The sequence below is a fragment of the Neopsephotus bourkii genome, unplaced genomic scaffold (genome assembly GCF_033783945.1).
Source record: "Neopsephotus bourkii isolate Nb327-2 ecotype Australia unplaced genomic scaffold, CSIRO-AGI_Nbou_v1 NB_1707, whole genome shotgun sequence".
NCBI classification, from domain to species: domain Eukaryota; kingdom Metazoa; phylum Chordata; class Aves; order Psittaciformes; family Psittacidae; genus Neopsephotus; species Neopsephotus bourkii.
In genome coordinates this window covers 2940930-3178708 of record NW_026902181.1, presented here as the reverse complement: position 1 = coordinate 3178708, position 237779 = coordinate 2940930, and the positions used below count along the sequence as shown (strand labels likewise).

Below are 237779 nucleotides of genomic sequence, written 5' to 3'. Positions count from 1 at the left end.
GGTCTCCAGCTGGACATTGAGCCATTGACCACAACTCTTTGCGTGTGGCCATCCAGCCAGTTCTTTATCCACTGAGTGGTCCACCTATCTAATTGGTATCTCGCCAATTTTGAGACCAGGATGTCGTGTGGGACAGTGTTGAATGCTTTGCACAAGTCCAGGTAGATGACATCAACCGCTCTACCCCTGTCCATCAGTTCCATAGCTCCATCACACAAGGCCACCAAATCGGGTCAGGCAGGATTTCCCCTTAGTGAAGCCATGCTGGCTGTCACCAAACACCTTGTTGTTTTTCATGTGCCTTAGCATGCCTTCCAGGGGAATCTGCTCCAAGATTTTGTCAGGCAAAGAGGTGAGACTGACTGGTCTGTAATTCCCTGAGTCATCCATTTTCCCCTTCTTGAAAATGGGGGTTATAGTTCCCTTTTTCCAGTCGTCGGGAACTTCACCTGACTGCCATGATTTTTCAAATATGATGGCCAGCGGCTTAGCAACTTCATTTGCCAGCTCCTTCAGGACCCTCGGATGGATTTCATCAGGTCCCATGGACCTGTGCACATTCAGGTTCTTAAGATGGTCTCAAACCAGACTCTCCTACAGTGGGCCCAAGGTCTTCATTTTCACAGTCCCTGCATCTGCCTTCCAAGTCTTGGGTGGTGTGGTCAGAGCATTTGCCAGTGAAGACTGAGGCAAAGAAGTCATTCAGAACCTCAGCCTTCTCCAAATCCAGGGTAGCCAGTTCTCCTGAGAGCTTCCAGAGGGGGCCCACATTGTCTCTAGTCTGTCTTTTATTCGCAGTGTACCTATAGAATCCCTTCATGCTAGCTTTCACATTCCTGGCCAAGTTTAATTCTAACTGGGCCTTAGCTTTCCTAACCTGGTCCCTAGCTTCCTGGACAACATCCCTGTATTCTTCCCAGGCCACCTGTCCTTGCTTCCACTTTTTGTAAGCCTCTTTTTTCCTTCAAATTTTCCTCAGCAGCTCCTTATCCATCCAAGGAGGTCTCCTGGCCCTCCTGCTGCACTTCCTTCTAGTTGGGATGCAACACTCCTGAGCTTGTAGCAGGTGATCCTTGAATATCAACCAAGAGTCTTGGGCCCCCCTGCCCTCTAGGGCTATATCCCATGGAACCTTACTAAGCAGGTTCCTGAAGAGGCCAAAGTCTGCTCTCTTGAAGTCCATGGCAGTGAGCTTGCTGCACGCTCTTCTCACTGTCCTGAGGATCTCGAATTTGACCATCTCATGATCGCTGCATCCAAGGCTGCCCTGGAGTGCCACATTTCCGACGACCCCTTCCCTGTTGGTGAGCACGAGGTCAAGCATGTCACCTCTCCTTGTCGGCTCCTCTATACTTGCAGAAGGAAGTTGTCTTCCACACAATCAAGGAACCTTCTGGATTGCTTGTGCCGGGCAGTACCATTCCTCCAACAGATACCAGGGTGGCTGAAGTCCCCCATGAGGACAAGGGCCTGTGAGCGTGAGGCTGTTCCTATCTGTCTGTAGAGTGCTTCATCCGCCGATTCCTCTTGATCAGGCAGTCTGTAACAGATCCCCACAGTAATGTCTCTCATCGCTGTTTTCCCTTTAACCCTGACCCACAGACTCTCTATTGACTGCTCACCTGTCTGGAGTTCTACACCGGAGTTCTACACCAGAGTTCTCCAGCCGATCCCTAACATAAATAACAAGTCCGCCTCCCCGTCCTCCTGGCCTGTCTTTTCTAAAGAGCCTGTAACCTTCCATTCCAATACTGCAGTCATAGGAGCCATCCCACCATGTTTCTGTGATGCCTATTGTATCATAAAAATCACTTGCTGTAGCACATTTAGAGGCATATTGGGGTACATACTAAAGCTGTATTGGTCCATCCAGAAAGCTGAGCATCTCCTAGCCATGAAATTGTGTCACATGCCTAAAAATGTTCAGGTTCTGGGATTCTGCAAAAGGAAAATAACAATATCATAATGGAGATCGTGTCACTATATGCCCAGTTGGGCTGCTTTCTTACTGTCCTTTTTCTCTTCTGTTCTCAGAGATGTATTTGTGAAAAATAGGAACTTTTGGTTTCTCATATTCATTCTGCTTTTGGAGTTTGTTTCCTTCCTAAAATTCCTTTTGCTGCTGGTTAAGGTACTGAGTGCCACAGCAGCCAAGTGATCTTACAAAATCAGACACTATGTGGATAATACCAGAGGAAAATTATATCCCTGATAAAAAATATTTTTAGCAATAATAAGAGGAGAAAAATTAATGAAATAAATATGTTTTCTCTCTCAGAAAAGTCCCTTGAATATCAGAAGTTTTTAATTAACAACTATCAACCCAGATAAGCTGCAGCCTTGCATACTGTGCCCCTGCCAGCAGCCAGCATGAATGCAAGATATCCTGCAGCAAGGAGTTTGAAAATACCTGCTCATTAAAAAGCCTCTTCTTAGCTCACATCGGTAAAGACTAATGTAGTCCTGATCCTTGAGGACTTAAGTTTTACGTCCCTTGCAAGATTATTGGCGTTTTGCTTGTTTTAAGCATTCTAAGCCTTTTCTAGGAGTCCCAAACAAGTTTGGAGTTTTTCACTCTGTGAGCAGCAGAGGGCCCTAGTGAGAGTTTGACACCGCTGCTGTGCCAAAAAGCTCATTAAATGCCATACTGAAGAAGGGAGTGTGTTTTAATTTTTATCTTCGTATAAGGTGACATTAGTGCTGATGAAAAAAAATGGGTTTCCAGTCCTGAAGACTGAAGTCCTTTGCCTCCCACTCCTGCAAGCTTTCTTCTACAATACCCTTTAAATATTTCAAACATCTGTAGGATCATTTTCTACCAGACAAAATGTAAGTCATTTTCTGCCTCTGTAAGATCTTTGTCCTTTCTGTATGCAAGAGGGTTTAAACTTTTTTTCACCAATAATATTCAGTGTGCTGAATGAATAAGCTGCAACTCAGTTCACTAAGGCTATCAAAATAATAATCGTTCATAAATTGTCTTACTCTGAGAGTAAGAGCTGATCAATTAAAAAATTGTATTGACTAAACCCCATTCCCTGCAGTATTTTGCCTTTTTTTTTTTTTTTTTTTGTTAAAGGGAGGGAAGGATCTGTTTGCCATTTCACCTAGTCTCATATTTCATACCTTCTATTCTCATTCCTAAGTGTGACAAAAAGTGATGAATCAGGATGTCTTGTTAGCCCACACCAACCAATTTCCTTCCTGCTTTGTCTGCAGAAACCCCAAATATAAGCCACCCGTGTGTGTGCATGTTTGACATCCAGTTGTTCAGGTTTCAAAGAGAGGAACTGTTCTCACTTGCTTCAAAATTAGATTTTTATTTTTTTTTCTACTGCTTAGACAACATTCAGAAGAATTCAAATAGCCTGTACAAATCCCATTCTGGCATGTGAGGGAATCCCACTCTGCTCCCACAAATGCTGAACTTCACAGCGGGGAATGTACTAGAGCAAGCTGATAACACATTACCTTACTTCCACAAGAGATGATCCTCTTCTGTAAGTATAATGTTTTGAAGCAGATGCTTAAGTGTCATGTGACAGAAAAGCCTCTCTGGCTTTTTGGTCATACCAAAAGCATCTGGTTACTGAGCCTCCCAATGCTCCAGCCGATGTGGGAAATATTTTCAGCTAGAGGCCTAAAGTTTAATCCCTTGGTTTCATCAACTGCTGAGAGCATCCTCAGCTCTCTAGCATTTCAGCTGGAAATGCTCCTCTTACAATCAAGTCTAAGAGCATTGATGGAATCTCTCAAGAAGGTTGAAAATCCACATAGCCTGGGACAAAACACAAGCAGAGGAAGCCTTCTTTGGTTTTGCACTGTCCAAGAAAAAGCATAAACTATGTATTCAACCTGAAAATTTGCACACGGATCCTTTGGAGATGAAGTCGTAGGGATACTAGATAGAGGGAGAAACGAAGGACTTCGAAATGGATTAGCGTTATAAGGTGATAGCAAGTGGATACTGCTTTTTCTTTCTGCGCCAGTCCAAATGAATTTGGCTACACTAGTGATGATCACGAGGGGGCACCCAAGGAAAAGGAAATCGTAGAGGAGCTGCAATGCTCCCGCAGATTAGGCCGACTATTTCCTAACATTACTTTCATGACGTTCATCAATAAATGGTCATTTAAAAAGCTTTGTGAGGAACAGTCTTAAAAGAAAAGGTCTTGGCATCTATTAAACCATGTAGTATACCTGCTTAGCAAACACTTGACCTTATCCTTGCACAGAGACACACAGAGACAGCACTTGGCAGCTGAGCCTCAATCCCTGAGTAAGTGGCAGAGACCCCATGGTTTCCCAAACACCTTGCCAGGATCTGTGCCTGGTACGATTCTTAATAGGTGAGGACAGCAGAAAGCACACACACTATAAGTTAGAAAATCCACCAAGAAAGTCCAAGGATATCGAATACAAAGATGCAGAAGCCACTGCCAGTCAAAGTCTCTCATCAGCAAATCCCTGGGACCTCTGAGCAGCTATTCTGTTCGGAACATCTCCCCCCAGCCAGCACACCACTTGAAGATGCATGGCTGCTCAGTGAGTGCTTTTAGGAAGGATGCAAGCAAGGTAAAAATAGGTATGCCTTCCTAGTTTCTAGAAATCTGCACCCTAAGGATTTCATAAGCTGAAGGCTCACAGACACTAGCAGACCTTGTGTCTGTCTGTTTAAATAGGTTTTGATCTATGTATGCTTTCAAGATCCACAACACCCAATGGTTTAGGGTATGTCACAATTCAGTTGGGTAGCAAGTGAAAAAGATTTAAAATGGCCTGAACATTTCAGTTGGCAATTCTGAGTTCTTGGTCTATAAGGAGTAGTGAATAGTTGTTCCATTCACACTTCTTTCATGTCAGTTAGGATATTTTACAAGCCTGCTTTACAGCTTCTCTCAATTGAAGTCACTTCACAAGAGCAATTCTTCTTCCAGATAAGTAATGCAATGGACACAAAAATAATCTGTTCAGGAAAGTCATTTAAGAGGAAACCCTTTTTAATTAAGCATTGGTTATATTCTGCACCAAATAACTAAAGCCTTCCATCACTTGGGGATGTAAGCACAGGAGAATATTCCTGTGAAAAAACAAACTCTTTTTGTCTGCCCCTTTCTGGTTGGTTCAAACATTAATGAACTAGTCACCATCAGAAAACCAGTCAGCTAGCTGTCTATTTAGGCAACAGTCTGTGTACCTAGAATTGAACTGAAATGAGAAAATGCCTCATCTTTACAAGTGCCATTTTTTATGTGCATGCTTGATGAGTGGATACTTTGGAACAAATGCATTTTCTATATAGACTGAAGTGAGGCTTTCACTAAATGTTAATGTTCACATGCAAGGGAAGAAAACAGGGACATTACACTGTATGGATCTGCACACTTAAATGCAGAACACACATCTTGCTGACAGTTCCCACTTTTTTTTTTTTTTTTCAAAATTTGGAACTGCAAGCCAGAAATTCAGACCAGTGAGTGGGAAGCTGTAGAAGCCATTCAAAATGTAAGTATGAGTCTCCTTTAGTTTGGAATAATAAGTTTTGAAAAGCAGTTGCACAATGGTGGATTATCCACTTAGCATCAAGCTAAATTCATTGCAGTTAAAAAATAATGCTGTAAAGTATGTAAAGTACTTAAGATAGTGTTGGCCATTTACAAATTATAGCTAACATGTCATAAAGAGGATTAGGAGAAAAGATAGTCTCTTAAACAAGAGTTCCCTAGCTACATTAGAACAAGATATTAAAAATCCTGCTGTCACCAGGTGGTATTTATGGTCCATACTCTTTAATGGCATTTCATAGGCAGAGGTCTGCCGTAATCAGAATGACTGTGCTAGCATCAAAGAAGAATATGCCAGTCAAGTGTTATTTAAGACCACGAAACATCTGTGTGTCAACATAGACTCAGAAGTGGGTACTTATGTATGATAATGTCACAACTCTTTTGGCCATCAGGGACCCCTTTCAGACTGAAACCCGTGGAGATAAAAGGGAACATTGCTGCAGCCAAACACAACCCTCTGCCTTTGACAGGGCAGAAGAAAGGCTGGAAGCAGACAAAGGAACACAGTGTGCTCCTTACACAACCCGTTAACACCAGGAAAAGGTACGGTAGAGCAAAGCAGCTTGGGTAAGTAAGGGTTGGACTGTGGGTGAGGCTAGTTCTCTCCTGTTTGGGTCGTAAAAGACATCAAAGAATTGTCCTTTCAATGAGCTGTGTGTCATTGCCGGCTTTTCTTCTGAGAGAGTCCCAGTACCTCAAGTATGCCAAAGTTAACCCAGTGCTAAAGAAACCATCAGTTAGTACTACAAGTTTTTGTTAACTTTTCAAAGCTAAATAGAAACAGGCTAAATAGAAACACCAGCAAAGTCACAGTATAATCCTTTTCTGTCGCTGGAGAATTTTCAAGAATTTGGCAGATTTCCTAGTTTGAATTAGTTGAATAAATTAGATGACTAACATTTTTTTGAGGGCAGCCATAAAAAATGCTTGGAGTAAATCAAGCTGTTTCATACCAGTAATTTGAGTTAGCCTAAATAACAAAAGAAAAGAAAATCACTCAATTTAAATATTTTGTTTAAATGCGAAGTTTTCAAACGGTAAATCTGCCGCAGTTTTCAACATGAGACATTTATAATAAGTTTAGGTATCAGCGAGTGCATCATTTATTTATTTTTATTTTATTAAGAAGAAGTTCAGGAGAAAAATGCTAGTGCTGTGCATGCCACATCTTTCCTTCCCTACTCTCAGTTCAAGATAGAAAGTCTCTTTCACACCTCCTGAAGCAAATTAGGATCCGTCCCTAAAGGACTAAAGCTTGTCAACATCTCTTCAGAAAAAAAGGCCGCATCATTAGTGCAAAGGGGGAATGCTGTCACCTTGGCCATGTCAATCTCTGCTTTTTCTCTCTTCTGTATTTTACAGTGCATCCTCTTAAATGGAAACCAGGAGCTGCACCACTGATGTTCTGAGTGAAGGACAGGTCTGGAAATTAGCACCACCCTGAGAGGATCAGTTGGTTCACATCTCTTAGCTCTCTGTTTCAAGGCACTGCAGATTCAGACTGCCACCTGTCACCTGTCACCATTAAAATCACAATTTTTAGTTGTTCTTCCCCATCTCATGAGATAAACATGAATTTTTTTCAGTAAATTAAAATTGGGAGTCTGATATAACAATATGCCAGTAAGATCTGGAGCCTTTGGCTTGCCCTTCCATTGTCTGTGCTTCAATCAGTCAGCTCACACCAAGATTATAAAAAACCTGACCCAGGAGTTTACAGTCTGAAGCCCAAATTGAACAGAACAGTCAGCAGGTTATGTATTCCACCAAACAATGAGGTCTTCAGTCCCTTTTTGAACCAGTTTTCATTACATGAGTTATGTTTGTAGCATATTGCTGAGAATGACACAAAACCATTGTTTTTGAAATGAGTACAGTAAACAACAATGTTGTCAACAGTGCAGGTTGTTAGTAGAAGTTGTTATTGATAGCAGCATGAGAAGTATTTCAGAGACCTCTAAGCATGTTCAATTCCACAGCCATATGCATGCAGCATTTCAGAAAATGTTAAGCTTAACTACCATATGATTTCCTTTGGAAGAGGGTGTTCATGTTTTGCCTATGATATTTTACATATAAAGAGCCCCTACTGAAAGTTGCAATTCCATTGAATAGAAATTATGTCCAAAAGATAATAAAATCGTAGTGTTGGCATTTCTAACAAATATCCCATCCTTCCTTCACAGTCTATCCCATGCTAAGCAGTAACAGTAGAACTTTTTTCCTAATAAAGCTTTAGAGCTACTACTGTGATTTCTCATCTGTGCTACAGAAATACTATCCAGATGACCAAACATTTTGTAATGAAACAAGCTGCAACAAATATCCAGCTGAAACAGCAGTTTAGTGGGCTCACAGCAAAACCAAACTATTTTTATGGCACATAAAATGATGAAGAGCCTTTCCCAATATATACTATGACTAAGAATCATCAGCCTGTACAACAATGACAATTTAGGCACTCCCTCTGTGATCACCTTTCATTTGCAACCATCATGTCTGCTGAAAACAGGATGAGAAATTGCAGATAAAAAGTGAGATTTTATCAGCTTTCCCAGGCAGAATCAGGTTAGGAAAGATGAGAAGGAGAAAACTTCCTGTCATAGTTTAAGGAATGAATGAGCAACTAATAAACATTTTAATGTAATAAGTGCATATACCCTGCTAACAAATTTTCTTCTGAATAACACAGCTGAAAGGTTTTTGTTTGTGTTTGGTTTTGTGAGCTTTTTTCAAAGAGTAAATCCCACAGCTACATTCTAGGAATAATGAAGAAAAATTGAGCAATGTCCAAACAAAGTTTGAGCTGGGAAATCACAAGGCAAATGTTCTTTTTCCAGTCCAGAAATAAAATTCTAACTTGCTGATTTAGGTTCCCTCTAAGCCATTTTTCACTCAGTTGTAACACAAACAGCATTGGCCTGGGTTCCAATTCTCTTAAAAACCAGACGAACCTTGAACAGCATTGCTGAAATCCTGCGAGTACCCAGAGAGAAAGCCAGGCTAGGGAGGTACCATTCACTCGTCTAGTTCCACTAAGTATCTCATACATTGTTTTCAGCCCGTTATTTACCACAGGACCATGATCCATCAGACTCTCCCACTGTCCACAACACTGTCACTTTGGCCCTTCACTGTCACATAATCCTACCTGTGCTGGAAAAGGTGCCTGAGGGACCCAAATGACAAGAACTAGCCAACCCTGAAGAAGGTCTGGAAGAGCAGCACAGCATTCATCAGGCTGTTAGCAGATACAGCACCCTCCAACTGTGGAGTCTTCTGGGGTAAGCTTCATCAGAATGGGAATCTTAATGTAAAGGAATGATTACTGCTGGCTTCTTTCAGCCCAGCAGGCCAGAACAGGTAAATACCTACTATCTCAGCATTCCAGCAACTATTAGAAATACCCACAGAGGTTTCAATCATGCTTAATAATTAAAAGAAAGGAAGGGAGTTTCAGGTATTGTGTTAATCAACAGATGCTAAAGGAATATGACCTTCCTCAGAGGCAAAGTCTGGCATGACAGCCACTTTTTTCCATGACACATACTAGAAAGCACAGAAACACAATCAGCAAGATGGTTTCCTTGCTTCAAGATTCAGTATTTCACCAAATGAGTCACCAATAGATGCTTCAGATATTCCTATGCTAAAACTAGAGTATGTCATGTGTATAAAATCTACTCTTGCCCCATAAGCTGCCTGTGATAGCTTTATCCAAATACTAACCTAGAGAATGTCTGGTATGTTCAGACTGATGTAAGAAGCCTGGATTTTATATTCATGATCCAAGTTTATCAGCAGATAAATGTAATGGGAATGGACTTGTTTCAGCGCTGATTTCAATAACTAAGGAATTCAGCAGCAGAAAATACTTTATCTGTTAGCTGAAGAAGCCAAGATGTCATCAAAAGTACATGCTTCCATCACTTTAGTAGAGGGAAAACATGTTTTTGTGAGACTGCATATGAGTACACAATAAAGAGTTCGTGTCAGAAGTTGTTAAGTACAGAAGGAAAAACATTGACTAGGACATTCAACGAGAAGTATAGAAAAGAGCTGTTATGAGTGCTCTAATGACTAAGATAAGGGTCTGGGATTCAGGAAAACTGGATTGAATTGCAGGCTCTAACACAAACTTTCTTTATGACCTTGGGCTACCCATGACATATTGCTGGCCCCAAGTTATCTAGCTATACAATGGAAATACAGTAACCCTTTTTTGGCCACCTCTCACATATTGTTACACACAGACACAGACTGAGAGAAACATTTCTTTGACCATGAAGGAAGGGAAGGATGAGGTGAAAGAATCCACTCAAAGATGAATGTGACTGGATTCAAGAAACAAGCAAAGCACAGGTTTGGCAAGCTTGGGGCTGAAGGAGAGGCTTCTTCCATGCAGATGGCATGGTGGTGATGTAGTGGGACAGGCATTGCTGTTGAGCTGTCAGAGACATCAGTACTGTAGGGAGGAAATACCTGCCTGGGAGGAAGGCATAGGGAGAGAAGGGGAAGTTTTCAAGAGACCTCACATCAGGGAGTTACTGATGAACAGAGAAGCCCACAGATCTTTCAGCAAGCAGACTGAAAATGACAGCAGGGGGCATTTAAATATACAGCCAGGTCTTCGTGCACGGCACACACTCAACGGATTTGTCCGACTAGCTTTTTCCATTGTGATTGCGAAAGAATCATGCTCATAGCAATGACAGCTAAAGCCTCATACCGATACCTCAGCCAAGCAGCTTTTGCCACACAGCATCCCTTCGTGCAGGGACCTGGAATCAGACCTACTGCTCAAAGCACTCTCTTTTAGATATAAGCTGTGTTTCTGTTAGGAGGGTTTTCCAAAACAGATACACTGGCAAAGCAGTTGAGGTTGTCAAAGCCGAAGTCATCTCCTTTTACTTCAAGTCAGAGCTACACCAGTTTGCACCAGAGAAACAGCTGGCTCTGAAACCAAAATAGCTCATTAGTCAAGGGAATATTCCAAGGCTTGAATCATCTTTAGCAAAGGAAAGGGGCTCAGTGTCAGTGAGTTTGACAGGGGACACGGGAAAGGCTAACTGACCTTTAGAAAGAATGTCAGCACAGGGAACCAAGGCCTAATCCTCACAAAGTCCTGCAGTATCACTCCTATTGGTGCCAGGGAATTTCTCCCTGAATAGGCAGGCACAATTACTAGCAGAGCATGCAGGTCCAGATGCTATGTGTGCCTTGTTTATTGCACAATATTATCAAATAGGATTTTTTAAAACCTTTAAAATGCCCTGCTCAAACAAATTGAACTTCCTTTTTCAGAGATCAGCCAAAAGACCAGCTCATTTCTTTGATGTAGATATTAACTAATGAGTATGTTGCATCTGCTCTCTCCCTGTATCACCTCTTTCCTGAAAAGAGTAAAAGGGCATGTTGTTGGACACAATTAATTTCCCTTTTGCCAAACTAGAATACCATTCGAGGAATTTGCTAAGCACAGGATACTTCAGGAAGCAACTCTAAGAAGTACAGTACTAACAGCTTTGCCTCATAAGGATGAGAAGCTCTTGACATTTATAGATCTTTGTATTTCCTATAAACCTACTGGATTCCTTGTAAAATATTTTTAATTGCTGTGACAAAACCACTAAGCCTTTATGGGGATGCCTTTTCAACTTGCCTTTTTGAGCTCCATTTTACTGTTTCTGCTCCTTTTCCAGGTGAGAGCAATGAAAAATTACTGAGTTTTCTGTGATATACTGCCGTCATCACTGAACAGTCTACCACTGATGTGGGCCAGCTCCTGCTCACCACTACAAATGCCATTGCATTGAGTATTATTGATGTTGTTATAGTGGGTGCTATAGTTGTGTGAGTATAAAAAACCACAGTGCTAGTAAAAGACACTCAAAGATAAATAGCAAAGGTACTGCATTTCATGAGACCAAAATAACTCTATGCTGTGCACTGACAGTACCTTCCACTGACAGCCGTCTACCTGCTGTTCCCAGCCAGGGTCCTTGTCTTCCCTTGAAGACTTCAAAGGCTTCCCCATGTGTCTTCAAAAGCAATGGGGCTCCTCTTTGTCCCTCCAAGATGGTGACACTGAGAAACTGGGACCTACTTGTAAGCACACTGTGTCTCCAAAATCTGCTGGTGTTCTCAGAGCTATGAAGATCTCAGGCAAAATACCAGCACCCATATGGACTCTTTTCTCTCTTCCCCTCCCTTGCAGCCACAGGCCCTCTGCAACAGCTCCCTAATGCAGGACCCAGTTTGGGGGTTTCAGCCATGCTCTGTGACCCCAGGTGAGGTTTATGGATGATGTAAATGACCAAAACATACAGATGGCTGATCTCACTGAGAAGCAGAAGCATGATGGAAAGATTTAGGTTGAGCCAAGTGGCATGTTTTGCCTGAACGTATCACTGATTTAGGTGAGAAGGTCTGTGGGTGCTTGGTAAGGTAAGGGGAGAGAAGAATGTGACAGCTCTGAAATGCCCATATTCTGTTGCATTGGGTTGCTTGCATGAGAGCCAGGGGTCAGTTCTGTAACTTGGACCAATTAAATACTAATTTGATCCTAGATTAATGGATGCTGAAGGAGACACACTCCTGTCATGTGACTCCATTGATATTAATTCATCAGGGATGAGCTTGGCTTGGACACTACCTCAAATGAGAACATGAAACCACAGAAGAATATCCATCAAAATACAATATGCGGACAAGCTTCTGATCTTCAGTGTAACTGACAGACTTACACCCAGGCCTCAATGGAAAGGTAGAGCAATGTTTGGGCATTGATAAAGGTGTTTGTAAATGTCCTCTTACCACTTCTGAATTCTGTTCTTTTACACTACAAAGTTACTGTTCCACTGCTTCCTTTTTTCTTTGCTTATTCTGTTTTAAATTACGGAGAAATCCAAAACTCAGAGTCAGTTTATTTTGCTCTGCTGGGTACAGTAATGTTTATTTTGAAAGGAATCTTTCAGTGATCTTTGCTAAAAAATAAAATAAAGTCCAGACACCATTCTTGTCCTGCAGTGCTTATTGCATTATGTGTAAGTCCATTTAAGCAGTAGATAACTCTTACTATTAAGGGTAGAATCCTGCATTTTTACCTGACTTCTCTGCTTTGCTACCATCCTTCTCCTCAGTGTTCTACATCAGTTTTCCCTTTGAAGAGAACATCCCCTCCTGCGTGGTATTCTAGTCACAACAGTCAGGCAGGAAGACTGTGTTGAGAAGGCCTAAAACTAAAAAATAATATAGTTCTACCCATGCCAAGTGGACAGTAACACAGCAATCAAGCCCTGTTTGGAAGTGAACACTCAGAATTGCACAGAAACCCATTATTTTAATGTGAATATGCTCCTAGCAAGGGTTGTCACATTTCCATAGTCACACAACTTCTGCTGATATATCATGCATGGGACTGATGTTTGGACTTTCATCATCCGGTAGTTCAGATTCAGTGTCAAGAAGGACTACTGTTCAAAGAGATTATATCAATTGTCTAGTTAATTGATAAAAGGCGCATGCAACTTTGTCCTGCTTAAAGTGACATCCTTTATGCAAAGTTAAGTTTAGTTCTTGTAGGGTTTTGCACCCACAGAGGCTTCAGAAACATTCTAAGTTTTGCTCCAGGACATTCATGACTCCATGTAATGTAGTCAGTCAGCAAGGAAAAGTGTGGCTTGCTTGTCTGCTGCTATGAGCCTGGAATATCTGCTCATGCTTCCAACTGGAAGTCTCCAGAGGATTAAGCAGTCTCCAAGACAGGCCTTCTGAAGCAGTGTTGAAATAAAGAATGTCAACATGTTCAAAACACTGATTAAACCTAAATTAAACCTGAAGTACTTATGGTAGCCTTTTTGTGGGTGTGAACCTGCTGAATGAGCAGCTGTGCAACATCTGAAGCAGCAGCCATTCAGACACAAAAGTATAATAAGAACACCAAGGTCTTCTTGGGGTATGTTTGCACTGTGCACTGAGAGTATGTATGGTGCAAGCTCCTAGGTTAGGTACCAAGAGCTGTGAAGATGCAGTATCATAGGTGCTGGCCCATCCTAGCAACCTGATTATGTGCACAGAGATCTCACAGACCTTGTCTGCTTCACTAATCTGTGAAGCCAAGATCTTCACTGCACTCTACTGCTATTGTAATCTCTGCCACCTGGGTGACAAGAACAGATCCACCACTATCAGCTGCCACAGTTGCTCACATTGATGTTAACATAGTCTCAGAGAGGTCTCAGCCTACCCAGGACTCTTGGAGAACTATCTGATAGGGACTCATGAAGTCTTTGGAGAGTGTGACACCAACACTTTGAGCACTAGGAGGTTCAGGACAGGAAGCCCTGGAGCACTTACAACATACCTAAAGGGTGACAGATTAAAGTAGCAGAGAGCATTGTTTTAACCCAGCTAATCCTCACAACCACAGGTTAGAGACCTTTCAGGCAGCTGCAGTCTGTGTACCACCATTATTGCCCTCTTCTCTAGATTTCTAAGTCTCATGGGCCATTTGGGGTCTGTGTGGCATTTCAGCCATGCTACATTGCATGTTGCACAATATAAGGCACACATTTCCAGGGGATCTTCAGTTTGTATTCAGGTGGTTACTGAGAATCGTAGAAAAATAATTAGGTTGGAAAGGACTTCTGCAGGACTCTCATCCAGTCTTATTCTTAATGGAACAGAAGGTGTATCAAGGCCTCACCTAACAGGGGTTTGAATGCCTTCAAGAATAGAAATTGCACACACTTTGGGGAAAACTTGTTCTAGTGCCTGACAGCCCTCACTATGAAGACTTTTCTTCTTTTGCCTAGCTGGACTGCATCCCATCTGGTCCCATGGGTTGTATATGTCCAGTTTACTTAAGTGATCCCAGCATCACCCTCTTCAGCTGTGGGTAGCACATCTCTCTTCCAAACTCTGCTATTACACATGGATGTCTGGGAACAGATTCTACCAGGAAAGACAGAGACAAATAAAATGCTGAGAACCTCAGACTTCTGTGTGTCCTTCATCATTAGATCATCTGCCCTATTCAGCAGTGCACCTGTATGTTCGTGGTCTTCCTTTTGTTACTGATGTACCTGTAGAAGCCCTTCCTGTAGCTCTTGACATTATCACCAATTATCAGATTAAGCCCAGCTTAGCTTTCTTAATCACATTGCTGCATGCCTGTGTAGTTCTACAGTGCTCCTTGATTGCCTGTCCCTGCTTCCCCCTATTACGTATTTTCTGCTTATGTTTTGAGTTCAGTCAGAAGTTCTCTGTACACCAAAGCTGGCTTCATGCACTGCCTGCTTAGTCTCCTGCAAAACAGTATGGACCATTCTTGGGCTTTGGGGAAATGGTCCTTGAAAGTCATCTAACTCTCCATGTCCTTTTACTCTTCACAGCAATATCCCAAGGGAAGCTGCTTCCTAGTTCCCTGAACAAGTCAAAGTCTGCTCTCCTGAATCCAGGGTGATTGTTCTCCTACTCACCTTTTTCTTCTTTCTCATGATCTTAAATTCTACCACCTCTTGGTCTCTCCAAGGCTGCCACTGACCGTCACAATCCAAACCACTTCTTCCTTGTTTGAAAGCAGCAAATCAACCAGAGCATCTCCGTACTCAGTCTGTACAGCACCTGTGTCAAGGAATTGTCCCTGATGCGCTCCAGAAGCCTAGGTTGCTTGTGCCCTACTGTGTTTCCTGCCCAGCAGATTTCAGGTCAGTTGGTATATCCTGTAAATGCGAGGGCTTGAGACACTGACACTTCTTCCACTTGTCTAGAGAAGGTTTCATCTATTTTGTCCTCTTGACCAGATGACCTGTAGCAGATGCCTACCACAATGTTACCTGTATTGGCCTTCCCTCTGACCGGCTCCTGACCAGAACTCCACGCAAGTGGGGTGTTTCTCTCTGTGGAGAGCATAACATCTCTTGCACATCTCACCTTCCTCCTTTTAAAAAACATGTATTCATCCGTCACAGCACTTCAGCTGTTACAGCTCTTACAGCTTCGAAGTACAAAGGAGCAATGGGTGGGTCAACCCCTGCCTAGCCAGGTCTGCAATACTGTGTCTCCCAATCCAATCAATATAGAGATCTGGGCACTGTCTTGAGATGACTTGTTGTGAAGACCTAAATTAGATGATGCACCTTGTTCTCTTGATTATTACACTAAAAAAAATGCTAATAACAGCCTTGGGGCAAGCCTTTAATCCACAATCCCCACACATCCCATCATACTCAGAAACATGTGCATACTCTTCCAGATTCAGTAGAAAGAAGAACTGTTCTTTTCTAATATAGGAAAGACAGATGAACAGTGGAACCCCTCTTTCAAAGACCTAGCTTCCATGGCAGGACTTCACAGAGTAAGGGACTTCCCTGCTTGCCCAGACATGGTCATGGTTTATGTGCTTGTGCTGCACTAGTACAGGAGAGTGAAAAGCAAGGAACCACATAAAGTGGGGCCCTTTTGAGGTCAGACCTTATCAGCAGACTTCGGAATGTGTGTCCAGAAACTAGTTTGTCTTTGTTTCTACTGCATTAAAGGAAAGAGAAAAAGGCTCATCTTCCCTTATGTAAATAAACAAGATCACAGGGAGAAATACACTACATTTATAGTATCAGTCTTTTCCAAACAGAAAGGCTGTAACAGGTGGCAGTACACTTACAGCCTGTTCTTTGAACCTTTAAATCCTCTCTCTCACATGAAGGAAGAAGCAGGGTAAGAAAATCTTTATTTCTGCGAACTGTGGTTCGGTTTATTTGCTTCAGGCTGTAAAAATCTCACTGCAAACATTTACAACTTAGTCTGAGCTACAGCAGCTGTAACTGGTACATGGTACTTCAGTGCAGTTTGTTTACAAGATGAAGGCCTTAGTCCCAGCCAGAGCAGGAGCACATACATTGACATTTGAAGCCTTGCTTAAGGAAATCCAGACTGACACCCTCTTCCTACTGCAAATCACTGCCTGGTCCCATTTCCAGTTTGACTGCGGCTTTCTTTCTCCCAGCACACCCGCAGGTAAAAAAGCATCACAGGCAGCACACCTGTGGCCAGGTGTGGAGCAAGTGAGGAGATGGTGCCAGCTGTCTGTGCAAAGGAGCTGCTGTTGGTCCTTCCTGGCTGGAGGGATGGTTGGTCATTAGTTGCAGATTTGGCTTTGACAAAGCAAAGGAGACAAGCCACAGAACAAACAGGAGCAATAAGGAGCATCTCCAGAACTCTGTTAAGGTTTTGTTTGAGGGGAAAGAAAACAGACTAAAAAGTATATCAACCCAGGCAGAGAGGGGACATTAGCAGGATCAGGATACATGGTGACATCTTTCACCACAGCAGCACCCAGTGAGTCCCCATTTGGCTACTAGTACAAAGAGCCACATTCCTGAATACATATTGGAGTGTTAGTCCCCTGGAGCTTAGCCTACTAAGATGACTGTGTGAGTCCAAGCAGAAATGGACAAAACCTGGTTTTTGCTGGTCAAATGCTGCTTTTATCCTGTCTTGACCAGAAAAATGGGCAGGCTCAGACTGTCTTGGTTTTCCATGTATATCAAAAACTGGCCCCTAACAGGACAAGAAGAACAGGTCTGAACTGGAGGCATCAGAGACAAAGAACTTGCAAGACCTCCAGGTCCTGCCATGCTGGCTCACAGAGAACTTGCTGAGCCCTGTAGTCCTGCTACTACATGGGTGCTGCCTTTATAGGTCACTGCTCCAAAGCCGTCTGCAACATGAGTAGAATGGGCTTGAGCTTACTTTGCTTCTTTCCATACCTCAAAACACCCAACTACACATTATGGTCACCCCACGTCTAGATGGCTCCTCTTGTTGCACTGCCATCCCTCTCCCAGCTACAAAGCCTGAAACTTCCAAGGGCAGATTTTCCTTAATTAATCATGAGGCAGATCATTGTTTTCTCAGTTTCTTTTTCCATTTCTGAGTTGTGATGGTTCCTGCCAGCTTTCTGCCTGGCATGGATTTCTACAACAAGAGCAACATAACTTCTGAAAATAGACACTTACAGTGGGAAGCCTGACACACCCTATGTGGAGCTTATGAGTGGCAGAAACATAATCAAAAGCCAGCCAAGACACTAGGCCATGCTAACAGCATTCAATTAAGGCTCTGAGCAAAGCAGGTCTACAAGAAAGCAAATGGGAACTCCATAAAAGCTGCTGCACAGAACACTCCAGGTTCTTTTCATCACTGAGAGGCATTATGGTAATCCTAGCTCAGGCGAGCTATTCCAATGTAGCTGGCATGTTCAGAATCCCTTTAAAAATAAAAATTCATGGAAATGGCCAGCCTGCCGTAATTTCCTGATACAAAACGGTATGCAAAGCCTATGGGAAAAATGCCAGCAGTGGTATGACACAAGTCTGAGCTCTGCCTGTCATTATCAAGGGTGGGTTTTTCAGGGTAAAATTCTCCTGGGCCAAATAACAGGAGACTGATAAATAAAGCTTGTCAACTGCCCTTTCTGACTCACTCTCTCCTGCTGGAAGGGTGACTCACTGTCATGTGTGAAAGGCTGCCAGGTCTTTCTTACAAGCTTAAACAAGCATGGGTTCTCTGTGTTAGACGTACATTGCCTCAGAAGAAGTAGGCACTCAATGCTGAGAAGGCAGCCCAGCAAAGGACTCTGCTGACTAAAAGATCTGAACTTCCAGGTATTTCTCAATCCTTTCTGGAAAGTTCAAGGCTGTTGTTAGATTACCACAGAAAACTTAGACCCGAAGCCATGGCTGAGGGCTTGGCTGACAATCACAGTATTTTAAACTATGGCTTGCTAGGACCACCAGATTTTACTAGGTAACTGCTGCAGAGTGAGACAGACAGAGCATTCTGGGTGCAGACAGAAGTAACTGAGACCATGCCTGCTCCAGAGCTGCCTTTTGTCCAAAGAAAACAGCATGCTAAAAGCAGTCACTTATTGCTCACTATTTCATGGTGAGAAAGTAGCTCCATTGGGCTGCTTCCCTTGAGGAACCTGAGGAACCTGCCCTGAATCTGGAGAAGGCAAAACATCATCTCTCAGTCAGAGTAGCTCATTGACTGCTTCTGAGCAATGCCAGTGGCTGTTCAACGCTTCCTCCTCTCTGCAGTGACACAGACCTTGTAGGCAACTGACAGAGAACAGAAAGCTTCTTTGCACCCAAGAGCTTTGCTGCCTACGTGAGTGCATGCACTACCCTTTGGTCTTTCCTGTCATCCTGGGACCACCACAGGCCAAGTGTGCAGCTCTGTGAAATCTCTGCCCCAGGCCGCAGGGACTGTTCACAAATCCCAGTTATTAGCACATACCACAGCCTACATTTCCCTGCAGGACTGGTGTGGCAAAGGACACATTCCCGAGTACTCTTTCTAAAGCCCCATACAATGCCTGCTTGCTTGCCATGAGAAAGCAAGGTGCTTTTGCAAGGACTGGTGTACTGGGATGCCAATACACAGATCAGAGGGCCCAGTGTCACAGCTAGACAGACAAAGCTGTAGCCATCCTTTAGCGTATAGAAGTCTCCTCATGTAGGAACTGAAATGTTTCTCCCGTGACCAAGAGAAGGAAGCTGAGCTGCACCCTCCCTCAGCTCCAGGTATTAACCAACATCTTGCTGCATCATTCAGTAGGGAAACTATGCTGTTGCAGGGCAATGATACCACAACTGCCTTTTGCATGTTTGGCCAAGTATGCACTATCCATACTTGGCCAAACATGCAAGTTTGGCTAAGCTGGTAAAAACAGTTGTGCAGGCTTTGGCCCAGCTCTCAGAAAACCTGCAATGAAAGCACCATGTCTCCCCTTTGGGAGAGAATATGTTGTTTTCCATGCCAAAAAATGTCCAAGAGCTTATTTTAAATATTTTTCTCTTTACCTGAACAGATTTCTAGTGAAAAGCTTGGGAGAGAAACTGTAGGCCACAACAGCCTCATCAAATGGTAAAAGGGCTCACCCAACACGTGGAAAACAAGGCTAGGCCACAGTGCTACTGAGCGTTAATATAACATGCCAGTCTAAGTGAAGAGACTAAATAACAGCTGTGAATCTGCAGTTCAAGTGTCTGTTTCAACAAGGCAGTGCAGGGCCCTGCTATATAAGTGGTCTAGTCGCTGGACCACTAGTTACTCCAGAAGTGAATTTCTCATCACAATTGTGCTGCAAAATTCCATCCTTTTAAAAACTGAACCATACATTGCAGGGGAAAACTGTATTATTTTTATCTAGGATAGATATATTTGGCTGAAAAACTTCCAAACCATCACTGACGTGTCAGATTTCTCCCCTTAACAATGCTGGAAATATTACCTCTCGGGTTTTCTTTCACTGTTTAATCATCCATTATTTTTTCATTGATTCTTATTAACTATGACAAAATCAGGATTTCATCCTAAATTTTCCTCCTGATGCTAATGATCAGCATGTACAGATAGTCTTACAGGCAAAATGATACCATTTCTTGCCATGAATTAATTTTGTTTCAAAATACTAACATCCCAACTGCACATTTTAAGTTTGAACATCTAAAATCTGCTTTCCCAATAATGTGAAATCAATGATAAAAAAAATATATACATAATTTAAAATATAAATTTAAATGAAAATTTGGTAGATACTCCAAGTAACAGAATTTTTTTTTTGCTATACTTATTTCACAATGAGTCATATATCCAAGAACAAAATGAGAGATGATGGAAATAGATTAAGAAGATAGCTAGATAATAGAATAGATAAGAATAATAGAATAAGAATTCTTATTCAAGGAAGTAACTTCCTTCAAAAGCAAAATTTCAGGAACTTTTACACTGTAGTAAGTTACATCTCCGGGTTGCTTTGCTAACCCTTTAGAAATAGAGAGTTGACATTAAAATCAATAATCATATCCATTTGCAGGTGTTAAAGCACTTCCCAAAATAAGTCAGTGAAATAATCTCTGAAATGGTGCAATGAAGGCATTAAGATGAAGGTGGAATTGTTAGTGACAGTCCAGGTTTCCAGTCACCTGGTGTTTCAGTGTGTGCTGAACTAATCCACCTCTGACAAATGTGTTAGGCTTCTTAATCTGCAATTTCCAAGTGATTTATTTAGCAACGCAAAACCATGCCACTCAACACAAATATCACATCTGCTGGTTGCTCTGATTACAGTCACCTTCTGCCACTGCTCTTCAGAGGACAGTGCTCTGAGTACTGAGTCTGTTTTGGGGGCTTCCCAAAGATGGCAAACTGAGGTCACGCCTTTTTCTTCCTTGTGTTTCCTCCTGCTCAACCTCCTCCTCCTCCTTTTTCTCCTCAGATGTGCTTAGGAGAGGCTTTAAGTCACTACAATGAGCTCCAATGAAGCCCACCCTGTGAGGAAACATCGTGTTAATCTGTTTGACACATTGAAGGAAAGGAAAACAGGAGAAAGGGGAACAGATTTGCCATGTTCCTTAGGTAAACCAGCAAGGAACTTTGCTTCCTTTAGCAGAGAATATCTCCTCTGCCACAGGTTAAAAACAGATCACTGTGCTTATACCCTCAGTACCTTATATCATCTTTCTGTCTGAAGTGTACATGTGCGCAATACGAATTGCGTATGTCCAAGAGAAGCTCAGTGCTCCCCGGAAAGTTTGGCCCTGTTGCATACAGATTACATGACTCTGTGCATAAGCTATAAATCCAAGACACTCAGGATGCACCCAGCTTCCAAAGTAGGCATAGAACCATGACATGTGAATTGCAGCAAATTTCACACTCTCAAGAAAAACCAGACTCGCTGGTTGTGTGTTGTAGATATGTCCAAAGGTTTTGCATGCACAGAGCTGTAGCATTCATTAGATTGCCAGAACTCTGAAGATCCAGGCAAATTAAGGCAATTCTCAAATTCTAATTTCCAGGCAGAAAAGGAAGACTTTTGAGGGAAAGTCTTACACGAAGCTTTACATACACTACAATGGAGCAAAACTGATTTACAGTGGTCCTGTTTACATTAATTTTTACATTAAAAAGTCCTGTAGTGATATTGTTAACCATAGCTGGATGGGTAATGGAATTCCTCTCAGATAGCCTACCCAGGCTTGAAAGATTTAGATTTTATCAGAATAAAAGGTTCTATTTCTTTTACAATCCAAATTATATTTGAAAAATACAAGGTAGTAAAATCACTTTTTTTAATAAAGTACATCAGTAATGTCTGATCAGAACACTATTAAAAACGAAAAGAAGAAATATGAAATGGGAATGTATCGTAAGAAGGAAAAAAATAAACATCCTCTTTTGATTTTGTGAGGCTTTGATCAATTTCTGATCAAATTTATGTTAAGGCCTATTTCCTTTCCTCATGAAACTTCTGAGTTTTAAGAAAGCACTACAATGGATGGTAGCTGCTTCGCCATCAGCTAACCAAGTGTGCTACCTCTGCAAGTTTCAGGCTTGCTCAGGTCTCTCAGGACTCACACTCCTGTTCCTCTGTAACTCCTGTATAGACCAAGTCCTCAGACCAATGGCCCCTCTCCTGGTGAGGAAGAGCTAGCTGTTTGACATCCTTCCTCATAGCACTACCAAATCTGTTTATGCAGAGAAATAGCCCCTTACTTGTTAGTGAACAATTCAGAGAAGTCTGGCAGGTCATCACACGTGCGAGGCTGAGGGTCCCTAGCCTGACAGTCCTGGTTCAGGAAGAAGTATTGAGCACTGTCCTTTGGTAAGGGCAGCAGCGTGCTCAGCACTGGTGAGCACTGCTGTATCATGCTGCTTATGGAAAGACGCTTGTCATGGTCTTTTCTTGAAAGAAAACAAATGCAGGTGTTAGTTCAGTGTATTCTAACAGGTCAGGGTCCCTAAGGACTCACCACATTGTCAAATGTGTACCTTGGATACAGCGATTGTGCAGTATTTGCATCAGCAGTTCCATCTCCTCGTTTCTGCAGCTCTATATTCTTCTTGCCTCTTAAGGCAGGATTGAACACATCAGAGAAAAGAAACCTGCCGATTTCTTCCCGAATCACTTGGAAGTGCTTACGTCTGAACACAAGCCAAGTCACATAGCTGCTGAAGTTGTGCAAGCCCTAAGTGGAAAACACAGACCCCTTTTTCACTGGGAAATGGCCCAGAGTCCCACTGCATCCCAGAGTGCAGCTGGGCATGACGGCACTAAAATTCCAGCAACCATTTTACATCAACCTTTACCATGCTTGCATCAGTGAAGATTTGAAAGGACTGGATTTTTAAAGGTATGCACAGACAGATGAGGCTAGAAACAGAGTTAGTTCAAATGGATTTAGTCTTGCCCAACTCTGACCAATTTGGCTTAGTTTTGCTGCTAGAAGACTAAGGCAATAACCTGAGATCACCACCCAGTTTCCCTCAATAATCAATGGAAAGAGACTGATGTGATGAGTCATTCTGTGGGGGCTCCTATCACACACATCTGTCTCTAGAGGCAATAATTCACCCACTGGCTGAGCTTCTCTTTTCTGCAATGGCTGTCAAGGCAGCTGTCTGACTGGACAGCTCTTGTTTGGGCAGCTGCAGGTAGACAAGATGATCCCCACCCTGAATGACAGCATTGTGATCACAGAAAATATTACTAGCAAATATGAACTCATCATATCTCACCTCCACGTCTGCTTACTGATTAAAAAAAACCCCAGAATCTATCTTTTCCCTCCTATTTAACATTTGTGATCCCTGGCATAAGCTGGTTCAACTCTCAGTAAACAGAATCTCTACAAAGTCTGTTCTTGAAAAGATGGCATTGCTGGGATTGCTGTGTACCCTTGGAATTGAACCCAGAGTTCCCCTCTTTCGAAGAAAGGTTTCCAAGTTCATGAAGTACAAAGTATAACTTGGGTCCAGCTGTTTTGTATTAATTTGCTGTGAGTCTCGTAAGTGGCTGATGGAGCTGTATTTTGCAGGCTAGAATAGCTTACTGGCATCTAGATATGTCACCAAGGGCAATGGAAATAAAAGAAGGCTGTAAAATTTCTTACCTACAGAGATAAAACTATGAGGCCAACAGTGAGAAGAAATCCATACACCAGACTTCCCAGAGGGACCTCAGGCTATGGTGGGAACTGCCTGGGGTACAAAAGCCACAAAGGGAATGAAACTCCCTGGCTGAGGGCTCCAAGGGGAAAAGGCTTGGGCTGAAGGGCAAAGAGGTGGTATTTTATAGGGGCATGTAGGCCCTGGAGGTAAAATTTTATTCAAAGGCTTCTGACCTACAAGTTCCTCTGCTGGGGGAACCAAAAAGGAAAAGAGCATTTGGATATGCAAGGGAGGGACTGGGCTGATACTCAGTCACACTCGCCGTTTATCTTTGTGTCTTTCTTACCCCAAAGTAGCTCCAATCTTTCTGCAATGATGGTTTTTTCCTAAGGCAGTGAACAAGAGCACAAAATTAATAGCAGCAGTCATCTTTTCAGTTCTCTAAACAGAGCACTGAATATGACTCATGGGGCTATGCCAAGCTAGCATTTCACCAGAGCAATAAAGTTGTTGTAGGTAGATCCTCATTATGAATGTGTGGACACCCACTGTCCAAGAAAAAGGTAAGACTTCTGCATTGCCTCAGAAGGAGAAAATGCAAAATGTTGTATGGCTCAGTTAATTAAATCTGACCGAGATCAAAGCTGGATGTGATGAGTGTGCAAGGCTCCCCTGCTATGCTATCTAGACTGAGCTCTTTGCATGGGCCTCTCTAAAGTGGTCAGTGCTGATCTAATCCAGTTCCTACTGAAGTCAATTAAAAAACTCTAGTGACATCACTGGAAGAACAACAAGCGAAGTTACTGAGGGCACAAAGCCAGGCCAATGCTGGTCATTAAACATGAAAACTAGGAAGGAGATGCCTGATGTATCTCCAAGAAGAAATATAAAACATGCCCAAGAATGACAAAGGGCCTTTGTTATAGAAGCAGCAATTTGCCCAGTGGAAGCCTGAGAGATGCTCTCACCACCCACTTGAGCTCAGGGATTCTCACACAAAGCCAAATGACTGTTCATTATGGTACAGCCATTAAAGCAGAGGGTGACACACACATCCCAGCAGCCTCTCCATTCTCTTGGAGATGGCACAACTCACCCGCAAGGAAATGAAAGCAGATTTTCCCCTGTTAGCATACAGATTCCCCACAGATCTGGCTTGGTCCTGCTAGATGCACAGGAAAGCCTGTCTCCACATCAGCTCTCATGATCATGACTCCTGTCATGTCCCTTATCTTCCTGGTAAAGTTAAGTGTTCCACACATCCAGGGTACCCCCAGCTGCCATCACACCAGAAACATCAATACAGAGCAGACAATGAAGAGAATACCTTTCAGCACCATAGCAATATTTATCATCTTCTCAGCTTTATTTATTGATTTTTTGATAACAAAGACCATGTATCTCCCTACCTGGCTCCCATCAGCCAAAATCCCACTGACACTTCACGTATTGTGCAAGGGAAAAGAAGCTTGACTCTGCAATGGCTGTTTTCCAAAGCACAACTCCCACAACTCGGAATGCTTTTGATTCCTTATGAGTTCTGGTAAAGCACATTATTCTGTCTTCAGAGTACTAGAGCAGAGGAACCTGAAGTGACTCCAGCTTCTTACACCTAAATGTGAGACCCAGCTTCACCTTTCAACATTACACAGCTTGTGCGCTGTCTTACAACCAGTCCTTAGTTTAGTAGAGGGTTAAATGTAGAGGTCAGCAACAGAAAATAATGCTAATAATTAGAGTCAAATAAGGCCAGGGGTCTCCACACTTCTTTCTCCCAGCACTTTCTTCCCTGGGGTGAGGTATTAAGCTAAGAGACCTGCTTGAAGCAAAGTTTCCTAAAGTAAGTGTAGAACTAGGAGGCACCTCCCATGTCTAGGGCACAGCTGCTAATTACCTAGGAAAATACAGAAAGGGTCAGGAAAACATGTAACTTGCAACAAGCTTCAGGACAGGACTTGTAAGAAATGTGACAGAATGAGCAAGAAGCATCATATTACTAGTGATACGGTCATATTGATTTCTCAGAGGTGTGGACAGGGTGGGATGAGTTCATGCATAAAAGAAGAGGGCAGAACAGCCAAGAGCAAACAGTGCAGTAAGATGGTGTTTGGATGCAAGGTGATAGTGGCTTCAGACATCTACGAGATGTGCATAGGGGCGCATGGGGCAGAAATGCTTCCTGTGCCGTTGAACAGCTCCCTCCACCAAAGCTGTGACTCCAGCTGCTCATGGATCAATCCAGCTTCAAGGATCAGTAAGGGCTGGCTCAATGTTTGCTCCACTGATGCATGCGGCTTTGGGAACACTTCGTATTTTTCCCATTATAAGAAATGCCCATAAGGAAACTGGCACCATGAAAAGGTTGCACAATCCCCAGCAACTTGAAAGGAGAAAGCCAGACACACCTATTCCTTCCTCAGCATTGGAGGCACAAAAGGACTAATGCTAACACACACAAATAACAGGTCTGGAGGAACTCTCTCAAATTCCAGTCTGCGGTAGTATCAAGATAGGATTTTAAAGTTGCATTTTACAAATCATGTAAATGGTTAAGATGAAGATGTTCTCCACCTGAGCCTCCCTTTTTAAAATTCCAGAGAAAACCTTACATGAAAAATTGATAGTTTCATGTGAACACATGGACATTTGGCAGATCTGGAAGAGAAAGCAGTTTACCAACGTAACATAAGATTTCATTAAAATGTTGTCATGGTGAATTAAAGTGAAACGCAAAACTTGAACAACACCATGAACCCATAGTTGGGTTATAAGAAAATACAGCAAAACTGGGGATGGCACATTATCAGTAATTTCTCAGCTATTTAATCTAAACTTTTTTTCTGGTTAAAAAAACCCTCATCAAAAGTAAACTTTCTGACAGTTTCCATTTTGATGAAGGACCTGTCCCATCCAAAAACATGTGTGCTCAAAAAATTCCTAACCATCTTTTATAATTAAGAGTGCTAATCAGTTCTGTTCTTTAGCTTTTGTATTTGGCAGTCCATATAATGGTCTGGGAGGATCCTGATAACATTTAAGGCTAAACTGAGTCAGCCTGGAAAAGACTGTATTTGTATAATTGCAGTATGGTATGGGAAGTGCCCTATATTATAACACACTCAGCATTAGCCTAACTCTGAAGTCAGCTGTAGTCAGCTACCGCCACCCTGTTATGAGTAACTCAGGGAGGTCTCTCTTTATACAGCACCTTACATCATCAAGGCTTTAAGACACAGCTTTTTTATAGCCTTTGTGTTTTCACAGCCTGGACACCGACAACCCAACCAACTGCCAGCCTCTAACCCCCCTGTGATGGAAATATTAAAGAACACAATTGTTTCAACTCTCTGCTCTCACTCCCATGCTGGTATTTTTATTGCTACTGGATGCCTTGCTTGCCTCAGTCCTGCACATTCTCACCCAGCAGGCAGTTAGAGTGAGTGAAGAGGCAACAGAGCTAACTAGCTGGGTATACAACAGGCTTTCTCCAGCTGCTCCCAGTTCCTGGATTCAAGTTACTTTCTGCAGTAAGTTCCTCCAACTGCAGACATTAGGGCCACCCAACAGAAACAATGAAATTCTCCCAGTCCAACAAGTGAGAAGTTTGAGAGAATGGTTTTGCTCAACAGGAACCTGGGAACAAGGATCTGGCAAAGAAGGCTGCTCCCAGGAGTGCCTGGTGAAATGCTGATGTGCCAGGATGCAAGGGAACACATCCTTAATTCGCAGTGTCCAGCACTTTGTGGGCTGGGGCACACTAAAATGAAAGCCCTGTTGGGACAGCAGTTTCAGCTCCCCTTTGACTCCATCATTTCACAGGCTACCTTGTCCTCTTGATTAGAAGGAAGCCTAGGTTCCCCCATCCCAGCCAGCAGCAAGGTTGCCCAGGGCTATGTGGTAGGAAGGCAGGTGAAGGTGTCTCTGACTCCTCTGGGGACTGGCAGCAGTTTCACACCAACCAACAGAAAAAGTCTGCCTGAAACTGCTCTAAGGTCCCATGGGACTGGGGTTCGGGGTGGTGACTGCCAGCTCTTTTTTACTGCCAGGGGAAGGAAACATTGTGCAGGAACACAGATGGCTGAGAAAGGACTCCACAACACTAGCACAGCACATGATCGCTCTGTCGTTACGTTCTCCTTCCAATAACCATTTTTTGCGGTGCTTAGTTGACAGCCAGGTCTAAACCATAACACTTTCATGTCCTTTTAAAACTCCCCTTTTCTTGCACTCATCATTCCATTGTTTTGTCTGCCTTTTTAAACACCCTCCTATCCAATCTGGTCTTCTTCAGTTTCTGTTTAATTCCCTCTGTGGGTTTCTCTCCCTTATTAGCTCACTGTTGGAACTGTTGCATCTAAAGAGAAGCTGGTCTCCACCATTCTGAAAAAGCCATGCACTGTCTTCCCCACTAAGAAGTAGAAGACCTAAACTTCCAATGCCCAAGCACAACCTCTTCTTGTCTCTTAATTCCTTCACTTACTACTCATCAGGAACTACTCTTCATGGTCTCCTTCACTTACTAGGCTAGTCTTTTACTATCTCAGACTTGGCATAAAAGGGAATTCAGGCAGGGATCAGTGGCAACCAGCAAAAACATAGTAATTTGCTGTCAAGATTTAGTTAAGAGGAAGTGGCAGGGGTAAGATCCAGGGCTGGCACCGATTTTTGCCCTGCTGACTTTCACACTGAACCGATTAAAGTTTCCTGCTCTATATACCTAGCAAGGCTTCTGTCTATCAGGGAGAGATTTCCAGTCTGGTATTCAAAGCTCTGCTGCAGCTCATTGTGGCCACTCTTGGAGTTGGTTATAGGATGAGATAGAGCTGCAGGGAGATCAGGACACTTCTCTGCCCCATGGTCCTTTAGTCCTCTGTGACTCCTTGGCTCACAAGAGATTTATTACCCTGGGCATTCGCTTGTATCACTCAACAGAGGCCTTGGCCCTGGGCTGCTGTGGCCCTTGACATAGACAGAGTCCCCAGAAGGGACTGGCTTACTTTCCGCTAGACTGCTGTTGCCACACGCCGTCCAAGGATAGGGTTACAGTACACCTTGGCAAGGTGAATTCTGGACATTGCTAACTTCTCCGACACATTGTCCGTTTCTGTCTTCTCAAAAGATATCATAGTCCTGTTGAAAACAAAAAGGGAAAAAAGTGTTCAGGGGAGGTGCTCTGGACAGAAGGGATGCCAGAAAGAGTGACTGTTCTGAGAACTGAGCCTTCATGCTCCACTGTGGCAAGGCTGGGTTCAGGTACTTCTGGGTTCAGCTTGGCAATGCTGGTGGGGCCACAAGACAGTCTCTCTTACTCCACACAACCTATAAGCTGCATACCCACAGCCCATCTTTGATCCTGCATAGCTTAGGAACCCTTTCTGCAGCCTGCATAAAAACCCTAGAGGTGCATTTAGATACCTCCAGGCACAGGCTCTGCTGCCAGGTGGCCTGGAGCAGTTGGTCTGGTTCATTCAGAGACAGCACTCACTCCTCTTCAAAAACACAAACGAAATGCTTTTGGGACCGCCTCTGAACAGGAACGGGTGCCACCACAAGCCTGTATTTTAAAACAATTCAGATCAAACACTAAGGAACGCTAAACCAAAGAGCTTTCTATTTCCTCTGCTTCCCCTGTAATCCACCTGAGTGTCTGGTGATGCCTGGGAATGCTGCTAGCCTAAAACTTACCAGCCTCCTTTCACACTCAGAAGAGGTGGTTTTATCTGTCCTATCACTGATGGCCTCCAGCTGTAAAGCTTCCTACACAATCCATCTTTAATAAATTAGGACAATTACTCTGGGCTTCTGAAGGATAATTGCTAATAAACTTCAGCAGATTTTCCCCAAAAGACATGAAAGGGTTGGAAGCAGAAACAGAAAATAAAAGGGAAAAAAAAATGCAGGACAGAAATAATAGCCCTTGTTCCATTCATGTCTCATCCACTGCTGACAAGTTTTTGTTCTTAAAGTCACTATTTCAGAGGTGAATACTCCCAAACTGTCTGCAGTGTGGGAATGCCTCATGCCCACTGCTTTGGAAAACTGGTTGGATATTTTTGAAGTTAGTTACAAGATCTTCCTGAATCTAGAAGAAGCCAGGAAAGTCTCAGGCTTGGATTTACAAAGAATCAACATGGCATCCACTAAAGACAAAGTCACAAGAAGTCAAATATGTCCAGATTCATCCTGATAGGAACCCCTTTCAATACTTTCTCTTCCAAAGAAAGTTCAACGCACAGAAGCAGTAACTTCTGAAGCTTGGATGGTCTTAGGTGCTCTCTTGAGGCAATGTGGGCTAGGTTCAAGACAGTTGAGGAGCTCAGGCTAACTCAGGCTAACAGGCCTGGCTCTCTGTGAATAAAAGTAGACCAAACAGCTGAGTTAGGCAGCCCAAATGGCAGGAATCCCAAAACACACGAACTAGGAGCAGGAATAACCAGTGCTGTTTTCTGTATTGCACAGGGTCTACAAGAAGAGTAGCTCGAGAACTGCAAAGCCATTGGATGTGTCTGTCATACAGGAACTTGAGGCTGATAAAGGACTAGGTGGGTCACCAAGCCTGTCTCCAAGTAATGTCTGTCAGTTAACTAGGAGCAAATTATAGGTATCACTAATGAGAAACATGAAATGATACCAGCAGGTCTTGCCTGCAGTCTGTCTCTACTTGTGGCACACGGGCTGTTTTATATAGGAAAGCAAGAAAGCTTCTACAGAATTTATAAATATAAATTATATCTTGAAGGAAGGGGGAGGGAGTTTTCCTCCAGAGTAGGCCACTCACAACAGCCCTGAACATGGGATTTATGTGGGATACATATAGGAAACCAAATAGCTATGCAATTTTTTTCACATTCTCTCAAGTACATCAGCATATCACAAACCCAAGGATTCCTATCACCAGTGTAATTTTATGTCATTATGATTCTATTATGTAGTTATAAAATCCCTTTCACAAGCTCACAGAGATCCACCTTCAGAAACAAAGTAGTTTTCTTGTCTGGCCCCACTACTTCTAGTGGAAGACCATTCCAGATGTTTACTCCACAGGAGGTAAAAGTCCTTGCTACATTTGATTTGACGTATATCACATACCAAGTGCAGAATTAGACCAGGTGGATTACAGAGGAAATGGGAAGTTATTGCACCTCTTTTCCTACTTGAACAGGAAAAGAGACGAAGTATCAGAAAGCTCTTCACACCATGATTAGTATCTCCCTGCTCCTCCAAATCAGTGAAGATGCTAAAACAATTAAGGATAAACTTCAACATTAAACAGGACCTGAAACTGCCTTCTCATTTTATTTTCCTTCCTTGTATTTATAGTTCAGTATATCAATATCCTGAATTCCTCTTTCTGCATGGTATTTTTCTTTAAGCTTTTCTGATGTTAGCATAGTACAGTATGCAGCTAATCATGACAAGAAAGCCACTTCTCTCCAGGGGAGGTAATGAATTTAAATGAAACAGTATTGTAGAAGTGGAGAGTAAGTACATGTTTCCCACCAAAAGGCAGACTCACTTTGGGAGCACTGCATGGCAGAACACACTGAAAAGTCTCTCCTGCGACTGCTTATAGCTGATACTTACTAACCAGAGCTCTCTTGATCCAAGAAACATTGCAATAGGTCCAAACTTCTCTTTGTTTCAGTCTGGTTTTGTATCTGCCACACCAGTAGATGATACAATCCATATTGAGGAGTCATGACCCATGGAGTGGCCTCCTTGTCCTCTACCAGCCAAGAGCAAGGGTATCATTTTGTAAATTGCACCCCAGAGCACTTCAACTGAATCTATGATGTTTGTGTATGAAACTATGCTGATGGTTTTAGTTATGAATTACTCGTTGCACAATGAAAGAAACACCTGTCTACATCTATGGATGTAGAGCAAACCAATTCCTTAAGGCCAGCAGTCCTGCAACAGTGTTTTCTTCAATCCAGATAAATCAGCCACTCTTTATATCAAAGCTTCATGAATGGTGAAGTAAGCAACCACTAAGTGTTTTAAGAAAATCAATTCTCAGAGACTGTTACAGACTCCAGAAAGTCACTGAAGTTTCTTACAATCATGGTTTGTAATTCTGTAATGCTTTCTCCCATGGCATATAACCCTCTAACACAGCAGCTCCTAAACTATTCCCTTTCCATTCTGCAAGGTAGCAAGTGTGGTCACACACCCTTACTTGGGAACTGCTTTCCTAGCATGTATTCCTCATGTTATAACATGTTTCTAGCACCTAAGAGTCATCTGAACCTGCTTTGCAAAGTATTTAGAAATGAAGTATTAAAGTGATGTGACCCAAAGCACAAATTAACACCCAGCAGACTCAGGTGTGACTATTTGCTGCTTTGTATTGCAAGCAGAAATGACTGGATGCTAATGTTAATACTGGGAAATGTCATTAAGGGATGGTAATTCGATCCAGGGCACTCACACAGATTTAACATTGGTAGTAGCAGTAATGATTTATTCAAATTGCAGCATTACCTTGAGAAGCCACATTTTTGATGACCCTGTTGCAACAAGCACTGGATCCTGCCACCATCTTGAAAGGGAGATTACGGTGATGCCATGCCATGTGAACAACAGTACATGCTGCTCAGGGCAAAGCTGGGGCAAAGTGGGGTTCCAACCCTTCCATAAAACCTGTCTCTATATAGTCAGAGGAACCTATGTCTTGGAGAGTATGTGAGACCTAAACGGTGAGACCAAGGGCTTTTTCTCTGTACTATATGATATACTAGGCCAAGACAGCAAGCAGTCCTCGTTTACACACACATTCCCACTGATTCTGACATGAAAGACTGCCCTGTGATTCCAAATTTGCTGGGGCAAGCTCTGTGTACTTACACCCCTAAAGTCTTGTACTCACAAAGTCAAGGATCTGTATTTCTTTTCCAGGGCAATTTTTTCCAGGTAAAAAGATATGTAGAAGAGCAGGGCCATGAGGAAGTCATCTAGTTTCTCGTTCCTAAATGAGAGGTAGAAAAGTCACTGTGAAGTCTTCAGATTTACAGATATAGACACTACCAGACCATTATGAAATGGATCGAAGTCTCTGCTCAAGGGCCTGCATAATACCAAATATTAGCTATGTGGCTGAGACGTATTGGTAGCCAGCACTACATCTCAAACTAAGACTTTGAAGGCTTTTAGAGAATTACTAATAGAGTCCAATAAACATCATAATGAATGGATTCAATTGGATATTACCAGACATACTTCCAAGAAGAATGTTTTCTGCACTGAACATACTGAAAAAAGTGGCATTCATTTTCAAAGGAAGAGGGATACAACTCAGACACCTCTCCCCTTCTGCAAGGACAGTATGACTAAGGCTCAACAAGGTCTAGAGATGCATTCCTGTGTTAGTGATAATGTAGCCACTGTATGGCCCTGGTGATGACAGGAATATGCCTTTGAGAAATAATGCTCTACCTGCTGCCTCCTCGCTTATAGCCTATAGAGAAGTGATGCTGATAAGTGACAGAAGCAAATAATGAGCCCTGAAGCTCTTACATGAACAGCAGTAGGACAGGAAGGAAGCCCAGACTCCCAGTCATGTTAGCACTCCTGGTGCACACAATGTTGCAAATGTGCTGGCTAACATGGAATTTAACTTAGAGTAAAATGGATAATAGTCTTGGGACATTTAGGCCCAAGTTCTTGGCTTCTCTTAGGTAACAGAGTGGAAGGCTTTCAAGAAGGTGATAGGGTTATTTCTCTGCACATGTCAAGGACAGCAGGAATTTGGTTTTGTTTTCCACTGAACCTTCCAGATGAGATTTTAAACCTCCAATATTTCACATTCTACTTCTCATACACCCTGGTCCCTCCCCTACCAGCCACACACAAACAATTCTCAAAAAAACTCTAAATGACATACCCCATAACTACTTCAAGTGACAACATGTGATGTGACTCACGTGTGTCTTTCAAAAGCAAAGCAGCATCTGAAAACATACACAGGAGAAAAGCAATACTTCCTCAAAAAAAGTGCTAGTGTTAGTAGATATAGCACCCTAACTTGTATGGGCAATGCCCTGCTGATACAAAATATCAGCAATTACTCACATCTGACGTCATCTAACATCACATATTCATGTTGTGCCCACTGGGATATCATATGCAATTTTCCTTCTTTGTCAGCCAGCTTTCTTTCAGGGAGCTTTGAACTGCAATCGTCTTGGAAGATGCTTGTGGTTGACCAATATATAACATTTAAGGACACAGTGTTAATTCCAGTCTGAGAATATTATCTCCTTGGTATGTACTGTCTTCATTGCACTTAGTTTCAAAGGGACAGGCAGTGAAATGTGTTTGGCAGGTATTCTGAACTAACTTTCAGCTACTATTACCACAAAACAGGCTGGGGATGTGGAGGGAAATAGGACATTTCACCTCTAAGGTTGCGTCTGAAGTTGCTCTTTTAGTTGCTAATATAATAAATTGCAACTATATTATTTAGATCAAAGAGGTTTTAAGCAATGGATGGAAGTCAGCTATACTGTGTTGTGAATTTATAAAATTAATATTAATAATAATAATAATTTAATCTTTGAAGTGCCTCACACAGATGAATTAATTACCTCACAATACTCTTTAGAGTAGATGAGCATTATTACCTCATTCTAAGTGATCTGGAAACAGCAACAAAGATGCTGAATGACTTTACCAAAGTCACACCAGGCTAGTGCCTGAGCTAGCATTCAACATCAGGCATGTCTGGCTCTGTCTTTATGTTCAGACCACTCATCCACCCTGTTGAAATGACAGCTGGTTTCCTGTTTCATGTGCTTTGTTCAGGCATGATCCTAAGACAATGAATAAAAATATTCCCACCCAAAGGATCTTGTTTCATTTTGAGCCAGGCTAGTCAAATTGAAATACCTCTTTAACGTCCTTGCACATATTTCCTGAAAGAGAGTATTTTTTCCTTCTTTAAGGTTTTTCTCAACTGCTGGACTGGAGCTGAAATATAGAGTATGAGCATGCATTAGTAGGAGTTTAAATTACTAACAGCAGTACAAAGAGGTCAACATCCTGTGATACAAAGCTGTATCTACTCTGGCCTCTGACACTAAGAAAACATCTGGGTTGTGGTGAGATCAGGATGATACATTGCTTTCAAAAATACAGAAGCAAGAGTAATGGGGTTTCCCTGGGTCTTCCTGCGCTATCTCCTGCTACCATATGCACTCTGTCATGTGAACTCAAGCGATGTCCCAGGTGGCTTTAGGAAGATTTTACACATAAACTGCTCCATTCCAGAGCTTTTATTTGGGATCTTTGAGGGCAGAGACAGGCAGAGGTCACCAGGGAGCTCACACCTCTCCCTGGAGAGCTACTGGGCAGAGTCAGCAGCGTTCCCAAGCCCAACAGAGAAGCTGGTCAGAGCTGCTGAGACACAGACCATGAGAGGCGTCTGCAGTAGTGTGTGACCAATAGAGAGGTGAGCAGCCTGCTTCCACCATGACAAAGGTCTGGAAAATGCCCAGCAGGGCAGGCGGCAGCAGCGGGCAGTGCATGACTGACCCACCACAGCCATGCTACGCCATGCTCCCTGCCCTGCACTTGAGAGCAAGAGGGAGATAGTTCGAGTGTTGGGGTCTTTCTGCCCCTAAATGGCCTGAAAAAGTCTTAATCCACAATTGTCACAGATATTCAAAGTACAGTTACATGGAGTTTGGTCCCTGTAGAGCTGTGGTTTCCCTAAAGGTCTGCAGTACTCTGATGCTCTCACCATTGCACAGGGTCAAACGTAACACTGGCAAAAGAAAACATCAGTCTGTGGACCTCCACATATAGACACCCAGGGTGGCATCTGGCCCTCACATCCAGCACTGCTGTTCCAGTGCATTGTGCATGATTCTGACACATGGTAGGGCTTGCCACATACTTTTAGCCATTCCCCTGTAGTGGGTTCAGCTTGAAAGCAGTATGAAGTAAATGTGTATTTCTGGTTTTCTCTGTTAAGATGATGCCACAGAGCATCATCACTTAAGGAGCTCCAGTCTCAATTAAAAAAAAAAAAAAAAAGAAAAGAAAAAGCAAGAATTTGTCCTGTAGTCAATGTTGAGGTAAAAAAAAATATTAGACACTGATTTTACCTTACTTGGAACTGCTGTATCAAGGCCTAAACCTGCATAATTTGAAACTAAACATCTTTCTTACCTTGCAAATTCAAGGGTGTTAGTATCATCTTTCCAGTACCACATGCCTGGTCTTACTGTCTGCAAGAAAAAAAGTACGTCATAAATCTGTGCTCAAGTTCTCAGCCCAGCAACATGTTTGTCATGCAAGCACTGTGCATATGGGCCAATTTCTATCTTTCTTCAGTTTGCTTTTCACCCAGATGTTGTTTGTGTAAGAGTTATTTGAACAGAAGTTCTCTGAGATTAAAGGTTGACAGCGAAAGAAAGAAAAACATGTATCTGTCCCTCTTTATGTCTTTCAAGTTATGAATAAATAATTGAAAGTTTGCTAACGAACATCAGTTCTTTGATTGCCAGTGAATCAATAAAGCTTGAGAAATCAAATGGAGCCACTCACTGAAAAACTAATTGTTGCTTTTATTTAATAATATTTATGTAATTGTAGAGACTAAGTGTCAAGAGAAAGGAATATGTTGTGCATTTTCCTGATATTCTGAGAAGTTTAAAGAAACACCAGGTAGATGGTTCAAGGGACATGGGACAAAATGACTTGTAACAGCATTTTACAGTATCCATACTTTTTTTTTAAATATCCATTTATAAAAAATCCCCTGGAAATAAATAAGACGTATTAGTCCTTTCTTAATTAACATGAGAGACTTGCAAACCCTTAACTACTATTTGCAGGTCACCTTTAAAACAAAATTACTCTTATTGCTGAAATCCTTCTGCCCACAAATTTGAATTGAGTGAAGCTTTAAGGCTTTCTAAGTCTTTCTGCCAGGTACCATTCAGCCAGCCAGCCACAAGGCTCTCACAATTCTTGCTCAATCTAATTTGGTAGCAGAGTGCTGGATATGGGACACCAGAATAATTTCACCTCTGCAGCCAGCAACCCATGTAATGGTTAGACCACAGAGATGAATATTAGGAAACTATGGCTCTAATCCTTTGGCAAAAAGTGGTTATTTCAACTTGTCTGTTCTAGCCTTCAGTTCCAGCTCTCTAAATACTGGTTCATAAGTCTTGGATGAAAAGGGCCGTGCAGGTGCTGTACCTTTCTGTTACACACAAGGGATTATGAACCATGAAAGAAAACCAGAAAAGGTGGTAGCAAAGCATAGCAAGGCTGATCAACACATCACAGGAAGGAGAAAATACCACTCCTGTGTCTTCAAAATACAGGCCAGCTGCTTCTCACTATTAAGCATGGCTGAATGACTGTCCCCAACTGCTGGAGCAGTGGGACACGTCCCTGCCCTGCCCACCCCATGCAGTCCTCCCATGTGCCCCAGGATCTGTTGCAGAGGCAAACATGAATGGCAGCAACAAGGTGGAGCTGGGAAAGGTGGGGAGACTTACAGGTATCATGGTGCTTGGCTGGAAGACCACCAGAGCAAGGGGCAAAACAGGCACTGTTTCTGGCAGTATCCTCGTGACAGCCTCCTGTCCCCTAGGAACCACAGATCCCAACACACAAGTTCCCCTTCAGCCTGTTCTGTCGGCTGGGACTCACAGTCTGTGTGCTTTGCTCCCTCCCAGCTCTGCTAAGCAGCTTCCTTGGGTAACATTTTAGTCCAAACAGGCAAATTAAGGACTTTCCATGCAATAGCATCTTCACAGCCACTCACTGGGCTCACTGTATTTTTGAGGGGTGGGAGCTGCAGAGGTTTTCCTGATTACTGGCCGAGGACCATCAGCAGTGAAGGCAGCTGTGCCTGGCCCCTCTGCTACGGGCACTGATGTCTGTACAGCACTCTGAATGTTAAACATACTTTAGTTTCAGACTTTACAAGATTTAAAAGTATATCTACAGTGTCTCAAGTCTGTGACATGACCTAGGTCCCAACACAAGCAACCAGCTCAAGTTGCCCCTGGAAATAATTCCCATACACTATGACAGATCACTTTTGAGGGAGAGGTTTTGATCTTTGAGATAGTGTGAAGCACTTGCTTTTGCAAGCAGAGAATCTCTCATACTAGTCATTCACAGTGGGTCAGTGTTATATATAACTGGTACTGCTTAGATTGCACCCAAAATTAGTACAAGTTATAGGAACAAAAGCACTTTTTGCCAATAGAAGTCAAGTCCCCGCGAAGGGTGAGGCTTCACGTTACAGCTAAGCCAGCCTAGTTGTTGACGGAAGAGGCATTCTTGCCCCCTCCCATCAATTTTTACAACATTTATCTCGTGTGGATTCTTTATCTTCTCTGTCCCTGCAGCAAGGCGGCTCCCTGCACTGTCAAAAATAGTAATCCAGCAAAAATACATACGAAGCTTTCTGCTGAGTTAGCATTTAACATCATGGTGGTGTCAAAGAAGGGCCAGCAGAGATGCAGATAAAGACAAGGGGACAGCGGAGGACCACACTTTTCAGTACATCTGGTCAGCTATAATCTAAGAAATTTTTGTTAGTATAGCTGCACTAGGCCAGTACATACTTTGAAGAGATGAAAATACCTGACCTAAGACTTTTAGATAAATCAGTTCAGTAAGACGGAAGAAACATATCCTGTGCTTTCAGCTCTTAAAGTTGGCATTCATTTTTCCAATAGTTTCTGAGATGTTCATGATCACATGGAAAAACAAATAGGGAAAGAAAATTTCTTCAAAATCATTTGTCCCTAACTTACCCCCATTTCCACAGCCCTCCAAACACTGCAACTATTCTCCTACAGGTACTCTTTAAAGGTTTATTCATGCAAACAGAGTAAGCCAATGGATAGATAAACAAAAATCTCAGATCAGCCTGAAAATTCAGCTCTGGCTCTGTCCTCTACAGCCATCTCCTCTTTCTTTTCTTTTTTTTTTTTTTTTTTGCCAGTTGTATTGTGTATGTTTTGTTTCCAGTTGCTATTGCTGGCTGCCAAGTACGTATCCATGACTTGGCAGCCAAGTTACATATTTAAGAGGATGAGAGAAGCAGGTTTAGAAACAACCTCAGATCTCACTCATGGCAGCCAGGCAGCACTATAGAAATAGGCTCCCCACCAGGGTAAAGGGGGAAGTATGGAGCTGGTAGCTTGTTGACTCATTTGTGTAGAGTAGGGCTGTCATCACCCTCAGGAGACCATTATCCCATCTTGGCTCCAGCAGAAGTCGTGCCAAAAGGACTGGCAAAAGTAAAGGCGGAGTTGCAGATACTTGGGCTACCTATGTTAGCATTCACAGCACAGGAGGCAGGGGAGACAAGCCTTCACCTTTACTAATGTTGGGAGAAAATTGTCACAAAAAACCCAGACTAAACACAGGGAGAAACTAAGACTCAGAACTACCTACAGGGAGAACAACTGTGAAGGAAAAGGCTGGGGCTGATTGCTAAAGACAGAGCTGACCAGGCAGGCACAGAAGGCCTGGGAATCAGAGCAGCAGACAGGTGAACTAGGGGAAAATTAAGACAAATCCAGCAGGGATTTATGGAGAGTGGGACAGAATTGGCTCTGGCCCAGCACATGGACCAGGGCAGGCCACAGTTTCAGGGGGAATCCCAAGACTGACTGAATTACCAAGGCAGGAGACTTGGAATACTCAGAAGCAGCACTGTACTACCGTTAACCAAGTGTTTGCTGGAGGAGAACAGTTCAGCCCAAGTATTCCATGAGCTAAGGCTGCAGAGGTGAGCATCAAGCATCCCACCCATGCTGACTGCCCAAATGGGTATCAATCTTGAAAAAGAATTAGAAGCTTGGCATTGTGTGGCAAAGGAGATTAGTGTCTGTTGGATCCCTGCTTCAGCTGTTGCAAGAGTTGGAAGCTGTAAAAAGAGTGAGCCAGAAAATTAGAAGTGGAATTAAGGTATAAAAGTTGAAGCAGTTGAAGGCTACATGGGAAACTGATTTCCACATGGGCTTCAGTCACAGAATGCCAGGCAAATCACTCCAACCTGCATTCAACCCTAATGACCATTATTTGCATGCTCTTTTCTTTCTGAGCAAATGGCTTGGCTTCTTGGAATTCTGAAATGCAGGACTCAGTATCCACAGCTGTGACAGAAGCCAATGGGAACTCTGCTTTGAACAGCCTTAAAAACCATTTAATACTAAGCTGTCTGAAGAAAAAAGCTCCTAGTCATCTCCAGGGAAGACCATGTAATAGACACGTGGCATCTGGCTTTTGCTGACTTATCACCATCTTTCTGTGGGAATTATGCACATCTCAGGGCTGAAAACTGAACTGATAATATTGTGAAGCACTTGGGATGTAATGGTGATGACCTCAACAGGCAACCTCCTAAACGATAATTCTTCTCTAGAGCCAAGGCTGGAAAGCACACAGAAAATAGGGTGTAAATTGTACTGGGAAGCATTACTTTCTTTGCGCACACGCTGCCCATTGTGTGCACTGCCTCTTTCTACAGAAGAAACAAAAAAAAAAGAAATTGTTACTGGATAATTAAAAACTGGGTTCGAAAGCACAAGCACAAAGCAAGCAAGAAATACCTTGTTCTGATGGTCATAATTCTGAACAACTGACCTTGCAGCTGTAATAGGCTTCTTTTAATATTGTCATGTTTGTGTGTCCATGCACATCCCAGTAGCTGGGAACACTCAACAGTATGTGAATACACCTATTTTTTAAGTATATCTGATGTTTCGGTTGGATATCACACCCAGAAAATAAACACATGAATAAATTCAACAAAATTATCACTGACTCACCATCCAGCTATTCTCTTCCTTTTCTGCCTCTTTTTTCTTCTTGCTGTGTCATGTCTGTCTTCCATACCCACCGCATTAATTTCCTCCTCTTTTCCCAGGGTCAGTTAAATGACAGGCCTGGTTTCTCTGAGCATATTAGACTCTGTGTGTGCCCACTACTGTTTGCATTAAAAACACAAGTGCAGAATATAATTTCACAGTAACTAATTCTTAGTCCATGACTACGCCATTTACCTGCCAAGTACTTCTGCCTGCTCATTAGAAACAGGATCATGCTATATGAATGGAATAAATAATGTCCTCAGGCATGATAATGAACACCAGTATGTTTTTTCACTTCAGATTTGTGCAGAATTGAAGCTCAAAATTTCTTGGTTTCAGCAATTTGCACGGTTTTCACATATCAGCACTGCTGCATTTCAGTCCCATTCCTTGGACCACGCACAGCAAAGGGTAGTTGGACAGCTGCACTGTAAGTCCTGGAGAGATACTGTGTCCACTTCACATCCTGTCTTCCTGGGACACCAGCACTAGCCTTGCCGCAGACTCAGAGCCTGGCTGGCTGCTGCGTTCAGTGGTGGCTACATCCACAGCCACAAACTGGCTAAAGGTGTTTGATACGCAAAGGCAGCAATAGCTACCGAGCCCACATCTAAGAGAAATCAGGAGGCACTGATTGCCTAGCAGCGCTTATGGGAATGCAGGCTGCTTTTGGAAAGCCAGAAAAACCAGCTGCACATTCCTTTACTGAAATCCTTGTGCAATTACTCCCTCCGCATTGTTTTATCAGATGAGATTACTGAACATTAGCAGTTGTCAGCTGTTTTCATACAGCTAGGCATTTGCCTTGTGCCCCCAGTAATCAACCTTTTGTTATTAAAATGCCTCTAATAGGAAAGCCAAAGTATTGAAATGTATCTCATACTCAGTAGGTATTTTCAAAACTTTCATTTTGATTCTGTGTTCTGAGGTACTCAGAAATGTATGGAGCTTAACAAAAATGTCACAGCCTATTTTCTAGTTCTGCTGTAGGATATAATAACCATCTACATGCTACAGAATCAGGAAAACAAGTGAAAATTTAATACAGAAGTACTATAGGCAAGATCTCTATTCAACTCTATAAGCTTTGAAGGTAGCTTTTACAGGGAACTTCTTCACTTTTACTTTTAATTTGTTACAGGACTTATTGGCTTATTAGAATTTTTAGTTTAGCTAGCCTCCACCTGCAGGGCTGGGGATAGGACTAAGGACATACTGTCATCAGTTCTCTTTAACCAGACTGTGTTTGGTACATTTGCAAACATGTTGGGAATGAGATCTGCAGCAGGAAAAGGATTCTGCCAAATGAGAGGTAAATGTGGTTTTCATAGAAATAAGCTTACATTTTTAGACACAGCCTGGAAAAAAAATAATGCTGTGTTCAGCTACGACGTGATTGGTACAGTGTCAGTTCAGCCATGCAACAGCTCATACAGGGATTGACTTAAAATATTTAATTATGCTTGCCAGTGAACAGCAAGACAACCAAGACCCTAAATCCATTTTTTTATCTAGAGTGCTGCCTGAAACAAATAGCATTTGCACTGCTAGAAGTCTTTTTGTTCTTCAATCCTATTAAAAATAGATTTTTAACTGCTGATCTGCAATCATTTGGAGCAGCAAAATTTTGAACTGCTCCAACAGACAGGGTACAGGTGCTGCTAACTGCTACCTAAGCATAAGCAAGAAAGACCTTACGCTGCTTGGTCCAGGATATAACAGCAATTTGTCAACTTTGCACTGGCCAACACACACTACCAAGTCCTGCAAGATGGGAGAGAGTGTCTTCAGTAATAGAAAGGAACAAAAATTTCCTATACTGCTACTGATTTTCCTTAAAAGAAAGACTACAAGAAACATGTTGGCTCTTAAAGGGAAATTCACCCCTTCTCTGAAATTCCTGGCTCATGCTGTTATTGGGATGACAAGAGGAACCAGCTTGTCTGTGTCTACACCCTACTGATGCAGGAGAGTAAAGGCAAATGGGTCATGCAAGGGTGGATCAGGGTTTTTTAATACTGCCGTTTCATCTGTGGAAATGAAATATGTTGTTGCATCTGGAAATGCTGGCCTGCTCCACTACATAATCACCATGCTGCTGCAAGCAAAATCTACTCTGGAGGCAGGTCTATGCTATAGGCTTCTGCCTGCATAAATACGTGGATGAGAGTGGAGGAGAGATGTGATACCTGACCCACATAGGTGTGCTAAAGCAGCTTTACTAGCATAACTTGTTTTGCTGCGGGGTAAGGAGGAGTTATAACTTTCTTGTAATGAACAAGTGCAGAGCATAATTTGCTGCTGTAAGAGCATCCACATGCTTTGCTGGTTTAATATCACAGAATTCCCATGTGCCAAGGTACAGTGGCTGTGATGTAAGCAGACATTAGACCACTGTGTGCTTTCTAAAGGGACACAGTTAAGGGAAACTTATGGCAGGAAGAAGGCAAAAGAGGAGAACTGGAACACCTTTTAAGTAAGTAAAGCTTGAAATGCAATGCACTGACAAGACTGAAAAAAAAAAGAACTTTAAAATACATCATGTCCTAACTGTGAGTGTAAGGACATGCTTTTTAACATGATGCCTCGCGTTTAGCAGAAGTGCAGAGTCTGGAAATGTGAATTCCCTGAACATTTCCTTTCTTTTTTGCTGTTCGTTGTATGTATCTCTTGGAGTGGCTCACAATGGAGAAGACAAAATTTCTGGTGCAGTACTAAGATGCCACATCTCCTTCAAAGTTGTCACCCCGTGGCTGTGCCCCACAGTGCCCTAAGCCTTCAAGGAGAACCTCTCAAATAAATGACAGGCAGCTTCTAAGAGAAAGGCTGCCCAACCTGCAGGGCCCTATGCCGTGTCTCCCGAGAGACAAAAGGAAGGCTGCCAGGATATACTCATTCCTGCCCTTAAGATAGTATCACAAGGGATGAGCAGGGCTGTAGCCTGTCTGCTAAGTCCTGTGTGCAAACTTCAAACAGACGCTCTGGAGGCGGCAGGGCACGGGGCTGACTCACCCAGCTGGCTGGCTGGACGCAGCCTGCCCAAACACGTCTCAGCGTTCCAGCTCCCGGGTGGGTTGCCCCCAGACACCTCTTGTCCTCAGCTCCCTCCAAGGCCTCTCACATGGCACGTTGTTGCAGTAATGCTTTTGTGCTTTGTCTTTTTCTGGCTCTTCCCACTCCCCTGCAAAGCAAGGGTATGGAATTGCAGGGTGACCTCCATCACACACAGGAGTGATTGCTTTACATTGCTCCACACCTGGATGCACCATAAGTAAGGCACTAAGGCGCCTAAGGTTTTAATTTGGGTGATTAAATTCTCCTGTATTAATGCTACCAGTGTTCTTCTATATAAATAATACCATCCATACAAACTTGATCAGCAAATATAAGAAGTTACAAAGTTATAATCACTTTATATCCTTCCTATGGGTTTGGTCCTTTGCACAGCCCTGTTTAAGAATAAGCAAGATCAGAAACCCAGGCCCATGGTTTTGACAGAAGATGGTGGCATTCCTGGTGAGTCAGGACAGTACAAAGGATGAGCGACGCGGAGCACAGAAGCAATGAAACTGCAGATGTTAGACAAGATTATTTTCCTGGCTTTGACAAATTCATTTGAAATGTGCAACTGCTCCCCAGAACTACATGTACTCACCAAATACAGCTATTTGCAAATGAGCAGCATTTTCCCCTCTGCTATTTATTTCTTTAAGAAGACTGGGGGGGGGTAAATGTAGTCCCACCAGAGTCTATGGGAAGTTTCAACTAATAGGATCAGAGCTCACGCTATGGTAAGTACAATATACTGAAAATCAATTCAGAGTTATTCTTTATTTTATAAACTAAGTGAATGAATGCAAGGAATCTAGCTCTGAGCCCTTCAAGTTTCCTGCCACTTGCATTTTGGGGGCTTGTTCACGTATTTGAAAGGCCACTTTGTGCCTCAGGACTTAAATCCTTTTCCAGTCATGTAAGTCAGCAGAAGTTTCTCATCTTTCACATATCCCATACACAGTCCAGGTGTGTCCACATTAAAAAAATATCCCTTTCCAAGGAAAAAATAAATAAACATATATATATACACACACACATATATACATCTGCACACAATTACTCCACTGTTAACCTGCTCATGCCCTCAGCCTCTGGGGTATTTTAATCATCTAGGCAGGTACTATACTTCCGTGGTCTCTGTTGCTCCCTGCCTGCCCCACCACCAACGGGCACAGAGCAGCAGTGGCCAAGCTGAGAGAAAGGACAGATGACAGCACAGGCTTGTGACAAACCATCTGCTCTGTGCATTTAGCTACAGCAGCTCTGCAACACACTTAAATAGAAGTTTAGGAAAACAACAAAAAATTGCACTTAATAACTGGGCAGCAGCGCTGCGGAATGCACAGCAAGGGCTGAAAAGTAAAGGAAACTATGTGGCAAGGGCAATTACCAGTCAGTTAATAGGAAAAAAAAAGTTCACCTACATTTTCAACAAACATGAATGCTACCTCAGCCTCACCATTGCGCCACAGTAGTGGGATTTCAGGCAGGAAGAGTGTATCTAGCAAAGCTTGACAGTTTGCAGCAACAGCTTTTCACTTACAGATCATCTACTCTATTCATAAGCATGTATACCTATTAGTTCCTTAAAAAAACAAGCAAAATTTAAAACTCATTCTGTCGCCTCATTCTCAGGGGTCCTGTATACCTCAGCCTGGAAATCAAGAGGGTGATTGCCAGCAAGATGCCATGCACATCAACATCAAAAGCACCCAGCTTCATTACAGCTTGTCGAGATTTCACTGCAGCACTCAGCAGGTGCTGAAGTTTCTGTGACTTCTCAGATCTCTAAGCCATGGCACAGCCATTTCACTAGGAACTATTCAATAAAACTTGAAGGGGGTTTGAATCACTTGTGACAACAGCTGATCATACAAGCTTTTAACAAGCCTCACACCCCCAGATGGCAGCTACTGGAACCCCTTTCAGTAGCCAGTGAAGAAAAACCCCCCAATCAGTGCCCTGGCAAACCAGCGAAGAAAAATCCACATAGTAAACCAGAGTCCTGTTTCTCTGATGATTATTAAACACCAATCAAGTTTATTTTTGTCACCCTCTTCTCACAAAATATTTTTATAAACTTTTTATAGACATATATACACATCAGTTACAAGCTGAAGGAACTGAAGTCCTCAACCTTCCTTGCAGCACAGGAGGCCAGCAGGGCAGCGCTGCTGTGCTTCCCAGCACCCCAACACTCCCACTTACAACCGAGCAAACAAAACAAAACACAGCAGATGACTGCCTTCGGCTGCCCACTGCTCTGCGGTTTTCTCCCTTAAAGGACAAGCCAGTCAAAAAATGTGCATGTCATCAGACTCCTCCATTAGAGCTCATTAATTTGCAGCTCCTCAGAGTCTGAACACTGCATGGTTTTTGCTTTCTTAAAGGAAGCAAAAACAAAAAGAAACAAACCGCTCTGGAGTCGGTTTGAAGTAAAGTCAGACAAGTTTAACTACTACAAATTTTGTCTGTTCCGTCAAGTTCAGCGTCTCAGCTCCCTGTGCAGCACCCCCAGCTCTCAAGAGTGTCCTTGGCAGCACGGTGTGGCTGGGGGAGGGGGGGGAACCAACCCCACAAACAAAAAAACAAACACATTCAGTGAAGTATATGCTCAGCTTGCACACCAGCAATCCAAAAATAACTGTAACAACACAATAGCTGACCACAAACCCATCTCTGTTTTATCAAGCCCAGCACGACTGTTTTTGTTGTACTTATTTCCCCACTGCTCACAGCAAGAGGAACACAGCATTTCTCCGTGTTTTTCCAGGGCTGGAGAAGCTGGGCTGGGTCCTGCCGCCACCACCATAAGCTGTGGATGAACAGCAAGTCCTGCCCAACACCCCCTACTCGGGGTAACTTTTCCCTCCCCAGTGCTCCCCAGGCTGTGCTCTGTTTCAGCAAGCTGCCACCCCCCATCCCACCGCAGCAGCTACTTTACTCACTTTCTGCTCACAGCACCTTCCTGGGTGCAAGAGCTCAGGGGCTGCAGACACTACCAGGAAGGTCCTCCTCACACACCCCTCCCATACCTACCCCAATACTGCCCCTTCACAGAGAGGAGGAAGATAGGTTTATGCTTCAAATAAGTTTTATTTATTACCAAAATTTCCAGAAGCTGAATTTGGCATATATTTTTAACCTTCTGTAAAGATTCTCATGCATAACTTGAAACTTGTCAGCTGCAACAGTCAAGTGGTTACTTTAGAAGAGACACTTAAACAGAGACAAAACATCCAGAGTACAAACAGCTGTATCTGAATTAACAAAACTTGTCTATTACTAACCTTATAAAGCAGGACGTGCCTTCCCTTTTATCAAAATCAAGATGACAGATCTGCATTTATACACACCCAACAGAATAAACTCTGTTACCGGCAAGGACGTTTTCCTTAAAGGTTAGGGGGAGAAAAAAAAAAAAAACAACAAAAAAAAAAACCACAAAACAAAGCAAAGAATGGAGTGACTGTCCATTAACCAGTCTATGTTTCAGTCCTTTTTAATCTACTTCTTCGATGGTTGGGCCACCGGAGCCACCCGCCCCAGCACCTCCAGCCCCCTGGTACAATTTTGTGACGATCGGGTTGCAGAGTTTCTCCAGCTCTTTCTGTTTGTGCTCATACTCTTCCTTCTCAGCCATCTGGTTGCGATCCAGCCACGAGACCACCTCCCGGCACTTGTCGAGCACTTTCTGCTTGTCCTGGTCACTTATTTTTCCCTTCAGTTTCTCATCCTCCACTGTCTGCTTCATGTTGTAAGTGTAGGACTCGAGGGAGTTCTTGGCAGACACCCTATCTCTGTTAGCTTCATCCTCTGCTTTGTATTTCTCTGCTTCTTGCACCATACGGTCAATGTCATCCTTGCTAAGGCGACCCTTGTCATTGGTGATGGTGATCTTGTTCTCCTTACCCGTGCTCTTGTCCACAGCACTGACATTCAGGATACCATTGGCATCGATATCAAAAGTAACTTCGATCTGGGGGACTCCACGAGGCGCTGGGGGGATGCCCGTTAGGTCAAACTTGCCCAGCAAGTTGTTGTCCTTCGTCATAGCCCTCTCACCCTCATATACCTGGACCAGGACGCTGCTCTGGTTGTCTGAATAGGTGGTGAAGGTCTGAGTTTGTTTGGTGGGAATGGTGGTGTTGCGCTTGATGAGAGCAGTCATCACTCCACCCGCTGTCTCAATGCCCAGGGACAGAGGGGTGACATCCAACAGCAGCAGATCCTGCACATTCTCAGACTTGTCTCCCATGAGGATAGCTGCTTGCACTGCTGCACCGTAAGCAACAGCCTCATCGGGGTTGATGCTCTTGTTGAGCTCTTTGCCATTGAAGAAGTCCTGTAGCAGCTTCTGGATCTTCGGGATACGGGTAGAGCCACCCACCAGCACGATCTCTTGGATCTGGCCCTTGTCTAGCTTAGCATCACGCAGAGCCTTCTCCACTGGCTCCAGGGTGCCACGGAAAAGATCTGCATTGAGCTCCTCAAAGCGGGCACGGGTAATAGAGGTGTAGAAGTCAATACCCTCGAAGAGGGAATCAATCTCAATGCTAGCTTGTGTGGAAGAGCTGAGGGTGCGCTTTGCCCTCTCACAAGCCGTACGCAGCCGCCTCACCGCACGCTTGTTGCCAGCAATGTCACGCTTGTGCTTACGCTTGAATTCTTCCACAAAATGGTTCACCATACGGTTATCAAAGTCTTCCCCACCCAGATGGGTATCACCAGCTGTGGACTTCACCTCAAAGATTCCATCCTCAATGGTAAGGATGGACACATCAAAAGTACCCCCTCCCAAGTCAAAGATGAGCACATTCTTCTCACCAGCTCGAGTACCTTTCTTGTCCAAGCCATAGGCTATAGCAGCTGCTGTGGGCTCATTGATAATACGCATCACATTAAGGCCAGTGATGGTGCCAGCATCTTTGGTGGCCTGGCGCTGGGAGTCATTGAAATAAGCAGGCACTGTAATGACGGCATTCTGCACTTTGCGCCCCAGGTAGGCCTCAGCAATCTCCTTCATCTTGGTTAGGACCATAGAGCTGATCTCCTCTGGGAAGAAAGTCTTCATCTCACCTTTGTACTCCACTTGCACCTTGGGCTTGCCACTATCATTCACCACACGGAAGGGCCAGTGCTTCATATCCGACTGCACTGTGGGGTCATCATACTTGCGGCCAATGAGACGCTTAGCATCAAAGATGGTGTTGGTAGGGTTCATAGCCACCTGGTTCTTGGCAGCATCACCGATGAGGCGCTCTGTATCAGTGAAGGCCACATAGCTGGGTGTGGTTCGGTTCCCTTGGTCGTTGGCAATGATCTCCACTTTGCCATGCTGGAAGACACCCACGCAGGAGTACGTGGTGCCCAGGTCGATGCCGATTGCCGGCCCTTTGCCAGACATGATGTCAGTTTGCTCTGATCAGCCACTCACCCACGCCAGCCGCTCCCGCCACCCGCTCTCGCTGCTTTCCGCGGCGCGATGTGCCGAGCCGCTGCCGCTGCCGCACGCTTTATAGCCGGCTGGGCCGTCTTCTGGAACCTGCCAGAACCCTGATGGCCAATCTGGACACCCGCCCGCCTCCACCAGCCAATCGCCTCTGAGAATTACCGGAGAGCACCCACCTCCTACCCTCTGGCCAATCAGAGCCGTGGCTCCCACCCGCCAGCCCAGCCCTCCCCGCTGTACCGCTGCCAAACGAACCCTTTCTTCCTGCTCCTTCTCGATCCGTCCCGTCTTGCAGTCTGCGCCATAGCCCTCCACCAATCACCACACGCCGTTGGCACTGGCCCCGCCCCCGCCACAAACTCTGCGAGAAAGTTCCCGTAGACATGCGAAGCAGGGCCGGTGATTGACATCAGCGCTATCCAATGGGGATCGGGCCGCCGTAACCGGGAGGGGCAGGCCGGGTGGTCGCTATGCGACTCGCTTGTTCATCCCCCTGAGGACAGTGGCGTAAGGGAGGAGCGTGGCCGCGCCTCCCGGTGTGTGCTTCAGCGCTGCGGTCATCTTGCAGCCGGCCGCCAGCTGATGGGGAGTTTACCCTTATTTGGTCGCGAGGAGGCAGAAATTCATCTCCACACACCCCCCTCTCTCCCTCCGGTCACCCTTACACCCGCGGCTTGTCAGTGCCAAACGGCAGCCGAGCCGTGTCCGCCGTGTCGCCGCGACCCCGGTGGGGGCAGGGCTGAGGCGCCGCCAGCCTGAGGAGACTTCTCCGCAGTGCCGGTGGCTTGTCGCCCTCCCGCTATGGCAGAGGGAAGGTCCAGCAGCGAGCGAAGGCTGAGGCGTTTTTTAGCTTTATTTCGGCAGCAGTTGGTTGGCTGACAGCCCTCCGCGCCCATACCCGCCCGGGCGGGCTCTCCCCTCGCCCTGAGGGCCGCAGTCGGTGGTCAGTCACGGCTTGTGGGTGCTGCCGAAGTGGCGGGTAGCCTGTTCCGGTACCGGGAGGCAAACATGGAAAGAAGGAGTTAGGGGCTTGGGAAGCCCTGTTGCTGCGTGTTCCTGCATGGTGACCATTCTTGAAACGCTTCCAAATTTTTTTCTGTTGTGCTAATGCAGAATGTCGTCACGCCTACATTTAGCAAAAGCTATGAAGCTATTAACTCGGAGCTGGGAAAGTGCTTTGATGGAAATCTATTACACATGAAAATGCGCTGCTGTGCTTCCTCCAAATTACTCTTACTTTGAGACAAACGCTTCAAAATATTCCAGTAAGGAGAGCAGAATACCACACCGAGTTCTTTTTTTCTCCGAGGCTTAGTGAGTAGCTCCTTTACGATAGCTACTTTAAAAGTGCGGCTAAAAGTCTGCCGCCCACAGACTTCACGTGTTACGTGAGAGAAGGATTAAATACACTGTACGCTTAACTCATCACTAATTTTGTCCCCAGCCTTCAGCGTTACACTGTATCAGCCCTCATAGAAAATACGTTACAGCTTTTCCCAGCCTGGTTTGTTTTCACGTAGTTATTATAGATACTCTGAACTCCCGATCAAAAACATCCTTGCTGTAATTAATGTGCTTTTCAAAACCTTCTTGCAAGACATGAAGATTCCACCTCTTTTGTGTGGTATGTGTGTATGTAGCTTTGAGATGGAAGAGCTTCCATTTCTGACAGTAAATACTGTACATGCTTAAGTAACTATTATTCTCCCACAGATACTGGTCTTTTTTCACACAGGTTCTGACCTCACGGAAATCCGAGTAAGTCAGTGGAAAATGGAAATAGCTCTCCCCGCGTCCAACAGGAGCTGCTCTGTATATACAGTATGCATATTTCTTTGATGGGAAGGGTGTCGGTTTCTCTTGTAGTTAGACCAGTGACTGATTCATCACCAAGCTGTCTCTTCCTGTAATTCACTGCTACTTCATTCAGTTGATTTTATCGTATGGAGAGAGGAGAAATTCCAGAGCAATAGAGAGAGGTGATTGATAAATTCCATTTCAGCTGAAAAGTTGGTTTTATTATTTGTGTCCTTGTGAGGATTGTCCCTTAGGAGCACTAGTAATGCACAAGAACCCTGTTTTGATAGCTGCAGTACAAACTCAGATCATGTTATTTCTGAGTAAAAAGAGGATTCCTGCCTCAAAAAGGTATGTACAGAAACAGAGATGGAGAGAGCTAAGAAATAATACAATATCGATTAACACAATAACCAGTCTTTGCAGCAAAATTAATTTGATACCCCTTTTAAGTGTAGCTGTAATCAATCAGGTTTTTATCAGATTTAGAAGTGACATTTCATTAATTTTGGCCTAAAGCTTTTTAATATATGTTTTATCAGCTCAGGCACAAAATACATACAACAGCTCCAGACAAAACTTGTTTGGGGTTTCCTTGGCCCAGTAACTAGTATGGCCCTGATATGGTTGTACTGATATCCAGACGTGCTGATGTCCCAGATGTGCTGATAACCTGTTAAAGAGCTGTTTGCATTGACTAGGTTACTGCTTATCCTGATGGTACTCCCTCAGTCCTATTTATTTCATCATTTGAATGGTTGTTTTGCTATAGTAAATTTGGGGGAAGGATTTTGGAGGAATTCGAATTCTTACGGTGTAAATGACACACTTGTCAGTCTCAGAAAAAATCAAAAGTTCTGTAGACTGAGGCTACCAAATACTTCATTTAGCTTGTTGCAGAAATACTTCTTTTCCAGATGAGCACATAGGTACTGTTTTGTTCTCGGACAACGATATGTACAGGTCTGAGCTGCTCTTTAAGCTGTTGTTCCTAATCAGAAGTTCATGTGATGTTCTTGCCATCACCTCTCATCTCTTAACAATGTCCTTAGAGAAAGAACTGTCTAACTAGAGGGAGCAACCTCCAAAACATCATTAAACTTATTCCCTTTTCTCAACAAGAGCTATTACAAGCCTGCTTTTTGTCAGCAGTTCTCTAAGACTTTTTGAACAATTTGTGGACCAACTCATCTATGCTGTCATACTCTCATATGGGAAGAGCCACATGATTTTCTTTTATGTTGCTTCACATGCAGTCATGTTATAGGTGAGCTAAACAGACTGGCTCAGAAATTAAAGAGTGAGCTTATGGTGAGAACTTCTGCACAAGTCTGATTTTCCCTTTAACAAAACATTTGCTGTTATTCTCCCATCCTGAATGTGTAAGCCATATTTTCCTAGTAACTTTCAGAACAGCAAGTTAGCAACTCTGGAAGTAGGAGGCTGCTTTCTGATCCATTTATTTGTGTTTAGGATCAATAATACACCCATGAGTCCTGTTTGGCAGCATTATGTAATGTGCTGTATGATCTTCACCATTACACCACCCAGCCAGAAATGAAGGTGGTAGATTCTTCAATGGAGCAAGAGCTCAGTATCTGGCACAGAGCTAAGAATTCAGCCCTTTATCTTGGTATTTCATAAGGCAGTGTAGTCTAAAAACAGGAGTGAATACAACTTAAAGTTTAGTCAGACATCAGCCACTTGAATCATTAAAATGATAGAAGTTAAAATGCAATGATCTGTTCAGGTTTAAAAATCAGAAGCCCTTAGACCTTAAATTCTGGTATCCATTTCCCTTGTATCCATTTGCCTCATATCCATTTCCCTAGTAAATCTATCCAGAATATTGAAAAAATCAGATTGTATTGGTGAGGATAAATGAATTCTTTTATAATACATCAATCAGTTCAGACCAGTCTAAGTAACAGCTGTGCTAGGAATGAAGAATACTTTGCCATAATATCTTTTAATCACTGAAATTCTTCATCTCATTTGTATTTGTGAATATATGTCTAGTAACTGGAACTCAGACAAGAACTATCAGTATATAAAATGACAAGATTCTTCTGACAAAGTGCTGCTGTATTAAAAATCATCATGTATGTGGGAGGGAACCATGTAACTTTTTTATGTTACTTTTTTTTTATATACTTCCACTTTTTGCACAGAGATGCTTCTTGTTTGAAAGACAGCCACGATACATGATTTTTCTTAAATAAGTGTTCCTTTGTGTTTGTTAATAACAAAATAAAGTTCTGATAATCAGTATGTTTTTGGCAATTACATAACTGCATGATTACTAATATGGACATACTCAGAACAGCAGAATATAGGGTAGGGTAATTTGGTATTGCCAAACCAGAAGTTCAAAAATCATGAGTCAGATCTCCTAAAATTATAAACCTAGTTTAAAATTACGAGCTTAAAAAACACACATGGCTTTATTTACCTTCTGGCTTTTTAGTTTTTAGCATATGGTCAGATTACACTTTTCGGATTTTCCATGTAATCTGCAGAGCTAATTTAAACAAAAATAAAATAGCTGATACACCATCTCACAACAAAAACTAAGCTGCTTCAGATTGATTAGACTCAATAAAATCATGGAAGTTGTCAACACTGATTAAACTAATGCTTGATGTTTCAAGGAAATTATTTTATAATTAAGTGGTTTTAAAACACATTTATTTACATAGACTTCTGACAGTTGCGGAGGTGTGATTAAAAGCTGGGGTTAGTATCACTAGTGCTAACCAGATGAGCTGGCGTGCTGTGCATTTTAGGCAGTCAGTTCTTTACTTTCCTAGAACTGCAGCCTCCTCTTCTTGCAGTCAGTGCCAGCTCTACTGACAGTAATAAATAAGGGACTTCAAAGCAGATAGTTTGCAAGTAATAATAGAATCAGATCAGAAAAGGGCCTTAGTAAGTCATTTAGTCTCATTTTGTGTCTAACTAAAATCTTTCTTGCAATTTAAGGTAATTTTTTTTTTCCCCTCTCAATTTTGGGTATGAGAAAAAGTTATTTTAGTCTTTTATATATATGAAAAAACCATGTTTCCCTTTTATCATCTTTCCAGTAAGATGATCTAAAATCATTCAATCTGTGCTCAAAGGCAAAGTTTTCTCAGCTTCTAGACATTCTCATTGCTTTCTTCTGGATTCTGTGCATGCAACTTGCATCTTACTCTTCAAGTGCACGATCAAAACTGGAGATGTTACTAGCTCATGTCTTACAAGTTCTGAAGGAGCAGATTACACTCCAGTTTAGACATTTAGGTTTTACCCTTATTTGCAACAGCATGATGCTCCAGACTAATTCGCAGGATTTGATCCAAAATAACACATTTATTCTTTTCAATGGAAATTGAAAGGGTAGATTTAGATGAGATCTTGGGAATTTCGTTACTGTGAGGGTGGTGAGACATTGGAACAGGTTGCCCAGAGAAGCTGTGGCTGCCCCAACCCTGTAAGTGTTCAAGGCCAGGTTGGACGGGGCTTGAAGCAAGCTGGTGGAAGGTGTCGTTGCCCATGGCAGGCGGGTTGGAACTGAATGGTCTTTAAGGTCCCTTCCAACCCAAACCATTGTATGAAATTAAGCAATTGTTCCTTTATTTTCACAGCTAATGATTCCATCTTGCACTTATTCCTAGTTCCTGTTAAATAACATCTTATGTTTTCAGATCACATTTGCATCTTGCCAGTATTATTCTGAATTCTGATCTTACCTTCTAGTATACTTGAAGTCGAATTCTGCTTAGTCTTGTTTGAAGATATTAAAAGGATGCTCTGCATGGTCCAAGGGGTGAACAAATGAAAACAGATCATTTTGTCTAGAACTGGTGTGAACGGGGTTAAACAACATACTGTAATCATTGGTAGTAACTGTAAACTAGTTATTTTAAATCTTAAGGGAAATAGTCTACTGCAAACACAGGCAAAGACCAATACTTCATACTCAGAGATCAATATAATTCTATTAATTGCTCAGATCCCCTTAAAATGCTTAGTGTAAAGAATGTTTGTAACTGAACTGTAGCAGAAGTAAAAATTTCTCTTATTTTCTCATGCCTATGATTATTTGTTTTTTACTCATCTCAGTTTTCCTTCTTATCATTCTTAACAGGTTAATGGGAAAAACGCAGGAGCAGATGAAACAGGTGGTAACTGGAACTTCACCCTGTTGTTGGGACTGTTATTAACTCAGGTATCAGATGGAATTAAATGAAAATAATAAGCAGATTTGTAAGAACATTTTATTAGAGATACTGTATCAAAGCACAGAATAAGCTTTAAAGATGATGAAAACTAACCTGGAATGTCTTCAGCGTTACTCTACATAGACTACAAATAATTGCTACGTTACAGAACAGTCACAGCCTGTTCTAGATGTCCTACGCTTAGTATACTGTTGAAGGCCTGTCTTCAGGTGATGGTATAAACATAATGCGCTTTTCTCCTCTGCTTCATGGTGGTCTTACTGTAAAGGTCCTTCCTGTTCTGTATGGCAAGGACACCCCATTTTCTATTAGAGTTGCCAGCTACAGTGTGCCTTCTTCCTGCAGAATCCCTAGTGGGATCTGGCTTTGCCCAGTTAGTCACCATCTTCCCCTTTGCTCCAGCACAGCCACTGGGAAGAAGCGTCAGCATTCCAGTATTGTACTGAAGGCTTTTAAAATGCCCACATTAATGTTCAAGGTGTTAAGTGTTAATAGAGCCGATACTTTCAACATCTATATACTGAAATGTTTGGGGCTGTGTAATTAGGTTAAGCAACCACATTTAAAAATATCTGAACATCTTTTCTTCCATTTGTATAGCAACTTTATAAACTCAAAAAGAGTAAAGCAAGCAGACACATGCCCTATACAAGCTGCAATACAGACAGTATTTTACACACTTCATAACAACAGTAATGAAAATTATGCTAATTATATATAAAATTATAGACAGACTCTTCTTGAGATAACAGTTACACTGAACAATGAAACATCCTTTTATAGTCATGAGTAGAATTAGTAAGATGCGTAACTATAGCAGAATATAGATCAGCATGTTTAGTTTGCTTACATGTCTCAATCTGACCCATTGCTGTCTGGGGAAAACAAAAGAAATTTGTATTTTTTTTAATCAATGCTGGCCCTAAATTGAAACATTTACTGCCTTATTTTTTTTGTTAGGGCTTCCCCCCCACCCCATTAATTTAGCTGTAAACATTATTAAAAATGCACAAAAATGCATAAAAATTGCTTAAATCTGAACAGGAATGCCTGATTCTCCTCTTCAAGACAGGTTTTGCAAGGCTTAGATCCAGAACAAGGTGCACCCTGTGCCCTCTGAAGATTATTTCACATTTACTCATCTCCTTCTTGGTAAAAATTTTTCACCATTCTTCCAGTAAGACCAGAGCACCATTTCTTTACTATCCACATACAAGCACTGTGCTTCATGGAAGGTCCGCTTCAGCTTGCAAATGATGATCATGGCAGCAGGGGAATCAGGTCAGCTGGATCTTTCTCACCATCCTGTCCTTCCTCTGCTTTTAAGATTTTTCTTTTTCACCTCATACTTTTCTTTCTTTTTCTTTTTTTTTTTTTAACACATGGTAAGTTTAGCATTGTACATAAGTATATAATGTTTGAACTAAAAAAATCTAAGCAGTTTTTGACAGAAAGTCTAATAAGCCTTATTTCAGAAAAGGAGCACTCCAGCACATGAATAGCAAATTCTGCAAACTCACTTCAGTGCAGCCCTTAACACCTGGCATCTGCCTCTTTTGTGTGTCTGCTCCATGAAAGGAGTCTTCAAATCTGTTTTTAACAGGTGTAAATAATAGTCACAAGGAGGTAAGTTTTATGGTACAGAGAGGAGTCCAACAGAACTTTTACTGCAAGTTCTAATTTGACTGTTTTGGTGCCTTTTGCGACTGCTGCAGTATGTCAAAAAAAGCAAAGGTGGTGCCAATTCAGATCTGGCACACGCAGTTCTGAGTTTTTATGAAATCTTTTGACGACCAGTTCTTCCTCATGTCTTCTCCAAACCTGGTTCTCTCAGTTGTTCAGAAGCTTAGAAGTCCCTATTTCACTACTGCCATGCAGAAAAGAAATGCAAGAAAAATATTAAAAGTCAGAAGCCCACACTCCAGTACTGTATTTGCTAGCATGATGTGGTCCCTCCCACCTCACTATGGTGTGGTTTTGCTCCAAATACCCATCCTTAAGTTCTATTCAGAGCATCTACCACAATCAGGAACTCTGTTTAAAAGCCATACAGTTAATTTCCTTCAACCCCTACCCTAACAAAATGTAATTTAACCTTCAACCATGTTCTGACCTTGTTTCAGAAGCTTTTGTTTGTTCTTTTCTCCTTTGCCTTCCATTTTCAAAACAGCTAAAGATTTGCTGAAGAAAAACTTCTCTTTACTTTCCAACAGTGGTTTATGACTTAGCTTAGTGGATGCTCAAAAAATTGCATGGCTGTTACTTCTCAGCCTGGATTTCTCATAGCTTAGACCCCCCCTTACTCTGAAATACTTACTACTGCTTCATATTTGCCTCTGGGTTTTGGGTTGTGGGGTTTGGGTTGTTGTGGGGGTTTTTTGTTAAATGCAGATAAATGCAGATAAATGATATAAACATCTACAATTCCCATGTCTCTTTTGACCAAACTAATTTATAACAAGTATGAGCAGCTCTGTAGCTGACACAAACAGTCAAGAAATTGGAAACATGTGGATGTAACTTTTAAAGACAATCCCTGAGTTTTTTTTGTTGGTGCACCAACTGCTCTCTCTGGATATGTAAATCGTGTTGTACAAATACACAACTGTCCCACTTCTGGCTAATTTACACTTGCTGTGTCTATGTGCACTATGGCAGCCTGGACCAAGTAGCTGTGTCTACACTGCAGAGGAGGAAAAGCTTCAAAGCTGCACATAAGCCAGGTTTATCAGCTGTCTGCATTACTTACCTGTTAGAGCATCCTCAAGGCCAGCTCAGGGCTAAATTTGCTGGCACACCTTTGAGAGGAAAGCCTTGGGAGTGGTGCACCACACTTCAGCGTGCATTATAGCATACCCTGTGTGACATGTGGTCAGGCCCTCACAGCATATGCTAGGTCCACAACTGACTGTGTATTTTATTTGCTCTCTGTATCATGTCACGTACTTCATGGTAGGCAAAAAAGCAACCTGGGACAAATTACTTTTGTTTCATGACAGGAGGGTGATGTGAATATGCAGGTCTTGGGCAAACTGCTAGCTTCAAAGTACTGCTGGTTCTGGCAGCAAGTACATGTGTCTACGTACTACTTTCTTCAAATCTCTGAGGGGAATTCATTGGACTGATGGTGTTCTCTCGAAGTAGCTTTTACCTGACTAGCTCAAAGGTCAGGAAATGCCTTTTTTTGTTGTTTTGTTTGTAAACTAACAAAGGAGAAGAAAAAAAGGTATTCTAACTACAGTATGCATGTGAACATTACTTTTCCCCAGGCAACATCAGTGTTTAACACTGCTGTTTATCAAGATGCGGGCCTGCATTTTACAGTCAAAGAAAGATCTCTGTCATTTGCAGATCATACATAGCTCATGCAGCGTGACTGAGTTTCTTGACACCACCATCCTCAAATACACCAACTACCCTGTGTGGGACCACCTCTGAATGTGGGAAGGTAGGTTGCCTATGAATAGTAAATTACATTTTTCCGATGAGACTGCAAAAATACTGTAAACCAGTGCCAACTGTGGTGGTATGGTGTACATGCAGAACTGTGAACACCCAAGAACTGCTGGCACTGGTAACAGCTTTTAGCCCACAGTAAGCTAAACTAGAGGTAAAATGTTGTGCCTTCCTCTCAGACTCTAAAATCCTCTCGCTACCCTGAAAACAGAAGCTGTTTAAGGAATGCACAGCTGCAAGAGTATCTGCTTCACTCTTCACACAGTGAACTGCTCAACTGTGGAAACTTTTTGAGCTTTTTAAATGGAAATATGCATGTTTCCGGGTATCCACCAGATGGAGCTCATACCTCCCCATCACACAAATCATGAACATCTCTTAAGTTAAAGCTCTTCAGAGATACTACAAAGGATGCAGTTTCTTTCACTCATAAAAGTCAGAGGAAATCTGTGATTAGCTGGATGTTTACAAATAAAAGGAGGATCTGGAGGTAGATCAAAGATAACTCCCCAGATTTAGCATGATACCAAGTTCCTGTACTAATAACTTCTGCATCAGTTTGACTGTTACATTATGTGATTGATCTCATCATGTATTAAAAATGTTTTTATAATTCTTAGTGCATTTATTAGAAGTCTTAAGATTCGGACAGCTGAAAAAAAATTATAAAAAGAACACCCCACAGCTAACAAGATCTCCCAGGTTCCATTTAAGAGAAGCACCTGCTGGGTTCTTCCTTACCCAGTTTTCTGCAATGTAAAGGGTATCAAGAGGCAAAGATAAGCACAGTTCCAAAATCTGAAGAATTAAGTACTTCAAGCTTAGTAAACAGGAGCGATAGCACTTAAAACCTGTTCTCTAATGATCCAAATAGCTCTGATGGCCCAGTCATACCATACAGGCTTTTTACTGAACAGTCTATAGCTCATCCAGGATCTCAGTAACTTTGGCACAACCCCAATGACTGGGGAGAAAAGCAGATCCGAAATAAAAGATTATGATGTGTGAAATACACTGAGTTAATGTATATGTGTTTTAAGGGACATCTTTGTTTTGATTCTGGGTAACAAACCAACATAGCCTGTGAGGTCTGGAAGGCCACAAGACTATTCCTACTTTCATAGTACTGCTCTGTTTGAAGCTGGTATTTCTATTTGGGGTCTAAGCCACACTGAACTTAACAAATAAACATTTCCAAAGGAAACTGCCTTTGAACTGTTTAACTCTTTGCCTAGCAAACTAAAGTTGAAGGACCTGTAATAATTACTGTAAGATTTTTTTGTGCATTAAGCAACTTATTTTTCAGTTTCTAAGTTACTTATCATCAGGATCTCTCTTTTCTGGCACAACTGACCATGTTAGCAACAGCCTTTAAAATCTAAGTGAAACACAACCCTGTCTGAAAGCAGACTACGTGGGGCTTGTTCTTCAGGCATGCAGACTGTGCCAGTGTCATGTTTGGCAGCATATGTAAGTATACACAAATTATATTTAATCTACTTGCTAGCAGAGCAGCCCAGAGATCCAAGCTCTCTCCTGGGCTGTGGGACATACTAGGACAATTTCTTCATCTGTTCTAAGGGATCCTACCCTGTATTTCCTCTATAATACTACTGTATCTGTCCTGAAAGAGGGATATTCTAGATTTCATCTCTTAAATTGTTTCCGCTTTGTGTAAGTAGTTAAATAACCAATGGCTAGAAAGCCAGACCTAAGTAGTTTGGCAGCTGGGGCTCTACCAGCAGGTACCAATAGAGGAACCCCATAGGCAGGAAGGAAACAGGCACTGTCTTTAGCATCCTGAATAAATGCTCTCATAATGACTTGTGTAAAAGGAAAGTGTTAACTGATACCAGAAGTATCTGGTGTATCTATCAGCAAAACCAAAAGTAATCTATGGTATTCAGCAAACTCTTTTTTCTTTTTAGCCAGCGTTATCTGCATTTCCACAGACTTTCATGGTCTTGGGGCTTTTGCCATGGAGAGAAGGACATTATATCATTTCTCCCATCCATTTTCTGGGGAGTTAGAAGCAGAAGTCCTTCTGGTGACCCATCTCCAATATAGTGGGATGGTTACCTAAAAAAGGGGAGGATAGATTATTACTGAATTGCGTAGGTTCAATTGAACATGTGAGAACTATTGAAAAAGGCAAATTCTTAGCCCTAGTCACTGCTTTAAACAGGAAGAAAGCACATCTTCCCATTTCAAAATAACACAAGGCAAATAGAAGAGCCAGAAGGATGAATTTTTTTAAGTAGCAGCTTTGTCATCAGGGGAGATGGAGGAGAAGATATAGGAAAAGACTGATTTTTACATCTTTCATGTTGGCAACGCTGCTGCTGCAGAGACAGTGGCAATTGCTGACACTGGTGGCACTTTCCCTGACAGGTTGCGAAACCAAGGGCTTGCAGACAGTCCAGATTTCCAGTGGATGTCCCACAATGCACTTAGCCTCCAAGAGCTGTCTTCTCATTCCGTATCAGGAGTCTTGGGATGTCTACAAAACCACAGATGTACTGAGATCATCTCTGATTTGCAACCAAAAAAAAAACTACAACCCAAAATCTCAATTGATGCAAATCACAGCTGAGTTTGAGTGAAAACAACAGCAACGCTAGGTTTTCATCAGAGAGGGAAGTTCTTGAACAGCTCTGACAGAGCTAATTAATTTTTTTCTCCCATAGGAAATGCTAGATGCTACATTGTTCTTGTGGTTGTAGTTGCAGGAAGATTTACTATGGTTTTATTATGCCGGAAGGCCCAGAAAAGGATTCAAACTTTTCTGTTTTCTTGCAAGAGAAAAGATACTGACCACTTCTGAAATTCTAGGTTCTTGGGGTGAGGTGTGCCACGGTAGCTACACAAAACCAGTTAGTCAAAATCTGGCCTTGGACTATGCTTCTTTCTCATTTCACAATTCTGTTCCCTGGAATATATTAACACAAAACTTTAAAAACGTATTTTCAACTACTTATATATATGGACTGTGCATGAATTACTGAAAACAGTTTCTCTAAAAGCATTAGGCGTGTCACTGTTTTCCTTGTTGACGTAAAACAAAACCAAAACCAGAACAAAAAAACAAAATTACAAGACATTTGAGGGCAAAAATGCCCCAAAGAAAAATCTCGTAGCATTTCTCTTGTAAAGTTGTCACTGGTCATTCAAGTACATGACAAGGAACATGGGCTGTTTGTCTCAGGCATGAATATTTATAGTCATGATGAACTGACTCCTGAGTCATGAGCTCTGTGGCACTGTACCAAATTAAGATTTGTCTTTCTGCATGAAAAAAATAAAACAGAGTCACAATTAATTCCAGAATTGTAGAAGTGACTGTAGAAATGGCAGAATTTATAAAACATGTCCTTGGCATCTCCCCCCTTCAAAATCTCAACCTAGCAACACGAGACTACACTGCACAGCAGTATTTTAGGAGTTTTTTGGAAGTTGAAAGAAAACACAGAAAGCTGAGAACCACAGAAAAGTCAGATTTTACAAACATGTTCCTAATTTCTAGCCTTCAACAGATTTTTACAAAGTGAAATTAGAGATGCTTCGTCCTGAGGTCTTTAAGTCTGTGACAAGCATCAAACCAGCTGAGAATTAGGGGAATCAGAGTATTTGACTTTTAACCGGTTTAGGTTAGAAATCACTTAGAAGTCAGAAGCAGGCACATGTGGATGCAACAGATACTGCCAGCATCTCCTTAAGGAATTGTCCTGAGTTTTCAATATTCGTTCACAAAGCAGATGACTGCCCCTCTTATTGCAAGACCCAGAGAAGTGCATGTTGTGAGTGGTGAGGGGCACGGAGCAGTAGGAGAGCAGGGGTCCAGCTGCCAAGCATGTGAGCAGCACAGCTGCATCTGGGCCCACAGCTGGAGGGCACAAAGACCAGAGAAAGGTGGAAGCCAGTCCTGGTGTTTGGCTGGACAAGGGGCCCAGCTCGTTCCTGGCCTTAGGCCAGGCCAATTGCATGAACCCAGTAGCGTGGAATGCCACAGTCTGTTTCAAGAAAGGTTAAGAAAGCTCCAGAGCATATTTGAGTGATGAACTGAACACAGGAGGGTTTCCAGTTCTTGTAAAGGGGGCAGATAGCATAGTTGTGTCTCATTTGTACGTAAGAGGCTGGGCTGCCTTTTTTCCTTATCAGGAAATAGGAGATGAATGGAAGAGTTCAGCTTCCATGAGGATGCTTGGGGGAGACAGAGACCAAGTTAAGCTCAGGATGTGCTCTGAGTGCTGGCACAGCTGGTTTAAGCAAAGGAGCCCTCTCCCAGCCACTTATTTCTCCCCTCAAGTCACCCTTTCTATTGTGCTAGCACTAAACCTAACATAGAGCCGGAGAGGAAAGCACAGCAGGGAACTGGTCCAGACAAAAAATAGCCCCACAGGGAATAAAAAAAGGCCCATTGTTTGATTCAGTTCATTGTGAAGCTACCTAAATATGTGCTTTTGAAAATGGAGAGGGTGGCACACAAGGGCTATGAGAGCTGAAACTGGGGAAGGACTAAGGAGCTACCAGGGCTCAAGGTGGCACTGCCTTCCGGAGCAAACTTACATCCTCACCAGCGGCCAAGATACTTTAGCACTAGTGAGTTAAAATACAATAGTGTAGTTACTTTTATAACAATGTATTTTTAATATAGTGGGCAGTACATTTCCTGTCTAGCACTCTGAAGAAAAAGTATGCTGAACTTTTCTCCATTAACCTGTTAAATAGGTAAGTCTCCTGATAAAAGCATAAATTTGTAGAATTCTGATATTCTAATTATTCAGATCAAGATTTCTCCACAGACCTGTTGGCTACAAGTATCATACACAAAGGGAAATACTCTTTGAACTGAAAAGTTGCCAATACGCATTTACAAATACATGTAAACATTTCCTCTGAAACTGAAAAAGAAGTTTAACAGTTTTTGTGGCATTTTGAAGCTCATTCCAGGTCTTCATGAATTGCCTCTTCTTAACTTTCAGTAAACCCTGAAAGCTAAGAGCTAGGCTGGCTATTTACAAATTATTTTCAAGGTTGCAGCCCACACCACTACTAGAGTTAGGAGAACAATAGAACATGGAGAGGTCCTCCAAAAATAATAGATCACTTAAAAACGTAAGTCAGAACATCCAGCTGATCTTTCTCTTTCTGGCTGTGCTTTGTGCAATGTGGTATGCTTACATCTCCACTCTCAAAGATAAGCGCTTTGGCACTCTGAAAGACCACATAGCATAGTAAGGAGATGCAAAGGAACTATGTTATGATGACACAGTACAAATTTGTTAGAGGAAACAGAAGCCTAAATGAAGTATTGTTTGCTGCCCTTCACTATCTTTCAAGTAACAGTAACATTTCTAAGGTATCCTAACTGCAGTTGTTTTGTTGTTGGGTTTTGGTTTTTTTTTTCAGGTCTGCTTTTGCTCTGTCTGCACAGCAAGCAATGCTTATCATGACAGGAGTGCTGAAACACAATCATTTCACTCTCCTGCAGATGTCCCATTCTGGGAAGAACACCCCTGTCCTCAACAGTGAGCAGCCCCAGACTGCCCCAGCACCCACCCCTTTTCCCCTTCACATCAGTCAAATTCCTTCTGTAACTCCAGGTCTTTTCTTCAATAGTCCCATGCTGTTGCCCCCCCCCCCCTCCTCCCCCACCTTGCTTTTACACCGCACCATAAACACCCTCCCCATCTATTTGCAAGCCAGGATATCCTCTTTAAGCCTTAGTACCTTTGATTTGCTCTCCTATATTCCCTGTGATAATTTTTCAGGCTACTTTCTGCTTTTCTCTGGCTACATACAAGTAGATCCACTAGATCCACTCTTAAGCTCCCTGAAGTGCAATTCATGCTCTTTTTGAGCCCTACAATGGACATGCATGCACGTGAACTCCAAGGCACTCTGTTTTGTTTCACAAGAACAGGAAAAACAGTAATTCAAGTTCATTTGGAAAGGTTTCACAAACTTTCTTTTGAAAGGCTACGACAACACAGCTTATATTTGAAAACAAAGGTATTTGGGGTGTTTATAAAGTTAGATAGTACACATAAATACCATCATTCCCAGTTCATCCATTTAACTTCTGTAGTTGTCAGGTCTACTTACACTGGGAAGTCACTTTCTGAAATGTTTTTGGGTCCAGTTCAGGCTAATACACTGTAAACAAGGGCTCCTGACCCCAAGCAGGAGTCTCCATAAATCACCCTTAGCCCTTCACTGCATTGAGGAACAATCTCTTAGTTCGCAGAGGTCACCTCCTCCTTTTCAATGAAGTCTTTAATTTAGTCTTTGCTGCGCCACCACAGCCCTTCCCCAGCATAGGAGCTGGCTGTACTTGGTGTGCAATTTGAGTGTGCAGTAGTGAGCTAACCACTGGGGCTGACAGCTCCCCGAGCCAGGCTGAGTCATTCTCATTCTGGTCTACAGGACGTTTCATCCGTTCCTTCAACTGCCCCCTCCATGCCACCTTTGGGATTTGCTTCCCATTGCACAGCTCTAATCCTGCCCCTCCAAACTTTGCCACTCCATCCCACTCAGGATCTCCTCTCCCAGTCGGCCTTCCCACTCTCCAAGTGCCACAAGAACCTTCTGCCAACTCCCCCAGCACCTCCCAGTTCTCCCTCACTTCCCTTGGCAGCATTTCCCAATCCAGACATAGCTGGTACCGTTAAGGGATAACATGTATGTCAGAGAACTGTCATGTGAGGTGCATTACCCCCCTCTGAACTCTTCCACTACCGCACTTGATTAACTAGTTCATCTTTAAGATGATCATTATATTTAACTGTTTTGTCTTTTTAAGACCTTAACAGTCACCTTAACACTGATTCCAGTGCTAAAAAGAATTAAAACACCCATCCCGCTTATTTGATCTCTTACACACTGAGTTTTAGTCTGGGTTGGGATGGGGAATGTGGAATAAATTCTGAGGGGGCAGCTCTGAATTAACTGAAATGCTGGAGTACATTCATGTCCATGGTCTTTTTGGCCCCAGGGTTATTTAGGACTTGGTTGACTTCATCATCATAGAAGAAGACACAGGACTGAGCAGTTAGGGCAAAAGCTAAAGGCCTGAACAGCACCTGAAGCAGTCACCACCCAGGGAGCCAGCTGCTGGCACAGGACTGAGGTCTGGCAGCAGGGTCCTTCTCCATCAGTGCGAAACACACACATCTACCAGCCAAGAGAAATTCAAATGCATGTTTAGAACTGAATAAATGCAAGGCGACTCATACCGATTTAAATAGTTACAGTGGAGACTCTGAACTGCATTAATTTCTCTAACAAGCCTAACATTACAGTTCAATACCCATCGTAATCCCCCGCATAATCCCCAAGAAACAACAAGGGATCAAAACTCAACTCTGACAGTGACAAGCGCATGAAAGCCCTGGACTAGACTCAAAGCCCCGGCTCCTATTCTCAACCCCACCACTGGCATGTGAGGTGACAGAATAGAGTATTTCAGTTGGAAGGGACCTATAACAGTCCAACTGCCTTAATTGGTGATCTAAATTGCTTTCCTCCCTCTCTAGGAAATAGCATTACTGACCTCTCTGATAAAGTAAAATCTGCTGGGAGAAAGTACTGCAAGGTTTCATTTTTTAATAGTTTTCTCCACCATTACGTATCAGGATCCTGTCCTCCCCCCATTAAAAATCACACCCTTAACAAACACTGAGACAGCTGGTGCCTGAGAGTCAAAGCCAGTCATTCTCTCAAAGGCCAAATTGCCTCACTGAACTGATGTCAGCTGGTACTTAGTAGGATTTTATATTCAATTAAGAGACAACCTACACAGATGAGGGCTATACTAGAATCAGAAAGGAATCTTAAAAGGCATAAAATGTCTTTACATTTATTAAGCAAACTCTGCAGTCTTGTTATATTCCTGTTGAAAACCAGAACATTCAGAACGTATCATGAAAACACAAAACAGAAAGGCTAAGGTTCACATGAGCCACACTCCCCCTTCCCCTCCCCATCCAAGCAATGGGACTATCTTCACACCCATCCATCCCACTTTTAACTTCCCAACACCATCAGCAAGGCACCATTTACAGCTAGGCTGAAAAAGAGAGTCTTCAGTGCATATTGCCATTCTGCATTCCTAGGAATCCACCACAGCCACTCTCCCCTTGTATAGTAGAATAAGCAGGTTATATATACCCACACTGGTACAGATAGTAAAAGAAATGCCAACATCACTTGTACAGTTCTGCTAGGACTTCAAGTCTGGAAAATGACCACTCTGCTGGGAACTCCTTGGGTATCCCAACAGGCATTAACTCCCTTTCCCTTTGTATACACCAATTCAAATCTCCAAGGTTTAACTGAGCCTATGTGCTCTCACTCCTGGGATGCACCTTCCAACAAAGCCAAGACGCAGAGGACCAGGACAGCCAGCTCTGCCCTTACGGACAGAGAGCAAAGGATTATTTCTTGGCATCTTTTTGTCATTTTGAAAATGAATTTGGGGATGATGAACAATTACGCTCTTGCACATTAATGGCTGTGATCTAAAATTTGTACATGAAGAAACAACGCATGGAAATATTAAAGCACTCATCTTACGGAAATGGATCCGAGAACTGTTTAATAGCAGTCAGTGAAGGGGTAACATTGTGCTTTTAATCTACAGTTTAAAAATAATGATTTGTATATCTACTTAGTAAAACAATAAAATTAAGAACAGAAACTTGTATTAGGAAACAGTGAAAATGTAATAATTAAACACATGATGCTTTTCAAAGCTATATACTTAATGAGCCTAAATAGACACCTATGGTTAGGAGGGTCTTAAAAAAAATAATAAAAAGAGGCCTATTTTCTCTTTTTTTTTACTTTTTTTTTTTTCTGTACTATACTATATGCCTTGCTTTGGTGTTCTCTCTGCTGCCAGCTTAATGCTTTAACAGTATTTATGCTTATGTTCTTTTCAAATGCTTGGCATTATAGTGAGATCTCATATCTTTCCTCAAATTAAATTTTGCTCCACATACTCCACATGTATACAGATGAACATCCATGTGCTGCTCCAGTTGCTCATTATTTGGGAATATCTGAAAGCAGACCTGGCATATAGTCTCTCCAGCTGATAAGTGAGATATCATATGCCGTACATGGTCATGTTTTCGGAAGTTTCCTTGATCACAAATGGAACAGACATACCTGGCCATGCCTTTGTGCATATCATTGTGGAGCCGCAACTGGCGCTCTCTTAAGAACTGCTTCCCACATGTCTGACAAACAAACTGTTTTTCCTTGGTATGAACGGTATAGTGTTCCCGCAAGTGGCAACGCTGATAAAATCCTTTCCCACAAAGATTGCAGAAATGCTTACGTCTGTGATCCCTCTCGTTCTCTTCCATCATGGAGTTCTTGAACAGATCTTGCTCCAGGCAGTTTGACATATGTTCAACCGCAAGGTTTTCAGTTTCAAAACGCTGACCGCAATTAGGGCATCGGAAAGGACAGGCTGAATGCTTGTATAACTGTTTTTTTTGAAGGCTGTTCATTGGGAAGTGACTGTCCCTGAAGTCCTCCAGCATCTCTGCAAACATCATGTCCCTTATTTCTGACTGCTCTTCAGGGTTTTCTTCTAAGTCCATTTTCTCCTCAGAATTTCTGATACCATTCATGGTCAGATCCTGGGGTTCTCCACACGTCTGCGCATGATCTTGTAACTGCTTGCCTTTGACCAGTATTTGCCCACACTTGCCACAGGCACATATATTTTCTATGTGTTTAGATAAATAATGAGAGGACAAATCTTCCTCGGTGATTGTTAACCCACAAAGTTCACAGGGAGTGTTCTCCATGTCTTCCTGAACTGAAGGAGGCTTCCTGTTAAGGTGCCGTGGACTTTTCAAGCACTTTCTTTCATCCTCATCCATGGATAAACGGGGTTTTAATGTCCTCCGAGCACTTCTCTTCTCTCTGATCTCTTCCTCAACATAGTACCTGTAAAGCGGCTCTTCCTGTTCATCATCTAGGTCATCATTGTCAGAAGACTCATTGCAGTCTTTATCTGTCACCTTAATAATATTAAAATCCTTCAGTTCATCAGCAGGATTGTCCTCTGGTTCCATCTTGATAACAATCCTCTTCCTCTCAGAGGCTCTACTTCCTTCTTCACCTGATGTCTCGGAGGCAACCGTGCTGCTTTTTCTGCTTGTGACGTTTGACACAGGAGACGAAGAATCGTCCACTGCTTGGCTCAAGTCCCCCTTGTATTTTTCTGTTTGCGTGGAGATAACTTTAGAAGTAGAGTCCTTTTCATTAAAGTCAGTTTTTTCAGTACTGTAGTACCTGGCACTTTGGTAGGAATGCCTGTTAGTGCACGTTAACACGTGCTCATCCAGTAGCTTTTCACAGCTAAAACTAAACCCGCAGCTGTCACAGGTGAAGCTTCTTCCAAAGCGGCGCGAGTGGGACACACGCTCTTTTGTGTGAGAGAATTTGGACGTGGTGCTTTTTTTGCAGACATCAAACAGTTGTTCAGGGAAGCTGCTTAGTTGCAAAGCTTCCTCATCAGGCTCTTTGTTATGGGATGTATTTACTGTTGAACTTGGCGGCTCCATGCCCCACCTGTTTGCTTCGCTGCCATTTCTGCCAAGTGTGTCTTCATACATTCTCACACCAAATATCATTTTGCTATTCTGGGTGCTAGAAGCAGAAGATGAACATTTTAAACCAGATGAGTCTGTATCCTGTATATCTTCTAGACATTCAGGTACATTATAAAGCTGTAGATAGTTCATGGCCACTTTAAACTGCTCAAAATTGGTGGGGGCTGTCATAATTTTTCCTAAGTACATGAACTGTAAAATAAGATCAAAGCATTCAGCGCTAATCTTCATGTTGCTTAGATTCAGCTGGGCTGTAGTGTGTTGATGGTTCATAAAAAACATCCTAAAATAGGAACTGCATGCAGCAAGGACTGCTTTGTGTGCTTGAAAATAAATATCATCGATAGCAATACAGCAGTCACACAGAAAGCCCCACTCTCTTTGGTTGTTTAGCTGCTGAAGGACATAGTTGCTGTGGCTGGTTCTTGCCATCTTGTACTTCAGTTACAGCCCTGCATAAAGAAAAGACATCTGTTAGATCACGAGCACAAAAACAAAACCTACTTAAACGGAGGGAGGAACTGCCATCTTTTTCCTCTCTAGGTCCTCCTATTCTCACACTGTTTGTGGTTCAGCTTCCTGTCTGGAGATCTTCGCTGGTAACTACTTACAAATATTGATGCCAGTGAAGACATCCATAACTCCACGCTCTCATCACTAGACTTACAAGACCAGTAAACTAATAAACATAACAACTGCACATGTCAATCAGAGCAACACTGCTAAAATATAAATTAGCAAATGTATCTCAAAATCCTGCAGCCAAGATTTTCAGATATGAATTCTGAATGCAGAACTTTGAAAACTTCACAGGGCAAACTTCTGTAAGATGGCCCAAAGACAACACTCATACAAGGTAAGCTGACTCTCAAGAGTAAGCTTACCTTGTGAGGTGAATAACCACTCTTTAGTCTCATCTTACATTTTTCATCCATCAGTCCAATGGGCGTACGATACAACACATAGAATACATAGTCTGAGCTCGAACCAGCCTCTCCCTCCCCATTAAAGGAACCTGAGAAGATACATCAGCAGAGCATCCACACAAGCTGCATCCACACGCTTTTACTCTTCAAGACAGCTCAGGGACACTTTCAACCTTATCTGCAAAGCATCTAGCAAACCAGGAACTGCAAACTCAAAGGCATTCTCAGAAGTGCAGGGCAGTCCAGCTGTGGTGGCACGTCTCACATACAAGCCCGCTGCAGATGGTGACCAGGCTAGCTGCGTGACAACCACACAGACTGCACAGAGGCAGGAAGTGGTGCATGCTGTGCCTCCAACTGCTTTCAAAACCACTCGTTCAGAGTACTGTAATATAACCAAAACATGTAGATGGGAGACCAGACAAAGGAAAACTTCACAACGGAGAACTGTGAAAGCTAGCAAGGCAGAGGTGAGGCCACAGTGAAATGAAGCCTTGACAAAGACTAGAGGGAAAGGTCTATGAGTGCTGAGGGTTGCTGTAAGTGAAAGGGCTAATTTGTCCTCAAGAGAAAAGAGGAAGAAAAGATACTGATTTATGCTAACAAAAACATCCAGAAGAAATGTGTTGTACAGAGGAGGTGTGCACTTGATTTACGGAAGATAAACTTCAACTGCAGCCACATCCAACAGCTAGTCACTACTTACTTTGGAAAACCTTCACCTACATACATAATTATACTAACTGCACAGGAAGGGAGGAGAGAAACCAAAAGAGAGCATGAACAATGCCCTAACTGAAATGAAAAACCTAAAGCAGTAACAAGCATTCTTAACATTTTGCAAGGTTATTGCAAAGAATACAAACAACTGTAAGAGATCTGTACAAATAATGTATAGGCTAGCAAACAGCATACGTTAAATGGCATTTTATGACTCAATTTTTTAAGCTGTCCAACATTTAAACAAAATACACACACAAATGCTCCCTGTTCTTTTTCCCCTAATAGCTTTCATCTCCTAGAGGCTGAGAAACGGGTGGAGAAATTAAATTCCATAATTAGTACTGAATTTGCAAGTTATAGGTGTTGCCTGGCTTGTTTAGTAGCAAACCTAATGTTAAGTCACCGTTCTTCATTCCATTAAGGTCTGCCATGGAAGAAACATGCTCAAGCTCTCAAGACAAGAACATTCTCACCCCACTTGGTAATATTCCCTGCTGACTACTCACATAGCACCACCTACGGATCACCACCAGCACAAGACCTTGTCTGGCAACAGGACCCTTATGATTTGTGTTGAACTGTAGTGAGACAATGAGTATCTGCATGGCAGCGGTGCTCCTCTGCTCTCAACCCAATCCTCTCAACACCCAAAACTCAGGGCAAGCACCCTGCCAGTAATAATTCTCTGACCAGTTTGGCCCAATGGTGTTCATTGCAGAAGTACAACTCACGGCATGGAATGAATGTAATGACTTTCTTAATGACTTGTACAGGGGTGGCTTTCAAAGTAGGATAACCTCTGAAACAATTTCACACCTTTTCTACAGAAACTGATTATAGTCTAAGTCACTGGGCATATTTGGGTGTTTCTGTGAAAACCAGCAAAGCTCTCAACACCAAGTAATAATAAAAGTGCACTTCATATTCTTCCAAGTGCTTTTTTTGGATTTGAGGTAATTCATTAGATGCTTACATGCAACTCAGTATACTGTATCAAGCATTAAGAACAGCAGCTGCATAATGACAAAGAATTGACTTCAACTTCCACATTATAAGAGTGAAAACCAAAAGAAAGTGCAAAGATGCAGTCTAAGAAACCATAGGCCTCTTGGTATGAACTGCCATCAAGACGAGCAAAGGCTCAGGACAGCTCGTTTTAATCTCCTCATCCTCAGAAAGTGTCAAACTTTATACTTTTTTTTTTTTTTCCCTACACTAGAAGTACTCCATCATGTCTTCCAATAGCAAAACAGCAGTACAAGCGGCAAGGCTGGACCGAAAAGAAGGTCACAAACTATGTGCACACACCTGCAGACAGGGGCATTTCCAAATAGTGGGAAAGATCTGGCAGCTACTGGAGCGACAAGTATGCAAACTCATCAGAATTTTCCACATTTCCTCCTTCTTTGAAAAAGGTGAAATACATTTTCCTTTTGGCAGGGGAACTCTTGCAGAGCCTTCAGCACAAGTCCCAGTACACAACAAGGACCCACTGGCAATGCCTACCTCCTGCCATGGCTCTGGAAAAAGCCAGCTGGAGCATGAGGTCACTTGGCCAGGATAGCAAGGTGCTCAGATACCCAGGCTCTCCTTCGGTAGTACTACACATAGGTATTAAAATAGAGAGTGTTTGAAGTTATTTGTGTTAATGAAAGCATTGGCATCCTCCCTCTGGATGCTGTATTAACCTGCTGGATGTAACTGTATACTTAAGAGCTGCCAACACTTCCCCCTGTGACAGCCTGTGTTGGGCTATTTAAAACATCGACATATTTCAGACAGCAAAGGCAAAACTTCCCCTTAGAATTGTCTGCTTTGGACTGATTCATTCTTTTTTTTTTCCTTCACAGAAAATTTCAGTCAAAATGGGTCCAAAAAATGAGGCTAGAAAAAAGCTTTCATCTATTATTTCATTATTTCTTTTTTCTTTTAAAAAAGTTTCTTTTCCAAAATCTTTGAAGAGAGACTTAATAGGGGAGAAAGTGCTATAACTTGGCTATGTTGTCACGATATAAAATTCTGCCTGAACCTGGCCCAGCTATAAGCTTGACAGGGAGAAGATAGAAATTATCAGTTTGTTCACACTTAAGACTTTTGTTAGTTACTAAAGTTTCAGCTTACAACCTTGCTGAGAACATTTAACCCTCTTGCAGCTCCTCTGTACATAGGGGCCTGCCTGAGCCATCCCACCCATGATGAAACTCTCCTTTTGTGCAGAGCTCTGACATGGGTTTGAACTCAAAAAGGGTAGATACAAACTAGACACAGGGAATAAAGTTTTTATTATGAGTGTGGTGAAACACTGGCACAGGTTTTTCAGAGTGCTGGTAGATGCCTCATCCCTTACAGGCTAGGCTGGATGGAGCTCAGAGCAACCTCATCTAGTTCAAGATGTCCCTGCTCATTGCAGGCAGGTTGGATTGAATGGCCTTTAGAGGCTCATGAAAACCCAAACCACTCCATTATTCTATGTGTCACCTCCACAAAGTCACAGCAGGGCTTGCTGGAGATTGCTCTATACCACAACTTGCTGATGGGTTTTAGCATCCCTCCTGGTAGCTGGATGGAGAATCATAGAATGGTTAGGACTGGAAAGGACCTTAAGATAATCTGGTTCCTACACCCTGCCATGGGCAGGGGCACCTTCCACTAGAGCAGGTTGCTCAAAGCTCCTTCCAACCAGGCCTTGAACACTGCCAGGGATGGAGCATTCACAACTTCCCTGGGCAGCCTGTTCCAGTGCCTCACCACCCTTATAGTAAAGAACTTCTTCCTTATACCTAACCTGAACTTTCTCTGTTTCATTTTAAATCCAGCACCCCTTGGCATGTCACTACAGTCCCTGACAAAAAGTCCCTCTCTGGCATCCCTATAGCCCCCTTCAGATACTGGAAGGCTGCTATGAGGTCTCCATACAGCCTTCTCTTCTCCAGGCTGAACAGCACCAACTTTCTCAGCCTGTCTTCATATAGGAGGTGCTCCAGTCCGCTCATCATCCTCGTGGCCCTCCTCTGGACTTGTTCCAACAGCTTCATGTCCTTATGTTGCGGGCCCAGAGCTGAATACAGCACTCCAGGTGGAACCTCAGCACAGCAGAGTAGAGGCGTTGGATCACCTCCCTTGCCCTGCTGGCCACACTCGTTCTGATGCAGCCAAGGACATAAAAAGCTCCACAGTGAGAGACATGGCCTGCTCCTGCTCCTCCCGCTACTCTGTCCCATTCCTAACAGCCGAGTTCCGGCCCAGCTGCTCTGCTGCAAGGTGGCAGCTCACCCCACAGGCAAGAAGATGCATGGTTCTGGGTCACGAGAGCCAGACCCAGAAGAGGACCTGGTGAAAACACAGGGAGATTGGGAAACGTAAGAATGTGAGGGAATGCTTATGTTAGTGGGGAAAGCAGGGCCTCTGAGTGGAGTGGTGAGCTGAAAGGGGACTGCTCATTCGGCACCACACTCAAGAGATGTGAAGAAAATGAGAGTGGAGGACAAAAACGAGAATCTCACAGCAATGAACACTGCCTTGGAGAACAGCATCCCACCACCAACATTGCCAGAACAGATCATTTCAACCTTCTTTTTTTTTTAGTTGTGTGGCTTGCATTTTTTGGATGTCCAGTTTACACACACAGTGAAACATTATCAACGTCAGCTAAGGCCAATGGGAGCTATCCTCTGTATGTATTAATCACCGAGTATCTTGGAAAATTAAAGCTTTACACAGGCAAGTTTGTCAATCCAAAACAAACAACCCACATCCACAAGGAACACAAGTAACTCCATCCTCAGCAGTGAATACATCTTCAGCATTGAATACAGCAATGTGCCACAGTGTAAGCAACAGTGAACACTGCGGAGGTATTCTGAAAAAATCAGCTAGAAAAGCATCTGATATGAAAAGTGAAGATATTTGAGTCAGGTATGATTACTCTGATTTTCAAATTTAAAGTCTCTTTAGGCATTTTATTTTCCTAATAAATGTTTATTTTTCACACTGACACGCTTTGATTCAAGCTGTCTGTCTGCTACCAGGTATTTTCTTTTGAGTCAGTTCTCAGATACTACTACTATTCGGATGTTACCATGAACAAGGTTACATGCACTATTACACTAACCAAATGTGCTGTTTAGAAGTCTGCTAACAAAAAGAACAGGTATTTACTACAGCCCCATGTGGGTTGTTTTTTGTTTCATTTCCTCACACTCAAATTTTTCTGAGATGTTTTAAAATTAAATAAGCAAAAAAGTCCTAAAGCAAAGAACTGGTAAAGTTCTTTTGCTAACTTTGCTGTCTTTAAAAAATACCACAAGGTTCAGAACTTAGGAGTCTTCTGGCTCCTAAAATTAGTAAGTGGTTTTCAAAACCCAGCATTTCCACTGCTGAGCCGGCAAAACGGAGCACTTACACACTCAGTTACTGGCTGCTTTTCTCTGGAAACCAAGAGCAGGCTGGACAAAAGTATAATACATGAGTGGAGAATTCGGTGCTAATAGAAAATAATACTGGAAAACCTCAAGAAAACAACGCCCAGTTACCCAAAGACACAAGCACACAGGCACCAGAAAGCAAATTCCTCACTCTGGTCTGATACCATATATCCCACTTGGCACGGGTTCCAAAGAACTTTCCTCCCTAAAGAGTTAATTTGACTTTGTGGGTCAGATCCACCACAGAGCCTGGATTCCTAAACAACAGCACCCAGATGCTCAAGAGAAAATTGTACACATCTAAACTCTCCATGTGATGCCTGAGCAGCTTAGGTGTTCAGCTACTGCACTGACCATGGAGCTGTTGCAGGCTCCACGTTTTTAACTGGGCATACTTAACAGGAAGCCACCAAGTCCTGTGTAGTCTAAGGCGGCGCCTCAGTTTACACTAATGTTGCAGAAACAGCAAAGACCTTGGGGCCAGGTGACCACCTCAGCAGCGGGAATGGGCAAGATGCAGTTTGCAATGCAAGCGTAGCCTTGATCATGAATTAAAACAATTATGGGAATTCCATGCACTGCCAGGGAAAATCTAATTAAGCTCCATTATTCAGGCTACAAAGGACTGAATGTATAATTTATCCTCCTCCCATAGCCCTTCCAATCAGCTGCCTTCAAGCATGCTAGTTGTGAAGCCATTTCCAATGAAGTAGATACTCATCTTCAGACACATCCTGATGGCTGAATTAACTCATTTTAAAGAGACTTGTGGCCAACGTATAGAAACAAGTTTCAGCTGACACTCAGGTTACTGAATTGGGGAAAGGTAAGATGCGCCAAAGCCCTGAACCACAAGCTGTCAGAGCCAACTCAACAGGCAGTTCTCTGCTTATTCAGCATCCATGTCCACAGATGAGAAACAACTGTCAAAATTTAGCAAGTTATTAATTAAAAAATTTAGTCAAAGTTTAGCAAGTTTCTCAGTTGCTAATTGAGAAGATGTACTGCACGCTGTTAGGTAAAAACACTCCTCTAAAGACACAGAATAAGGTGTCAGAAAACCACTGGTGAATAAATTAAGAAAATAGAGTTTGCACTAAAGCCCCATCTCAAAAAACTTTAGATCAAATCTATGGAGTACGAGTATCAGAGAGAGCTTGCACAACCTTTTAAACTAACTTGCTAGCCACAGAGTATTACTCTAGAAAGTCACAGTTATCTTTTATCTGACACCTTTACAGTCGTAAAAAGTTGTCAGGCAACAAGGTAATAATATGTTTAAAAGAAACAACTAGTGGGGAAAAAATTATGACACCCCATTTATGCCTCGCAGCAGAGCGACAAGCCTTTTCATCCATGCTCTTTCAAGAGCTGTCAAGAGGCATCTTGGTGGTTTAGCCATCTGTTGGGACCCTCAAATGAAGATACATGTACCTTCCAGTAAGGCATCCCTGATTACATACAAGTTGCACTTCGGCGTAACAACTTGCTGGATGCGTATGAATGAAGCACAGTAATTTGTGATACACAGATCCAGCTACAGATTTCATTGGCTCTTTCTGGTCTTAAATGCTTCACATTTTACCTGCAGCACGTAAGAAAGATAAAGCCACTAAAGTCTCCATCCAATGAAACAGCTTTAATATGGGGGAAAAAAAGCAACAGCCAGCTAATTCTAGAAAGTTTTGCAGTGGCACAACATGCATGAAGAAAAAATTACAAGACAAATCTGAGGACATAGATGGTCTTCATGCAGATGTCAGCTATTGTGACCACACGCTGGGTCTGCAGCAGAACTCTCTGGGTGGTGGTGTATACTGTGCCCAAGCAGAGGGTGGGCAGGATAACCCAAACACTGGGAACCACTGGTCATACTGAAAAATGCACACATGGCTTCTCACGCTACATGCATGCGAGGTCTGGAAGGACTCTAGTGAGAGGTCCAGCTGTAACAACTAAAGGAAAGGACACTGGAATTTTTATCAGGGAACTTTCATCATCTCAATTCTGAACAGCTATTTTGTTTCCCTACAGACGGTAGGTAACTACTAAGGCTTTGTGCATCCCGGACTTTCAGGGCTCTCCACTGTCAGCAACAGTGGAAATCTGTGAACACATTCAAGTAAGAAAGCATCCAAAAACCCAAATCACTGGTTGGTATGAGCACTCAATTTAACTCCTGCAAATTCCTGTGCCAGTGACACCACCGGTTGAGCATGATGAAGACAAAACTTGTGCAAGCAGAGCTGAAGCATCTGCGATCTTATTCCACACAAAATGTTCCGGCTACGAGGAAGAAGTGGCTTCTATTACTTCTCCCAGCTTCCCACGCTGCACCAACCCATGTCTTCATTACCAGCATCCTCCTGCAGCTGTCTGTGAACACACACATGCACCCCTAGTGCCTATTGGTGCACTGCTACCTCGAACAGCAGCAGAGTGCAACTAATACGACTTGTTCCTCCTCAGGTTTTCTGGCGAGTCACCGAAAAATCTCTCCACGATCTTGTCAACTTGCTGTACTGCTGCTAAGAAAATCTCTGCCAGCACTGCAGCCATTCGTGTTTGGCCAGTTTTCCCCACGGCCAGATGGTCTTAACACCTCTCCCCCACTCACCATGAAAGCTTAAGTTGTAATTTGGCAAAAATGAGAAGCCCGCATGCCCCCTGCTCATGGCTGCTGTGTGGGTTTTTCCAAGAGCTGTAGTGAGGAATGTTAAACAAACACCTTTAATTAAAGGAATGTTTGTTTAATGTAATTAAATGCCTAAGGATCACCACACTGTTGCAGCCCCAGACAGATCTGCCGTATGTGCTTGCAATACTCTAGTGCAAGGAAAATAATGCAAGCAAATGACATAAGCCAGCAGTAAATACCAAATATTACACAGCATCCAACCCATGCTATCAATTTACCAATGCCTACGTGTCAAGAGGAACCGGCACTCATCTACCAGCTGACAAACAGGCCTAACTTGAGAGTCTGAGTTACAAAAAAACCTGAAAAATAGAAAAGAATAAAACCCTGGCCCCAAACCCACAGCGTGTTCAGTCCCTCTACGCCTTTTGATACTTTTCTATCATTTGAGGAACGGGACTTGCGACACTGCTCCCACAGCAACACAAGGCTTGTTTTTTATGTGACAAAACTCTTCCCTTTCCAGCCGCCTCCGAGGCGATCCTGGGCACTGCCAGCCCCGAGTGAAACCCAAGTCTGCTGCCTGGCAGGGTGGAGCATTCCCTCCAGGCTGCAGCTCCACTCAGTTCTTCGCTCAACTACTGCAACTCGCTCGAAGTTTTGTTTTGTTTTCAGAACAGAGGGCGCAGGGCCGGGACCCGCTAGCCTGCTGCCGGGGGGACCCGGCTCGGCGGCGATAACGGCACTGGGGATGTTTAACGTGACTCCCAGCCCCGCAGCGAGCCGGCCAGCGCCCTGTCCTTCCTGGCCCCGCGCCTCCGCACCTCCCTAGGCCGCTTCTCGTTTCTCAGCGCGGCTCCCCGCCGAGAGGCCCGGCATCCCCCCGCCCGCTTCCGCCGGGCCCCGAACGCCGGGCGCCGCGCCCGCGCCCCCTTCCTCCCTCCGCAATCCCGCAGGTGGAGCGCGCCCGCCCGGCTCCGCTCAACTCGGGACAACCGCGCCAGACCCGCCACCGCGGCGCCGCCACCCCTCGGCCCCCGCGCAGCCCGGGCGGCGCCGTGCTGTACCGCGCCGTACCATACCGTGCCGTGTGGTGCCGTGCCGTGCCGCGGCAGGCCGCCTGGCGCAAGGTCACGGCGGCGACCGCTCGCCAGGGACCGGCCGCGGCTGGAAAGCCCCTACCTGGCAGCGCCGCTCCCCCCGCGCTACAATGGCGGGCCATGCCGGGCCATGCCGCGGCCGGCGCCGCTCGGTACTTCCCACCTCCCGCCGCCGGCGGAGCTGCGGCCGCCGCGCCGCCCCCTGCCTCCCCCCTCCCCAGTGCCCAGCGGCGGCCCCCGGACACGGCGCAGAGGGGCGCGCAGCCCCGCTTACCCGCGGCGAGGGGAAGCGGCGGCCGCCGAAGGGGAACTGCCCGCTCCGCTCCCGCCGCTGCTGCTTTTGCTGCTGCCGCCGCGGCTGCAACAAAGGACTTCCGCCCCACCGCGCCTGCTGCTGCCGCAGCGCCGGCTCTGCCGCGACCGCACGGAGCCGGACCCCTCCCCTCGGCGGCCGGCGGCTCCCGGCCCCGCCGCTGCCAGCGCTGCTGCGCCGCCGCCAATGCCCGGGCCCGGCGGGCGGCTCCCTGCCGCGCTCCCCTCTCCTCCCATGCCGCGGGGGAGGCGGCGGGGCCGGAGCGGCGCGGTCCGGGCCAGCGCTGGCGGCGACCCCTCCCCATGTGCCACAAGCCCGGCCCTCCGCCGCCTCTCCCCCCTCTCTCGGCCGGCGAAGCCATTCGGGGAGAACCTGGAGCGGAGCATCATCTGCTGGCCGGCGCCCGGCCAGGACCCTCACTGCCGGGCTGTCCCATACTGCTCCCGGGTGGGAGCCTGCCCCCACCCCGCGCACCGGGGCTTGCCCCACGGGACGGGGTGTCCCCTTGCTCAAGCCAGCCCCGACTGGCGGTAACGGGGAAGTCTCGGTTACCCACGTGGATGTTCAACGTTTCAGTTGTGTACCCGCAGTCTTAAGGCCTCCTGCGCTACAGCTTCGTTGCAAGTTGCAAGAAAATCAACTGCAAGTTGCATGAGAAAGTGCTTCCTTTTTGCTGCAATTTTCACTTGTCAGTATCACTGCCTTCCCTCGTTGAGTTCTAAAGTGATGCAGGGGGCACAGGGGTTGCCACACATCCCAGGGATAGCCCTTTTGAGTTTTTTTCCATCTTTCTCGGTGCTTTCCCAGGCCCTCTTCCCATCACTCTCCAGACCTCTCTTGTCTAACAGCATCCAGCTCCTCTCATACTGGCTCGTGTGAGGAAATGGGATTTCCCGAAGCTGCGGGCTGCCCCTCTGCTACCTGCCACAGGGCTGCGAGAGATCACAAGCCAGGTCAGGCTTTCCCCCGTCTTGCCACTTGACTTTCCCTCCCCCAAAGCGACATTTGTCATTCAGCGCAAGCATCGGGAGTGTTTCATCTGCACAGCTCTTTCATTCAGATCCGGTTTCTAGAGGTATCATCATTTTTATGTTTGTTGCAGCTATCCAAGATCCCTCTTAGTTCCGGACAAGTGGAAGGGGAAAATTTAATTGTAGCAAAGTTAAAAATATTTCATTAAAATTTTTAAAATTACAAAAGTAACCAAAAAAAGCAACAAAATAATGTGTCACAATGTCAAAATGAACCAACATCAATCCCTGTTTCAGTCACTGCAAAGGTTTTCCTGAAGCATTCCTCTATCATGCAAGAAAAAACAGGATAAACCCAACTAACATAATCCCAGTTTCCAAATGGGACATCACCCCGTCCTCCTGGGTCCGTCTGAGCATTTTTTTAACCGCTACAAAATAAAAGTGGAGCTTTCAAAATGTGTCTCAAAAAAAAAAACCCTTATTTTCCCCCCTCACCCCACTGCTGCTGTAGCTCCAGAGTGTGATGCCTGTAGCAGTGCTACGGGAAAAAAACCTCTGCAGCTGTAAGGCACCAGCCCCCACGAAAGGTGGAAGGACCCCCGTGGCCCAGCTCCTTCGTAGGTTTTCCTGGTTTATAGGAAGTTAAATAAATGGCCTCCATAAGCCAGGCCTGTGGTTTTCAGATCACACGGAGAAGTTGGTTTTCTCATGGTTCAAGGGTCTTTTTCTTTTCAGCTCCTTACACGTCTCAGGGGGAGAGGAAGCCAGGAGTGCCCATGTGGGGCTGAAGCAGCCTCTCACTCTGTCCCAGCCCTTCCATGTGCATCACACCAGGAGCTTCTGCCACCACCACTAGGATGAGGCACAAAGCAGCCCCCTTTTCACAGTCTCCATTCCCTCAGTGCCCACCACCACGCTTCTCTTCCCCATTATTTTTTGGCCACAGAGGAGGAGCAAGCAGAAGCACTCAAAGGCAGCAGTGATTACATCCCGCTCTCTTTTTTGACCTACTGGCATAGGCATATGATATCAACACCTGTGTTTTACATTGAAACGCCAAAATCCGTTTCTCATCATAGCTTCAATCATTTTGGCTCCAGTTCCTCTGAAGCTCTTCAAAGTCCCCTTTGGACCAGAATCAACCTAAATAAACATGTGAATTGTTAATCATTTAAATAAATAACATGCCATCTGCAAATAGGAACTCACTCTGTACGCAAGTTAATATGTTAAATAACCCAGGACAGAACACAAAACCTTGAGCCACGTCCTGCCAACCTTTCCAGGGAAGAAAAGCAGCTACCGATACCCGTCAGAGCAGCAGGATCACAGCTCCACCACCCCTCAATCCGCTGCTGTGCAAACACCAGAGGGAACGACAGTCCCTGAGCCTTGTGAGCTTTCTATTTAAAATAAACCATAGAGCAATGGAAAAGAGAAAGCTCTACTGAGCAGGGGGACAAGCAGCAAATACTGCACGCAGGTAAATGCCTCAGAGCCTGTGCCCCATCTTCTCTTGGCCTGTACCCATCCTCCACCCAAGCTCAGCCCTCCTCAAGATGCCACTGGAAACAGCCCCAGAAGCACCTGGATTCGGAGGAGCAGGAGCATTATCTGCCCTAAAAACTCAGACACAGGCCAATTAAAAAAATTGCAATTATGGGCACACAATAGGAGAATGAACTGCAAAGTATCACACGCTGAGAGAAAATCAAGAGGGATGATCCAAGGCATGGAATGTCTTGTGCAGAACCCCAAGCCGGGTGAGATGCCACCAAGGAGGGCATGGTAAATCTCTGAAACTGCACCAATAACAACGAAAGCACATCAAGAACAACTTCCATTCCCTTTTCCATCCCAAAGACACCCCCCTGCCAAGGGTTGCAGGGACTGGAATTTTAAACGGGTTCAGAGAGCAGTTGGATGAAACTCATGGGAAAGACGCCTCGAAGACTGGATTGAGGACCAGACCAAAGGTGCTCACAGAGGCGGGAGGTCTGAGAGTGGGTGGCACTGCTTGTCTGCACCCTGTCCTCTGCCAGGCCCTGGGGCACCCAGCTGCACCCAACCCATCGTGGCTGCTCTCACCCAGCATAACCCTGGGTTAAAAATTAGGAAGAGACTGGGGGGGCGGCCGAGGAACGGTGCGTCTACAGGATTCACCGGTGGTTAAAGAAAGCTCTTAGGCCGCAGACGGTGGTGAAAAAATACAGATCGTATCTTCGGTCCATTTTCCTGTGCAGGCAGACCGGGGCGGCGCCTGTTACACACGGGTTTTTCTGTTTAAAAAATGGCAAAAAAAAAAAAAACCCAACCCTCAACCAAAACGCTGGCACAACAAAACCACACTTTAGCAACGGCTGAGGAGCTCGGCCGGCGGTATCTCTCATGGGGAGCCTGAAGACGCGAAGTGCCCCGGCCCACGGTGAGGTCCCTGCAGGCGGAAAACAACCGCCCCCAAAGTCCCTCCCTCCGCCCTCGGGGGCTGCGGGCACAGTGACCGCTGCCAGCAGCCGCGCAGCGCCGCGCCTACGGCGGCGCAGGAGCCGCGCACGGGCCCACGCTCACACTTTACCGCAGCAGCGGCGCGGGCAGACCCGACCCAGCGCCGGCGGCGGAGGCAGGAAGCGGGGAGGGGGGGGGGAGGGGGCAGCGCCCACCCCATCCGCCGGGCGGGCAGCGGCGCCGCGCCGGGCTCAGAGCTGCGCTTCCGCGCGGGTAAGCGGCTGCGCGGGCGCGGGGAGCCGCGGGGGGCCGGGCCTCAGGGCAGGGCAGGGTGCTGGTTCCGCTCCACCGCTGCCTGCCCCTGCACAATAGTTTTGGGCTGAACAGTAGCAAATATCAGCGTTTCTTGTCAAAGGGCCGCGGGCGGGGCCGGCTCAGCCCGGCACAATGGGGCTTTGTCGGGTTCCGCCGCCAGCCCAGCGGCTCCTACGCCCCCTGCGCGGCTCCACGGCCGGGGCCCAGTGATGGCGAGCGCCGTGAGCCGTGCGGCACCGTGCACGATCCAGGGGCATGGTGAAAACGCGAGCGAGGTTTAAAGTTAGTGCCAGCACACCACGGAGCGTAGTTAATGTGTAGGAGAAACAGCTCTGCCTGGCACGTGGGAAAATCCCGGGTAGGGTTTGGGCGCATTTAATGTGGGCCTGCGCACCGGCGGTGGTACCGTCGGAGAAATTATTAGATCGGGGTGCAGAGACCGGCTGGAGCGGGAAAGGGGTTCTGCGAGGACGCCCGGCTCGTTTCAGTGGTGAGAAAGCCACACTGGAGCCTTCATGAGCTGTGCGATTGCTCCATGAGATGAACAAACGCCTTGTGCTCTTGCTCTCAGGCTCACCATGGAAGCGACCGGCCACAGCGTCCTCCTCCTCCAGCAGCTGAACATGCAGCGGGAGTTTGGCTTTCTGTGTGACTGCACAGTTGCCATTGGAGATGTTTACTTCAAAGCCCACAGAGCGGTGCTCGCTGCTTTTTCAAACTATTTTAAGATGATCTTTATCCATCAGACGAGGTAAGGACACACAGCTCTCCTACCTTTTAAGCGCTCTGCCCAGCTTCACACATTTTCCACTTTCTAAAGGTATTAAAGCCTAAAGTGAGGATTTTAGGTGCCCTAAGATTATTTTCCTAACCCAGCACACGCCTTGGCTCCAAACACTCCCAGTCCAGAACGTGCTGCCATTTAAAACCACCCTCTTAGTCTGCATATGCCAATATCAGGTCCCACATTTTAGATATGAGACATCTGTGTGATGGGAGAAAATAAACATGTAAGTACCACAGTCCTCCTGCAGTGAGTACCTCTCAGATTTGTAATCTAGGGGTTTCCAGGTGCCTCCCACCCATACACAGTACATCCATTACCTTGCATTGGATTGCAGGCAAGTTTGCTGGGTGGGACTATCCCTTCTGACAGGATCCACAGGCTTGAAGCAGTGGAGAAGCCATAGCCTTTATCACAGTTCTGCACTTGAGACTTCTGCAGATAAGGGCTGAGACAGATCATAAATTTCAGGCTGCTGTTCAGGTGCTTCACCCAACTGGCTCAGAAGTGGTTCTGCAGGTATAACAACAGTGGTGCCAAGGTCTAATCTCATCTCTAATCTGTACCTTGCTGCTTGTAATCGACTTGTCCATTCCCCTTACTTTTTGAGGGTCGTGGCCCCCAGCACTTTTGCAAGATAATCATTAGGTATAGGCCGTGTAGACCTTCGTCTGAAAGTGAGAATATCGGTTAACTTCCTTTCCGCTAGATGTTGTTTACTGACACTTAAATGCAAAGTTCATAAAGATTATACAGTAGCAGCAGGTGATTTTATTACTTAAACACACAAATATTCTTTTCGTTGTGTTACTGGAGCGGGACACGCTGGTGATGCATAGCTTGCATGCCCTCACTGCAGTGCCGCGAGTGACGGGGAGACTGAGAGCTGGCCACTCGCAGAATCCCTGGACACGGTTGTGCACATGGCTTTTATAATAGGGATAAATACATGCTCAGGCGTTTTGATGTGCAAGCAGAGCGCTTCTGCTTGTCTTGGCAGGGAGTGTTGCTCTAACAGCAAACAACAGTGCAAATGGACAGGCAGGTAATGGATCAGGACTGTAACTTGGAGCCTTGTATGTATTTAATCATCTGTCTTGTTTCAGTGAATGCATAAAGATTCAGCCTACAGACATCCAGCCTGACATATTTAGTTACTTGTTGCATATTATGTACACCGGGAAAGGGCCAAAGCAGACTGTCAGCAAGAGCCGACTGGAGGAGGGCATCCGCTTCCTCCATGCAGACCACCTCTCCCATATCGCCATTGAGATGAACCAAGTGTTATCCCCAGAGCTGGTGCAGTCTTCAAATTTGTATGGGATCCAGATCTCAACCATGCACAAACCAGCAAAGGAACGCCTGGGAATGAAGGAGAGCCTGCCCAAGGCGGGCAGCAGGCCTGCTGGCCAAGGTGATCACCCCCAGCTGCAGCTCTCCCTGGCCATTGGCCTGGATGACAGCTCCCTGGACCAGCAGGTTGCTTGCCCCTCCGCTCAGCCCACTGCTGTCACTAAGCCAGCAGAAGAGCATCCGAAGCTCTTGGTCTCCATAAAGCAGGAGAGGTGCGACTCGGAGCCTGTGGTGTCCCAGAGCTGCACCCGTCCTTCTCCAGAGGTAGCGAGCCCCATCTTTGCTAAGGCCAGCCTCAAGGTGCACTTGTGTCACTATTGCGGGGAGCGTTTCAGCTCCCGGGGGGGGCTGCGGCAGCACTTGCACACCCATGTCTCGGGCTCACTGCCGTTTGGTGTGCCAGCCTCCATCCTCGAGAGCAGCGACCTGGGAGAGGTGCAGCCTTTGGCTGAGGACAGGGAGGCTGGGGATGGCCACCGGCTCGGGACCTTCCTCCTGAAGGAGGACGACCATCAGCTGGAGCATCCGAGCTGCAGCGACCTGGAGCCTCTGCAGATCAGCCAGCTCTCACTCGTCTCCAAGGACCACGAACCAGTGGAGTTGAACTGTAATTTTTCTTTCTCAAGAAAGAGAAAAATCAGTTGCACCGTTTGCGGCCGCTCGTTTTTCCGGAAGAGCCAGCTGCTTGAGCACATGTACTCACACAGAGGGAAACAGCACAAATATGGCCGATGCCAGCGGCTGGAGAGCCCTGCAATCTCCAGGTTTCATCCTTATTGTGACAGTGAGAGCATAGGCAAGACCTCCAGTTTACCTCAAGACCACTTAGATGAATGTATACTGGAGTCAGATCTCATCCAGGAGAGTGTTGATACAATCCTGGTAGAGTAGTTCTCCCCCTGTGCAGCCCTCAGATATTGAAACTGGGTATTTTGGCATTCTGTGCATAGTGAGCGACTGCTCTCTGCAGCTGACTTTCTTCAGCCACCATTCCCATCACCTCTGAGATGACTGTGAAGAACTGTGTACTTTGATTTGTGTACTTGCTTTTTTTACTTCTCTAACTTTTAAACTGAAGCTAATTCCCACCCAAGTCCTACTTGGAATCTTCCATGTAACTCAGTTACATTTTTGGTAAATGTGAATTTATTCCTGCTCTGCTTCACTAGAGTTAAGCCTGTGTTGCTGGGTGTGAGGTTTAATCTTTGCTAATATGCTGTGCAGTGCCTAGGACTGTTTGTATCCCATATATTTGCTCTTCTGAAACTAGATGGAGCGGAAACATAGAGGGAAATACATGTTGAGTTTCCCAAACAGTTTGCTTTTAATTAAGTATCTCAAGGAGATGAATCCTGATGTTCGTGTTGTATAACTGCAGTTAATAAATCTCTGCATAAATACATGCAGGAGCCATAAGCCTGGTCTTTTCATGGGAACTGGCAGTGATGATGGAAGGGTGGCAACTTTTGCTCTGACAGACCCTGGAGTCCTGTCAGTACAACCTTTTAAATTTACTTTTGGACTCGAGGTTTGCATGCGTTTTTCCTCATTCCTATGCCTCCTTGACAGCTGCTGCTGCATAAGCAGAGACAAGTTTTGATGCCCCTCTAAGACCACATCCTGTTATTGGACCATCTCTGCAAGGAGGAATGAAAGCTGCAGAGATGTGTTCTCTCGGAGAGGAGGCACATCCTAACCTGAGTCTTTATGGGATTAAATGCCACACAGTGATTTTCTCAGCAAAAATGATTTCTGACTATTATAAACAGCTTGGTGCAAACACATTCTTAAACATTAAAGTTTGTGTGTTTGGTATGAGCAAACACATAATGTGTTTTTTCTTCTCTGCTTGTGGAGTCACCACACATCTTTTTGCCTTTCATTTGCGGTTACTTGATATCTGAAGAGTAATGACTTTTCCAAGAAGGCTTAAAAATTATATGCATTCTTCTTGGGTCCATGTTTTGCCCCTCTCTAGTTTTTCACCTGAGATACGCTCGGCTTCCTACCAAATGGACACCCCTCAAGACATGCTCGTAATCAGGAGGCCTCAAAGAGGTCCACAGAGTTTTTACAAGTGCAAAAGTTTCTTCTGCAGTGAAGAGCAAAAGCTCCGAGAGCTGCTCCTGTAATCTCATTACCCAGTTTTTGAGAAGCTGGAGGCTCCCTGCCAGTCCTGGTGCATTGAGTCATTCCTTCGGAAAGGGGGAGCCTGAACAATGGTGAGAACAGTTTACTGTCAAAGTGCCCTCTCCAAAGCTCTTTGTAGTCAGGACCCTCGAGCTGTCCTCTTTGAAACTGTCCTGAAGCAAGAGCTACAATTAAATCCCTGCCGAATGAAAAGACCATCTGAGTCTTTGTGAGGGCAGCTGCTGCTTCTCCTGGGCAGGGAGCTGCACACTCCAGGGGATGGATTGGTCACTGAGAGCTGCCAAATTGCGTTTTAGGACAAAGGGGAAAAACAAACAGACTCTGAGCCTGCCTGGATGATGTTACAAAATGCATGCAGCGGTTTGGTGTGTGCTTGCCTCTTAGACAGAGGGCTCCTCTCCCTGCATGTACCCACCAAAGCTGGTCTGGTGTGAATGCATTGTAACTCTGCTTAAAAAGCCTTTCTTTAATACAAGTAAAGCAACAAAACCCTGCTGACATCCAGGCCTGCAAATGTTGCATCTAAGCACGTAGTGCTGCACATGGAGTGTTTCCTAGAAGAGAGCCTTCTGGGTCTCTCACAGGGTAATCCCACCAGCTTAGTTGCACCCAGACTGCTTATAACTGGGGCAAAAGTCCTCTGGCTTCCACTGATCTCTATTTCTTCATGATGGTAAAAAAACCACAAAGCAACCAAACCATAAAAAATGTTCCTTTATTATCATTCCCTATTTGTGTGCAACACTTTGCCGAGTGGACTGGCTTCTCTGGGTGCTGCTGCTTCCCTTGGGTTCCCACACTTATTTTAAGAACAGAAAGGAGCATCTGCTGGGTTGGGTATAGCTGTAAACAAGAGCTAAAAGTGAGTTTCCAGACTATTCAGTCAGTAGATGAGTGTCTTGGAACTTTAGATGCCTAACTTGCTTGAACTAGTTGATACTGAAAGTCAAACAGCCCTTGACATCTCTGCAAAGATAACTGGGTACTGGTAATAGAGCTCAGCACTGAGGATGGCAGGGGGACAGCAGACAGCAGGGCCCAGGGCATCTCTGGGACATGCTGGTCACCTTCAGGTTTGTGGCAAGGATTGTTTTGTTCACTTGTTGGTTATTAAAAGGGAGCTTTAATAAAAACTGTGAGCTTGGGTAGAAGATCGAAATGTCTATCAGCAATATGTATGTATGTCTTGTCAGAGTGACTCCACTGTACTGACTGCAAATACATCCTTAAGGCTGAAATCAGAGCTATGTTCCTGTATGTGTTCAGTCTGTCTCTGAAAAGTTACAACTGCAAGCTGTATGTTTTTAATTGTCACACCCCTTTTTAGGGTTTACTTTGGTTGAGCTTTGCGCTCCTGAATATGTGACATCAAACATCTGCAAAAGGCGTTTTTTGCATCATTTACAACACAAGAAATGCATTTTCAGCAGTTTTCTACTGCAAGCGTAAAAGTTATAATTTAAGCAGTAGAAAAAGCCTGAGAGACGGAAGTCGTCAGCTCCAAGTTACGTTAACTTGAAAACATCATTCTCTGTAAGTCTTATAAATAGAAGATAACTTTAGAAGATGGTTATGTTTTCTAAGCAGCTGCTCCTGGATGCGTCATGAGATGTTTTATTACTCTATGTGGAAGACACTTGAATTACTGAGTGCTTAACCCTTACGGCAGCACATGCTGGAAAGTCTGCCTGACTTGGCACAGCTGGGCTTGGCAAATGCTCATTTCTTGTGAGGTTTGGGGTTTTTTCTTTATGAAAATGTAAAATAATTTGTCACAATGTGCAGAATAGTGATACTGGTGATTCCTTCCATGTGCCTGAGATTGTTTGACAGGTGCACATGGGCTTAGGCAAAGCAAGTCCCAGGGTGCTGATATGTGGAAGTCAGGAAGTCTAACAGCTCCAGGGGATCCTCAGAGCTTTGTCCTGTGCTGTGCAGGAGTCCCAGCATCAGCGGTGCAGATGTGACAAACCACTGGCATGGAAGTGCCTTGTCTGTGGGCTCTGCAGCTCAGGTTTTATGAATAATATTTTAGGGGTTGGAACTAGATGATCCGAAGGTCCTTTCCAACCCAAACCATTCCATTGATTCTAAAACATGAGAAGACTGGGGCTCAGACCCCTGCCAAAGACCATAGCATGAGACTCCTTGGACAGCACAAGTTAACCACTGAAATGCCAGGCTAGGTCTAAGAGGGGCCATGTTTCCTGGGCTGCTTAGGGTGCATTAAAGGGTGTGAAATAAAGGGTATTTATCCTCCCCTGCAGCGTGGGGTCTAGTTAGTTTACTGAGAAACTTGCACTTCATAACCTGCGGTGCTGAGAAAAGCAGGTGGTGTTTTTTTCACCTGCGTAATGAAAAGCCATTTGGTAGCACTTGTGCAATGAAGGCGTTAGGCTGAACTCCTGCATTATCAGTGCCAGAGGAGCGAGACTTTGGTGCCTGTTATTTACAGAAGTCATCCTTAAAACATAACCCATCTCCTCAACATTCACCTGCAAATGTTCAGATTTTACCTCGTCCACCTTGAACTTTTGGGTGTCAAAGGGATGCTGGCACTTGCCTGCTGACTGCCCAGGAAGTGACACTGATGGCCAGGCCATGCTCACCCCATCTCCACACAGGACAAAAAAAAAAACAACCCTTCAGCTCTTCTGCTTCTTTTTTTTTTTTTTTTATTATATTTTTAATGTATTTTTTACAAGGGCCTGTAGGGATAGGACAATGACAAGCCTTTAGACTGCAAGAAGGTAGATTTAGACTAAGTGTCAGGAAGAAATTCTCCACTGTGAGGGTGGTGAAGCGCTGGCACAGGTTGCCCAGAGAAGCTGTGGCTGCCCCATCCCTGGCAGTGTTCAAGACCAGGTTGGACGGGTCATTGAGCAACATGGTCTAATGGAAGGTGCCCCTGCCTGTGGCAGGGGATTGGAATTAGGTGATCTTTAAGGTCTCTTTCAACCCAAACTATTCTGTGATTCTGTGATGATTCAGTGATTTCACTTTCTGCACAGACTGTGGTTACAACATGCATCTTCAGCTGTCTGGCTACACCAGCCATTTGCACAGGCTCTTCACTCACATGTCGTCTGACAAATCACTGCAAATTGGGTGGCAGCAGCACACAGGGGGTGTGGAAGGTCTGACATGTGAGTGCAGTGCCCCTCACCAGAGGGGTTTGGGACATTTGGGCACATTGAGAAGGTTAAAATGGGAACAGAAATTTGTTGTCAGGATGTAAACCTGAAGCAGTGATCATTGCCATTAAAAATAAAACCATGAACTACTAGAGTATAATGTTGATACTGAATAGTTTTCTACTATTTTGGAGGCAGAAGGTATAAATCCCATGCAAGCAAAGCCTTCAGAAGTGCAGTGAGAAGTGATCTCAGCATCTGCAATTCAGAATCATTGAATGGGACTATCGTGAGCTATCAGTGCCAAGGCAGGAGGCTTTTTGGCTTGTCAAAGCCCTCCCACGGTAATCTGCCAGCAGCAGGTCGTGTCATATCTCTGTAATCATCTTCAGCTTCACTCTTTAATAAAGCCCAGCCTTTTCTTACCCCTTCTTGACATGGTATGCTAACAAGGATGGCAACTGAGTGGGTTTCCCAGCAGTCCAGCACAGGGTAGATATTTTCTAAGCCGTAAGAGACTGGGAGGAAAAAGGTAATGAGGATGGATCTGCCCTAAATTACATGCCAGTTAGATACTTGCAACTGGAGCTGTGTCAGGACTTAATTCCTTGAGAGGCAATCACAGCATCTACCAGATTTGCATGTTTCATTAACAAAAATTAATGACAACTTCAAAAGCAGTCTAGGAGTGGAAGTGTTTTCACTATTCTAAACTGGACGCTGCACCCTCAGAACAAAGGCACAGCAAAGCTCAAAGCTTTGTCTGCTTAATTTGGCTGTTTTTCACCTGAGCCGAGATGCCTCTGGGAAGGTTTGCAGGACTTCGGGCAGTACCGCAGCCCGTGCGTGGCTTTACCCTCCTGGGCTGTGTAGGGCAATGCTGCTAAATGCTTCCAGCAGCAGCCGGGTAAAACTTAAAGACTGTTACAACCCCGCTGCTCTTGAGACAAACAGCATAAGAAAACATCGTGTAGAGAGCCCTCTGTACCTCCTGGCACTAGACCAGCAACCCACTGGTTTCAGGATGTAAAGCCAGCTCTAAGCACCAGGGAAGGGAAACCAGGGGTGGTGCAGGGGAAAAAACACCATGGTAGGCAGAAACGCAGTGTCAGCCATCGAGCCAGGCCTCTGTGAGGCCAGTGCCGGGCGTGCAGCCCCGCCGAGCTCCGGCCAAAAGCGCTGCCGTGCCGGGGTGGAGGCTGGTGCTCAGCGTCACCCCCGTTCCCCGCAGCCAGCCCGGAGGGACCGCTCCGGCAGCGGTCGCCTCCGCCACCCCGCAGCGACGCCGGACCCGGCAGAGCAGGCGCCAAAGCCTGTCATTAGGGGCCAAGCATCCCCTCTGTTTATGCTGGCGGTGCGGTTGTGAGCCGCTTACTCATCGCGTTAATGAGCAGGGTGCAGGTGTGCATTCCTGTTGTGCCTGTTGCGCACGCCTGCCGGGCCCCGCGTTGGCGAGCCAGCCGGTCCCCAGCCCGCTGCATCGTGCCCGGGGGCTCGCAGCTGCTTTACGAACTTGGGGGAGGTTTGGGATGAGAGGCTTGCAGCGCTTTGGCCTTCCCTGCCTTGCTCCAGCGAGCAAAGCAAATGCAAATCCGGTTGCGGGCTGTCTGGGCTGCGAGGAAGCGCCGCGCAGCGTCCGCCCGCGCTGCACCGACAGCGCCCGACGCCTTTGTGCAGCGGCAGTCTGGGGAGCTCTTGGCAGGCAGAGAGCGAGCGGCTGAGGCTGCTGGCAGGAGCTGGGGATGTATCGCTCCTCCTCCCCAGTGGGGATGCTCAGAAGCACCGTAGGAGTCGGAGTACTTGCGCTTCCCACCCAGCTGCCATCTCACCAGTCACATCACACGGAGCTGTCACGGCACTGAGCCTTGACGCATCGGCACCTCAGCCTCGTGTCTTCATTAAAATGGCAAACAGCGAGAGCGAATGTGACACGGATGAGTTAGATCCCAGAGATGACATCCCTCTCCAGAATTTGCTCTCTGGGACAACAGCAAAGCAATGCTTGACGTGTTTGTTCACCATCAGGGACTTGGTGCTGGAAAGACACCACCCACCCGAAAGGCCACTGGTACCTGCAGAAGGGACCCCCCTAGAGCACCCACGCTGCCAGTGGTGTGTCTTTCCTCTTCCAGATTAAAGAGGTTTGAAAGGATTATCTCTGCTAGGTCTAATGTAAGGACTGTTGGGGTGACTGCCAGTCATAGCTGCAGATGACACTTTCATCTTAGCAATCTGAATTGCAAAATGTGTTTTTCTAATGTCTCCCTTACTTCTGTATCCAGCATGTTTGACAGTTTTTATGGAACAAAGCTTATTTTAAAATGCTGGGGTTTGGGTATTTTAGCTGAAACCCACATTCTACCTAAAAGGACTTTCACCCCTCTGGAAAAATTCCACCGTTAAGCACAGAAGTGCATTCTTCACAATTCTCTGCAAAAGGAAGAAATGTGGAAGTTGTGCCTCCTAAAAAATGTTAATTGCAGAAGTAAAATAGTACTAAAGCAAATTATTTAAATCGATGGGTTCTCTTGGAGCATTTAATTGCTTTGTGTTGCTCATGTTAAAAACCTGTATCTGTAAGACAGGTGATATTAGGGCTTCACTGCCGCCAACACATGGGTCCATCTGCAGGGTCTGGCCTCCATCCATCCTAAGTACAGGCCAGGATTCCTGTTTATTTCATGAGTTCTTACATGCATTTGTGAAAAAAAAACCCAAATGAAAACAGCTCCTGGATTTTCACTTCTATACATAAAGACACATATGAAAACGTCCATCATTTATGCAGGGGCTGCATCTTAAATTCAAACACAAGATTCCTGGCTGCTGTAGATTTAGTCCTTTCAAGCGTATGGAGCTGCAGTGAACTTCAGCAGCTGGAGATCCAGCCCTAAGCAGCTCATGCATTCCTGATCTCTTCTGGTGTCCCAGGGCCGTGCCCTGGGTTCAGCTGTAACACTACTAAGAAGGAGAAAAAAACTGTTACAGCTGAAGTCAGGACAAGCAGGAAATAAAAGGCAATATTTATTTGTGCCATCATTGCCTACCAGTGATTTCCACAAGGAACTTTTCATTGGATACACTTGTTTTCTGTTGGGCTGATGTAACAGAAAAACTTTTTATCCCCCAGAAGCCTTTCTGACCATGAGTAGTTACATGAAACACTCTTTTCTTTGCCGCTAATGTAAAGAAACTGTGGGAAATTAAAATATTCAGAATGACACGGCAAAGCAGGGATAGGGGTTGTGTCGAATATAGAGCCAAATTGTCCTCACTAAGGAGAGTGCTGGAAACATCTGGGAAAAAAGCAGCAACAGCATAGGCCATGGGGTGAGCAGGAGAGCCAAGTAATTCATGAAGATACTGCTGCAAATCAACCACTTCCTTAATTCAGAGGGGCAGCAAGTAACTAACCGTGGGTAAGAAGCCAGATGGCCCAAAGCGATCTGAATGGGCTATCAGCAAGCAAGGTTTATTTCAGCTATCAGTGAGAAATGTGGTCCTAAAGGCAGACCACCCTTTCATGCTCTGGCACAACCAGGCAGTCACGTCCTCACAGGTTGCCTGGCCTGGTACTCCTTTGCAATAGTAACTTCATTATTCCTTCTCTGACAGAATGAATGTGTTATTAATGTTCAGCTCTCTATCCATAATGAAGGAGTAGGTTGTCTTAAGTAAGTCATTAGAGGCTGTTACAAGTCTGTATTTTGTTCTGTAAACCTGAAAGAATAAATAGCATTAATACTGTTAAAATGTGTAACTTTTTTCTTTCCCCCATATTTTCGGTTTGTTATAAAGTGCCTCGAGAAATTACACAAAAGATGTTATGCAAAAATAGTATCAGGGTCTGGGCCCATTTGAGCTGTAACAGGCAGTGCCAAAGCACTGAACTTGCTGCTGCCCCTCCAGAGGTGCTGACCCTACTGCAGACCACATCAGCACCAAACTGTGCACCTGGAAATGGCAACCCAGAGCTCTGTGAGCAGAAAGCATGGACCAGCAGCTCACAGGGGAAACCACACCACCCCGATGGCATCAGCAGGAGCTGCACCGCTCCATGCACAGCGGGGTTTGACCCTGGTCAGTCTGCAGAGCCTCAAACGCTTTCCCCTGGCAGTATGAGGCACCCGATAGGGAATTAAACTGTCAGGCAGCAGGATGGCTTTTCTTAGCCACTGAAGACTTGTGATCCTTCACAAACACCTTACAGCAGTTCCCTGGGCAGCCAGGACTCTGCTGGAAATGACTGGCCAGGAACTGAAAGGAAATCTTACGAAAAGAGTGCAGGAGGAGGAAGACTCCAAAAAGTTCAGGTCTGCTACCAACTTTAAGACTTCTCTCTGCTCCCCATAGGGCTGCTTGAAAAAGCTGGGTACAACAGAGCACCACTGTGAGTTTATCCTTTCGTGTATAAAATCTCTCCATAGCTGCTCACGCAAAACACAAGGCAAGAAAACAACAGGTACAGTCAACTTTAATGAAATAATCATCAGTTATATGTACAGCTATAACAGGGAAAAACCAGCTATAGAAAGGATGCAAACACAACTCTGGATGTGGAGAAACAGTCACAGGGACTGGGCTGGAACACAGCATTTCTGCCATTCTCCTCCTCTTTTGAAGACGTGTTTTCCCAAAAGGCAGTACCAAAATACATGAAATCCTCCCGAATCTGCTTATCGGGCCAACAGAAGATGACAGCCTGCCCCACGGGGTCATTTTGTGTTTCTTTACCAGAGCGCAGACATCTTCCTCCACAGCCAGCACCAGTGGGGCTTCACAGAGCTGCTGCAGCCCTTTGCTCAGCATTGGCCTGCTGCAGTGCCCAGCATAATCCCATAACAACCTCCAAAATCAGTATGGCTCTTCTCAAGGGACTGCAGCAGGTACATACAAAAGTCTTTAAAAAGTCCCTTTCAAAAGTATGGCAAAATACTGGGGAAGACCAGTATGAAGTACAAAGCCATTAAAATTGTACAGACTAAATTATTGATATCTGGTAACTTATTAAATAAATCCACAAAAAAAAGAAGACACTTTTTTTTTTTTTAACACTGCTTTCTCTGAGGTTTAACTTGCACAGAAACAAGCTGTGGCACTCGCTGCTCACAATCCTCTTGTGACAACGGAGAGGCTTTATCAAAGTTTAAAACATGGTTGCGCACCAGGTACTACGAAAGTTTACAGCCCTTGTATTTTAACAGGAATCCAAATCCTACGCTGGGAAGGGAGTTCTCAGCGCACTGCCTATGGTCAGTGAGCAATTGCCAAGCAAGGCTGCTATTTCTGTATCAGCTGAGAAATAAGCAGGAGAATTTTCTCAGAAGAACAGGCTGGCTTGCCCACAGCTGTACGTAAATCCCAGCTGCGCAGATGCAATTCCACATTATTAAAGGCCCCTTTCTCTTGGAGAGCTGGTAGTTAGAGGTGATGCTCATGTACACACGCCATGCTGGTGCAAACCCCCTCGGAACATGGCAGTTGGTGGGTTTTGATGGTGATTGGCCTGTCCAGACATTTACAGCCTCGTCCCCAGGCCCTCGCGTCTAGATTTTTTCCCTGAGGACTTCGGTAAGATTGCTCCAGCATTTCCCTGCATGTTTCAGCGCAGGCTACGTGGCACGCCGGAGCCAGCCAGAGCCCCGCAGCAGCGAGCCAGGCATAATGCACATTTCCCAAGGGATGCCCGGGCTTGGCTGAAATCAGGCAGGCTTTGCAGCGAGGGGGGGGGGGCTGGAGCAGTGCGGGACAGGCTGCCGCCAGCACCCAGGGATGCCAGCAGCGCTCAGACCAAATCAAAGCAATTCTAGAGCCAGCAGTTCCCCAAACTATGTCAGCACGGAGGCAATAGTTGACTGCTAACACGCATGCAGCTCACTGCTATTTATATCACATGCCATATATGAAAAATATGCTACATCTGAGGACAGCTTCACCACAACATCATGACTGGAATGGAGGAAGGCAAGGGAAGGAGAGGGGCTGCCTGCAGCAGGCACGCTCCAGCCCAACCCGCACTGCTGATGCCACTGGGAATTTTGCCCATTGAGCTTAATGGTGCAAGAATGGCCCCCGCAAACTGTCCGGCTGTCATTTCCTTGGCATTTGCACCACAGCCCGGGGTCAGCAAGGCAAGCGGCTGATGCTGTGCTTTAACTGTGGAAAAGCACAGGCATTTAACAGAGGAAGAGGCCAAATGAAAACCACCACTCACTGCAGCCATCCAGCTTCATGCAACATGACAGCAGGGGTGACCACAGTTTCTGGCATCTGTACGCAGCAAATACCTGTCTGCAATACTAAACATTGGCCTGAGCCTGTCTGGCATTTACGTCTTCATGTTAACTTTGCAGTCATTTCACTTTCCCTCGTCTCCGTTGAACCCCAGGGCAAACCTCCAGCCATGTCTGACATGCCCTGAATACAGCCTAGCAGTGGGTCGGGTGCTCGTCACCTCTTGGGACCTCTCACTAAATGCATGGTACATACAGATTTATAGCATGACCAGTGGGGAAACCTGGCATGGATGATGGCAGAAATGTGGCCTTGACACAAAGATGCCAATAAATGATAATACAGTCACTGCAATGCCTTCCTTTTTCCGCAGCTGCGGTCAATAGCCTGTTTGAAGCCCCAGCCCCAGGGAACACACTGTACATAGCAGGGTTTGCCCCATGTCCCAGGATCCATTTCACATAGACACACAACTGAATGGGCATGCAGGATTAACTACACTTCGGCCCCAGGAGCCCTTCGAGCTCTCCATACACACCCCACGCTTTAAATCACTCCCTGTACCCTTTATTTTGGGGGCATCACTGCCATCACAGAAAACTGTTGTGTTTATTCTGTTCCAGGGCCATTTCATTGACCAGCTGCTCTATGGACGACTGAATGGCCGCCTTCACGAGGGAAGAGGCTGTTTCTATGAGGAGCAATTCGTACTGCTCCCCAGTTCTGTGCTCATGGTTGACTTGAGCTTTTTCCTCTGCTTGGGCATCACCACCAGCCTCAGGACCCTCTTTTTTACCCGAATCAAAGCTGCTGCTTGATTTTTTATTCCCTTTTTGCTTATTTCGGTGCAAAACAGGGGATGGCTCATAGGCCTGGTCAGAGTCGGTGTTGTCAGAGTCCTCAGCTTCGGTGACAGTGATGACAATGCCAACAGCAGTGCCTATGTTTGCTCCTAACGGCACGTCATGGCTGGAACTGTCCTCCACGCTCACTGCATCATCTTTAGATGTTGACTGACTGAAATCCATTATGGTCTCTTCAGCTTTGCATTCCTCAGGAAGATTTATGCTCTTTTCTGACTCATTCCCTTCAGGCAGCTCTTCGCAGATATTAGGGATTTCCTGCAGCTCAGTGGTTTCTGGGGCGCTGTCAGGTTGATCCTTGGAAATGGGCACTTCAGGAGCAGCCTCGCCACCTTCCACAGGGACTGTGGTTTCGGGTGGGCTCTCCTCCTGCAGTTTTTCCTGGGATGTTTCATTAACTGTCTCTGAATCAGTTATCTCCAACTCGATGGTGCACTCTGTATGTTCCTCTGCATCAGGTGTGGGCTCTGTCAAGGGCTCACTCTTATCAACAGAGCTGGTGTTTTCCTTTGCCATATCTTGGTCCTCCTCCACAGAGACTGGGCTTAAGGATTCAGACTTGTCCACTGGGGACACATCCTTCAGTTCTTCACTAGCTTTATTCACAATGCCCATTGCTTCGTTTTCTTGAACACTGCCCTCTGACTCCTCCACTGCTTCAGAGGGGCTGGGTTTCTTCTTGCCCCTGGAGAACCGAACACAGGGCATCTTCACCCCAGAGCAAACACGTTTCTTTGGGATGCCTTGCTCACAGCCCTCCTCAGCATCCACCTCCAGCTGCACTTGGGAATCAGAGGGCACCTTTTTCCGGGAGGAGGATTTCTGCCTTCTCCGAGGCCTTGCGAGGTTTTTGATGGCTGTCCAGGCTCCTCTGGAGGATCGTGACTGGTTAGAAACTTTCACCTCTCCTAGGTCAGTGCTGACACATTGGCTTTTCTCCTCCGAGGCTCCTTCACATGCATCGCTCACAGTCAGCCCCTTCTTACGGGACTTCTTTCGCTTCTTAAAACAGAGCATGGAGGGTTTTTCTGCCTGTTCCTCTGATGGGGAGCATGTCGCCCCGGCACTGTGAGTCTCTGCCTCTCTTGGGTTCTCCATCTGAATTTCCATAGCTGCCTTCACCATATTCGCTTCTTGCTGTTACATTACCAGTCTCCTTGGTTAACACATCAGACACAAGAACCGCAGAGATGCTCAAGGCACATTTTTCTCAAGTTGTTTTCAAAATAATGTTAGTTGCTTTTTAACAAGCGGATGTGGCAGTGAAGAGAAGCTCTGCTGGAGCTATTGCATATATGTAAAGGGACCTTTACAACTCCCTCTTCGTCTTGTGACTTCCTTTATCATCTCTCCAAGGAATCCCACATAGACATGAAGTTGAACAAGCTTCCCCTTGGCTTTGCTGGCCAGAGTCACTCTCACCTCCGAGACAATCCACTTCCAGTTGTGCTGGGTCTAACAGCACGACCATTTAATTGCCAGTCTGACATTACTTTTTTTCCCCCCAAAGGACGACAATCAAGCCAAAGGTTAACAGTTTTTATTCACCCCGTGGACCTGGAAAGAACTTGCACTTTCCCAGCTATTTGTAGTAGTTCCATGTTGCCCAGGGAGCTGGATTGGAGCACCAGTAAAGCCAGAGGCCGGCAGTGGCAGTTTTCTGCCCCCCAGTGACAAGTCAGATGCTGCTTTGTCTAGCTTTGCTTTCTGCTTCAGTTCCCCTCGCAGGTTACATTAGGTTTGCTGCGAATTGTGGCCAATGCCTCCATCTTTTTTCTGTAACATAACAAAGAAATAATAAGACCCGAAGAGCAATTATTTTTTTAATTAGAAAAGTATTTCAAAGTGTTGTTTGGTTTGGGGCTTGTTTTTTAATATTTCAATCTGGGAGACGGACCAGGGCTGGCTGGAAAAGCAATTCTGCCTCGGGATGCCCCATAGCAGTTTTTCCCGCTCATTATCATCAATATCCAGAGGCAAAATAGGGCCACAAAGATGTCAACCCAGTGACGTTCCACCACAGAAAAAAACGTTTTGCTATTTTGTGTGGTAAAAGGGAGCTCACTTATTTTAACTGCCCATATTACAGCAAATCCATATTACACATGCACATGCATATATTTTCTTCTCCTACGGTTAGCTGAATCTTTTCCCCACTGCTCCATATGCACTCACAGTTCCAGCTAGGGAAATTACACCCTGAGACAGCAGATATTTTTATCTTTAATGCACCATATGACAATATGCAAAAACACAGAATACAAAAAGGAGGCTTGTGGAATACAAAAGCGAAATCACATGGCAAGAAGGGAGCTTATTTATACTATGTGCTATGTGCATGCCTTCCATGGCAACCTCAATTAACACCGCATGTATTCATCAGATACATGATATTGTAAGATATATGTCACGCTTCATAAAAAGAAAAGGAAGGAATAATCGCTGCCTCAGAACACCATCAGAACAGTTTTGGATATAAAGACGCAAAAACACGTTACTGTGAACAGACCAACTTCTCCGGGACCGGCTCGGAGACTCAGGGCAAACCTTACACAGCGTTTTGCACCGTTTTCAGTAGTAAAGCGGTTGAACGGGGGCTCAGCCGGGGCGCGCTCCCCGCGAAGCAGAAATGGGGCTTTAAAAAATAAATGAAATTAAAATGAACGTTAATTTTTACAGGATCAGGAGCAGAGGCGGCAGAGCCGCGTGTGCGAGCTTGCAGCCCGCAGCTCCCGCTGCCCCGAGCGGAGCCCGCAGCCCCGAGCCCGGTCCGGCCCGACCCGACCACGCGCCCGCAGCCCGGGAAGTTCTGGGTCGCTCGCAGGAGCAGGAGCCGCCCGGCACCGCCGCTGCTCCCCGAGACCTCTCCCGCCCAGGGCAAAGGGCACCCCAAAGCCGACCCCGCCCGCGGGGATGCGGGTGCTGCGCGGGCAGCACCGCGGCCGCCCAGGCCCACCCCCACGCCGCCCGCCCCGCGCCCTCCGCGCCCTCACCTGCGGCTCGGCCCTCGCGGCTCCGCACCGCTCCGCGCCGCTGCGCTGCCGCCGCCTGCGCCGCAGCCGCGCCCCCCGGGCCAGCGGGGAGGGCGCTGCCGGCAGCCCCCCGCCCCCCGCCGCCAGCCCCCGGCCCGCCCCCGGCCCCGTGGCGGCCCTGCCGGCACCCAACCGCAGCGAGCGGAGAGCGCGGCGGTGCGGAGGGGTCCGGGACTGCCCTCCCCTGCGAGCGGGCACCGTCCCGCCGAGGGCAGGGCTGGGTCTCTCCCCGCTCGCACACCAGCAACCCTCTCTCCCCTGGGACGTCACGCCCCCTTCTCGCGGGGAAGCATCTCCCCTTGCTCGTAGGGCAGCATCCCAATTTGCAAGGCAGCATCCCTCGCTTTTGGCACGGCGGCATCCCTCCCTGTGCGGCAGGATCCCTCTCTTCCAGAGTAACCCTTCCCCTCCCAGGTTGTGCACGGCAGCAGCAGACGCTAACGGCAAACTGCACTCAAGACAAAGGTTTTCCAGGAGATTGAGTTGGGATTTTCAATTTGGGTCCCAATGGCAGCAAAAGGCACTGTAAGATGCACACCCCGGTGGAAGGGACCACTGGCATTTGTGGATCCAGCATTTACCTGGCTGTTCGGGAAGGAAGGAGGTCTTGCTCTTGGAAGCTGCCTTATTTTGTCCCACTTGAAACCTCTGCAGGTGTAAGCACACGCAATTCGGGTTGCTGCAGGAGCTAGGCCTTTGGAGGTGTTGGTAAGGACAGCCAGTTCTTAGGTTTAAACTAACCCTCACCCCAAATCCCAGAGAAACTGCCTTTCTCATGAGCCTCTTTTCTTCTGACTTTAAAAAAATCGCATCTCCAGCTGTTACACGATTGGTGGGAAGGCCTCGGGAAAAAGGACTACCAAGTGCAGCTGATGAACTACATGAAGCTATAGTTAGAGGTGCCTGAACATCCCCATTCAGCTCCACAGGGAGCTGACTGACGCCCACAAAGGTTTTGAGGACATTAACTACTTCACAGCATGCTTGAACGTAAGAACCCAGGCACAGCAGCACACTTTGAACCTGCAAGTGGCTTCCTGTGAAGGCTAGCCTTAGAAAAACACACATGGCTTCCCACCTCCTTGGCTTCTGCATGGGAAAAATGCACAGAATAGGCCCATTGGGCTGGAATGTCAGCCAGCAGGGCAGAAACATGAATCAAGCGACAACGAGCTGCCTTTTAAAAAGCTCCCCTATGAGATGTGTTTGATTGCCTTCACTCAGGATAATAATCTTCGTTTGGAAACAGCTTCTCTCCCCAGGGTGGGTGGCGAGTTCTAGTTGCACCTTACTTCTGCATTAAAGATAGGTGAGGCACCTCAGGGAGATGTTCCCTCGATGCAGCCGGTGGCAGGAGGAAGGGAAACAGTATCACAAGGATGGCTGGCATTAGGATGACTCATATGTGTGCCAGTGTGATGGAGGCAGGTCCTCCTCAATCCCATGTGGAAATACTGCATGGAATTCAATTATTCCTGCACCTCTGGGGGAAGATGGTACCACCAAAGGCTGTGGTGGAAAGCAAATAAATAACAGGGTCTGGGGCACGTAGAGGATCTGGTCAGAAGATAGGTAAGCTTGAAGGGTCCTGGCCCAGCTGTAGGCTGTCTTTTCTTTCTGGGCCCACGCTGGTAACATGCAGGCAAGCCAGCCAAGCAACACTTGCTCCTATTTCTTTTGTTCCTATTGCCAGTAAAGAAGAATAAACCAAACCAACATCAAACCCCTGCATGATGCAAACCCCTGCATGACATGATGCAGGACTCTTATTATAGCACAGCTGGGGAAACGGGTGACCGTAACACCAGCTAAAGGCTCTGGGCCCACAAATAGCCCACAGAGAACAAACACATACATAATCAGATTTTTCTCTAGGCAACAGGAAGAGAATACAATCTTCCAATATTTACTTAGCATAAATTAAGTGTCCTTTGTGTCCTATTTAATAGGCAAACACTAGCTGGTGTACTCAGCTGCAAAGGAGAGACTTGAGAAAAAACAACCTATTTATGTGTCAGTCCTGCAAGACCCAGAGTACCATCACAGAACAGTATGGGTTGAAAGGGAGCTTCAGAGGTCATCTATTTCAACCCCTGCAATGAGCAGGGACATCTTTAACAAGATCAGGTTGCTCAGAACTACATCCAGCCTGGCCTTGAATCTCTCCAGGGATGGTGCATCCACCACCTCTCTGGGCAAACTGGGCGCTTCACCACCCTCATTGTAAAAAATGTCTTCCTCACACCCAGCCTGAATCTCCCCTCTATTAAGCTTAAAACCACCACCCCTCATCCTATCACAACAAGTCCTGTTAAAAAGTCTCTCCGCATCTTTCTTATAAGCCCCTTTTAAGTACTGAAAGGCTGCAGTAATGTCTTCCCGGTCTTCTCCAGGTTGAACAACTCCAGCTCTCTCAGCTTTTCCTCACAGAAGTGCTCCAGCCCTCTGATCATTATTGTGGCCCTCCTCTTAACCCTCTCCAAGAGGTACACATCTTTCCTGTACAGAGGACTTCAGAGCTGGGTGTAGTACTCCAGGTGGGGTCTCACCAGAGTAGAGAGGCAGAATCACCTCCCTTGACCTGCTGGTCACACTTCTTTTGACACAACCCAGGATACGTTTGTCCTGAGCTGCAAGCACACACTGCCGGCTCATATCCAACCTTTCATCCACCAGTACCCCTGCTGAGTCCTTCTCCTCTGGGGTACTCTCAATCCCTTTGTCCCCAGCCTGTGTTGATACTAGGGGTTGCCTCAACTCAGGACACTGAAGAGCTCACATCTCGACACATTCAAAATGAGGGTTAGCAAAGCATTCCCCACTAGCTGCCAGGGATACTTGGGGTATTTCTTTGCCCCTCTGCTTTGTTACCACCAGTTCTGTCACGCACAGGAAGACCTTAAACAGTTGCATGCCTGAGCCGCTACTCTGACTCCCTGCAGGAGCTGGACTAGCAACCTCTTGAACCATCTCTCTCAAGCACATGTCTATGAGCTCATGCTAAACGAAAAGGAGGCTAATCTTAGCATAAATTTGCACTTATCCCATCTTTCGTAAGCATAAAATGAAGGTGGAACACAGAGCACTTGCAGGAAAGCAGTGCAGCAGGGAAGATTAAATGTAGGAGCTGACAGGGGACTTGGCAGCAGCTCTGGCAACCTGCTTCAGTGGAAGGCTTGGCTGAGGTGCCACAGGTGAAGAGGTACTTTCAGCCAGGCACAGAGGCTGCAGCAGCAACTTCTGACCCCCTCAAGTGGCCTGTGTGCCCTCTGGCAACCCTGGCTGCCAATAAAGCTTCAATTGAATACCATAAAAGAGGAAATTTTAGGAGGCCATGAATACATCTCAAATGGTCTTAATGACAATTCAAGCTGTTCTGTCCGCTTCCATGACAATCAGGTAATTTTTAGACAATAATCCTCCCCTCCTGAATAGCTCTAGAGCTATAGCTCTCTCTCTGTATATATACACAGTATCTGTCTGCTACAGATGTACCCTTACACTGGTGCACACGTACACCCTGATTATTCCAGTTTTCACCAAAATCAGCATATTTTTAGATTCAGTTCTGATGTAAACAGATCGGCCTTGCAAGTCTTAATTCAGATCTTTTGCCATCAACTGCAAGTATCTCAAATTCAGAGTAATTCATGTAGTTTATTTCCTATAGATGACACACATCATCTAGAAAACAGGATTAAATGCAGATACACAGTGGTGCATTGCAGGCAACTTATTGCTGCAATGATCACTCTTACTTGTCAATATAGGGATTGCTGCTGCTACAGCTGATGAGAGAATTAAGTTCTACTTCAGTAACCTCGGTGTGTATGTTAACACCTCAAAAGCACTTAAAGTATTTATCAGTTTATTTGTATTAGTTAAAAAATTGGCAGCAATTGTATTTTTATGTTACAGAATGATTCTTGGCCTGCTGACAAAACCTACTACAAGTTACCAGGTCGCTACTCATGTTGTCTCTGTTCACCAAACAGGTAGCTCAGAAAAAAAGGCACATCAACAGTGTAACTGTATTGATTGTTGAGCATAAAATGGTTTAAAAGATGGGTGTGGTAGAAGCCACAGTTATGGGCCAGAGATCCAGTCCCAACTGATCTGACATCCAGAGGTTCGCTTTCCTTCACAGTAGAATATGGTAGTCACAGCTGGGCTTTCTAAAAGGGAAATCTGATGTGGCTCAGATGGTCTGCAGGAGTAATTCAGAGCAGAAGCCAGAGTAAGCACTTCTGGAGAGAGGCAAGAAGGAAAGGGGATTCCTATTTGCTCCCTCTTTTAAATGGCACTGATGCTGTTTCATAGTGCAGCAGTTTCTCCCATAGCGGAGAAGCAGAATACAGAATTTAGCATGGCAAACAGGAATATGAAGTATACAAGACTTTTAAAGATAGCATATGCTACAAAACCCCTATGGCTGAGACAATTAAGACCCAAGACTGTTCCAAACAGCTCCAGCTTTAGGATTTTTAATTATTAAAATCAGGTACTTGAATCAGAAGTCACTAAACCTAAGCTTCTGTATTCTGCTTCAGCTATAATTAGGAAGCAGGTCTGTAGAGGAAGCATGCTTTATATGCTCAGTGTTAACTAGCTTGGAACACAGAAGTATAAAACTATTACAGATTAAGAGTAAGTGGTTGATGCTTTAGCACTCCTCCTTCCAGTCACTTCTTGCACTGTATTCTCAGTAATATCTTGTTTTGACTTAAAAAAAAGAAAGGATCAGAGCATAGTTCCGTTTACATGACTCATCAGGTGTTCTTCTGGGAGCTGGAAAGAAAGATAGATTTAATTACCATTATATAGTACTGCAGGCAACTTTCAGGCTGAATTATAATCAAATGTCATTTGGAAACATATGGCATAATACGAGCCCAGCTTAACTCCATTATCTCAAGATGAGAAATAAAGCCCAAATATTGAAAACCTTGAAGAAGGCACCCACCTTCAGTTAATAATTCCTTTCAAAAGAGCCCATTTACTGTTCCTGACACGGGGTCTAAGTCTATATCATAGAAACAGGGTCTTGTAGGAAGTCCAGGCATAGTGCTCATCTGTACAACAGAATATAAAATGTTAAAATGGAAGCAGCATAGTTTCATGGAGAAGATACAATAGTAAAGACTATGATGGCAGCTCCTTGGCACATATACAGCTAGTTGGATGATGGTCATGTACCATTTTGAAGCATACTGTGAGAGTCAGGAACTTCTGGCTCAGTACACAGATCTGGAGGTTTGGATTTTTATGATGAGGGTTTAGTTTGGCTTCTGCCACTGCCAGTGACCAATCCCAAGATCTGGCAAAGCACTTAGACATTTAGCTGACCAGTTAACTGTTAGAGGAGCATTCAAGGACTGCTGTGGTGAGCCAGTAATTACCTGTGGCAGTTTCTGGTTAATAAAATGAGGATTCATATTTTAATACAACTTTGCTGACTGTAAAGTCTCAGCTGATTACAATTCTTTAAGGGTCTAAAAGTGTTAAATAATTAAACAATTAGGAATAATTATTATTGTAAAGAGAGTTTAAATAGCTTGTGGTTTTCAACTGGGATAAAGCTTAAACAGAGACAGAAAGGTCAGTTCTGACCGGAACATTTCTGAGGCATTCAAGTCAGAAGGTCTGTGCAGTGACAGAACTGAAACTAGCAAAACAGCTGCCAGCACTATGCCTGCCTCAGGCCAGTCCCATCGAGTTGTCCCATTACCAAGTACCAAGTTTCAAAGCCACAGAATGCAAGACCAGCAGGGACTACACTTGGCCTGATTTACTAATGCAGCTGACAGGATTTTCCCTTCCCTAACTCAGCACTTAGTCCAGCAGCACATGTAGGCTAAACACAGATGCTCTACAAAGGTGGGCAATTTGTGACCTTGCTTGGTAGTTTGTGTCAGCGGTCATTAACTGCTTTAATAAAAAATTCAAGGTCCCATTTTCTAGCTGCATCCTCAGTTTCACAATCAGTACTGTTATGCCTATCTCTAAAGATCTTTTTGCCAACCTGGGGTTTTCTCCCTGAGCAAGTATTTTGCACACTTATCAAATTACCTCCCAATCTTCCTTTGATAATAACCTAAGCAGCAAGGAGGCACAGCTGTATTGCTTAAGCATTTTCTGCAGTACTCAAGACCATTAGGTGAGCTTTTGGAGTCCCATCGATTTTCCTAAGCCATTTACAAGTGCTAACATCAGTCCCATATGGACTATACCATTGCAGGTCTTGATGGTTTATGCAGAGGCAAAAATCACTTCAAGACCACTCTCTGTAATCAATTCTAGGCCTGCATTAGCTTTTTGTCAGAGCTGCTGCTTTCTCTGGTAGAGAATAGGGGAGCTACAGAGAAGACCCCCATTCCTTGTATTTGTGTTTAGTATGAATGTATGTGTATGAATATTTTGCTCTCAAGAACCAAGATATTAAGGGATTTAAAGTGCCTGGAGAGGTCTTCCTGTTCTCACCATAGTCACCATCGGTCTCTGGTCATGCAGAGCAAGAAACTTACAATTTATTTACCTAACACTGAAGAACCAGAGCTTTGCAGATCTCCACTTACAGATTCAGAGGGCCACAGCAAGAGCTGAGACAGGGCCATTCAACAGAGAATGAACTGCAATATTGCTGAAGTTGGGCCTGACTTTACTCTTTATTGCGCTGGCTATTCTGAAAGGAATAGTCAATTTTCCTCCTTTCCTTTCCTATCCATAGGGCACAGCCATAGTAGCTAACCTGCTACTTAAAAACAGTCTGCTTAAACCCTGAATTCTCATGTAGTACAGGATAATTTTCCATCCAAGCTACTAATTGCTGTACAAGTGCCTACAAAGCTTAATCCACTCAGTTATTTTCAAAGCTGAAGAAATGAACTTTTCCTCCATCATTCTCCTCACTTTCAATACCCCGTGTGCTGTAAAGGAACACAGGGCAATTCATACTATTTACTTACCTGAAAAAAATTAGACAATGTGGATATAATCAATCCCCTTGCAAGAATTCAAATAAACCCAATGCCAGCTAAGCACCTATTATTTATTGCACTCATAAAACTCCCCCAAAAAAGCCATTTAGAAACAAAAATCAGAGCTGAATAAATAATTTGCTTTCAATTCATCAGCAGCATCAGAAAAGAAACCCAAACTCTGTGAGTCCAATGATTTATTTCACTTTAAAACTAGATATTTTAAATTACATTTCCTTTTAAACCTCAAAGTATTTCATTAAACTACAACAGCTCCAACTTTGAGCCAGAAAGGGAAAAACCCAAAACTCAGAAGCTGAGAGAAAGTGTTATATACCTTTGTGATTATCTTCAGATAACAAGAATATGCATTCATCAGTGATTAATTTAACACCAAATTCCTCATAAAAGCTTCTGCACTGAGCTACACATTTGCTGCATTTTCAGCCCAGAGTTTAGTGGGTGCTGCCAGAAATTTATTCTGAGGCTAAAACACCTCCTGCTGAATGGGTTTAAAATAGTGGTCTGATTCAAAATGCCCTGAATTTTTTCTCAAAAGGAAATCCCTTCCCTGGCTTTACAAACACCACAGAAATGTTATCTTCGTGACCCTAATTGGAAGACTCACTGTTAATTCTGGCAGAATTAACACCATGATTTCCTACACGTGCAAGAAAACATCAGGAATCTAGGAAGGGAGCAGAAAAAGAGAGTCCAACATCATAAAAACTGAAGACATCAGAAACTGAAGTACTAGTTTTAATGTCAGAAAACGTCTTACTCTTGTGCAGCTCATTAATGTTGTTTACCCTTCCTTTCGCCAGTACTGATTAAAAAAAAAAATAATAATCATAATTTGGATTAAATCTTGGCTTGCAAAAAAAAAAAAAAAAGCCATTAATAACAAGCACGCACTTCCTTTTTATCCCAAAAGACACATTACTCTTTAAAAAGACAGATGAGCCAAAGTTGAATCAGGATGTGGTTATTTTATATATGTTGGATAATCTGGAAACCCTTACCTAGCTCTTATTTTATTTTATTTGTTTTTTAGAATTAAAAAGATATCCAATATTTGGCTCTAGCATTTGAATGAAAAATGGATCCAACTCTGAAATCAGCAAATTCCATAATCAGAGCCATGCATCCCTTAACACTTTTGAAAACTTATCAAAACAAACATGCTGACATGAAGACTTCAGGAAAAGGTTGAGGCCCCAGAATAAGGGGAAGACAAACCTGCTTGCTCCAACTGCTCCATCCCCTAAAATAATCAAACAACACTCAACATTTACCCAGGGGAGATTCCCCAGGTAAGATTTCCAGTGGATCCTTTCATCCTAAAATTCTTTCTTTGGATGCAAACCTAAACATAAGTTCATTCTGCAGGTAGCTTCTCTTTCTTGCCCATCAATTAATATCAAAGCTGTGCCGGGATCCTGTTTCCATTGTGGCTACTCTCCTCTCAGCTGACATTGTGCCAATCACATCAAAGAACAGAAAAGAAAAACTCAAGGGCACAGTGAAATGAATTGCTGGAACTGATGCAGGCTGAATAGCAAACAGATGGTTGGCAAAACCATGAGAACCAAATGGGAGGGGAGACTGATAAATGATTAATAGTACAGGTCAGCTCCACTTTGGAGGTGTCACGTCAGAAGTTGTTTGCTTTGTAAGCTTTGGAGTTGTCTTGTTCTACCCTGATCTGTAAGTGTACACAGACTTCACCTGCAATACTGCAAAGTACTTTCATTAGGAATGCAAAGTCACAACAGCAAGTAGCTGGGCAAGGGTTTCTCCCATCCCCTCTACCAGAACGTAGTTCCCAGATTTCATTAGCTACAGAGCTCACCCCTTCCTCAAAATCCAGGAAGACAGAGATATAGGACCCGAGGAGTATCCTGGGGGCTTGCTAAGTATTCAGATAGTCTATTTTAGCTTCCCTTTTCCCCTGAAAAAAAACTGTTCAGGGTATCTAATACACTGGACTGTTGAAACACCAATTGCAACTGACAAGGATTCTCCTAATCTAAGATACGTAAAAGTAGCTGTTATTGGAATGCACATTAAGTTTTTTCCTCGCCCCACAGCTGAGGGCTTCATGCAATCACATACCGTTCCTACAAGTGGATACAGGAACCCAGCACCAACACTGGCCCGAATGTCTCGGATTGGCAGAATAAAACCTGTAGGTGCTCCTTTTTGTTCAGGGTCATGAGACAATGATAAGTGAGTTTTAGCCATGCAGATTGGCAGGTTTCCAAATCCCTGGGAAAGGCAATGAAAAGAAAAGGTGGAGAGAAATAAGTGAAAACTGGTTAAGTGTTCCTGTACACAAATGTAATTGTTCTATTCTGCCATTCTCTGCAGTCATCCAACGTTTTACCAGCACATTTTACTCCCCACCAACTGCTTCATCCACAGCCTGTCAGACCCATTGACCAGTCCTCATCCCCATTTCTTCTCCCCCAAACTCTCCCACTGCCCTCCACTAAGTATTAAATAAAGAATCACCATGCCCCTCCACACATCCAACTGAGCAAAAAACTTCTGATATGGAAGTGTTTGATATACAACTTTGATACCCAAATTACTTACTTTCCTCCCAAAATCTTAATTTAAACAGCTTGGAACTAAAATTTGTGTTCAGATGAAGTCAGTTAATTAGAAATGTTTGATCAATATAATTGAAGTTTATAAGGAAATAGCAATTAAAGGCCTATAGCATTTTGACAGACTTTTAAAGGGATACACAAGAAACACAAAAGAAAAAAACCATGTATGCCAGGAGTAAACTAACTGCAAAAGCAAAATTATTCAAGCACACTGTGAACAAAGAATGGCTAGTTCTCACATTGCTCTTCTCTTCAAAGCCCTTTTATAGACCTTCATTAATGCAGAAGCAGATGAATTCACAAGAATGTCATGGTAGGGAGGAGTAAAAGCAACACAACAACCAAAAAGCACTGAATTCAACAACTAGCTGCCAGGTTCAAAACTTATAAAAGTAGACTTTTTTCCACAAATAGTATTGTATCACCTCTGGAACATTTTCCTCAACAAAACTGTGACTACCAAAAATCCACATGGGTTTAAAAATTAATTAGACAATTTAGTGGAACAAGAGGAAAAAAATATAAACAACCCCAGAGACTATTTAGCATCAGTGTGACTACTTGTAATTCCCCAGTTCCCAAATTGCTGAAGTAGAGGAGAGTACAGTAGAGAAAGATCACTGAATCTTCCTGCCCTCCTCTCCCCACACACTATCACAGATGTGCTACTGGGCCAGATGAGTTCTGTCTTCTCCACTAGAAACCAGGGCCAGTTTCTCCCTCCACATACCACCTCCTCATCCTCCTCTGCCATGGCAGCATATAGTGAACCCCAGGCAAAGAGATTATTTGAGTGATGATTTCCTTCACACACAGTTTGAACACCACTGTTCAATATGAGCATTTTAAATAAAAAGCACCACTGATATCATGTGATGTGGAAAACTCACTTGCTTAGTGTACAAGGCAACTTTCTCCTGTGCTTCTGGAAGTAGCTCAATGTCCCTTGCCCCATAGATCTGCTGTGCAATAATTCTGATCTTATCTATAACGGGGAGCTAGGGAAAGAAAAAAAACAACAAGAAAAAAGACAAGTTAGTGGGGCCAAACTACAGAGAGCTGAAACATCACAGCAGCTTCATATTATTGCGCAATGCTCATCTGCAGATGGGAATAGCTCTTCTATTTGCTGTAGACCAAAGCCACAGAATTTGAGGGTTTTCAAAAGACACTTCATTTACCTTGTTGCACTCATTTCTCTTGGTAAGAGGGCAAAATGAGCTTATTACAGTCAGAAAAAAAAGAAAAAGATACACAACAGTATCTCTTCTGTGCTGTGCTTATGTGTTAACTACTGCCATCACAAAAGAGGCATCTTTATTTTCTCACAAGTCTAAGCCAAAAAAGCAGACGAAAATAATTTGAAGGAATATATGTCAATGGTTAAATAAAAGCATGAATAAAACAGGCTAAAGAAGAAAAACTGAAAGCATCTGTTGAGAAGCTAAAATAAATATAATGACATAGCTGTATACCTCACTAGGTTCTTGAATAGATGCTTGCTATTCAGCCATTCAGGCTATAATCTAGGAACTAACAGTGACTTCATTACCTCCATGTCATCTGTCACATCTGCTTAATATCTTAATAAACAAATTCATTAAAAAACCCACCCCCACACACTCTTCCACCTTGACCTATAGTGTGACTCTGTAAGCCTTATTTGCAGAGAAAGGAAAAAAAAAAAAAAAAGAGTTAAAACTAGAAAAAATTCTGTTCCATAGGCTGGTATATAGATTTCTATCCTCAGCAACAAGCACACCTAGATGCTCTCCAGTAAGGTTAACAGGTTTGTTCAGGCTTGCTCCAGTCCACGCTCTGATAGGAAGGCACATCTCAGGTTCAAGAACTAAACTTCCCCTTAACCTGAAACAGGGCTGCCACAGTAGAAACCTATGTGTTGTCTCCAGCAGAGTCACAGCAGCATATTTCAATGCAAAAGTAAACAATATTTCATTAAGCAGTCAAACAACATGAACTGAATAACTAGGTCTTTGAGATTAGTGGAATAAATGTTATGTTCTAAAACCAAATTTCTTCTCAGTTTCTCAGAGCAGCCTTTCAGACAGTCCTTAGCAACTTAAGCTAGTGAAACCACCTTATAAACAAAGTACCTCTGTAATATTGCTAGTTCATACCTTCACATCATAGAGGAACCTGAAGTTGCTGGGTGTCTGCGATGCTCTCTGAACAGCTTGTGCCAGTGCAACTGCTCCTTTACCTCCCTCTGCCCAATGAGTGCACACCACAGCATCAAATGCTCCTGCTTCCTTTGCCTGTTGCACTACAAGGGCCATTTCAGCCTTTGTATCTGTTCTGCAAGGAGAAATGCTTGTACATTTGTATCAGAATGCACACACAGTAAATTAACTGTTCAATTTAATCATTTTCACTCTTGACAAGACCCAAAAACTGTCCAAAGAAATCACACCTCCCAGCCATTGGGAAGCTGCTGAACGACTATCCACCACAGCCTCCACCTTGGTGAAGACAACTATACCACAGAGTAAATGACAGTAATAGAACCCTGGAAATACATGCCAGAAACCCATGACTCCTGACAGAGAAGTGTTCCAGACTTTCTGCATTTCTGTCCTGTGTATCAGTAATGTAACTTCTGTTTTCACAAGTGAACTCAGGAAGGCATTAGTACTGCTAACTTAAAGATGCCAACCTTATGAAGTTTAACTATGAGAAGTGCAAGGTCCTATACCTGGCTCAGAGCAATCCCAGGCACAGCTACAGGCTGGGCAGAGAAGAGATTCAGAGCAGCCCTGCAGAGAAGGACTTGGGGGTGCTGGTCGATGAGAAAATGAACACAAGCTGGCTCCAGTGTGCGCTCTCAGCCCAGAAAGCCAACCGTATCTTGGGCTACATCAAAAGGAACATGACCAGCAGGTTGAAGGAGGTGATCCTGCCCTTCTACTCTGCTCTCGGGAGACCTCACCTGGAGTATTGTGTGCAGTTCTGGTGTCCTCAGCATAAAAAGGACGTGGAACTGTCCACATCGTCACAGGCACCTTTGGTACATAGTAATATGGCCAGTTGGGGCGTAAGTAGTGGCAGATACTAGCCATAAAATCCTAAGCTAATTTTAACTAAGGGATGCATTTGAAATGGCTAAGCAGAGCTCCCCTATTTATTCAGCATCTTCCAACAATGTAAAATGCTGCAAACAATATATGAAAAGGACTGAAAACAAGAGATTGCTAAGTATAGCAGATAAAATGTCAAAATTTTACACCAATGCACCACTTCCACATCTCAGCTCACTTACTTGAAAGCATTGACAGCCACTACTACTGGCACACCAAACATCCGTGCATTTTGGATTTGCTTGTTTAGGTTACTACACCCTTTTGCCAACAGTTGAAGATTCTGTAGAAAAAACAGCAAGCAAAAAGCATGTTTTATCAGGGGCACTGAAACTTTTGTTTCAAATCCACTGTCCACAGCTAATGATAAAAAAGTCAAAATGGGAATGACACTAGAAAGGCCAATCCCCAGTGGTGCTTTCTGAACAGTCCAGACCAGCGCATGCTCTTGGATGGAAGATAAAAAGAAATGACTACTTCTAATGATCAGTGGTTTCAGCTTCCAAGCCAAGGTAAGAGAAATCCCTTTTTATCTTTTTTTTGTTACTCTTAGTAAGTTAATACCCATGCTCATTAACTCCTCACAGTAAAGCCTCATTTTCCTCTTTGACACATTCCTCTTTATGTATTAAATATCATTAGCAGTGAATTTCATGACACTTGTTTGAAGTCTGTGGCATCAGCTTTCAGCTTACACATATTTACATTTTGCAGTGACTACTCATGGAAATGTGGACATTTCATCCCTTCCTATGCAACAAATAACCCATACAGAAGCTCCATAAGAGAAAAAGCTACAGCAATGTAAAGAGAGCCAGACCATTTATCCAAATTTACACAACCATTCAAAGAACAGGGACAGAAGCCGAGACTTTAACTCACTTTTCTCTCTGGTACTGCTAAGAGAGCAATTAGAAAGGCACTCTGAATAGTCTGAGAGACAGTATTTCAGCCAAGCAATTACTCCATACTGAGAGGGTCAGGGGACACAGAGTAGATATTACTATGAAAAATTGAGTGCAGAGACAATTGCACGAGCTCAGGAGAAATGAAAAGGCTAGGTCAAGTACAAGAAATGCTTGAAAGAGCAGAGCCAATGTAACATTATTGAAAAAAGAAGAACATTACAGCTCATATGAGGAAGCATTTCCCTGGCAGCCAAAAAAGTGATACACTAGCTATCCAGGCATGCACTGCATGACAACACTGTGGCATGACCACAGTTAGATGGTCAACTGTCACAACAGCTAGAGAAGGTTACCTCTTCCATGTACTCCTTTGGTAAAGGTACCCCAGCAGTGACCTGGAAAAAAAGATGGAAATCTGTAATATTTTTATCCATAACAGCAATTCATGTTTGAGTCATATTAAACTGCATCAAAATACAACATTCTACTCCAGGCTGATTCCTTTCATAAGAAAAAATACCGAAAAAACAAAAGGAGAGAAAGACTGCAAGATGCACTCACAACTTAAGACTGACTGAGGTAATATCACAAGCACCCCAACATACAAGCACTTCACTAGGATAATGGAACAAGCAGGTAGGTACCTGTAAGATACTACAATGAAGCAGCTTACAAGCAACAGGGACACAGATTCCTTTTACAACTGCCAACCTCAAGACAATTACAAGCAGATTAAACCATACCAGGCGTTAAGTGACTGGATCAGAACAACAATAACAGCCCCTCAGGCCTAAAGAAAACCTTGTCTAGTACTTACTGTAGGGCCCCCTCCATGCATTTTGAGAGCTCGGACAGTAGCAACCAACACCACCACATGAGGCCGGAGACCAGAATAGCAGCACTTAATATTAAAGAATTTCTCCATGCCTATGTCTGCACCAAATCCTGCTTCTGTAACTAGAGTAGGAATGAAAAAAAGCCTGTGAGAGAAATCATGTTCTGATCATATCTGTCAAAAGTTTCTTCCAAGACAAAAAAACCCATCACGGTAAAAAAAAGGCATATCCCTCCCTTCAAAACAAACAAAAAACCACACCCTATACACTTACCAACAAAACCATCTTTACCCACAAGCTTCAGTGCTATTTTGTCTGCCAACACTGAAGAATTCCCATGTGCAATATTGGCAAAAGGTCCAGCATGAACAAACACTGGTGTTCCCTAGAAAACGGGGGGTGTGGGAGAGAGAGAAAGAGAAAATCAGAGGCTACAATTTAGCAGATCAGCAGCATTTTAGGAACTAAGTACTATGGTATCTGAAGGTAAAGAAAAACACTTTTAGAAGACATATCTTAAAGCCTTCTGATCAAACATTTGTTATCAGTAATAAGGACTGCAGGGCAAACAGGATTATAATAATCTGCACAAGTGGAGATATTAATCCTCTTAGGAAAAGGATGGCTAAGTCCCAGAAACTCTCTGTCATTCTCCTGCATTCACACCATCCAGATTCCCAAAACACTTCCTGGCATTAAGAAAACAGAACAGAGGCATATGAAAATTTATTGCATTGCCTTGGGGTCATCTGACAATGTCAGACCTAGAAAGAAAGTAGCCTTCTCCCCTAGCCCTGAACCTTAGTTAGGAAATCACAATAAATCCCCTACTGTATGCCAAGTAAGCCCACACTGACTGTGATGAATGAACTAAATCAGTTGCTTCTTGGCTCCGAGAATTCATGTCCATCTTTGCTCACCTCTAGTGTCTGCATGAGGTTTGGTTTAACAGCATCTTTCATCAAGACAGCCAGAGCACCAGTCACTCCCTAAGGGAAGGAAAACAAAAAGGCAATCAGTACCAAGACAGCCCCTATGCAATGTCAAGGCTCGGCTTTTTTCCTGGTGAGCTTTCAGGACCAGAACCAGCAGTTGCTCTAGATAAAATTAACACTAGTCAGGGCAAGGCAGAGTAACGACCTTTACATTCTTGTAAGAGGTTCGATGATTTCTGTTCAGGGCAGCCTCTCTTTTGTGACCTTGCTTGGCCACTACTTGATATAGCAAGATTAGTAAACAGTAGCCATGAGAGAGTAACCCTTAGGTATGCATGTTTATGGTAGCCCATTCAGTAGTACAAAGCAATGCTGTTAGGTTTTGCAGGCAGACTGGTCTTGGATTTTTTTCCTTCTTCCTGTCAGCAACTAGGCTCAACATATTGGTCTTGAAATGCTGCAAAAAGCTGCTACATTCCGCCCTAGTCTCTTGTGCCAAAATAACTTTTAAAGTGAACCTCTGTGCTCATGAGAAAGACCAGGTGGACATCATGAAAGGCAAACACCGGAGGCCATGTTTCCTCTGAGGTGCAGGATTATACCCTGCTGCAATTCTGTCTCCTGCTAAGTGAAAGCTTGTGAATTCATCCACAGTTGCCTTCTAAAGAGAAAATGAGGGTTTGGTCATCCTTGTGACTGACACAGTCCAGTGGGAACCAATCTGGCTGTTACCCAGCGCTTCTAAAAGTAACTAGAATTGCTATCATCGGTATAGAGACAAAAGTTCACAGCACTTATGAAAACCTTGAACCATTTCCTTTCCTTTTAATTTTAATGGGATTGCAGCACTAATTATATGACTTTTTTTTTAAAGACATTCACTGCTTTGTTTCATTAGTTTCAATCTTGCCACATGAAAGACTATTTAACATTTAATGGATAAGCTTAAACTTCAGTCATCTCCAGAATAATCAAAACTACAGAGCAAGATTTCCATGGTGACATTTCAGGCCTGTGTCACTCAGCAGCACTTCAATACACCCCATCCAAAAACCTGCAGTCAGTTTTCAATTCCACATTTCTTCCTAGCTTCTTCCTGGTGCACTTCCTGGTAGCACACTCCTAACATTGGTTATGTCACAGCAGAGGGACCCAGACATCTTATTATGCCAGCGTGGTCTCTGCAATCATCACATTTCTGCCTGCAAGAGGAGCACGTAAGGATGCAGTCCTAATGATGCAAACTTATGGCTGCAATCATTGCAAACATGTAATAGTCAAGAGAACCTGCTGAACAGGTCTGACACCATCCTCCATTCTGCAGTTGCAATGGACAAAACTGAATATAATTAGTTGGGTTTTTTTTTTTTTAAGTAGAAAAAAAAGTCTTGAGATTAGTCTTCTGTCACCTGGTCTCTACATAAAACTCAGAGAAACTCGCTACCCAAGCACCACCTGCCTCCACTGCAGATGGGCACGAGGAGAGACTCCTGTTTTCTAGAACAGGGTTTAACTCTGGTAATTAAGGATAAACTGGCAGCATGCTAGCAGCAGGAATTAAAATATCAAAGCTGGCTACAGAACATGCCCTCTCTCATTCCCAACAAATGCCTCGCATAAAGACATTTACAGGCAAATGGTTCCCAGCCTAGCCCTTTTCCTGCAAGGCCAGAGTCAGGCCACATTGCTAATATACTGTTTCTTAGGCTTATCCTGGGAGGAAGTAAAACAAACAAAACAACCAACCCCAAACACACAAGAAAACAACCCCCACACAACAAGATAGCAAGAGCTGGATAGGCCTTAACTGCTGCGTCACACCCTGCTGGAAACACTGGTCAGGCTATGCACCCTGTGGATTCTTTTATCTCACTTGAAATGCTCATTCAGAAAATGCAAAACAAACCTCATTAACACCATAACATACAAATTTGTAAGACTTTTATTTTTTGCACAGGAGGCTGTGAAGTATCTACTACACAGGAAGCAGTAAGCACCAATCTATCTCTATTAACTACCAATATCTGTATCTGTTGACTACTGCAACAGTGCTGAGCTTGTTCTGTCTTTAAGACAATTAGCAGAGCATGGTTCAACCTACAGGGCTTGGTTCACTTTCCATTCTCCAAATAGGGTTGCCATATTCAAAACACTTATTAGAAGTGTCTGGGGCACAGGCTATTCCACTGAAACCATGATGAAGCACCATCTGTGAGAGTGCTTATCGACGTATTCCACAAACATGCCAAGAACTGTACTAAAAAGTCTTGCATGGGCAGCTGCAACTGCTTCTTTGGTCTGCTTTACATACTGGCACTAGACATCACCTGTGCTACTACATTTAGCATTTCATACAGTGGAAATAAAAGATTTGTGTCCCTCACCAAAGGTTGCCATTTGGAGACCTTGCTCTTTCTGCATAGGGTTTAGCTTTTATAGCATTCACAGCCTCCCAGAATGAGGTATTTCATAATCTGTAATAAAATTTGCATGAGGCTTTGTTCCTGCACAATGTTTTCCTTACTCCAGGGAGCGTGAGAAACAGGATGGCCAGCAGGATGCATTTTGAATTCTTCAGATTCGTAAATATGCTTTCTATCTAGAAGACACCATGTATTTCCCCATTAATTTCTATGGGGCTAACTTCAACTTGACACACAGCACATCACACAGGACCTGCCAGGTCACATGCGCACACATGCGCGCGCACACACACACACACACACACACACCTCTCTGGATAAGGTGCTAGCCACAATTAAGTAAGAAAATCTTCATTAACTCCAGGGGCTAAGACTTCATCTTTGACCTTCTATATGCTAAGGTCTTTTCTGTACTGAACTGCCTATGCTTTTCAATCCACGGACTTTCAGAGGTAAAGGAAAAAGCATTTAAAAGCTGAATGACTCTCTTACAAGGTCATCGGTTGTAACTGGCTCTCCCTTCTTGTTGGAAGCCACTACCATTCTGCCCAGTCGCTTTTTCATATCGTCCAATCCATCAGAGAGTGCTAGAACTGCCATGATTTCGCTGCTCACTGTGATATCAAACTGAGCCTGCAAGACATCAATACAGAACATGAACTCATCAAGATTAGCTAGCAGCAGCCCTTACCTCCATTAAATTCTTAAAACAAGGCCAATCACCACCACCATAACAAACAAACAAACAAACAAAAAATTGTAAAAATAAATCTACATTACTCTCAGAACACACTTCATTTAATTTGGACAAACTGATTTTTTTTCCTGCAAAATTAAGTAAAAACTATTTATTCCATTGCTATTACATGACTCTCTCCTGGTGCATGCATTAGTGATTCATGTAAGAATGCTTAACACTAACCAATTATATTTTTGAAGACTGTACTAACTCATCTGACTATCACTAAACAGTACAATACATGACAAAAAAAAAAAGATTCTATAGGAAACAAAGGGTAGAATTCATCTAACACAGACACGGCCATCAAAGCTAACACCCAAGGGACATTTCAAGTCAATAGAAGGATGCTTTTCTGAGCACAATTAATTTGAACTATTAATTTGACAGTTACTTAAGGGATAAGAGGAGTCACAGCCCAAATTGCCTCTTTTCCTCTATTGATTATATAATGAACCTACACAGCTAGCTCAGATCCTGTAGCTAGTTTTGGCCAGATACATCCCACCCAAAGCGTCTGCAATGGTGAATATTAGCCATTACCAAGCATCATCTTTACAGAAGGCACCCATGTACCACTTACTATGCCACAGTCATGCCAGTTTGAGAAACCAGCATTCAGGAGAGATCAGGGAAGGAGAGAACTAACAATAAAACCAAATACTGCACTGGTAGTAAATTTAAATGCTTGGTTGAAGGGACATTATTTCCTTCCACAAGATGTTAGTCAAAGATGGAAATATCTGGAGTTACAGAAACTTGGTTTAGGACCACGTTTTTCAAAGCATTTTTTTAAAACATGCAACAGGAGGGAATAATTACCGTTCGTGAGAAGCCTTTTTCTGTTAGAGACTGTCCAATAGTGATTTTCCTAAGGAACCTGTCATTTGTATCCAGTACTGTGAGGAATGCAGAGAGAAAGATGAGAAGTCACATTGCAAGTCATGTTACATTTATGCCCTATGACAAATACTCAGCTAGATCACGAAGGAAAGACAGCAGTTTGACATACCATCCTCTCCTACAGAATGACAAATGCTACTCAACCTGATCCTTCCCCTAGACTAAACTGGGAAGTTATGGTACCCAAAGTCACATGCAGACCCTGCACCACATCCAGAGGGAATCTATGTCCTTCTGCGCACACTGAAAAGTCCAAAGTCTCTCTGAAAAGCAGAGCTGCTAGTATTACTCCAATTGCATTTCACCATCATTAGTTAATTTGAAACCAGGAAATTATTACAGCCAAAAAGAAACAAAATTATAGCTTTGTAAATTAAGTGATAAAATGGTCAGATACTACCATTTAGTAAGAATAGTTTCACACAGACCCATTAACTCAAATTACCTTGGAAACACAAACCACCAAATACTGGCTTAAATTTGTTGTTTCTTACTATCTGCTTGAAAAATTTTAAGTATTTTATAAAATATTTCCCATGAGGCAGAATACTTCAGCCCCATCACAAGTTATGAAGCAAATTCTGGAGAATACATTTCACACTATTTTAATAAGAAGGAGGAAAAGCAGTACTCTTGGGGTCTAAATCAGAAAGAAATTTCCGTATATGAAATTTCTTTTGCTAATGAAATACTAAATCTGCCAGATCAGAGACTGATCTTACCTTCAAGTACCTTTAAAAACCTTTTAGAACTCTGGCCTTTATTTGCTGTCAGTCCCCAAAAGAGCAAGATGAAACTGAGTTTAATCCCAAAGCAGAACCCTCTTCTTGCTCTCAGAGCTTTCTCAGTCAGGTTAAAAAGCTGTTGGCTACAGTTGCCAAACTCAACTGTCTCAGTGACTGATAAATCTAGGAACCCAAACCTGCACAATTTGTGAAGTCTTAATCTTTGTGAATTCAGAGTGGATTCAAAGTCTGTGTATCAGACCCTTTAGAAATGGGATCCAGATGCAGGCATCTATCCCACCAAACTCTCGAAGAGAGGCCAGCCCTGCCCTCTTTCCCATCTTTCCAGGAAACAGTTCCGGCTGCACTTGCAAACTTCTTTCTTACACTCATTTTGTTTCTTGATAATTCCTTCATTTAATGGCTCTTGTACCTCTTTGCCATGTTATGGTGCCTGGGTCAATGTCCAATCTCACAAATAAATTGACTTCTTCCTTCGTCAAAGCCATAGGATCAGTTTTGTTAATGCCCAATTTCTATGGGAGGAAAGGACAAATAAAAGAAAAGGTACAACAAAAAGATTCACAGAAATTAACTTTTCACGAGAGCAATGAGGCTTCAGCAGCAGCATCTGCATATTCAGAAATAAGTAGGAGCTGCCTTTTTGGTGTCCTTATAGACTCCACAACAAGGTAAGATGATCCATTAGTGTGTACCTGGAAGCAGCACTTGCTGCTGGCCAGCTAGTAAAGGGCAAGACAGACAATAAAGCTCATTAGGGCAGGTTGTTTCCAAGCTTTGTGCAAAGCATCTACAGAAAGAGAGCTCTGCAGTTCTTACATGCCTTGTTCTAATCATTAGTCTCACATACTTACATCCATTTCTCATTAGTTTGCCTAGGGTCACTGCACACAGCCATACATATTTTAAGACGCTGCTTTCAGCATGCTGGTTAAGTAGCACAAAAGAGGAATTAAACAATTCAGTCACAAGGCTGTTAGCATCCCAGAAAGCTGATCTTGAACATACTGAGAGGATGGGCAGTTTGCCAAGTTGCTTAATTGAAAGAAGAATTATCTCAGGAAGTCTGATACAAGCACAAGTTTAGGAATAAGGAGAACGTTGAGTTGATTTATGAACGAGCTTTTTTAATTAACCCGACAACTAATATGTATTTTTCTGAAGAACAGCAGGGAAGAAGAAAGTCTGTTCTCTTTGTCAAGATCATCATTTTGGGAAAAAAAAACAACCAAAACCAACCAAACACCCCCTCCCCCCGAAAAAAAAAGATAAATATAATCCTTCTGGAGTATTGGCATTCCATTCACACCTCAACATTTAATAACCATAAGTATGGTTAGGTTAGAATTCCCTCAGCAGTCCGTCAGGAGCACCAAGCAACATGACACAGCTGCTCTGCTCAGCAGTAGAAGCAAGGCACACATTCTCTAACACAGAAGACATTATACCCGATTAATAAATCAGAGTTTCAGCTTCCAATATAGTCTGACTATTGCTCCTGACTTCCAAATGGACAACTGATCCAGCCTGAATACTGTACAAACAGGCTTGTACTTTAATGACCTGAGCAGGCTCCAGTCTGTCCTCCTAGCCAGAAAGTCCAAGCTCACAGCAAAGCTATTCTTCTGTTAATCTTCATTTTTTGTGGAAGTCAGGGACACATGCTAGTTCACATTCATTTCTGGGGATCAGAGGAGCTGTGGTCTGTTCAGGGTCACTCACCTAACTGGGAATTCTTTTTTTGGGAATAGGAGGAATGGGAAAAAATGCCTGTCACCTACACTGCCCTTTCCCATTTTCTCAGTCTGGATAAGACAAAAAAATCTCTCTACTCTCCTTTTACTGACTTTTATAAACTACCTTTTTTTTGTGCTGCATTATCTATATAGCTGTCACATGGGAACTATTCATCTCTAGCTTGGTACTTTCTTAACTGCATTAAGGACACTGAATGGGCACCATTAATAAAGGGCACTAATCCCTTTGTCTCTTCCCACTGTGTTACTCATCAGCATATGATGGAGTTACATTAATGATTCTTCCCCTTCGGGCTACATCTCAGTTTTCTGTGCTGTAGAAAGGGCTATTACACTTCTGCACACTTTATGTAAAAAATAAAATGCCAGCAGAATGACCTAGAGGACAACACGAGAACTTCTGTATCCTAGTTCCGCCTACATAAAGGGTAAGTAAAAGGAACAGAACTAGAAACCAACGTGAAACTGGTGAAATTACCTGTAGTCTTCGAATCTGAATGTCTGAGAACTTCCTAACACCATTGTCAGAAGGCACCAAACGGTTGTAGAGAGCCTTACATAATGAAACAGATAGTTAATTAGCAACACCAGTACAGCCAAAACATCTTGGCCAAAGTGGGCTGGGCTCAAATGTCTCCTAAGTAAGGACCGTACCTGGTCAGTCTGAGTGAGCTCATGGAATATACGTGCATCAACAGCAGCAGCAACCAGGTTGTTGGCTGCAGTGATAGCATGGATGTCACCGGTGAGGTGAAGGTTAAACTAGAGGAGATAAAACATATCAGTTACCTCATTCTGCTGCAATTTTCATTTATTTCAGTTCACCATAGACAGATGGAAAGAGAAGTATTAACAGCAATGTTAAAGTGGGTGAGGATGGAGGGGGAGAGATTGCTCAGTGCAGTATATGGAAGAGAGGAAAGAATTCCTCTAAAACAGAAAATTCCTCCCCCACATTTATGTCACTTACAAACTTCCAGAACAAAGCTTCCAAATAAAAAGGTTTGAGGTTTGTTTGTTTTCCACGAGAATAGTTCTCACAGGCTCCTTGACACCTGAGAAGCCCATGGCATGGCATGTCTGCATTGCTCTTCCTTCACCTTCCTTCTGACCCACTCTTTTTTTCCACAAACAGATTTCACACATACATTAACTGGAGCTGCTGCTGCTCCCACAAAGATATCTGAGCTAAATTGAAACTTTGTGTAGTGCTAGCAGTAGAGTTGTGGTTGCACAGAGCTCTGCATAAGCTAACCACTCAAATACACAGTATCATAGGCAGAACTTGTAGACCACATACTACACAGTGACACTGCTAATAGTTTTCTCGGTTCTATCTCATCAAAAGATAGTTCGAGTGGGTTTGCCAGCTTGAGTTATCTAGCTGCACTGTAGCTATGATGACAAAAGGCTTGGGATATATAGCTTCTGTGACAAACTTGCATTATGGCAGGGGAGTAAAAGGTGTGGTTAAAACAATACTCTGTAGCTGAGCAGCAAAGGAAGATGAAACGGGGACATCAGAAAAGGTGATATGACAAAAGACCATACAACAGCATTTTATGGCAGCCTTGCTACTGTCATATTAAAAACCAGATAGCTAAAAGCAGAATGTAACTAGTCACACGCAGTAATTAAAAATCCGAATTAGTAAATGCTGACTGTTGTCTCATTCTACATACATGCAATAAGAAGCAATTACTACTACCTTGGTTCTGCAGTATGACCTCAAAAGTGTTTCACTTGCTACTATTTTCCTAGGATGAAAGCTGCATGCAGAAATACCCAGTGATGGATCAAGGTCATTAGAGTAACTAGTGACTCCAGATACTTCAATTTTATGAGACATACATCACTAAAACACCCCCACAAAACTGTGTATTTATACCACGTGGGTCATACTTAAAGAAAGTCCTTTCAGCCAGTTTCGTTCCAAGAGTGGAGCTGTTTCTCACTGCTGCACACAGTGAAGTATTTTGACTCATCTTATTAACAATCCCAAAGAGGAGGAGATTATTTTTCCTGTCACATCTATCTTTCACACATGTTCTTGGCACCTGACTAAATCAATATTCTGCCTCCTTAACATTTTTATCTTTTATGGACTTGCTGCATCAATTGGAACAAACAGCCCTTTTGATCATTTCTGCTTTTCTTCCTAAAATTGCCCTGTGTCAATCTATAGTGCACAAGACAAAGGTAGAATTCTACAGGCAATTACTTTGAGAACTGAGAGAAGCACGAGAGCACGTGCTACACGTGCCTTTCAATTCCCTGCCCCCAGACACAGGATTTTACTTGCTGCCAAGCCACATCAGAAATATTCTGCAGTGCCAGTCCCCCACAGGCTGAGGTCTTGGCATTACTGATTCCCAACTTCCCTTTTTCCTTTCCATGCTAGTAATCTAAACCAGAAGTACACCAAAATAGCTCACAGAAAGAGTCGGTGACCACTGCTGCTGACAGAACTACTTAATAAGCTTCCAAAATGTATTACATCATTATCACCTTAATTTCAATGCCAGGAAAAAGAGGCACAGGATGTGCTTTTCTCAAGGATATACAGCAATTCAAGGCAGAGGAGGGGAGGGAACAGAGAACTGGGAATTCCCAGTTCTGCGAAGTTCCCTGACCATGCAAGCACCCTTCTGAAACAGCCAAAGACATTTAAAAGAAAACCAAATATAAAACTGCTGAAATAAAGCATTCTTCAGAGTGCTACACTGAGCCATAAACAACAAAGATTTTGCAAGTTATCCAACAGCAGTATCTCTTCGAGGTCTGTGAGCTCTATGTGCAATGAGACTTTGTATAAAGAATTACCTCTTCCATGGGGATAACTTGACAATAGCCGCCACCTGCAGCTCCACCTAGAGAGGGACAATAGTCAAATCACACAAATAAAGGTCTCTCTAGCCCAGAGTGGTATAACATGTGATTGCTTAATGGCTTTAAGGCAGCTACTGTTGAGCAGCTTAGTTTATATCCCAGCATAGAACTTGAAGACAACGCTGAAGTTATTATTTTCTTAACAGGAAATGCAATTGTAACTGGGAATTATGCAGCAGAATGAAATCTCCAAATTCCATCTTCCCCCTTTTAATTGAACAGCAAGCAACAGAACAGTTGATACCTTTTATACCAAAGGTTGGTCCCTGAGAAGGCTGACGAACACAAGCAAAGACATTCTGGTGAAGGTGTGCTCCTAAGGCTTGAACAAGACCGACAGTGGTGGTGCTTTTCCCCTCTCCCAGGGGAGTAGGAGTTATCCTGCAGTGAAAAAACAGAACAGACACAACTAAACCCTTGTAGTGGGTGAGCCTCAAAACACAGGGCTAAAATAGTTACCCAGTAGTTGCAGTTAATGCCAATTCACATTCTGGGTTGGCTCAGACTTAAGCTAATCTTTACCAATTTGAGCTTTGATTGAGATTGGGAAATTATAACAGCTGAAGACCTTCCTCTGAAACAATTTGCTAGTTACCTCTGAAGGCAGGTTACTAGACTAGAAGAACTCTGACTACAATCCAGTCTGCCCTTTGTAACCCTGACACGCATACCAAAACTATTCATCTCCAGGAGAGAAATGTTAAACTACATTCCCATGATTTGCCACAAGAGATAAATCCAGATTTTCACTGTGTGTTTTCCTAAAACCCAGAGCACCCCATAGAGTCACCTTACCAAAAGACAGTAATCAAACAACATGCCATGCTAATAGAATTTCTTTTCACCTTGACATCATGTAAGTAATATCTCAGTTAAAGAAATACCTACCCAGTAACAACAATGTATTTGCCATCTGGCTGGTTCTTCAACCGTTTCAGAGCTGACAGATGAACCTTGGCTTTAGTTTGGCCGTAGAGTTCCACCTCATCAGGGAGCAGGCCAACTTCTCTTGCAACTTGATCAATGGGCTTGGGTATGTAAGACTGCGATATTTCAATATCACTTAAAGAAAGAAAGGTAAATCTGTAAGTCAAAGACTTCTCACAAATTCCCTGCTTCTGGACAGGATAAAGTACAAACACCTTGTCTGCATTTTAAAAGGGAAGCTTTAACCCCTCCTAGTTAAATGAAACAATCTCACTGATACTGGCTACATCAGAACAGACAAAAACCAGAATACCCAAGTAAACAACAAAGCCATCCCTCAATCCTCCCCCCACCAAGAATACCTTTTTTGTAGGCAGTATCTTATGCTCCCTTATGGTATTTGTATATTTCAACTGATCTTTGGGGTCTTGACACCAACAACTGCTACTTCCAGAAGCTAGGTATTTGCCTCATGAGAATGAAAATTTTCCAAAATCTATGTGTCTCACTATCTGCCGAATCAGAAACTATCTAGCTGATCTAAAAAGTCTGTGGAAGTCCATGTCTGTGGCTTAGTATTATCAGGATGACCCAAGCCTACACTTCAACATATGTCACAGCATCACTGCAAGTTAGCTCTGCTCCCTTAGGAATGCCTCAGTTTTCTCTCTAGCTCTCTCCAAACTTTAATGTCAGCTACAGTCTACATATATGTATGCCCCATATTACACAAAGCTTGGGAACAGAAGTGAATACTATACTGCATTAATATTGCCAGTGGGTTCATTTGAAAGCATTACCTTGGAACTGGCATCTTTAGGGTCAGCTGGTTGTACTGGATATTCCATTTTCCAGGTTGGAACTTCTCCAGAAAACGCTGTGCACTCTCCACTGTGCTCTAAAATGAGGATCAGAGGGCATTATAGCAATCAACTCTTTGAACCATGCTAGTTAATGAGACTCAGAAAGGTTCCCCTCCCCCCCAGCCCAATGTCTCAGTTTGGGATTAACAAAGTGCTTTGATTAAAGCATTTGCTAATAATCCAAAATGAGATTCTGCTCACAGTTTCCTTTAAAAAAAAACCACCCCAAACCAGACCAAACCCCCCCCATATCTATCCATCTACTGATCCATATTCCAGTGTGATTTATTTTTTTTAATGCTCTGTGCCAGCAGGGTTTCTCAAGCAAAGCAGGAAACAGGGAGCTGGCTTATACTGTTACTCTCCTTCTTTCTGTCCAACATACTTCCAGATAGTTTTGGAATTACAGCCAGAGCATAGTAAGAAAAGCCTGTTTCTTGCTGTTTTGCAACCAGGTTCCAAAAAAACCCAACCCACTTCTTCATCAAAAAACCAAACCAAACCAACCAACCAAACCCTCCCCCCCAAAAAAACAAACCACAAAACCCCACAACCCCCCCCCCCAAAAAAAAAGGCACAAAAACCAAAACACACCCCCTGGGCCCCCAAAAAAACACCCAAAACAAAAAAAAAAAAAATGAACCCCACAACCAACCAAAAAACCTCTGTCCTAATATTTCCTTAAGGTCCATCTTCTTCCTAAGTTAACTGAATCAAAATTGTTTGGACTAGGAGTTGGAAACCCTAACTACACCTCTGTAAGAACAAGAAGGAAGCATCAGTTGCCTTGGTAGCATGTTGGTGGTCAGAAACAACATAATCTAGACATAAACGTGGAGGAGATGAACACATACCTGCATCAACATGGCGACAGTCATAGGCCCAACGCCCCCAGGAACTGGTGTGATGTAGGAAGCTTTCTCCTTTGCTGTGCTGTATGCCACATCTCCTACAACTCTTTTTCCACTGGCCTTTGTGCTATCTGGGGATTTAAGGAAAAAGTTCTACATCACATTTCACCAAAAGGGAAGCCAGCACTTACTGAAGCTGAAGTATTTTCCTCTAATGGAGTAAACAAAACACAAGGTGAGGACTCAGAAAGATGCAAAGAAAAGACAAGAAGTTAAAACATCAAAAGATTAAACTGTTATTATCATACTTCACTAAGAGAGTGTCAACAGCTCATGCAATATATCATAGAATCAGAAGAATGGTTTAGGTTGGAAGGGACCTTAAAGATCATCTTGTTCCAACCACCCTGCCATGGGCAGAGACACCTTCCACTAGACCAGGTTGCTCAGAGCCCTGTCCAGCCTGGCCTTGAACACTGCCAGGGATGGGGCAGGCAATGTGTTCCAATGTCTCACCACCCTCACAGTGAAGAATGGGAAGAAGTATCTTTACATTAAGCACCATTTATCCCCAGCCAGCCAGACCTCCCCTTGAGGATGCAATTATTTTCTCAGTGGCACATAGCACATGGAGCAGTCCGAAGAGGACTCCAAAACAAATAAAGGGTAAAAAGCACACATTATGTTTTACATCTGTGCAATAATAAAACACAAATAGGAAATACAATAGATATGTCACCTGAACCACCCCTTAACAGCTCCTGCTATACTGTTGTGAAGGACTAGTACAGCTCCCAATTTGAAGGAGATACAAACCAATGGTCTAGAAGAAGCAAGAGAAGAAACATGGCTGACTTGTTCCAAAAATCCAGGTTTATATTTGCTCTGTTCGATTTTGGAGGACACCTGGGCCTTTCTACCAAATAAAATCATTTGCCTTTACATAAACTGGAGACAGAAATTGCTGAGCTTCTCAATTACTCACTGCCACTCTAATGATGGACTAGTAAATACTGTAGTTCACAGAGATCAGAGTATTGTCAAAACCTCACACGTGGCTTAAGACAGCACTAGTAGAATAACCTCCCTTTTCTCTAGGGGAAAAAAGAAAAGAAAGAAAGAAAAGCTACATCCTGCTGCACTACATGGCCTGACAATTCAAAAGCAGATGCAGCATTTTTTCCCAGTGGTGACCTTTAAACTCGCCCAGAGAGACAGAAAAAGACAACATGCTTTAGTAAACTAGCACAACCATCTAAAGAACTCACTGGTTATAGGCACAGCATATAAAAAAGAGAAAATTTAAGTTTCTCCTGGAATGGCAGATCCTCATTTCAGATATAAGGACTCTAGGGAACTTCTAAGCAGTGTGAAAGATCTGAAGACAGATTTTAATGCTGTTAACATTGAAATATATTGCATACAATAAGCGTATGTTTGAACAGAACACAGTCAATAACTTTAACATACATTTGGCAAGGGAGAGAAGAGAAACCTAAACAGCTGATTATGTTAAAACCAAAAAGAGGGAACAAAAGCAGCTCCTGCCAACTCTGATTTTTTTGCTGCATTGTTACTGACAATTACCAGTTTGGATGCTTTTGCTGTGTTTGTGCTTTAAGCAACAGTTCTTCCCCCTGAAGTTCAAAGCTTGAACAACATCACAGCTGTTAAACACTGTTTCTACAGCCACTGTTGTTTTGTTGCCTGAACTGCACACCAATCTGGCCTTCCAGCCCAGAAATCAGTTTAATTAAGGTTGGAAAAGGCAAATAACATAATCATAGTTTCTTCCAAGGACACCAAGCAGGCCTACCTGCTACCCTGGCCAGGGAGACTCTAGGGTCAAGAATGATGAAAACAAGTAGGCACACCAAACACAAACAGCCTAATCCATTACATGACACTGTGGTGACCACAAGCTAAACAGACCCCCAGTCCCTGCCTCTGCATCTGCTCCTCACACCAAGCACTGCTGAGCACAATTTAGGATTAATTTCTTAACAACTTAACACTCAATTAGCCTTAAAACATTATTTGTTTGAAAGAAAGCTCACATGCAACACTTTCTGCCTCTCCCCATAGTTTTACCTTCTCAGTATTCCTCATCCCATTCTTAAAAAAACACAAACAAACCAAAACCAGTTATAGACAGTAGCTGTGACACTATAACCATTCTCAGTGACTGTGTTGTCCTTAGTCCCATAGGTTCTGTAGCCAACTGGAACACATGAGAGACACCTGAGGACTCTGATATCAAAGAAGTGAAAGGCATACCTATACACATGGATTGAACAGGTACGATGATCTCCATCTACCTCCAGAGACAGCTGCGTGACAGACAGCCTGAGCGCAGCTTCTGGACTGGAGCTAATTCAGCTACTTTCATTGGATAAGGGCTGGGAATATTTGCATGACTTTCAAGCAAACTTTTGCCAATGTACATACAATTCTAACAAGTTTCTGATGGATATATGACTGCAAAACACACAAGACCCTTATCTATAAGACATTAGACCATCTGCTTCCAGTCTGTTTACTTTCTGTACAGCACTGGGAAAGGAGTTTCATGAGAGATCCAGCACAATCCGATTTTATAGGTCTATGATGGCACCTTGATTCCCAGTACATGATGATATAAACAAAACATCAAGTCAAAGCTTTCTATATTTTTCTAGCTCTTTTGGTGTTTAAAGAGCATGGCACCAAGATACACAGAGGCTGAACTTCCTTTGCTGCTCTTACATCCACTGTTCAAGATTTCCTGTAGGCTGGGGCTACAAAACCCCACAGCAGAAGAAGACTCTGAACTGGGTTGCTTTCTCCATCAGTACTTGGGAGAGGGACACTCCAGAGACTATGCCATCTCTGGGAATATCCTCTACCTGCAGTGCTCTCCGTTCCTGTAGCAGAGCAATTTCTACAGTCCTGGAGTAAGGCATTTAAATTTTTGTTGGACTACTAGATCCTCCTTCCTCTCTCTCTAGCTGGAGACCTGGAAGAAATTCTGTTCAGCTGTAGTACATGAACACAAAACCAGATGTGTCTAAACTACCTACTCTAGCCTCCAAACTGGCAGCCTTGGGATCATACAGGTCACCTGCCATTCAAATACACAACAGCTGGATTTGCATGGCATTATGTGGCTATAACTTTTTTAACTCCAACTTGGCAAGCCTGCATGAAGTCAATGTCCTGATATGTCAAATCATATTGGCATTTGCCTGAGAGGGCACCCTAAGTTGCAGAATACAGGTATATTCAGACTGCCATGTCCTTCAGCTGTAACTCACATCTACATCTAGGAGACACCTAGCTGGGGGCACTTACAGCCAATGTAAGATGTACTGGAAATGTGTTATTTGTCCCCTCACTCCATTCAAAGCACTATCACAGCTAGCAGCAATATTCTATTTGTACGGAGATGTAGCTGGAAAAGCCAGCAAACTAGCTACTGTTTTTTCTGTAGCATTAAAATTCCCACAATTCTGGCACCGATTTCCTAAGAGATTAATCTGAAAATTTTTCCACAACCTATCAGAAAACAAGAAAGCCGCAGGAAAGCTCAGCAGCTTCAGAAAACCACAGAAAAAGAAGTCCATGGCATCCATCATTTTGAAACCTACAATTTCCATGGCACTCTATCAAGTACCTGACTACCAAATCTCACAATGACATTAAGCATATTGCCACGCAACATTGACTAGACTCAGAAATCAGTGCACTGCCCAAGGTACACTAACTGCAAGAATCAGGGATGTGTCCTCAGAGATGCGGTTCACAGCAAGCCTAAAAAAAAAAGGTCATACCATACTTCAGAAACACAATGGTAGTTTTATTTGCAACATGTTAATGGGGGAGACTCCAAGCCATTCTGTTCCATGCAAATAAGCAGTGACCCTATGGGTTTTGGTGAATTGCCTAAGTTTGGGTACAAATACATCAAACAACAAACAGCAGCAGCAGCAGCAGACTTCAATTAGATAGAGGATTAATGTCTTTAAATGCAACTCAGTGTCATCTTTGAGGAACAAGACTTCTGAACAGAAATTTCGTTATATTCCATTAAATAATGGCAACAAAATGACTGATTAATTATGAAAACTACCTTCTAAAAGCTATGTGGGTGTAGTACAGAGATAGTCGGATGGTGACTAATTTTCTGTATCATTCAATATCTGTAATTTGGATTTAAAATGAGATGAAAACAGAAATTGCCAGACTGCCTGTTCCTTCTTTACAAGGAAGGAGTAGCTAAGTGAAACCCTACCCTAAAATCCATTATGTTAAAGCACTTCGTTCTGTGCCAGAGCCACTGTCACCAAATACTCTTGCAGAAGCTGCTTTGTTTCAAGACAACAGCCATTCAAGCCTAAGAAGTTAAAGTTGTGACTCAACAAATCCACAGCTACTTGCTTGCCATTTATGTATTTCAAACAGAACAGCTTATAAGACCTAACTGCAAAGTAATGACAGCAAAGCTGTGTGCTCACAAGTGACAACAGCAGCAAGACTTCACTATGTAGCTGGGGCAAATTACATGGATATTCTTTAGCAGTATTTCCTAGCCTCCTCCTTTACTAATCATCAGCATCATGGAAGGCAGAAATAAAATTGCCACTGATCTGCTTTAGGACAGTACTTCAGACCAACCTTTTTTTATGCTAGCTTCTTCAGGGGTTGCCATCATTACCTAAGACAGACTTAAAAGAGAAAGAAGTCCAGAAACAGTCCAGAAGTCTAGAAACACCAAGGAAACAGTATCCATGTACTTACTTAGCAACTGAATTTATATACAAACACATTCCCACTCTTTATACATTACCCACGCACCGGGCACATGGTTAATTCCACAGTCTATTACGATCGCACCAGGTTTGATCCATTCACCTTTCACCATTTCAGCTTTACCAGCTGCAACCACCAGGATATCAGCTTTACCAACCTATATAAAAAAAAAAAAAAGAAAAAGGCAAACAACTGTGTATCACACTGCCAGTGGAAAAATGCAGACCTGCTTCAGCAGCTTCAGTTGCAGTGAAACTGTGTGCTCACCCATTGCTGTTGGAGGGATGAAAGGGCATTGTCAGCAATTAAAGGTAGCTAGCAGTTCCTTCACACGGACAAATTCCTGTGATCAGAAATTATGGCCTATTTTCACACCCCTACCCTGAACCACTGCTAGTCAACGCTTCACAACCTCCTTTGAACTCCTCCATGATTCCCAAGTGGATCATACAGACTACTTTTAGATAAAATTAAAGCCTTCTCCATATTCTTATCTTCCTCCCTTCATACATCCTGCATGTTCAGTTGCTATTTTCAATGCTAGAAATATAACCATCACTCCTCAGTCAGCAGCCAAGAACAATCCCTGCACGTTCACCCTGAAGTGAACTCTAAGTGTCACTTCACTTCTTTTGAGGTTTTTACGTCCAGGATTGTGTAACATACAACTCCAGGGAAAGCTAACTGTAACTCAGCACTAATATTTGATCAGACAGTAAATTTGACAGATTTGGTCACAAAGCTGGTGCTGAAGACACTGATTAAAGCTCGTTGTCAGTTCCTGCACTGCTTCATTCATGTTTCCTTCCCTTGGAAGTTTCTCTTTTTATCTTCAAGGTAGATAAATTATTTTTAAGATTTCATTAAGAATTAGCACTTCAATTGTTAATTAACCTAATGACAGTCTTATTGAACAGCAGCTTAGTGGCATGAAGCATTGCAGTATTTCTGATCTTTGTGAGTTATATTCAAATACACCTACCCCCTTTTCAGCTTTAATACTTGCCTACAGAGCCTGGCAGTGTTGATTGCTCTATGAAATCCAAGTAGGTGGCAGCACAGCAACTCACTATTTCTGTCATTCTCACTGCTAGAGAGGAAAATGGTACCAACTCACAGTCATAGAAAATAGACTGGAAAAAAAACCCAAACCTGGAGAAAGCATTTTCCAGCCATTAGAGCAAAAGAATACCTGGCCTTTCTGAGAAGAAAACAATCCCCCAAAAAAACAAAACCAAACATGTTGTCTTGCAGGCCACTACATGGAGGAAGGGATGTTTAAATTCTCAGCACTTGCTCAAAGAAAATAAAAATAAGAATTTTACTGTTATAATTAAACCCCTCTAATTAAGGGCCAAAAATAATCAAGATCCTATTCCAGTGTAAGTATTCACACAGCCATGCAATGAACAGAACTGGAAAACTGATTCAGATGAAAGATGAGCCAGACCAAATGACTCGGTAGAAATACACCAAGCAGGGATGTGCAGACAGCACTGGCTTGCAGCAGGTAACTAACAGATTCATGCATCCAGCCTGTTCTTACCTCCTCCGCCAGTGTTGAGGTCTTTGAATGGCAAGTGGTTACAGTTGCATGATTCCAGAGCAGCAGATCATGCATGGGAGCACCAACAATCTTACTGCGACCAACCACTACAGCCCTTTTTCCTGCAACCTGGATGCCTGCACCACAGAAAGTAAAAATAGGTCATTGTACATCCTAGTTCAAACTAACCCAAACAGCTCTGGAGTCTTTTGGTCAGTTTAAGTCTGGCTCTGGTACTTCAGGATAGTTGTGGCTTAAGCCCCAGCCAGTAATTTAGAACCATGCAGCCACTCACTCACTCACTCACTCCCTTCTTCCCTTCCACCCCCCCCATCAGTTCCCAGAGGGATGGGGAGGAAAACTGAAAGAATATAAATCCCTCGGGCTGAGATAAGAACAGTCCAATAACTAAAGGTATAATACAAAACTACTACTGCTAATAATAAGGGAAATAACAAGGGGAGAGAATATAACACTAAAAAGGAAAACAAAAGAAAAAGAATAAAAAACCAAACCAAAACCAATAAACACAAGCGATGCACAATGGAATTGCTCACCAGCTGCTAACTGATACCCAGCTCAAAGTGAGCAGCAATCTGGGTCTTTCGGGTGACTCCCCCCCAGTTTATACCATGAGCATGACCTGCTGTGGTATGGAATACCCCTTTGGCTAGTTCAGGTAAGGTGTCCTGTCTCTGCTTCCCCCTGGCTTCTTGTGCCCCTCCTCACCGTCAGAGCATGAGACTGAAAAGTCCTTGACCAGGGTAAGCATTACTTAGCAATGACTAAAACCATGGTGTGTTACCAGTTTGTTCTCAGACTAAATCCAAAACCACAGCACTGCACCAGCTACTAGGAAAGAGAAAATAACTGTTAACTCCGGACAAGGATCTATTTTTCTTCTCGGTTGTGCGTGACAGGGAATTGGAGTTGGGAGGAAGGAAGGAAGGACAACTTTAAAACCAGTTCTTTTACTATCTGAAAAGGCAAAGATGAAATGCGGCATCTCAACAAAAGTTTTGATGTGAAGCACAGCCTTGCAATGTGCGTAATTTATCCTCTTATTGAAGACTATTGCACTCATGAATAATGGATGGAAACCTCCTTACCTGTCTGTCTGATAAGTTCCATGCATCCTTTTGGCGTACAGGGAATAAAGCAGTCTCCAAGGTCCCCTCTAGAGAGTTTCCCAGCATTGATGCTACTTAAGCTGCATTTTGAAAGAATAAAGGCCAAATAAGATTCCCAGCCTCATTATCACTGTTTGAAGGGAAAAAAAAAAAAGAAAAGAAAAAGTTTTCTTTCTGGAGTGGCTGTCATGCTCTCCAGGGGTGAAGTCAGTTTACCCATCTACATCCTTCTCAGGTGCAACAGCATTGGTTATTTTTTCTGTATTGATGGGTTTATCAGAGTCAAGGGGCAGCTGCACTATAAAGCCATGAACAGCAGGGTCTCCATTCAAAGAGGCAATGCACTTGAGGACCTACAAGTAAAGACCAAAAATGTAATGGCCAATAAACTGAAATATGACTGATGTAAATAAAAAAAAAACATAATCCTACCTGGATTAAAAGATACACATAAGAAGTTTAGTTTTTCCACCCAAAAACATGACTCACATTTTTTTACTTTTTGAAAAATACCTGTTAAAGTCTAAATTTTATGTTGTAGTGTTTTAATTTTAAAACTTAACAATAATAATAATAAAAAAATCCGTATCAAAAACCTCAGCAGGTTGCAGCTTTTTTTTTTTTATTAGTTAATATCTATAGGAAAGTAGTCTCTTTTTTATATAAAATGAGAGGACAAATGTAAATTCACCTATTGAGCTCAACACCAGTGTTATGTATTTTTTCATTACTGGCTGTAACTACTTACATCAGCTTCTGTTGCTGTGTTTGGCAGTTTTATGTGATTGGCACTAATCCCAATCTGCAAATGAGAATACCAACAAATTATATGATTTCTGAATTGACATCAGGGATTGATCTGGCTATTCTCCCAGTCCAGCCCAGTCACAGCTACATTCTCTCACATTTCCCAGGTCTATCTCCTGTTCCTGTGGCTACAGTCCTATTATTTAGAAATACTATCAATGAAAGAAGAAAGTTTAGCACTTTGCCTACATAGATTGGTCCATACTTCAACTGTCCTATACACCTTTTGACATGAACATAATTTTAATTTGGCAGCATACTGCCTTGAAATGCCAGCAAAGAAGATGCTAGATATCACACAGGAAAACAGGGACTCATCTGCATTCCCAGCCCTGCTATAGCATGTAATACACCACTTGGTGACAGATGCAAGGCAACTGCAGTTACAAGACGGGAAATATAAGCACATGGTGACAGGTCAGGAAAGACAGAGTATCAGCACTTCAGACACATGTAATCTAGGAGATGATCACACAAGAAGTGGCACCAGCCCACACCATTGTTACTGGAATACCCCACTTTGCTACACGTCAGGTTACACACCTACACTACTTACTTACAACAAAGAATTAAGGCCAACACTAGTTTCTCCAATACAGGCAAAGCTTAGACAAAACTATTTGATTTGCATCTGTGTTTTCATATTGAGATTTGACCTACTGTAGGAAGGTAAAAAGAAATACTAAGAGGTTGGGCATTACCTCAGCAGCAGCCTTCAGCTTCATATTAATGTAAAGGTTTGAATCATCCCGATTTCCAACCTAAGGATGAAAAGACAGTTGAGTCACGTTGCAGAATAGAGACCCAGATGCAGGCTAAGATGGGCTTAACACCCTTAGCTTCCTTTGAGGTATACCAAGAAGGCACAGGTATTCTTGAGTAACTGTAAAACACACTAGTAGAGCATCTGGAGCATAGGAAAGAGTTCTGATTTCCTCCATAAACACCATTTTCCCTGTTGAAAAACCTTATGAACACAGCGCTCTCCAAAGCAGAAAATACTACCTGCCATCTCATCTGAGAAAACTAAATCTCTAGCTAATTAACATGATCAGCAGGTGCTGGTAAAATTCAATTACTGGATTAAGGCTTTCAAAAATGTTGGGCCTCTGATATCCAGGAAACTTAATTTTATGCATATACATGTGCCTTTATGGAGCGATTTCTTCCACTACTGTTTTGAACTTTGAGAATTTTCCTGCCAAACAGAAAACACCAAAACTAGAACAAAGCAATGCACAAAGAGAAAGCAGCAGGTGGAGCAAATGCCTGTAGTTTTTTACAGTACTGGGTGCTTACAGTGCAGCTGCAGTTCAGAAGACTGCTTGCATCATTCAGTATGTTTTGTTAAAGTAATATTCCTTGTAACCATAAGAAAATGAGAGGCAAATAAAGAAAAAGCTGATAAGCAAACTCTTGAAACCCCATTGCCTGATACCTGAGGACTATCCCTGGTTCTCACACAGATTACAAACTACAGGGGTGACTGCATTACCTGATCACTCAGCATACACTGGTTCTTCTTTCCTAGGGTTAGACAAAGGGGCTATCTCCCCTTTAAAGCCTGTTAGGTTTAGGAAAAGGTATGCCTCAGACAGGGCAGAAAAGAACAGTGAACAGACCACATATATTGTGTGAAAGAGGTCATTCCTTACTATGGACGAAAAAATTCTTTGAGCTCAGAGGACACCAGATACATCTCAAGAAAAGAGCATGTATTGTGTGAGGTACTACACACCAGAAACAGCTAACTGTCCTAACTTAACTGAAAAATAGACAGCTGAAAGTATCTTTATTAGGAGATGAATGCCAAGCCCAGACTGTTTGGTAGCTTACAAAAGTGTCAGAGAGCCAAAAAGGAAAGAGGTTGTAAAGGACTCTGAGACAACCCAAGATTGAAGAGAACACAGGTCAACCAAGAAAAAAAATCCACCATCATAAGACAGTTATTTTTTAAGACAATTCACAAGGTCATCAGTTCAGCAACTCCCATTAAAGCATCCCTTACTAAATTTTAAGACTTTCCTCCTTTTTTCTAAACACCTGAAGACAAGTTTTCTGTAGAGATGATCTTCTTAAAACTAATGTAAAAGAAAAGCAGAAAACCCCCAAACCACAGACAAGTTTGCTCATGGCACTGAAGAGGAGCACAGTCTTTGTGTACTATAGTCATCTTCACACCAGAATCCAGAGACAGGTACCAAGAGCTCTTCAGGAGCCTACAATACTGAATAAGGACAGAAGACACTCCTCTAAGCAGCCACTTACAACCAGTCAATGCTCTGTGGCCACAGTTCTTTCTTTTTACATGACACTTCCTACTGCTAGTGACCACCTGATCGAAGCATAAAGAATTTCCAATTTTTATGGCTACAAGTAAAAAAAGAAACCCAAACAAATCACCTTAATTCTGCCAAATACGGGCCCAACCCTTGTACTGACAAGTGCCTTTTTTCTCCGCAAGTGTTTCTTTGTGGACTCCAGCACTTACACTTCTCATGGACATCAAACTCAGAAATGGGATTTTGCTCCATCCCCCACACTCAAAGCTTTCTTGGCCTAAGGTGGTTTTGGTTGGCTCCCCCCAACCCCTTGTCTCTCCATGTTCTGATTTAACAGCATACCAAATCCTGTAATAAACACGTTTCAGAGATTTCTGGTACAAACACGTTTCTGAAAGCTGACAGACTTGGTGGCTCACAGAAATGCAAAGACTTGGAGTAGAGTCTACAAGCACTGCTTCTTCTTAATAGGCAAAAGGCCTACTTTCACCATTCCACAAACACACATGCTCAAACAGAACTGCAAGGGTCTGATTTAATAAAGAAAAAACAGCAAAAATCCCCCAAAATGTTTCCAGGCCTCAGTACCTGGGGAAAAGTCATCTCAGAATTGTGCTACTATCCTTCAGGGGAACTCCACTCTTCTGTTCCTTTTAAATGTTATCTGTGCAAAGCAACTTTGATTAAGCTCATCAGCTGTGCACTTACCATTGCAATACATTTTCTGTAGTTGCCATTAAAGAAAACAATACCTGCAAAATTGCAAGTCCTGGTCTGAAGCCTGGAAATTTCTCTTTCATCTCAACAACCTGCTGCTTTAGTCTCTCTCTCACTTGTCTGAAAAGGGGAAAACAAACAAACAAACAAACAAGGCTGAAGTTAATCAAGGAGCTGAATTCTTATACAGTAGTAAGTCAGGAACTGAAAAGATGACAGATAGGCAGATTGGTAAGTATGTACTTATGCCCGAGTACTTGGGTCCCAGCAACCTCCAAAGAAGGTTAATGTCCGTAAGTCTCTTCAAACACTTTGGAAGTTTCAAACTTACTTAACATCTTCTGGGGTTTATGTTGTTTTGGCTGTTTTTTTTTTTTTTAATAATTCTATTTTGTGCTTCTTCACCCTCCTCTCTTCCACCTCACAGGACACAAGGCAAAAAAACAAAACAACAACCCCAACCAAAAAAACCAACCAAAATTTGGCATGGAAATTCCTGGGATTTCAAACTCCCTACTCAAAAGCACATCCTCTTTCCACATATGCCGTATCAAATCTACCTGTTTTCTACAAGCACTAGTCAATGGTGTCACACACGCTGTCCTGGTAAAGCATGATGGATCTATAGTGGTAAAACTGTAAAATAGCTAAACCAACAGAAGGTACCTGCAGATACACCTCTCTCAGTTGGCCAATACTATGTGTTTCTATCTCCTGCCTGCTTGGCCTAACCAAGCCTGATAGGCTGCAGTCCTACACCCACCTTCTTGCTCCAGCCTGCTTCTGAGATTGCCAACATCCATGTGAGAAAATGCCCCCAGCCCAAGGGCTTCCAAAACAAAACAAAGATTTTTCCATGGGAGCAAGAAAGAATCATAGAATAGTTAGGGTTGGAAAGGACCTTAAGATCACCTAGTTCCAACCCCCCTGCCATGGGCAGGGACACCTCGCTCTAAACCGTATCACCCAAGGCCTCATCCAACCTGGCCTTGAACACTGCCAGGGATGGAGCATTCACAACCTCCCTGGGCAACCCATTCCAGTGCCTCACCACCTTAACAGGAAAGAATTTCCTCCTTATATCCAATCTAAACTTCCCCTGTTTGAGTTTTAAACCATTACCCCTTGTCCTATCACTACAGTCCCTAATGAAGAGGTCATCCCCAGCATCCCTATAGGCCCCCTTCAGATACTGGAAGGCTGCTATGAGGTCTCCATGCAGCCTTCTCTTCTCCAGGCTGAACAGCCCCAACTTTCTCAGCCTATCTTCATACAGGAGGTGCTCCAGTCCCCTGATCATCCTCGTGGCCCTCCTCTGGACTTGTTCCAACAGATCCATGTCCTTTTTATGTTGAGGACACCAGAACTGCACACAATACTCCAAGTGAGGTCTCACAAGAGCAGTAGAAAAGGGCAGGATCACCTCCTTCAACCTGCTGGTCACACTCCTTTGGATGCAGCCCAGGATACAGTTGGCTTTCTGGCTGCAAGTACACACTGAAGCCAGCTCATGTTCATTTTCTCATAGACCAACACCCCCAAGTCCTTCTCTGCAGGGCTGCTCTGGATCTCTTCTCTGCCCAGCCTGTAGCTGTGCCTGGCATTGCTCCGACCCAGGTGTAGGACCTTGTACTTGGCATGGTTAAACTTCATGAGGTTGGCATCAGCCCACCTCACAAGCGTTCCTTCCCTCCAGCGTATCAACCGAACCACACAGCTTGGTTTCATCAGCAAACTTGCTGAGGGCGCACTCAATCCCACTGTCCATGTCAGCGACAAAGATGTTGAACAAGACCGGTCCCAACACCAATCCCTGAGGGACACCACTCGTTACTGGTCTCCAGCCGGACATTGAGCCATTGACCACAACTCTTTGTGTGCAGCCATCCAGCCAGTTCTTTATCCACTGAGTGGTCCATTCATCAAATTGATGTCTCTCCAATTTAGAGACAAGGATGTCTGTGGGACAGTGTCAAATGCTTTACACAATTCCAGGTAAATGACATCAACTGCTCTACCCCTGTCCATCAGTTCTATAGCCCCATCATAAAAGGCCACCAAATTGGTGAGGTAGGATTTCCCCTTAGTGAAGCCGTGCTGGCTGTCACCAAGCACCTTGTTGTTTTTCATGTGCCTTAGCATGCCTTCCAGGAGAATCTGCTCCAAGATTTTGCCAGGCACAGAGGTGAGACTGACTGGTCTGTAATTCCCCAGGGTCATCCATTTTCCCCTTCTTGAAAATGGGGGCTATATTTCCCTTTTTCCAGTTGTCAGGAACTTCACCTGACTGTCATGATTTTTCAAATATGATGGCCAGTGGCTTAGCAACTTCATTTGCCAGCTCCTTCAGGACCCGCAGATGGATTTCATCAGGACCCATGGTGTGGATGATCAGGGAGTGAGCTGGACTGTGAACTGGCTGAAGGAGAGAAGCCAGAGAGTTGTAGTCTATGGGGCAGAGTCTAGTTGGAGGCCTGTATCTAGTGGAGTGCCTCAAGGGTCGGTACTGGGACCAGTATTATTTAATATATTCATCAATGATTTAGATGAGGGAATTGAGTGTACTATCAGCAAGTTTGCTGATGACACTAAGCTGGGAGGAGTGGCCGACACGCCAGAAGGCTGTGCTGCCATCCAGCGAGACCTGGACAGGCTGGAGAGTTGGGCAGGGAATAACTTGATGAAATATAACAAGGGAAAGTGTAGTCCTGCATCCTGGCAGGAACAACCCCAGGTTCCAGTATAGGTTGGGGAACAACCTGTTAAGAGAGCAGTGTAGGGGAGAGGGACCTCGGGGTTCCTAGTGGACAACAGGATGACCATGAGCCAACACTGTGCCCTTGTGGCCAAGAAGGCCAATGGCATCCTGGGGTGTATTAGAAGGGGGGTGGTTAGTAGGTCGAGAGAGGTCCTCCTTCCCCTCTACTCTGCCCTGGTGAGACTGCATCTGGAATATTGTGTCCAGTTCTGGGCCCCTCAGTTTAAGAAGGACAGGGACCTGCTGGAGAGAGTCTAGCGCAGGGCAACTAAGATGATTAATGGAGTGGAGCATCTCCCTTACGAGGAAAGACTGAGGGAGCTGGGTCTCTATAGTTTGGAGAAGAGGAGACTGAGGGGTGACCTTATTAGTGTATATAAATATATAAAGGGGGAGTGTCACGAGGATGGAGCCAGGCTCTTCTCAGTGGCAAACAATGATAGGACAAGGGGTAATAGGTACAAACTGGAACACAAGAGGTTCCACTTAAACTTGAGAAGAAACTTCTTCTCAGTGAGGGTGACAGAACACTGGAGCAGGCTGCCCAGGGAGGTTGTGGAGTCTCCTTCTCTGGAGACATTCAAAACCCACCTGGACACATTGCTGTGTAAACTTATCTAGGTGTTCCTGCTCCGGCAGGGGGATTGGACTAGATGATCTTTTGAGGTCCCTTCCAATCTCTAGCATACTGTGATACTGTGACTTGTGCACGTTCAGATTTTTAAGATGGTCTTGAACCAATTCCTCTCCTACAGTGGGCCCAAGTTCTTCATTCTCACAGTCCCTGCGTCTGCCTTCCAAGACTTGGGTGGTGCAGTCAGAGCCTTTGCCAGAGAAGGCTGAGGCAAAAAAGTCATTCAGAACCTCAGCCTTCTCCAAAAAGAGAATGGGAGGTGGACAGAGGTGAAGCTGTGAGGAAAACTAGCTAAACCCTTCTACACAGCTCATATCAGATCTTCAGGAAAAAAGAAGTTTAAAGGTATAATTATTAAAACACACCTTTGAAGGGAAGCATGAGAGGATTCACTGATGAGTTAATCTAGCTCAGATGTCTACTCATGTCAGTTCACTATGTAATGTTTTAGAAACAGCAAGTATCCATCACCAATATATTAGCCACAGACAGCTCAAAAGCCACTGTCACCACCCTCCCTAGCCTTGCACTCCCATTTCTCTGTCTGGGCCACATGCATGATCCTTCACCTGGGAAGGTGGTAGGAAAGCAGAGCTGGTGTCAGGCTGTTCTGGTTTTTCAAATTTGAAATTCTTCCAAAAGCCCAGGTACAGCTCAACACCACTGGTCTGTCTACCCACCAGAGGCAGTCAGGATTCAGAGAACTGACCAATTGTGCCCATCTCATGGGCTCACAGAGCTGGAAGGAGGCGGTGGCACTTGACTGCAAATGTAGGAGATACTTAGAAGCAAAAGAAAGGTAAGCAAACCTCACAGGACACCACTAGAGGCTTGACAGGTCAGTCCTTCTCCATGTGACCTCCAGCCCGTGTCCCACCCACTATCAGAGATGAAAAGGCACTACCATCACACTTAACAAATCCACCCTGCTTCAAACACCCTACGAGTTCAAACACAGATGGTTTCCTTGTGTTCACCTACCCTCAAATTAGTATCACAAGGTCTCCCCAGACTGGAGGAGGTGCTGTTGGTGCCAGTTCATTAAAAATGCAAAGAGCAAGGGTACAGGGACAGAGTAAGTGGCTGATGCCAGCTGGAAGGCTGCAATTCCTGCTATACAGGAAAATTCCAAGATGACAGACAGCCAATGAAGTCAAGTCTACCCTTCAACTATGAGCTCCAAATCACAAATGCAAGAGGCAAAAAGGGAAATTCGAGCAGCATACAGCTCTGCTGCAACCCAGCAGCACTGATCCCAACGGACAGCTGCAGCTGGCCCAGCCAGAAGCAGCCCTAAGGCTGTTTTCTGCCTCAGGGTGAATCACAGCCTCCTGCTACATCCCAAATCATGCATCTCTCCTGCTGCATCCCAAATCACATGGTCAGAGCTCCACTGTACCTGAGGAGAGGGTTCAGAGTACTCTTAGGTGTGTGTGTCCAGCCAAGCTGTACAAAGTCCCTTCACAAGCTTCATTAAAAGAGCTTGTTTTCAATCTTGTTTAAGAAATAGTAGTTTCTAGGCTTCTTTAGCTATCACCGATGTAAAAGACCTGACACTACGACTGGCTGATGAGTTCAGAAAACAATGTTACAGCAATCCCTGTCCTAGCAATTCTTCATGTTGAAGTGACAAAAGTTAATCTGCTGGGTAGCAAAATCAACTGCCTCTCCTTACACTCCTGCTGTAAGGCCCCAGGGTAGGCACCAAATCTACAGCTGCAGACACAACAGGGCCTGAGCTCACAAGCGGCACATAACAGCAACGTAATGATCTCAAGGAGCATCAGAAGCCTACTGCACATGTCCTGTGAGTGTGTGCTGCGGGCCAGCTCTTTGAAGGCCCTATTTCTGACAACAGTCTCTGGTGTTCCAGTAAGGAAAGCATATCACTGATTTGTGGCCTACAAGCAAAAAGAAATGCAAACAAACACAAAACATATGAGAGTTCTACTGCATCATAAATTATGATACAAGACAGGCAACTGGAAAGGGTCTCAGGTCTGGGTTTTACTTTCAATTCAGCCTTCTCAGTGGAGGAGAAACAAGCCCACCCAAGGGTGTAGTTTCTCTCTGTCCTCTGTGAAGCAGGGCAGTGGCATGATTTTATCCTCAGTAGCCATGACTATTCACATATTATACTGCTGTACTTTCTGTAATTAGACACTAGTTCACTTCACTTACAGCTACAGAAAAGTACCTTCGTTCACTTCAAGAAACTTACAGCAGTGCTGATTTGCTTTAGGAGCTTTAAATCAAGAAACCACTTGTTAGACAGCCACCTAGTGTTAAGTACCACTGCTCTCTAGTTACCACAAAAGTCACAGGTGCAAAGGTTTGAGAGAATATTAAGGGAAAAATAAATCCCATTTTAACTCTGCAGACTTATAAATACGTTACAAAATAATCTTTGAAAGGCAGCAGCTATTTAGTGATACATTTTGCAAAATTCTATTGTGGACTTCAGGTCTTCACAAAGATAAAAGTTCATACTGTTAAATCAACATCCTTTTACTAGCTGGATGAAAACATTTTTAAGTCTTCAGACACAAATTGGCAATTCCGTGTGGCTGTTTCTCCAAAATCCCTCTGACGCTAATACCTATGTGCCCTTCTACAAACTCACAGTGCAAACAAGGGTCCAGGGTCCACACAGGTTAAGGACAGCACATGGCTCTAAGCATACAGTGCAAAAGCCAGCTCCAAAGATTAAAGTACCTGTTAGCCTTTCTTTCTCTAGACTGCAACAGTGGGCTGAATTTAAATTCATTGCGTGAATTTTCCAGAACAACAAAGGACAAACCATACTCCTCCAGCTCTGCTGTAAAAGGAGACTCATGTCTCCCATAGCTCCCATGTCAGTGCCTCCCACCACCACACCTATGGGATTACATATATGCAATGGCTTGGGTGTTGAGTACACACATAGCTATACTGAAGATGACACCAGGCTGTTTCTGTCCCTTTCTACAACGAGCAGTACTGGACCACACAGTCCACTTTAACTCAGCACATCCACGTGTGGTATGCTTCAGTGCATGCCTGAAACATTCTGGGTAGGACATGGCAAACAGATCTCACAGATGAGGATATTTTTCTTTAGTTCAGGCTAGAATTAGCTGCAGTTTCAACAGGAACTCTGAAAAACCTTTGAAGCCCAGTCTGAAAAAGCCGACCAGTTGTCTTTACTGCAGTTACCTCCAGTTATAAGCTGAGCGTGATCATTGCTATATCCAGTACCTTAAACTCAAAGCACTACCTGGCCCATCCCTAGGGGCTCGGAGGTATGTTAAGTTTTCCCTGCCATCACAAAGCATCAGCTGCCCATCCACTCCAGGAATGCTCATATATTCCTGGCACCATCAAACAATTCGGGCCAAGCCAGGGGTTTCCAAACCTGGGCTACTTAAGATGATAATGACTGAATACACTCACTGCTGTGAACATAAGCTGTAAAGAGTTGCCACTATGATGTTTTGCTTTGAGTATGCATTTTCAGAGACAGTATTTTTACTTTAAGGGAATACCAGCAACAAAATAAAAGGTTGAGAATACTCTTTGATTCCCTCCAGTCCTCCATAGGCTGCATACTTAAAACAGTTTCTCTTCATCTCATTAGCAATTTGTTCACTGTTCTGTTGTACAGTACCTCACCTTTTGCAACTCATTTGCAAGGAGGCAAATTTAATTTGCAGCAAAATCTAAGGATGAACTACTAAACAGCCACTCAGAGAAGTAGAGGAAAGTCACTCTGACATAAGTAATCAGCTCAAACATTTTATTCCAACATTACGCAGACTGTCCGAGTACAAGAGTTTGCTTCTACTTGAAAGAAGCAGGCTTAGCAAGAGAAGCATTAACTTAAACACCACACAATGTCTGCTGCCCTGTATGTTCACCTTCCCATACATAACATAATGAAGCTTATTATCTTCAGGTAATATTCAAAGCCTAATGAAAACATCTATTTTTCTTTGTACCCTTTCTGAGCCTTCCAAGACTTACTAGGTGTGAACTAGCTTTATATCAAGTTTTCCTTATAGAGGCAAGGAAGCTCTCACTTTCTCTCAAAGTATTTATTTATTTTCTTTACACGTTTCACAAAAATACAAATGCCACTATCTACCTGATTTTTGTTTAAATAACTGATATGACTCTGAATTAGAGTATTTTTTCACCTTTTTTGGGGAAAGGGATGCTTGGTGGCAAAAGAAAGTTTACAATACTTACGAGTTTCGATTTAAGACACATAGAGAAACATAGATTTATGTAGTTGTAACACGACTTCATCGATTCACCTCATTTGTTAATATTTGACTGACACTTTTCTGGACTAAAGCATAAAGTAACAAAACCCACCCCCTACAAGTCACTGAAAAGATCCTGCAGTTGATGTAATCAGAAACATTCCCCCTTTCTACAACAGGCAATTCAGCTGAAATTTCCTAGGGAAAAAAAGCACACTCCTATTGCTGCTTCTGCTGCTGCAGACTCTTGGCCAGGAGGTGAGCTCCCAATGAGAATCCTCTGGACCAGCATTTCTCTAGAGGGCCTGGAGAAACGAACAGGTATCTGCAGGGTGGATAGCACATTTCCTCATGCCTCATTCAAGCACTCCAGTAGGAAAAAATACTGCCAACAGCATAAGTTGAAGCACAAAAACCAGACTGCAATACCCAAGTGGAACAAGCCCAAAAATTACTGGGTAAAAAAATTCAGAAGCACTCTTTCATCATCAATATTCAGCTTCAAGACACATTAGGCCTACTTTTCAGAAATGCTCCACTGTCACTCAGATGTAGATTGTTGTACATATCCATACTTAAGATCAGGTCTAACCACTTTTTCTAGATTAGACTTCAGATTTACCCTTTCTGTCCAAATTCCCTGGTTATAGACAGGGGATACCCAACAAATGTACCTAAACAAACCTTGTTTGCACAGAACATAACAGTGGTTTGGCAAACAGTTTAGCAAAGGGTAATACTTCGCTAAACACTGCACTTTGCTAGCGTTAGGGAAATTGATTTAGCTTTCTTACCAGATGTGCATGTGTAGTAGCAGCAGGAAAAGCAAAGAAACTGAAAGCCACAACACAGGCTCACCTATACTCAGGGCTTGCCAGCTAAGTAAAAGCTGAACAGCACAAAAAAAATCCTTTTCCTTTAGGGTCTACCAAATCTTCCAAATAGCTTTAGCAGGACACCCATGGACATTCATCTTCATGTTATTCAGTACATGCATTAAAGTATTTTGCCATAAAAAAGAGTGATCAATGCCTGCACCGTATGAACAGAGACCATACTTAAATCACATGCTCCCAGCTCCCGCTTGTAAACCATTCTAGCATGAATCCATAAAGATTGCACGTCAGCTAGCACCTTCACACCTCACTGTGCAGAGATCCTGAGCCACCCTACAGGGGTGGTGCTGCACACTGCCACCGAGAACCAAGCAGATGCACCCCTGGCCTTCTGGATGGGGATGGGGGGGGGGTGCGGGGTGTGTGTACAGACAGCACTTTACGTTCTTCTGATCTTCAATGCTACATTTAGTAACTCCCACAATTTCCAGCCGCAAAAAGTGAGCTTTGACTACAACGTAGTGAAAAAACTTCAAGGTATCTTTAAACCTCCTTTTCTCTGGCACAGCCAAAGCAAAGGCCACCCCATTCCCATTCCAACGCTGCCCACCCCCGTCCCGACAGCCACACCAGGCTCCTTCTCGATCTCAGCCACCTCAAGGGGTAAAAATCCCTAGGCTCCCACCCGAGGAAGCCCCAGCCCCACGCAGCGCCGGGCTCTTGGCGGGAAGGACGGGCGGGCGGGCCCCTGAGGATACGTACGCGGAGACTATCTTGCCGCTGAGGATCTCGGCAGGGGCCATAGCGAGGGCGGGGAAATACCAGCGGCGCGCAACAGGACTCTCCGAGCGTCTGCAAGATGCTGTCCCCACGGCTGACCTGCTCCGCGCCACACGTGCCCCCGCGCTTTCGGCGGTCACCGGACCCACCGCGCAAGCGCTGCCCCCGCCCCGGCGGAGCGAGGGGAGGGGTGCGGAGGAGCGGCCACGGCCTCCGCAGTTAGGGGAGATGGTGTCATGTGTTCGGTCGCTTCCGTTATGCTGCTGTGAGGAGGCTAGTATCTAGCCGCTGATGAGGCGAGTGGGGTAGAGCAGCGCAGTGAAATGGTGGCCAAAGCGTCGCAGTGGCGCAGTTCCCGGCTTTTCTGGTGCCCTGCCCCGCTCTGCCGAGAGCGGTCTAGGCGGTGGGGCTGGCTGCTGCGGGTGGTGGTGACGGGAGTGGAGGGCGAACGATGCGTCTGGGGCTGGGGGCGCTGGTCTCCCATGCTGGGTCTGCACGGTGGATCCCTGGCTCTACATTAAAATCGCAGCTCTCTATAAGAATTATCTCTTGTGTTTCCTGTCCTGCGGCTATACTGTGGTACTCTTGAGAAGTTATGCTGAGAGTCGTTTATTTGGTCAGTATAAAGCCACCAAAACACTGGATAGCCAGTGTAGAAAGAGGGGGATGAAGAGGAGGGGTGGGATTGTGGCCTGTTTGTAGAAATTGTCACAGGTGAGAATCAGGTTCCTCGCGGTTGCTTCCGAGGGCTGTACTTGATGTGAGTAATCCCGTTAGGACTGGTGAAGGTGTAGTTTCCTGTCAGGTCAGGGCACTTGTCTATGTGTGCTGTTATTTATACAGCCAAGGCTTGCCCTTGTGCTGCAGGCTAGCACAGGCGTTTTAGGACCTTCCTGAGAGAGTCAGCTTTCAGTGGTTTTCTCGTACATGTGGCAAATAGCCAGAGTTGGAAATGGGAAAAGCAGTTAAATGCCATTGAGGCAGGCTTGCTCAGGCAAGATAATGCCACGGCCCAGAGAAGTTAAGGAACTCGTGAATGTTTTCTGCTAATATCTAGCATATGGTTAGAGAATAGGACCACAACACAAAACCAGTGATAAGAAGGTCAGGGACAGGGAACTGGCAAATTGGGATCGATGATGGGGTGGGCCCCACAGCATTTGGTTGCCGTTGGGGAGCAATAGCATATTCCTGTGCCTGCAGTAAAGCAATACTCCTTGTACTGTAGCCACAACTGTCAGATGAAAGAAATGGGATAACTTCCCTGCAGATTAACAAGCTATGAGGAACAGGAGCTGGATGCTAGAACAGCAGTGTTCCTGCTGAGAGTTTGAGGCTTAAAAGGCCTGTGTAAAATGCTTTCACATAGATTTTTGCTTTAGATAGAATGCATAGATTTGGAAAAATAATGTGTCTGTTTCAAAGAGTTTGCTGAGAAAGCATTCAATCCTGCTATTCCCTAATGTAGTTGGTTCACAAAGGGATTTGGGGAACCATCAGATTTTAAGAAAGGAGAAGTGCAGGCTTTGCAGTTTCCACCTAGGGCACAAAACCATGAGGACAGAAATGCACAAGCCCTTCTGTTTCAGAAGCTTTATGGTTGCTTCTCTGGTGTTCTGGGAGGGGAATATAAACCATGTATAGTTCAAAACTTCTCTAAGGATAAGGCTTTTCTTCTTTGTGTTTCCTTTCATAGCCTAGCAAGTGACATCTTTTCTCCTTTTTCTGCTTTTTCTATTTAGGGGAGAGATTGTTACCTTGAGTGCTTAAACTATCTTAAATTAACAATATATAGTAATTGTAGGATTAAAGGTCAGAAATTTCTCTTTAGAAGTGACTTGGGAAAGACAAAAGGCTGTGTTTTTGGGCTTTTATATGCTACATAGGAAAAGCTAGAAAGAACTCCTTTTTGTCTTTTTTCATTATGCAGTCCCTGTATTTTCTGGAATGCTCAACAGGCACTTGCAGTTTTATACAATCAAGACTGAGATTACACAACTGAGAGAAGGGATTTTTGTAGGCTACTTAAAATTCTGTGCCTTGTTGCTTCTGTTGCCTTTATCTAAGGCATGAATAAAGTCTTGGGGTGGGACTCGGTGTTTTTTGAAAAATGCAAGAGATGGACTCCTTCAGTTAAGGACAGGATAAGCTCACAAAACAAGATTTGACACTCAGGATGGTAATGTAAAAATGTAAAAAAAGAAAAAGCTACCTTATTTAAAGTATTGAGATGACCTTATTTGCAGGAGCTGTGGATTCCTGCCCAGAGTTGCTAGCTTGCATGATTTGCATGTGTGTGAGGATTAATCTTACTTACTGCTTTTTTTTATTTAAATGCCTCAGCTCCTTAAAGTCTCATGATGGCAGATAAAACTTTGGAAATTACCTGAATTTATTGTAGTCTAAAAACCTGAATCTGCTGAGTCTAAAAAACAGGAAAGGAGCTAAAAATAATTTTGAACAACTTCTATTACTTCACTGGTTTTGAGCTAGATTCTCCTTTTTTGGGAAGGGACAGACTCATGAATTTGAAGTGCTTATGCTGGAAATTCAGATTAGCTAATGTCCTTGTATCATAGCAGGACATTCTTTTGTATTTCTGGCTTGTCTCATGTGGCAGTCAAGTACTAAACCTGAGACTGTTACTCAGAAATTGTGTGTCACACCTTTATGTAAGAACATGTTTTTAAACATTTATTCCTAATTATCATCCTGAGGTCAAAATACTGGAAGTGGTACAGGAAAGGTTCAAAAATGGGATTATGTGATGAGAAATGGCTGAACAGACCTTTCTGATCATGTCAGATCCAAATCCAGCTCCAAAATGCAGTAAAAAAGTTAAAGCTACTATTGACATATAGGAAAACTCAGAGAAACAGTGGCAAAGGAGACAAACATGGTGAAAATGTTTACAAAGTTGACAGCAACGGTCAATGTTTCATGTTTTTAATGCAATTCTTCTGACCATATAAATGCAAAAAGATGAAAAAAAAAGGCTAATGGTCTTGTTTAACATCTTCATTGCTGACATGGACAGTGGGATTGAGTGAACCCTCAGCAAGTTTGCCAGTGACACCAAGCTGTGTGGTTCAGTTGATACGCTGGAGGGAAGGAATGCCATCAAGAGGGACCTTGACACGCTTGTGAGGTGGGCTGATGCCAACCTCATGAAGTTTAACCATGCCAAGTGCAAGGTCCTATACCTGGGTCGGAGCAATCCCAGGCACAGCTACAGGCTGGGCAGAGAAGAGATTCAGAGCACCCCTGCAGAGAAGGACTTGGGGGTGCTGGTCGATGAGAAAATGAACATGAGCCGGCTTCAGTGTGTACTTGCAGCCCAGAAAGCATTAGGGACTGTAGTGATAGGAGAAGGGGTAATGGGTTCAAACTTAAACAGGGGAAGTTTAGATTGGATATAAGGAGGAAATTCTATCCTGTTAGAGTGGTGAGGCACTGGAATAGTTTGCCCAGGGAGGTTGTGAATGCTCCTTCCCTGGCAGTGTTCAAGTCCAGGTTGGACGAGGCCTTGGGTGATATGATTTAGTGTGAGGTGTCGCTGCCCATGGCAGGGGGGTTGGAACTTGATGATCTTAAGGTCCTTTCCAACCCTAACTGTTATATATTTCTATGATTATAAGGACAGCTCTGAGCATATTCTGCTTTGTACCAAAGCAGACTTATTTTCTAATGGGTGGTAGGATGAAGAAGGATAAAACCTGTTACTTCAAAATAGGCTGAAGCCTCAGGGTAAGAGACCTCTGAGTGTTGCCCCAGAGCAGTTGTTCTGCTCACTCACTTCCCTGACAGACATCTCTGGATCTGGTTTGGCAACTCCCACAGTTTGATTGTTTACCTTCACATCCACCCCCTCTTACTCAACAAGTCAAAAGTCATGGAGGCTGATGTTTAAAAAAGCCATGAAGGCTGCAAAATTCATGCCAGAAAGACTTTTCAGTGTTACTGATGAGCTAACAGCTGTGCTGCTGCTGGCACAGGGTCCCAGGAAGCTGTGATTTGTTATGAGAAACTAACCGTGAATCAACAAACTAAGGAAGAACATTAGGTTTCGCTTCATCCGTTAAGTGGGACAGCTAGGATAGGGCATTGTCTCTAGTGAAGGAGGAAGATTGGAAAAATTCAATTAGCTCCATAAACCTTGGTTAGAAAAGGGGTTTTGAGAAAGCTTGTTTGCAGGAGCACACCAGAAGAACAGTATTAGGCTTTGATTCTTCAGATGCTTAAAGGAAGCCTTTCCTTCTTAGAGATGCCCCACTGAACAAAGCAGGATTGGTTAAATGAATGATATTACTCTAGAATGTACCCTAACTACCATGATGGAGAACAGAATTTTATAAGGGGGTAACAGTGACATATTTAAATACATGCTATTGGTCAACCTGCCCTTTGATCAGATCATGCTTTGAAATAGCCGTTATAGCTAAGCTGTATTAATGTAATAGTAGGTAGCATGGGATAACATTTATTCCATCATAACATGTTTTCTCAGGGTAGTTACCCCATAATCTGTTTAACTGCCTCATGTGCCACATTTATTTTTGATATTTCAGGGAAGTAAGTTGTGATACACAAGACTGTGATGGACAGTCACTGAAAATGTAGCTGACCTAGGTTAAGATGGTATTTGCTCTCTGGGCTTCTCCTCAGGGTTCCAGATCTAATGCTTGAACTAGGAGAACAGGGACTTGAATTGTTCCTCATCCACTTCAAGGCAAAGGCAGACAGATTAATCAAATCACTTTCAAGAGCAGTTTTAACTACAATGAACTGATTTTCTGGAAAACAAGGTATTTCCATCACAGGTTTTTCTGACAGAGAGATAAAGCTGTGTCCCACATGTAGCAAACAGGCCTCTGAAGTGCTGAAGTGAGTGTACACATGCCTGTATAGATGTGCATGTATTTCTTAGCATATATGCTTTATATTACAAACCTTTGTATCCCAAGTTTGTCAGCTTCTAGTTGGAGCAAGCACATTTCTGACCTTTCTTTTTGCCTAATAGCTGAGTCATTTGTTTGGTATTTAAAACAAGAACTGCTCCATTTATAAATGAGGCAGAGCCTGGTAGAGGCACCAAATTCAGACACACTGCTAATGTTTGCCCTGAGGCTGTGGATTGTGTCTCTTCCCACACACTCCGCTGCATCAGAGAAGAAAAGCCATAAATTAACCTTGAAAGTCTGCAGAGCTCTACTGTCTGCACATCTCTGGAAGAAGGATTTCCCAAAAGAGCAGCAGGACTTGCGCATGTCTACAGCTGTGAGCTTTCCTTGAGCTTTCCAGTTCATAAATCAGCTTGAGATCTGATGAGAAAGGCTGCACCATGAAATGGTCTGTCCTTTGCTGCTGTCCACAAGAGCTTCAAATAATCCAGGAGAGCAGTGTAATGTTTTATCCTGTGGCGTGTGTCAGCTGTAGCTGGCAGAAAGCACAGTAAAAGCCCTTCTGGTCCCCTCCAGCTTTTGTTTTGAAGCTAAGCATTTTGAAAACCTTTAGTTTGCACACCTTGATGAAGTTGCTGAGCTTGCACGTGAGGTAGTTTTGCTCTGGAGCCCCAGTGCTTTGCAGAGCAAACTATGGTAAGCCTGTGCTTAGAAATTGTGCCTAGGGAGGGCCTGTAGACTTGGTGTGGAGCAGGGATACAGCGAGCTTGGTAGAGGGTAATATGCTTGGCCTGTGATTCCTTTTTATGGTCTAGAACCTTGGAGAAGAAAATGAATAATCCTTCAAGAGGAGCTCTGCCAAGCTGTCATGTTATTGGTGTTATGGGAGTCTCTTGTGCCCACCATAGCAACATAGGACTGGCAGGCTGTACTGGTTACAAAGCAAAGAAGATATTGTAGCAACAAGTGAACAAGACAGAGCAGATTTGGCCCTAAGGCCTTTCATGCATTATAATATTGACGCTAGTTTAGACATTGATTCTGTGAACATATGTGGTTAGATGTCAGTAAAGGACAAGGTAAGCAGCATGGCCTGAACTGCTGCTACAGGAACACGTTTGCAGCCTGAGTCTTTCTTCCCTTTTCCTTTGAGGATTCAGGTAGCATTCCTGGAACTCTGTGAAAGGATCTGCTGAATAGAACAAATAATTTTTCCTCTTTATGAACAGTTTTTTATTCCCACCCATATTGCTTTCTATCATTTTACCAGTTACAGGATGACAGGTTTTGTGCTACAGGCAGCCTATGTGACTTTTAGGAGCAGCAGCCTCTCAGGGAGGCAGACTCTCAGGGGGATGTAGATGTAATAACTGATGCTGGTAGCTCTTAATGTAATAGTTATTGTATCTTATTTAATTGAGATAGTTACAAGGGGAAGAACATTCATGTCATTACCTAAAATTGCACACAAACAAATATACACTCACACTTCTCTTTAATCTCTGTGATTTACCATTTTCAGTTGCCCCAGTGATGCTCAGTGAACAGGAAAAGCAATTGGGGTACAGAGCTCGGCTTTTGTCCTATTTCCCACCAGGACTCTTCTTACAGATGATGCAGGCTTAGATTCAGAAGATACATATCATGTTAGAAAGAAGACTTCTATGAGGGAGCCTGGCCAATTTGTCTGCTTGCTATTGCCCGTATGAACATGAGCCGGCAGTGTGCGCTTGCAGCCCAGAAAGCCAACCGTATCCTGGGCTGCATCAAAAGGAGTGTGACCAGGAGGTCGAAGGAGGTGATCCTGCCCCTTTGCTCTCGTGAGACCTCACTTGGAGTATTGTGTGCAGTTCTGGTGTCCTCAGCATAAAAAGGACATGGATCTGTTGGAACAAGTCCAGAGGAGGGCCACGAGAATTATCAGGGGACTGGAGCACCTCCTGTATGAAGATAGGCTGAGAAAGTTGGGGCTGTTCAGCCTGGAGAAGAGAAGGCTGCATGGAGACCTCATAGCGGCCTTCCAGTATCTGAAGGGGGCCTATAGGGATGCTGGGGTTGGACTCTTCATTAGGGACTGTAGTGATAGGAGAAGGGGTAATGGGTTCAAACTTAAACAGGGGAAGTTTAGATTGGATATAAGGAGGAAATTCTTTCCTGTTAGGGTGGTGAGGCACTGGAATAGTTTGCCCAGGGAGGTTGTGAATGCTCCGTCCCTGGCAGTGTTCAAGGCCAGGTTGGACGAGGCCTTGGGTGATATGGTTTACAGCGAGGTGTCCCTGCCCATGGCAGGGGGGTTGGAACTTGATGATCTTAAGGTCCTTTCCAACCCTAACTATTCTATGACATCCCTTCAAGGTCGTGGGAGGAGATAGTAGGGAATGGATGAGTCCGTTGGCTCTGGTGTCCTGCCAAACAGCACTGCAGAATAGATGTGGCAGAGCCTGTGCTGAGAATCTGGACAAGTTCAGTCTTTCCTTCTAAGTGTCCCAAATGTCACCATGACATAAACATGTGCTTCTAGGCTTGGACTCCTAACCAGGCTGACTGCAAGATGAATTTGGGTGTAAAACTGATCAGGCTGACTTACTTGAGATGAGTCAACAGCAGTACACAGGTCTATACCAAACATCCCGGCTCATGGTCTCTTGTGCTAATCACTGCGAACATGGCACACTTGGTCAAAGAAAAGGTACCTCATGTGACTGTCACTGTACTCACGGCAGCAAGATTTCCTGCAAAGGTACGCCAACTTTCTATGTTTGTGCACTGGGATGCAGTCAAATAAATGTATCCAATCTAACTGCTGCCATCCTCATGGATCAGTGTCCCCAACAGAGACAGGGTTAGATGCATGGGTTCAAGGCATTAAGATGTGGACCCCTACTTCCTGTCCATGTCCTTAATTGCTTGTACTCTGTGTCGCTTATTTCAGCCCTTCACATCTTGAGCTCCAGTTAATTGTGAAAAACTGACAGAACAAATACATTTAAAAACTCTTTGTAATAATTTTCAGATTGGAAGAACAAAAGCCTGTGGACAAATGTCCGCTTTTGATATCCAAGCTTTGTTGCATCTTTGGAGCCAAGGAAGTTGTGATAGGAGAAGAAAGAAAAAAAAACAAACAAGGTGTAAGACTTTTAGGGAAAGCACTTCTGCAGGGACACTTTAAAGTGGAACCAAGTGGAAAAAAAGTAGTTTTCCTCAGCTTTTGGGTTGCATTATGCTAGTTCTTGCAAAAGGTGACACTAATGAAGAGGACATGCTCTTCTGTTGACTCATTACTGAGTGTACTCTGGGTTAATGTGTGGAAGGGCAGATGTGAGGACAGTTTGCTGTAATAACTGCCAACTTTGGCATTGGGCTTCCTTTAATCCAAAATTTAAGGTGTTCAAAGTGTTGTTAGCTGGAGCACTTTCCAGGTTTTCATGGCAACAGGTCTCCCAGCTACCTACTGCATGCCCCTTCGTTAATCCGTCAGAATACTCCAGGGTGGAAGGGCAAACATATGAACATGAGCCAGTATTCTGTTTCTACTGTGCTTCTTATAGCTGTGCAATTAGTAAAGTTTGAAGGGGAATGCCTTCATGTGTGAAGAAATTAGAAGATGTGGGCATAGTTCAAGTGTCCTTGCCTCCCTGATGCTTTCTAGGGAAGACAAGATGAAGTCTGGAGCTCTTGGCACTTATTCAGACTTGGCTGTTACACATTAGGAATTTAAGGCATTGGTGGTCCCTTCAGAAGCAGCCTATTCCCAGAAGCATTGACTGAGAACATCTGAGACATTTATGCCATAATCTCTTTTAACAGCTGTTCTTGACCTTTTTCTAGCAGGCTTTGCTAATGCTGCTGCCTTAGCCTTTGCTTCTGGGTCCAGTTGTTCTCTGCTGTTGTGTCAATAGCTGAGGCTGGAAGGGACTTCCTGAAAACATCTAGTCGAACTGCTCTGCTCGGGCAGGGTCAGCTAGATCTGTTTGCCGAGGACCAAGTCCGGTTGGGTTTTGATCTCCAAGGATGCACAGTCCATAACCTCCCTGGGCAACCTATTCCAGTGTTCAGCTGCCCTCATATCTCCCTTACTATTGCTGCTTTTTCACCCTTGTCTCAGCTATTGCCTCATTGAACCACTTCCTTATGCTGTGCTCTGTCCATCTTTAATACTTACCCATGTTCCTACTGAGGCCCACCTCATATTTAGGAAGCAGTGAGCCAAACCAGAATAGTTGGCAATTCCACCACAGGACAATATTCCTAGAAAGCTTTTCATCTTGTTATTACTTGAATATATATGTCTGGACTGGTGAAGAAATCATAAGTTGTTTTATAAACCAAGAGCTTTGTCTTATCAGAGAGTAACTTCTGTGCTTTTTCAGCCACAGGCAATCTTCTCAAATTCTTAAATACTTAATGCCCTGAATGTCATTAAGGTAAAAAGGCACCTGAAGATTACAAGTCCTTATCAGGGAAAAGCCTAAGTCAGCCTTACAGAGATGAATGAGAAGTTTATTAGTATGTGAAAAGGACAACAGAACTTTCTGTCAGTTGCTTCTTGTAAAACTTCTTACTTTTTCAGCACTGTGTTTTAAGAAGTCTAGAGCATTCTTTTGTTTTCTTTTGTGGGCTTTGTTACAGCAAGGTTGCTATCAGGAAGGAAAGAGACTAAAATCAACCCAGCCTGATTACTTTTAAATCAGAAAGTGCTCCTTGAAGGCTAACATTTCTGTTTGGAGGAAGACGGATTTTCCCGGAGGTGCAGGTGTAAAACACTACTCATTACATTGCTGAAGTCACAAAATTATGTCCCATGCCCCAGAATTAGTAGATCTCAAATACTTTTTTTATGGCAGGGTTAAGAAGCAACCAAATAAAGAGTAATACAACCCGTACTGCAATCCGTATTGCAGTATGGGAACTGGGTCTGCCCAAGATAACAGGCTAAAAAATCCCTCGTGTGTTTTTGGTTTCCTTGGTGCTATGGCACCTCATATGGGGTCCTGGTGTCATGCTGTTCCTGCTGCGGTGTTGCAATGGTATATGCTATGTGCAATCCCAGCCATGGAAGTCAGTGGGAATCTTGCCATTTGTTATGACTATGTCAGTGATTTCTGTTATCACAGGTGATGCAATACCTGTGGTACCATGATACAAACATCACAATGTATGTGCTTGACAATGTGGCAAAACAGCGAACAAACAGTGACAGTAACAGCCAGCCAAGGCAAATAAAGAATTAGAGCAAGGTAAGTTACTCACAGTTTTTGCAACTTTTACAAGGTGTTCTGGATGCACACAGAATTTCTGTTCTTGCTGTTAATTAGCTGTGAAAAATAATTAATATTTCTTAAGTATGAGAGGGAGTTTTTACAAGGGCATGCAGTGATAGAACAAGGGGGAATGATTTTAAACTGAAAGAGAGTACATTTAGGTTAGACATTAGGAAGAAATTCTTTACTATGAGAGTGGTGGGGCACTGGTACGGATTGCTCCAAGAAGCTGTGCCTGCCCGTGCCTGGCAGTGTTCAAGACCAGGTTGAATGGAGCTTGGAGCAACCTGATCTAATGAAAGGTGTCCCTGCCCATGACAGGGGGTTGGAACTAGATGATTTTTAAGGTCCCTTCCAGCTCTAACCATTCTATGATTCTGTGATTCTAAGTAGTTAGAAACATTTTGTCTATAGCAGCAGTCCAAAGTAAATACTCACACAGCAAGAGTAGAAGTCAATTCTTTTCTCAGTGCTGTAGAAATACAAATTTCACTAGGAATTTCTTTAATATTACTTTGTGAGGTCTAGATTGGATTAAGTGTCAGCTATGTCCATAGGCATGCTGCTCCAGCCAGAAGCAGTCACTTCAGATGCAGCTTTGGTCTTTCATATTCAATATGGCCCTGATTCTGTAAGAGGTATGGCAGATTCTACATCTGGGAATGGTGGAGGTGAGCAGAAGATGGAAATCTGCACAGAACAGAAGGGACATTTTAAGCTGCATGTACTGAATGTCACAACCTCACTTTCTCAGTGCTTTGTCACAGGACCCCAACAGCCATATTTGGGTAATCCTGGACACTCCTGGTAAAAAGCAGTGCTGTTTCTTCTAGTTCTGAGTGAGTGATGGATACAAACTGAACTTTTTCCTGCATCCTCTCATAACAAACAGTAGTTGCAGCACATGCTGAACCTATTCAGACAGTGGTAATGTTCTCAGTGAAGTACATGCTCCCCTGAACTTCAGGAGTGGACCTGGCTAGGCCAGGCAGAATTTTGCCCAAGGCCATTCCATGCTCCCAGTTCTAGTTGGAGGGAGCCAGTTGTTTATAGAAAGCAACATGAGTTCCCCTATGTGATTCTCTTCCCTGCAAGCCTTTGGCTTTTTAATATATTTTATTTTGGCAGTGCCATGTTCTGCAACTGGTAGTATAGTCAGAAGTCTCTCTTGGAAGAGTCTGTATAGCCTGCATCTTTTTTGTAGAGTCCTGTGTACTGTTCAAAAAAATGGGAAACAGGCTGAATTCAACAGCCTATGAATTAAGCAGAGACCCACCCCTGAAGTCTATTTTATGAATGTTTAATGTTTTTAGTAACTTGAACAAGAACTTTGTGGATCTAACTATGTATTCTGCTATTTGTCTTAGTACCAAAACCATTGCTGGAATGAATCTGGTAGAATCAAGAATATTGAAGGACAAAGCAGTTTCTCACTGCCTTGTGTAGATCAGTAGACTGAGAACAGATAGCAAAGTGATTTGTTTTTCTTGCTAAGTGACCTGCCTTTGATTTTCTCATCAGAACTCCTCCTGCAGTTGTAAAACTGAAATAGATTATACACATTTCCGTCTGAATACTGCATTTTTGCTCCAGCATGGTCCACCATACACTGAGTTTAGTGACCATATAGCTATTTACAAGCCAGAATCTGGAAGACTGGACCCAACATAGGCCATAGATAAATAGTGCAGCTAAAGCTGTTATTCATACATTTGGCACTAAGGGGAGATCTTGTAACAGAGAAGAGAAATAGGCCATACCTCTTTTATGAACATAGAACAAACAGGAAGAGGTGCTGTAAGGCTGCTTGTAGCATTAGGCTAGTCTTATGCCTTGCAAAAACTAAATGTATTTCTCTAATTTGTTAAAAAAGGTCTCTTTTTATGCAGGCAGCTAAACCTCATACAAGTAGTGAAATAATTGCACATGCCCATCGCCAAGCTTCTGTTCATCTGAATGAAGACAAACGCTTTCTTTATGTCTTTCTGATCTTTTAGGTTTCAGCAACAGTTCTTAACTGGTTACGAATTAGTTCAGTCCTTGTGACTCCTTGGTTTGTGCCTGGTCTACAGGGCAGAGTACATCATCTGAAGGTAAGATTCTCTGTTGTAGGATGATCTCATATGTATTGCTGCCATTATTATTAACAAAGGAAACAAAATGCTGCAATTTTATTCAGTCTTTTCTGTTTTCATGGGCAGGGTAAAGGCAGAAAGAAAGTTAAGACCAGCTTAAGCTTTGTTTGGGTTGCAAAATAATTGTCAGGGAGCAGTTAAGGACTGGTTTTTCCCTAAGGGAAGGAGAGCCAGAACCTGAGGGTGGCCCCAGCCTGGGAAGTGCCCCTCACTGATGGATGGCCATATCCTGTCTGAACATGGGCAGAGCTGGGTGATGGTAACAGCATCCACCAATAGTCCCAGACCAGGCAACCAGTGAGTCAGATTCAGAGTCCAAACAGGGAGTCAGGAGCAAATGGAGACAGGTCCGTAGACATGGCTCCTACATGGTCCAAAATCCATCCAGGAGACAGGGACATAGAGAGGCTGGAGACAAGCTACAGTGTATATGCACGGGGTCCATCCATCTATGCGCAGCCCTGAGGCTTATTCAGGAGGCAGGACCAGAGACTGGACTGGAAACATATTTGTATATAACATAGCTTGGGCAGGGACTGAAGTGCTTGATGGATCTGGTCAGGGAGTTAAGGCCCAGGGCACTGACAGCAGCCTCCCCTTCCCTCGAGGAAGCCATGGGGACAAGGTCCTGCATTCACTGTACAACGGCCACCCATATACAGTGTGGAGTAAGTAGTTAGCCCTGCAGGTGAAAACATACTGCCTGCATACTGAGATCAGTAAAATAAAAACACTTATCATGGATTATAGATTCTTCAGAGACATGGTGAAGTGGGGGAAAAAATCATTGGTTGTGATTTCTGTTTAGTTCTAGGAATGATAATGAAAACTCTCATTAATCGTGGTGCATCTGGATTTTTGTTGTGGCATAACAAGTGTTTTTAAATCACTACAACCTGCATTTCAGGCTTTCCATGGCTGCAGCAGGAATTGTTTCTGCAGTAACACCAAAATGATAACTTGCTTAATACTTCCCATTTACTTTTAACCTGAACAGCACAATTCATGAGAAACAAAGTCATATACTTTTTGAAAGAGGAGCACGTAATTCTTTTACAGAAAGCAGTTTCTTTTAGTTGCAACCTTCTTCCAGCACGTGGAGAAGTTTGTCTTAGAAAGATATTAAATGGTTTACCTCTTGGTATGACAGATCATTTGTTGGTCACTCACTTGCTATACATTTGCATGATACACTGGCTCAAGCTGGAGGAAAAAGAAATACTTTTCATGTTCTGGCTGCATTTTCTGTCCAAATCTGATTAACAGCCCAGTTTGAAGTTTGGCTGCAGACACATAATTTCTGTTATCTTTTATATTCTACATTATGGTACTCCAGTTAGTCCAGTCTTCTCTCCTCTGACTACCTAGGTTGTTTAGGTAGATGCTGCTCAGTGTGAGGGTATCAACATTTCTGATGCTAAGCCATGATTGCTTGTTCCTGTTACATGTATTGCACCTGCCTACTTAGTCAGATGCTTCATTTCACCTTAAGATATTGGCTTTTCTGCAACTTAGTCACACTTGATAGTTACATAGCTACAGTAAGATTAGACGTTTCAAACTCCCAGACTTGCAGATGAAGTTTGTGTATCATTGCTTATGCCAGAATTTCACTGATTTTCTTTCTGGCTAGCTGTTGGCTCCTCTGTTAGGTCAGCTTACTTGAAAAGATCCCACAGCATAGCAGATTTATTTTTGAAACTGAGGGGCCAGTATTGCTTTCTGGGACAAAAAGATCATGGATCATCTTCAGCTGCTTACCTTTCCACTGGCAAGTGCTTCCTGGAAGTTGTTACTATCCTAGCTAAGCCTGGTGTGACTCAGCCAGGCCTGGTACAAAAATAGTAATGACTTTCAGATATTTAGCAGGTGACGAAAGCCACCTGTTACAGTGTGACACTGATCAACTTTATCCAGAAAAGCAGGCAGGAAATAAGGGTGAGGGACTGACTGGATTATGGATTTAGTAATGTGCTAAAATAGATAAAAATTTCCAAATAATTGCAGTAGGGCTAGCAGTTACACTACACAGTTATAAAATAGATATAATAAGAACTGGTACTTTGTTACCTGGAAACTGTATTAAGACCATGCACAAATTGGAACTTGTTAGCTTTCACTATGAAGATTGCACCAAGAGAACAGCAAATAATTGATGGTAGAGAAAACATCCACCAAAGATAATATTTAAAAAAAAGAAGTGGGGGGAGGAGAGGGGGGATGGGACGGACAGGGGGGACGGGACGGACACACTCATTCCTATACCTAATAATGGCTGCTCAAAGGACTTCCTTTAAATGAAACTGTGATCAGTTTAAAATACCTATTTCTGACACCTGTTTCCATGAGAACAGGAGCAGCAGCAAGAAATCACGTAATTGGAATTCTTGTTGGTTGCACAGACTCGGGAAACTACAAGTATCGTGTATAAGCGTTAGGATCAGTCAGCATAGTGTTGTCAGGAGAAGAGGAAGGTTTTATGGTGTTTTTAAATCCCTCAATATACTCATAGGAACTTCTCACAGTTAATATTACCGTTATTTTTTAACAAAAAAAAAAAAATACTTAAAGGTCATTTTCAAGTTAAAAAGATTAGTAAGAAGTAAATTTTGCTTTAGAAAACTGCACCTCTCAAGCAGCAAATAGCAAGAGTTTTGAAAAAGAAACTAATTGTAACAATAATCATGAATTATAGTGCACCTGTGAAACTGCCTAATAAGCAGTTACTTCCCTTATATGATATCCTTAATGGTATTCCATTGCATCAATTTTAATATGTGCTAGCAAAACATCTTTTTATGTGTTGCAGACTCACTTGTTTACTTGGAGTGGGTTACAAAGAACAGTCCTAATTTTCTATGTGATTAGCTTAAATATTTTCTTGGAACAGAATTGTTTTTCAATGGAAAATTCAGGCATGAATTCTACTTAGTTGGGCAATACTGTGGAATCTGGAGAGGAACATAGCTAGCATGATGGAATATTATACTTCCGAAGAAGCTGTCATTCAGATGTCTCTGGTGTAAAATGGGAATGTGGCCATTTCTGCAGTTATTTAAAAAAATCAGCAGAGAAAAACATAGACCTGAAGTGCAGGCAGAACCTCAGTGACTGCAACTACAGTTACTGCATCAAACCATCAAAACTCATCTAATTTCAACTTTGATTATGAACTGCAGGATCTCTGAATATTTGCGAAGTTTCAGATCTGAGCAGCCCTGGACAAAGTATGGTAGTTTCCTATTGCTTCCATGAACTGGCTGTTTCTCCTATGAAGTGCAGGCCATTCCATCACCCAGAAAGTGTATTTAAAAGTATAATTTTTGATTCATAGTCTATGAATTAATACTTTAAGCTGAAGGAGGGTAGATTTAGATTAGATATTAGGAAGAATTTCTTCACTGTGAGGGTGGTGAGGCCCTGGCACAGGTTGCCCAGAGGAGCTGTGGCTGCCTCATCCCTGCCAGTGTTCAAGCCCAGGTTGGACGGGGCTTAGAGCAACTTGGTCTAGAAGAAGGTGTGGAACCAGAAAATGATCTTTAAGGCCCCTTCCAACCCAAACCATACCATGAATACATATCTTAGAACAAAGATCTACTTAGAACAGTATCTCATTTCTAATACTGGTCATAGAATTGTAGAATCATAGAATAGTTAGGGTTGGAAAGGACCTTAAGATCATTTAGTTTCAACCCCCCTGCCCTGGGCAGGGACACCTCCCACTAAACCATGCCACCCAAGGCTCTGTCAATAATTAACATCCAGGAATAAGTATAAGGAAAGGCTTGTGTATGGAGTGATCCTTCCTCTATATGACTACTCCTGGCAATCAGTAATCTTAGTTTTTTTGTGTGGAGGTATAAAACCCCCTTTCCTGTATCTGGATATAGGTACTTAATTGTGCAATTTGTTTCCTTAAGCTTTCTTCAGTAAGCTCTTGCTTACCGTGTTCAACAGTATTTAGTGAATTGTGCTGAGCCTATCTAAAGGCAACTTCTTTTCCCAAAGGAAAATCCCACAAGAAATAAGGAGCAAAGCCTGGAGGCTGCAGGTAGCTCATGTGCATGTTGCTTTTGCAGGGAGAGGTTGGGCAGCTTGTAATTGATGCAATTTATTGCAATAACAAAATGTTCCTGACCTTTTGTTGATCACAAAGCAAAGGTACTTTTAATATGTCAAGCATAATCAGATATCTCTCCTATGTGTCTCCTGCTACTTCTCAAGGGTTGCGTTATATACTAGGCCATTTAATAAGAAATTTGAACTAAGCTTATAACAGAATGTTATATTTGGAGATCTTAATGGCCACCAAACATTCCTATATCAGTATTTTTCATATTTATAAGCGACTAAAACATGTATGTATGTGTGAGAGAGCAGGGTAGCTGTCAGCATGACACTGAAGAACATAACATTTTAATGCAGCGAGATTTATGCAAAATAAGGACATAGGAAGTGGTGGGTTAGGGTTATGTTAACTGCCATTCAGATCTCACAACAAACACTAATGGCCCTAGAAGCACATGATACTGCCACTGTAAGAATTAATACTTTATTCTGCTTATTGTCAGTTAGGGATTTTAGTTAAGCAAAGCAGCTTTGCAAGATTTAAACCAAGGCACAAAGTCCTCAGTTTCAGTACAAGACAGGTTGGCAACTGGAAGAGGTCAGAGGAGAGAGGAGCAAGAAGGATACAGTACCTAATGGAGATCTTTCCTACTTTGTGCGCCCTCTCCACCTGGGAGGTAAGCCCAGTGGTAAGTTTTATCCGAGGATCATGGTGTTCTGCTTTGACTGTCTCCTATGGATTCCTCACACCAAAAGGAACTGTGAGCAAGCTAAACCAGCTTTATCTTAAACATAAATTCTTTAGCTTAAGCCAGAACCTGTGCAATGATTATGTAGAGAGCTAAACAACTGATAAACTTATATTTGCAGTATGCTCTGAAATAGTTGCTACCTGCATTTTGGGATTTGGGGAGCAGTGCATTTTAGTAATACTAATTATGTTGCAGGGGTGCTGAATATCTCAGTTTTGTTTAGAAGTTCTTGCAGACCACTTTAGCCCCTATAGAAATTATTTTAATTTACCAAGTTTTGTAGCTGTCACATATAATAGGGGTGTAATTTTGCTGCTGTTCTTTTAGTTAGTATCACACAAACATAGCAATATCCAACAGAAAATGTTCATGATTTCTGAGCTGTGTTTTCCTTCCATATTACAGATATTGCATGAAGTTGAACATATAATGTTGGAGCTCAGCATTTTGCGAGAAGAGAGCAAGGCAAATAGCATGATCATAACCCTCAACTTCAGAAGAGCAGATTTTGGCCTGTTCAGGGGATTGACTTGGAAGACTCCCTTAGTATATGATCCTAGAAAAAAGAGCCCAGCAGACCTGGATGATTTTCAAAGATTTCCAAAATGATCCATTCGCGTGTGCAGGGAATCAAGCAAAGGTGGCAGGAGGCAAGCATGCATGAACAAGGAGCTCCTGAGTAAACTCAGACATGGAAAGGATGCATAAAGAGAGGGAAGCAGGGACAGGTAACTTTGGAGGAATATAGAGACACTCAGTTATATAGAAATGGAGTTAGGAAAGCCAAAGCACACTTGGAATTGAATTTGTTTGGGGTAGAAAGGTAACAAAAAGGACTTCTACAGGTAAATCAACAGTGAAGGGCTAACCAACCTGGTAGCCTTATATGATGAAATGACAAGTTTGGTGAACAAGAGGAGAGCAGTGAATGTTGTGTATTTGGACTTCAGCAAAGCTTTTGACACTGTCTGCCATGGCATCCTCATAGACAAACCAATGAAATACAGGTTAGATAACTAGACTGTAAAGTGGATTGAGGACTGAAATTCTGGTATCATAAGATATGAATGACACAAAGTCCAGCTGGACCAGTGATTACTGGTGTATTCCAAGAGTGAACACTGGAACCAGTACAGTGTAACATCTTCATTAATGACCTGGATGATGGGACGGAGTGCACCCTCAGCAAATTTGCAGATCTTAAAAATTGGGAGGTGGTTGTACTACCATTCAGGGAGAGATCAACAGACTGGAGAAATGGGCAAACAGCAGCTTCATGAAATTAAATAAACGAGAATGCAAAGTCCTGCACCTAGTGAGGAGAAAAATGATGCACCAGTACAATATGGGGACCGACTTGCTGGAAAGCATCTTTGCAGGAAAAACCCCAAAGATCCTGGTAGACAGCAAGCTCTCCATGGGCCAGGAATGTAGTTCTGCAGCAAAGGAAGCTAACACTCTGGGTTCAGGGGGGATCTTACCAATTTATATAAATACCTAATGTGAGGGTGTAAAGGCAGAGCAGAGTCTTCTCAGCAGTGCACAGTGAAAAGACAAGAGGCAGTGAGCAGAAACTGAAATACCAGAAATTCCACTTAAACATAAGAACCTTTTTTACTGTGAGGGTGGTCAAACAGTGGAGTTACAGGTACAGGTACAGTTACAAGTTATAGGTTCTTCTCCTTTGTTATAATTTTGTTTCTGTGGTGTGGCTTCTCTAGAGCCAACCTGTAAATGAAGAGTCACTGTTACAAGGAATGAAGTCAAAATTTGCAACCTACGAAAAAAGATCATGGCAGTCATCTTGCGTTCAGTCCTTGAAAGCTTATGTGAAGTAGCTGAAAGAATTTGCTGCCTCTGTAACCACTGTAGAGTCATAGTCAAACATTGGTATTTATATACTGGGTAGGGAGAACTAAGTGAAAGAGTCTGAGAACTGAAAAAGTGTCTTTGGAAGTAGAATTCCAAACAGTTTTCCAAAATGTCAGTTTTACAGCTATTATGGTTGTTAACAATTCGGCTGTACCAAGGGTGACACGTTGCTCTAAATGAAAGGGAACCGTGACAGCCTGGATCCAGTACACCCATGATGTGTCTTTGCAAGGAGTTAAGAGAGAGTTCAAGCATCATTCAGCCACAGTGCACATGTTATGGATCTGCACAGAGTGACTAAGGGGTATGTAGGGTGGTGGGATTTGAAGTATTGTTATCTCTGGAGTTAAAGGATGTGGATCAACCAGGATTTTCCTGTGATTATTGGCTTGAATGCATGAGTAATAATTATAATCAATGACATTTTCATTCTTTCATGATAGGTAGTGTCGTAATGCCATTAGGCAGGTTTCAGTGGAGTTTCAGAGCAGATAATGGTGGGTTGGAAAGTCTCTTTCAGTGGGAGTCTGGGAGTCTTCCTGGGGACCATTCTGCACTGGAGGTTGCACCATGAGGTAGGACTGGGGCACTGCAACTCTCCCATTCTCGTTGTGACACACAATTCTTTACCTGATTACAACCTCTCTTGCCCCCTTCCCTAGTCCTGGAATGGTGGGTGAGCACAAATAATGCTGGCATCCTCTGAACAGCAGGACACATGAAGAGACAGAATGACAGGGTAATACTGATTAGAGTGAGGCTATTCCATGGAAGGCAGCAAAGGTCATATACAAGAATAGTCTTTCAAAATACCATCAGAGTATGGATACCTCATAATTTTTGGTACTGATTGGTATGCACATTTAAGAAGTACAATGCTACCAAAATATCAGTGGATTGCTTCTCACTAGTAATAATGACTGTGAGAACAGTACATGAACAATGTAATTTACTGCCTCCTCTAAGGACATGCAATTCGAGCAACAGTATTAAAATCTAGGTGCTACATGGAAGCTATATCTTAGAATGCAGTTTCAGGTATTTTAATGAAAAAAACCCAGCTATTACAGACTGTCCAATATATGAGAGCATTCATTGTCTTTTGAAAATCTGGCTGGAAAAATATTCTAGCCCTCACACATAGGCTATGCTGCAGCTTGTAACTATTCTGTGGAAAGTTTTCATAACTTGAACCAGCTTTCTTACCCCTGAGAAGCCAAAAAATAACAGAGATATGTGCAGTCTTAACTTTCTTGATATTTGCTTATTCCTAGATACCATTTTCAGCCAATTTTGTTCTGAAGAGTGCTCATTCATATGTTATTCTGAATGACTCTACAGAGGGAGAGAAAGAAAAGCAGCAGCAGCCTAGGGAAGAGTCTGAAAGGCATATCCTCTTATACTGCATTAATGGCAAGATGATCTGCTGGGATTTCTACTAATAAAGATGCGGGTATTCAACTCCTCCTTTATTTGCAGAGATTATGAAACTCTTTCCAGAGGGGACACTTGCTTTTGTTGTTGGCTGTGGTCAGATTCATCAGCACTGACTTAATAGGATATGTTTAGGTAAATTTTCTGCCCAGCTCAGAAACTCCGGCATGCGTGGAGCATATTTCTGTGTCATTGAATGCAATTGACTTTCAGCTGACATAATAGTTCTTCAGGATGTCAAAGACTGAGCATATGCTTCCTGCTGTGTGGTAATGAAGTCTAGTGGCTTAGGAGGTAAGTTGTGATACCCAACTGTGAGTGATGTTCTGGTAAAGATACAGGTGAATGTAAAGTCTCATGCTCCAGCTTTGTACTGGTACTCAATAAGCACATCCGTAGCCAGTAACAGCTGAACAGGAATGTAAAAAAGATGCTCCTAATCATCTCTCAACTACTAGTACCAACTCCCTTCTGAGACCAGGACTTTCTAAAAATGTACAAGTGGATTTAGCTGTCATCTTGTGTACCGAATCTTTTTGTACATGCAGTGTGTCAGCAGACATGCTGTGTCTGGGACCAGGACCTCAGTGGATGTGGTAAGAGTCAACAGCTCCCCCAAGGGAAACCAGTAGTATCTATCTCTTCTGTAAATCTGGAGCAATTTGTCTCTCTCCATTCCTGTTTCAAGTGAACTCTAGCTAAAAAAGATAGTGATAGAGCAGTGCTGGTACAGCATCCAAATTTTTGTGCTGAGAGAAAAGTTTCTAGGGAGATTGGTGCTCTCTTTAAAGCAGTATGTCCTTGGATTCCTCACGGTAACCAACATGTTCCTGTGCAGCAATTTCCAGCGGTGAAATGTTCCTAGAAGAAGCATCATTGCCAGCTGCTCCAGGTCAGAGTAACCAATGGCATCTCAGAGGTGCAAAATAACTCCTTTGTTAACTTGCCATTCACTTGGTAAAGTGCAGTAAAGGTTGTGTAAATAATGACAGGTGTCTGCTGTTGGATAACACTGGTGCTCCCATATTGCATTATATGCTATCCAATACTACTTTCATTCGCTGACTTGAGCCATAAGTAGGACAGCAAAATGTAGCAGTTTCTTTGGGCATCTGCTGGTTTTATCTACATGATTCACAATACTTTGAAGAACCTTGGCTGGGGAAGACCAGCATTTCACTCTTGAAAAGGTATTGGCTGCTCAGAAAATTTGATTTTAAATTAGTAGGGAAGCTAAAGTGACTTTACTTTGAGATATATGGTAAAATGGGCAGCAGCTTAAGTTTGCTTAATTGAACAACAGGGGATACCAAGAAAAGGTAGGAAATTATTCTTGCGTACCTCTCCTGGCAACTGTCAGTTAGATAGCATCATTGTGAAGAACTGTGTTATTTAGCAAGAAAATGGAAAGCAAGTTGCCCTTTTTACCTTGTTAGAAAAATAGCACTAATTTATGGTATCTTGAACTGCTACCTGTTGATGCTCAAGGAAGTGCTTATCTAGGGCATAGTACTTGCTGTTTTCAAGTTGAACAGGAGGTTACTTTCCCTCGTTGCTGGGTGTTAGTGCCCAGATAACTCCTGAATAAAAAGTTACGGAGGTACTGGATGGTGCAAGAGGGTTCTGAAACTAGTTCTGCAGTAAGGAGCCCAAAGTACAGGTGCCATCCTTGCCTCAGACATAAACGGACCATTCTGGTTTTGTTCTATGAAACAAAAATGGAAATGTAGTAAAATAGGAAAGGGTTTTAATCCTGTTTGGGGGTGTACAGCTTGCAAGGAAAGGGAGTACCTTCCTATGAAAATTGCATTATGTGAGTACTGGTGTGTTTAGAAGTCATAAAAAGATTTAGCAAAAAATGCAACAAAGTCACAGTCTTTCCCTTAGAAAACAGCAGTAATGTATACTCCATCCCTGGCAGTGTTCAAGGCCAGGTTGGACAGAGCCTTGGGTGACATGGTTTAGTGGGAGGTGTCCCTTCCCGTGACAGGGGGGTTGGAACTAGGTGATCTTAAGGTCCTTTCCAACCTTAACTATTCTGTGATTCTATTTAATAGGCAGGAGAAAAGTACTGCCATTTTTCTGATTCAAGTTGGTGTTAGTTGTTTGTGACCGTCTTCATAGCCTGGTAAGCAATGCCTTGATATAATGTATTACTGTTGACAGAGATGAGGCTGTACTGACCATGCAAAATGCTGAAAGGAACGATGATATTTTCCCAGAGGCAAGCAAAATATTTGCCAAGGTCTAATTCCACAAACTTCCACATAAAGAGGAAAAAAGCACTAAGTTAAAATTCTGTTTGCATCCAAGGACAATAAAACTCCTCAGAGCCTACCTCAGCAGGCTATACTCCTGAGCAACAGCTGCATGACTGATTGCGACAAAACCAGCCAAAAAGTGATATAATAAATCTGTGGCAATGAAGATTGCAGTAATGTGCAAGATGGATCTGTCTAATTTAACATTTCCTGTAGGATTTATAGTAAGCCGTCAAATGTGGAACTTTGTATCTTCCATTTTAACACTGGGTACATCACTTTTCTGCAATTCTGCAGGTTGAATTATTTCCAGTAGAAGGATTTGAAGTGCTGCAGTTACATCAGTTGGCAAAATATGGCATACAGAACCACATGCATTTTTCTAAAAATGTCTCTGTTTTCTGCTTCACTTCAGCATCATGAAAATCCACAAACATTTGGGCAGATATAGATTGTTTTTTAGCACTGTGCTGCTGGGAAAAACTGAAAAGAGGGTTTGGGTAGAATATGTGAAATTTACTTCAGTGAAGCTTTCTTCCTTTTCAGTCTTCCCTTATTCATTTTACAGAAGTTCCATTATTTCCTTTTTCTCCACAGGTGAGAATCAGATTGAACAAAATGACTTTGCATAGTTGTGGCAGACATTCCTGTTGCTTTTCAGCCTTTCTGATAAATCTAAAACCAATATATCCTGCATGATCTATGATTGTGTTGAAAAACGCTCAAATATCTGCCCTATTAGTTTTTGGAATAACCCAGAGTGACAATGGACTAAATTCATGTATAGTAAAACTTAACAGATTATGAAGAAAAAGGTAAGATAGATGAATTTTCCCTGAAAACTCTTGCTAAAATTATTGCAATAAATCAGTGTTACTTGGACATATAATTCCACTATCTCTATTTTAGAAATAGCACAAAAAAACAAATCAATGCTATTTATAGCTAAGTGTTAATACAGAATTTCCAGATATTTATAGGTTCTACCAAATCTCTTTCCATAAGTTAGCTGTTTTATGGGAAAAGGTCTTGTTTTAGAGATGTCCTGATTTCGTTGGCATGTTTTTGGTCTGCACTGGAAAGAGGACAAAGTAAAGAACTGTAGAATCTGTTTCTACTGTCTTCCATAATTGAACCCAAACCTGGCTATGGGCTTACAGAGCCAAACAGTTCAAACCAGTTGTATTCATTCTGTTACTTGCCTCTGATATCAAGACTGTGTTTTGACAGAAGCGTGCCATACAAGCCTGCTGTCTCACACAGCTACAACACCACTTTTTGGAAGGCCCTTCTGCCATGCACAGTATTTACATGGGTAGTCCTTGCAAGCCTCATAATTATTCCCTAAATTTGCTGGAAGTAAATTTAAGTAAAATGCTTTGTCCTAATGGCAAATACCACTCTTATTCCTGGGGAGTGAGGAACTGGAGGGCTGAAAATTTCCTTATTACTTACTGTGGCCTAGTTCCCAGAGTACTACAGGTTTTCTGGCTGGAAGTATGGTCACTCCTTTCCCCACCCTTATGCTGCACATGCAATGGAAGAGAAATAATGGTAGTCACTATGGTTGGTATAGTGTAAGGTAGACAAGATACACCACAAACTCAAATAACAATGCATCTTTCTTTGTGGTTCCACACCTGTTCTTCTGAATTTACTCGTTTTGCTCTTTCACAGAAAATCATTCTGTCTTTTTTCTTCTTCCTAGAATCCAGGAAATTTCCTTTCTCTCCCTTCCCACCATCAGTTTTCCCCTTCTGTTGCTTTCCTGTAGTGTCCTCAGTAAAATACCTTATTCTCCTTCCTTTTAGTTTTTTAACTAAAACCAGCTTGTGGAATAGGATCAGTACAGATGCTGTTTACTCTCAAATAACATATTCCTTAGATAAGGGAAGGCATAGACATAAGCATGTAATGGAATCACTTTGCTTTGGATTGAAGATGTCTTTAAAAAATACTTTACTTTGTGACTAGAATAATAAAGTTCACAGTTGGTGAAACATCATTGATTTTATTTTAGTTCTATCAGACTGTGAAAGGATCCCTAATTATATTGTTCCTGAAAGTACTTAAATAATACTTTTCTCAGTGATTTTTTGGAGATATTTTCCTCTTCTTTGCCACTGTGTTATAAAAGAAGCAGATGAGCAATTGTATAATATAATTTTGGTGAAACTATACTAAAGCTAAGAAGACAGCAATATTTTTGCCATTTGATCTATGCATTTACTCTTGTTCACAAAAATTTCAAATTAAAAACAAGTTCATGGCCAGTTTTCTGTGAAATTTTAAAATAAAATGAACTCCTACAGAAATTAATATAGCATCTGTTGTCACTTAATAAAAAACAATTGCGCCATCTTCAGAATTCACAGTGTAAGTTGCCGGTAACCAGGAAGATACAGGCAATACTGTTTAATATTGGTTACCTAAACTGAAACATTATGAATGTGTTATTTTCCTTGGTGTTTGTCTACATTGCAGATGGCAGCTTCATATAGACCTACTGGAAGTCAGCTAGCCATGGCATCAGAAAGGTGAGAACTTCCTTGTAGATAAGTGAAGGCTTTGTGAAACACCAGCTTGTCACAGATGCTCCAGGAATTTGCACTTAGTATAGCTATCTTGAATATCTCTACAGTTCAGGCATACTATTTCATACAGTGGTGACTGTTTTGACAGGAGGCAGAATAAATAACAAAATGGGTAATTGATTTCCCTGGCTACTGCAGTCCACTGTTCCTGAACAACTTGACTTCTGGAGCAATACACTGGTACACTGGATGTTCATTTTCCAACACTGCAAGTGCAGATTAATAACGGCAGACCACAGCTCTTCTATCAGTGTTTTTACAGGGCAGCATTCTCACTTTGCTGTTAATTGCAAGTCTGGAAGCAAGCAGCTACCAAATTGCCTGATGAAATACGGGCTCAAGTAGGGAATGATTAGTTAACTGGTAAGTGTTAGAATCCCTTGGTCGCTGAGCTGTCTAGTTTTGTAAACAATTTAGTTTTGTAAACAACTGGATGCATGCGCACATGGGCATGCCCTCCTGTAGAGCAAACTCTGTACTACTCTGTTGAAACCTTATCTGTGGTGACAAAAAGCTTCCCCAATAGCTCTTGCTGCCCTCCACTCTTCCTGCATGGTTTTGTTTAGAAGGAAGATAGTCTGTAAATTCTCTTAGAACTGAACAGCCTGGAAGAAAGATGCCATGAAGAAATCAGTGTGTCCAGTACCAGAGAGAACTGATGACTTGTAGCAGCACCCTAGCTACTCAATATTGAGTGCAGCAAATGGCCACTAAGAACATTAGGGGGATGGAGCAAATTACGTACAAGGAGAAGATGGCTGGGCAGGAGTTTTTCAGCTTGAAGAAGAGAAAGAGATGATCTAATTAATCTAGTTCAAAACCTCTATAAACACCCACTAGAAAACACAGCCAGACTCTCCATTCATGTGAACAACAAAAGGACAACAACAGAAACAAATAGCAGCAAGGAAAATTCCAATCATGTATAAAGAGGACAATTCTTCACAAGAAGGAACTAGCACTGTTACAAGCAGCTCAGAGGGGTCCTGAAACTTTGGTCCTTGGAGATTCTCAGAATTGGACTGCCCTGAGCAGCATAATGTAACTACAGAGAATCCTGCTTTGAGCAGTGGAGTTGAACCAAATGACTTAAATTATCCAGTTACTCTAAAAAAAATCCATCACTAGGGTGTTGTCTAGAACAGCAGTGAGATCCATACCACAAGGCTCTGAGGACAACTTTAAGCCAGATATGAACTTCAAAAATTTGAAAAGCTCAGAAAAGAAGGCTTGAGGAGGAAAGTTTGTATACAGAGACAGCAAGATTCAAAAGGAAGAATAGTGGATCTTGTTAAAGCCACTGTCTAATTCTGGCAATAGCAGGCCTGATATCCTGCTGACTAGTTAGCACTATATTGAGCCTTAATGAGGTAGCGACACTGGGTATAAAGCAGGAGGGGACTAGCCTTAAGGGCACTGGCAACTCTCAAATTCCATAGGGTTTTTAAAAAACTCAACACTTCCAGGGAGAAGTGCAGATTTTGACAAGGCAAAAGAAGAGCCCTGTGAGCAAATAAACTGGGAACTCTGTTATAATTTCATTTCACTACATTTTGCCCTTAGCGCTTTTTTTCATTATTGTTCATGCTTTTTCTCATTTCTCTTGCCTATTGCTTTCTCTGATGATTCATCCAATCACACACATCCATTTCTTCTCAGATGTTACATATGGGGCTGTTAGAAGATAAGGAGTAAATGCATGTGGCATTTCTGTCAATTTCGGTGTCCTGTCTGCATCCTATCATTTGCTGCTGTGCAGAGTATGAAGGAACATCTGATTATATGCTTTATGCCTAGGTACATCTCTTAACTGAATAATCAAATAGAATTGAGGTATTTTGATTCTATGGGGTTAAAGCTTTTATGACATTCCTTACACTTACAGTAGACACCATCATTTTGTCTTTGCATAATATCTGAGATAACATGCCATAAAGACAGGGGGTTTCAAAAAGGAAGGAAAATGCTAAGTAGATTTCAAAAAGATAGAGACTGTTAGCTGATTTCTTAGTAATCTTGCCTAGAACAATAGAAAAAATAATTTAACGTTGTTTACTGTCATGTTTTCTGAACACACATGGAAGAAAGCTGGTGGATGCTGGAGATAAGGGAGTTTAGTTTAACAGAGCTCTGGATTCTTACTGTGTTCTTGGAAAAAGTGCAACAGCTCAATGAACAAGACCAGACTATTTCTGCCAGAACAAATCGGACATCTAACCTACAGGGAAAACCAGTGTAAATTTTCAGTTTCACATGTAAAATCCAGTCTGATTGTTTCCTCCTATATTAAGGTGGCAAATTGGTATTACCAGACTGGGGTAGTATTGTGTCAATTGCTGTGATTCTGTGGTAAACCATGTAGGAACGGGATGAGCAGAAATATAATATATTGACAACTGGATTACGAATCTAATGAATATTCATTAGTTAAAGTTAAAAATACAAACAAATATTCCCCTTTCAATTACAAAGCCTTCCTATGGGGTGCAGGTATTTGTAACTTTAATCTACAAGTACTTCAGATACAATATCAGGTGGCAAAGTACTCCTTAAAAGCCAACAGTAAGTTCCATATATTAAGGCAAGTTTTCTTGGAAGAAAACTTCAGATGAAAGATCTGATCAGTAGAGTTGAAAATAGAGTCTGTCTTTGGTGATCTTATCTGAGAGTAGAGAGAGAGCAATCACACATGAATCTCACCTGGGTCTTCGGCAGTATTTTCTTGCTGAGCCTCATGATGGAGGCAAGCTGGGTCTTCCTACTCTTTTACAAGAGGAGCAGACAGCTTTTCTTCCTCAGAGATTGCTAGAGCATTAGGACATTTTCACTGCTTAGAAACAATTCTAGTTTAGTTCCCCAAAATCACGTAAGTAATTAACTGTTACTAAAACAGTAAATTCATAAATCCATGAAAGCACTTTGGAATAGTAATATATGCATGTTGAGAAGCAACTGTGTCATCTTGCCCTTTCATGCAAAACCTGTTCATCAGATTGTCTTTGTTTTATGGAAGAGATATCACATGTTAACAGGAGAAATTCAAGTTTTTCATAACACATACTGTATAAAATTAATTCTCATAAAATGGGTAAGGTTTCCAAAGAGGGGTAAATAAATCTGCAGAACAGCAGATAATCAAATAGAAGAGATTTAAGCAGCCTGAGAAAGATGGAGGGCAACAAGTTGGCTTGAATAGTGTAAGTTTCTCAGAACCTCAAAACTCACAATGATGCTGAGAAACGTCAGGAATAACTCTGTGAAAGGAAGATTCCAAATCCACAGGCTCAGTTTACAATCTGAACATGAAGTACAGCAATCCTATTAACTGACTAGGTAGAGGACCTTGCTGCAGATTGCTAACACAGTAGCACCAAGGCAGACAATTTTAAGCAGCTCTTTGCAAGTCAGGTGACTGAACATAATGTTACCCAAGTTATGACAGTGAGGAAAAACAATTAACTGATGCAATTTTAACATTTTAATCCAAATCTGTACCAGCTAGAACAAGATGTCTATATTTGATCATAAGTGCTTCAAGCAAATCAGAAGGTATGTCTGATTCAGTGGGTAGGTTCTTTTAGGACCCACATATTTCCCAAAAATTAGATAATCATTTGAAGATTTGCCTTATCTTTCTACTTTAAACTGCTTATCTGATTAACTACACCAAACTTGTCTGACAAAGTAACTAGTTTGGGGAATTTAGCTCCTTGTTCATAATTTGAATGTTTGAATGCAATTTCCTGTCTTTCTGAAATGTATTTTGCAGGGAAAAAAATCATAGCAGAATCCTAAATATTTTTGGAGGATTTTAGAAGACTAGAGAAAAAGAAGTATCTATCTGGAAAGGTGGTCAGTTTGAAAACAGAGCAAGCTCCACAGACTGGAAATAGAGAACAATGAAGAAGGCATATGCTGGAAGCAGTCATTAGTGAGCTACACTCAGCCAAAAGAGCACTTGAAGAAATAGCAAGATGGAGAAAAAGGAGAGCCAGGTGCCTTTTTTCTCTGTATTGCTGTTGCAGCAGATCATTAAGGTCTCTTAAACTCTTTAAAAGCTTATTAAACAGTTTTTTGGGTGCTGTAGCTAATACAAGTTGACTCTCTGTTCATCTGATGGGAGCTTAAGGAGTTTTTAAGGACTTCTTCAGCAACCTGAAAGAATGATTTTTGTCACAAAGAGATATACAATATATTGCAGAAGAAAAGTACTGTTTGTAAGGAAGAAGTCACAAGAACTGTATTGTTCCCTTAAAAGGCAATCAGGAGTTGGTTTATTCAGTGTCCTAAAAAATGAACAACAATTTTAGAGGTTTAATTAAAAAGAATCTTGGTATTTTATTAAAACTCATTCTAGTAAGAGTTTCATTGCTTTCATACTACTATGATTATTATTAGCACATTGCTGTGACAGTGAACATTGGTGCACTACAGCTTGCTGGCTTCAGAGAATATGTAAGAAAGATAATGTGCTTTAATATAAATGCATTGGTGGTATCGTATGTAAACATTACAGTAATTGTTGAGATTACTTAAAGAATTCATTAGAACCTTCAAACTATTGCAATTTCTTTAGCACCAGAGTAACCTGGATGTCAGGAAGTCTGTTCAGCAAAATCAGAATTGGGTACAAGTTTAAACTGATCAAAATATGAGACTGTATTCTATGTCTGGCTTTGCTCTTATTTGCAATGCACAGAGTAGCTCTCTTTCCTACTGCTTTTCTGTTTATTTATAGTGAGACTGCAGATATTCCATATATTTGAATGTTTTAAGCTAAAGACAAACGGGTTCTTTTCCTGCAGAATGTAGAGAGATGAAGACCGATCAAAGGTTCAGTAAATGAATACACCTTATGAGTAGGATTATTAGAATGTTTTTATAATAATGTTTGTTTATCTAGCAGCCTTCCAGTATCTGAAGGGGGTGTACAAGGATGCTGGGGAGGGACCCTTTTTTAGGGACTGCAGTGATAAGACAAGCGGTAATGGGTTAAAATTTAAACAGGGGAAGTTTAGATTGGATATAAGGAGGAAATACTTTACTGTGAGAGTGGTGAGGCACTGGAACAAGCTGCCCAAGGAAGTTGTGAATGCCCCGTCCCTGGCAGTGTTCAAGGCCAGGTGGGACGGAGTCTTGGGTGACATGGTTTAGTGTGTGGTGTCCCTGTGCATGGCAGAGGGGCTGGAACTTGGTGAAACTTGATGATCTTAAGGTCCTTTCCAACTCTAACTATTCAATGATTTTGTGATTCTATGATTCTATTCTGTAAGAGAAACCTAGGGATTACAAACTGTGTGGAATATTGTAGGATCACTTGTAAGGCATCAAGCAAACACTCACAGTTTGGAAAGTAATTTAAGCAAATTGTATCTAGATTAAATGTCTCATATTCCAGAACGTGGAAAGTATTTACAGTGTGCTTGCCCAATTATGATTGTACAAATTGTATAGTAGCCTAATCCACTTTTCATAGTATGGGAAATTGGAAGAAACTAAAATGAGGTAAAAATCAAAGTAAGTGCAAGTTGGAGTCAGGAGATACTTACCTATTACATTTAGGACTAATATATGTATTTTTTCTTCCCCAAAAATGCAACTCAGGAAATAGTAGGCAAGTTCAGTCTTGCTGCACACTCTGTCATGGTAAAATAATCTGTTTCTCCAAAGCTATGAATTGTGACCTCTCGGGAAAAATATTTTGGTACCTTTGGATCACCTTCAAGCTGATATGTTTTTGATGATATATGTTAGTAGTGTATTCCAGCTCTGAAAGACATGTTTAGTCAAGGGGATTTCACTAATGAGAGAGGAGTTTGGCATGACTTTGCCCTGCTCTTGAGGTACTCACCCTGTGACATGACTGACCCTTGGCAAGTGTGTGCAGTCAAGGCGAAGAAGATGGTTGAGACTTCTGGGGCTGCTCTGAGCATCCCTCTAACATCCCAGGGGTGGTTTTAGTTTCCCTAAGGCACAGAAATAGTTTTCAAGCAGCCTTCAAATCAAAACCTGTTATGGTGATATAAACCCTCAATTTTTTGGGGAAGCTAACTGGCTTCAGGACATTTACATGCTGAGAGCCTGAATATGCCATTTGTGCTTCCTCTTCTTTGGTTATTTTTGTTACAGAATGCAAGTAAAGCCTAGTCAATGAAGTCTTGGGATTATTCTGGATTTTGAATGTTAATTTTGCTGCAGTTTAATCCCATATGGAAATAAAGATCCTGGCCCTGGTGAATTTAATAGCAAAACTTCCACTGACTTCAGCAAGGACAGAAATTCTAGAAGAGACCGTGTCCTTCCACCAGAAATGGTTTCATAGAGCTAAGAATTTGGAGCCAGATAATAAAAATATCTAGAAAGGAGGTTCAGAAAAAAATCACCGAAATAGTTTTGAAAATGATTTTCTAACACTAATAAAGAAAATGTAATAGACCATTTTATGTTCCTGTCCTCAGGCTATGCCTTATACCATGATTAATATAAAAGAAAATTATATTTCCTTGATTACTCATTCAAGCAGAAAATGAGTTCTGTTACCTGAAAATTTAGACGTTTCCTGAGTAATTGGATAGCCTTTGTACATCTTCAATTTTTTGATGTTATTGGGTAGTTTATGTTATTTACTAAGATGTTTTAGCCTAATCATTTTTTGACAGGATAAAATATCACCATTACAGAGGGAACATTCTCCTGACAGATGAAACAATTTAACAAATTAGATGCTGAATGCAATTTGCTGGTCAGCGATTCAGAATATACAATGTGCAAGAAATAGTTTAAATATCAACCAGAAATAACTATGTAAATTACACAAAAGCATCCTTCATTGTGCTGTCTTTCTCTTTCTTCCAAGACTGCCAAAAGCAGAAATAATTTGAATGTCTCGAATACGCTGTATAGAAATCTGTCTGCTTCAGAATTGCAGGCTCTTCTTTCAGTGCTGAACACACTTAAAAAAAATCTAGTTTGACATTTGGAGAAGAGCGGATTGACCATCAGTATTCACTTAATTTCTCCTGGTACTTCTACCATAGTCATCAGCTTTTAGGGGTGGCTACGAAAGATAGGCTCATATCTTTCAAAGCCTTCAGATGAAAGGTCTGTGAGAGTCTCCTTGAGGTACACTAGCCCTGTTTGAATTTGTGACTAGTGCATTACCCAGCAACAATAGCAATTCAGCAAGTGCCAGAGTCAGATTTCCTGGTCCTTGCACCTGCTGAAGTTTCAGTAGTGAGCAGAGGCAAACCAGAGATGGAATAAAGCATTCTTGTGTTTGCATCTAGCAACTGACTGAATACCATGATCTTCCAACAGATACTGTTTGCTTGAAGCAAAAAGTAGCATGGTAAAGACGCAACAGGACACAGACTGCTGTTATTTCTGGATTTTATTTGTGGTCCCAGGAGATGGGACTGTCACTTAGTGAAAGACATACGGGTAGCTGCGGCTGCCCTTCAGTTCCGTAACATGAAACAAGTGCTGCGGGGTATAAGAGAGAACAGTTTCCCTCCAGCCTCCTTCTCTATAAAATTGATTCAGTTGTCCTAAATGGTGTCACTGTTAAAGCTTCAGAGCTCCTAGGATCTCTGTTTAGCTGTTTTGAGCATATGTACTTCAAATAGTTGAAGGACCTAGTGTGTTCAAGTGTAACTGCTCAAATAAAAATAATGAGAGCTTGTAAACATTGATCCTAGGTCAGCTTTGCTAATAGAGGGTGCCTCTCTACTGTCATCCTATGAGATGTGTTGAGAAACTGAGGTGAGAGACAATGAAATGCAGATCTTTTGAGTGCCTTTTGCTCCTTGCTGGGAAGATAAAACTTTTTGTTTTGCTCTCATCCCACATGGACCACTCTTGTGAGAATTGGTTGAAGCTTTCTTCTACTTTGTGGTGGGCTCAGCAACTGCACGGAATTTCTTTGTCAGTGGAATAAGGAAGTGGGCTGGACTGTACAGAAGCCAAAAGGTCTTTTCTAATACAGAACAAGCTCAGACTATATGGTAAATTTTAAATATGTTTGGACAATTAATGATTCGGGGGGTCCCTTTAAGTTTGTTCAGTGGTCATTAGATTGTAATGTTGCCAGAAACAATTTGAAATACATATATGTAACTATAGAGTTTGGAATAAATCTAAGGATGCTGCATGTATGGAGGGGGGAGACAGGAGAAGTAAAGACAGTTTTGTTCTCTCGCTCATGTACAGAATCACCAAAAAAAGAAAAGAAAAAAGAAAAAAGGTAACCCAGTCAAGATCTGTGCTGTTTATCCCTATATTTTGCCCCCTAATCCACTTCAGATATTTTACTTTCTTTTTTAGGCAGTGGGCTCTGGTATTGTCTTATGTGTAATTTCCCTGTTAGATGCATTTTTTCATTGTAATTTCCCTGTTAGATGCCCCTAGATTCCCTAGACTGAATTCATTTTTATCTTGTTTCTTTTGTCTGTGTCTTCATATATGCACACGTCTGACTTTTTTCTCTAAATCTCTCAGAAGAGACATACTCACCAGATGTCTTCAGTTTGCATGTTACAAAGGTTTGATCTGTACGGAGTAAGTGAACAGTCTTTATTTTATGTGTTAAATTTGTTCAGGGATGGGCTTCTAATTCCTACCATTATCTATTACTACATCTCTTCATATTGCTGCCCAGACAGAGACTGACAAAAGAAGAGATTAATTGGTGAAATGCCTCTAACATTTATGAATTTTTTGGCTATTCAAGATAAAATGGCTTTGAGAGATAAGTATGAATGCTGGTTTTGCTCAACTACAGCCACTGTTGTTAGTCTCTAACACCCTATTTATTATTCATAACTGGTGCAGGAGAAGTAAGTGCTGTCTGTGCTGTTGTCAGTGTTCACAATCCTGTGGATTCTGTGAATGTATTTTGCTCTCTTTCTTCCTGCCTCCTGGTTTCATGTGAGGATCTCTCAGGGCTCTGTTCTTCATTTTATAGAAGAAGGAAACTGACAGAAAGAGATTAAGGTTAGAATGTCAGGTTTCTCTCAATTTTTGGTGCTGATTTTATGTGTCCAGGCCCCGATCCTTTCAAGTGCACTCTGCATTATTGGACTTTAAGATGAAAGCTGCCCTTTGAAAACTAGCCATTGTTGCTTCTTGCTTTTCACATCCTTCAAGGCTGGGTAAAAATCTCCTTTAAGATGATGGGTGTGCTAGTTGCTTTCCATTCTGGCTGAAAGTGGGAACAATGATGTGCCCCTTTGTTTAACAGTAATTGGAACATGGGAGGCTACTTCTGAGACCACTTTGAATGCCAAGCACAAACTGGAAAGTTTTGATCTGCTTGTGGGTACATGTTTAAAAGTAAGGCAACTGAAAAGAGAAGTGCTTCTAGTATGGGCTTGGGAAGGAAATTGCTTGGAGCTTTCTGTGCAAAATATTTCTGGAGGAGCAAAAAGAACTTCTGGTTGATTGCTGCCCTGATTGGAGAAGCAGTGATTTATATGTGTTATGCAAATAAATGGTCAAAGACAAAAGACTGCAGACCCCACATAGTATAAAAGCATGGGCTTAGGAACCATAACATTTAAAATTGTTTAATGAGCACTTAGATTAAAAACATTAGGGGTGTGGTAATGTGGAAGTCCTGGAACTGAACTTACTAGGACAGTCTCCATTTAGGTGCTGAGTATCTTCTGTATTTAGCTTCCTAATGTTGTGCTGAGCCACATAGTCATCTCCCTAAACTGTGCTCCAGTAATGAATACAGGAGTAGTACTGAAAGATGCAGTTCCCTTGACTGTCTGGCCTCATACCTTATTGAGTTAACATGTTAATATATAAGAAACAGGTTCCTTCTAGAAAAAAGGATAAAACAGTAAAATGACTCCAAATACTGGGTTTTATTCTGCCAATGTATTATGTAGTAGTAGGTGATTTTAAAAAAATTGAGTGGTCTGGTTGCTTATCTGCTGCTACTCTCTTTTCCTGTGGCTGTCCCCCTCTAGTAGACAATATAAGTCTGGTCCTTCTAGCCCTGACAAACTAGGCTACAGACAGAGAAGAATTCAAAAGAGGAAGTGTGAAACCACAGCCAGTCATCCAGCTAATTATCTCTGTTAATTCCCTAAATTAGATAGACAGACGTCTTAGAGATTATAGATTGTTTTGGGTTTTTATTCTTTAAGTTTTATTTTTTCACCAGTTCAAGCAAATAAGACTCTGCTACTTCCCTTTGCCCCCACTTATGTTTTCTTTAGCAATGTAATAGGTGAAAAGAACATGTTCTGTGCTAATCCACTGGCAGTAGATGTTCTCTAAACTTCTATTATATTTAAGACCTATTTGTATTTATGATGTTGCATAAATTCCTGGTGATTCTGGATGAAAAACAAAACTGCTTAGTCTTGGAATATACTAGATCCTCTGTCCTTCAGGAGTTATCCTGCTTGAAAATCTGGAGCTGCTTTCCTGAGAGAATGCAGAAGTCATGTCCCCCCGTAGGAATTTAACTCCTTTTAAAATGTTCTGTCTCTGCATTCCCAGTAAAGCAGCAATGTACATACCATGCTGTTGTTTCATGACTCCACTGAATATAATGTTTACGTTTTATTATAGCATTTATTATGGAGAGTTGTTTTTTGTTAGAATTCATCTATTTCTTTGTTTCCTTAAGAAAATGATGTTTAATTTTGTGGGGTTTTTTGTTTTTGTTTTTTTTTTTTTTTTTGTTAAATTTGGTTTTGATTTTCTTCCCACCATGTAAGTTTGAATCTGGATCTCTTCTCTGCTCTATGAAGCAATGGGAATAGAAGGAGGAAGGAACTTCATCTGGGAGGGTGGATGTTCGTCATGGATCAGCTGTTTAGAAAGGAAAGGGTTGAGGTTTAAGAAGTAGGAAGAGGCTGGTGTAGAGTGAAACTGAGGTGAAGGGAGTGCAGGAATGTGCTGTGGAAGAACAACACACCAGCACAATGTGTTCCAAGGGTCTTCCAAGCTCCAAATAGAATCATAGAATCACAGAATGATTCGGGTTGGAAGGGACCTTTAAATGTCAGCTAGTCCAATTCCCCTGCAATGGATACCCTAATGTTGGTTTTGTGACACCTGAAGTTGGCTCCTGCTGCCCATTGTCCAGCGGTTTTGCTGGATTTTCTTTGTAGCTTTACTTCCCTGGGTGGCAGAGGAGCGTTTGCTTGGGGAGCAAGGGTAAGAGGGATGGTTCCTAAAGGGTTTGGGCAGGGGGCTGACTCCTCCACAGTTATGGGTGGTGGGGAAAGGGGGGTGCATACTGAACGTGTGGCCTGCCTTCAATCTGATTTTGTCCAGTCAGTGCCTCAGCCATAGCTAGGAAGTCTGCCTTGAAGGAAGAAAGGAATGGATCTGGTCTAACAGTTTGCAGTCAAGCCTATGCATCTTTCCTCCCCCACTCCTGCCTGTGCAGCCCTGCCTTTCTCTTGGTTTGCCATTTCTCTGACCTGTCAAGGACTAGATTCATCTTATTAGCCCAGCAGTGAGATGAAAAAAGAAAGCAAAAAAAAAAAAAAAAAGAGAAAATTCCTGTCTCCCTTCTTCTCGTTCCTTCTCCTTTTGCTGGGATAGCTTTCTGTAAAGTTCCCCATCTGAAGTGGCTTCTCCTGGGTCAGGTGAGCTGCAGAGCCAGTACAAGACACAGGGAGGGGCAACGAGGACCTGAGAAGGCAAAGGAAAGACACTCCTGCTGGTGATGGCATTGAGCCATCAGACAAGAGGAGATGACCCAATCTGACCTCAGCTGCTGCCATTGAATAATGATTATTTTTTGAAGGGGAAGTGGAACTAAACTTGTTGCAAAATGAGGTCTGATCCAGAAAACTGTGAATTAAAAAGATACGTAAGAAGAATCACCTTTTTTTGTATCTACTTCTTTGTGGTAACATTGAAAAGAAAAACAGGACTTTTTACCACTGTGATGTTTCTGGTAGTTTGATTTCTTTTTAAACAGACTCCTTAAAGGGTAAGTTGTTTTTAAGTGTCTGTATTGATCAAAGAATAAAGCTCAGTAAGCTCAGTTGCTTCAGTTGTAAATACTTTGGGAATCTTTTAGCCACTTCATATGGCTCTGTAACTCTTTTCTCTTATTCTTCCACTGGCATTATCTTCTGCATCTTGAACTTTGCTTTGCTAGTTAGATTCAGGTTGTCTGCTAAGGAAAGAAAAAAATATTTCAGTTTTCTTGAGTGTTTTAGTTGTATTGTAAGAGGCTCTGAAGTAAGGACAGCTGTTCTTCATGTCTGTTGAAAAGCTGTTGAAGAGCAGTGGGTGTGACCAATTACATTTCATTCCCATACTGAAGCCACTTCTTTAGTGATTGCTTTGAACTAGAAGGCCTTCTCTGTCTTGCCCAACTATTCTTCCTCCTCACATTGCCTACTTTCTCTTAAAATCATAGCAAAAAAAGGAGTCAGCAATTATTTGCAAGTTTAGGTTGAGTGTAGGTTGAGTTTAGATTGAGTATATATAGTAGCTTAGGATCTAGTAAACAGGTGTATGGCATGAGTCATAGTGGTTGTTATCTTCTGTAACTGCATGGTTCACATTTCATATCACGTGCCCAGTATATGTAAACTACTTCACACTCTCTGCTGATTTTGTTGTTGTTTTGTGGAAAGGAGCCTTTTTTAAAGGCTCCTACACTATAATGAATATGACTATATATAATTTTTTTCCTGAACTTGTCTAGTAGACGAAGCATAACTAGATTAAATTAAAAGGAATTGTGAAGACCCTTCTCAAAAGACAGTTTTGGCTAGTGCGACTGCAGGGTAGGTAGGTATATTTAAGGCAAAGAGGTCCAAGGGAAGATACAGAAATAGGCTGCAAAACCATGAGCCATGGCTGGGAGCTGTATCTGGAATGACTTAAATGAGGACAGAAAGGAGTTTAAGCTGTGGCAGTAGGGGAAATTATTTGGAACCAGCAGACAAAATCTCTTCTTTAGTAAATACCCAATTTTGTATGTGTGATACAGAGACTTGTTTTTTCATGTATGATTTATATGAAAGTTTTGAATCTATGTTGAGTATTTAGGAACCCATCTTTCCTACATTTAAAAGCCAATCTATGTTGAACCAGTCTTGGATGAGGTAAACTGGAGGAAGAGAGAATTCTCTTTTGTACGTAATCAAGAAACACATATTCAACTTGTTCAGTTAGTGACTTTCAGCCTTTGACCTTAGTTTGCTGCCAAAACTGCAACTAACTGAAAAGAGAATAAGATACCACACCAATCCTGAATCCTAGTGTATGTTGCAATAATTTAATATTAAACGTTTAAAACTTTAGATTTTTTTTTTCTCTCTCTCTAAAGGATGAACCTACAAGAAATTGTTTTATTGTATTCCAGCCTGCTAGATGAGAGTCTTGGTTAAAAACTGAAAGGTAGGGATTCCTTGAAATGCAAGCAAGAATGAATCCTTAGCAGTGTAGACACCATATTGTTTATTGGTCTCTCCCTAGTACAATGGCAGAGCTACTTATCGCTGCAGCTGAGCTTCAAAAGAGTGGACCTTCAGAGCCTGCAGGTGGCATTGGGTACTATCTGTATGTATTGCAGCATCCATACATGTCTGTGCTCACCTTAAAGCTAGGAGCCTCGAGGAGAGGCTTAGTATGGTAGCAAAAAAAGTTCCCTCAAAGTTTAGTACTTTTTATGGGTGTCTGAGATACTGTGATCAAATTGTGTAGCTTTTTTTTGCAGCTATAAGAAGGTGTCCTTAAGGAGATTGCTGGGGGAGATTAATAATAAGCATGCAAGAACATATAACAACTGATGAACACTGGCCAGAGAGATTCTCTTTGCAGTTCTGTTTCGGCTCTTTTTCTTCACTCCTCCTTCAGTATAAGAAGTCCTTTTTCTGTAACAGCTTTAAAACTTGTGGGAGGTGGTGAAAAGCTTTATTGTTATATGAATCCTCAGGTTAAACCACTCTTCAGATTGCTTGTATGGCGTGAATTTGCTAGAAAGCCAGGTCGTGACTGTGAGATCTGGGGTGCTATATGTAGTGGGAATGCTGAGAAGAAAACTCCAGGCTTTACTTGTGAAGTATACAGGCATTATATACCATGCAATTGGTATGGTGAATCTTTTGGTTCAAGGAACTGCTCAGCCTTGGATAATCTCAGGTGATAATTATGTAAGTAACTCTTTGTGTTAGGCACAAGATAAAATCTATCCATTCATCAGTGATGGACCTGGGTTGTCAAGCATTTACCCATTTTATTCACTACAACATTGTTGTCTAAAGGAACTGCTTTTGAATCTATTGGCACAAATGTATTCTCCTTCATGCACTTGTACATGCAGGGGAACATACTATCCTGAGCTATTTGGACTTTGTCTTCCATCTTGTCTCAAGGCTCCTTGTAGCTGTTTCACATGTCTGCTGGACAGGTGCTGCTCCAGTTACAAACTGCTGTAATTCAGTCTAAGCATCCTTTTCTATGAGTGGAAACTGCTGTCTTGCTGCTCATCCCCCCAAAAAAATTATTATGAAAATACATTAATTACAGGCCTTTTCATTTTATATTGTTTTAGGAAATAATAATATGTTATATGTATCAAAGGGAGAAGAGAAACTGACTTACTTTTCTTTGTCTACTGACAAGCTGTTCCTGATTGTTTATCTTGTTGCTTTTTGTTCTATCTGGTTATCTAACACAAAATCCTTAATACAATCTTAATTTCCCTTGATTGAAGGCTTTCGTTTATATTGGCCAGAATAGCTGTGGCTCCTAAGAGAAGATCTGAATGGAGAGGAAAGGTACAATTCACAGGTAACTACTTAATGCTTCTCCTAATGCTTATTTCGTGTCCACAGTTCTTGTTCCCTTTTTCCCCTCCTAGATCTGCATTTTGTGGACACTTCTGCAGAGCTGCACATGTATTATTCTAAACTTAGGCCTGTCTACCAGGCAGAACATGTACATTAGTTCTTAGATAGGCCTGTGGCAACACATATTGAAGTTATTGAAGGTAGTCAGGTACAGAACAGGTTTTTTTCTGTAGAACATGGTGTGCTGTAACGTGACTGATGACAGGGACTGCTGTAGTTTCTAGTAGATCTACCTATAAAATGTCAGGTGTCTATTTTACTAGTTGATATCCTCTGGATTTCATGGAGAGAAAAAGCAGGCACAAGGATCTTTTGAGCCCATTGATGTCCTCACAAATCCAGCTTCTGCTCATGGCTATGAGTGGCGTCCCCTCTGTTCTTCCTGATTCTGGAAGTTTTTACCATCCATTTGTGGAAAATGAGGGACCCTTTGGCAATAGAGCTTCTACTGTTGTCTTGAGAAAGAATTAGGAAGACAGTTGCTATAAAGAGGGGGAGCTTTGGCAAGGGTCAGGTATTTAGAATAAAGGGACATGTAGGATCAGGGCCTGGTACAGGCAGTTTCAGAGCTATGCCAGGATGAGAGGGGAAAGCAGTTCTTATATGTATGAACGACTAAGATGCACTTCTGTAGTATTTAGCAGAAAACCTTTACATCGCTATCCCATTAGTACTGAGGATGGTAGGGAACGTGACTTTGCCCTTAAACAGTGATTGTGGGTTACCACAGGCATAAATAAGGTTGGATAGTGACAGGTTCAACTCTGTATAAGAACTAATCATTAGACAGTGCTGGCACTAGGGATTTAAATCCTCTCTAGCTTGCAAAAGGCTTTATCTGTTAAACAAAAAGATTTTGAGATTAAAACCAGCTGTGTTTGGACCTGAAAAATAGTAATGAGAAGAGATGGAGAGGCTCAAGAAAGGTGAAGATGCAAGGTAGAAAGGCAGATCTGATGCTGAGGAAAAATTGCATCAGCATAAGGTAATTATGGGTATGACTGATTTAGTGGATAGTAATACTACCTTGGTTTGGTCCTGGCTACACTTGCAGAGAAGCTGAAGATAGCAAAGGGGGCAGGACTGTCAGCTATGTGGGTTGACAACAGCAAATTTCCTAATTCAGATGAGACTTCAGAACATTATGTAGACTTTGAGGTATTATGGGCTCTAAAATGTAACAGTGAATAACATGAGGCTTTATCCAAGAAAAATTTGCAAGCATGTCATCTTCTCTAGAGTAAATTAAGTTAATGCTGTGCAACTAATCAAGAATTTTGAAAGCAATCCCAATGTATAATTGAGAATTGAACCTTGCTGCAAGACTTCAATTTTTTTTGTAATAAATGTTAACTTGGTGTGCTTGTTTCATCTGTAGTGGAGTCGATTTTCTTCATAGTAGCTAGTATGGGGCTATGTTTTGGATTTGTGCTGGAAACAGTGCTGATAATACAGAGATATTTTAGTTATTGATGAGCAGAGTCAAGGCCTTTTCTGCTCCTCACCTCACCCCACCACCAGTGGGAAGGCTGAGGATTCACAAGAAGTAGGGAGGGGAAACAGCCAGGAAAGCTGACTGCAACTGACCAAAAGGATATTCCATACCATATGGTGTCATGCTCAGCATATAAAGCTGAAGGAAGAAGAAGGAACGGGGAGACATTCAGAGTGATGGCGTTTTGTCTTTCCAAGTAATGGTTATATTTGATAGAGCCCTGCTGTCTTGGACATGGCTAAACACCCACCTGCCAATAGGAAGTGGTGAATTAATTCCTTGTTTTGTTTTGCTTGCATGCACAGCTTTTGCTTTACTTATGAAATTATCTCAACCCATGAGTTTTCTCAATTCACTCCTCTGATTCTCTCCCAAATCCCACTGTGGGGGGATATGAACAAGCGGCTATGTGGGGCTTAGTTGCCAGCTAAGTTTAAACCAGAAGAGTTCTTTTTGGCACCCAATGTTGGGCTTGAAGGGGTTGAGATAATGACAAATTTGACTAGAATGTGCTAGATCAAATAAATAGCTATTATTGCTTTTTAGCTATTAATCCAAAGGCTTCTGTGCTTGCCATTGGGCTTGCTTGTCTAACTGTATATTAGAGTCTAGTGCTCATTAGTGACTGCTTTTTGCTTTGCTGCTTGCTGTCCTGCTTATCGTTTTACTCTGCAGTGCCTGGGAACCTTTTATTAACAGCAATGGCCACGCGTCTAGGCTGGCAGATATCCAGGACACTGCTGCTGTTTGTGCTGTTCTACGGATCAGGCTGGAACTCCAGTGTGAACTGGAGTTGAAGGGACTATTACCTGTGGATGAGTCCATGTGGCAGCAGGACAATCAGAAGCATCTGTGGCTGTGAAAAAGCCTATGTCAGAGCAGGTAGATCTTGAAGCACTGCAGTTGTGATTATGTCTGTGCTGCAGCAGGTATACCTCTGCAGGGATTGTAGTCTAAGGATAAGTCCATGCTAGAAAAGGTATACCTCAAAGCATCCGTGGCTGTGGATAAGTCCATGCTGTAGCAGGTACATCTTGAAGCATCAGTAGCTATGCATGAAGTCATGCTGGAGTGGCTCAGAGCATATGGCCATGGATAAGCTCATGACAGATCAGATTCAGCACTGGAGGGACTGGGGCCGTACGTAAGACCATGTTGGAGCAGTTTTGCTTTGAAGGGACTGTGGCTGGGGGTAAGGCCATGCTGGAGCAGGTGGATCCCTTGAAGGCATTGTGGCCAGTGGATAAGGCCACACTGGAACGGGTGCACTTCAAAGCAACTGTCACTGTTGATAAGCCTATGCTGCAACAGGTATACCCCTGAAGGGGCTTTGGCTCATAGGTAAGGTTTCACTTAGAGCAGGTACAACCCGAAGGGTTTGCAGTTTGTGGATAAGTGAAAACGTATGATGTGGTCCAAAGGGACCAGGCATGGAGACTGCAATAGATACACTTTTAAATTGCTGTAGCCTATGATTTGAGTTTCACGTCATAGGAATTACTATATCGGAACCACCTGAACCAATGGAGGACAAGCCTTATGAAACGCAGTATGAGTACAACAGTAACTGAACTTGAGCTGGCTTTGTTGCACAGTAGCTCCATGTAAAATGTCCTCTCTCCTGTCCTGAGTGACCACCATAGGAGGTGGAGCCCAAAATCATGAACTAAATGAACTCAATGGACATTCTGTGGACATTGATGGACATTTTATAGACATTTCATAGGGGTGATCATAAACTAAAGGAATGATATCAAAGGACGGGTGGGGGGGTGGGTAAGTGAGGATGTATTGGATAGTGCAGGACCACAGTATTACGTAAATGGTATTCAATAAGGGGTGGACAATATGGTGGTTTTGGCTGCGGTAGAGTTGATTTTCTTCATAGTAGCTAGTATGGGGCTATGTTTTGGATTTGTGCTGGAAACAGTGCTGATAATACAGAGATATTTTAGTTATTGATGAGCAGAGTCAAGGCCTTTTCTGCTCCTCACCTCACCCCACCACCAGTGGGAAGGCTGGGGATTCACAAGAAGTAGGGAGGGGAAACAGCCAGGAGAGCTGACTGCAACTGACCAAAGGGTTATTCTATACCATGTGGTGTCATGCTCAGCATATAAAGCTGGAGGAAGAAGAAAGAGCAGGGAGACGTTCAGAGTGATGGTGTTTTGTGTTTCCAAGTAATGGAGCCCTTCTGTCTTAGAGATGGTTGAACACCTGCCTGCCAATGGGAAGTGGTGAATGAATTCCTTGTTTTGTTTTGCTTACATGCACGGCTTTTGCTTTACTTATGAAACTCTCTTTATCTCAACCCATGAGTTTTCTCACTTATACTCTTCTGATTCTCTCCCGAATCCCACTGCAGGGGTGTGAACGAGTGGCTGCGTGGGGCTTAGTTGCCAGCTGGGATTAAAGCATGACGCTTACTAAAATAAGGATGTTAACTTAAATGGCTTCCAGTTAATTTGCTTTGTTTCAAAAAGAATGTAGTTACATTTAAAAAAAAAATAAATCCCTACTTGTCTGTGTTTATGCATCTGGTGTTTAAAAACAGTGCCAAAGTAGTTTATTCATTGTGCTACCCAAAATGTCTAAAATGAATACATGCTGGTTCAGAGCAAATGCTAATTATGTTTCAGCTTTTTCTGTGACAAAGATACAAAAAGTTTGATTTAGCTTTCAAAATCTCAGTATTTACTTCTAGTGTTGCTGGTTAGTTAATCATTCATATTTCTGTGCTAAATATGAAAATGCTTGGCTCATAAAATGATTCAGTCATGTAAGAGCTTTAACTGCAGTGAACAACAAATTCAGAAGCATGTTATGTCAGAAAGGAGGAGGAGGAACTTCTGTTTAGGTCTTGCCTTTACAGGGAAAGGAAACACTGATAGTATCTCTGTAACCTTGCACTGATGAGCGGGCATCACGTTGCTTTGAAAAGATTCATATTTGAGATCTGATGACTAAGTGGTGGTGGGCACAGCTGCTTTAGAATCAGAGATGAAGGAAAGAAGGAAAACAAATCCAGAATTGCTATGTGAAAGCCTTGCTGACATATAATGCTGTCAGAACATTTATAAAGAGCAGAAACCCTATTCAGTGTCAATCAGGTATGTGCTCTATTGAATGAAATCTTTATTATTTTAAATGTTGCCAAAGCTCTGCAATTGATAGCCTCTGGATTTATGAACAATAACATCTATAAGTAAAATAGCATAGTTAAATTTCAGAGAGTTTTTGTTCTGGTTCCAGTGAAAATTTGTTCTTAAAGTCTGACAGTTTATGCAGATTAAATGGTATTTCAGTAGGCTTATGTTTTAAAAATTCTCTGAGGATTCAAAGAAAATTGTGGAAGTTTGCTATATTCTAAAATTGTGGAAGTTTGCTATTCCTAAGACAAGTCTTAAGAATCTACTTAGAATTGCTGAACTAAATACAGGAGGAGTATTTTGTACGTACATTTAGGGGTTGTATTTTTTGAGTTTTTTGGAAAACTGCACAAATGAATGTGCTAATAAAAGGTAAAAGCCACTGCTTAGCATCATAGTATTTTTTTTGGACCTGATCCAAAACAAATTGGAATTATTGGCAGTCTCTTCATTGACTCGAGTGGACTTTGGATCAGGCTTTTAAAATTCCAGGTCCTATACTGATAAATGTCTCAGGTTTTGGTCTTACAGTTGCTATGTCTACCTAAGTAGTTTTCCCATATTCAGGTTTGCGTTCTTTTAATGAGAACTTGAGTTTTGAAAAGACTTCCTAATTAGACAAGAAGATACAAGCTGATTTCTTAAGCTTGCTTTTGGCAGTGCTAAAAGATATGTTTAGCAATAGGTAAAGATTGGACAGCATGTGTGTAAATCTTCATCAAACCTATCAGAACCTCTGTCTGAATGCCAGTGAAGACTTTTGGCTAGCAATGACAAGAATGATCTAGTCTTTTTGTCTTGGAGGTTTTATAAGTGAAGTTTTATAACAGAAAATAAATTTCAGTCTGGAGAGAGGATGGGATAAACAGCAAATGATTCAATTTAGACCTTGGAATGGCTGGTAAATGTGCTATTCTTTTGGGGAAAGGGTTCAGCCTTGTCATATGGAGAATGATACACAATTCACATTTATGTGCAGAGAAAGTTTTGGTAAGATTGTGAGCTGCATGAGAAACTGCTTTTGAACATCAAATCATTTAGCATTTGATTATGATGTGCTGAGTATTCCCAGCAATCTGTTTCCTCATCTGTATCCTTGAAATTCTTTGCTCATCTGTTGTCCCCCCAAGAGGAGGAGAAATCTGAGACCAAAATATGATGCCTTTACTGAAGCAACAAATGCATTTTCTGTTCCTAACGTAAAGCTTTAGAACTTGTATTTGCTATTTCAGAACTTTTTCAAAATTCCTCTTAATGTTTGTGAACAAAGTTTAAACATAGAATCACCCCTCTATTGCTATCCTCCTTTTTGCATTTCTTTCTTAACTTCCCTGTATCTTTTTAAACAAGATATAACTTACATTTTGCAGACACAGTGACTGTAACAGTGTTAGAGGAAGACAGCTGTAGTGTCTCCATTCTGTCTGGTAACTTCGTGTGTTTGTGTGTGTGTGTGTGTGTGTGTGTGTGTGTGAGAGAGAGAGAGAGAGAGAGAACAGCTCAGCTTCCTCGGACTTTGACTGGAGAAATAACAATAAAAATCTAAGACCTGGAGGGGATAGACTAAATCTGATGCTTCTTTGCTGTTGATCTCTTAAGAGCTATGGTTTAGGAGAATCAGTTACCAGAGCTTCAAGTATTGCTGGTGAAAGCTGAATTACAAAACTTTGTTTGTTGGTAACCTGATAAAATATTGCAGGAAGAAAATACCCATAGTTTTAGAGATGTTCTTAAAATGCTGCAATTGCAGAACTGCTTTCAATAACTCAGCCACTGAGAGTGCCTATGATGATATTCTGGTAAAGAATGGATTAAAATATATTTTTTAAAACCACTATAAATCCATGTTAGTGTATTATCTCTTTAAATACTCTTAATTTTAGTTCTAGTTCTTGAATATTGACTTAAAGGTATGAGTGGCAAAGAACTTACAGAGAAAAGGAATGGTGATCCTGGGGGCTGAATGAATTTTATGTCCACTATGTTATTGTGCTCTTCTTCAGTTATCTGCAACATGCTTTTGCTAGCAGCAAGAAATATTCACATAAAAGAGTTTGCTGGTCCATTCCTCCAGGGTCAGAAAATATCAAGCTCAGAGAACTGAAATCCCAGACTAATTTCAGCATTTCATTTTCATAAGACTAGGAAAACATTAAAGTTTAGTCTTTATTAATATATAAGATAAATGTCCACCTGTGTGAATCAACAACAGAATTCTGACCAACTCAGTTGAGACAGGGTTTTACTCACAGTGAAAGGCATGTTTTCATCTCCAGGTTAATGATGAGACAAACCTAGAACAGCTTGTTTTGTTTCAGAGACTCAAATGTACACACAAACTTTTGTTACTTGTGAATGATGTTAAACGTATCTGATCTGGGATTTCATGCAGCATTGTAACAATGTTTCATAGCTTGAAAGGCAAGTATAAGCAATATTTGGTTTCTGTGTTATTTCAGTGAATTAGTGATGATGGGGGAAAAGTTATGGCATTATTAATTTTTTAAAGAAGCTAGAATTGCATTTTCTGTTAATGTGAAGATGCATTGCAAAATGAATATAAGTGAAATAGTATTTTACATAAATTCCAATAAGGAAACAAACTGACTTATAGCTAAAACCAGAAAAGCAGCTAAAACTGTGCTGCATCTCATCCATATTCATACAGATTTCATTTCTAACTGATTGTAGAAAAAGTTGTTTATTCGGGCTTTATGACTAAAAGACAAAAGTTTGCTTTATGCAGTAAAAGGTATGGTAACCATGTATTAGGTAAGGGAGCTTCATATTTATGAATTGTGGGTTTTGAATGCTGAGTAGAGCAAGATATGAACTGGATGTTCCTTGCTGTCATAGTCACACAAACAAAGCAAGTCTCTCATGTCTCCCAAAGTGCAGTTCAACTCAACAGCTTCAGCAGCTGCCTCAGTGGCAATGATGGAAAAGGCATCTTGCATGTGGTGTGCATTTCTTGGACAGACACAATAGGTTGTCTTCAAAACAGTGCTGACAAGTGCTGTTGAAGAGGCTTTGGGCATGTTGCTTAGTAAGACCACTAGTGAAACAGACTATTTTGCTATGTAAGGTAATCCTACAGCATAATAAGTTGCATAGTAAAGAGGCTGTCTAGGGAAAGGGAAAAAAAAAAAAAAAAGGTTATTTTGTTTGGGGAAGAGATAATGGAGTATGGGATATGGCACATAGTCTGACAGGGAAAAGTCTGCTTCAGGCCACCTAGATCTTAAAAAAATGATTCCCTGGCAGCATGTTTGCAGGAAAGGTTTTCTTATGGCAAAGATAACTGTGGTTATCATTGTTGCTTCTCGGCCTCATAAACCAAGAGGTCATTTGAGGAGCCTGAGGCATGGCATGCTCAAGGGAACAGCCAATGCATCATGTCTGCTTAGCCAGGAGAAATTAAATGCTGTATTTGCTCATATACATGACAAACAGAAACTCCCACCCTGTGTTTTGGAGCTATAGCAGGTCAGATCCTCAGGTGGTATGGCATTTGCTGCAGAAATAAATGAGTTCATGCTATTTGGGTATATGTCGTGTTTATCTACCCACCTATATAATCTTGTTGCCTATAGATTGCCATGGGGTCTCGATTTTAGGGGCAGTTATGAGCTTACTTTGTTGTACATTGGCCAAAGGGCTCTTAAATCTCATCACAGGTTTTTATACCTTGTGAGGGACAGCTGCTGCCAGGAAAAACTTCTCAACTTTGCTTTCCTCAGAAAGCAAGACAAATGGTCTCTCTGCCTGAGACATTAGGAAGTTTCAATTCCTGCTCTATTCCTATTACCTGATTTACTTGTTTTTCTTCACATATTGACTTTTTTCTTCCCTCCCTTTTCTCTCAGATTTCTGTCTGGCATGAGTGCATTGCTGCTGGCACTGCTCTGTGTGTGCCTGCCGTATATCCTCAAAGGCTTGCATGGGGGAACTGCTGTTGGAATAGGGAATAAATGCAGTGGTATTTTAAGACTCTAATTTATTCATTTATACACAGGAGGTGCTGAATTGTTATAAGAGTAAACAAAATGAACTTGACCTGAGTCAAAGAATCTCAGCTCCTGTGCCAGCTCATGTCTACACCATGGCAATAACTAAGAGAGAGTTATTCAGTAACCCTCCAAACTGTGTAGAAGTCCTACTGGGCAAAATGAAGCTATTTATCTACATATGTCTGTCCTTTTTGATGGCAGATGATTGAGTGTGGTACTCTGTTTCTCAGCAGTTATACAAACTAAAGGTGTCCCTCAATATGATTGGCAAATAGTATCCTTCATGGGTTGATACTGGGATCAGTGCTGTTTCACATCTTTGTCAGTGGCATGGACAGTGGGACTGGTGCAGCCTCAGCAAGTTTGCGGATAACTGGAAGGTAATAGATTTAGATTAGATATTAGGAGGAATTTCTTCAATGTAAAGTGGTGAGACACTGGAACAGGTTGCCCTGAGAAGCTGTGGCTGCCCCATCCCTGGAACTGTTCAAGGCCATGTTGGATGGGGCTTTGAGCAACCTGCTCTAGTGGGTTGAACTAGGTGATTTTTAAGGTCCCTTCCGACCCAAACCATTCTGTGATGATTCTATGAATACAAGCTTTGCTAATGACAAAAAGTAACAGTGTGGAAGAAGGCTGGAAGGCTCTTATATGCTTATTGTAGGGTACAGTCAGTAAGGGAGAAATAGTGATTGAAAGTGATAATTCCTCCTGGATCCCTGCCCTTCCATGCATCAGAGGGAGATGCTTTCTTCATTATTGAAAGTTTTTATCAGACAAGGGGGATATTCTATAAACTCACTTCTGCCATGATACTTCATAGATACTTCTGTATAGATACTTATGTATACTTATGTACTTACTTATGTACTTACTTATGTACTTACTTATGTATACTTATCTATACTTCTGTATAGATACTTATGTATACTTCTGTGTACATAGATACTTCTGTGGATTGAAGCATGATTACAGAATCCTGAGATCCTTGTAATTGTTACTTGTGTAATAGTTGTAATAAATATTTATTTTCTAATGGAACATGCTAAAATTTTCACACTGAAATTCAAATATTCTTTTTGTTTGAATACGTATTGCGTGTCCATGCTGTACTTTGAAGTAATGATGTGAAGAGTAAAGGAGCTGAAGTTTCTCAGCTTGAGTCTGTGTACTTTAGCAGGATAGTCACTTTCCATTTGTCTGAATCCCGAGTTTATGAAACGTAGCTAAAAATGCATATCAAAGCTTAAATCCATTCTGAGGTCTGATAGCATTTTAAGGGTGTACCAATTGAAAGTATAGAAACCACTGCAATCTTAACTCTAGTTTGGACTGAGATAAAAAATCTTCTCCAGTGCTATGCTTACCCTCTAGTGAACTAATCCCATTACAGTATATGCAAGACAGCTATTGTAATGTAACATGAAGTTTTAAAAGCTGGTTGTCTTTTGACAGAACCCAGAGCTCTTACCTTCATGAACAAAGTTGACAAGGTGGCCAGTGTCCATGACCCTTTGATATGCTTCATTCTTTCCAGTACAGGTAAAATGGAATTTCCTCTGTTATGATTATTTCCAGTAGTGGGAAGTTGGGAAGGGACATTTGGAGAGCAAGTATTTCAGCATCCTGCTCAAAGCAAGATCAGGTAGCTCAGGGCCTTTTTTCAATCTAGTGGGGTTTTATACCATCTCCAAAGATGGAGATTTCACAGCCTTTTCTGGGTATCCTGTTTCTGTACTTAACTTTTACTGCTGAGAATTTTTTCATATATCCACTGGAATTTCCCTTGTGCTGACTTGTGACTGTAACCTCTTGTCCTGGCTTGTGCACTTTTTTTGAAGAGTCTGGCTTTGTTGTCTTTCTAACTCCACTTGCACTTAGACCCTCCTTGTGTTTCTCTGGTGGTACAAACCAAATTCCCTTGGTGCCTCTGTGTATGTCATGTATTGAGCCTTGATATATATTTATAAACGCTTAAAATAACCTAGAAGTTGCCAGTGTCCTCAGTAAGACTAAGACAGGCCAATGAGAGTGCTTATTTTGCTTAAGCGTTTTGAAGTGTTCTTGCCTGTGTGCTTTTAATCTGCAGTATTTTCATAGAATCATAGAATGGCTTGGAAGGAACCTTGAAGATCATCCAGTTCCAGCCCCCCTGCCACGGACAGGGACACCTTCCAATAAAGCAGATTTCCTAAAGGCCCATCCAGCCTGGCCTTGAACACTTCCAGGGATGGGGAATGCACAGCTTCTCTGGTCAACCTGTTCTAGTAGCTCACCACCCTCACCGTGAAGAATTTCTTCCTAATATCTAATCTAAATCTACCTTTCTCCAGTTTAAAGCCATTCCCCCTTGTCCCATCACTACTTGCTCTTGAAAAAAGCCCCTCTCTGGATTTCTTGTAGGCCACTTTAGGTACTGGAAGGCGGCTCCGAGGTCTCACCAAAACCTTCTCCTGATGCATTTTCCTCAGAGGATGTCTTTTCGCCTTTGACCATTGAGAACAGGCTATTCATTTTGTTAGAGTGAGTACAATATCTGAGGTCTGGACAGATAGCTTTGTTTTCATTTTGCTTCCTTATCTGTCCCCTGTTTGTTGCATCTAGTCCTTCTCAGGTAATAATAAACTTGTTTACTTATATGCCTTCTGTTGGCAGTATGTGGCACTGCTGCGTTTAATGAGTAATAAGTTTTTCACAAAACTTGAAGCACATGTGCCATGTTATGCATCAGGAATGACTTTCCTTTAATGATCAAATGAGAAAATGATTCAGTTCATTGTGGCAAAGAGTTGTGTAAAATGTAACTTAGCAGAATATTAATAGAATGCTTTACAGGATGACTGACGGGCTTAGGCTATCGGGCAGTAGAGTGCGTATTAAAATGAAAGGAAGAATGATTGCACTTTAATCTAAGCCTAACAGAGGAAAAGGTCATCTTAATTCTCTACTGGAAAAAAGTCTACTCCAATACATGACTTACCTAGAAAATTCTAAGCATTTTGTAGTATATGTTGATGGAAGGGTACCTGAGCACATCCGTCATTCTCTTGCTTTTTTCAGTGTTGCATTTCTCTAGGAAAAGTTATTGTATTTATACATTTGCAGGCAGGCTCTAAAACATGGCAGCCTGCCCTCTCTACCTATTTTTCCCCTTTCCAAAATAAAAAACTTAAATTAGTTATTTCATTCAAGGCTTTTGAAAAGATACTTGGTGTAGGTAATGTGCAATAACTAGGTTTTGAGTTTGTTCAAATAGGTCAGATGGCTTAATTATTTACCCATGTATCTGTTTGACTATGACATCTAAACCAGCTCTTGTGTCTGATCTGGTGCGTCTTGTATGGTGACTCTCAAGATGCATTGAGTTCAGTATGCAGACCTAAAGACAAGAAAATTTTTTGTTTGTTTTGTGTTGTGAAGAACATTGATAACATCACTTTTTCTTGCATCCTCACGGATAGTGATATCAGCCTCTGGGTACTGGAGCCAATGGAACTGTTTTTTCCTATGCCAGATGTGAACCCTGCCCATGGTGTCTTAGTTTTGTGAATGGTAAGTGTTACTCAAGGAACTGGACAGAACAGCTATTTACTTAATAATGATATTTTGGTTGTTGAGTGTCCTGATAAGCTAAGCTGACTTAAGTGGATTGAAACATTTGCAGACTCCCAGAAGACTGGAATATAAAAATAACAGGTACCTGTTTTGTTTCTATATCTGTACAGATCTAGGGCAGTGCTGATAGAGTAGATCTAAATAGTACACTTTATAGTTGAATCTTGTTTTTAAAAAATCTTTCTTCGGAGAAAAAGAGGGTGTTGGGACAAGAGTTCACTTTGTGAAGAAGTTAATTTCTGTTTAATGAATGGTGCTTAAAATATGAGGATGGTGTACCCGGGTGGAGCACATTTGTTAGCCTGTTGCACTACTTACTGTAATCCTTTGCTTAAATGTGGTTATGCTTTCTTCTGAGGTATTGGTTTTGGGGGAGCCTTAAATATTAAGATCTGGTTACCTCAATCTGCAGTCCTTCTTTAAGGCATAGAAATTCACAGTCCATCAGTCAATTTTTAGGACCTTCTGAGTAATACTGTATAAATTCAGCAGTCTCACTTTACTTGTGAGCCTCTGGGCTTCCATGCTAAATTGTGTGGGTATGAGGAAATGCAGACAACTTGATCTCATGCAGATCTATGGTCTACTGTGGCTAAACTATTTCTTCTACCCAAGTTAATCATCTTAAGCTAATGCTGTTATTTTTTTCACTATATTGCAGTCTGCTGAAGACCATAAGTACAGTTTTCTTTAACCTCCTGGAACCCACGGTCCCTTCTCTTGTAAATAACTCATGCATGATCAGCCTGTTTTTGAGGAAGGCTGTACTGACTTCATGCTCACCTTGACTCCTTCCTCTAATACAAACTCCACTCTTCCTTCTCATAACTTCTGTCTATGTTTCTAAATCCTTTATGTAGCACTTTGGAGACAGCTAAATACACAGTTATCCTGCATACCACACTAGTGGATTACCTCTATAGAAAAATATGACTTAAATCTCTGCTGATTTCAGTTTATAAAATTGTGCATTCCCAGCTCTGTGTTCTCTCTGCTTCTACAGCTTACATGCAAACATTTTCCAAATGTCTGAGAGAAAATCCACAACCAGTTGCCTGCCATAAGAGCTGTGGTAGTATCAAAGGAATGTCTCTAGCTGACTAGAGCAGAGATGTTATAATTCTCAGGTCCTTCCCTCCAAAGGGCTTGGGGTTACCCTCCACTGTGTGCCCTTTCAAGGGGGGCAGAGGGATGCAGTTGGCACAGTCAGCTCTTGCTGGACACTCCAGATGCTCCTGCAGAGTGTCCACATGCACTTCAGTACACACAACCTCTAAGACTGCAAATGGTATACAGCTTTACCCATGCAGAACCTTTAAATGTGTTTTGAATTCAGTGTGCTCACTGGGCCTGTTCATAGTAGCCACTGAAAATAGTCTTAGGATCATTTCTTAGTTCATTCATTTGCTGCTTAAAAATTATTTGGGCTACCCCACCATTATGGTGGAGTGAAAGCACCTTTGAGATTTTCATTGCTTTTTGCAGTGAAAATTGAAAGATGCTTGGGTTCTTTTACTGAAGCATCTGGCTGGAGCAAATGAAGCATGCAGATTGTGTGAGGAGTGAGGTCAAATTCTCCTCCTTTGCATTGGAGTTCCAGTCCAACAACTGCTGGACATAAACAGCTGCTGAGATATCTCGTTTTCCTGTTTCCCACAAAGGAAAAAACAGCAGCTGGGTCTGAAGTGCCTCAACTGATTTAGACATGTTCCTGGTTATTTCTACAGATAGATACCTTCAGTTTCATCGGCAGAGTGCAAAGTAAGAAGGAAGGATGGACCGTAAACTATACACTTTATTCAAAAATACTATTTCTCATATGTTTTGTTAATGCTTCTACCCTCAATCCTGGCCTTAGAGGAGAAAAATGTGTCAGTGCCCCAAGATGGCATACTACGAATTGCATCTGGCTGAGATTTTTTGGGGACAGGGAGATTGCTGGTACTTCAGCAAACCTGTGGTTTAATCTTCCTCATCTTGCTTTATGGTCATGGGAGGTGAAAAAAGGTAAGAATATTTAGCATCAATACATTGGCCACTTCTGAAATTAACAAAGCTGTGGGTGTATTTTAAATTATCCTGTGATTTTTTCTTGTTAAGATCTTACTACCATCTGTAAAAGTACACTCCAATATCAGTTCTGGGGGCTGGAATTTGCTGTTCTGGAAATAGAATTATTTTGGATTGCAAGCTATGGGAGGGCTGCATGTCTGTCTTCAAAGCTAAAATGAACTGCAGATGAAACCCTTACTGAAAAAAAAAAAAGAAATATTTTTAAATGCTGCTGTAAAACTAACACTTCCAGGACAGGGGTTAGGTATTAGGAGAATGCTTTTTGTCAGCTCTTTTTTTTTATTTTTATTTTTTTCTCCCTTAAATAATTTGGATGTACATAAATATGGCAAATATTATTTGCTGTGAGCAAATGAAGCTGTCTGTTTTGATAGCTGATTCAGATGGGAGGAAGGATGGAGAGTAGTTGAGATGCAGATGGAGAGTGGCGGGAAATTATATAACTTCCAGACCTTATGAAATCACACAATTTATAATGGCTCTGTTCAGAGGTGCCATATCCAGGGACCTCTCAGTGATGAATTTGCATTGCTTACTGACACCCATTACATGTCTTCCTCCTTTGTGATGAGGCATGTGCAGTGGAATTCTGGGTTTGTAAGGAGACAGAGGTGTGTTTGTGTGTTTTTAAAACATCTGCTGTTACATGTTTGTGTTGATAAAGGGAAGGCTGAAGTAGTACACTTATAGTGAGAGCAGGAGGTAATGAGTTCTTATAAAGAGAATTGATTTCTCAGGGCACTCACCCCATAGTTGTGGATCACAGGGTAATTTTGCCTCTGACACAGAGCAGTTTTATCCCAGTTATAATGAGCTACTTGTGTTAAGATCCAAGTTGTCACCTGCATCTTTGTTTCACCCTTCAAGTGATTCATTTTGTTTTGTTTTCATTTTATAAGGGAGTATAAGCTTAACATGCATTTTAGCCTTTATTTTTAAGGAACTTCTAGAAAGCTTTCTTTTTCTTAAAGGTAGTACATCTGTACATATTGACTGTTTAAGTACATTTGGAATGTAATCTGTTTTAACAGGATCTTTTTATATTTTCTCATTTAATGATTCTTTTTTTTTAATAGAAAAGACTTAATACAGAACTTCCTTTTTAATTCAAATTTTTATACCTTCCCACCTTAGGATGAATATCTAAACAGCGGTCTTCAGTCTTGCTTCAAAATGTCCCTGTGTGCATCCTCCCACAAGGATTTTTCTCAGTTGCTGCCACTTCAGGATATCGGATGCAATAAGACAGAAATTAAAAACTCACCTGCTAGCATCGTCTCTCCAGTTCCCTACAGTTGTAATCAGTCCACGCTGACAGCAGAACACAGTCCAGTCTATATTCCCTCATCTTACATGGAAAGCAGACATGAATATTCTGCAATGGCATTCTGCAGTCCTGCTATGATGAATTACAACATTTCCAGCAATTTTGGTGATTCAGAGACTGCATCCACAAGGCAAACGTCAAGCCCAAATCTGTTATGGTCTGCTCCCAACCATCGCTCCCCTCTGACACTACACTGTCAGTCATCGCTTCTGTATGCAGAGCAACCAAAGAGTCCATGGTGTGAAGCAAGACCAATGGAGCCTGTTCTACCTGTGACCAGGTCAGTACTACTGACTTCCTTAAAACTTTGCTGAAAAGTATTTCTTTAGCTCTTTTAAGTCTTTTCTTCTTACATTTGAGTTCTCTGTGCTGGTCTCTCCGAAAAACAATACAAAATAAACCCTCCACCAAATACCAAATCGGACCTGGGTTTTGTAGGGTTTTTTACATATAACTACTGAAATTGGATTAATTTTTTTTTCAATAGCTCTTAGACAACTGCACACCAAACAAAAGTTCAAGACTGCAAGGTACTAATTTGTGTTATAAAAATGACATTTGCTCTGGCAAATTAAGTCCTTTCTTGGTTTATTTTGGTTTTAGTATTAACAGTCCCACAGTAGCATGCACCACATTCAAAGTGATACTGCTACTGAAAAATTCTGACACTTTCTTGTTCCTCTTCTCAACTGACTTTATAAAGGCATTGTGAACAGCAGATTTATAGCCTAAATTTTAAGCTGTAAAGAAACTATATTTGCAAAACCATGTTCCCATTCTGCACATTTACTCATATTACAAACCATAAGCCATGTGTAGATCATCAGTAGATGAACTCTATTGATTGGTGCAACAGCTATTGAATGGATAAAAAGCTCAGGGTGTTGGAGGTGCTGTTCCTGTTGTAGCAGCTGTGTGTTTATTCATAGGGCTCCTATTTAACTTCAGCAGTCATTGTGAGTATGAAAAATAGTGTGTTTTGGCAACAGTTTTAGTTCAATTTATAATAAAAGATTGGTGCTATTTTTGTGACTACCCACTTTGCTTCTGCAATGGGTGAGCCTCATATTGTCTGCACAGGGCTCAGGCGTGAGATCTGTTCCACTTCTGACTTGTAGGCTGCACATATCTTCAGCCTGGTCACCTGAGTATTCTGTATTTGGAGTCAGCAGAGAGTAGCAGGCAGTTCTGCAGTGCAACTACTTTAAGTGCAGGCGTGTGGCTTGGGAGAGGCCGTTATTGTAGCACTTCCATAAGAATTCCCCAAGCAGGTCTGATGAAAACAGGGCTAACATCCATGCTCGTCCCGCTTGCATTATTTCAAAACTTTGGCAGCCCTGGGAAGGCTGTGGTAGGTTAATGTTTGAAGCAGTCCAGATGATGGGACAGCAGCTGGGAAAACACAGGAGCAAGAGCACATCATCTGATGCTCTACACTGTGCTCTCTGAATAGGCAGAAAGGAAGCCAAACCTGTCACACTGGAGCCTAAGCAAGTAAGTTTTCTGCCAATTGTCTTCTTGTAGCTGATGCTGACCTAACTAAGAGGAGAAATCGGTGAAGTCTAGAGTCTAAATTTAGGAATGATCTATGGATGATCTTTGCTGTACAGCAGCAAGTAACTACTATGTTGCTTGGTAGCTGGACCTTCTCAGGGCTTCATTTGTCTCAGCATGATACATTTTCATCTCCCATGTGTGTACAGAAGTTGTAAAAAAGGAAAAAAATACAAATTTGACATGGAAACTGATTTGGAGAAAACTCCAGGAACAAACTTGCCAACAAAGTTTTCAAGCTGGCAAGCAGGTATTCTTTATTGTGGCGCGGGGAGATATGGGGGATAGCTCCTCCTAACGTGTGTCCCCGTATTGCTATACAAGCCATCCTTATATAGTCCCTGGGCATACATGTTCATGAGGCTACGTATGGATTACATCGTTTTCCAGAGAGTTCCCTGCATGCGTACAGAATTGTGGTGGTGGTCTCTGAGGGTTGTTTACTTCTTCCAACGATCTTCATCACTTCTGGCAGCCTTTGAAGCACGCGCAGTAGACGCTCTTACCAGTTTAATTGGTTTGTTAGCACCAGAGACATAATAATCCTCCTATCCTCCTACTTATCAGTTAGTTTAACTGTAGCCCATCCTGGACACCTGCGGTTCCCAGATACTCCTTATCCCTGTGTCCTGTTCTTCTAGACTGTTTTTCTTAAAACTATGCCAACTATAATGATTTATCTTGTGAGAATTCTCAGTATGTTCTCTAGCTGTACTCTGTTTTTTTTCTATGTATCATGCACCTCAATGATTTTCCATTGCTACTGTTACAAAGCCATCAAACTTAATATTACTTAAAACTGATTCTAAAGGTTTTTATATATTCCATTTTGTGATTTTGTGCCCCCTTGTCTCAAAACACAAAAAGCAGGAGCTGTATTTCCCTTATTATGGATATCTGTTCTCAAATAAAGCTGTAAGGAAAAAAACAAAACCACTGTATTTCCTTTTGCTTTATCCCTTGGTGAGATCTTAGATTAATGTCATGAACACTATATTTATTATCATGGGAACAATGACTGTGACAGTACAGATTTGTAGGTTATACCTTAAAGGAAGAGTTCTTGGGATTGAAACTTAAAGGAATAGCTCTGTGAGAAGGGAGAGACTAAGGCTGTAAAATGTAATTTTGAAGTGTTGTAGTTTGAGAAAAGGGATTTTGTTTAAAAAATAAGTAAGAAAACATTGCTGCATATTTAAGTCTATTACACGGTTCATTTTACTTTTCAAAATAAAGCAGGAGTCTCACAGTGAGTGGAGAGTATTTTCCCTGGGTGTAAAACTCTGTTAATGTTAGCTAAACTAATGTGATCTACTTTGCTAAAACTGATCACTGTGTAATTTGGATCTCCTTGCACATGATCTTAAAATAAGGGAATGTTGTGAATTCAGGTTCCTCTTCTCACAAATAGGTGCTTTACATGAATTCAAAAGGAACATATTTAACTTTGTGAATGCAAATGTTATACAGTGTAGTGTTACTTTGCACCAATAGTTCAGCAAAAATGAATTGTATTTCTTATAAAAATAATCATGAAGATAAAAGGAATGTGACAGACTACTTTAAAATATAATTACACTGAAATTTATTTCTGCCTTTGTCCTCTAAACGAAAAGTTTAAATTAAATAAAAGTTTATATTCAAAATGAAAAGAAAGATTGCTTTCTAAAAAGCATTAGGAAACTTTAATGAAGTTGCTGGAGTGATGTTTCTGGAACTTAATTTGTTCTTTTTTCCTATTATTTTTCTTGTACTTCTGACCAATTGCAGCTATAGTGTGTAAGTAAAGGAGTTTGGGTACATAGGCTAGTAACGCTTGCTTAGAATTATTTAGTAACTTTGTCTTGTTCCCTATTGTCTGAAGCCATAATTATTTGCGTTATTCTCTTATGCCTTTTTTTTTTTATTGTGTTCACTCTGTAGAAGCAGTTGAAAGTATCTTGAAGTGTCTTTGAGGTGATGGATTGGTATCTCTTTTATGGTGGAATAGTTACAGAGATTAAGGAAAAATGCCTCTTAATTTCGAGGTATCTATGTCCTGATTTTCAGCATAATAATGCTTGGAGCGTAGCAGAACTTGTACTTTGGAGAGATAAATGCTGACAGTTGTGTGGTATTCACAATTCTTGAAGTTATACTGGGGGGAGTCTCTAGAAAATGAGGAAGATAAAGAATGAAAAGTATTCTTCAGCTGTTTTTTACCTATCATCTTATACACATTCTGGGAGAAGGGAAAAGCCTTCTTCAGTCCTACAGCTTTGGCCTGTATGAGATAGTTTGAATTATCTCCAGGCACTGAATGAGAAATTTTTAAGTTAGAAATGCTTTTTCTCAGTGGTTTGGGTGTTGTTTGTTTTTTTTTTCTTTCTCTCTTTCTTTTTATACTATAGAGCAGTTTAAGTTTTTTAAAAAAACCAGCAGACAACAAATGCCATGAGCAAATTTCTGGGTCAAATCCTTGTCACTCTTTTCCATTTTTAATAAAATGTTGGATTTATGTTCAAGTTTTCCAGGTATGTACGCACAAAACACTTGTGGCAAAGTTACAGGTAATTAGGAGACATGATAGATACTGAATAACATAAACGGTCTTGCTAATTCCTTCTCCTTTAGGGTAATCATCTTGCCACTGTTGATGACTAGTAGGAAATCACTGACCTGTTACTTTAAAAAAATTCTTTATTGTTTTTATAGAAACATAACATCTCTCTATATAGAAACCATGCTCATAAAAGAGAGAGGAGTATTAGGAGGTTTAAAGTGAATGTATGTGATTCCTCAGAAGCAGCCAGGGAACACCCGCCATTGCCCTGCGTCCTTTGGTGCAGGAGCTTTGTGGGCATCCAGCCAGCTATGGCCGGTTCTTCTGGAGGACCTGGCAACTCAGTCATCTCCTGAGCATACTGGAGGGTGCCAGTCCCAAGAGCACCTCCAAGGAGTTGGTCTCTAACCTGCTCCGGTTCGCTGTTGCGTGGATACACTGTCTGATTGTGAGGTTCTTAGGGTAAAGAATGTGTACCTTAAAGCTCTCATCTGTTTTCTAGTTCTGTTGCCCATAAGGACAATAGTAACAAAATGACTGGATTTGATCCTCCTGCTGTGCTGCTGCAGCTATCAGAGATGAGTAGATTTGATGCCCGTTTGGCCTGCAGGAGGAATTCACTCCAGATTGTTGCTTTGAGTGCAAGCTGTGTGCTACAGCCTGTGGAAATCACACAGCTTGCACATGTGCTGGGTGATTGTCGTTAAACTTTTAGACAGGGAAAGAAAAAATGTTTTTAAAACAATTGTCATGACTGGAAGGTGGAAAGTAACACTCCTCAGTGAAATGTTGCAGTGTGTGCTTTTTCTTTATTTTCATCCATAACATCTTGATGCTTTAACAGTGGCAATAATCATTGCTCTCTACAGCATATAAATCACTCACTGAGGTGCTTTCTAGATAATTTCGATTTTCTGGCTCTCATGGTTGGATCATGATTTCCAAGTAGAGCTTAAAAACATACCTCTTTTGCTGATGTGAAATGCCGAATTACTTTTTCTTTCAAATACAGGGAAACAGGAATAACAATGCTTTTTCCTCCTTGCATTACCAGCGCATTAGGTGTGTGTGATACAGTCCCTTCATTCTAAGGGGAGTTCCCCACACTGGTCTTCCTAGCATGGCAGAAGGGGAAATAATTAGTGATTCAACAATCCATTAACAGGGCTCTGTGTGTAGTCAAAGACCGGGAACATGAAGGAACATTATTTAAAAGCTTGCAGTAACTTAATGAAACAACAAATACCATATTTCTTCTGTTTGGAATTTGCTCAGAGAACCACCTTTCTTCTTTTCCAGACTTTCTACTAGGAAATTGAGCACATTCTCCTCAAATACTTATAAACATGGTGATATTTATTTGGCACGTGGGTATGTTTATCCTTATCTTCTCTCATGAATCCAGCACAAAGTCTATGTTAGTTAAAGTCTCTTTGATAGCATTTTCAGCGTGTTTCTACTGTTCTGTTTAAACTTGCTCTTACTAGTGAATAGGTTTCTTCTGCCTTGGCAATGTGCTTTAGAAGTCATAAACCATGCTACCTTCTGTCTTACCCAAACTTATATTTCTTCTCTTTCATAAACTGTCTGCAAGTTGGGATGAGGAAAATTCTAGAGTTTCTAACTTCTGCCTCTGTGTTCAAGTTTATACCTATAAATTGATTCTCAGGTTTCTTTTGTCAAACTGCTGCTGAGCATTTGCACATGACACTATCTTCTCTTTGTCTTGGAACCATTTACTATTGGATTTCATGATCTTAAAGCTCTTTTCCAACCTCAGTAATGCTATGATTCTGCAAAGGTAAAACATGCCAAAACCACCAAGAAAATGAGACCCTGATAAAAAAGTACAATGGATGTTCTTCCTATATATAAAAACCTCTCCACTGATAATCTAAGTTTCTTTCCTCTGTTGTTTGTTTACAGGATCTTGTTGTCAGGAATTGGCTGTTATTTCATGTGTCTATCCTGTTCTAATTTTAATCCAGTTGCTAAGAATAGTTCCATTAAGTTGTAACTATTTGCAGCACTTTAGGAATGCATATGTATTACTAATTTATATGAAGCATTTTTTCTTTTGATGTATGGAAGTATTTTATTAATTGTGTTTTTCCATTCTTCTTATATTCAGACTACCTTTTACTTGGCATTAGGGTGATCAGTGTGGGTTGTCACCTTGAACAGAAAGCTTTATCTAACATTTTGACTTCATCTGGTAGCCTGAGATTCACATCTCAAGATATTTGTCTCCAGCATCTCATTGAATGAATAAATCCTCATTTAAAGGATGACATACTTGAAACCGGATATGTGTGTATTGCTCCATCTAGAATTTTGCCTTGCAAACAGTACAAAGCAGTTGCTCCTCTGCTTGTGGTAGCAGTTATCATGTCTGACTGAGCTGTCTGAGTTCACGCATTCCATGCAAAGCTTCCCAAAGGCAAAGTCCACTTGGTTTGCAAATTCCTTTTTTCCCAGAGTTCATGTGAATAACACATCAGCAATCCAGTTTTATGCCTGTAAGTATTTTAAAGCTTCACAGTTTCTCAACATTGAAAGCTCTGGGAATCAGACTTTATGCTTTAAATAACCATAGCAGAAAAAGGCTTATCCTGTGAAACACTATCCTGTGTTTAGTAATAAGAAGACTTTATAGAGGGAAAATAGATGACAATGGAAAATAATGAAACTATTTGCAATGTAGATTAAGTTTTTCCTCTTTTATAACAGATGATTTTTTTCTTTTTTCTATCAGAGAAACATTGAAAAGAAAAACTAATGGCAATGACTGTACAAGCCCAGTTGCAAATACTCCTGGCTCAAAACGGGATGCCCACTTCTGTGCAGTCTGCAGTGACTATGCTTCAGGATACCACTATGGGGTCTGGTCATGTGAAGGCTGCAAAGCATTCTTTAAAAGAAGTATTCAAGGTAGGACTATCAGCTTTTGATAACTTTGCTCAAAAATGTTGTTTCAGGGTTGCAGTGATTGATCTAGTAATGAGTTGACCAAAAATCCTGGCATATGGTGCTGCAAGCTGAAAAATAGAGCAACATGTGATTTAACTAACTTATCTTTTGGCTCTTATGTTATCAAGAAATGTTACAAAATGAGCAGCTGATTTCTTTAGAGAAGAGGTGGAATACACAGCATGGGAAGGTCCTGCAGCAAAAGCCTCAATGGGATGGCACTGCAGACCTGTGAATCTGATTGTGGTTTGTGTCCCAAAGTAGATACAGTAATTGTGAATTTTTTATAATAGACACAGAGTAGGTAAATATCTGGAGTCTTTGCTAGCCAGGAGCTATTCTCGACAAGAGCATGTTGCCTGGAGCTGTTGAGTCATAGCGCATAATACCTACACAATATGTAGGATATAAAAATATGTGGAGCAAGTATTAGGTACAAAAATGATTTTTGTTATTTCTCAGTCCTCCACCCCTGAGAGCCTACACCGCAGGATTTCTTCCACTGCCAGATCTCTCCAAGATTTGTTTTAATCCTTAAATATTTGGTATTTGGTTCAAATTTGCTGAGTGGCTGCAGTGTGAAGTAAATGTAGGTCTCCATGTTTGTGATCACAGCCTATGGGCAGCGGTTTATGCACTTATTGGAGCTTTGAACCTCTTCATTTCTTGAACCATAGCTCTACTTAACATGTTGTTTGGCCTCGCTTGGCATCTCTTGGTGGAAACTTACTTGGATTGACACTGGATACTGCATGCAGATACTAACAGCAAATCCTGTCATTTTTCAGTTTATAATGTTCCTTTCCTCTTCTGCACACAAAGCCTTTAGCAATCTTGAGATTTTTTGGGGGGTTTGGCTCAATATGGCAGAGTTGGTGTCAGTTTTAATTCAAAACTTGTTTGGCTTTTCAATTTATTGTGCAAGTTCTGCATGGATGAGTAACAACTTCCATACACTAGTGCAGGTACTTTCGATTTCTAAAATAATTGAAGAGAACTTTGTCTTCCATTTGTCACAAATGAATTTGATCTCAGAGTGGTTTCTGTCAGGAAAATTATTTGCTTGCTCTGGGTTGCTCACATGTGCTTTGGCCATGAACAAGGTACCCATTGTGGCCTTTTGTACATCTTAATGTACCCTATCAGGTAACGTTTGCTTGTAATTCAAGTAAATGAAAGTTCTTGGCATAAAACACTAGCAAGCACTCAGTTGTAGCTGTTGTTACGAGGGGTAGTGCTTATAAAACCAAAAATCTTCTGGGCCTACTTATAGACCAAAACATTGGGCCAATGTATAATTAAAATTAAATGGTATGACTGAGCAACTGTGTGTGGTCTCCTCTGCTTGCCCAAGTTTGTACTGTAGTATTTGTCCCACATCCCTGAACATCTGCCTGCAGGCTGAATTATCCCAAGGTCACAGGAGTTTTAGACCACTTTATACTCCTGTGTGCTTGGGTTATAGTGCAACAGAAAGCTTCTTCCTTCTTTACCCCGCATGTTGTGTGAAGAGTGATAAACAGTAATTTGTTTTTCAGTCGTATCTGCCAGTAGCAAATGGGACAAAATGTAACTTGATCTTTTTAAAATCGCCAGTTCAAAAATTCAAGGTTAAAATTATTTTAATTTTGCAAGGAAATAGTCAGAATGGTTCAGTTAAACAGTTACTCTTGGGGACATGAACTCTTGGACTTCCATCAGGTAAAAAAAAAGCCTTTAGTAATGCTATCTTTGCCTAATCTGTTCTTAAAGTTTGAAAAAATAACTTTAAAGCCCACAAGCTGAGAGAATTAAGAGCTGTAAATGAGTGAATATTTTTTCATCCTTTGCAGTATTTGGCAGGATGTTATTTGACTGTATTTACACCTAGCGCACCCCCCAGTTTACAGTAATAAAATTTTGGGACCACATTACTGATTAATGAAATACAATAATGTAAAGGAATTTTGGTAAGGGTGACATGAGGTTGGAGAAAAGGAGAAGAGAACAGAAGAGGCTGTAGTGGAAACTGGTATAAGTAAGAGAAACACTTGTCCAGATTATCTGTAAGTTATACCTTCTGCTTGTGCTTTTCTTTGTACTAATCAGTACAAGTCATTTTAAACTAGTCTGCTTTCTATCTTGAGCTGTTTTTAAATTAACTTTGATCCTTGAGTCAATCCTCCAAAGGCTTCTTCATTCCTGGAACTCACCAAATCAGAGAGTGCAGTTAAATAGAGCTGTAGTTTACCTAAATCTTTGCAGGACTAGAGCTGTGTGCTCTGGCTGCTGTTTTCAACTCTGCTGAGGAAAAAATAATTTACTATCTACCACCTGTAAGAGTCCCAGTAAGAAGTTTGAGGTTGGGAGCAAATTTCCACAAGAGTGTAGGTCTCACTTTCATAAATGAGTTGGTATTAGAAGGTGCTTAGTTGTCTAACAATCATCATGAAAAACTGGTGTATGTGCCTGGTTACTTTTTGAGGCCACAGATTTATGTTTTCGGTAAAAGAAAACATACATTTGTTCATCAGTTAAATTAGTGGAGCTTAGATAGATGCAAGTGAAGAAGTTGTGATGCTTAAAACCAAGAAGATCCTGGATTGGCACATGACAGAGAGACTGTTGGAGGTGTTAAATTTACTCCTCTTCCTCTTCTGCAGGACATAATGATTACATCTGCCCAGCTACCAATCAGTGCACGATAGATAAAAACAGGCGCAAAAGCTGCCAGGCGTGTCGGCTACGGAAATGTTATGAAGTGGGAATGATGAAATGTGGTGAGTTTTGCATGTCTCTGTTGATTGCTTGGTTTTGCTGGCTTTTTTTTATTTTCCCCTTTTTCTTTTTCTTGGAATCCTAAAAGGACACAACAGGCAATTAAAGCAAGGTTTAAACTGGTTTTATAGGAAGAAGTGTACCAATTCTTAATGCAAAAGATTTTTATTTTCAGAAGAAAACCTGTGGGAAGAGGTTAGGTGTAGGTTGGGCACATGAAAACCATAGTACCTCTGCAGAGCTCTCTGAAGGCGGTTTACTTCCATGCTGTGTTTTGCAGAATGGGAGCCCAAGGCTAGCTGCTTCCTGAGCCTCAAATCAGACTGAAATCCTTTCTAATATGGGGTAGATGAGCCTGTACTATGCTCTGCTGGCTGAATGTAAGGCAAGAACAGCAGTGCCTCATCAAAGCAGTAGTTCATTAACCCAGTATTCTGCCTTCAACAGTGGCTTTGGGAAGAGTGTAAGAATGAGATTAGCACCTGCGTGAAACTACTGCTGACAACTCAGCTCCCAGAAGTTGAGGACTTCTGGTTTAGAAGAGGTTTCTTGTAGGTGTCTTAATATATTAAGAGAATGGCAACTTTTCCATTGTCCCTCTTTTTGGTCCTATAAAGTCTTAGCATCTACAACATCCCACAGCACCTTGACCACCTGTCATGTGAAGAACCAGATCCTTGCTTGCCGGGCTTCTTTATGGGGCTTTGGTGGGGCAGTGAGTGGAAGGCAGTGGGTAGTCTGTTCTTTTTTACAACAAACTGTTTTCAGATGATGCCACACAGCTCTTCTATCAAAAGAAGTAGTGAACAAATACTCTTTGTTACTGCACCATTCAGAATTATCCAACCTTTTCTCTTTTCCTGTCTTGTACTTGCAGTAACGTGACTTCAATGTAGTTGCACATTTACAGATTATATTTTAAAGGTTACTTTTAAGAAGAAAGTAACTTTAAGATATTTCAATATCTAATATACTTTCGCAGCCAAGGTCTGTTGTTGGTTCTTACAGATTCTCCAATGTACATGATAGAAATAGGCTGGGAAAACATTATATAGGAACACTGGAGTGAAAAGAAGAAGGGCCCTGTGCTTGGTCTGCTGTGATTTGCAGGCATGCATCTCATTCATCCCATTTAATGTAGATACCAATTTCTATTTCAAGGCTAAGCACTGTTTAATTCTCCCACTGCTTTGATCTGAAGGCTGTTTGCAGATTATTATTTCTCTTATTATTAGGAGAATTCTTTAGAATTCCAGCCTCCATTATTGCTGGACAGTTAATGCCCATTTGTTCTTGTGGCAACATTGTCTTGTAGCTCCTCCTTACTGTTAATGGTCTGGTTGTGTTTGTGGTCTACATCACATCCCCTCATATTCTTTGTTTTATTATGCTTCACAAACCAAGAAGTCTCCTCTTTTTGCAAAATAGGAAAGTATCTGAAAGTCATCAGGGTAACTTGTCCCTCAATCTGCTCTAGAATTAATCAATTTTTCAGTTGGATGATCAGAATCATGGACAGTATTCCTGTGAACTCTCTTCACAGTAGTAGCACCAGTATCTCTTACCATGGGAGCTTTTACCTGCTTACAACCTAGGATCCTATTTGCCTTTTTTATGGTTGATTTCAGCTTCTCTATTCATTTCTAGCTGATAACTCCCAGCTTAAAGCTACGATTTCAATTGTTCCTTGTATTATTTTTGTATTCGTGAAGTACATTTAGTTTCTGTTGCTCAAGTCATCTAGTTCTTGCTATATGAAGCTCCTTTCTTCTTCTGCGCTGATGATGCATCTCAAAATCATGGATGTTTTTCATTATTATGGTCTTAGTTACCTTTGCTGTCTGACCTCCAGAAAAGAAAAACCTTACACTTGGAAATGAGACTCCTTTTGAAACCTTACTTTTTGAATGGTGTTACTGTCTTTTTTTTTTAACTGTAATATTTTATTCAAAGTTTTTTGAACAGGGCTTTCTATCAAGCCCCAGTTCTACAGTTGGAGAGTTTTTGCAAAGATTGATTCCAGTATGATATTATAAGGTGGCCCTCCCCAGTGCTTTCCTTAAGCTAATACTTTCTTTCTGATTGTCCAGGAAGTCCTGGTTTGTGATTAGATCTCATAAGCGCTATGGTATTACAAATAATAAATAACAATACGTACTTACGTCTTAGCCTGTGTTCTTTTAATCTTGTCACATATTCATCAGCATATTTTCCTACAATAGTGAATGTTGTAAGGCATTGATGACTGTGCCAGACCAAAAATGATACTTTCAAACTGTTAACAGGAATTTTATTTAAAAAAAAGTTTTCTAAGTAGTAGCACTGAAATTTGAGACTCCTGAGAATTTTATTTGAAAATCTAACAGTTTAATTTCAGAAAAATGAATATAAAAATTATTCCGAATTTTCTGAGTTGCCTGATCAGTTAAGTGGCGTCTGTGAGTAATGCTGATGCATGAACACAAAGTGACCGCCATTTAAACTAGACAGATTTTTAGACTGTATTTCTTGCATAAAATGTAATTGCCATTTCCTGCAGACCAGTGATTATCTTTCAAATTTTGTTCTGTTAGAGCCATACTTTAATACCAATTTTTCATTGTAGAAAGCTGTAAAAGAGTATGTTTTCTTTTTAATGGAAGTTTTTCCCCCATCTCTGCTCCTTTTCTAAGTTACTTAGTGAATACATTGGCTCACATCTGCTAAAACTGTGAATAAGGTAGAATGGTTTGTAAGTGCATTTTTTGCTCAGTGGAGACTTCTTGTCCAGCAGAAGTGATAAAAGAACCTCAATTACTGCTTTGTAGTTTATGAAAGCTCTCCATAAAAATTCTACGCTATTTGGATCAAATCTTTTAGTCCTTATTTTGCATCTTATCAATAGACACCTTGAGGAAAAAAATGTGTGTAAATAGCATACATTTCTGTGTGTAAATGTGATTATGCAGTACATGTCATTTTTAAAAGAGGAGGAGACAGTAAGCAAATGTGGCTTTGGAGTTGCCTGGTCTGAAGTTCTCTTGGATGTCATAACATTCATAACGTTGAGAATCAACTCAAGAAGGCACATGTATTTCAGTGGAAGCTAGCTGGGGGTTCTTTGTATCAATGTGATAATGAATTTTCTTACAAAATATACCATCATTGCCAAAAGCACTATGAGGGGCTTGGACACTGCAGCTGCCAGTTTCACTGTAGGAAGTCTGTGTTGCATGCTGTTCTGATCAAGAACACTACTGTCAGATTTTGGCACTAGGACTACCAGCAATGGTAGAAAAATAATTGCAAGGCACTGTCAACAGGAAGAAGGAAAACAGAAATACTGCAGTAAACTCTTCCCAGCAAACTCAAATAAACTGGACTGGGATAAAATTGATCTTCTCTTGGAGTTCTCTGGTGTTTACCTGAGCAGCCAAAATGGACTATAGGCTGTTTGCCAAAGGCAGTAAAGAAGAGGGGAGTTACTTCATCACTTAGCTGTAGCCACTCTGGGAGCAGCTATACTTGTGCTTTTCTTTTTTTGGTTCTTGAGGCTCAAATAGACCTTCTTCCATAAGGAGTTCCTAGGCTCCACTCCATCCCACTCCTTTTCTCCCAGGTGCCAGCTCTCAACATACTGAAAATGTTCCAAAAGTTCCTCCTTTCTATCCCCTCCCTGCCTCAAGTGAGGAGGTTGAGGGGCCATACTAAGAAGTGATGGAGCGATGCTGCCCTTGAACACTAGCATTATTCAACAAGTTTGCAGAAAGAAAACCACAACTCTCTGTGAGCTGGTATGGTTCAGGAGTTGCCTCTTTTTATGTCCTGTGTGTGGCTACTGTGCGCAGTTTCCACAGAGCACTTTGGAATGCTATAAATTACTTTTCATACAAAAAGAAATATTTCATTGCATTCACTGGACATAAAATGTGTTAATTATATTTTAGCTATTATAGAAATTACTGTAATTTTAGCTCCTATTCTTGTGTGTGTATGGCAGATGGCAGCTTCTTTGTCAGTAGGTCTGCTCTGTGAATACAGGTATACTCACAAGATTTGCATTTGCTTTCAAGGGAGACTGGAGTGATAATGATTTACTAATGTGTACTTGAGTGAGTTTTAAGCTCAAGCCCTTGCAAAACTTACTATAATATATTCAGTAGTAGAACCTGCAGTTGCTGCTGAACTGGTTAGTTACATTAGCAGTTGCCAGGGACCAAAATCAGTATCAAGAGCAATGTGCATTTAACTGCCAACCGTAACAGACAGCATTTGCCATTTTCAAAGAATTTGTAAAGCAGGAGTTGCTTTAAAAATAGCATGTTTCACTGCCGATAATACTTCTTGTGGCTTGTTCATGGGTAAGTGAACAGACTCATTTTAATGGCTTCTTTTTCAGTGTGTCTTATTTCTTATCTTCCTGTGATCATATACCCATGTGGTCTATGATGCTGTAGTTAGAGGTCTTGCCCTTGGCGCGTGTTCCCATCTGAATACAGCTATTTTCTTGTGAAAATAATAGATCTAAATAAGGAGAGTGCTGTAGGAAGGAGGAGGAATTTTATAATCTTGTGCATTTCTGTAGTTGCCTGAATTACCTTTATATGAATGAATATTAGCTATTAAGTATAGTTAGGGAATTTGTGGTGAAGTCGGAGACAGTCCCTTATCTGGGAAGCTCTATGTATTTTAATGCCACGACTTCAAGCAGATTGATCCACATCTCTGTGTCTAGTTAAGCCAAACATAAAGCTGGCCTATAGTTACTTACGATATATAGTTTTATAAGCACTTAAACATACCTGTTGGATGCTACCAGACAGACATGTAAGATTCCTGGGTCCTGCCTAAATTTTGGATTTGATTAGAAAGTACTGAAGTTCCTGTCTGTTGTTAAAATGTGTGTTAAGTGGAAAGGTTGCTACTTTCTGATGTCTTAATTGACAAGCAATTAGCAACCTTAAATATCGTTTTCATAGTTGTGTAATCTTACAATGCACTTTTTAAAAATACAAGCAGAATGAATTTTACTGTAGAAATAAGAATAAGTGGTATCTCGTAATTATTGACAAACTAATTTTATGCACTGCTTGGTGAATCAGCCTTCACCTGCTTTGGCAATATATGGTGATTAAGAATTACAAATAATAATTCAGAATCTGGTTTGGTTGGGTTTTCTTTCCCCTCCTTTTTTTCATCACCAGCTATATTTTTTTACTAACAAGTTTTTTATGCAGAAATGCCATAACACCCCTCGTTTGGCTTCTACACTGGAGATGTGATTATAGAAACTTTTTACATTTTAAATAAAGCATTTTTATTTTAGTACGTTCTGGCTGTATATAAAATCTGATTTAGTTAAATAACCTGAAGTAATTTAAAGGTGATTGCTATTTCCCAGTAAGAACCCTTCACACATATTGAGACCTTTAATACTGTCAGTAAATATCACAACCTGACTGAATTATATTGAGACAGAGCATGGAGTGCAGCTGTGTGGGTGAAAATTGTACAAGATTGTATCAGTTAGAACAGGATATTGGACTATTATTTTTTAATTTAAACAAATATTTCTTTCTTTTTCTTTCTTTGGTCTTTGTTAAAGTACCTGGTCCCTTACCTGTGTGTTTTTATACACACAGGAGTATATAAACACACCTGTTTACATATATGTATATATATGTGTGTGTATGTATATGTTTATATATATATGTATATATAATAGAAACACACCTGTGTGTTTGTATCTTGGATGGGTTACAAAATGTTATTAAAAATCTTTACAATAGTAAATTAGAAAGGATAATTCTAGTGTTGCCACCAAAGGCCTGATATTTTCCATGCCACAGAAGTCGGGGTGACAGTATAGGAGAGCTGAGGACAGGTGATCAGAGGATGGGGAGCCCACAAGAATGTGCTTGGTTCATTTCAGTACAAGGAACTTAACTACGGTCAATGATCTGGTTGCAAGTGCTTGCTTGACCACACATTGCTTCTGGAATTTCTTCCTTGTGTCATCAGGCATCTCTTCCTCACCTTAATTCCCTCTTAAACCAGTATTTTTTTCTGACTTTATAACTGTAGATATGGTCCCTAACTGAAAACTACATCTATTGTGGAGCAGTTGGTATTTTTTGATAGCCCAAGAAAATTTCTCTCCTGTACTGCCTATGGCTTTTAGTTCCTCTGTGCTATTTTCCTTGTTCTGTCCTTCAAGGTGCCCATTTTCAATGTTCTTCTGCTTTCTCAATAGTAGAAAAAATGTGCGGGGTTTTTTCTTGCTTTAGTTTGGATGCCTCCTGGTGGTTACTGTCTCTACAATACACATTTATATGGAAATCAGAGCTGTGGATCTCCGTAGAGAGAGCACCATGATATCTAGGTATTTCCTCATCTCTCCAGAGTTGTACTTTTGTTCCAGTTGCTTAGCTCACTGTCGACCTTTCCTCTTTGTCTTCCCTGGTGGAAAATATTTATGTACTTTCGTGCATGACATGACTTCAGAAGAGTCTGCAGCCCACTGTGCCATTCTGTTTTTCTGAAGCTGACAAAGCACTTTAAGATTTTCCTCTTGACCTTTGTGCATTAGTCCAAAATGAGGCTTAGCACAGAGTTCTCTGAGGCTTATCGAAACATTCACTGCATCATCCAAGCATCTTTGTAGAAATTAGTCTATGTCTTGCTGTCCTTTGACTCTCTAATGAAGAAAAGGATTTGCTCAGATAAATGGGCAAATTTGCCCAGCTATCCTTTTTTTTTTTTTTTTCTTTTTTGGAGTATCATCATCAAGTCTGATTTTCTAAATATACCATAACATTTCTCAAGTTCTGATTGTCTTGCTGATACATTATCTTTCCGTAAGTACTGTTCACCTGCGCTGGCAGCTTCTAGCTAGATGACATTTGGCCAAGCATTTGGTCTTTCAAATCACTGACTGTTTTGTTTCAGTCCATTATTTGAGCAAATATCCTGTCTGTACTCAACCCATTTTATCTTATCCGTATTCCTTTTAAGGATGCAAAACCATCCTTGCCCCAAATCGTGCAGGTTTTCAAGCTGGACTTCCAGCTGATAATGCTTCCAGTTTCAAATGCCTTCTTACACTTCGATTCCTCCATGGCTGAGGACTGTTTATTGAACCAGCATTGCCTACTTGTCTTCAGTCTTGCATCTCCAGGTAGAGGGTATTCTCTGATATTGAGAACTTCTGTAGTGGTCATCCTGTTCTCTTTTCCATCAGAAGTGGTTTACTAAACACGTAGCAAGTGAGAATGATAGCAATATGCAGTTGAGAGTTCCACATCCTTAAAGTCCATCCTTATCTATTCTTTTCAATGCCTTCAGGGTGTACCCAGCTGGCGTTTGCATCTCACCCCTTTCACGGGTTGACTCAAATGGTGCTTGATAGCTGAAGACAACCCATGATTATGACCTGAAAAGCCACTTCATCTGAGAAACTTCCACCACTGAGAGGCTGCATTCACCCAGAATCTTGTTTAGCAAGACAAAGCCTTTTCACTAATTTCAGCATCTGAAATTAATTTTTTCTTTTTGTGGCCCCACTGCCTTTATTTTTAATTTGGCTTATGTTTGAATCTCTTTGCTAATTGAAACCCATGGCCAGAATTGCATTGCCTGGATGGAATTTACACAATGCATGGATGAAGAATGGTAGAAATCACTGAATCCAGTAACTTGACAAGAGACTGCCACATTCCCATGTCCCCAAGTAGTGAGTCTGAATGTACTGTTATTAGTCACATATACACACAATACCTGTATCCGCAGTCAGCCACATGGACCAGTAGAGATAGAAAATACAGTACTCATGCAAACAAGCAGTGGAAAAGACATGCGTTCATACAGTATGAACCCTTTCAGTACCTGGGTTTAGACACTCTGTCAAGTAGTTGGCTGGTGGATCCCAATATCTTCTCAGCTGATGGCCTCTGGGACTGCAGCCTCACACCAGTTGCTGGTATTCAGCCCTTCCCTCCCACAGATGGCCACGGAAACACACATGTACCATGGATCCTTCCAGTAAGTGGCTTTAGAAAGTCAGTGTTATCCAGCAGCTGGCCCCTGGACCCTCTGTTCTTCCAGGTGCAAACTCTCCTGTGTGCATGAGCACACATGCACACACACATGCAAAAACAGGTCCATGGCAGCATGGTCCAAACCTACTGCCCTACCAGAAGCTGACACCCAGGTCCTCTGGTCTTTCTAGTAGGTGGCTTGAAGTACCTGGTCTCTCCAGGTGAACTGAAAAGCCTTTGCTGTTGACTTGTCTGCAGGGTGTTGTGCCCAGACCATAGGCTGAACATTCTCCTTTGATAACCCTGAAAGTAGCCTAGGCAGCATGTTTTTTGTCACTGATTACAAGTTCTTAGGATTCTTCTATCTTCATCATTCCTTTATTTCTTTGACCTCAAACTTTATGAAGCCTTTAGTTACATACTCTGTTGAAGAAGAACCAGTCTGTGACCAGGACATGAAGGCTTCAGGCAATACACTGAAAAGAGTTCATAAATATAGTAATGTCAAAGTAGTAGCAGTAGCAAAAAGGATGCTTTTGTCAAATTTATTGTGGAATTGAAACCAAATGAAAGAACTTATTGTCCATTGAGACTCCGTTAGTCTCTATGCACGCAATAATAAATGTTGACATAGTGTAGATTTATGTTAGCATAGGCATTTTAATATCTATGAAAATTCAACTTTCGAGTATCATATGTCAGTAAAAGTGTTGATGACCAGCACAAAAAATTAACTTCTGAAAGATTTAGAGGACAATTCAGCTGTGATATTAGACATGTTAAGTGCTGAAAGATTCCAGTTGAAGGATCTCTTCAGTAACTCTAGTATTTTTAAATATCCTGGTTTTCAATACGGTACAATCTATGGTGCATTAGTTACTGCCAAGAATTATCTGTAAATCAGTAAACATAGTGTGTGTTATAGAATATGCTGAAGGGGTGAGTGAAGCAGAAGCCATGGCTGAGTGTTTTATCAAATACCCATACCATGTTTTTGGAGTCGCTTTTAGACTCTTTCCATGGCATCTATGCAAGAACAGGTAACAGTGATCCTACCAATAACACTGACTGAGAATTGGAGAATGCTTGGTATTGATAGAATGAACAACAAATTAAGTCAAATAATTTAAAGGGATCCTTGCAACAGAAATAGCATTCTGCATGCAGAGCCCTCCAAACAGGGGGCTTGCCCTTTCTAGTCGTAGGTACCTGAATTAGCTTTGGGAAACTCCTGCTGGCTTAATGGGATGTAGGGGAAAAAATGGGTTGCATCTCAGCAACTCCCTAGCTGAACAGGCAGGTAGCAGTAAAGTCCAGATGTGCTTCTGGTTGACATATTTACTCTCTATCATGGCTTCCAGAAGTCTTCTCTTCCCCCAGTTTACATCTAAACCAGAATCTAAAAATGGAATTTACAAACAGCTATCTTTATTTGCATTTAAAGACTTGATGTATCTCTCATGTCAATGGGAATTTTCCCAAGGATGTTTAAAGTAAGTTAACTGAAGATCAAAAGCAAACATTTTTAAAAGTTATTTTTTGTTTAGTAGAAGAAACAAAAGCCTCAGCTGAAGTCAGTAGAAAACAAAGCTAAGTTAACGCTGAATGCTCTAGAAATTCTGAAGCTTGATGGTCAGTACTAGAATATCCAATATTAAAAGGTTTCCCTGCTTCTCCCCAAACATTTGGATTTACATAATGCAACGCTAAGAGAAAAATGTAATCATGTGTCTCTCGTGTCAGGCTCAAGAAGAGAACGTTGTGGATATCGGATCCTGCGTAGCCATCGTAATTCAGAAGATCACATGCATTGCATTGGCAAAGCTAAGAAATACAGTGAGACAGCAACCCGTGTAAAAGAGATCCTGCTCAGCACAGTCAGTCCAGAGCAATTCGTTTTGACGCTACTTGAAGCGGAGCCTCCCAACGTACTGGTGAGTCGTCCCAGCAAACCATTCACGGAGGCCTCCATGATGATGTCCCTGACAAAACTGGCAGACAAAGAGCTGGTTCACATGATTGCTTGGGCCAAAAAAATTCCTGGTAAGTATTTCAGTCTTGTTTTCTGTTTGATGGCAAAAGCATTGGCTTAAATAATGTGTCATTGTCTACCCTGAAATAACAGCACAGCACAGTAAATGTGAACATGAAAATCTCAAGATTTTTATACTGTAAAATAATAAACAATTTATTGCTCTCAGTAATTCACCTAGATGTATTTTGATTTAGACAGTGACCTAGCTCACAATTTGCTACCTGTTGTTAGGCAAATACTTGTTCATTTTGCTAAAAAGCATAGTTGCTGTTGCATGCAATTTCTACCTCATTAACTATAAATACCTGATTAATCTGGTTTAAAAGTTCATTAAAAGGGTATTAACTGGTTTGCTATAAAAGACTTAAAGACCAATATTTTCCTTGAATTCTGTTAAAAGGTTTCTAATACAGTTGAAAACAAAATGGTGTCCAAGCACTCAGTGTCTACAATCACTTTGTTTGACATAGTTACTACACGAGAATGTCAGATTGCAAAGTGGTGCATAGTATCAATCTCCGAATTATCATGTGCTGTCCTTCAAAGCAAAAATTGATAAGGATGTGTTTGGTTGTTGGCAACATAGAAAACATACACTGAAGTTCAACTACATGCGTTATTGTCTTGAATGTCTCAAATGCCACCCCAGTATCGTGGCAATGTACCATTTCATTTCTTACAACCTACAGGTGGTGAGCATTTGCAATTCCTTCTCCATTAAGCATCCACGATTAAAACAGAATAAAGAATAAAAGTCAGAATAAAAGCAACCAGCACACAGAGATGGTAGTTGGCAAAAGTATGTAGAAAAACTTGCTGACTGGCACAGACTAAACCACAGACTGTAGCCATTCAGCAAGAGCTAAAGTGACCAACTAACAGTAGTGAGCTGAAAGAAGCCTTGAATAATTGATAGACGTATAGCCGTATGGGCTGACCTGAAAGAAGCACTGAATAATTGATAGACATATAGCAGCATGGGGCTTAATCCTTGATTTGAGGTTCTCTGCTAGAATTGACTAACATATTCTGCAGTGTATCTGGTAGTTCTTAACCCCATGTCCATCACAACTGAGGAGCCAGCACACTACAGCTCCTCACTTGGATTTTATTCTGAAGGTAGTCATAGTGTGCTGGTGCATGCCCTGGTCTTGTCATGCTTGTGCACTATTAACAGTATTTGCTGCTGCTTAAATACACATACACAGGAAGACCTCGCAGTAATTGTTGCATCTAAAGATAAACTGAGAGTGTACATAGTACAAGAAACAAGGAATATTTCATATAATCCTTGAACTAAGAAGCCTATCCTGTTTCAGATCTAGGTGGAGTGGCTGAAGGTGCTACCAGCTCCAGCTGCTGGACCACATCTTCTAAGTGCAGATTACAGTCTTCATGGTTTAGCCACTGTGTTGGCGTGTGCAGGTGTGATAGTTTTGGGTGTGCAAATTCCAGGTCAGCTGTTAAGCTACTGGGGAGCAGATGCTTGTGCAGCATGAACATCTTAAGCCATCTAGCCATTTGCAGCGCAGTAGTGTTTTTTCTGTTAATGTGGAATGTGTTACACTGAAAGCCCAAATCCTTAAGCAGTGTCAACTGCTAAAATTTCTTGTCTAATCAGAAAAACTTGATTAAAAAGTACCATTTCAGAGTACTCTGTATGGTTATGTTAACTTGGTAAGAAGTGAATTGTGAAGGAAAATCAGGGAAATTCTTTGAAAATGACTTCATTTCAAGGAATATTTGAATGGGGGGGAAGAGGAAGAACCCAATCAACCTTTCCATTTTCTGATTATTTTTAATTTCTGTTTTGTTTGTTGTTTTTTTTTTTTTTAACTATGTCAGCTTTTTTTGAGAAAACAGCCAGAGCCCAAAGCTTCAGCAAGCTGAGATGGCTTTTTTTGATTTGTTTTTAAAGATCCTAAAGATTCTTTTACTCTGCTCTCGTGAGACCTCACTTGGAGTATTGTGTACACTTCTGGTGTCCTCAACATAAAAAGGACATGGAACTGTTGGAACAAGTCCAGAGGAGGGCCACGAGGATGATCCGGGGGCTGGAGCACCTCCTGTATGAAGATAGGCTGAGAAAGTTGGGACAGTTCAGCCTGGAGAAGAGAAGGCTGCATGGAGGCCTCATAGCAGCCTTCCAGTATCTGAAGGGGGGCTATAGGGATGCTGGGGAGGGACTCTTCATTAGGGACTGTAGTGATAGGAGAAGGGGTAATGGGTTCAAACTTAAACAGGGGAAGTTTAGATTGGATATAAGGAGGAAATTCTTTCCTGTTAGGGTGGTGAGGCACTGGAATGGGATGCCCAGGGAGGTTGTGAATGCTCCATCCCTGGCAGTGTTCAAGGCCAGGTTGGACGAGGCCTTGGGTGATATGGTTTAGAGCGAAGTGTCCCTGCCCATGGCAGGGGGGTTGGAACTTGATGATCTTAAGGTTCTTTCCAACCCTAACTATTCTATGATTCTATTCTATCAGTTTCCAAACCAACCCAGATTTCGACATTGATGACTTTTAGTTTATTTTCAATATATGTCAGAAAAAAACCACCTTTTTTTGGCAGTAAGAGAACTGTATAAAGAAAACCCATGGAAACAATCAACCCCCTTCAAAACAGTTCCAGGCAATGTTGACCCTTCATCTTGTATGTTTGATTTGGGTTTCTTTTTCTGATCACTCCCGTTACACAGAACAGAAACACCATTTTAGAACAATACCAAAAGTAGATGTGATTGTTTAGTATGTTCCTAATGTAAATAATATTGCCCTAGCACATGGCAGTTAGAACATTTACTTTGATGTGGATTTATTTATTTTTTTACATTAAAATAACCATGATGTCTAAAGCTCAGGACATAGAATTTCAGGCTTTGAAACTTCTTGCCTGAAGTTAATCATCTAGATCCATGCCTGGTTCCTGGAATTAGGTTCTTAGGAAAAAACCACACAGACTTCTTGAGTAATGGCCCACTGAGCAGTAATTTTAATTTCTGTAAATCTGAATATTTGGTTTTGTGTGCCAGGGCTTAGAAGCCCATTTTTACCTCTAAGTTACTATTGGATATTATTTTGACACTCACTGAAAGCAAAAGAAAATCTTTTTCTTTTTCCTCACAGATGCTTATGTTAACAGTAACCCTAAACAGGAAAGATAAATTTTGAGGGCTTTTTTTTCATATTTAATATTTAATGAAATTCTTTTGTTAGCAGTTGCACTCTGTGCCTGTAATTTTGTCTGCACTTTCAGTTTAATGGATTGTATTTTTGTTGTTGCTCAATAAACTAGAATCTGATACATGGATTTTTTTCCTTCTCAATTACAAGTATTTTAATCTTTAATTGTCAGATGGCAGAACTTCTGTAATTGCCTTTTACTTTGTTTACCTTGTCTAAGATAGTTCAATGTGGTTCAAAGCTGAACTGTGTTGCTAACTGATAGAATGTTGTCATAATACTGAAACTTGGATTATTATGCAGCCTAGTGTGCTGCTGGCCAGAGCAGCATGCCTTTTGCTAGCCACTCCCCATCCAGCACAACAGTTTTTCTAGTCTGTCTTAGTAATTTATAATTAAGCTATTAGGTGTAGAGCATACAATTTAAAGGAAATGTAGTACAGCCATAGAAAAGTAGTTTAATGAGTTCTGCAGCAAATGAACTAGGACTTCTGACTCTCCAGTACAAGCTGTGGTGGTTGTGTGCTGTCCTCAGTCTTTAATGCACAAGATCGTTATGAAAAGGAAAGGCTTTGTTCTTCTAATGGCTGTGCTCAGGGTTCATAAATCATACTGCTAGTGCAGATAATGTGAGTTTAGCAGGTGACATAAGGATAAATCTGGATGTTTAAGTATCTGTAGATTGCACACTGGGATTTGGTCTAACATCTCACTCAACTGAGATAGTTTTTAAACCAAATAACTGTTTGCTTGAGCTGGAGAAATCAGGGCACTCTTGTGTAAATGTTTATTTAAGTAAACTGAAATGTCTCTTGGCCATTGTTTCTCAGGAATCTGCCACTTTCAGTTTCTCCCATTCACACTTCCATGATTATTTTTCTAAAAGCATTTTTAAAATTTTGAGCATGTGTCTGGCAGACGATCTGTTGTTGGCTGTGGATTCTGTACTAAATCATGTGACAGTGAAATCCGGGAGGGAAGGTACTCGCTGTCTCCTGTTTCCCCTTCTTACACAATGACGAGCAAGCCATTTTGAAAGGCAGCACTTTTATTATTGATAAGAGTGTGTGCACATTACCCAGTTTATATCAACCCAAGGCTGTCACCAACTGTCTTCCAGCTTAGTAGTTTAATAATATTAAAATACATGGAGCATTTGTATAAATTATTGACAGCAGATTCTTTGATGGTGCAAACGTACTGTGTGTATTTGAAGACTTCAGACATCTGGCAAGAACTACGGGGAACCTGTCTCCCATGGCCAGGCTGTAATGATTTTCCCTCATGCAGAGTAGTAGATATCAGCTCATCTCAAAACAAAGCACTTTTGGATAGGATAGAGACCTATCAGGTCTGCTTTGAAAAGTGCCCTGATCTTGGTTTTGACCACTGAACTGGTCTTCATCATATCTGTTTTACTCTGACTGAGCAGTCTGCTTTCCCACTTGTATTTTGATAATTTACACTTCTGGCCTTTTGATTCAGGGTGTGTAAATTTTATGTCTCTCCATATGGCTTCTATACATCTTTTTTTTTTTCCCTAGTATTTTTTTGCAGGGGGAGGGAAAAGGAGGGCAATGACTGTCTCTACCTTCTGGCTGTGCTGCAGCGTGATCCAGTGCCTTGATGTAAATTCTGGAAAGAACTAAATGATGGAACAGTTTTACACTCAGTTGTATTAATCCTGTTCCTGCTGCTGGAATGCTGTTTGTGAATGCAGTGGGGACATTGCTACCTTCACCAACCACCCCTGTCTCTTTTTGTCTGAGTTGGTTGGGTTGTTTATTTGTTTGTTTTCTTCTGGTTTATTGCAGTTTTGAGGAAGGAGGCAGCAGGAAAGGGATGGGAGGGGATCAACTCATGGCATTTACAGAGGGACTGATAACACAGAGGCATCAAGATTCTTTAACAGTTAGGCAAGAAACCCGGGAACATGTCTGTCTTATGAGATTAAAAAAAACAAACCTGCAAAGAGCAACCATTTGCATTCTGGGGAAAGAACAGACTAATTTCTTGGGAGCCCTCTGCAGTGCAGTGCAGTAACCTCCAACAAACATGAATTTCCCAGTGATTCTCTGAGGCCTTTCTGGATGCTGTCATCTAAAGAACTGACCCAGCATAAGGCTAGTCCTCTACAGCCACTTGAGTTTTACCAGCTGTATACGGGTAATTGCACTGGAACATCACTCTGTGTTATTTCAAATGTTTTGTGGAAGATTTGAGAATGATAATAATCTATATTTATGTTTCTATTTGAGACAGCAGCATGTTGCTTCTGGTGTCAGTGTTCCCTTTTCTGGCTTTCTTCAGAGCACGCAATTCTTTCTATTTCTTTTTTTTCTCATAGACTTCTTTATCAAAACACAGAAATAAAGAGGTTGATTTATGTTATTTTCGTTTTTTTAGGCTTCATTGATCTCAGCCTCTATGACCAAGTAAGACTGCTGGAGAGCTGCTGGATGGAAGTTTTAATGGTTGGTTTGATGTGGAGATCAATTGACCATCCTGGGAAACTGATTTTTGCACCAGACCTTGTATTAGACAGGTAAAAGCACAATAAATTCCTTGAGAGCACTTCACATTAGCATGCTTGGATGTAAGAGGAAGAGGATTAAGTATGGGGATGCTATTATTATTTTACCCAACAACATAATTTACTTGTATTTGTAACAATAATGTCTTAAGGTTCCACATCCTTACAGGGGCTTAAAGGAATACCAAGTATAAACAGTACTGTTGAACTTGCATATTCCTGAATTTCTATAGCTTCACAGTCTTATATGAAGCTTTTCTGTATTTTTCACACCTTTTGTTGGCTTTGTTCCTTATGGTCCAGGTCTTTGGATGCTGCAGCTGTTGACAGAGCAACTCAATGCACTACGTTGGCAATCTTTCCCCATTTCCCTCAAAAAAAGTAGACTTAATGTCAGGCCATATTTTAACTGAAGTAGCTTTTCTACCTGTTTTTCTTCCTGCCACTGCTGCTGTTCTCAATAGCACCATGTACCAGCAGGGAAGAATACAGATAAGTAAGGAGGTTTTTCTACAAGACATTGGAAGGATTTGGAGTTTTATAATTCTCCTGCATTGCTGTGCTTAAGTCTTCCTCTTATTAAAAACATTACAGGGAAAAAAAAGCAGCATATTACAGAAAGCATAAGAAGCATCCCTTTGAATACTGTGTTGTATTCAATACTGTGAATTTTTGAATACTGTGTTGTATACTACTTAGTTGCTTTTTTAGTCCAGTACACATGAAAACCAAACCTAACCAAAACACTGGAACACTAACTAAAGTGGTGTGAAGTTTGCTGCTGCTTAATTTTAAACCTATTTCAGTGACTTAAGGTTGGTTGTTTGTGTGTTTGCTTGTTTTCTGAAAATGGATTCTTTTCTAATATTCAAAATGGAGAAAGCTGCATTCAGCAAACACTTGCAAGCATAACAATAAACAATCACAAAGCCACCTCCCTCCTCCCCGATCTATTTATACTTCAGCACCTTCAAGGAAAAAAAAGGTGCTGGGGGATGAGGGTAGAGCATGTTTTATTCTTTAAAAGGTCCTATTATTCCAAGAAACTTATTTGAGGGAGTCTTTTTTATTCAGCAAGTCCTCAGACCTCCCTCAGGTACAAATAGGTACTCACTCCTTGTGAAAGATATCTGGAGAATGATTCGAGGTGGTACTGTGAAACACTATAGTGTTTCAAGCTGATTATGAGAATTACACTGGCTGTGAGGATAAAGCCTCTTACAGAAATATGGTCATACTTACCTGTGGTCCATCCGGCATGTGCTTTAATGAGAAAATCAGTTTCTTAGAGGTGCTGACCTTTTATACCACTGTAATTTTCAATTTAGATTTCATGATAGAACTTTTCAATTCTCCTGAAGATGAGATGGATAGGCCTTTTTTGTCTGACTGAGTTGGGAGTTTCTTCTTTCTACTTTTTCAATGACATTTTGAATGTGTTTCCATAGGGACGAGGGGAAATGTGTAGAGGGAATTTTGGAGATCTTTGATATGCTTCTGGCCATGACCTCAAGGTTACGAGAGCTGAAACTGCAGCACAAGGAGTATCTGTGTGTCAAGGCAATGATCCTCCTCAATTCCAGTAAGTATGTGACTGGCTCTGACACTCACTAAACTGTACTTTCTATATTGAATATGGCTGTGAAATCAGCCTCTAAAAATGGCAGAATTATCAAATGAGATAAAGCTGTTCAAAGAGAACAATAGGAAAGGACTTCTAACTGCCAGATTGGTAAGGATGTTTGCTCAGGAAAATGCTAAGCTGTATCATTTGCTGGATTTATGGTCTATGTCCTGTTGTAAGAACTGCATGAAAGACCCAAAGTCTGAAAGCTTACAAGGTAGGGCTCAGGACCCAGGACGTATGTCCTTTTCAGCAGGAACTTTTACTCGTATCTCTGTGGATCCTGGGGATGTATAACCTGTCCTTAATTCTTAATTTTAGTAAAACTAGTTACTCAATTGAGTGATGATTAATAAGGCTTACGTGTTCCTATTTAAAGGTAATTAACTGGTATAAATGGTCGCAAGTACTCAACTGCAAGTTTAGTTTCAGGATGCGAACTTTGCTTTGCGAAAGGCTTGCTTTGCAGTGTTTCACCCAAGGCAGACAGGAGTGTGTTTGCCAGTTTAAGGTTGTCTGCAGTGAAACAGTTTTATTCCCCTGAACATTTGGTGAGTAGTGTTGTCCAAAAAATCCAACAGTAAAATAACAGCTGTTACATGGACTGTTTTCAGCAAGGAGCTGCTGTGTAATTCTCAGCCCAGTTCTGAAGGGGAATGGTCCAGCAGTTATCCCACTTGTTTATAAATGAATCCTATTATTTCAACAGACAACAAAAGCTGGTCTTTTTTTTCCTAAAAAACCCCTCACACCAACCAAGTGGACAAAACTCCCAACAAAAAGCTGTGTTCATCAGCTGTTATTGCCTTCAAACCCCCACCTCCCAGAAAAAATCACTCCTTTCACCTCTCCCTGCTCACCTTTCTTGTCAAGGTTCATCTGTTACTCCAAGGTGTTCTAGAGCTGTCTCCTTCCATAAGTATCTTTGAGAGGACTGCTGCCCCCTCCCCCCCCCCTCCCCGGGATCTTGTCTGCTCCATCAGTGATGTTACTGTGTGTTTTCAGACCTCCTTAGTGGTGATCTCTTCCCTCTACCCCCAGTTCCCTTCTTTTTGCTGACTTTTAAGGTTTCCCACTGTAGGTAAATGCTGTATTATAGCACCTGCTGTGAGCGGTAGGGAAACCATGGCAGGCTGGGTCTGTGAGCAGTGTCCCTCAAACATGTTCTACTCCCTCCTTAGGATATACTCACACAAAAGAGCTTTTTCAGCAAGAAGAGATTAGAGCAAGCATAATGCTGTAATTCATAATAGTTACTAAAATACAAGGTACAGAGTGTTTCAAAGGGAAAAAAACCCCTGGAGAACAGAGGGCACATCTATGTTAAACATGTCATGGGAGGATTTGGGAGAATTGCTCAGTTTGCAAAGGATGTGGCTGTCAAATTTTGGCAAAGGAATATGAGCTGAAGCTTGGTGTGGCACATGGAACATCGTTTGTACAATCTTAAGGGGCAGATGTCAGGAAACGTATCTACTCTAATCCTGTTGAAATATGAGATCAGAAAAAAAAGTCCACGGTCGTAGCTTCTTTTTCTTCCTCATGTCTGTATTTGTCTCTCTGTTTAGGCATGTTTCCCTTGTCAGGAGAAGAACCAGAAAGCAACAGGAAACTGCATCACCTGCTTAATGTGGTCACAGATGCTTTGATGTGGGTTATCGCAAAGAGTGGAATCCCCTTGCAGCAGCAGACCACTCGCCTGGCCAACCTGCTGATGCTCCTCTCTCATGTCAGACATGCAAGGTACCCTTTACAGAACGCATGTAACATACTGTGTTGGTGCTTGTTTATTACAGCCACAAAGTGAGGCTTGAGCTCCAGAGCACTCCTGAGGGAATCCTGCTACTGCTCTTCATCTCCGTCCATTGTAAGGCTTTCCTTCCTAGCACAACTAAACAGCTTCTATACTCAAGTGCTTGCTGGCACTCAGAAATGTTGTGTTGATATTAAAATGCCACTTTAACTGTATTACATTAAATTATTCATTATGGATCTGCCTGAAATGCTTAACCATAATTACACAAATTCAGCTTTTCAAGAAGACCCACCCAGCCATCAGAACTCTTCTGTCCAAAATGAAAGTCATTTTCCAAACTGAGCTGCAGTGTGGGCTTACGTGGAGCAAAGTGTACTGTGGGTGCCATGTTTGTCCAAGGCCTAAGTTGTTGGCTTTTACTCAGAACCACAGCATTTCTGCCAAGGGACCTGTGCTGCACCGATGCCACGCTCCTGCCTTCCCGATTGCATTGGAAGCAGTTCCTCTGCTCCCTGCCAGTCCCTAGACCTTGAGCCGCTAATCTTTGCTTGCAGTACAGCAGACTCAAACACAAGGTCCTACAAACAGATGCTTTAATTTTCAGGCTGTTTGTAATTCTAAATTGTCACCCAAAGCCCAGCTATTCACAAAGCTGTTTTATGTTTGCACTTTGGACTGTGTGTCCAGGGCAGGCAGTCCTGAGACCAGACTGGACTATGTAGGGGAGAGATGGGTGTATCTGACTGTGTAGAGACACTGAAGAGGGACAGCCACCTTTGCAACAGGCTTCCTGGGAGAGTGGGTTACAGCAGCAAGCACCTGACTGTGCGAAAGGCCAGTTTGTGAACTGGGGGAGAGGTTGAGAGCTGGCCCTACAGGAGCTACAGCACCAGCAAGAGCCAAAACACTCCGGGCTCCAATGCACTGCTGCCCCCTGGATTGCCCTCTATGATGTGACACCACATCACAGCCTCGCAGGAGCTCTTGTGGTGACATAATGTGAATAAATATTGGGATTTTTTTTCAGAGTTTTTCTGCTGTGCATGCCCCAGCCAAAGTCTGAAGGCTCCGTGTGACCTGTCTCTCCTTGCTTAGCAGTGGTCACTCAGTTATACTTTGTTCCAGAAATACTTGCTGCTCTCAGCCTTGATTACCAAATGATGCAGGACTCTCAAAATCTGGGTGTAGGAAGGGGGCTGCAATTTCTTCTTTGCCATTCATGTATTTATAACTCTTGAATTGTAGCAGAACCTTGTTTTTCTGGAAGCATTGCCCCCCTCCCAATCTAATCTCCTGGGTTATCTGTGTGCTGACTGCCTGCTACTATTTCCACTGTGATAAAGTTGGTGTTGAGCAAGCTCACTTAGATTTGAACCCCAAAATCTTGAGTGCCTCTGAAGTATATTTATGTGCAACTGCAACAGCAATAACCATCTCCTCTTAGTCCAAATCATGATACAGCCACAGAGCATTCAAGCTAGTCAGGTGTTGCTGTATCTTACCATGTAACAAAAAAAGAGATTGCTCTAAAAGCCTGTAGCCATCTGCAAGATCTGACACTGGACATGCAGAGAGGAAACAAACCACTTGAAGTTAGGGTAATTTGGTCTTCCTACTCAGCCAGGCAGGAGCCAGGTAGTTATTAGAGCTGCACGTTGTAAATTCTCCTTTGTATAAAGCTGCAGCATGTGAACCTCCCACATTTACAGCATCGAAGAGGTTTTCTGTTCTATTTTAATAGGGTCCATACATCCAATTCTTCTCTAAAGTCAGTTTGTGTGGTGTAAAACAAATCTTGGTTCTCTAAATAGTAAACCATTCAGCCTTAAAGTACTGGGATGCTGTTACTGTTGATAGTGGGAAGTGATCTCAGGGACTACAGCAGCTAAATCTTTTTAACCCCTAGTTAAAAACTGTCTCTCTTGAAGCCACAGGCGTGTTTCCTTCTCTACATTGTTGGACCCAGATCACTGACTTATTTTCTGTTCTCGTGCACAGTAACAAGGGAATGGAGCATCTCCTGAGCATGAAGTGTAAAAATGTGGTCCCAGTGTATGACTTGCTGCTGGAGATGTTGAATGCACACACTCTCCGAGGGCAAAGGAAGTCCCCAGCCACGCATCCCGAATTTGGCCCGTTAGAACAAATGGAGACTGGAGACAGTCTGCGGAATGAGGCAGCCCAGTAATTCTGCTGAAACCTGAAGACGTGACGCTTGTTCAAAGCTATGGGAGAAAACAAAACTGCTGTGTTGGGACTACTGAAGTGTGACCTAGTGTGAGACCTCATCTCTTCTAGATTTGCACGTCTGTGTCTTGGGAAAGGCTTGTGGGGTGCACGCTTCTGTCTGTATTTCTGACATTTTAATAGCTGCACTTTAACAGTGCCTTTTTGGAGACTCTTCAAAAGCACCTTACGAAATTAAGCCTCAGAACAGTGCTGCGAGACAGGGAATTACTGCCTCTCCTTTTCAGAGCCAGGCAAACTGCGACAGAGCTAAAGGGACTGGTTTAAGATGACAGAAGTCATCTGTGTCAGGGCTAGGAGTGAGCACCTAGGTTTCTGTCTCCCAGACCAAGGCTTTTATGTGATGACTAGTCGATATCTCCTCTTTCATAGAATCATAAAATATCTCAAGTTGGAAGGGACCCATTAGGACCATTGAATCCAGCTTCCTGCTCCTTGCAGGACTACCTAAACAGCATGAGACTGTATGAAATGTAGAGCAGCATTTTGGGATAGATCCGCTTACCTGTGTGTGGTCCCTGGGTAATCCTGCTTTGCAGCTGATACAGATAAAGTGCCGAGATACGTACAGTGTAAAGGAGTTTCTTCTATTCTTAAATATGCAATGGCTGCAAGGGCCTTCATTTGAAGGCCATTCAGAATAGCTTCTAAGACCAGATCAGAGCCTTTTCAGAATTGTTAAACCAAGCTTAAGTTTGTATTTTGTGAGCCTGTTCTGAACGCTCACGTTGTTATCTGTGTATAATTCTTCAGTGCTTTAAAGAATGACCAAACTGCCTGGATATTTCAGTCAATGCTGACCTTTGAAATGTGTTTTGTCTGTGAGATTAACATGTTGTTTTACGTATTTATTAATGATGTTACATCTATTATAATAATTAGGTACGAGAGATCGCTCTGTGAATATTAACTTTGCATTTGTATATGATCTGCTAATCCAGGCTTGTGAAATCAGCTATAAACAAACCATCTTCCCTCCCCTTTGGACTTGCTTGTGGAATTATGTCCTGCCCACCCAAAACCTCTTGCAGCCATCTTGCCGGGGGGAGGCAGTGGACTGAAGCATGAGCTGGGACCTGGTTTTGCCTGCTGCCCTCAGGTTTGCTGCTTGCTTGTTTAGAAAGCGCCTTCTCATCTCTTGTATTGGATCCTTCAAAGAGCAGGGACGGGACAGTTCTGGCACTTCCTTCACTGTGCAAGTGTGAGGCCTTGTTTGCATTTCACTGAAGATGTGGGTTTAACCCCCCCCGTCTCACTGATTTCTGCATGTGTTTAAGCTGCACTGAGGAAAGAAAACCAACATAGGAAATAGCCTGGCCAAGGGCCTCGGTGTAGAGCAGGATGGCATCATTCAGTCTGGCTACTGCCAACATTGCATTTTGATGTGAGCTAGAATCACACTAAGTGGATACGTTCAAATGCAATGCATGCATTCTCTGGGCATTTCCAGTGTGGAGAAAATAAACTGGGATCAGACCAAAGGTCTGTTTTGAGCCAATAAGTCTTTTGGTTAGGGACTTTTTACCGGTTGCATACTTGGAATATTAATGAAACTTTTGATCTTGGTGTTTTTTTAAAGCCAAGGAGAGTATTTTTTATAGGAGGCGCATAAAGAGTTTTCAGTAAGTTGCACAAATCTGTTGTCTTGTTTTGATCTTGTACTATACCAGATGCTGCAGGTGGTCTACATTTTTACTGGTTACCTTTTTAGTGTTTTTAAGAAACTGTAATATAGCAGTGCCCTTTGAAGTAAGTGTCATATTTACTACAGAAAAGGGAAAAAATGAATGCAGTCTGGAATTTAGTGGTACTTTCATTCTGAGGGAGGTTTTGCTGTGACACAAATGTGGTTTGGTGTTTCTTGGGCTTGATCATGTTCTGGCCTCTGTGCCTGTTGGTTTTTTTAATCTTATTTTCCTATCCTGTGCAATCTTTCTGTTTAATGCAGTTTTTCAAAGAAACGTTGAAGTGATCATTTTGGTTTTGTTTCGCATTAGAAGTGCTGCACCTATGTGCAATCCTGAAACCTCTTCTTAAAAGGAAAATGGGAAGGAGTGCGTATAAATTGTAAAAATTAGCTTCTAAATGGAAATTTTCTCTGGATTGACTGTGAAAGAACGATGCTGCAGATTTGTGCCATGTGTTGTGATTAATATGTGCCATTACTAGCAGAATGCAAATAGGAAAATGTTATTTTAACACTTTTGGTCTCAGTTAATATACTTTTATTAAAAGTTACTACTAGTGTTTGTTTTAAAATGGGCAAAAGCCAGTCGCTGTTGACTCTGGATTAAAGTAGCTGTGGTTGTATTTGGACAAAGAGGAGGTGCACATCTCTAAAACAGCACGGTTTATAAACAGGGAACTGTGTGACAAGGACTGAATAAGGGTGCCTTT

At 42.3% G+C, this 237779-nt stretch overlaps 7 protein-coding genes and 1 long non-coding RNA gene across 20 annotated transcripts; 3 read left to right on the top strand and 5 right to left on the bottom strand.

Annotated features, from left to right (window-relative positions):
• Positions 1–20618: 20618 nt before the first annotated feature.
• On the bottom strand, positions 20619–37114 carry PPP1R36 (protein phosphatase 1 regulatory subunit 36). The gene is made up of 10 exons (XM_061376505.1): positions 37040–37114; positions 35697–35755; positions 34413–34493; positions 33597–33718; positions 33409–33475; positions 32395–32493; positions 28544–28655; positions 22407–22603; positions 22131–22319; positions 20619–20903 (listed from the first exon to the last, which is right to left on the bottom strand). Exons 1-10 carry the CDS (start codon positions 37046–37048, stop codon positions 20723–20725), a joined length of 1116 nt encoding a protein of 371 aa, XP_061232489.1. The 5' UTR covers positions 37049–37114; the 3' UTR covers positions 20619–20722.
• A 9394-nt stretch (positions 37115–46508) lies between these two features.
• On the bottom strand, positions 46509–48948 carry HSPA2 (heat shock protein family A (Hsp70) member 2). The gene has a single exon (XM_061376151.1). It carries the CDS (start codon positions 48837–48839, stop codon positions 46935–46937), a length of 1905 nt encoding a protein of 634 aa, XP_061232135.1. The 5' UTR covers positions 48840–48948; the 3' UTR covers positions 46509–46934.
• Positions 48949–50070: 1122 nt separating this feature from the next.
• LOC133224594 (uncharacterized) lies at positions 50071–59371 on the top strand. Of its 5 annotated transcripts, XR_009728895.1 has the most exons (5): positions 50098–50202; positions 54365–54486; positions 54808–54888; positions 58253–58349; positions 58978–59371. It is a non-coding gene; the product is annotated as an uncharacterized LOC133224594 (long non-coding RNA). The 5 variants fall into 5 exon arrangements; XR_009728893.1 differs by lacking the exon at positions 54365–54486 and having other exon boundaries at positions 50071–50198; XR_009728894.1 differs by lacking the exon at positions 54365–54486 and having other exon boundaries at positions 50081–50202.
• On the bottom strand, positions 54924–79798 carry ZBTB1 (zinc finger and BTB domain containing 1). Of its 5 annotated transcripts, none has more exons than XM_061376150.1 (3): positions 79074–79278; positions 67701–69440; positions 54924–56768 (listed from the first exon to the last, which is right to left on the bottom strand). In XM_061376150.1, the coding sequence occupies exons 2-3, from the start codon at positions 69418–69420 to the stop codon at positions 56758–56760; spliced, it is 1731 nt and encodes a 576-aa protein (XP_061232134.1). In that variant the 5' UTR covers positions 69421–69440; positions 79074–79278; the 3' UTR covers positions 54924–56757. The 5 variants fall into 5 exon arrangements, with proteins under 5 accessions (XP_061232134.1, XP_061232133.1, XP_061232131.1 ...); XM_061376149.1 differs by having other exon boundaries at positions 67529–69440; positions 79074–79277; XM_061376147.1 differs by lacking the exons at positions 54924–56768; positions 79074–79278 and adding an exon at positions 79669–79798 and having other exon boundaries at positions 66937–69440.
• Positions 79799–82737: 2939 nt separating this feature from the next.
• On the top strand, positions 82738–86385 carry ZBTB25 (zinc finger and BTB domain containing 25). The gene is made up of 3 exons (XM_061376137.1): positions 82738–82804; positions 83418–83597; positions 84737–86385. Exons 2-3 carry the CDS (start codon positions 83425–83427, stop codon positions 85872–85874), a joined length of 1311 nt encoding a protein of 436 aa, XP_061232121.1. The 5' UTR covers positions 82738–82804; positions 83418–83424; the 3' UTR covers positions 85875–86385.
• An 8340-nt stretch (positions 86386–94725) lies between these two features.
• AKAP5 (A-kinase anchoring protein 5) lies at positions 94726–99161 on the bottom strand. The gene has a single exon (XM_061376130.1). The coding sequence runs from the start codon at positions 98488–98490 to the stop codon at positions 97093–97095; it is 1398 nt and encodes a 465-aa protein (XP_061232114.1). The 5' UTR covers positions 98491–99161; the 3' UTR covers positions 94726–97092.
• Positions 99162–104248: 5087 nt separating this feature from the next.
• MTHFD1 (methylenetetrahydrofolate dehydrogenase, cyclohydrolase and formyltetrahydrofolate synthetase 1) lies at positions 104249–200086 on the bottom strand. Of its 3 annotated transcripts, XM_061376396.1 has the most exons (28): positions 148366–148460; positions 139167–139251; positions 136834–136893; positions 136074–136127; positions 135542–135678; positions 135305–135405; positions 134196–134332; positions 132695–132806; positions 127865–127992; positions 126948–127045; positions 126109–126282; positions 125465–125601; positions 125155–125201; positions 122986–123093; positions 122810–122884; positions 120987–121089; positions 119748–119824; positions 118679–118819; positions 115749–115817; positions 115102–115213; positions 114810–114949; positions 114346–114387; positions 113267–113367; positions 112128–112305; positions 110880–110987; positions 109490–109642; positions 105361–105469; positions 104249–105185 (listed from the first exon to the last, which is right to left on the bottom strand). In XM_061376396.1, the coding sequence occupies exons 1-27, from the start codon at positions 148404–148406 to the stop codon at positions 105380–105382; spliced, it is 2808 nt and encodes a 935-aa protein (XP_061232380.1). In that variant the 5' UTR covers positions 148407–148460; the 3' UTR covers positions 104249–105185; positions 105361–105379. The 3 variants fall into 3 exon arrangements, with proteins under 3 accessions (XP_061232380.1, XP_061232384.1, XP_061232385.1); XM_061376400.1 differs by lacking the exon at positions 139167–139251 and having other exon boundaries at positions 148366–148448; XM_061376401.1 differs by lacking the exons at positions 118679–118819; positions 119748–119824; positions 120987–121089; ... (13 more) ...; positions 139167–139251; positions 148366–148460 and adding an exon at positions 200083–200086.
• A 511-nt stretch (positions 200087–200597) lies between these two features.
• ESR2 (estrogen receptor 2) lies at positions 200598–237343 on the top strand. 3 transcript variants are annotated; one of them, XM_061376497.1, is made up of 9 exons: positions 200598–200707; positions 203978–204450; positions 211022–211197; positions 213879–213995; positions 223752–224051; positions 229629–229767; positions 231204–231337; positions 232948–233122; positions 235134–237343. In XM_061376497.1, exons 1-9 carry the CDS (start codon positions 200705–200707, stop codon positions 235321–235323), a joined length of 1707 nt encoding a protein of 568 aa, XP_061232481.1. In that variant the 5' UTR covers positions 200598–200704; the 3' UTR covers positions 235324–237343. The 3 variants fall into 3 exon arrangements, with proteins under 3 accessions (XP_061232481.1, XP_061232484.1, XP_061232483.1); XM_061376499.1 differs by lacking the exon at positions 200598–200707 and adding an exon at positions 202320–202777; XM_061376500.1 differs by lacking the exons at positions 232948–233122; positions 235134–237343 and having other exon boundaries at positions 231204–231384.
• The last annotated feature ends 436 nt before the right edge of the window (positions 237344–237779 follow it).

What these genes read in the sequence shown, in the direction of transcription:
- PPP1R36 (XM_061376505.1), bottom strand. An exon ending in TGTGCAAGGACGTTAAAGAG is followed by an intron (nt 33,719 to 34,412) that starts GTATTTCAATTT and finishes GTCAACCACAAG; the next exon opens with CATCTTCCAAGACGATTGCA. An exon ending in GCACAATCGCTGTATCCAAG is followed by an intron (nt 22,320 to 22,406) that starts GTACACATTTGA and finishes TTTTCTTTCAAG; the next exon opens with AAAAGACCATGACAAGCGTC.
- HSPA2 (XM_061376151.1), bottom strand. Translation starts at nt 48,839, where the DNA reads ATGTCTGGCAAAGGGCCGGCAATCGGCATCGACCTGGGCACCACGTAC.
- ZBTB1 (XM_061376147.1), bottom strand. Translation starts at nt 69,420, where the DNA reads ATGGCAAGAACCAGCCACAGCAACTATGTCCTTCAGCAGCTAAACAAC.
- ZBTB25 (XM_061376137.1), top strand. Translation starts at nt 83,425, where the DNA reads ATGGAAGCGACCGGCCACAGCGTCCTCCTCCTCCAGCAGCTGAACATG. An exon ending in ATCTTTATCCATCAGACGAG is followed by an intron (nt 83,598 to 84,736) that starts GTAAGGACACAC and finishes GTCTTGTTTCAG; the next exon opens with TGAATGCATAAAGATTCAGC.
- AKAP5 (XM_061376130.1), bottom strand. Translation starts at nt 98,490, where the DNA reads ATGGTGAAGGCAGCTATGGAAATTCAGATGGAGAACCCAAGAGAGGCA.
- MTHFD1 (XM_061376396.1), bottom strand. Translation starts at nt 148,406, where the DNA reads ATGGCCCCTGCCGAGATCCTCAGCGGCAAGATAGTCTCCGC. An exon ending in TTCAGATTCGAAGACTACAG is followed by an intron (nt 121,090 to 122,809) that starts GTAATTTCACCA and finishes TTCCTCCCATAG; the next exon opens with AAATTGGGCATTAACAAAAC. An exon ending in AAAAAGGCTTCTCACGAACG is followed by an intron (nt 118,820 to 119,747) that starts GTAATTATTCCC and finishes GATGTCTTGCAG; the next exon opens with GCTCAGTTTGATATCACAGT.
- ESR2 (XM_061376497.1), top strand. An exon ending in AGTGGGAATGATGAAATGTG is followed by an intron (nt 213,996 to 223,751) that starts GTGAGTTTTGCA and finishes CTCTCGTGTCAG; the next exon opens with GCTCAAGAAGAGAACGTTGT. An exon ending in TCTCATGTCAGACATGCAAG is followed by an intron (nt 233,123 to 235,133) that starts GTACCCTTTACA and finishes TCTCGTGCACAG; the next exon opens with TAACAAGGGAATGGAGCATC.